The 248,687-nt window shown below is 42.5% G+C and overlaps 6 protein-coding genes and 1 long non-coding RNA gene across 14 annotated transcripts; 5 read left to right on the forward strand and 2 right to left on the reverse strand.

Annotated features, from left to right (window-relative positions):
* Nucleotides 1-7,603: 7,603 nt before the first annotated feature.
* Nucleotides 7,604-135,516, forward strand: IQGAP2 (IQ motif containing GTPase activating protein 2). Of its 8 annotated transcripts, none has more exons than XM_056324197.1 (38): nucleotides 7,604-7,754; nucleotides 29,336-29,435; nucleotides 72,272-72,428; nucleotides 73,676-73,753; nucleotides 75,549-75,625; nucleotides 80,668-80,735; nucleotides 81,088-81,201; nucleotides 85,009-85,190; nucleotides 85,816-85,900; nucleotides 86,452-86,615; nucleotides 87,134-87,221; nucleotides 89,672-89,835; nucleotides 90,360-90,520; nucleotides 92,858-92,982; nucleotides 95,075-95,238; nucleotides 103,595-103,685; nucleotides 108,121-108,282; nucleotides 109,979-110,121; nucleotides 110,847-111,017; nucleotides 112,524-112,607; nucleotides 113,302-113,373; nucleotides 113,539-113,608; nucleotides 113,926-114,134; nucleotides 114,875-115,024; nucleotides 115,798-115,961; nucleotides 116,593-116,817; nucleotides 117,425-117,565; nucleotides 117,896-117,980; nucleotides 119,580-119,812; nucleotides 121,927-122,059; nucleotides 124,666-124,768; nucleotides 125,636-125,777; nucleotides 129,446-129,533; nucleotides 130,389-130,601; nucleotides 131,922-132,082; nucleotides 132,898-133,041; nucleotides 133,979-134,087; nucleotides 134,570-135,516. In XM_056324197.1, exons 1-38 carry the CDS (start codon nucleotides 7,709-7,711, stop codon nucleotides 134,681-134,683), a joined length of 4,980 nt encoding a protein of 1,659 aa, XP_056180172.1. In that variant the 5' UTR covers nucleotides 7,604-7,708; the 3' UTR covers nucleotides 134,684-135,516. The 8 variants fall into 8 exon arrangements, with proteins under 8 accessions (XP_056180172.1, XP_056180174.1, XP_056180176.1 ...); XM_056324199.1 differs by having other exon boundaries at nucleotides 85,009-85,187; XM_056324200.1 differs by lacking the exon at nucleotides 7,604-7,754 and adding an exon at nucleotides 7,911-7,929.
* On the reverse strand, nucleotides 97,359-101,729 carry F2RL2 (coagulation factor II thrombin receptor like 2). The gene is made up of 2 exons (XM_056324206.1): nucleotides 101,429-101,729; nucleotides 97,359-99,769 (listed from the first exon to the last, which is right to left on the reverse strand). Exons 1-2 carry the CDS (start codon nucleotides 101,622-101,624, stop codon nucleotides 98,682-98,684), a joined length of 1,284 nt encoding a protein of 427 aa, XP_056180181.1. The 5' UTR covers nucleotides 101,625-101,729; the 3' UTR covers nucleotides 97,359-98,681.
* A 3,926-nt stretch (nucleotides 135,517-139,442) lies between the features above and the next one.
* F2R (coagulation factor II thrombin receptor) lies at nucleotides 139,443-148,073 on the forward strand. The gene is made up of 2 exons (XM_056325438.1): nucleotides 139,443-139,700; nucleotides 146,620-148,073. Exons 1-2 carry the CDS (start codon nucleotides 139,613-139,615, stop codon nucleotides 147,804-147,806), a joined length of 1,275 nt encoding a protein of 424 aa, XP_056181413.1. The 5' UTR covers nucleotides 139,443-139,612; the 3' UTR covers nucleotides 147,807-148,073.
* Nucleotides 148,074-181,668: 33,595 nt separating this feature from the next.
* Nucleotides 181,669-187,868, forward strand: F2RL1 (F2R like trypsin receptor 1). The gene is made up of 2 exons (XM_056325502.1): nucleotides 181,669-181,944; nucleotides 185,966-187,868. Exons 1-2 carry the CDS (start codon nucleotides 181,863-181,865, stop codon nucleotides 187,069-187,071), a joined length of 1,188 nt encoding a protein of 395 aa, XP_056181477.1. The 5' UTR covers nucleotides 181,669-181,862; the 3' UTR covers nucleotides 187,072-187,868.
* A 1,461-nt stretch (nucleotides 187,869-189,329) lies between these two features.
* Nucleotides 189,330-192,238, reverse strand: LOC130142987 (uncharacterized). Its single transcript, XR_008819599.1, has 2 exons — nucleotides 192,132-192,238; nucleotides 189,330-189,588 (listed from the first exon to the last, which is right to left on the reverse strand). It is a non-coding gene; the product is annotated as an uncharacterized LOC130142987 (long non-coding RNA).
* A 16,954-nt stretch (nucleotides 192,239-209,192) lies between these two features.
* S100Z (S100 calcium binding protein Z) lies at nucleotides 209,193-212,964 on the forward strand. Its single transcript, XM_056324929.1, has 3 exons — nucleotides 209,193-209,489; nucleotides 210,274-210,431; nucleotides 211,627-212,964. Exons 1-3 carry the CDS (start codon nucleotides 209,408-209,410, stop codon nucleotides 211,783-211,785), a joined length of 399 nt encoding a protein of 132 aa, XP_056180904.1. The 5' UTR covers nucleotides 209,193-209,407; the 3' UTR covers nucleotides 211,786-212,964.
* A 12,339-nt stretch (nucleotides 212,965-225,303) lies between these two features.
* CRHBP (corticotropin releasing hormone binding protein) lies at nucleotides 225,304-234,190 on the forward strand. Its single transcript, XM_056324935.1, has 7 exons — nucleotides 225,304-225,453; nucleotides 225,879-225,972; nucleotides 226,605-226,762; nucleotides 228,858-229,068; nucleotides 230,313-230,461; nucleotides 231,810-231,927; nucleotides 233,453-234,190. Exons 1-7 carry the CDS (start codon nucleotides 225,373-225,375, stop codon nucleotides 233,608-233,610), a joined length of 969 nt encoding a protein of 322 aa, XP_056180910.1. The 5' UTR covers nucleotides 225,304-225,372; the 3' UTR covers nucleotides 233,611-234,190.
* Nucleotides 234,191-248,687: the final 14,497 nt, after the last annotated feature.

Here is a 248,687-nt window from a genome sequence, read left to right on the forward strand (position 1 = left end):
TACACTGTGTGAACTCTAACTGGTCTTTGGTAGGGCCGTCATACTGTGTTTTGTGAGCTAAAATATGTAATTGCTAAAGTCCGGGATATATGGAGCCTGATTCCCAGGGAAAAACTCCAGACTTTGCCTGGCCAAAGCATATCAGAACTATTGACTGATCATAAATTGGAGGGGAAAAAAAGGTGGATAAAAGCACACATCTGTTTAAGAAGTCATCCATAACTAAATGTTCCTTTGCATTGTTATTGTCACATGAATGTTGAAACCAAGGAAAAATAACTGTTCATGATAACACAGAACCCTCCCTGTGGTTAAGGGAAACATTAACGGAAACATTAATGCTGGCCATGTCAGGGGACCCTATTTTACTGCAAGTAATTGGGTTATAGAAAACAAACAGGTCCGAGTTGGAACAGTGCAACTGCCAATCTGACCAACAGGAAGACTAGCAAAAATAACTAATGGAAAGGATTACGGAAAGACAGCAGTTCACCAAGAGCCCAGACCTGCTGTAAGGGAAATGAACATTGGAGAAAAGATCCTAAATGGAAAGGATCAAGAAAGACCTTATTAATATAAAGCTCACACAGAGTTGCAGCTATCATTGCCCAGCAGTAGACTGAGATCCTTCACTTGTGGGTAAATCCACTGCCCAGGCACCACACACCTCGTGAGATGGGTGAGCAAACTGTCCTCATCTGGGGACTGGCTCACCTCTGCCACACGTTCTGGTGTGACAAGTCTCAAGTAGAAGAGAGCTCTGGGCCTCTCCTCTAACAGTGCTGCCATAACCCAATGAACCTGTGTCAGAATCCCAGCACTCCCCAATCAACACAGGCTTCTGGTTAACTTCTACCTGGAATTTCACATACTGGTTTTAGCGCTACAGTCACAACTGATTTGGGGTCTGGTTATCCAAGGAATACCCTTTTCCCCTTTGAAAAACAACAAAGCCGCTTCCAGGAGTGTAATTCAAACTGGTGCCATTTTGATTTAAATAAGAGGAGGCTGCTGACCTGTGTTCCCTGTGAAGGAGCCTGGATGCTGGAATTAGCTCTTCTCACCAAGCCTCCCAGAGCCTGAATTTGTCAGTCTTTTAGACATGTTCTTCACTTTTTTACACTAATGTGAATAATGAGGAGCTTTTCAAAAGGCTGGAGCTGTGCCAGTGGAAAAGTGGTGGAAATAAGAAGACCAGAATTAGTCTAGTGGAAATCCATGGGAGTTTAGCCTGTGCTTTATCTGTGGGGCAACTGTTGGCAGGCAAGAAATAGTTGTAGGGTTGCCTTAGCTGTCACTTGGTACACTGTAAATGCAAAGCTCCTAGCACTCTACCTCGAGAGTAATAAATAAGTAATACATTAATGAGTGAATAATGCATAGACTTTTAGCAGAGTGGAAACATTGCTAAGCACATGCTATCACAAAGAAGCACACAGATGCTGCGTTACAAAACCAAAAAAAAACCTCCACCCCAAAATCTCTCCCCCCACCAAAGAAACACTGCCACAAGCAGACCACTTATAGCTTGTGAATGACATGTGAGGAAACAATCAAGATTTTACTTTTGCTGCATCCAACCCAATAAAGAATGCTTTTTTTCTGAATCTGTGAGCTGTAGCCAGGCACAGATGTTCCCTGCTTTCAAACAGCTCTGAATTCATTTTTATGGTCATTCATTATGTCTAGACAAGGAGAGTCACTCCACTCCGAAGTACTCTGTTAAATGAATAAATATTTATTCCAACAGACAAATGGAAAAAGCTCTTTTCTGGTAGAGTTCTTGCAGTAAGATTTCCACCTCTGTCTTGCTAAACTCCTGCTGCTTTTGCAGGAACCAGGGCATTTGTCCAAGACATTTTGAACAAATACGTCTTTTTTTTTAAAACCTGTTCAAGCAGAGAAACTGGTTTCTTAGGTACCTTGGCAGGCAGGATTTAACCAAGTCTTGCCAGGATGAGAAAAGCAGAGGGACCCCTCACCTGATAGGAAAGGACATAAAAGTACACCTTAGAAATGCACCTTAGGTAAGGCTAGGATGCATAACATGAGCCATTAGAGGTAGATGAGCAAGCTACGGTATAACCTGGTATTCCCACCCCACCACCACTGCTTTGCACTTTCAGCAAAGACACATGGCTGAGATAATGGTGTGACCCCGCAGATAGCCCCCTGAGCACAACCCCAACAGTGTGAGTGGTGCTTGTCTCGTTTTTGATGTGCAATTCAGAACCTGGGAAGTCGCTGCAAATAGTATCGTTGTTGCCAAGGGGTCAGTGTTTGAAATCAAAGTCCTTGGATTCACAGCACTAACACAGAAATCATGAGGGTTTACTGACAAAAAATCCTGGAGGATATATGGCTTTTGATATTTTCAGGACTGTATTTCCAGGTTTTCCCTCAAAACACAAGGTCAAGAAAGGCTCTTTTCCTCAGAGCAACTTAAGGTGTTTAAGCACCTTCTTACTTTGGTAGCTGCAGCTTTAAGGCAAACAACATGAGATTTACAAGTGGTAGAAACATGACAGATTTCTGACACAAGTAATTTCTCTAATTGTATTCTTTTTCAGGTGTCAGTGCTATACAAAACCACTCCTTTGTGCCCATTTTAATACACATTTTCTTGTTTCTTTTTCTAAAAGTTTGGCTCAGGGATACCCACAGGTTTGTTTTCCCTCCATCCCATGACCTATTTCTTTTGCTTTTAAAAACTGGGTTTTCAATTTCAAGTAAATAACAACAGAATTATCATTTTTTATTTAGATTGATGTCCAAAAGAGCCCAATTAGGCACATTTCCAACTACCTTGCCTCACCCTAGCAGCCATTGTAAAATCTAAGGTACGTGTTCCTCTAGACATTGAGTTTTGGTATTCAGTGTTGCCTCCAACTGTATGCCAGGACAGTTCAGAAGTTAAAATCACTTCCTCAGCAGGAAGGAAGTGTTACTGCTAAGAGAGAGAACAGCACTTCAGCATCTCTGTTCTGGGTCCCCATTTTACCCACCCATTCAGTTTGCCACGGTATTTTGAATTTGTGAAATCTCACATTTCTTTACGATGCTTTGACTGATACAGTTCCAGTCTAGCTTGAGCTTAGTACACATTTTTCACCAGGGCTTCTACTGTGGCCACAGGCCCTCATTCGCTGGAAGGGAAGAGCTGAGGGGCAGCTGGGGAAGGGGAGCACTGGGTTGCACTGTCATGTCTCCCCTCTGGGCACACATGATGTCCCTCACTTGTTTTTCCTGAGCAGGGGAGTTACAGCCTCCCCACTAACACTGTTTTTTCAGGAATCCCTGTGGCCAATTATGTGATGACTTATTTACCTCACAACAATAATAAATAATGCATAACATGAATACCTTGCTGAGGGGGAGGCTGTAACCCAGCATGGTTCCCAGTGCTGATCCCCTTCCCTGCAGAGGCGGCCACTTGCAAGACCTGTGGCAGACCATAGAGGCAGCCATGCATGAGGGAGAACTTCACAATTTAGTGTTTCCTGACGTTGCCTTGAGCACATCTTGACATTTGGGTTGGATTCATAAACGCAGCCATTCTGGCATTTTCACTGCAAGTTATGCAAAATTATTAATCTGGGTTCACCTGGTGCTCCTGCTGAAATCCTCACCAGTGTACAGGGACACCGGCTCTGCCACTGAAGCCCTGTGAGTCACTGTCCCTTCAGCCACCTCTGTTGTTCAGCAGGGCTGAGAGGGCCCTCCCACCATGCCAAGGCCCCCAGGCCCTATTCCACTGGCCAGGGAAAGATCTACTGGTTGCATGGGGAGTGTGAAGGATGGCTGGATGGTTTTGGTCATGGCACACTGTTATTGGGTCTGCACAATCATTGGTGTGGCAAGTCTAGCTTGAGCTTGTTGTCCTTTAATTAGCTGTGTGAAGGAATCAATCAAAATGGTCCTCACAGTAACTGGGAGCCTGCCTGAGCTTATGTCTTTCCGTATTGTGCTGCACAGAGTCAGGCTGACCCACCTAAGGAGCAGCTCCCTGCTCCTGCTTACTGGGGCAATCTCTGCAGCCCAGGCTTTCTCCCCTGGGAAAATAAAAAGGATATGGTCTTTCTCTGCAATACCTAGTGGAAAAAAATAAACCCCCTCTGTTTAATTAAAAAATACAGTTTTCCTTTCTGTAGGACAAATGTAGCTAGCCAAGGCACACGATTTACCAGTGAAATAAAGGTATTGTCACAGGAAAAATGACATTAAAGCTGCTGTTTTCAACAAAAAGCCTAGTGTCTCTAATTACCTGCATGTACTTGCGTCACTAGCTACATAAGCCACCCAAGAATTTCAAATATCAATATCCTTTGCCATATAAAATCCTTTTGTACACAACTGGACCATCGGGAAATGTGAAGTAACAGAGGCCTCTGCAGTTTTTTTGGTCCAAGTGCAGGCAACGAGATGTAGGAAGTGAACGTTTTCATCCCTGCCTCCTCTCAACTTTCTGTCAGCTTGTTTCCCTGTTAGATCTGGAGCAGTCCATAGCTACCTCTGTAAATACCATCTTCAAATGCAGCCCATTCACCCTGACCTTGCTCCAACGTTCTCTCCCTGCAGGGGCATAACTTATTCACAGCACAATGTCCTTGATAATACGGTGAGGACATTGATCTTAATCTCAGTTAAAGGACCCAGCGTGTGAACAGGAAACGTTCACATTCAAACATTTATTCTAGATAGCCGACTACACTGATTTCTTAAGAATGTGCTTCTTGGTAACTATAAAAGCAGAATGCTTGAGTACGTAAAAGATAATATGGTCCATAGCCTTAGGTTTAGCTGCAGTCTGACCAAAAGTCTGTGCTTGATTTATTGCAGTCAGATTTCCCTAAGATGGTGAGAGCGTGCATGGTGTGCTGCCTTTCTTGCAGGGAAACTTGCTAGGCAGCAGAGCAGGCACTGGGCACAGCTGCTGTGGCACTTCAGAAGGGGAAGAAGGAGGAAGGAGAGGAGGGAGGTGCAGGGCGGTTGCTTCCCTGCCCGACACAGCAGCACCTGTCAGCTTGCAGGAGCAGTTTGCAACCCCTCCACCTGGTGCCTGACAGGGGTATCTAAATCTTCGTGCCACAAACAGCTGATGGAGTTTGCCTTTCAAGTCAGAAAACCAGGGACTAACAAATCTAATGCAAAAGGTCATGAGCAGACCCACACGGCTGCTGCTTGTTACTCCAATATTCTTTTACCTGTCTCATCTCCTGCTGAGAGCATTTGATTCCTGTCATCCCTTGTTGTTCTGCAAGCATTACGGAGGTTACTGCTGCCAAAAAACCACTCTCACATCTCCCTACTCTGGCCTTTCATTTCTCACCCCAGGCTGCCCCCTGCTCTGTGCTGACACTTGCATTTGAGAGACAGCTGGGTTAAAGTGATGGAGAAACTGCTGGCCTGAGAAATAACCCTACTGAAAGCAAAACGTTTCTCATCTGGATCAATTAGCTGAGTCCCTGAGTCCCATACTTGTGGTGACAAAAATGCCAGCGCCAGACCAGGGTAAGGGGAGCTGTGGGGTGAAGGAGGGAGAGGATGTGTTGCAGGTACAGAGATGGAGAGACAAGGATGAACATTTTCCTAGCCACGGTGTCAACACGCATGCATGCAGCACCACAGCTGCACACACCCTTGTCTTTCCAACCACAGTGGGTGAGGGACCAAGAAAACACACCAGACTGGCAACATCTTGCAGATATCCTCCATGGCTTTGCCAGAGACCCTCTGGGGCTTTGTCAGATGTTTCCTCCAGGAAAGAGACCTCCACTGCCACTGTGTCACACCATGTCTACACACCTTGCACACCAGGCTGAGCGCTTTTCAAGAAAGCAGTGTTGTCATATAAAATGTGATGCAGCTCTGTCAAAAATAAGCTTTTCAGGGGGATAAGGCCACTTGATTTTAGTCAGAAAAAATATTTTAAAGAAAACTTTAATTTTTCTGATTTTGACTAGAGAAAAAAAGAAATTGAGAGAGAATTTGTTCTTGACTTAGGCTAAGTATAGCAAAATAAAAGGCAGTAAAAACGGTTGTTTGAAGCAAATGTAATGTTTTCAATCAGCTCAAATGCACTTTAAATTGTGGAAGCCAATTTCTTAATTTTCATGCTGGGTTTGGTCACCCGCTTTCTTTCTTTTGTAAGAGAAGAAGCAAGCAAATGGGTGACAGTTTAAAATTCAAAAAAGCATTCCGAAAGGCAAGTGCAGACTGTGGCTCTGCTGGTATCTGCATCATACACCTTTACAGTAAGTTCATTGTCCCTTGGGTCTAGGGATGAAGGAAAAGGGAGCAGAGAAAATCAAAGTGACCTCAAGAAAAGTAACGGTATTTCCTTCCTGTTGGGTGTCATTTTTCTTCTGTACCCTTTTGGTCCTTTCCTCCTGAATAATCCATGTTTTAATTACTACCAGGAGTGTCTTTTCACCCCCAGCATATTTTCAACCTGTGAGCCATACCCAGCACAGCCAGAGACAGGGAATGAGCAAAACAAAGGCCTTGCAAACAACCCGTAGACATTCTCAAACCTGTGAAAAACCACAGAGGAGACTGTATATATCCAGCACTGTTTCATTTTGAAACACAAATGACTGAAATCTTCTAGAAAACCTGCAAACAGTGTTGGAGAGTCACCTGGCACTTGGCTATGCATTAAACCGCAAGCATGCTCAGGTGCGTCATGTACCACAGGCTCCACGAGACAGGTTGTGGCTGTGCACAGACAGTTTTTCACTGACTTTTGCAGGAAACTTCATGGCAGGGGCTTGGAGACTACCAGGAAGATACGATCCTGCCCTATAATATGTCTCCATTTGAGAACCCCCTGACCATCTTCAGGTGCATTTCAGATGTCACCTGGGAGCCTGTAGCCACAAGACTTGAACCTTTGACCCATGGACGTGTTGCTCCGCTGTCCAATATCAAGTGTCCCTGAGGATGCCAGGGACAATGCAGGGAAGCCACGAAGTCAGGTACATGCCCCACTCCCTTGCAAAACCCCTCAGAAAGGGACACCAACATGGGACAGGCCTGCAGGGGTACAACCCACTCCAAAGGTGCCCTGGAGATAGCGGTAATGGCTTCCTGGCCTGGCCAAAACGCTGCTTGTGGAGGGCGACGGTTTTTCAGAAGAGCAAAGTTGCGGGAGGGAGCCCTGGGTTTGGTTTTTCACTCCCCTTTGCAGCCCACCCTGCCCACATGCCAGAAAGGAGGCACCTTGGCCCTTCACACTGTGGGATTGGGGGGTTTGATCTTCACTCTTTTCATTTTTCATTTTAAATCATGCATTTTTACATTGAGGGAGTTGCTATTTAATTAGATTTTTTTTTCTTTTCCTTTTTTTTGTTGTTTTGGGGCTTTTTCCTGGTTTTGCTTTGCTCTTTTTTTGCCGTCTTTGCTTTCCGTTGTAGGTAGTATTTTTCCGCTTTTCGATCCGGTCCCGTCCCTCCCCCTCCCCGTCCCCCCATCTCCTTTCCTTCCTCCCCGTCCCCTCGGTTTCTCTCCTTTCCCTGTTCTGGCGGGCGGCGGGGCCGGGCCGGCGGCACGCGCGCGCCTCCCGCGCGGCCCCGCGTGGAGCCGCCCCGGGTGGCCCCGGCGGCGCGCGGGGCGGTGGCGGCCGCCGGCGGCAGCAAATCAGCGGGGCTCGCGCCGCGCATAAGAAGGGCGGGCGGCGAGCGGCGCCGTCCCTCCCGGCGGCGGCAGGATGCACCATGAGGAGCTGGCGCCTCTGCAGCGGCCCCGCTACGGCTGTGAGTGGGCTCGGGGGCGGCGGCGGGCGATCGGGCTTCTCCTACCCCCACCCCGGGTTTTTCGGGCCCCTTCCCGTGCCGGCTCTCGGTGTAGCGTTGCAACAGGGGCTCGGGCGAAACGGAGAACCCGCCCGGCGGAGTCCCGCTGCGGCGCGCAGCGCTCCGGCTCCCCTAGGTTAGTTTGCTCGCAGGCGAGCTCCGGTTCGGTTCTGAGCAGGTTGGCACGGGGCTGGGTTTTGTTCTGCAGCCCGGCCGGCGGATTATAGCTGCAACTCCGCTCTGCAGCTCGGGGTTTTAGGGTAGCGCTGGAGTTTTGGGGCTCAACTTTGTAACTTCGGTGTTGCCGGTATCGCTTTGGGTTGTAAACTTGTAACTTGAGTTGCGACTACAGCTTCTGGTTGTAACTTTGTAACCTTTGCGTTTTCATTTCGGAATTTCGTATTATACATTTCAAACTTTGTTTTCTGGTGTTATAACTGTGGCTTATAACTTCGTAACTTTAGATAATCACTGGGGTGAGGCGAGAAGCAGGGTGGGCATCTGCTTTCAGAGGAGGCGTATTTACTTCCCAGACTCGTATTTAAGAGCAGCCCTGAAGCACCTTCCCCCCTGCTGCTGCAGGGCGCCCGCCGCGCTGCCGAGCCGGGACCCTGCACCGGGCTGTGCTTTCGCCCCGTTTCTGTGGGCAGAGCAGTGCAAACCCTTGGCCCTTGCATCCCCCTAAGAAACGCCTCTGACAAAGCAGGCACTGCAAAATGTGAACGTGCAAATTATTTGCAAAACTCGAAGCAGTCCTGGCGTCCTGTGGTCTGATGAGCAGCTTCCACTTCCCTGCTCCTAGCATAACAGCTTTGTTTAAAACCGGTTCTGAAAATCACTTTTTTGAAAGGAGCACAACACCCCTTGATAACATTGCGTTCACCTCACTTCCATCCGGGGCAGACAGAAAAGGTGATGCTTGGCAGTGAGACCTGCAGCTTGGAGGATGCTCTGCCATCCTGAGCATTTTCCTCTCTTGATACCTACCGGTTGGGACAGTCTGTGGAACCTGCCCATAGGTTTCTTTCATTTGCACTACCTCATAAGTGGATGAGAGGCTTTTGAAGGTGTGTTCACAGCTGTCTGTATTGATAACTTTTTTTAGAGTGGTTACTACAGGCGTAGCTGGGTGTCCATGCTAATGTGTTAGCAAAAGTGAATATTTTGCTTGTGAGGCCAATCTCCCAATCATCTCGGCTTGCTGTGCCATTGCCTGCATGGCAGGACAGTGTCTGGGCAGTGTGCCACATGGTGGCTCCAGCCCCAGGCTGGCACTCGGTACACTTGCCTGTCATGGAGAAAGTCCTCAACTGTACATGGTGTGTCCATCAGGCCCCCAGCAGCAGGGACTTTCCTGTGCAGGTCTGGTATGACTGGTACCAGAACAGGTGAGTCTGAACATGTGGCATTTGCTAGACTGCCGTAGTCAAAGACGGGGCTTTGACTTAAAGGGCTCATCTTTGTGCCTTGGCTCCTGCCTGGGTGCTGAGGATGATTTACCCTATTGCAAAAGCTGCTCCAGAGTATTTTTAAGAATCTCAGGCCTTATTTATTGTGGGGGAAGAATAACCGTGTTAAGGGTGCCGAGTGCAGTTTTGAAGATACGGTCTCTCCTCTCGCTATTTATGCTTTGCTATGATAGTTCAGAACTTTTTGCTGTGATAACAAGAGAGAAGTTTGTGTTCTGCACTGTAGCCACTCTCCTGGTGTTTGCTTTCCTGTCCCAGGGTCAGTAGTGGGTAAGAGCATCCTTCTTGGCTTCTCTGATGCCACCTCCCTCTGACCAACGCTGCCTGCTTGTCTAGGCTCTGGTGGCTATTCTGTCTTTCCCTGAGTGAGAGGTTGTGGCTACTGTACCACACTGTATCATTTAATTTTTTTAGGATGGATTTTTTTTTCTGCAGGAACCTTTGAGATAACATTGCTTTCAAGGCACTGCGCAAAGGTTCCTCAAATGCCCCAAGCTGATGCTTGTTTTTTTTTAAAAAAAAATACACCAAAGAACTCTATAGGGAACGCCATGCACCAAAGAACAAATCATAGTATTGTCTGTAGTGATATCACAGGTATGGGTGGATGTTTAGATTTTTTTAGCCTACATCTAGAAAACCAAATATGCTTTATCTACACTGTATTTAGTCCACCATTTTAGGACGAGGAGAAAAGCAGCATCTTAAAAAGCACACACACACCCCCAAAAAAGAGGCTCCCTAACAAACAAGTTGCCATCATTATCATTATCTGAGCTCTTATGAAGCCCATCATAAGTTGTAGGTTCTCAACATAATTAAAGCCACATGTTGGGTCACTGGCAAACAGTTTCCTATGTCGAACACTGTATCTGTGCTTGATTTCTTATAAGAGTTAATAAATGGTCCAAGTTAGGCTATCAAATTGCTAAGACTCCTTGCTTTAGCAACTTAGTACAGTTTTAAATGTTTAACTTAACTTGGACTTTTGACTTTGGCTTCAGGCTTCTGTCAGTGTTTGTATGTTGCTCTGAAGAAGGTTAGCATTTCACTATGATAATTCTCTGCTAGGAACTATCTGAACCAGTGCGTGGTTATCACCAGAATTTCATTCTGATAACTAAAAGGGAAGACACATGCAAATCTTGGCTACATTTTGTAGCCTGATGGGTACCACTGGGGAAAATGTGTCCCTGAGCATAAGACCTTATAGCACAAAATAATAACTGGGAAGACTTAGCTCTAACTTGAAGCCTAGCTTTGCATTACAAGTTTTGCTGATGTAGTAACTTAGACTCGCATCTAGAAAATATTCTTAGAGCTGATAATTTTTGTCTTTAAAGTCAAAACTGATTGTAGACCAAAGAAGAGGATCCCTTTCTGGGTGGGTAGCAGTTCAGGATGAACGTGGTTCATGGGAGAAACAGGAGCTCAGAGCAAAGTCTTTGAGCCTTCTCTTAGTCTGTTAGGTCCAAAGCCTTGTGGCTTCCTGGACTGGTTATTGAAAGGTGCCTCCAAATCTGCATGCTGTCAATAGCTTAAAAGAGATGTGCGAGAGATTTCTGTTGGTGTTCCATGGAGTGTTTCACACGCTCATGTCCAGCACCAACTAAAGTGAGATCATACAAGTACACAGAAGCATCTTATGAGGCAGAAACCATGCTAACAGGTGCACTGCAACTGAATTTACATAGCTGGTTTTCAGTCTGGCTACAGCTGTTCGCTGGTTTATTTCTCAATTCCAGCACAATCAGATGCAGAGGTTCACAGAACTGCAAAGAACTGGGACTTGTATTATAACTTGAGGCATGAGCCATTATTACAACAAAAATGTGTGGTGCTGTTAAAGACTGCAAGAGAAAAAGTATGAATCTTGTATGTGCCTCACAGGTTAAATGTGAAGTTTTTAACATAGGAAAACAGTGAATCAGGCAGCACTGTATCCTTGAGATGCCTTTTTCCTAATGCTCCCAGGTGCTTTATAGATAGTTCTCCCTGAAACCTGTGAGAGAAACAAATACTTAAGTTTTTGTGAAATGTCTGAATAGCTTTTCTGCACTTCCAAGAATGTAATAAAGCTTCAGTGAGTGAGGCCATGAGTGTCTGGATTTGCAAAGCATTTCAGGCATTTCCATGTTCAGAGTAGCTAAATTAATGTATGCTCTAGGTCCCTGTATGTGGGAGAGAAACTAGATGCTTCAGCATCACCAAACACATCTATTGGAGACAAAGGCAGCTGAAGTCTTCATGTCACCCGCTGCAGCTGGAAAGCTAGCTTCACTGGGAATAGGTGGGTAAATACAGGGGAAGCTTGACTTTGGTATCCAGTGATGAGAGTGTTGCTTGTGCTTGTGGTCCTGGCTCCCAGGACTGCTCCTGTTTGGCACTAGGTAGGAGTCAGGAGATGAGACAAACCATCAGCATAAAGCTTCGTGAGAGAGAGCTGCCCGGCCTGTGGAGACAGGCAGGGCAAACCTAAAGTGAAACGTAGCCTATGCCTCTCATGAAACTGCACCTAGTTTCTTTCTTTGGCAGGATATGAAAGCTTGCAAACCAGTGGCTTTTTGTAAAGTATTTAACTTCAGAAACTATAAATTTGTCTGCATGTATATTAAACACAGAGAAACAAATGGCTGTTTTTCAGTTTGGGTGGGGTGGGGGGAATCTTTTGGTAAAAGTTTCATGGGATTTTTCGAAGTGAAAATAGATGGGTTTTTTAAAGCTAAAAAAGCAAAAGCTTAACTGTATCTTATGCATATATATTCTTTTGGGTGTATACTTTCTTGTAGTACTTGTGGCTTATGAGAAACTTTTCTTCTTTTTTATTGATGGGTGTAATTTGGCAACCAAATACACTGTTTATCTCTTCCACTCTTTTGTAGGTTGCTAATAATTAAACTACTGAATGAGAACTTGAAAGGTTTAACTGCTTTGTTTAACCAAGTGCACATAATTCATTTGGTAGGAGTGGTTCTCCATGTGCTCTTTGTGCAAAGCAGGCTCATCTACCCTGAAGTCTCTTGGTAAAGAAAGGATGTAGCTATGTTACAGCATGCTTAAAACTACTTGAGTGCTGTTGAAACAGGAAATATTAATATTGTGCTGGAAATGGGATTTATAGCACATGTGAGTGAGCTAGATGAAGTCTAATACTTGAGGCAGGCAACACGAAGTGTGCAAATTTCCAGCTCACCTCTCCTGTTAAGTGGTGTTTCTGTTAACTAGTTGTTCTACCTCAGGATTTGCTTGATACTGTTGCTGTTCAAGCCGATTATGATTTACTAGGAATAATCTTTCAAGTAAAGTGGAAAAAAAATGCCTGGTGGCAGTGATAGGCAGGACTCGTGGGTCATATTTCTGTGGGATGATAAGCGAGTGTGCTCTCCTGTGCTCTGCTCCTTGCAGGAAATTATTAACCTGCTGTGTTTGCTTCACTTGCTCAAATGTTTTGGTGTTTTTTTGGAATGGGTATCCTTGAACTACTGTGTGTTGTGGAATGAAAGCACAGGTGCTGGACGGTGGAGAAGCAGTGTCCACCCCAACCTAGGAAGCATGATCAGAGAGGGCAGGGGCTAGGTGCCCCCACCCTGGGGAGGGGAGGCAAGCAGGGAGGAGTGCCTGCTGTGGGCACCTTGCTTGCCAGTCCTTGATGAGATGGGCTGGTGCATAATCTGGGCCCTGCATGGTTCATTCATGGGTCAGCACTTCCTGCACCTTGGCAGTTGCAATCACCCTCAGAAAACAATTATGTCCTCTTCAGTCTGGTGACAGCGGGGCTTTGAAGTGGGTTGTCCACAGAATGCATACTGCCTTATCTTCGCAGCTGGGGGGAGAAGGGGCGCTGCTGAGTGGCACCGGCACAGGGGCAGGTTTGTGCTGATGACCAACACCTTGCCCCGGCACTGCTCCAAGTGTTTTGCTGACTGCTGTGACCCTGGCCAAGGGTACCCTGCTCTGTGGTGGTGATGGGCTGGCTGGGCAGGAAGTGCCTGTGGGGTGCTCTGTGGTGGCCAAGGGCCTTGGTAGGTGTCAGGGTGGGCCATGTGGCAGGAGGAGGAGGGGATGGAGCCATGGTGCTTGCATGAAGTCTTTGGAGCAGAGGAAGGGGATGCTTTGGTTTGGAGAGAACCCCTGCCTGTTATCCATCAAGGGAAATACTGAATGAGGTGGTGTTCATACAAACTCTGCATGGCTCCTAAATACCTTTTGAAATGTGTAAGCAAATAACCAGCCTTTAAGAACCTGTGTTGGTGGCTGATTTCAGTGTTAAATTACTCTTTTGTTCAAATGAGTATGCACTAGCAAGGAACACTTACCTGGGGGAATTATGTCAGTTATTTGTTATCGCTTATTGCCTGAGTTAAGAGGTTGGCCAGGTATAAAATCTTCAGGAATCAGATTCAAGGAGCACCTTAGAGCTCTGACTCACAACTACTAACAAACTGCTGCCAGCTACTAAGGAGCTGCGGCCTCAAGGTGTGGTGCCTGCCCTGCCTGTCAGCCAGGCTGCAAAACTGGCAGAAACTACTGTCCTCATCTCAGGTGCTTCTCTTGGCCTGGGTGTATCAGGCTAAGCTGTCTGTGGCTTGAGCTAAAGTGGGTGATGAAGGATGTCGTCCCTGCCAGTCGTCCCCTGTGGACTCTGACCTGCTTTCAAAGTGCAGTAAAAGCTCTTGTGGCATCTAGCAAGGTATTTAAACAGATTCTTACTAGACTCCAAAGTCTGAAGGGAAATAAGCAGTCATGCGTGCCAACCATCCTCTACTGGCTGCCCCTCCTGAAAATTAAGGGTATCCTGCATCTGTGCTTGATTTGTAAAGCTGCTCAGTACACTGGTTATATTGGCAGGATTGGAGCCTCACAGCTTCTAGGAGCACAGCACAGATTAATTCAGGGGCAGATGGAATACGAAATGTCCAAACTCTGCACAGAAATATGCTTCATCAAGGCAACCACTCTTTCACAGGGTTGTAATGTTGAAGTATAGGCTAATAGATGTTTTACTTTTTTTTTCTTTTAAAGGGATGTTTCAAAGGTGTTTAGGGGAATCTTGTATGAATACAGGGGATATCTCTTTCTAATAGTTTGGTTGAAGTGATTAGAAACAAGGTAAAAAGCTTGAAAAACTAAACAAGGAAATGGGTTTGCTTTGCTGAAAACATGATCCTATATCTAGGGGTTATCTTTCATGAGAGAAGTCGCTGTTTTTCACTGGTGTTAATTACACTGGGATCCTAGCTCCCACTTGGTTGTAGACTGTTGCAGCTGGTAAGGCTGCAGCAGCCTGAACTTGCTGAGGTGCCTTCAGCTGCTTTGTCAGGCTGCTGTGGTCTTCACCTCTTGCCAACGCTCATATGATGGCATGGAGACCTAATCTGTCAGGAAGATAATCTTTCCTTGCAGAGCTGACTTGCATTGCTGGATCTGCAGTCACTTCAAGCCTCTGCAGTGCCTGGCTGCAGATCTCACAGCTATGCCTGCTGGCCCAAGACAGGGAGGCTTTCTGGCCAGGTGAGATCGTGGCAGCCAGAATTTAAATGTGTTTAAATTGTTCTGGAACTGCACCCTGTAGCTGTGGTTTCATGTGTGCTTTCAGTCAGGTCTGACGGTAGAAGAAGCAACCTTGACTCTTTCTACGGGATTTTTTTTGGCTAGATTAAGTTCCTGTTCTGGCTCACAGCATGAAACCACAGGCAGGTCTGCCAGCACAGTGCAGTAGCTGGAGCAGAGATGAGCAGAAGTGGTTGGGAGAATGGCAGACTGAGTTCATTCAAATTGTGTTACTGCTGCACATGGAGATCTGGAAAGCGTGTGTGCCATGGGGCAGCAAAATGTGCAGGCAGCACACAAGAGTGGACTGGAGCACACAGGAAGGAGCAGCACGTATTACTGTGGTCTGCCCTGGGTGCCTTTGTTGTGGTGCTACTGCCACCCTGGTGCCCTGCCTGCCAGGGCTGGGACTGCTCTTGCTTCTCCTGCCACCCAGGGAGTATTGAGTTACAGAAAAGTTTTTGAGGAATCTCATCTCTAGCACTGTAGTTTCATAAATCCCTAAGTGTCATAAAAGGCATGGTAGTGTTTGCCAGGCAATGCCACAGTGGTAAGAAAATTGCAAGAAACAGTCTAAACACTAGACTGCTTGAACAAGAAAGAAAAATACGTTTTTTCTACATAAAGTATGATTCAAGATGCTTTTCCAACCTTTTTCTGCTGGTAAGATTATTTCTACTTGCAGGGCCTCAAATCTGTAGGGATGAGATGTGACTTTGCGGTGTGGGCTGCTTATTTCTGGGATTTTTAGGTTTTTGAGCCCAGTTGATTAACCTAAGCAATAGCTGGCTGGCCTCTGTTCAGTGGTAAACAAGTCTTAAAATTCCATATGTTCTTAATACAGTATAGCTAAATAAAAAATGTATTGAAATGTCAGCATGGATATGCGGTGGTGTAAATTTAAAGGAATATGGAGGAGTCCTGGGAAGAGCAGGGATTATATTTAGATGAACCTGGGACAAGGAAAAATGGTCAGCTTTATTTACAAAACCAAGCACGTAGTAAATGTGATTTCACTACATCTGAGCTCAGAAGCTGTTGTGAGCACTGCTTTTCAGACCACAGCAGAGCACAGATTCTTCATGTGATTCAGTGGAGGCTGGGAGATGAACCACCCTTGGTATGGCATTTGAAGTTGCATGGCAGTTGACTACTGAAGGTGGCTGGGCAGTTTACCTGCAGCGGTTAGATGTGACTGCCTACTTCTTTGAATGTGTATCACCTCTGACTATGGTAAGACGTTTAACAAATGAGTTAGAATGCTGCAGAAAATACACAGCTTTTGTCACGTGCTAAGCAAGCTCCTTCCTTGTGCTCCAATTTCTATCTTCATACAGATCATGAGAAGTAAGACCACATAGTTTTGCTGAAGATTTCACTGATGTGAGTTAGTTTAGAACACAATCAAATTTCTTAGTATCGTGGGTAGTAACAGGCAAACAAGGGCTGGTGTTTCCTAGAACACTGAACCATGTAACACTCAGTAGTTTCTTTTTTGTTTGTTTTGGTTTGGTTTTGGTCATACTTAGATAAATACAGTTTTTCTGTGCATGTTTACAAAGGCTTCTGATAAAAATAGAGGGGTTTCTTGTAACATTCTGTATCCTTTTGTCCTAAACCTGTGGTGGGAGGGTGCTGACTTGTAGGCTGCTTCTGTCCAGGCTGCAGATGCTGGCTATGGGTATGTCTGTCTCAACTCCCCAAAAGGATGAAGGTGAGCAGGTGAGATTTTTGGGCCTCTGTAGCAGTAGCAGAATTGGTCTGCAGTAGCTTCTTGGGCATATTTGAGAGGCAAGTTTACACCTATTTCAATTTAATTTTCCTGAAGTTTTGCAGTGTAAACTTTCTTGGAAGCTGACCCTTTGCATGAAAACTGTTACCAATTAGGTAGAAGTATTTCACTTGTGCTCACACTTGACAGCCTTTAGAGTGTAGGCCAGGAGAAGCAGAACTGCTGCTGGTGAACAAACCTTATTTTGACACTGGGTGTCTACAGAAATAGTTTCCACATAGAACAGGAATGGCAGAGACTCACCTGGGGAAGGTACTGCTGATGGAGTAGCTATTTTTTTCAGGCTGCTCTGCTCCCTATAGCAGCTGTAAATGCCTTATAATAAGGAGGCTGACCATAGCCTGTGAGCTGGAAACCAGGGCAAAGCTTGGAGGAAGAACCATTACAAGTGCTAACAAAAGACTTGGGTTTTGTGCTTGAACAAAGGAAGCAGACTGCAGCTATGCAAAAGACAAGTGCTCAGCCCGTGAATTTCCTTGTCGGTTAAAAACTTCAAAACTTGCAAATACATAGCTTAATTTGATGTCAAGTTTATGCATGTTTCTTGTGTTATGGTTGTCATAACAGTGATTGAAAGCTAGTTACGCTTCCTTTATTTTAGTGGTCTTGGTATTGCTGTTTCAAGCAGAATGCTTGTTTTGAGGTGTTTACCCAATGTTTCTGGTGCGCTCCTGATATTTTATTCACAATTGATATTTAGTGTGCCACTGCACTGCTCCCATAAGTGGAAATGGATTCCAGGCAGCAAGAGGGCTGCCATGTGGCCAGTACTTGGTGCATTAATCCAAACTTTACTTTTTGGAGTGGGCTATGGAGCGGATACAAACAGGGAACATGAAAACTTAAGTGACTCAAGATGAGACTGACAAAGTTTTGTGTCAGTTTAGAGGAAATATGAATTTAGCAGAACTAATACAGTTATGCTTTGAAAGTTGCAAGTGTATGATTTGGGTGAAACATGTCTTATGAGTGCAGCTGTCATTGACTTATTCTGGAAATGGAAGTACTCTGTTTATTAAGTTAGCAGGATTATTTGGCTCACTCCATATCTGATGATTTTGCAGTGATATGTACAATGGTAGATGTGTCATTGTTACTCAGAGCTGTTTTGAGTCTCAATATTTAGATACTGGATGTACTGAGTGAAAGGGTGGGGTTTTGTCTGCTCTTTTCAAACCTTGCTTAGAGACTTACATCTTCTGTGCTTTTGATCTCTGCTATGGTTCTACCTCCTGATGATGAAAGGAAAATTAATTCTTATCACTGGGTATGTATGTAAATGAGAAATAAGGGCTGGACTAGTCCAGAAGCAGTGTGGGCAGTTGCCCTGCAAGCAATGTTTGCTTGTCTGTGTGGTGTCCTCCCAAAGTGACCTAGCAGGGAGAACTGGGAGGAGGTTACCCTGGAGCCAGTGGTGCCAGCTTTGATAACACTGCAAGCACTTGCTTGCCTACTGTGGAGTGGAAGCCAAGCAGGCTTCAAGTGATAACTAAGGTGGTTGTTCGCGTGGGACCACCTCTGAACTGGTTACCTGCATAGCTACACCGTTTGCCTTCCTACAAGAACATGTCATCTCACCCATGAAGCGGGAACAAAGAAAGTGCATATCCAACCCTTGTGCCCTTCTGCACCTGTGGACTTGCACAGCTGCAAGACCAAGAGGTTTTAGGGTGATATCCTAGCTTGTTAGCCTGAGGCTGCACCTCTGTCCTTTCTGTGGTTCCTGCTTACACTGGGCCATCTCTGCTGCAGCAGCAGCTGCTGAGTGCACAGCAGTTTTGGGAGCTGTTTCACAAGCAGCTCAGCTGCCTTGCAAGGGGAGCCAGGAATGTTGGAAGGAGGGCAGGAATCACCATGGCTCTGTTCAGATCCTGTCTCGGGGTGCCCAGGGGTTCTGGTCATCACCTAAACTTACCATACCTATATGTTGATATTCTGCATCATAGAGCATTTCTTTACATTCTTGTGAATTTTAAGCTATTTTTTGTATTAGAATTGTTCAGTCTTGTTTTATGGGCTTATAGGTGCAAAGTAAATTTTCAGATCTATTATCCTTCATGCTTAAGGGTTTTTTTTTTCTCCCCACTAATATTAAAAAAATCATTATGCCTGTGAATCAATGAATTTAAATTACAAACTTCAAAGATACTGTGACTGTTGTAATTACTTCAGAATGAGAAGCAAGGAAGTCAGAGGGAAATGTGTTCTCCAAATTTAAGGCTGCAAGCCTTATGGCATGCATACTCTTTCTTTTTTTATTCATATGCTTGTGTTTGTATCTTGAAGGAAAAATGTCCTGCAACATTTCAGGTATTTTATGGAGCTCCTTTCAGAGTATGGAGACAGTGAAGCAGGTGATTTGTTCAGACCTTGGTAGAAGGAGGACTGCAACAGACTGGCTGGGGAAGGAGCAGGAGATGAGTTGTCAAAGGAGGAATTAAAACCAGATGTCAGGTCTGAGGGTTTCTACACTGCAGTCTTATGGTGATTTCAAACTTGCTCTGTACTTAAGTGATGCTCTTGCCTATGGTTTTTCCTAGACAGGTGTTTGTCTTCCACAGTCTTACGGTTCAGATCCTGAGACTCATGCAGCTCTTGTCAAGTTACTCAGTGACACTCAGACATATCTTTCTTACTGGGTTCTCTTTGTCTTTCACTCCAGTGTTCCTGCTAGTTGTTCTTCTTTTATGTTCTTGAAGCTACATGTTACCACATTTCTTCCAGCTGGTTACTGTACTGAGTTTGCTGGTAGGAAGCTTTTTGATGTCAGCCTCTCAAGCACCTGGATATTGAAGCCATTTGGCAACTCTTCCCTCAGAGTATCATGCTGGACTTTTTTCAGATGTGAGGGGCTATTCCCTCCCCCTCTCTCTCTCATACCCCCTGTCCCTGTTGTCTTCCTCCTTTCTCACAACCAAGAGCAGCATCCCCCTAACCAGCCTCAGGGTAGTAGAGGTTCACTATAAGGGTACATACAAATCACTGTTCTGGTCTCAAATGGTTATGCAGTTGACCTTTTTGACACTTCCAAGACAGAAAAATAAATCAGACAAGTTTCTGATTTAGCCAAAAATCCTGTGCAGTATTTGCAGGGTGTTATCTTAATTGATTGCTATTTAAACAGCCATCAGTCTTTTGAATTTTTACCAAAAAATGACAGTGACTGAAAAACTTCAGTGTTATGCTCTTCATTGTGGACTTCAACAAGTTTGTTTTTTGATGAAGCATCAGTATCTCCTGTCAGACATGCTTGGCTTCTTCAGTCCAAAGGGTCCCCCTTTGCCACAGTAAGCCACACTTTATTCTGGTCCTGCATGTTGGCTAAGGTGTCTCAAACAACCTAGAGTGATCTTAGCTGCTGTTTGCACAGCAGAGCATCTGACTGGCAGCAGTAGTGTGATAGAGCCATGGCTCAAGATCAGTGTGTGCGAACAGATGAGAGGCTGACAAACCTGAATTAGGATTTCCTGCTGCCACTGTGGCGAGCTCAAACTGCCCTTCCCTTCCTCTTGATGGTCTTCAGCCCCTCTTTCCTGTTCTTCCACTTTGTGTCTGCAGTGGTTTTCTGCCTCTACTTGATCCACAAATGTTTATGGGTGGGGTTGTGGTCACAGGTGGCAATGGTGATGAGACTACATACAATGAAAGTTGCCTTTGGGGTTCAGCAGAAGGCTGAAGGCATGTCTCCTTTTCCTGTTAACTTGTGCCTCTGCTTCCAGCTCCTTGCATAGGGATGACTGCCTTTCAGATGAGCTGTTCACCCTTCTTGGGTAATCTTCAAAGTATTTTACTCTCCACAAGTCACTTTTATGTATATGTGTGGGTGCATTTGACTTAATTGCAGGTGTATCCATGTTTTCAGAAAAAAATGATATATAAACTTCCTAATGCTAGAAATAAATTTGATGGCATTTGTAGGCAAGACTTGGCATTTTTCTTCTGACTAAGCCCAATTACAGGGTTGATACTAATGCATGCTGTAGACGCATTTTTCTGTCTTTCATACTTGAGTAGTGTATTTCACTAGCCTGGCACTATTAAACAGTCCTTTTCATTATTTCATTTACATTCTGCTTGTGTTAAGTTGAACTGAGGTCACAGTAGGTAAAATGCAAGAAAATGGAATCCATATGGCAAAATTCTGGCTCTTTTATTGAGGATTGTTAATGTATATTCCTAATAAAAAGCAAACAGGTTAAAGTAATTCTGCTGAAATGAACAGAGCAAATGGTAAATGGGTCAAAATACATGGAATTCAAATCACAAGTTCTTTATTTAAGAAAGGAGTGAATGTATAAAGCTGACAGAGGAACTTTTCATGCTTTACTGTTTGTTTCCTCATGAATTAACCTCTGGAGAAGGAAAGCCTGTTGGAAATTCCGGCTGGAATTTGCAATATTATTTTGAATGCCTTGAGCCTCCAGTGATGTGCTGATTTGACCAACCAGCTTTTTCAAAAACCTGCTTTTTTTTTTTGTCCCACATAAAAAATGTCATTGTTGTTGTAAGCATGTGGAAACTAAGCAAACCTTCCAACCAGACGGACTACATACTGGTGTAGCCTGTTCCAAGCTGCCTTCAAGTCTGGCCATGTTAATGGCTTTTTGACTAGGCAAGGGGAGGTAGGATGGCTTGTAAGGGAAAGAAATAACTTCTAACTGGTGCTCACTTCACCTTCAGAACCCATCAGTCTGAGTGCTTCCTTAGGCTTGCAACTTTTCCAGGAACATAGACTGAGGGGTTATTAGCAAAGAGTTTTAAGGTCAGCTGGGTAGTTTGTAGAAAGGAGCTAAGAGTTTTAAGTGTTCTTTGAGCACCTGAAGCTTGGGGAATCGTGTTGTGCCTTGAGGTGACCAGCTAGGAAAATATGCAAAGATAAACAGTTACAATTTTATTAAGGAGTTATCTGAAATAGTGCTGGAGACTGTGAGACTAGCAGTTAAATGTAGGTGTAAGTGGTTGGGCAATAGGCTTACAAATTGCATTTCATGTTTCTAATTGTAGATGAAAACACTTGAAGCTAACTGAAATTGTAGGCAGTTGGACTTTCATATACTTCCTTCAACTCCCTTACTCTGTCTCCTTTTTCTTCTAAACACAAAGATCAGTTAAACTGAAGTTAAGATAAAATGAACCACATGATTTTTCTGCACAAGGTTAAAGGACCCTACTAGTAGAGATGGCCATGCTTTAGTGTCATAAAATAAGATAACATCAGAACTACTTAATGTCTTTTAAGGTATTTCATCTATTGAAGTCTTACTTGATGGTAGTGTAGAGAGCCTAAGGTTTAAAAGTGGGGTAAAGGATACGTATACCTATAAGCAGAAAAATGAGTTAAATGTTCTGGCAGTGCATATGGTTACTTGCTGAATGCCAAAACTACTTGTGTCTGTGTGGTTAAATGAGATTTTTTCCTAAACTTTGTGGGAGTTCAAGTATCTTGAGACACAGTCCTACAGCCTTCTGTCAGTGTTAGCACTTGACGGACTGTGAAACCAAGCAGTTCTGACACTTGGCTCCAGAAGCACGGGCTGTGGTTGCTGCTGCATCACCTTCCCCTTGGTATGATAATGCTGAGGTCCTTGTATTGTAACAGTGCTCAGTCTCTGTAAATGGATGTGGCTGGACTTGTGGTAGTAGATACATGAGACTGAAATATGACCTTTTTCAAGGAAATGTGGGAAGGAGGCTCCGGAAAGTGAATGCATAAGGATGATGCTTTATGAGAAAGCCCAAGGCAAAGACTGGTTTATTAAACACTTCATTTTAGATCAGGATGTCTTTTTACTGGACTTCTGTTGTCAAAATTCCTGTGCTAGTGGTGCTTTGTTTTTTTTCCCCTGTTTGCATAGCATCTGGCAGTGATATTTGGTGTAGGACAGTGGCCTTGTAGATCCTGACACACAATTTGTGAAAGTGGATGATGTCTGTCTGCTGGGCAGAAGATGTGTGTGTATTTCTGTATGAAAATCTGAGCCTGCATGCTTCAGACAATGTAATAACTAGATTAGGAGACATAGCCATTTTTGAGGGAGTGGGAGAGTAGTTCAGTGTTAGAAAGATTTGAAAAATGCCATATTGAAGAGCCTCATAATTTAATGAAGTGTATTAGTCTACTATCTTGAGTGAATCTGCTCTCCATGTTTAGAGCCGTGGTAGGTTTTTGAGTGTCTGCATTTGCATGGAGGTTTTTCTCCAAGAAAGTGTTCAGGGTATGGACTGAATTCCCTTAACTGAAGCTACAGAAAAAGGCTCAGGCTACCTGTCTTTGTTGCCGTGGGATGCTCTTGTGACTGCTCTTTGACAGAGAAATCTGTAGAAAGTTGTTTTGATTAGAGCATTAAACTTTTTGTCCAAAGATAAATTTCTTCCAGTATAACAATAGACTTGCATGTACTAAATACCTTAATAAAAGAACACCTCTAATAGGTGTTTGGTGCTGTAAAGCCATTTTTTCTTAGTAGTCTATTGAATGATCTCTGTTCACGTAGTAAAGTTGATGTTACCTTCTGCACATTTAATAAACTGTTGCATTAGGCACCTGCGAGTCAGCATTAGGAGTAGAAGCTTAGGAAGGAACTCTTTCTGCCTCTAGCTTTTGAGCATTGTTTTTCTGACATCTGTACATGTAATTCTGTCTGCTTGTTTTCCAGCTGCCTGACAGCGCTGTAAACTCCTGCCCCACTGCAGTGAGGGCAGCTCAGGTAGCAGCAAGCCTGGCTCAGTGAATCATCAGCTCAATCTGCTCTGGTTAAGGCTGTTGGCTAGTGCTGTGCTGGTGCAGTAGCAGCACCTGAATTGCCAGCCTAAGAGTGACTGTAGAGCTCGGAGCTAAACTGCCCTGAGCAGGCACTCCTGGGGTGCTGGGAGTCTGAAAGCACAGATTTTACCAGGAATACAAAAATAGCACTGAGTTTATTGGCCTTTTTCACATTAGGACAAGAGTTACATGCTCTTATATAACCAGAATTTTTGAGTCACCTTGATGATCTAAAATGCAACTAGCTTTTTCTTGAAACTGCAGTGCTGAAGCGTGATGGCAAATGTTTCACATGCACAGCTCATCCTCATGGCAGACATACCGGCAGACATAAATGGGATGCTGCCTAGAGCCTGTTGTACCGTGCTGGGCTTTCACTGGGGCTGGCTATGGTGAGCAAAGTGTCAGTCAGGAGTTTTGTGCAAGAGGGGCTTGGCTTTTGTTTTTGTGTTTTCAGCTGTTACAGCATTGCTCTGTGAAATGCTTTTCAGTGTGCTAATACTGGTGACATGGGGATGGGCTGGGGTGGAAAAGGCAGGAAGGTGAGGTGAGGGATACACAGAATTTCTCATCAGTGGACTAGAATACTTCCTTACCTTGCCTACTGTGCAGCCAGGATGGCTTGCAGCTGGGACTGCCAAATGTGGTTTGGCTACTGTTTAATACAAATACGCTGATGAAAAACGACTCCAGCATTTTACAGTATTACTCATGTACCTCTTCTCTTCCTCTGTCCTGACTTCATAAATTCTTTTCTGTCACCGTAAGAGGATTTCGTGCTTTCCATCCTCTGTTATGTCCTGTGTATTGAGCTTCCCTGTTGTGGTGCCAAAAAAGCCACCCTCCTCCTTGCTCTCATCTCACTTTTCATGGGAAAAGTCTCTGGTGGCAGGAAATTGAGGGGGGCTGGCCCTGAGAAACAAAAGCCTCTGTTCCTTTCTTTGCCTTTTTCAGTATAAGTCTTTTGGTGTGTCTGTGGCAAATGCCTTTTTAAATGGTCTGCCTGCTAGAAGCAGCCACGTGCTGTTCTTGAACTATTGCAGACGGTTACATGTCTGAGTGCAAATGCAGGACCAGGAAGCCTTAAATGCTGCCGCAGGTTTTGCAGGGTTTTTTTTTTTAGCTTCAGTTTAAGACAATAAAAATTGTCTGTTTGGGGAATTTTTATCCCTGAATAACTTCGAATTACATCTTGTAAAGTGTTCCATAATTCGGTATTCAGAAATTAAAACAAGCATTACTTCTCCTTGCTTTGGTTATGTATCACAGAAGTTTCAAGTTTAGCTTCATTTAAAAATACAATCCATGGATCCATGGGCTCAATTGAAAACTGCTGCAAATTATATCCATAAAATACCTCTTACTTGATATGATATCAAGTATAAACAGACTAATGGGAGAGATCCGGTCAGCTCAGTGTTGATGTGGATTATGTCTGTGATCCTGGGACCTCCAAAATCCTTGCTATGGTTGTGATAAGAGGGTTAACTCTGATCTTGGGCGACATTCATACATCCAGTGCTTGTTCTTAAAATTCTTGTGTAAACTGAGCATTTCTTCTGTGAACCTGAAGTTTTGAATCTCCTTACAGACACTGTTTGTAAGGTCATGGCTCCAGTGGCTCTTGTACACCTGGGCTGGGGGCTAGTTTCAGTAATTATATTGCAGCTTCAGAAGTGTTGGCCTTATTTCTGAAAACTTACTCAAATCCAGAAGGTTGAAATACTGTTTTGTCTGCAATGTTGTCAGTGCACGCTGCTTGTCCCATGTTGACTGTAGGTGCACGTAGCACCTTGGGGTGCGTTGGCATCCCTGTGGTCTGCAGCTGATGCAGCTCCAAGTATTTGCTAACAACTGGAATGGCTGTCTTGGACCATAGTGCATCAGAAAGTTTTTGTAATCCATAATCAAACCGCAAACATCAACTAGTCCTGGCTACTGCCTTGCCTGTTCCTCTGCTTTTTCCATGTTGGTGGTACACAGGACAAATATTTCAGACAAAGACAAGAGCAGATGTAAGTGCAATACATCAGCTGACAGAAGATGCTCAGGTCTTGCCATTTATGAATGCTCCCTGCTAAATGGACTGATTTTTGTGAGAGTTATGTGGAATGATAATATGTAGGAAATTGCTAGTAGAATGTGACTTCAACTCTGAATCAATTGCTGGAAGAATTTACTTGGACAATTATTGCATCATACTGAGTGCCAGAATAAGTGTGTTCTAGTTGTTTGTTCAAAATTAGGTGTGGCAATTTAAGCTTTAGTACTGCTCACTGCTCCATGTAGTGGTTCATACTCACTCTTGCTTTAGTAACTTTCCATGAAGGAATATCTGTAATGGGGGAACTCGGTGTCTTAGCACACATGCTTTGTATGTGTTGGCTGTCGGCTAACAGGGTGGCAACATCTAAAATGAATTGAAATGGTGAGCTTTTAGGCTAGCCACACTGGCATTTTTATTAGTTCCTGTCAGCAGTCCAGACACGCTCTTAACATTCCCTCTTTGAGAGAATATTTGATATTTTTCCACTTAATTCCAAATTGAGAGTCACAAAATGGGTGAATTTAATCATAAGATGTTGTTTTAGATGCCTTTTTTTCTTTACAACTTCCACGTAGTGTGCATGTGCCGCCTTCTGTGATATTTGGATCTTCTTGGTTGCAACATTTTGCATCTGTCCGAATCCGGCTTGGCCTGCTTACCCCAGTGGGCTGGAGTTCTTAATCTGAAGCCCAGCCCTGCTTACTCTGCCTGCTAACACCCTTTAACACAGCAGTCTTTTCCCTAGCAAGTTGAGCATTATCAATCAAGAAGTTACTGATACAGCAGAAATGTTTATTCTTTCATCAGTCTTCCCAGTCTTCTGACTAATAGTTGCCTAGTTAGGCAGAAAGACTGAGTTTTCTGTCTTCAAACCAAGCTAATTTGTGTGTTAAACTTAGTGTGGCCACACTCATAGTGTGTTTGAAGTTCTAGGGCTCTAGTCAAAGATTGAAGAAGCCTTTGCCAGAATATATTATCGTAGACTAGACTTTAAGGACCCAAGTCTTTGAAGTAGTTTCCTCTGCAGCTCAGTCCTGGGGCGACCTCTATCCTGTAGGTTGTCATTGTGTCTAAAAGTGTCTGTAACCACTTATTTGATGTGATAGCACTGTTGCTTTGAAGCCAGTATGTGCTGGAGGGGGAAAGGGTGTAATTTGTTTTATCAGAAGACTATGTTGCAAGAGACTCCTTCCAGCCGAAGCACCATAGGTGTTTGCATGCTCTGTACTCTGCCTTTTCAGTGCTTAGATATTCAGCCCAGAAAGAGCTGCTTTGGCCCTGGTAGGAAAGAAGACAAACTTCCTACTTGTGAGTTGCTGATACAGTATCTCTTCTAGAAAGGATCTGGGTTTTCCACTTCTCGGTGTCTACAAGTTACTTATTCTCACCTATTACCCTTTTCCCTTATTGTTGGAGGGATTTCTAAGCAGAACTACTATTACAATCCCACAATATCTGTCAGTTCCTTCATCTATCCTCTGAATCAATCTTTGCAAATAATGGTAATAAGGGACTTGAGGCTAGCCAGGCCTGCTTGATCTGGGATGACCTTGTTGAGGATGGGAGGGACTTGCGGATGTGTAGATCCAAGACTAGATTGCAAAGCATTAGTGTCATTCAGGTAAATTCCTGGATGGATAGTTATCAAACAGGTTGTGTGATTTCTTACTCCTACTTTCAGACAAGCTGCCTTTCTGCTGTTTTGTTTATGGTTGTGGTGAGATGTGTTTGGAGGGCAGGAGTATGTGGCTGTTTAATGAGCTGAGAGGAGTAGGGCATGGGTGTTGTCATAGGGGATGAATGCTTGGTTCAGAACCAGCTCCCCCATCCTGGCTGACAGGGCCATAGCACACTGGAATGGTCAGCTGGGCTCCTCAGGTGGCATTTGTCTTCATCCAGGGGGTGTTCTGCTGTTTGAAAAGTGGCCTTAGAGCTCAGTGTCACAAGTAGTAAGTGCTGTGGCTCCTCAGTACTTCTCCCTTGCTCTGGTGAGCCAGGACTCCCCCACAGCAGGGGAGCGGTGTCAGGGGCTGGGAGCAGCCTGTCCTGGATGTGCTGACAGTGGCATGGCCAAAAGCAGCAGCAGAGCAGCCTCCATGGCCAGTTTGCCAGGTTAGGTGTTTTACCACCTGCATCTCATGTTTGCCTCCAAACTCATGTATTGGTTCGTAGCAAGTGATTACAGTATCTGAGAGCTCATTTTAGTGAGTCATGCTTACTGGAGCTACTAGACTTGAAAGGGACTCTGAGCAAGGCAAACATTTGTTTTTTATTAAATGTATGAAACTTCTTGGTAATTAGGAAAAGCCATCTTAAAAGCAAAGATGAGAGAGATCGATAACTGTGGTGATTAAAACTGAAACTACAAAGCTTAAAGCAGCTAATCATACGTTAACAAATGTGTGGTAGCATCAGTCCAAAATGTGAGTGAGTAGTGTTCTCTTCTGTGTCCCCAGTAAATGCATGCAGGATTGTTTGTTGGTTTTTTTGAGGTACAACCTTCAATGTCTGCATGTACTTGTAAAGCCCATCTTCTTTCTTTATTATAGTGCCTTTTACTTGAGTTGCCTGTATCAGCTACCAGAAAGTGTTTACCCCACTACATGAGGCAGCTGTGTCAGTGAAACGCTGAAAACTTGCTGGTGGCATGCACAATCTGTGTGACAGTCAAACTAACAAACCACCTCGCTCTCACAGTGCATTTGAAGAGAGGGGCCCGTGTATCTGTTGTTTGTTTGTGTGTTTTTTCTTTTTTACCAAGGATGCGTCTTGATGTTCTCAGCTAAGTAGCTCGTGGGCTGCCACAGAAAGCAGCTGGCCCAGCCCTGTGTTTCCGTCTCCTCCCTTGTGCCTGCACCAGTGTGCCCGCAGGTGCACAGCAGCTTAGATCAGGGACCTCATCTTCCTAGAAACGGGTCTCTTAATAGTCATCACTCTTCAGTTCACTGACACAGCCGCAGGATTGCCAGCTCCGACACAAGAGCTGAGGGGAGTATGGGGCTGAGAAACACAAGGGAGGGCAGGGCCAGGTCTTTGACAACCGCTAGTAAAAATAGGGTGTCATTTTGGGAACTGGTTTATGCTGAAGGCTGTTTCCAAAAGCCTCCCATGCTGTGATTGAAATTCAGCTGGAAGTCAGCACTACTGTGGTCCTTCAGAGTCATCGCTAGAAACATTTGGAAGAATTGCGGATTAGCTCACAGAGGCCCTCTGCACCCTACAAAGAGAGGGAGACCAGTCATGGGGTAGTGGTTAATAATCAGGGTCGTCTGCAGCTGGAGGTGTGCACACTGTCATCCTTAATAGACTGGGAGAGTGCCTTTATGGGAGGTGAAGTGGTTGCAGAGGTGGGTAGGGGTGTGAATACCACAGTTTGTTCACTTGATTACAGCCCTCATCACCCCCATCAGTGGGAGGCAGCTCTGCTGCAGTCTCACAGGTTCCTGAAGCTGCTGCTGGTTCCCACGTTGCCCTTGAAATAAGTTTGCAGTGCGTTGTTGTCTGTCTTTACTGCTGAGGCTCTGCTTTAGCATGGGGCTTCTCCATCTATCCACTGCTTGCTCTGAGCTTCCACATTGGAGTCCTCAAACTCCTCTGAGGATGTGTAAGCTGAAACTCTGCTGGTTCCCAGCCTCAGCCCCACATGCTTAAGTGGTTCACCCTGCCCCCAAACCAGGCAATGGATAAAGAGCAATACATGCTTAATTTTGAACAAGTGAAACTTGAGGAATTCACTGTACAGAGAACAGCACCTTCTTGGTGATCTGAGTATCTTTGTGCATCATGCTATAAAAGGCCTTTTTTGAGAAGGGATGACTATTTTAATTTCTCTTTTGTGGTAATTTGCCTAGGTTCTCAGTAAAATAGCATTGAGGATCACCCCTGATTCGCATGTAATGTTATATGGGTTTCTGTTTGCAGCTATTGTGGATGATGAAAGGCTTTCAGCAGAGGAGATGGATGAGAGGAGGCGTCAGAACATTGCTTATGAGTATCTATGCCACTTAGAAGAAGCAAAAAGGTAAGTAAATGAAAGCAGACTTATACCTACCTGGCCTTTAAATACAGAGGCCTGTTGCATTCTTGAGCATTGTGATTTTTAATTCAAGTTACTGAATTACTTGGATAGACTTACTGTTGGAATTTTATAACATTCAGTATAAGAAACTAATGCCCAATGTGAAAAGTTTAGTTCAAATAAGGATTTCGAAGTAATCAAGATCTCCTCAAAGTTACAGTAGTGACCATCTTCAATGAATGTAGGAGCTGGGTACTAAAACCTAAGGCTGTGGTTTTGCAATAAGCTGAGTCAGGCCCATGTGACTAACTGGGAAAAGCCTTGTTCCTGGCTGTGTGGTTGTGCTCATGGTGCTAGTGCTTGTGGAGAACTCAAGTTGCTAAGACGGCAGAGAATCACCTGGGCTTTTACCAGGTTAATGGTCCATATCATCTCCCTATTTCAGTGGTAAGTATAGGCAGGGCAATAAGATAACCTGGACTCTGCTCTTCATTTAGTTCCTCTAACCCATTGGTCAGGAGTACTTGTCTCGGCAAGAAACAGCCTGTAATGAAACACTGATCTGCAAGTGCGCAGGGATTTTATCACCTTTGTGCAAATGTACTGTGCTATGTCATTCTTAAAAATATTGTTGAATATTTGTTTTGTGATTACTGAGCAAGGAAACAAGGTGCAATATCCTTGTGCTTTTGGAGTAGCTTGTGCTGCTATTATCATATGTAAAAGTCTATTTTACATTCAGAATTATTCAGAGATGCCTGTTGTACTCTATTTATTGCCCTGGGTGCTACAGGGGTACATGTCTTGCTTCTGCTCTGCATTTATTGGTGATGGTGGTTTTAGTCCCAAACTTTAGTTGGATGACTTTCCTAGGAATTTCTGTAGAGAAAAGGAAACTTGAACTCTGCTTAGTAGCCCAAGCTGGGAAACCTCAGTGTGATGACAAACCATAGGATCTTTAGACTGAAGTATACTTCAGTCAGGAATCAACTACAAAAGTGTGCCCTGGGCTTTTTTTTTCTGCACAGTTCCCCTCCCCATCACTGCATGGCACTGGCAATTACCTATTTAGCAGACAGTTAGCTGCCAGTGTTCTTGTCCTAGGGGCACTGTTATAAAAATCAGCCATTCTTACTTCCTGTTCACTATGCTGTACCATCTGCTGTAGCAAGCATTGCCTCCTTTGCTTGCTTCCTCTTTCTGCTGCAGAGCTGTTCTGCATTAACATTTCAGACAGCAAGTGTTTCACTGATGTCAGGGAGGACTGTCCTGCTCCACATATTCCTCTTGCCTCCATCATGCAGTTGCAAGAGATTGCCCTTGGTCAGCTGAGTTGGCTCACTAAGCTGGCAGGAAATTTGTAGCTCTTTTGCCATGTTAGTTTTCAAGCAGTGTAGTAAGCTGACTGGTCAGATCAAGGGGTCAGAGGAGAATCAGTGCTGGCAAGAGGAAGGGGATGGGGTGCAGCCACACACTGGAGAGGGGGGAGGGAGCAGGTCTCTACCTTGCTTGCTGGGAGGTTAGGTCAGCTCCACCACCTCAGGAAACCTCAGTGAGTCAAGCTTTGATTTTACTTAAGGTTACTCTTTGGTTTGTTGAAACTTGCCTGCCTGCTGGCTTCTTGCAAGATAGGAATAACAACTACTCTCCAAATCCAGTCTTTTCTCTCTATTACTATTATTAGTAATTTATCTTCCTGGCTTTTTTCCACCCTCCTGCCTTCCCAGGAATACTTGTCACTTTGAACTCAAGTCCTCTACTCATTTGGAGCATCTCCCTTGATATTTCACAAGGAAATGTGAAGTTATTTTTACAACTAATGACTTAAATTAACATCTACCACAAGTAACCTCCTCTTCCTCTTTGTATCTATCTTCATATGGGTTCACACCATTAGTAGTTTTCTAGAAGAAAGACTCCTTTAGCTCTGCGAGTGGGTGATGGGACTTTGCAGCTAGAACAGGGGTGCTAAGTACCTGGAAGTATTTCTGGATCTCTGTTTGGAAAATTGGAATTTACTGGTAATGTTCATGGGCAATGCTTGCCACTGCATGAGGTAAGGGTGAGTGCTGCAGGTGTAAGGAGCCTTATGCTTCCCTTGCCAAGGAGTTGAGTTGTCATGTGTGGAGCTGATGTGGTGGCTTGATGCTGCTGGATGTTCTCCTGTGCCTCAGTGCACTTGCCCCAGCACTTGTTAGGGAGGAGGTGGTGATGGTGGGGGTGGTGAAGGCTCTGGGGGTGCTGTTGGGTGAACAGAGCTACTGTGAGGGAAAAGAGAGGACAAGGGAAACTTCTCCTTTCATAGAGAACTGTTGGGATAATTCAGTTACACCATGAGGCTTTACTCAGGACAGTCTCCTCTTACTAATGTGAAATCAACCTGGCAATGAACATGTACAAAAAAAACTTGCAGAAATGTCTGTGTCTTGTAGCTGCACAGCCCCTAGCCCTGCTGCCTCAGGAGGAGAGTAATGCTATCTGGGGTGGCCATTGCCAGCGGCAGGGATAAGCTTGGGTGGCATCGGTGTGCATGGCCATGTTCTCACCAGACCTCACCTGGTGAAATGGCAGTATGAGAAAATGGGTATCTTCTCGCTGCACAGCTACTGCCCTCTCCAAGTACTTGATTAACATGTTTCATCCTTAATGTGTGGTGTCTGTCCTGTACTTGCACGGTTATAGCACTTTCTTTGTCACAACAGAGCCTGACCAAAGCTGGGCACTCTGGAAAGCAAGATAGCAGCCTTGGAGGGAGCAATTTAAAACCGCAGCAGAATGAGAGCAGTGCAAGCTTTGGAAGCCTGGATGTAGGGTGCAGGTTACCCCAACAGCACATGGCAGGTCCTGCGCTTCAACCATGGTGTGGCTGTGGTTTTGCAGGAGGTGCCAACTGATGCATTGCCTATTGCTGCTGCTGAGTGGAGAGGTCCCAGCTGGGCGCTTGCTGCTGTTCCCTAGTGCTGGAGCAGCCCCTGTGGGATGCACCCCTGTCCTCCCTGACTGTGTGGTCTGGCAGTGGGTCTGGGCTGGAGAAGGCAGGATGGTGCCTTTGGCCCCAGGTGTAGCAGCCAGTTGTGAAACCTCCCAGAGCTGTGGCTGCTGCCTGCTTGCTTCCAGCAGTGCCCTCCTGGGCAAAACCTGGGAGTGGGAACTGCCCCTCTGATATCTGATTTCTGTTTACAGTTGTAAGCTTTTTTGTTTCTGTAAAACCTGAATGCAGAGAGGATTTTTTAGTATTTGGGACACTATGCCTAACAATGAGAATCAACAGACTGAAATGGGTAAAGTAATGTGAGTTTTTCCATTCAGTTGGCAGCTGCTGAAATGGCAGCAAATACTGTTTCAGCTAATCAGCAGTGTGCAAACACAACTGTTTTGGCACACAGTGAAGAGTAGTAAATAACAATAAATAGCAAAATATTGGGGCAGAATGTGGCTGGGACAGTACTGTGGCAAGAGTTACTTTTTTTACCATATTCTAATAAAAACATTTTTTACAGCAGCTCTGCATGTAGAAATACCAGAGTTAATTAAACAGGTAAAGAATGTGTACTTTGAGCTGCTTTTCAGACCACTGTTTGCACACTTACTTCCCGTAGCATAGCTTTAATAAAAACTTTCCAAGTTTAAAATGAAAGAAGAATCCTGTTGCTGGTAGCTGATGCTTCTGCAAATACCTTCTGTGCTACGCACAGTATCTGTTATATGCATGCAGCATAGGAAATGCGGGGTTTTTTAAACACAATGAACAAGCTTGCAGTATCTGCAGAGGTCAGTAATGTTTGAATAGGGTGTTCCATTCGATACTGGAGAAAAAACATTTTGTTCTGTTAAATTGCTGGCCTCTTACTCTGCAAAATACCACATCTGAGAAATTGAGTTCTTGGTTGCTCGTATACGTTATTACTTCTGTCTTTAAGGAAAGTTTATTGCACATTTAAAAAAAGTAGAGAAAAACTGATAGTATCTGGTATCCTTGAACTCCTGAGAAGAACAAAATCAAGAATAAGGAATTAGAAGTAAAGATTTTCTTACTTCAAGCATTGTAGCCATAGATGCCTCTAACAGAAGCTCGCCAGACATTACAACAACACATTTCCAGTATTGCTTGGGAATTTCTTCTCTTAAATAACAAAGGCTTAAGGTAAGCATGAACAGCTGTGTCACAAGCACTAATGTATTACTGGAGTAGGTTAATTATAATAGATTTACCAAAATATCTTCCTTCCCAAAGATTGTCTGTAATACCCAGAAGATCAGATTCTGCCTTGAGTTTGGCTTTTGTTATTGCTTGTTTCTTTGCAGATGTGCAATTACTGTGCTGTAAATTATAATACAGATTTGAAGGGTTTTAAAGTGATTGAAGCTGTGGCATATAATGCAAATCAAGTTTACAGTAAATCTGTTGTAGCTAGGTAGGGTTACCAACATTCATAGCAGAGCAGACACTGTTCCTCTTGGAAATTATACCTTCTTATGCTAAGCTTGGATTTGAACCACAGGAGATCTCATTTTGCAAACCTACTCTCTCTCTCTCTGTATGAAATGGAATATACGTTGTTTCACAAAGTATATGCTGTAATTTCATAGCCAGAACTGTCAGCATTTGTCTTTTTATTTTTCTTACTCAGCTGTTCAATAGGACAACAACTTGTGTGAAACACTGAAGCTTTAGTTTCAGTTAGACAGTGAAGACAGTTTTCCTTCACTCTATCTGGGACATATCTTTGGAGAAGTCATTTTTTTTTGAAAATGTAAATCCTCATTCTTTTCCAAGTTCCTTACAATAGAAAATCAAATCATCCATTTTAGGTTCCAAAACCAGCTTCCTTCATTCTATTGGTTTTTATTAAACTGATTTGCAGTGGCTAGTTGCGGTATTAGTCACTTATGTTGAAGCTGCTCAGTTGGAGGGTGCTGTATAAAAATGTACATGCAGTTTAATATACTTAAAAGGTTGAACCCTGAAGTGCTTAATTGGTTTCAGTGAAACCAAACAGGTTTGTGGTACCATAGCACCATAGAAAGCTGAAGTTGCTACAGTTTTCAGGACTGTGGAACTACAGAGGGTTACTTTGGAGCCTAACCTATTCCTGAGGGGGTACCAGGGTCTTATGAAGGCTTGGTGCTACAAGTGAGTTCTGCCAGGTTTCATGCTGCTGTTTCTCAATGGGCAAAGTCGTGGCAACGATGCAGCCCTGGCAGCTCATGAGTGAATTAGAGCTACCTAATTGCTCAATTTTAAGTCCAGTTCTTTCAAACTGCAGCGAATCGTTAAAGCTTTGCCATCAGAGGTAAATAACTGTAATATAACTGTGTAACTAGCGGACTATGAGCAGAGAATGTTAAGATACTACTTGGTAACCTGTTCTATATGGGTTTGCCAGAAAAATAATTCTTCTGGGAGTGGTAGTCGACTGACATATTGTAGATTATGCACTTTGGCTCATCTTCCCCCTCTGTTTGCCTTAAGCTTGATAAAGCACCAGTGAACGTGGTGGGCAGCAGTTCTGTAAAGGCCAAATGTTTGAAATTGGGGTGCTTCATGAGGAGATATTCTTGGAAGAATCCTATTTAACTGGGATATACCTGTCCCTGGAGTAGCTCAGTCCACACAGGTATTGATCAACAAGTATAGTCACTGTTTCATGCCTTGATCCTCAAGAGTACTTACCTAGGAGACAAACTCGTCAATAGCTATTGAGTTGAACAGCTTTTTGTTCTAAATAGTTATACAATTGTGCAGATATGCCAGATTTTTCATATGCAAGTGTCAGTGATATCAATCAATTCAATAATTGCTTGGGTAGTGGTATTTGCATATGAAAAGTCTTAGTAAGAACTGAAGGAAAGAGAAACCTTTGTTCTAGTTTCTGTACAGGATCCATTGACCTGCTCACTGGGATGTTGAGGTAATTTGTGCACATGTTATGGGTCACTGCTCAGCATGTATAGTTGTGGAATAATGCTGCAGAGTAATGATGGATGCGACCTTTGTTTTTTGGAGACTAAGCCATATGGCACTTATCCCATAGCATGCACCGAAGCTAACAGTACAGTCATTTCAGAGCCAGGTCTCTTGAAGTTTTCCACCTTTCTTTTAGGTGCAACCCTCTTGTAAAAGGAATTGTGGCGCTTTTTTTTGATAGAACAGAGATAAATTTGAAGATGGCTGATGCTCTGAAGCCCTCATATTGGTGGAGTTTGTAGGTTCAGCTTTACCAAGACAGCACATGGCATTTTCATTTCTCCTTCACTTCCCCTTTGCAACTTGGATTATCTGTGGTGCAACTCCAAAGTCTGTTTGACTTCCTACTTCACCCATAAGACTAACTGCTTCTCAGATCAAAATGATGGCTTCATTCTGCATCCTGAGTAGCTCCTACTTAATGTTAAGTGCAACCTGAGGTGGCCCCACTGATGTATCAGTAGTAGCTAAGTCATTACAGTATCAATGACCAGCAGGGATTCTTGCACATAATTGACCAAAACTTCTGTATCTGAAACGATGGTAAAGGCAAGCTTGAGGCTGAGCTGTACAGGGAGGAACAGAGCTGTGGATTTTTGAGGTAGCAGAGGTACTTGAGTTTGCACTTTGCCCAAGGTATTCATATGAAGTTGCTGTTGGGAAGAACCTGTGCCATTTCCAGAAGGAATGGAAGGGTGCTGGTTTATCCTTTGCTTAGTGTTAAAGGGCTTAAGTATTGCTCTTAACCTTTAAGTAGGTCTTTCTGCACTGTTTGGACTGCTCAGCAAGTCACGGTGTATTTCCTATTCACCTGAGAGCAGCCAAGGCCTTTGCTTCCTTCCCTGTGTGTTAATGATGGAATAAATCACGGCATCTGTGCCAGGGCATGCATGCTGAGTGCCCATGCCACCTGAGCTGGACTGCAGGCTGTGACAATTGCATGCTACACTGCTGGTGTAGCTGACCCCAGCAAGTGGTACAGTCTGCCTGCTGCGTATCCTAGTATGCTATAACTCTAGTGTAGTATTCAAAAAGCTTTTTTATGTGGTCATGTGTCTGTTTACTTTGGACTGGAGGAGGAAATTACTTGGGCTGATGGAATCTGCTTTTAACAGGTCCCTTGCAGGACTCTACTTTTCACATGCTGAGGTTCTCTTTTTCTTTTTTTTTTTTTCCCCAACTGTCGTGTCCTGAAGAGCTGTTGAAGCTTGTAAGAAGTGTTTATTCAGGCTCTTGCAGAAACTGCTATAGGGAGATGTGAATGGCTTCTCATAGACCAGAAAAGGTGAGGCAGCAACTTTACTTGATGACTTTTGTATCACTGCTTTGTGCAGATGACTGCTGCTGGTGAGGAGCTCACAGGTATCTGCTGGTGGTATCTCATTGTATCAGAAACAATAAATTGAATGTTAACAAGAAACATCTAGAGCAGCAGGCTTTTGCTGTAGCTTTGTGGATGCTGGACATACAGGTCCCTATGACTAGCTTAGCTACCGCTTTGGGACTGGAGATCTTAAAGTTGGTCCAGTAATTGTTGAGATTTGCGAAAGAACCAATGTGCCACTATACCACCGGTTCTGGATTGGCAAAATGACCCAGGGATTGAAGGGTTCTGTGCTCACTGAATGTGTAGATGTGGCCTTGCACCAGGCTTTTGCCTTCCAGCTACTGCAGGCAAACACTTTATGGGATAAGAGAGCTGCTGAGGGATATGAGTCTGGATTCCCTTAATGACTTTTATTGCAAATACTTCAACAATTCATTGACTGGAGAAGGAGCACTATGACAACTTGTACCTCCTATCTTTAGGTATGGAGAAATGGTAGAAAGTGCTTTGACTGGTGTTGCTCACTACACACCATGTGAATCTTGTGTTAGTAGATACAGCTATTGCAAACTCCACAGTGTTCCCCACCATGAGCTGTGGCAGCCTTCTTGAGGCTTGGTTAATGAGGGACTTGGTTACTGACAGTTAGAACTTGGGAAAATGCTTTTTAAAGCAACACATGGTCAGACTTAGAACGGAGCTGGTTAAGCAGCAGGGTTGCATGGCTCTGTGTACTGTATGGTGCTTTTGGTTGCTGTTGGTCTCAGTGTTTCACAGGCCTTAAAGATGGCTTTTTACTCACCTGCATTTAAACATAAGGCTCTGTTGAGAGGTAGCGTATTGCATGTCCCAGAGCTGCTAAGAGCATGCATGTACCTCACAGGAGCTTGGACATTTGTGAGACCACTTCTTGGTGTTCTAGAGCCACTGTCACTTGAAGCTGACTTTTTGTGTTGTTTTTTTCCTATTTTTGCTGATAGATGTAGAGATAGGCAAGTGCAGGCCCCTCTGTGGGGTCAAGCAAAACCTGCAGGTTCTCCTCACCTCACTGGAGGTAGGGAGGGCAGAGAGAATGGCCCTTGCCGCTTCACTGTTTGCATGTTTTCTAGCTGCCTGCATTTCTTTCCATTGCTTATGCGTTTTCTGTAGTGCATAGGAAGAGAGATTTCAGGGTAACCTCTTCAATCCCAGATTTAACACTGACGGAGGAACAGGTTCTTCAAGCGAAACCATTCTTTGGAAAATTTAAGTGGTGCATCTGTTTTTCAACTAAGTTCAGGAACTGGCATGTGTTCTTAAATTAGTACAACTAATCCAGTTGCATGTGAGAAGGAATTGTTTCATTAAAACCCAAACAAAAAATTCCTTGCCAAGGTTTCTGTTTTGCAGTTCCAAATCATATGAGGTGGCCAGAGGACCTCTTAGATACCAGTGCATGTGTAGAAAAGAAACCAGTCCATGGAGTTACCTGTTTCTCTTTATAAATAGAAAAATCATAGCTCAAAATAACCTTGCTGCAGTTCCCACAGTGTATGTGTTCAGAATTAGCCTTGTGTTAGCTGCAAAACAGAGGTGAGATAGTGGTTGTCTGTTTCTGCAGTGGCAGTAGGACATGACCTTAACACTTAATGTATTCCACTGTTCCTACTGCACTCTAGCATCATTCTTGACAACTAAGGCCTGAAATAGGTTTCAGAAGTAGAGACTAAAAGCTGTGAATGGGTTTGAGCCTGACAAATTTGAGTCTGGGGGAAGGTCTGTGAATTAATCCTCTCAAGTGAATGAAAGGAGCTGCTCTTGAGCTTGAAATGCTAGGAGGGATTTCACGTGGTTTCCAGTGACTATAAATGCCAGGCAGTTCTGGCTTGGAAGCAGAGACCTCCACTAGTTGCAAGTATTACAGCTCGAAGGGGAGAAAATCTTGCAGGTTTTTGTTTTTATTCAAGTTGAATTGAGAAGTGTTGACAAGTGAGTTGTTATTGTGGCATTGAGTACAGATTTATTCTGGCAGAATGACGGTTAATTGCATGCACAATTTTCCAGCTACCCAGCGGACAAACAGCTAGCCTGCCCTGGGATGAGAGCTCATAGATTTGCAATTGTAAAGATAGGCTATAAAAGCCTGCAGTGCAGGAATACCCTACTCTCTTTGTAAGGCAGCAGAGATGAGAGCCTGGATTCTAATCCTGGCTCTTATTACTCCCAGCTGGGTTGTTAAGGGTTTTGGTTTATTGGTGGTGCATTCATCCTGCAAGGGAAGTGATAGTTAGTCTCACAACTTGGGCTCTTCTGCCATCTATAGCACATTAACTATTTCTAACACTTGCAGCTTTATAAAATTTGGTGCAGTAAGAAACAGTGTAAGAGGAATTCTTGTGATGAATGAAATTGCCTTAAACCCAGTGCTTTTCCTTACCCCTATCTTTATGCTCCCTAGCAGTCTGCCTATTGTATGGCCAAAGGCAGAATTTGCACATAAAGGCAATAAAAGCTATAGCAGGTCTTACAGCGAAGCACTCCTCACTGCACAGGAATTGCCCTGCTATGGTATAGTTACACTCAGGGCACTAGTGTGGGTTTTTTTCCCCAGTAGGGGAATAGGGACAAGCAGTGGGAGCAAGGAGAGAAAGAGGAATGGTTCATTGGAGTTATGCAAAAGGTACTTCAGACTGGAGGCTTAAAAGTGGGAGGAATTTGTAGAGAGCCATTGAATGCAAGGTACAGGCCCTGGCTGCTGCTCCTGGGCTGTAAGACTGGGTGGTGCATGCAGGATGCTGCCACATGTCAGCCACGCTTGCCCACAGGGCACCCTGTCACTGGTCTTGGGGAGGAGGGCATCAGAGCATCGAATGTATCTTAAATCACACTCTGTGGGAGAAGTCTCTTTCAAGTCTGGCTGCCAAACAGGCTGCTCTAAGATGGGTAAATAGGATTTACATCAAACATCTATCTACACACTGTGCCAAACCTCTTTTTCTCTGTTAAAGAAACAAAGCAATGAAATAATGTGGCATCAGTGGATGTTAAAAGCTGGAACATCTTCCTTTCCTGACAGCTTCCAAGCTGCAGATTCCATCATGTCCCTTGCCATGGCCCAAGGAAAGCACAGTGCACTTTACTCAAGTGTGTCTGTGTTTACGTGATGTACAGACCTGGTCATGTGGGATTTGCTTTGCAGTATGTTTGGGGGAATGCCAGCACTTGGTCTCAGATGTACTCTTTGCTGGAACAGAGTTCAATGGTATTCGTGACTGAAGTCAAGTTTTAGGGCTTCGCATTTTTCTGATGAACATCTACAGAATAGGGAAGAGTCAACTTGATACACCCAGTAAATTTTGGGGTGTACTTTCTTCAGCTGCTTTCAAAAACAGAAATCAAAATTCTTCATTTCTTTATTGAAGATGAGCTGTTGGGAGTGGAGGAAAGAAAAAAAATATTTTCTAATAAAGCATTGATGGGATTGAAAGAGCTGTGTGTTTGCAGGTTTTTGGATTTCTAATAGCATGCTTTTATAGTATTTTTCACATCTCCTGTTCAGGTACCCTTCCCCTTCTTTTCCTCCCCGAAATAATTGATCTAACCTTGGCTTAGTGTAATACTAGGATGGTTACTATCTTTTTTGGGGGAGGAGAGCTTGTACTTCAGTTGAAGTCTTGGTAAATGAAAGAGTGAAGTAATGAATGGTATTAGCATATTTCCATGCTCCCTTTATAAAGCTGGCTGATTTTTTTTTCGTATTCTTGCTGCTTTGTCCCCACAGAGAGAGACCTTGTTCTGTTGCTGCTAAATAAATATACTTCTGTTGTGATTACAATTTCAACATTTTCTCCACTTCCTGGAGGTCAAAGTGGTATCATGTGATGGACAGTGGCACATACTGTTTTCCTTAGTGAGAAGTAACAGGGGAGAACATACTACAAAACAGGAATTTATTCCAGAAGGTGTTACTTACTCTTGGGCTTATGCACTCTTCCTATGTTAAGGAAAAACAGGAGTACAAGGAGACTTCTTGGTATTTTTCTAGCATTTTGCTTTCCTTTCAAAATCTGTTTGTTCAGAGAAGATTGTAAGAAAGAAAGATGGTGTCTGCTTGAGTTTTCAGTGCCTGAAACCAGCAGGGAACAACCCATTTGCTGTGGTGGTTACTGGCTGAGTTTGCAACGGTATTTTCAATGTCAACAGCAATTATTTTGCTTCTTAGGAAAACATGTTAAATGACATTTTCAGACCTTTGTAAAAGACATCTAACAAAAGATTGAACTTGTCCACTGCAGTGCAAAAAAAAGACTAGGATAGCAGGGGTAACTGGAGAATTTAACAAGATTGACCTTTAATAACCTGAGATGCCAAGGAGGAGTCAATAGACTGCAGCTGCTGAATTAAGACCACCTCCAAAATCTGTAAAGGGCTCCTGATGTACTGAGCGTTCCCCGGGGTCAGCAAAGCTGTAATTTGTATTTGCTCCACTTTCTGCAAGCAAGGCCAAAATCTGTATGTTGGCAAAAGATTGCATATTTGATGCAGTTTTTGTTTGCATTTGGCTTTAGTGCAGAAAGGATTGGATCTGTCCATCTCTAAGGACTTTTCTCTTCTTGTCATTAGGTTTCAAAATACATGGTTGAACTCTGCTGTTGCTTTACAGGCTTCCTAAAAACATTGATGCCTACATTGCAATGCAGAATTTTCATCAGTTGCTTAGTTTCCAGCAGGTTCAAAGATGAAACATGCATGCAGTGCTTCTGATTTACACCAGTGTCAAGATCCACATGTTGCAAAAGAAACCAGTACCTTAAGCCAGACTTGGCAGGGCTCTCCAGGTGTTCTGTTCCTGTGTCTTGCGAACTCAGTGTCACTGGAGGAATCATATCTTCTGTGAAGATTTTGCATAGATGGTGCTTTGATAACACAATTAGGGTAATAGTTCATGCTTTGAGGCCTTTCATGTAACTCAGGATGTGAATAAGCAGTTGACTGACTAAAAATTGTCTCTGCCTGCAGCATACCAAAGGCTTACGGTTCAGCAGCAACAAAAAAAGCACAACAAGAAATTTGTAGAATGTTTTGCTTTTATTTGAGTGTTAAACTTTATTTTGCTTACAGAAATGGCAGGGAGTAGGGCAGCTGAGAGACAGTGCGAGGAACATGCAGGAGTTTTTAAGGAAGAGCAAATTCCTTTTGGCACCTTCCCGCCCCGACCCTGGGTGCCCTGCCATTGATGACAAAAAACAAACAAAACCAAAACACAAAAACACCAGGTATGAAAATGGCTTTAATGGTTTTCTGGCCCTCCAGAAAGCTTTAAGAACAGTATGCCAAAATAGCTCCCCCCCGCCCTTTTTTTTTTTAACCAAGAGAATGTCAGAATAAGATAATGCAAACCATTTTTGTAAACTAAATTCTATGAGTTTCTTGTGTTTTTAGTGGGCATGAAAAACAGCCCAGTTCTTTGAAAAAAGAATAATTCTGAATTCTTGGCTGATGTCTGTACTAAGAAGTCTTAAGTCTCCCAGTTCTCAGTTTCATTTTAAGAGGTGGGTGGAAAAAAGGTTCCTGAACTTTCTGTCACTTTTTTTAGCCATTTGTCAGGCCAGGGGATTATGCTGGGGCATGTAGCAGACTGAATGAGTAGATGCCTTGCAGGGGTAGCATGGATTTGTTTAAGTATCTCTAGCAGAGCAGTGGAAGCAGATACAGCAGAGGAAGCTGCAGCTGGGGTTTTTCCTCATCCTGCTACAGAAGAGGAACATCTGCTTTTCTTGAGACTGGCCCAGCAAGTATTTAGGAAAAGGATGTGCAAACTTGTTAGCTGAACTAGGTGTCCAAATATTTAACATGAGGCATTCAGCCCTGTTAGTGCAGCCATTAAAATAATCATGTGTCTAGTGTAAAATGGCTATCACCTTGAAGTGAATTCTTTCACATGGCTGCCTGCTCCCCAGACAGAATTTTTACTAGTATTAGAGCATGCAAGTAAACCAAGAAAATTGCATTGTTTAGAAGTACATTGTTTGGTAATGTCTGATAAAGCACTTTCTAAAATAACAGTTGTTAGAACTTTTGCACAATACTACTTTCATCCACTTCTGACATTTGAACATTGAAATACTATTGAGTCAGTGTTGCAGAATGTTTTCATGATGACAGTATTATTCCAAGGAGTCTGATCAAGGAGCCAAAAAACTGAATAATCTCAGGCATTTTTTCTTCTGCTGCATCATCTATTGGAAAGTTTCTTTCAAGGCAGGCATTCAGAAATTGTGATGAAGTACCCTGACATAGTATGTCCTAGAAAGTGGCTTAATGAGTTTAAAGTACAATCCTGACTTCAATAGAGGTCATGTTTTAAAGGTCAAAAGTGCTTATGCTGGTGATAAAAAAAATAATGAGCCTTTGTTGTAATTCATTTCTGTTAGCTACACTGGCTTGTGGTGCTACAAGTGAACTGTACTAGGCTTTCCCAGAGGTAAGACTTCTAAGTACAATTTATTAATTGACATAAACCTGTCAAGACAGATTAAAGATTTATTGCTTGACCTGCACAAGTGGGTTTTTTAACAGCTGCAAATAATAGGTGAAATAGCTGGAGTCCCATGGTAGATTTTCATGGTTGGAGACTGGAAAAAGTGTTTTAAATTATAAACTTGGCATACCTGTGCAGGAGTTGGAGATGGACTCCTGCCCACTTTATTGAGCAGAACTGTGTGGGAAACACTTAGTAGGTGCTTTATAGTGAACCCAGCTTGTTCTTCCTCTCACCCTGGGAAAGTGCCGGGATACATGAGAGGGGACTGATAGCTTTGTTCTGTTTGACTTGTTCATGTATTCTGCAGTTTTCCATGATGTGAGTGGTAAAGAAAAATGCACCCAGGACACTAAGGAGCCTGTTAATATCTTTTTTCCAAAACTTTAAAAATGCTGTCTCTTAGGTTTAACTCCTTATGTGTTCATCCCTGTGCCTGTCTTGTTCAAGTCAGAAGCAGCTCTGTTCTTCTGGTGTAGAAAAATTACAGCAGGCACGTCTTTACCCTGATCATGTGTGTTGGAGGGACTGAAGTATTTTTAGTACAGACTTGATGCTAGCTACTGAAATATTTCATAATCTCTTCTGCCACCTCTTTCCTTCTATTCCAGTTAGATTTCATACTAAAGTGCTTCACTAACATGGTATTACAACCGAAGGGATAAAACTACAGATCAGGAGGGCTAAAGGTTCAGACTTTGACATAATTATTGCATTGATTAAATCTGCTTTTTGATAGGTGGTCACATTCATTGAAGTCTGGCTTTGTCATGGTTTTTCAGAGTACTCGAGAGAATACTGTATTCCAGATAACCTATCTGGCAGTGGTGTGTGCAACACTGAACTTTGAGTGACCTATTTGAATAGATTAGGGAGGAATACAGTGAATAACCTGTCTCAGTATCTATAAAGTCATTGTACAGCAAGTATGGCACTGCTGTAATGCACATGGCTTTCTGTTAGGCAGGCAGAGAATGAAAACTTTTGAACACTGTGCAGTACAGATGTGTGTCAAAGCATGAGATTTGGAGAAGGAAATAGCAATACTCAGACTGGATGCGCATTGGTAAAAACGGGTGAAAGATCTTCAGATGTTCCCTCTGGTTATTGTAACCAAATGGTTTCTTCAACAGAGAAGGAGGGAAGAGAAAGATGAGGAGTTGTTCTGGGTGTGAGGCTTGACTGGGCACTTCTGTCCCATCAGCCGGTCTGAAGGCTGGGGACAGTCAGGGGTTGCAGTTCCTTAGCCACTACCGATAAAACCTGTTCCTCAGTTTGAAGAAAGTTTGTCTCGCTATTTATCTGCCTTAGCCTTGGAGCACAGCCTGGGAAAATCCACTGGCAAAGTTATGGTCTTTATGGCAGAAATTAGACCAGAATGACTTCAGAAAAACTGAAGTGCAAGTTTGAAGGAGAGGACATAAATGAAAAGCGGAGGCAAACATATGTGCTGATGGTGTGTGGGGGAAGGAACAGCTCCTGCACACTGCAAGCCTCTCCCAGGGGCCTTTCGCAACAGGACAATCATCAAGCAGTCCAAGAAGCCGGAAAAGCAGTGAAAGATGGGATGGGGGCCTGAGGATGCCTTTTCAGATGAGAAGAGAAGCTTCCTCAGAAGATGAAGATAGATCATGCCTTCTCTGCCTTAAAAAGGCAGGTGGGAGGTAGACAGACAGGAGTGCAAGGCTGTGCTGTTGAGCAGCAGGCAGAAAGGGTTGGTGTTTTGTGTGATGAGACTTGTCATCTTTCTGGATAGAAATCTGCGGCTTCTTGGTTTCCCTCCCTAACCCCCAGCGGGGGGGGGTGGGGGTGCGGGGGGGTTCTGTAGATACTGGGGGCCGGATAGGGGACCCTGGGGGGCTGTATCTGGCCCGCGGGCCGTAGTTTGAGGGCCCTTGCTGTAGTGTCTTTGCATCTAGTTACTTCTCTGTAATTCACTTCAGAATAAAGGAGGGCTGCTGGACTGGTTAGATGCTAGCCCTGCAGCTGTGTATGGGTAGACCTAGGCTGCAGATAGATTGTACACCCTGCAATGTGAAGAGATTTGATGAGTGTAGCGTTGCTTTGAATAAGATGGATAAAGACTCAGTGGGTAACGTAGTGTGCAGGGAGATGGCAGCCTGGAGGACTGTCAGGTAAAGCAGGCTTGTCCTGCAGTGGGCTTCTGGTGCTGCCAGAAAAAACCTCCAGAGAGGTTTTCTGGAACCCTCTCTGTTTAGCACCTGGGGTGGGAATATTTTATGTAATGCTATGAACAGTGATATTAGCCTTCATTATTTTTTTTCCTAAGTTCTTTGCAATTTTTGGAAAAACCTGAATTGGTGCAGTTCAAATATTGCTTCTCCCTCAGAGCAAGTGCTAATGAGTGCACATTTCTGTAGAGATAAGAAGATCTTTGTTCTGCTCCATCCAAATGTTGAGCTGTAAACTTTGTCTACTCATGCTGTAAACAATGATTTGCATCTAATAACGAATTGCTAAAGCACACACTGTGTTCCTTGCTCTTTTAAAGTAGCTTAGATATGCACTTTAACTATCAATACATTTATGCTAGCTATGTGGTTGTTAGGGGATAACTATGCATTTGTTAGGGGACTTCAGCTACAGAAAGGGGAACCAGGTCTGCCTATCCTTGGCAGTGGGTCTCTAGCTTGTGTCTGTTGGGGTGCATGACAGTCACTGATGCTTAGATTAAACAACATCTGAATATGCCAGAATAAACAGTTTCTATAACCAAAAAAAACTGACAATGAAATGGTAATTTGCTATAGTAATTTTGACATGTAAAACCACGGTGTTAATGTACTTAATGTAAATGTGTAAAATTCTGGCAGTGTTTTTTTGTTCTGAAGACGTGCATTATACTGATGGTCACAGGTTTAATAGCCAAGATGCAAAACAATACATTTACCAGAACAGCACTTAAAATATGGAGACTTGCCCTGTTTGTAGAAGCACAGTTAAAAAGCCATCAAACCAATGAAGTAGTTCAGGAAGGGGGACAGATGACAAAACCTAAGGAGCCATCAAAATTTGGGATGAGGTTCATGCTTGGGATGATTGGAATCTGCTTGGCCAGTATTTCGTACTGTCCTGGTAAGATCTGTGACCTGTGAATTGGAATTGTCTGGGAAAAAAAGCACAAAACAAAGCAAAAACCCAACCCAAAAACCCCCAGTCAGCCAGACAAAGCCTCATGTGATGTACTCCCTGGGTCAGCTGTTCAGGATCACTCACTGCCTCCTGCTTAATGTTGAATATGCTTCTGACTTACTATTTGTCATCTCTGAGAAGTGAATGTGAAACTTATATTCCAATTCTTGTCCTGTGGTTTTTGTCTTCTATTATTTTGACTTTGCATGGGAGGAAAACTAAGCATTTGGCTTACTGCAAATGTATCTTGTGCAAACTCAAGCAATGTTTTCCTGAGTGAAGTATAGGATTATACCAGTTATTCTGATTAGACCAGTTACTCTTAACACTGAGAAGCAGAAACACAACCTGTGCAAGAATACTGAGCATTTCTTCATGCTATTTCTTTTTCTACGCTTTCATTTTTTTAAGAAATCCTAAAATCAGAGCTTTGTTTTTCACTTGCCATTTACTAACTGATGCAGTTTTACTCCCCTGTAAGCACAGCATTGCCTGCTTTATCCCTAATTCAAAGGCTTCTCCTTTCTCTGTCTTCTCCATCTGCCTCAAATTGGCATGCCTGCTCTAAAGCAAGCTGAAAATTCTTGACTATTTGGCTAGCCTGAGCAATATTTGAAAAGCTGCTTGCTAGCCAGTGGCAAGCATGAAAATGAAAGTGTGTTCAGGGAAACATCTTTTCAAAAAGCTTGCCTCATCATCAGGAAGGAAGGTGGCTTGTTGGGGTGAGATCTTGTGTTTTTCAGCAGGTCTTGTTCCCAGCCCTGATGAAGTCTCGTGTCTTCCTGGCTTGGTTTGGTGGCTGTTTGGGGGGGGTTGGATTGGGTTTGGTGTTTTTTTGTTTTTTTCTTGGGGGGTGGTGGGGTTTTTTTTTGGGGGGGGGTGTATAGGGAAGAACAACCTTTAAATCTGCTGAAGTTTTTCAACTCCTGTTCTGCCTCCTCACTGGTTTAAGAGGAGTTTTTCTTCGGGCTCCCTTTCAATTACTCTCTCCTAGGGCCACACTGTTCTTCCCACTATTGCATCTTCCTCAGCCTTTGCTTTTGGGTAGGTTAAGAGACTTGCTGCCTGTTTATAACTAGCAATTATCTTCTCACCCTTCACTGGTGTTCCCTACTTTGCCCCAAACAGATACAGGTCTGTCTTTAACCTGAACATCAGGAGCAAAAGTATACAGAATCAGTATCATCTCTCTGGTTTTCTAAAGACAGTAAATGATGACTAAAGCACAGTAGCACTCTGTTTGCACGCTTAGAAACTTGGTGATACTTTTAAGTTGCCTTCACATTTTAAGCTTTTTGCTGTAATGAGAAACACTAGCTATATATAGATATTTTAATGAGATCTTAAATTCTAGGAAAGTTCATTCCTTCAGGTCAAACTTCTTGTTTGCAAGGGATGGAGGTTTGCCAGTATGCTGTGTTTGAAAGGAATCATTGTGCAATACTTGTCCTTTTAAGCCATCCCACCCAATAACGGCATGCTACCGACTCAAGAATGCTGCTTTTTACACGAGAGCAAGCATAATGACACAGAAAACAGATCTGATTCTGTTGATTATCACTTGATGTTCAGGCTGGGGCTTAATAGGTGCAAAATTTGTCAAAATTGGTTGTCTAGACATTTGGCTTATTTATTAATAAGCATGTGCCTACACCTCGGTGTAGTCTGTTTGCCTAAGGATTCTTTTTCATGCAAATCATGCTTGCTACTGTCTAAACCTCCCTGGCCTGAAAAGCTTACCTCCTCTTTCAGAGTCCAGTCCCAGCAGCTGTGATACAAGCTGGGAGAGGTTTTCTCCTCCCTGCTCTAGATGCTGGGTCCTGGGGAAGGAAGCAGCTGCCATGGATGGCTGTGGCTCCTGTGCCGTGCTCTTTGCTGGCTGACACTTTTTATCTCTGGAAAAGAGAATCTGGCTTCAGTACAGCCATTTGTTATTTTATGCAGGGCAGATAGTGTTGCTGTGGTGGTAGCAAGGGAGAAACCCTTGCTAAACTGCAGGTGTAAGCCATATGGAGTCCTGCTTACAATAGAGATGCACGCTGCTACATTCACTTCTGTTTGTGCGATTCCTGTTTCCCTCATTCCTGCTGTGGCAGCTTTGTTGAGCAGGGTATGAGATCTATTGCTAGATACCTGGAATTTATTTTTAGCTAGGAAGTCATTCTGAAGTGGAAATCCAGAGTCAAGTTACATCTGCTCATTGCTCTTTGTTGCTCCAGTGTTCCTTTATATGTGTCCTGTGGGTTATTAATCCCTGTGGCACCTTTTGGCCCTACTGTGGAGAGCAGAGGGGAGGTTTTATTGATGGCTGACTTTTCCAGTTGCTGTGCTTGGAGGTAGAAACACCAGATACTTTTAGTTCAGCTAATGCTCTCCTGTGATCCTCAAAGGGTGATTTGATAGTAGCTGGATGTTAGTCATTATTAATCTTTTCCCGCAAGTTCCAGGCATTAAAATGATGATTGCCTTTTATCCTTGAACTTGGAAGCTATTGAAATTCATTGGTATTTCAGTTTAGCATTTGATGTAGGCATGTTGCGTGGTGCGATACAGCTAGTGTGCTGCTCAGTGAAGAAAAATAGTGCTGGCTGTGGTTTTTATTACATTTAGAAATCAAATTAATGTTCAAAACTTCTAGGTTGTGGTCCCATCTGATTCCCCCCTTGAGTGCACAGATGCTGAAATTCACATACCTACGACTGACTTGCTGATAAGTTGTTGTCACAATTAAATAGGAAGTGTGTAAATAAATCACAGTATTCATGGCCAAACTCTTTTTACTCATGTTACCTTGAATAATGAAAGGAGATGTTTGGCTTCCCTTTTAGTGGGGAACTTTCTAGTAGTGGAGATCAGTACTAGGAATGACAGTAGTGAGTTAAAGGTTGGTTATAATATGTGGGATAGCAATAGTGAAACTTTAAGAAAATTGCTTTCTGCTGGATGCCAAGGTTGCTTCCTAGGTACTAACCACTTGTTTGAGGTTATTGCTGCTTCCATCAGCAGTTGTAGCCTGTTCTGGATCAGAAGGGGTTAGGCTTAGCTGCTTTAGTTTGGTTCAGTGACCACACTCAAGATAGTTGCCAAGCTCCTTTCTGTCCAAGATTCATTTCCTCTGATGAAATGGATATATTAGTTGCAAGCTTTATTGAGCAGATGAAAATTTATCATGAAGGGGTAGTTGGGGCTTTGAAAGGAAGCAAAAGAGCCCACCCATATACTTCTTTTCAGTCTTAAACAATTCCAAAGCATCAGATTTGAGTTCTTGAGAAAATTCTTCCCGTTTTAAAAATATTCCCTTCCAGAATGCAATTAAATTCCACTTAGTTACCAAAAAAATTTGTTACATACAGGTAAAGCATAAAAAGAGCAATATATCTAATGCGTTCAGTGTTGGTGCTGAGCTATTTTGTTGGAAAGCAGTCTTTGCAGGTCAGTGTGCTTATCACTTGAAGGCGTAGTGACAGGGACACAGCCTTTCTGTACTTGTTCTCACTGCTGAAGGTGGATTGGTTACACAGCTGTAGCATCTAGCTTGCTGTGTCCAGATGGTCAACTTCAGATGCTCTGTATGTGGTGCCACTTTTTTGTTAATAATCCCGATATGGCACAGAAACCCAGTCTGAGAATTCAGGCAGGAATATAAACTTACCTTGAGCTGCACAAAGCTTAGCTGGCTCTGGACACCTCGACCTTGAAAGGGTGTGAAGCATTTTTAGAATATTATCAGTACCATTGTCCTCGGACTCATGACAGTGCCTAGGTTTGTAGAGCAGATGCTAACAGTAAGAACACACAGAACAAGTATTCAAATCAGGTAAAGCAGGTGACTTGTGAATATATCTTCTAATGAAAAACACTGACCTCCTTGATAAAGAGCATCTAAATCTTTAAGATGTTAGGGTAGTCACCTATAATTTGGTGACAGCCTTTGTTCTCCAGGGAGCTGAGGACTTTTTATGTGTTACACTAGCCAAAAAAAATCAAGCAGCAGCTCAACTGTCTTAAGGATAATTAGACGAGTTCCTCTTAGTCATTCATACTTTCCATGTAAACGCACAGAAAAGTGTCTAGACACATTTACTTTAAAATTTATTAATTGAATTTCAGCCTGATGTGGCTCTAAGGGCTGTGTTTCAATGCCTTTGGAAGCAACAAGTAACCTTGAGCCTTCAGTCCTTGGGAATGCTGCTTTTCTGCACCATCTGCACACACCCGTGCGTTCTTTGACTGCAACTGCTGGAATAAATGACAGCACTCTGACAGCTGTTTGAATAGGGTCCAATACTGTTTGTGAGCAAAGAAGCTTGAATTGTTGTACCTTAAGTTTGGGGCTAATGATACTCAGAACTGAAACTAGTTACAAACCTGCTGCATTTCTTAAAGTTCTGGTTATGCCTGTATCCATAAGTGGTCCATAGGTTTTACAAGTCAATGCTCTGAAGTAGGTAATTCAGAGAAATGACATGTTTTTTTTAAAAAAATGTTCTGTTAAAGTTCTGAGAAAAGGAGACTCAAAGGGTTTTGAGACTTATTAGTTAATGTATTTGCACATTTGTTTTGAACGTGCTGGGGATCAAAGTATAGAGTTATGGGTTGTCCAGTCTGTGTAACTGTCACTCCAATTTATATTCCCTGGCATCCTTCTGATATTCAAGCTGTTTTTCATAATTAAGTTTGAAATAAACACAAACATATTCCATTCAGAAGGCAACCTTTTAGATACAGGACTGTAATAGTCTTAATTATTTGCTTTAGGGTTTCTGACAGTGTGCCTGCCTTGTCCCAATGGCAGGAGGAAACTGCACTGCATTGGACTTGCTTTGTAAAGTATGCAGGTTTTGGATACTTGGAGTCCAATACAGCTAATCATGATGACAAACCCTTCTCTGAGAGTATCTTAATTTCATATTCCTTAAGCCACATGCTCACATAAGTAGATGAGAACCTGGTTCTAAAAGGTAAAAATTACAGGTGTAGTCAGACAAGAAGTGCTTTTGGAAGTATTTGGAGAGGATTTAACAAAGGAAACTGATCTGGCTAATCCAGTGGTTCAAATTGAGTGCTGGCCTTTGAGTGTAAGAAAAAACAGTACATACAAAACTGTACAACTTCTTATTCTGGTTGCCAAAAGCCAAAATGGTACAGCTGACTAGCTTTGCTAAAACTCCAGTTTTCAATCAGAAATACAGTGCTTTCCTCTTGTGGTTTTAACTTGCATGTAGGTATGACAGACTTGACTGATTAGATGACTGACTCAGGTGGGCATTGGTTACTGCTGCTTCTGCAGCTAGCCAAGGAACCTGTGGGGAAATTTGCTCTTTAATCAAAGACCTGATCTGCCTAGACGGAGCAGGAATGATTGCTGCACCCAGCTTCAGTAAGCACAGGAATTAAACAAAGACTTTCCTTCACTCCTTTGAAAACCATCCTCTCATCTCATCTTCTACCACCTTCAGAGGTGTGAGGAAGACCCATTTTTGCACCTTTTTGGAAAGGTAAGGTCTATCTGACTGCTTATAGCTCCCCTTGCAATTTTAGTGTGTTGAGGTATAGCCATAAGCAGTGTTCTTCCATTTTAGAAAAGCACATCAAAAACAAACCTGAATTTGTCTGGAAGCATTTTGCGTTGAATAATTTGATATAAAATACAGGAAACAGTACAGTTTCCTGGCATTAAAATGATTAATGTTCAGAAATCCTCATTTATGTTTTTGTTAAAAGGCAAACTGTACACTGGTAAGTCTATTCCACCCCTGCATGAAAACACTCCATCATGGTTTGATGGAATAAATTTTTTCTAACATTCAGAAACAGAGCTTTAAAAGCATCTAAATGTAAAACAGCTTAGCTCAGGGAGCCTTCTTTGTGACTATTTTTTGAAATGGACTGTGCTGCTAATGTAGCATTCCACAAGCATAGCAAAACCAAAGAGCTGGAACTGAGGAGATCTTTTGGTAGTTGAACAGGATACAAAAAGCAAAATATGATGGAAGGTCTCTGCTCTGAGTGACTAAATGTGATGTGGTGTTAGTAGCCAGTGGGGGATGTTGAGCTGCTGGTCCTGTTGTGACCTGGCAGCTTTGCACTTCAACAGAGTGGTGCTGCAATTAATGTGATGGCTTAGCACGTACAAGCTTTCTCTTGTATATGAGTCTAAAATGAAGCCCCTCTCTGTTCTTTTGCTGTCAGAAGCACAGCTCAGCAGAAGGAAGAGGTTGAGACAGTCTGGATGATGTCTCAGTGACTCTGTGGACTGCCTCAGGGTAGGGTGGAGATGGGACAGGGGAGAACTGGCTTGGCACCAGCTTTGCTCCATATCCTTCTGCTAAGGATGACTTGACCCACAGAGGGGATCAAGTACTTGCAACTGAATACTGATCTAGTACTGTCTGTCAAGGATAAATTGATGTGTTCTGAAACACTTTAGGATGGTGTGCTCTCTGCTAGAGTTGCAAGTATATAGCATAGATTTGGCATCTTAATGACTAGAAGTCAGAAAGGTGAAGTAGCACTTATAAGAAAGCAGAACACACTATACCATATAGATGAGGACAGCATTTTTTGATAGTAATTGTTTTGCTTTGTCAATGTTGTGAAGAGCAGAACCACATGAAAAGTACATAAGTTGGGCAGAAATTGTCGATTTGTGGTCATTATTACTTTAGTGACCAGAGGTACTAACCTCTGGGAAAAAGTCTGAGTTTTAGGTGTCACATGAAGATGTGCACGTGCGACAAAGCCAGTCACAGCATTTCTGGTGTTTTCAGGTATTCCCATTATCTGGGAGGGCAGAAATGGTGGTCTGAGTTTGAGACAGGGAGATATCAGGACAGTACACCTGTATCTTCCTACTGTATGCACCACTGTCTTCAGTGAGCAGTGCTTGTTCTTTCTTGGAGCAGCTGTCTTTTAAACTTCCCAAACTTAAGCAATTAATAAATCCATCATTTGCATAGCTTAGCATTTGAAGTGGCTGATTCAGTGTGCATTTAGCCTTCCTTGAGACCGCAGTTGTGCAAGATCAGATGCTTTCAATGTAACTCGGAGTAAGTGTCAGATCTTACCTAAGCTACAAAGTAAAAGCAAAAAGGAAGATAGCATATGTCAATGTGCCCCATCCTTTTATGTATGGACAATATTTCTAGTGTTTTTGTCAGCTGTGGAGCAGCACTTTAGTCTTCTGCCCCCATAATACCTTGGTTTCTAAACTGTCAGACTTTGAAACAAAGATTGGCTTTATAGACTGAGATCCAATTAGTGACTAAAGAGGAAACGTTCTTCTCAGGGTAGATAAGTGTCTGGATTCAGTCAAGAACTGGAAACACTTCTGTGATAATCAACATTATTCCTCAAGATAGTGTGTAATAAGAAATTGTTTCCACAGTCTTCTGGGTCTTATTCTTATTCTATTTCTCTGATTGGAGTGTTCAAAAGGGTTGAGTAGGGAAGGCTTGTTGTAGTCCCGTGGCCCTGCTTTGTGCACAGGGTTAGTGAAACTGTTGTTTACAGCTGTGGAAACTCTCAGCTGGCAAATACAGGTAAAATAACTTGCAGCTCAGCGTGTGTGTGCATACCTGTTATGCATCAACCATTAATAAATCAATACATGCAAGTATGTGATCATGTAGCTTGTTTTTTTGAATCTACAGCTGTATCTGTCTCTTCACTTCTGTAAGAAGCTCCTTTTTAAGTCAATAGTGAGATTTTTAGTTGCTCTCCAGTACTGAGCAGTGACTGACTTTGGACCCCACGGTCCACTAAAACAATAGAAACCTTTGAATCGTGCGTTCTTCCCTAGTGCGGCTCTTCTCTTGTTTTGGAAAGTGACTCACAGGCTAGGCCTGCTGTAGTTGCCAGAAAATGATGTAATTTGGATAATGTAATATCCCACGTACAAACCAAAGACTATTTAGAAACTGGGCTGACAAGAACAAAAAGGAAATAGCTGTGTATCACATGCATATCTCAATTTTTAAATCAGTATAATTTTGTGCACTTATTAAACACAGAGGTAGTGCAAAAGGCATGAAGAAAAGCTACAGTGTTCCTTGAATTGTGTTTTGAGATGACCACAGGGTGGGTAATCCTGTTCTCCTGCTCTCTGCCTTGTGCCAGCAGTAGTTCATGAAGCCAAGCTGTGTCAGACTGGGGAATTGATCTGGCCAAGGACTAACATATGTACCTTGTGGTCTTGCGTTCATTCTCAGCAGGATCAGTTTCCTGGTCTCACTCTCCCTACAGGCCCTGGGGCACTGGTGTGGCCAAAAATCAGAGGGAAAATACAGGTGAGAAGGAGCAGCAGAGAACAGGAAGGAAGGGGGGAAGCATGTTAACTTGTCTGGTGGCCATCTGTCTGTATTTCAAAGCAACCCTGAAATGATGGCCTTAGCCTCGCTAGAGTTGCTTGACATGATTTCAGATGCAGTTGTCTAATGTATTAACATATTGAGCTGGTTTTTTATGTACCCTTCCTCACCTCGCTACATGGTCCAAAAAGCTGATGTTTGCTGATGGCCCTTGGGCTGCTGTTGGGTCCTGGGGAAGGGCTGCCCTGGGGAATTCCCAGGGCTCCTTTGCCGCGGCAGCTCAGGGTGGTCTAAGCCTGACAGACAGTGGACAGGGCTCCTGGCCAGTGCTCAGCACAGGTGGGTGAAATGCTGTGAACCTGCATCAGGTAAGGCTGGGGCCAAAGTGTTTTCCCTTATAAAATGGCGAAGGCAAAAGAGGCTGACAGGTAAGATTTGGTGGGAAAATAGGCAGTCTTACAAGCTCTCTTCTTTCCCTCTCCTTTTGCTCCTCTCCTGTCACTGGCAGATGTATCAACCTGAATTCTGCTGCTTTGGGAATGTATGTGGAATTCGATTTGCTACTAAGTATCACGATTTTAGATGTCTGACTCTGGCCTGGAAATACAGTATACAGTGTATCCCCAAGATAAATGATCTGAGCAGCATGTTTCTTGTTACTTCATCTCTGCCTCCATGTTCTGTATTAAAAACTAAACAGTGAATAAAAACTGGCATGTAAACTGACCCACCTGTATCAAGCGCAGCACTAAGCAAGATAAGGCTACACATTCAGCCTGTGCATTTCAATTCCCTGTGTGCTATAGTACTGGCTCTGCTTCTTGGAGCAATGTGCTTTGCTGCTCCTGCTGCTTCTGATTATTGCAACCAGAATACAAACAGATGTTCCTGGTAAGAGCATTAAATATGGTGCTGAACTCAAATTTGTCATAATTTAAAACTTTCTGAAAGACATCTTTGCCCTTAGACTGTCCCTAACCCGTATCACATCTTAGACCTGTAACTTAAAAGGTGTTAGAAGGGGTCATTGTATGACTGCCTGCCACATCTGGAGCAGAATTTCCTATTTACACACTGGTGTGACATGTACCATCAGAAAAGATTATTCTTCCACCAGCCTGTAACTAAAGAGCATTGAACATTGGATATCGCTCATCCCAACACAGATAATTGTTCTTCAGAGGTCGGAAATGTATTGCCCAGGAGATGTCCACGGTGCACAGTTTTAAATGCATGTAAAAAAAACCCAAACCAACACATAAATCAAAAGTGTTAAGCATCAGGAGAGCAAAGTACTGGACTACTTGATACAGTTTCTGCAAGACTAAAATAGGTTGCAATGCATTCCTCTTCTCAGTTGTTTATTTCAAGCCCTGGCCCTGAGTTACGTCCATAGTACTTCAACGTTTCTAGATGCTTTTGAGTGTCAGTAAACACTGTTTTTCCTCAACTTGTACAGCCTCCTTTCTGAAAATTCTGGCAATGCAAACTCACATGTGCTCAACAGAGCTGAAATGATTCCAACACTTAGACTGCAGCTTCATGGTGACAATATTTGTGGATCCAAAAGTGGGTAACTGCAGGGCTGTTGGGCAGCCTTATGCTTGTGCTTGTAAATGTCCATACTATTGATGGAAGTTACTACTATAATATAGATTTATTTTTAGTCTTGCCAAAATACAAATAGACTAAGTTAAATTCTGTAAAAAGAAAAGCCCAAACTTTTCCAGATTTTTGAGAAGATGCAAGACGATGGCAGTGCTGAACACTGAGAGCAAATAGGAATAAGACTTGTCACATAGATATTTTGTCATAGAAAATTAAGTCATTTTGACAGAGGACCAAGGGGAGACTGGAAAAGGCTTCCTGAAACCACAGAACTACAGTCCTTTACAGGTTGGTTTTTGTTCTTACATACAGTGCTGCTGTTTCATCTAAATAGCAGAAATGGATCCAGTGCGAATAACACAAAGGCAGCTCTTGAGTTCTGGCCTCAATTGAGTGGTGGTAATTGGCAATATAAAGACAGTGTTTCAGTTTTGCTCACCATCATTTTCTAATAAAACTCTGCAAAGTAAAGGCAGATGTGTTGTTACTGCTATATGGCAATTACTGTAATGTATGGTGCTGCCCCTTAACCAAATACCTCCATTTAAATAAAAAAAGCATATAATATTTGATTGAGCCCCATAGAAATGCTGCAAAAAATTGCATATAGGAAGGTCTAATTAACCATAACACCCGACACAAATGGGGTTGGGAGTTAATAATTTGCCAGTAAGCACTGACAGTAGTAGAATATAACTCTACTGAAATGAGTTTAAAAATGCAATGCATGGGGGAAAAAAATGAAAAAATTCTGAAAAATCTCTTTAGTTTCCTTTTAAATCTAGTTTCCTTGACTGTTCCTTGCTCTACACAGTTGGTGTTTCTCTGTCCAGCTGTTGTAAATACTTCAGCCTGGGATGTGGTGTGTTTGTCATACAATGCTGCAGTGGCAGGAGAGTATTTTTTCCAAAGCAAGCAAGAATGGAGCAGAGAGGCAGTGTTTATGTGAAGTCAGCTGTGTGAAAGGAGTGTGCTATAATTCAAGAATAATATACATATTTATAAACACAGAATCAAGTTACTTAAGATTTTGCTCACAAGCTGTTCATATCTTAAGACTACGTCTGCCACCAGGGTAGTATTGAAAAGCTTATCCTCCATTTAATGTTTGTAAAAGAATCAACTGGCAAAGAAAAAAACCTTATCTTGGAAGGATAAATGCTTATGCTCTTATTCTGGCCAGCCATACTGAACACAAAGCACTTTTGTGGAGGTATCTAGAAAAGAATAATCTCCAGCTATTTGATATTGTCAAGTTAGGACATTATGCTGTGTGTATGCTGGGCAGTTTTTGCTATTTTTCAGTAGAGCTATAGAAATAAAGACTAGGTACTTGTGGTGATCAGCTGATAGACAAATAAATTAGTCTGGGATTTCTCTCAGTGCCAGGTCTGCTGTCTGTTACTGTGCATAAACGTAATTTATGCCTGTTGAATAACAACATAAGCTGTAAGAGTACTAGTGAAAAAACTGTTGCTGTTAAATGCTTTGGTTTCTAGTAGCTATTGAGTGAGTTCATCAAATTTGCTGCTCAGGTAGGAGCTGTGCATAGCTCATCCAGCCTACTCATTTCTCATCCCCTTTTGACTCATTATATTGCATGTACATCTTTCTTTACTTTCATATGCTTCCACCACCTCCATCTTAAGCTGTCACCTTGATGAGCTTGCAGACTGCCTGCTCCTCACAGAAGTGCTCAACAGAGGTATTGTATGAATGATAGATGTTGGTCAAATACTGAATCACTGGCTGGGTAACACCTGGGTTTTGCTCAGCTCTTGAATGCCCTGTGCCCAGCCACTTGCTTTGCTTGACTGCCATGCCTCAAATGCTTTTTGTATGTTGGCATCAAAATTCCTCAAACAACTGTATGCGTATATCTATAAACATCCTTCTCACCTAAATAGTGGATTTCCGGTTACGTTAAAGAATTTGGTAGTGTTCCTTTTGGTTTCTTCTGTATGAATGCTTATTAGTTTCCTTTACAAGAAGTCTACTTACAGACCTGTAACAGTTGAAATGTGGGTTTGATTTTTTTTTTTTCCTAATGAAGCTTTTAGCGTGCTACTGCACAGTCTCAGTAGAGCTTAGTCTATGTGTGGTGATGCAGAGGGTACAAGGAAGGGCACATGCAGGTATCATCTGAACACAGTTTTTAAATTTCAAGGGACTGGACATTTGACACTAGGTTCTATGGAAAACGTTTGGTTGGTTTGAGAAGTCAGGGCCATAGGAGATGCGGTCACTTTGCCTTTGGGTAAGAGATGACTTTGCAACCAGATGAAGATCTCCTTTTGTACTTCAGAGGAACTCTGCTTACTGTAGTGTGGTGATGAAAACACACTACAAATCTAGGCAGCTTGGAAATGGCTGTCTCCAGAAATGTTTCCTGCTTGTAAGCTGATACTAGAAGCAGCTGAAGTTTTAGTGGCTGACTCTGTTATGAGGGAGCAAGAAAGGCTAAAGGACTATGCTCATTCCCTTTTTTCCATTTGAAGTAGAGAGAAGCTGTTTTGAGAGCCTTCGGTTGTTTTTGCAGCCTAGTAAGAAAAAACAATTTGCATCTCTGCACAGGAAAAATCTGCCTCTGCGGATGTGAGACTTCAGCTGTGCTTTTCATTTCATTACAAGTACATTTTCCCTCCTGAAATGCAGCCTTGGAGCGTAATACTAATGTTCAAAATTGGGAGTAACTAGGCTGTTAAGTTTCTTTGAATATACATACCAGTTTTCTTGAGGAGGAAGAAGAGTGTGGAGACATTTTGATTACATTGCTTCTTCATATGGAAAGCTGAAGTAAAATATGCTGTTATAGGATTTGGCTGGGTATCAAAGGAAGTATGCAGAAGTTCTGCAAGACACACTTTTTAGGTCTTAGATGAAGGCAAATGTCTAAGGATGAAGGCACTCTGTGTCATAGTTACAACTGTGCATTCTTTATTTACAAGTTTTCTGTTAGTGCAACTGTATGCATACTCCAAAGCTCTATTTTGGGCTCTTCCTTTTTTTTGTAAGAATTTCTTGAGAAATTTTAGATTCAGCATTTCAGCAAGATCGACTGTGACCACAGGCAACTCCCCTCCCTGTGTCAAGAACTTATTCCAGTGGTCACGTCCAGACTTCTGATAATACCAGTTGAGTTGATCCAACTGTATGGATCTTGCACATTCTTTACAGTTGGGCAAATCTTTCTTTTGGTGGAGTACTGCTGCATCTTGTCCTTGACTAAGGGATACCACCTCTCCACACTCCCTTTCAGTCCTCTGTCAACACAATCTACTGGGCTTTCTCTTCCCCACTGTAAATCTTGATATCCTGGCATCCATCCAGCTGGTCCCCCTTATCTGGCTGCTGCTGTGGTTGGCTCTTCCTGCAGGTTTTTCTTGTTGACAGGAACTGTGTGGCATGGTGACAGTTGCATTCCTCTTCCTCTCCCCCATGGCAGTTGCTTTCCCAGCAGTGGTGGATGACTGGCATCTCCATGCTCTCCATCACCACCTTGCCTGCCACCATGCAGGCTGGTCCATTCATTATTTGTATTGGTTTTTTTAATACTCTCAGCTAATATTTCAGCATGCTGCAGGAGACACTGTCATGAAAGCTATCAGTGTCTCAGTGGCCCTTTATTACAGGAGGACCCACAATGGTCAGGCTCTGCAGGCTGCAGCTACCAATAGCTCAAAATATACAAGCACTCCTAAAACCATACGAAACCATCCCCAACAAATCATAGGGGGAAGTGGGGATGCAATTTTAGGGTTGTGTGGCTTCTGGCTGTAACTGTGGCAGCATCAAAATAGTAACCTAAGTCGCTTAGGTCTCTCTGTAAGGCTGAGAGTTAACAAGTTGTGATGGTTTGCTGATTAACTTGATCAAAGTATCTAGGTCATTAATAGGCTTGTGAGGTAAATTGACTGATTTTTTTTTGTTCAAGTTCATGGGTGTAGGGGATTTTTTTTTTGCTGTGTTAAGTTGTTGGCTGACTGTGGATCAGAGAGCCTGAGTTCATGGCTGTTTATTAAGAAAATCAAGAGAGTGCTCCTGTAAAGTATTTTAATGCTTGTTCTCTCTTGTCCTATTCATTTCCACTTCATTAAACACAGTTGCACTAAGTATCTTTGGAGGCATCACAGTATAATAGTAATATGTCACCTTTTTAAAGTGAATTACATGATGACTCCTTATGCCTTTTTAAGATGGAGTAATCTTTTTGTGGCAAAAGTAAAGTGAGCTTTACTTAACTAAAAATTAGTTTCCGAATGAAAGGAGGCTGATCAGGATGCTTAGGTGTCTGTCCTGTGTTTCACTTCGGTGATTTCAAAATAAAAAATGACTGGCACTACTTCCATCTTCTAATATTTTCATTAATTCCTGTGCCTGAAAGTACTTGGAGATCTTAGAGGTGGTGGTACAGGACTGTTTTTCCAATCAGGGCACTGTACTGGTTGAAGCAGTTTACACCAGCTTGGTTTCCATTGAGCTTCTCTGCAGTTCTTGTTTTTCTGAGAAATGTGACTTCTATAGAAATCAATGAGCAAACCATTGTCTAGGGTTCATGCACCTGAATGTTTGCTACAGGGTTAGAGCAAGCTGAAATCTCTCTGTAGACATAGTTGTTGTAATATAGAAGCTCTACAACTAGTCTGAAATAGTCTTTAAAACTTGCCAAGGTTTTCCTTCTGATTTTAAGTCTCTTCCATTTTTTCTTCATGCATAAACAAGGAAACAAAGGAGCACTTTGTTTTACATTTGCCACTTTGCATAAACCACTGAGATTTCCCGTAAGTAGTCTTAAACATCCCAAAGTGGGTTTAATAAGACTTTCTGTGTATATGGCATCTCATGTTTAAACCAGGTGACCAGTAATGGCTATAGCATTCCAGCTGGGGTTGTGCAGCTGCTGTGTGCAGCACTGTTGGGTTGGGTTAGCACTGGGAAGGAGTCACCTGCCTCTTTGCTTTTCTGCTGGTGGTTGATGTGATGATGCTGAGTATCTGGAGGTAGTCACAGCTTGCCCTGCATGGCAGGTACATTGGGAATGGTGTGACAGGGCAGCAGAGCCTGGGTCAGCTGTGGGCAAGTGGTAGTGGTGTTACAGGGTGAGTTAGCCAGACCATGTGGGCTGGCAGGGGGAGTCAGTCAGTGGCATAGATGCTGACAGCTGTTTTACCTGCTCAAATTATTGAACCCCCACCCCCCTTTTTTTTTTGTCAGGTTAGAAGAAAATATTTTTGTGCACTGGTATCTTTAAGTCGTCGTGGCAGGGCTCTTGGCTGGTGCTAGGTGCTGTAAGCCAGACTTTGATATACCATTGACCTGTCTGTTGCCTTTGAATCAAGTGGTGTCCTGACAGCTCACTTTTGCCAGTGCCTAATACCTTGTTTGGTGACTGGCAGGCTCCTAGCTGATATTATACCCATATGTATATGAATGTCTCTTATTGTCTTAAGTAACCTGAGTACTGGGGCATAGACAGTAGATTTTTATCACTTGGTGATTACTCAGATTGATGGGGATATTTCACTGTTTGTTCTTGGGGGTGATATTGTCTTGTTGTGCGGATGTTGGGAATGGTGATCTCAAAACCCTTAAACTGAAGTGCTGTCACCAGACACTGGGTATTTGCTACATGGGATACTATTAATGACACTTCAAAATTTTTACCATGCTGATATCAATCGGTTTTTTTCTTCCTGGCCTGATCTGTGAACTACAGCTTTGCTTTTGTTCTGTCCTATGGCTACCTAAGTGCATTAATATAAGCTGCTCCAAGGGAAGATTTTAGAGTTTTGCAGGTAAATCAGCTTGTTCTAACATAGTTTCTCAGGTTAATTTTCTTGAAGGAATGGTTTCATGCCTGACTCTTAAATACTGTCTAGACCAGGGGTCCTCAAACTTTTTAACCAGGGGGCCGGCGCGCGGATGGAGTGGCAGGCAGTCATCTGCGGCTGCTTGGCTTCCCCCCAACCCCGGGCGGGGGGTGTTTGTAAATACCAGGGGCTGGATTGAGGACCCTGGGGGGCCGTATCTAGCCCACGGGCTGTAGTTTGAGGACCCCTGGTCTACAAAGGTGTTTGAGCTGCATAAAATAGATCACTATTTTATGCAGGTTTAAGCCATATATCCTCGATAAAAATTCAAACTTGCACTAACAGAATTACAGCTATACTGTTGCTTACATTTTTCTCATCTACCACAGGTCTGACTTGTGTGCATATGAATCTCAAAATTTTTATATTGTTATTGAGTAGGTAGGGGAGTATTGTCTTTCCAGCCACTCAGAGTGAAAACAATAGAGGAGACCATCGCTTATATAACCATGGGAAGAAAAAAACCAGCAAAAAGGTAACTGTAGGTGCTGTACATGGAGTTTCTCACCTAAATGCCTTTGTTTTAACTTTGTTCCTCTGTCTTATATTCCTTTTTGACATGGGACAAAGTTTAAACTTTGCAAACTCCCTCTTGTTGCAGTTTTGCACTGTTTACATAACACTAAATGCTTTTAACAACACTTCAGACTTTCACAAGCTGGCTCTTTCAGGCTTTTCAGCTCTTTAACATATTGTTCTCTCATCTGTGTCGTTTCATTCTTTCTTGGCTGCTGTCCTGCACCTTTCTTTAAGAGTCCCAGCTGCCTGTCTAGTAGATGTACTTCTTGGGTCCTTTTTGTGGTTTCTGTACTTGCATACTTGCTGCTAGTTGCTTCCACAAAAGCAACCTTTGTCAAATGTTAGACAGTAAAATATGAACACTTGAATCTGATCCAGTTGACTTGGGCTGGTCAAGGAGTCAGAACAGCACCCTGTATCCTGTCATGCTTGAGACTGATTTCTTGCTCAGCCATAGATCTCCTGTGTGGCTTCGACACGCTCTTTAGTCTGCACCTCATTTGGGTGTTTCTGCTGACCCAGCTGCATCAGTAGCTAAGTAAATATGCAAGTCTGCAGGTAAAGCTGTGTCTTTCTGTCGCTGGTCTTGAACCATGGACTTGGCTTTAACAGCCACACAATGTACAATCTTTTATGCTGAATCAACACTGAAGGTACTTCCCTGGGTCACTTCTCTGCCCCAGAAAATTGTGTTAGTCATAGACATGGTGGTAGTGCTTATGCCTGTCATCTTACCTGCAAAGAAAGGCAATAGCATATTATCCCTCTGGACAGCTGAGGATTAATACTTGTCTGGAAGGCTCTGTGCGGTGGTAATGGGCAAACGCATAAAATACCAGATCTTGATGTAAATATTACTGTTTTGATGTTTCATTAGCTGTCCTTCCATGTGTGGATAGCTTGACAGCTGCTAGAAATGGCACATCTGGTGGTCCACAGGAGTTTGGGAGAGGGTGAACAAAAAATGCAGGTTCCCTGATGGACAGGTTTGATTTAGTTTTAGTAGTAGCTTCATTGAAGTCACAGTTGGATAGATTGCTTTGTAGACTACATCTCTTTTCTATGGATTTTGATAGTAATTACTGCCATGGCAGCATGCAGATCTTGGGTAAAAATTTACTGTAACTGTGATTTAAGATTAGGGCCATTATGTGACAGAAATATAAAGGTTATCCCAAGGTCACATTATTGGTTATTTTACTGTACGATTTTTGTGGCTTGTCAAAGCACTTATCTTCTGCTACTCTTCTGCTCGTGTTGCTTGGACTATTAGATTATGCCAGGCTTTAAACTGATAAATCTGAAGTACCATATGTTTGGGGTTTTTGAGTAGGTGTCTTAAACTGCATTACCATACTGCAGCTGTAGAAGACACAGAGGAAAGCGAACTGCAGTAGTGTGTAGCAAGACAGTATAATGTGCAAGTCTAAACTATGGTCTTGGAGTCTATCACAGCATTTCTCTAAACATCATATATTTGGGGAAATAACTTGCTTTGCAACATTTCCACATGAACAAAAATGCTGTACTGTATAACAGTGCTTTTATTGCTGCCTGCTTCATTTTATCAAATCACTATAGTGTCTATACAGTTTATACAGACTAGTGAAATACTAACTCTAAATTCATGTGCCAAATTCTGCTTCCCTCCTTTTCAGATAAAAGCATTATTTGCTATGTAAGATTAGAGGGAGGCCCTTCATATCTGCATGTGGGACTTGTCTGCACTACCTAAAATTCCATTAGTGGTTTGAGTCTATCACCTGTCCGAAATCATGCTTTCCAGGGGCCACTGAGCCACCACTGCCAGACTGACATGGGAAAAGCTTGGGTTTCTGCTGCTGTGGTCTCTGATACCTGTTGGAGAGGGTGTGCTCTTAAAACAGATCTAGACTCTGCAGCTGGGTGATGCATGCTGATTTGAGTTGTGATAACTTAGTCACACAGAGTTTGCAAGCTTTTGGGGGAGGACTGCTCTGTTTCATCCTTTTTCCCCTTTTGATCCAAATAAAAATCCAGTTCCTCCTGTAAAAAGGGATACTTCGGACTACAACTTCCCCAGATAGTTTTTCCCTCAGACACTTGAACACTGACTTAAATATTTGCTCAGGTAACCTGTTGGGTACTGTTCTTTCTGCTGAGAGGAATTAGGTGAGGTTCCTCAGGGAGAAATCCTTGCTGTGGGTGTTCAGCCTCCACCAGGATGGTGAGCTCTATTCCCAATACTGCTTACTCTCCTGCCTCTTCAGCTTTTGTCCCAGCCCCTGGCAGCTTGGAGGCAGGTAAGATGAGGCATCCCTGTGACTATCAGCTTGGGCTTTGTCAGCGTTGGCCCCCTTTCAGCATGTTATCTGGCAGACCAGTTGTCAAGTTCATGGTTGATACCCGGTGCTAAATCTTAATGGCTCTGCAAACAGGGAAGACAGAAAGAACAAACCCCAAAGCTTTTCCAATTGCAAAGGCTGGGGGCTGTCACAAAACACAGGCACCTGTGCTGCTGTCACTTGTTGGGGTGTTGCTGGAGAGTCTTATCTCCCACCGTAGAAGTGCTGAGTAACCAGGGCCTGGCTGCTGCTGGATGTCCAGCTGCCTGTGAGGCCATGCTGCAGCTCCAGGGTGGATTTCCTGAGCAGCACCTTGTGGGATTTAATCACTGATTAACCCACATAAGGGATGACTGGAATAAAACAGATTAAAACAACAAATAGTATCTGTGCTGCCATCTTGTGAACTAGAATTTTTTAACACCTTTAAGGTTATTTTGTAAATATGGCACTGTTGCCATGGCAGCAGGAATCTGGTGTGGAAAAATGTTGCTGAAATGATTTATTGCTGGTTTAGTGTGCTCTAAGGAGCAGGCAGGTTGTCACTGCTGCTTGCTCCTACTCATTTAAATTGAATATGATGTATATTAGAAGGGCTTTGATTAGGGAAATAACTATTGCAACAAACTTCATGCAGGTGTGCACAATTCAACAAAATTCAACAAAATGCAGTAATGCATGGTAAGATCCGTATTATTTTAATACTTATGCACAAAGAATCCATACATGAAAGTTTTTGATAGTTTTCACTGTAGCTTTTATTGAAAGTCAGTGTCCTCCCTGGTGAAATCATAATCGTAAAAAGTTGAGATGCTGCTAAATCTAACACTAGCTGGAGACCTAGAGGTACACAACTTTGAATTTTAACGGACTGATAGAAGGGTTAAAAATCAGAGCACTACAGGTTAATCCAAAACCTGTTGCTAAAGGATTTGGCACTGATTTTACGTGCTGAAGTTCTGAGATCTTGCATGGCAGAGTGATTCACAGTATCCTACATGACACCATCTTCGCGTTACTTCTTGCATGCAACATAAGAGAAGTGGTGACCGGAATGACCTACATCACACATCCCTCCTGTGCACTGCTTTGGAGACCCACAGCCACAAAATGTTGACTTCTTTCAAAGCAGGTTTTTAGGATGGGTAAAACTTGAGATTCAGTAGAGACTGTCACTGCAGTACAAATCTAGAGTCTCAGGTTTAGAAGATGGTGTTTCCAGGGTGTCTGGCTCCAGAGGTAAGTTGACAGCAGAGGGCTGTAGCTCTGACTGGAGTCAAGACTCCCAATTGTAAGGAAGATTTGGGGTGAATACACCAGAATGTGAGGGGGAAAAAAAGGTCTGAAGAAATTAGTTCTTTCAGCTGCCTGTCACTGCTTTCCACAGCCTCTAAGTGGAGCCTCCAAACCTGTGCAGGATTTTTTATACAATTCATATTTTTTGCTGTGATGGTATTTAAATTGTCTATCTGTTTTCATGGAATGGTTGGAAGTTTTGCATGCATTTGCTCTAGAAATAGCTTGTTGATGTTTCTAGGTGAATCAACCTTTTTCTAAGGTTTCTGGTGTAGGAGATGTAGCATGCTAAAACTTGCAACCTAATGAGAACAAATTCCAAAGTTAACATAGTCTTTCCTTATAAACAAATCAATGCCACTACCACCACTTGCTCAGCCAAGCAACACACCTAGATTGCTTCTGCTGCTCTCAGCTTCCTTTTTAAAGCATATTTATGGACTGGTGGTGGTGAAACACAAATTTTTTTGCATCAAAAGAATTAAGAGCTGAGGTGTCTTAATATTTTTAGATTCAGAAACCAAAGACATAATAAAGCAGAACTGTAAATGGTGAGTTCTCATGCTTCAGACTATTTTATATTTCTAAATATCTTCCCAAAAAATTTTTTGATACAAAAATAATCCCACCATTTCACAGACATTTAAAGCTAGAATCTAACATTTGGCTTTCAGTCAGATTGTTGTTACTCTTATTTTCTAGCAACAAGATTTTTTTCACTGTTTGGAATGAGATGGCTGTGTTATAATCTCTAGGTCAACACTCAGTTTCACTTGTGGTGAACCAAACTGAAAGGGTGTGGTTGTGAACCAGGGAGGCAGTAAATGGGTGGTAACTGTTCTTTACCTTGTCTTCACTAGACCTTTTTCACAAGTGTTCTGAGCTTTGGTACTTGATCCTGGCTTTTTTGCTTCTCCAAAGGTCTGCTTCTTAGGAGGTGAAAACCTAGGGCTATTGGATCCACATCTTGCAGCATAATCCAAAAATGCAGGGCAGCACAAGCATAAATCTTGCTGCAATATTCACTGTGTGCCAAATGTGGGCTTTGGGTGGGTTATGCAATGTATTCTTCTCTCTGCTGAACCCCAGCTCCAGCATTTCCAGTCCCCTAGCCAACCATGTGTGCTTTGCTGACCACACAGACTGTCAATGACAACTTTATAACAGGTTACATTCATAAAGCTGTACTGGTGCTTCCAGTTTCCTTGACCTTGGCTTGAATGAGAATCGGGGGTTTCTTTTGCTTTTAAAGTACATGCCTGAGCTCATTATACTGCTGCTGTTTTGCATGGTCAAATGTGGAAACTGGAATCTCTTGGTGAGCAGCATGCTGTTTACTGCTCATGGGTCTGGCACAGAAATCATCATTATTATCTTGCCAGAAGTTCACTGCTGAACTGCTCTGCCTCAGACTGCCAAGAATCAAAACAGAATTGAGCAAAACGAAGGGAAACTTACCTCAATACTCACTCCTGGCAGGCTTTCCAGTAGTATGTATTAGACTTAAAGTTTTGGAAATATATTTCCATTGATTGGGTCTGTCTTTGGGTTTTTGTCTAAAAAGGCAAATCCTTTGTTTCTGTGCTGGCAGGTACTGCAGCATTATGAATAAAAGCAGGCTGTGATTAGGCATACTGGTGTATGATCACAAGTACCTCTCTTCAGAAAAACATTTTATGCATGTTTGAACACAAATGATGAGACTAAAACTGGCATGGGTAGTTCTACAGGGCTATTCTAATGACAGCTAATATTTGATGGTGCTGCCCAGGACTTCAGGGATGTTGCATGTTTTGGTCTGCTTCCTGTGATTGCCTTTTGCCCCCATCATGGAGTGGGGTTTGGGTTAGCCTCTTCTCTCAAGTAATAAGTGACAGGACAAAAGGATATGGCCTCAAGTTGCACAAGGGCATGTTTAGATTAGATATTAAGAAAACTTTCTTCACCAAAAGTGTTGTCAAGCATTGGAACAGGCTGCCCAAGGAAGTGGTTGAGTTGCCATCTCTGGAGGTACGTAAAAGACACGTAGATGTGGTGCTTAGGGACATGGTTTAGTGGTGGACTTGGCAGTTCTGTGTTAATGGTTGGACGATGATCTTAAAGGTCTTTCCCAACCTAAACAATTCTATTGTTCTAATGAGGGACCAAATTGACCATCATATTCACCACTGGCAGTTTGTCATGGCGTATATCTGTCAGTAAGCTAAGGTTGTTAAAAATACAGCAGTTATTGGATTGCACTGTAGAAAAAGAAATGGCAGAAATGCACAGGCATTTGATAGCTATAATAGTCTTATTCCACAAGCTTCGTACTGAAGAACAACATACCATCTAACACTGAGTTTTAGGCCTTTCCTCTTGTGTAGCCATGGTATGAACTAGTTTTTGTGGTGAACAGTTTCTGCAACAGACTTAAATCTGATGCTGATGCTGCAGTACCGTATGTTCAGGGAACAGTGGGTGAGCCAAACAGTGCTGCTTTTTTAGCCACAAAGAAAAATAAATTGCTCCAAGGGCAGCAAAAGGATTGTCAGGTAAATATTGTGTGTTTCACTTAAGCAGAAGTAGAAGGATTTCTGTTTTAGTCCTGTCTACTCCTGTTGTCAACACAATCTCAAAAAGCAGAACCATACAACTTTAAAGCAATGCTTCTTTCTGTTTAAAACCACAATTGCCTTTTAACTGCATCATTGTAAAGGGAATAAAATTACTACAATTGCAGACATTGGGGAGAAAAGTGCTACAGATGTCTCAATAAATGCCAGAACAGAAAATAAGGGTTGGGCAGCTGTCTGCATAACTAAAACATACAAGGTTGTTTATATATTTGCAGGATTTCATGCAAATCCTCATGTTTGTACATGTTGAGTCACATAAACAAAAAAATGGAGTAAATTCTTTCATAGTAATCTTGTAGCTAAGTTCCGCAACTTCCAGACATCGGTAAAACCTGTATTATACGTAATACAGCTGCAGCTGTGTTCTGTCTTGGAGACTGATTCCCAAAAACTGTAAGTTACAGCTGCCCTACTTCAGACCTGTGAGGTTTTCTAGAATAGATATCACGTATGGATTTTCAGCCATAAATGGAAAGAAACTGCATTTTTCAAGTCTGCTTCTTTTACTTCTCTCTACTTTTTTCCACTGAGTTACCAACATTCAACTTCTAAAAAGGGAACATTTTTGCTTGTATGTTTATCTGGATTTGTTGGATTGACAACTGTATTCTATTTTTTTTTTCAGTTTATTTGCTTCCTCGTACTGTTTCCTGTTTGCTTCTCAGTGTCTTGCATTTACCCACTAGACAAGGTAGTCTCCCTGTCCAGAACAGGATGGTTCCAGACTAATCTTAAAGGCTTATCACCACAGTGGAAACAAATCCAAAACAGTTTTGCTGGTGTTGAATAACAGAAGATTAAAAAGGTTAAGGAGTAGATTTCATTTTGGATGAGCGTCTCATTTAAAGCTTAGGAAAAGACTCAATTTTGTATGGACCCTTTTATAAAAGCAGACACAACCCACCCAAATGCATCCTTTCCTCTGCTTCCCCACACCACCAGCAGGTTATGAACAGCAACCTCTTTTTGCCACAAGAACAGGAATTTCAAGGTTTATAAATGATAACCTAGACCTGCTCTGAAGGCTGCTCTCTCCTAGTGTCATGCCCAGGTTGTTGTCAGCCCTTTCTCCTTAGCACTATGTGATGCTTTGCTAATGGACATTTAACTATATGGCTGTTAAACATAGTGCTTGGGTCAGTGCTTGACGCGTTGAGCTGTTCCTGCTGGTGAAGCTCAGTTGTATGGTGAAGGAAAACGTGATGGAAGGGCAAACAACAAGGTTTGGTTGGCTTTTTAGGGAGACATCATGCACCCACTGATTTTGGGCCAGGGGAAAGTTGTGTGTAAGTAGCTTTTTTGTACCAGAAGGGAGAAAAGCAATTTTGGAGGGGATGTGTGTATTTTCAAAGACAGTTCCAATAAGAACTTTTTTTGGTGGCCTGGACTGAAGATGTCAGAAAAGCATTTTCATAAGAAAACTGAGGATTAGAAGGGAAAGGATCTGCTCCAAGGTACCAAACACTGCTCTGGGGGCATGCAGTTCATCTCACTGGAGATGGTTTATTGGACAACAGGGTCATCTTTAGCTCATGGCAAATACCTCCTGTGGCTCAGCAAGCTCCTCTTGCTGCCTGTACAACTCTTTTTCTAGCAGACACTTTCTAGGAAATAAATTCTCTATAAAGAGCTAACTGGCCCAGGTGAAACCCCCATTTGCTGGGAGTACACATTTTTTGTTTATTCTTCCTTGTCCTCTGTTTTGCAGAAGACAAAAGTTGTGGCATTTTACCCTAGTGTGTATCTATTTAATATGTAAAATATCATTAATAAGGATGATTTTTGAGACCCTTGGCATGGACCCATAACACACAAACATGCAATGCATGGTGGAGATAGGGAACTTGTCATATGATTCTCCTCAATGAGGAAGTTTTTATACTGCAAACTACAGTTCTCCTAATGACTCTTGCCCCATGCAGTTTTGTGTGAGATTGTTCCAGAAACACCAACAAGCTGGTTGTTTCCTGAAGACCTATTTGGGTAGTCTGTGCTTCAGTGAAACAACTTTCATATGTCCTCTAACAAAAGTGTAATGGAGTAGATAATTTGTCTTGAGTATTAATGTGGAACAAAATTATGTAGTGAGCTTTTTTCTTCTCCATGGTGTGGGAAAACCTGCTCATTTTCAACTTGGATCCCAGCTTTCTGGTTTCTGAAGTCACCTTTTTGGAGGTGATGTTAGATTTGTAATGCTGTTTCATGCAGCATACAGCAACGTTACCTTAGCAACAGTAAGTAAAGACAACTAATGTCTTCAGCTTTGCTCTTGTCCATCTGTACTGGTATTAATGTTCTTCTAGCAACAGCAGAGATTACTTAACAAAAAAAAAAAGTTATTGGGAAAGAACCAACCAGATTTATAGCCCTTGTGATTTAGCTGTTAAAAAAAAGAATATTTCAGGGCCAAAACTCTTAGACCACCAGCATAAGGAACTTCTGGTCCAGTGAGTAGGATGCTAACCTTTTTTAGGAGTGCTTCGGTAGCAGTTTTTCTTGGCTGCTCAATATAAACATACTGGGTACCTCGGTTTAATGTCGGTTACTGGCCTTCTGAACTGCTTATGTGTTACTAATTATACTGTTTTCTATCTAGTACTGTATGTATCACATCTGGAGTCTCAAAACCAACTACTTTTACCATCTTGAAGGATTTAGTAGTTTGAGAAGCCAATACCACCTAATGGGCTGTAGGGACCTTTCAGCAACTCTCTGCCAGGCAGACCTCAAGTGCATGAAGTACCACTGGGCTGTTTCAAGAAAAAGCTTCATCCCTTGCACCAGCACCATTCCCACGGGTGAATGGGAAGAGCTGCTGTGTGTTATGGGATACAGATTTGCCGCAGGAGTGCTCTGTACTGAGATGAGTATTGCTGTGAGCTTGGGTTGCAGAGCATGCCAGCTGCAGGAACCAGCCTTGCCCAGCACACTGCTGGCCTTGGTGCTCTTGAGATTCAGCCCTAGCATAGCTATCACAGAGGTTTTTAAATGCAAACATCACCAAAACTTCATGTTTTCTTCTGATTTCAACATAAATTACTGTTTATTTAAAAACCTAATGCTGTTCAAAAGATCTAAGTTAGACCCTTAGGGTATGTATACTTCAAAGCATGTTGTTTGGTTACTTATGGGTTATTGATCACGCAGTGCAGATATGGTTCTGTAGTCATTTTGACCTGCCATGTGACAAAGGTATTTTTCTCCTTGGCCCACACCCTTTTCTTTTATGTTGTGGCAGTGATGTTAAAAGTACAATGGCTATGGGTGAAAGGTGTCACTTATACTAAAATAAAAAATAACAGTGTTTCTCAAATGATGTCTCTGTAGATGGATGGAGGTCTGCTTGGAAGAAGAGCTGCCCCCAACTACGGAGCTGGAGGAAGGCTTAAGAAATGGTGTTTACCTTGCCAAACTTGCGAAATTCTTTGCCCCTAATGTAGTGTCAGACAAAAAGATCTATGATGTGGAGCAGGCACGCTATAAGGTAATAAGTGTTTCATTCTCTCACTGGCAATGTCATGTCTGTCTTCCTAATCTTAAAGAAGATACCCATGCATGACTGGTTAATGTTCAGCATCTCTTTCATAAGACTCTTGGTACTAGATGGATGACATACAGCACTACAAAACCAGCCCAAAAAGTTGGAAATAGTTCACTCTTAGAAGAACAATGTTAGTGTCACTTAATGTGTTTAAAGCTGAACAAATTCCACTTCACACTCCAGGGTGAACACAAGCTTTACCATTTATACCATTATTTCTCATTACTAATAGAAGCCAAAAGCAATTCAGTAAATAAACTTGATAACTATTCCAAACTTTCTGAATCTTGAATGGGAGAACACTCACTTCATTTGATCTGTGTGTTTATTTTACCAAATTTAAAACTGAGAAGCAAAAAACAAGCTAATGGTAACAAAGCTTAACTTGCTACCTGTGGACCTGTTGGTTAACTCAAAGAGCCTCAATAATACAGAAACGGATATATGCATATGCAGTAGTCCCACTATGGCATGCACTATCCCAAAATGTAGAGGGGACAGAAAAAAGTTGAAAGAGACATTTTTTAAGGTATAATCACTGGCTGTTGTTTGAGAGTTGAGAAATTCAGCTGTTCTAGGTACCATACAGTTAACAGAACCACGATTGAAAATCCTGGTTACATTTAAATGTTTCTCTTGAAAATCTCCAAAACTTGAACTCGGGCTTCTTTTCCCCCCTTTACCCTGCCTCTTTAAAAATTTAAGAAAAAAATTAAAATCTTTTCCTACTTAATGCTCTTTTAACTGTTGATTGCACAGGCTGTAGGGAGAGTCAGGTATTTGGGTAGATCTAAAGACTAAGAGCTCCTTGTCTGTTCTCCTTCACAGCAGTCCTGAGCAGTGTTACTGCTTCTGCATTTTGGAGGTAGTGGTTCCTGATATTTGACAGCCAGCCTTTACTCCCCAGAACTACTGAAGGGTTGTGCAAATGGCCACTTCAGTCACAGTCCACCTAAATGGGTACAAATCTGGCTTGTGTTAAATAAGAGAATGACCTGGACAGCGTTGGGGCTGTTGTGTTAGGATGCTTCATTAGCAGGATTGCAGCTGTGATGCTTTGGTCTTGAGGTTCAAACAAGGGAAAATTCCCTGAACTAAACTGCAGGATATAAAACTGGGAGGCAACAAGATCAATAATTCAGGAATTTTTGTGTGGTTTTTATCACCTTTTCCTTCTATGTTTCCAATAGAGATCTGGCCTTCATTTTCGGCACACTGACAACACTGTACAGTGGTTAAGAGCAATGGAGTCCATTGGTCTGCCTAAGGTAAGCCTTTAAATGTTAGCAAAGAAACTGGCTTAAGGCGCTGCCTTACTGGGATCCCCTTTTACCTGCTTGAGCATAAACAGCTGCTTACAGTAAGTCTGTGGGGAAGGGATAATTCAGGAAACAAATCTGAAGAGAAGGTAATGCCGAATGAAAGCAGTGGGAGCGTCAGTTATGTGCCACTGCTGGTGTGCATGGGCTGAGGCTGCTGTGGATGAGTGCTGTGGGTGGAAATGTACAGCGTGCTTCTCTGGTGGGAAGACAAACGGAGGCGCTAGCAGTGTTTTAGCTATATCTTATTGCTAGTACAATCTCTGGGGCCTGGAAGGTATAAGATATAAAACAGAAAACTTAAATATTTGCTTCCTTCAGGTTACTGCTTCTCATTGTGTCTCTTGCTGCCTCTTCCTCTTAATATACTTAATTTAATATAAAAAGTCCCAGTTTGTCTGCCTCTATCCTGTTTCCAGACTGTCCTTGCACGCTCAAGTACATCTGCATGGCTGTGCTGTTGCTCCTCTTCTGCCGGCTGCTTTCTTGGGTCACCTCTCACCTATTTATCTTCCTGCTTGTAGGTCTTCGCTTGCCATCTCCCCTGCTCTGCTGCTGTTTCTGGGCATCAGTGAGTCTTTTTCTGGATGAAAATCCTTTGAAAAGGGGCTGTGTGGAAACACCTACCCTGCTTCTGTGGACACTTGGGCACCTGCACGCAGCCTGGGGAGAGCGGTCCCCTGCTCAGGCTGCCCAGCCACTGCCCTTGGGCGCTGCCTAGTGCGCTGTGGGTCAGGCACTGTGGGGATGCTCAGACGGCTGTCTGAAGGGCTGCAGGGACTAGTAGCTAGTCACTGCTGGAAGATGTGCTGCAGGTGCCCACCATAAGCAGAACAGGGCACCCATGACTGCTATCAGAAATGCCATAGAGATGCAGACAGTCTTGCCTTTCTGAGGTCAGGGTTTTTTTCCTCTCACTAGAGTCTTCTGCTCAGCTGGCTGATTTCCACCCTGCCATCCCTCCTCTGAAAGGCTTCACTTCAGTTGCAGAGGATGGTCATGGCCAAAAGCTTTCCTGAGTCTCCCTCCCAAAGCTGTTGTGAGCAAATGATGAAGAGGGGCACTGTGCTCCTAACTTACTCCATCTGGTCCTATTAACCATGGGACAGTGCAGCCTGGGTGCTTGGCCTTGGCTGAAGCACGCTGCCAACTCACATGGTTAACTAAGTCTTTTCTTTTTGTGGAGAAACAGTGTTTAGTGACTTGGACAAAGGCCAGCAACAAATTAGTGGTAGAACCAGAACTGGAACTTATGATGTGTCTTTTTGGCTCAACTGCTTAATAGTCCTCTTTCTGAATATCCTTCTCAGTAAATCATGTATTCACAAAGTAAGCAGTCCTGGCAATTAGAATTTTGCATTTTTAAACCATACTTGATAGGTTTAGTTTGCAATGAGACACTGCAAATTGTAACTGCATCCCAGGTTTCAGGTGTCTGTAGGAGGACAAGACCTGCTGGCTGAGCTTGTGCCAAAGGACCTTTTCTAAAAAACTTGCTGAAATGCTGTCTGCTTATCTTCCTTATTTTCCCTCTTAAGTAGCTTTTACACTTTATTAAATTCTTCCTTATGATAACTAATGATAAAGTTAAAATAACCTCAGAAGGGACCTGTTTCATAACTGTATAGAAGTAACAGCTGAAATTCTGTAAGTTTAAGATATGATTCTATGAAGACCTAATTTTGGCTACTTTTCTGCTCAGTAATGTGTAGTCTTCTTTAACTGTGTGCTCTTTTGGTTTTAGATCTTTTATCCAGAGACTACAGATGTCTACGACAGGAAAAACATCCCTAGGATGATATATTGCATTCATGCTCTAAGGTAACCGGTGATGAGAGTAAAAGTTAAAGTAACTACCAATTATAGGACTGTAAGTCTTGACATGGCTTTAGGGTAACCAGTATATGAAAATCTGTCAGAATTTACAAGTTCATTGCTTTCAAAAAAAGTAATGACAAAAGCCCAATCTAGTCAGGACTATTGGACAAATTATTTTCAAAACAAAAATGAAGGACCATTGAATCTGGTGCAGGCAGCCCTCTCTCAATGAGTACACCCCCTCACAAAGTTCATTTCAAAACACATACTGCAACAGAAACCAAATAAATGAACAAAACCTTAGCAAAATATTAGTATAACCATGAGGCAAACATGCTCATCAGAGTGAAAATGATAACGAACTGACCTCTTTCTGCCCGAAAAGAGGAGCAAATAATTGCTGTATTAACATGAATGTAAAGGCAGGACGGCTTTGGCCACACCATTGAAAGTAGGGTTTGATTACTTTTGTGTGTGTGTTCTGCCATAAGGGTTTTCTTGAAGTTTAACACAGAGTAACAGACAACTGCCTTGCGGTGTCCCTTGCATGAGGGGCAGTGGTGCTGGCAGACAGTGCATCCCTCTCATCTCTCTGCTAGCTTGTTTTCTGCATGTGAAGACCTTTTCCCTTCATTACTTCATTGTAACTAGGCTTGCGGAGAACGTAATTAACTTACACCCCAAACTCTTCTATGTTCCTAATGGTGTTGAAAGGCACATCAGCTGCTGCAGGGCTACAGGTCAAACTATTCAATATGTGCTGTAATTTAATTTTTTTAAGATCTAATCCTTGAAATGTGTCCACTCTTGCCCTCTGTGCACTCACAGCCAATAAATAAGGCATGCCACTGAAGTTCGTTATGTTTCTTTCAAATGCTAGGTATTGGGAGTTGACAAACCCTGGTATTTTTTTGTCATCAACAAGTGTTGCCACTTGAAATTATGATGTCTGGTGTAATATTAACTGGGCAGTGTCACCAGGGCTCTTTGTGGGTAGCTTTTACCTAAAATTTGGTAGTGCAGTCTCTTCTGTCCACAAGTGTCTTCCTGAAGTGGATGAGTGTGACTGTGTTGTCAACCAGCTCAGGCTGACGTGGTGGGCTGTCTGCCCCTTCAGCCATGTTATAGGCTGGCTCAGATGTTCAGCAGGAGGTGGAAGAACACTTTTCCAGTATTTCCTTCCACATATATGGAGGAGGACTTTATCAGCTGTGGTTTTGAGTGCTACATGAACAATAAGCCTGTCAGTCAGATACCTTCTTAAGATCTGCCAGATCATTGCAATGGCAGTAACTCTCTTCATCTAGAACTGAATTTTGCAATGGGTTGACCTTCGGTAGAAGTTTTCATTTCTCCATCTTGATGTGCCCCAGGATTTATGCCAGTATCAGTATTAGTCTCTGTTCCTTAGACTTCACTTCCAAGTTTGTCTTAACTAAATTATTCTTTCTTGCTGTATAACAAGAAAAAGTTCTAGCTCTGTACTTACAAGCTATTTTAGAAATGGACTTCATATCAAATGTGTCATGCCACACTGAAGGGGAATAGACTTGCAATGCTTTCACTTATGATGCTTTCCCACAAAAGTTTAGGGCCCTGTGCCTGTGTCCCGTGCAGGGTGGAAGCCTCAAAGAAACTGCTGCTGAGCTTCACTGATTTCCATGCTTTTTCCTAAGAGGCATGTTCGAAGTCCTCCACTGGAGTCTTTCAAATCAAACTCCAATGCCGGTATTGGATGGCACACAGCCTACACTGAAAGCAGTCTGTGAAACCACAGAATGAAGGACAGGCAATTGCCTGGCCAGCAGTGTTTCCAGTCAGGCTGGTATCAGAGGAATGCTGAGTGCAGGAGTCCAGTTCTGTTCCCCTTCTGCTGCTGTTGTAACTGGTGTCTGTCCCCCTGGCTCCACGCCATGTACCCCAACTGCTCTACCCTCTGGATTTGTCAAAGCATCCTCGTACTGGGTTCACCAACCCTGGAAAAGTCCATATCCCTGTTGCTGGTGGTGCTGGACCCTGAGAACATCTAGAAAGAGCAATTGCAAGCAGGCTTTTCACCTTTGCAGCTGTAGCATATGTACATGACAGCTATAGAAAGAATCACCACTGGGTTTAAATGCTGAATTCTAGTGCATCTTGGAGCACATGCTCAAATTTCAAAGGCTTAAACTTGGGAAAATTGAGCACTTTCTCAGAGGTGAGGGTCTGACCTACTTCCTGTTCTTTCTTAGCTGTTACGAAGTCATTGCTGCAAAGCAACATGATTCTTGAGCTTTCCAACAAAACTGGTAAATTTAATGCAGAAAGGATATTTTCACGTTGGAACTTCTGAAGTCATCTGTAGTTAGATATTTTTTCCCTATGTTAATTCATTTTTGCACAATCAGTGTACATAGTTTAAGTGCTTGAAATTGATAAGATTATTTTTAATTGCCTCTTTAAGAAGAATGAAATAGCCTTAGCTGTAGGTAATAGGAGCAAAAAGCTTGATCTATCCAAAGGGTCTATTTTACACCTGAAACATAACATTTCATAGGGAAACTCTGTGGTTATTTGGGGTTTTGCTGATCTTTGAGCTGCTAGAGGGTCTGAAGATAGATGATGACTCTAAGCAAGATGGTTTAAACATATTTTTAAGATCTCTCCTGGTGCAAGTCTGAAAAGTATTTGCACTTAACAATATGTGGAACAACTTGTACTGTCGAACACAGTACTGCTCTGGCCAGGAAGGAGCAACTCGGCAAACAATTTCTATATTCCTGTTGAACATAATTGCCCACTTACTTTTCTCTTGTTGAAACATCAATACTTAAAGCCCAACTTGAAAAATACAAAGGCATAGATCTTGTTTCTTGCACTATTTTTCTTGTGAAAACAGATTTGTTCCTGGACAAAATGAGGGTAAGAACTTCTTCATTTAAATGGAGATGGTAACAGTGATTCTTGTTCATAAATAGCAGTGCTTATGAGACTATTCCCACCCTCCCACCCCCACCCCCCGAAAAATTCAGTTAAACTTTGCAAGCAGATCACTGCTACATCCTGGACAAACTATCCCTCTGAAGATGGACAGCTTCAAAAACATTGTTCTCCTAGGAAGCAGTAGAGTAACAATCACATCTTTTTAAAAAAAGGAAAAAAAGCACTATTTACACATCTGTTTTTTATGGAATGTTATAAATGAAGTAAGCACAAAATGAGACTCAGGAAGCTCTGTCTGATCTGAATTGTAGCTCCGCATAGACAAAGGGAACTTCACCTGCAAACTGCCCCTTCCCTTTTGTTTCTCCCCTGTTCCTGATGCCTCATATCCAGCTTTCTTAATCCCAGGACCTCCTGATTTTGATTTTATGTGGGTTCCCTGAGGTTTAAGTTAAACTATAAAAGCGTTAAGCAAGTTGTTTCAAGTGAAATTACACCTTAATACAGAATAGAGGTGTCTTTGTGCTCCCTTCAAGGCTCAGAGCACGTTTTCAGCACCACCTGGTGGTTCATAAGTTTGTCCAAAGGGGCGTAGGAAGTAATGTACGTGGCTCAATATCCTCCTCGAAGTGCTGAACGACAAAAATGCGAGTCCCTAATGTTCTTGGCGCTTTTTCTTCCTCTGTCTTTTTATTGTGGTGAACAAAAAAAGAGCCAGCATAGCCCTGTGGTGCTGCTAGTCTCCATAACTGTTTGTATTACACACAGCATTTCAGCCAGGATCGTGTCCCCATCTCAAACACAGAGCAAAATCTCTTTAAAAGCCCATAAGGGAAGACTGGCAGGCAGATCAGAATAACAGAAGAACTTGGTTTGTTACTGTAGGCATGTGAGGTTTTTTTCTGCTATAGCTAACATGCATTTAAGACTGCTGTGAAAGGTGAGAATGGCAGTGGCAATGATTTTGAGGGTCCGTAGCAGTCAAAAGAGCATCCAACCTACATGAAATGTGTTGTTCTATCCATCCAGGTCATGACAGGACAGAGGACTATCTATGGTAGCATAGAAGATGAAGTGCTGATTCTGTGTGCTTTGAAATAAATGTCACAGCTACAAATACTTGCTTTGAAATTTCATCTTGTAATTTGCTAACAGCAAAAAAAACCCCCAAACAACCCAATAACAAAACACAAAAGAAAAATGTGCCACTCTAGAAACAAAAACCCCAAGCCACAATGCACATTTGCAATGTATGAAGTTGAGGTGAAATCATTTAAAAGAGGTGCAAAGTAGTCCTTTTGGAGGAATGTGTTATGTAAAGCTTGGGATTAAAATCTTTTTTGATCCCTTCTTGCAAAACTCACTTGTTTATGGAATTTCACTGGTAAATTATAAAACAGCAGTCTCTTGTAGATAAACATATGCCTTGTATTTGGAAGATATTGAGAAAATGTGAATGTAGTCACCTGCTTTTCCAGATAGCACCCCAGAGCTCTAGGAATAATGAATGTAAGTATTTTATAGGTATGCTATATTGAAACATAAATATTGGGTCCTGGATAGCACTTAAATTTAACTTTCTTAATTTTCTAAAAGCTAAACAGCTAATGACACAAATGTATTTGAGATGGGCTTGGGTGGTCTTACAGGTACTAGTTCCTCTACACTTAGTAAAAAAGGTGTCAGTGATTTGTGTTCTTCAGCCATTAATTACAGGGATGTAATCATGCAAGTCAAAATAGTACATAAATCCAAAGCTATAAGCCATACTGAAGTGCGTTCACATCTTAATTATTCCCTCTTTCCCCTGCCCAATACTAGCTTTTGAATTGCTTTAACTGTCTTCCACTAAGGTTTTCTACATATTTACACATCTCTTGTGATCTGATATACACTGACAGTGCCTCTCTCTTAGAGACCCTTTGAAACATCAAAAAAGACTTCTCTTTCTGCAAGACTTAAAAATACAGCATAAAGAAAACTGTAGGGTTAACTTATTCCATATCAGCCCATAGAAGTCAGGGGTTAAAGGACAGGCTTCTTAAAAGTTTTTTTTCTGTTCTACACAAAGTGAGTCCCTCAACCACATGCAGGACTTTAAATTCTAATTTTCTTCTTTACAGCTTATATCTGTTCAAACTAGGATTAGCACCGCAGATCCAGGACCTACTGGGAAAAGTAGACTTCACAGGTAACAAACTGCTTATCTAATCATATGTTAGATGGTTTCTTCACCCAGTAAATCTGCTAACGTTGTACATATTTTCTATGGTCTTTCTCCTCCCGCAAGGTTGTTCTAAACACATTCTAATTAAATAGGTGGGAGGCTGTTATTTGAAATGAATGTTGGTCTGAAAAACAGAGGGAGTGAATGGCATGGAATACTTGTTGTGTCTTAGGTTGACTCAAAACGAGGAGGAAAAACAGCTAAGAAGCCCTGGCTACAAGCTCTTTCAAAACAATTGCACTGTATTTGTATGTATGGTAATTCATAATGAAATTCCTATGTTTTTCTTCTGATGTTCTTTCTCTTATGTGAACAGAGGAAGAAATCAGCAACATGCGAAAGGAGCTAGAGAAGTACGGGATACAGATGCCATCTTTTAGTAAAATTGGTGGGATTCTGGCCAGTGAATTATCAGTGGACGAAGCTGCATGTAAGTGTGGTTCTCACTCTGTTTTCTGCTGGATAATTTGACAGAATGCTAACAAAATATTTTCCGTGTTTCAATTCACCTTGTTTGCCACCTTTTAATAAATAACAAGAAAAACAAGCAAGTTTTCACTAGCACACTGCATCATTGCTACAAGACCTCTTAAATTTTTTCAGTCTGCATTTCTGAGTATCTCCACTGAACCACAGGAAGTGCTACCAGAAACAAAGATTTCTTGCAGTCTTTTGCATGGGTTTAATGTTTTGGTAGCCAGTGCTCCTCGAGAATGAATTGAGCTCTGTGTGTGCCCCTCTGCTACATAGGGGGCACAGTGGAGACAGCCATAGGAATGAGGTGCCTTCTCTGTGCCTCCTTCCTGCGTTGGGCTCTTGCAGTTTACCTCAAACAACCAATCACATTGCTGTGAGGACTCTTTCACATATGGTGGTGCATGCATGAAGGAACCACTTGCCTCCATGTGCAGCTTTCAATCTGTCTGACCACTGTTGTCACCCACAGTATGGTAGAACCCTGCTGAAGGACATGTACCGCTGGTGCAGCTGAAGTAAGCTTTTCCTTTTTAGCGGCACAGCTATGGTTCTTTGAGTCTGTACTGAACAGCTTTCACTGAAAAACAAAATTAAATGCTTTTTTGCTGCCCAAGCCTATCCACCTGTAAATCTGTTTTTTCTCCCAATTTCAGTTTTTGCTGAATGAAGTAACATATCTTAAAAAAAATAGTTTGAACTGAAATGACATGAAATGAAGTGTGTCCACTTAAATCCACACTTGAGCTCTAGTTATTTTGTTCAAAATCGTAGCCTTTTTCAGAGGGGCAAACTGAATAACAGAAGGGCTAGCTTGAGTATATTCAATGGCACAGTGAGTCATGGATCCAAACCAGTAACAGTATTGCAGACTGTGCATGGGGAACTGGAGAGGAATGAAGGCTGCATTATAATTAAGTTCCGTTGCAACTTGGTTAAACCTTGCAAAGTAGCGTAATTGAAACAAGCTGATTCACAATGTTATTTAGTGTGCTGAAATTTCCAGTCCTTAACTTAAAACACACTTCCTCATGTTGATTCAATTTGTCTGTGTTGTACATTTTGGAGCCTGCTATAGATTAATATGTGCATGCTTCTGCAAAGCTAGGTCTTAAAATACTGCCTTTGGAAGTGGGGATGGTTTGTCTTCGTTTTTTAGCAAATTTTCAGTGATTTAGTGACTACCAAGCACTTTTCCAGTGACTGACTTTCCTTCCCTGAAGATGAAAGGGCTGCAACTTCCTTCTCTGAAAGCTTATTATAGAGTACGTAAGGTTTCCTTCTGAAGTATTTTCAGCCTTCCATAGAAAAGCAGGGTTTCCTGATGCTGGTTCTGTCTCTTTGGGCAAGGAGTGTGCTGTAGATAACATGCCCTGCCCCAGGACAGGAAACATCTGCGATGGGGATCCTTATGCACTAGTGAGGTTGGGTGGTGGAGATCCTGCCAGAGGAAAGAGTTTACCACCCTGTTTCTGACACGGAGCAAGGAAAAGCGGATATGAAGTGAAACAACTGCTGATGACTCCTGCTGCACTGTCAGTAATCGTAGAAATCAGCATGCGAAGAGTAAGATTAAGTGCTTTCAAACTGAATTTATTCTGCAAGTAATCCTCACTGTTATTCCATGCCTCCAGACTACTCTTTAAAGTCTAGTCAGGCTTCTCACTGTTGCTCTTGGTAGATGGGCTCACAACATCCACCAATACCTGTTCACACCTTTCCTAACCTTGAACCTATCTCTTGACTGCTTTTTGCTAGCTCCAATTATCAGTGAGGCCTTTTGCACAACTGTCAAGAGACTACATCCTCTCTGTGTTTTGTTATGAGGATGTGGGGGTGATATTTGTGTCCAAGAATGGAAGTCTTCTCTTAGCCCCTCGAAGTTCATCTGAGTGTTCATTGAATCATAGAATATCTCGGGTTGAAAGGGACTTCAAGGATCCTCAAGTCCAAGTCCCTGCTCCTCACAGGACAACCTAAAACTAAACCATATGACTAAGCACAGGCTTGGTGCCGTGATCACTTTCCTGGGACCCTGTTGCAGCGACCAACCACCCTCTCAGTGAGGAACCTTTTCCTTGTGTCTAATCTGAACTTCCTTGTTAACTTCAGTGTCGAAGGAACCAGCATGTCTCTGCTTGCTTCTCCACCATGCCAGCTGCTTTTGTTTCCTATCTGATGCTGTGCTGAATGAGCTAGAGCAAAATCATTTTAGAACAACTTTTTCAGATTAATTTAATGCTAAGCAATGGATTATGTAGCTTCACTTCATGATTTGTTTGCCCATGTTGAATTTCCAACAGTCTGCTTTTCTGTTCCACTTTCATAAATCTGTATACCCTTTTTTCCTAAAAACTCAACTTTTCTAATTGTTGACAAGTATCCTTCATTTTTTTCATATACTGAAAGAAACCGAAGGATCTAAGCTCAGATATATAGACAGTCAGCGAAACAATCCAAAAAAGTGCTTTTTACTGGATGCTTTTCTCCAGTTTTGCAAAACTGTGCAAGGCCACATAGCATCTAAATACTGATAGAAATGGAAATACAGGATTTGTGGTTTTCCTCACACATCTCACTGATAGCATGAAAGTAAAATCTAGACGAGCTGCTGTGGTGATAAATGGGTAGCTACTGTGTTCCTCCTTTGCAGTAGGATCTTGATAAACATTTACAAAATATAATTCATTATATAGTAATGTCTGAAAAAACTTTAAGAGGAATGTGCTACCAGACAGTTGTCAGGGTGTCTGGCATGAAGGTCCAGATAAAATGTAGCTCTAGTGAAACTCCATCTAGACTGATCTTAGGGCCAAATGTGTGCTGGGAACACCCGGAAGGGGTGTGTTAGCCATTACTTTACATTACTTTACTAATTCAGATGCATGTGGTTTTGATTTTGCACATTCATGTAAACTTGCTATGTGAAAAAACAAGAGCATTTCTGACTCATAAAATCTTGGAGTCAAACGTTTGTTCAGTAGTTGAAGCTTTCTCAAAGGAAAGACTTAACACTTAAGTTTGTCAATGGCTGGGGTGAGTCCTAGGGCACTTCTTCCCCTTTTCCTGTGCCATAACATTTTGGGAACTCCACAGAGACCTTTGGATGTTCTTTTCCCCCCATTTAAGGTTTGCTGTTCTGTGCCTTTGCAGGTGACAGAATTAAGGACTATTACACTACCAGCTCTCTGGTTTCACAACTGCTCATGGAGACCTTCAGTTAGGAAGGGAGCCAGTTCATCCTAGGCAGGCTTAGAGATGGTGTGCAGGGCTGCACCCTGCCTCAGACGTCTTAACTATGTCTTCCAGAGAACAACTTTCATGGAGTTTGAATTTCCTTATTCTTGTGTAGTATCTTTCAGATATAGTTAGTTTAGACAATACTTTCATATGTCTCATACCTTCATGGAAACAAAAACAGCTTTAAAAGAAAAACTACCGAAAATGCTTTTGATTCCTGCATATAATTGCCTTGTAAATGACATAGGACTTCAACAATAAAATGCAACCCCTATTATATTTTCTGTCAGTAGAGTAGTAAACCCTAGTTGGGAGAACAGCAAACATGGAACATTCCACCTTTGAGCAAACAGCACTTCTGTTGCTGCCATCTAGGGGGAGCGTTAGGAGCGGGGTGTTTGAAGGGGAATATGTAAATTGATGAACATACATCAAACATTCATTTCAAATAAAGCAGAATTGAAACACTGACAGTTTTGAATGTTCTGCTTCCTGAAATTCAGGATTGTGCTTTTAATTTTAGTGCATGCAGCAGTAATAGCAATTAACGAAGCTATTGAGAAAGGAATAGCTGAGCAAACTATTGAAAAACTGAGGAACCCAAACGCAATGTTGCTAAACGTGGATGAGGAACTTGCGCAGGAATATCAGAATGAACTCTCTGAAGCTAAAAGAAGAAAAGAATCAAACGCAAGACTTAAGGTAGTGGTATTATATTAGCACTCCTAGTATATATGTTCTTTCACATTGTGTCTTGTGTTGTAATATTACCATTTTAAAAATTAACTTTAATTTTAACAACTGGTGTAATTAGGAAAAAATCTTATAAGCTAAATAAGATAATGGCAATGCAACAAGCTGACAGCCAATTTTATAAGAATATGTTTACTATGAGTAGAAGTAGTTAACTTTGAACAAAGGATAAAATACTGGAAGACTAAAAACAAAAAGACTATCGACTACTTTTAAAACAGAAAATTTGTTTTTCTGAAGTTGCAAAAAGAATGATAATTTTTTGAGCATGAAGTATAACCTCTGTCATAAATCTTTAATGTGAAATTATTTGCTTTTTTACAAGAGAGCTAATGCTTTCCATAGTTGAAAATGCTTCTCTATGTTTACATGGCTATCTTACAGGAAGCAGAAAATGCTTCAAATATTGCTCAGCCATTTGCCATGAAGTGTTAACTTCTTTCGTTCACATCGTCAACAAATTCCTTTACAGATATGTCCAGCAAATATTTCAGCTGATGCAGTTTTAAGGAGTCCCACTAATACTTTTTCTCTCTGAAAGTTTTCGCATGTACTAGCTACAATTTTGTTTTCTTAGAACGGCACAATCTCTGAAGAAAGAGACGTCTATGAGGAGCTGCTGACGCAAGCTGAGATTCAAGGCAATATCAATAAGATAAACAGTAAGCCATTCTGGATCTGTTTGGAAGTGTGTACATAACATGATCTCCCAGATTCCAGCTGAACACTACCTGAATCCACATGAACAAACAAAATGTATCTGTGGAAACTTACCAAATATGCAGAAGTAGCTAATGTCTGTCTACAACAGCTCTTTCTTGCTGTTCCTTCTTTACTAATCTTTTGGGGGCTAATGTCTGTGTTTGTGTTTTTTGCTGTAAGGATTCCTCAGTTCAGAATCAAATACTTTATTACCTGCTGTCTTTCCTCACATTAAATCCTTTTGTGTGCAGAATACTGTAAATTTTGACCCCCTCTTCTATATAGAGCCAAAATTCATTTGTAAGCTTCCAGCTGGCTATGGTTGAACTGCTCCCACATGGGCTCACACAGAGCCAGAGACTTCCTTTGTAGGGCCAGTCTTGAAATAATAATCCTGTGCTGGATAAAAATTGCCACACTAGCTGGCTTTCACAAAAAGTGAGATGCTGGCAGCAATGGACTTCTTTTTCAAAACCGTTTTTGCTGTTTGTAAGCATTGTTTTCATTTCAGTTCACGTAGCTTTAGTCCAAGTGAATGAGGCTATTGACCAACAAGATGAAGTGGCACTGATGGCAGGTTTGAACCGTCCTGCTCTGAGCCTACTTGACGTTCTGCCACAAAATTCTTCATGGTACCTATTGCAATTGTGTGATTCTAAAGAACAGAAAATGCAGGTAATTGAATGGAACAGGTACTACACATCAGTTCACGGGTTTTTAGCTGATTTTAATCCAGAGAGAAATTACCTTTACTCTGCCTTCAGCACCACCTATGAAACACTTTTATAAAGTTATTAGAATAATTGATGTACTAATCAACACCAAAGTAGCTGCATTTGCTCTAAAGAGCATGGCGTCCCTGTAAGTAGTTACTAGGATGTAAGAAGAAAAACTGCAGTATAGCATGCAGCCCCTCATACTATGTTTACTTTGAAAATGAGTTATAACTTGAGTACAACAATAGGTAATGACTCAATATTAAGAGCAAATGAAAGAGTCAAGTGGGTTTTAAGGAGAAAATTCATCAATTTGAGTAGACAAAAGTCAGAGGGAAAGATTAATGCTGTGTTTACTGTGACATTGTATTTGATGCACAAGGGATAGTACAATCAAATCCTACTGTCCCATCAAGGTTTTTTTTGTCTCCCATCAAACTTAAAAGCATAATTAAATCTTTTTTTCTGATCTGTTAGATAGCAGGGGTTCCAAATATGCTCGACAAAAGTGAAATACAGAAAGAAGTTAGTGTTGCCAATGCGGAAGCTGAGGCTCACAAGCTTAGTGAGTAACTGTTTTAATACTCATTTTTCTACCGTCACCATTTAATGATTGTTAAGTTGATTAATTGAATCCACCATTTCTTGCATGTAAACAAGGTTTCTCAAACTGAAACCATATGCGTTGCTTTTTATTTTTGTAACTATTCTCTGTCACAATTGACAAGTCACCGATCTGTGCTGCATCGGATATACGCTCTGAGGTAGCCAATACATTTTTCTATGAATTACTGAAGCCACTGGTAAACACGTTGGCTAAAATTGAAGGTAATGCATGGCTTGATGGCTTGAACAAATATTTCAGTGCAGTATTAATCCTCACTTGGGAGTGATAACCAACCTGGTAGAATTACAGTAGAATGATCACAAGGAAGAATATTTTGCAATCACATCACAGAGAAAAATTATTCTCACTTTTAGACACTTGTATCTAAATCTAACCTGTTCTTAGCCTGCTAATAAGGTCACAAGACACAAGTTAGCTTGTGAAAATATAGTTAAGGGGATCTAAATTTGCAGTGCATGCTAAATTTGCTGCTTTTGAGTGGAAACCTCTTTGCTAGGAAGTTCAGCTTTCATTAAACTGCTGTCATTTCATGCTACGTCTGGGCATGGCTTAGTGGCTGTTTTGTCTCTGGTATTATTTCCAATGCTTTGTGTCCAGGGTGATTGCTTTTGTAATGTGATTTAAAGGCTGTACTGTGAGGTCAACTTAAGCCAGAAGATAAGTTTGACTTGCTACCTCAAGTATTAGCCTATTTCAGATTACTTAGGCATGGTGAGCAGTACTTTCTGTAAAAGTTTCTCCTTTACCAAAAGGAGATGAAGAGGGAAATCTCGATGTATGAAAAGTAGCAACAGCAATCTGGAGAGCAATTTATTTCTTATGTTTGGTTTGAAAACAAAAAAATAGCGGAATGTGAACGATGTAAATAGTGTTTTGCAAGTTGCATGTTCAGTTCTTGAATTAGAAGTCAGTAGCTAAGTTATTGACTACAGAGCTAGTCTTGTCTGTTTGTAGACTGACTCTTTTCTTCTTTACTCTTTTCTCTAAAAAAGCATGCACGCCATAGCTTTGAGAACCTTTCATTTTTCTAACCCCAGGAATAGCCAATAGAGAGAACCTTCAATAAAAACATGACCCCACCTAACTGTACTTCAGAGCAATTGAAATGAGAGGCCAGGGGCTTGTTTATGTGGGTCTGGTTACCTAGAAAGGTTTTCAAAGTCTGTGTTGTATCATAAGATCTGAGTGTCTCTGCATACATGAACTGTGGATGACGTCTCCTTCACAAGCAGTCTTGTACAGACCTGAGCAGTCTGTATGAGTGGTGTCTTGAGTGGTGACTAAAAACATTTGCTGGATCATGATACAGAAAAGCCTAGGATAAGGTAGAGGATGAGGGGGGTTATCTCGCTGATGGAAATAACATTTACATAATTGTCGTTCTTTGCTCTGCCACATGTGCTCTGACCTTCAGAGTTGTTTCCCTTTGCAAGAGCACAGTGGCCCCTTGTACAATATGTTGCTGGGTGTATCCTGGCGAGGGTTTCTTCAAAGCTGGCTCCTCCAGGTGTGCAATTATGGTTGTTATGACTAAGCTAAAGGGTGTTGCAAGGTTTCTGCAGCTGCCTAAGTGGGAAGTGGTTTTCAGCATTTTTCTGCTGGGGTTCAAAACTCTGCTGAAGTCAGTTTGGCAAAAAGTAAAGCAGGCAAGTTGTTCAGGTACCAAAAAGGGCTGTGTTCATTGTCATTTATGGTGGTCTGTTTAATTTTAAAATTGAGCTGTAGAGAAGGGGATAATTTGTAGGTGGCAGCACTTGAGGACTGGTAGACAAATGAGCAGGGGATGTCACACAGAGGAAACCCTAGAAGCTGTAGCATGTGGTTTTCAATCTGTTTAGCTACTGAAAATCCCAACATACCTGACTGATTTCTACCAGGCCTCCTGAAATAGACAATAAAAATCTCATTGATGTTGCAGGACAGGCTTGTTCTGTCTATCTGAATTAGGTCCTGCCAAAAGAGAAAAGGCAATGGAGAAAACATAGCATGGAAGGAAAGGAGCATTTGCGGTGAAGTAAGACTGAGGTGCTGGATCAGACGTGCCCAGCAGTACCTGGTGCAAGCAAACCCAGAAGGGATGTTAGGGCTTTCTGTGTACTAGGATGGGGTCAGCTCCTTGTCTTGGGTTAAAGGTCCAATAAGCAGTCTCTAATATCTAAAAGTCCAGAAACTTTGAAGTCCTCCAGTCGATTATTTGCTGCATACTTTTGAATAGACACTATTTTTGCAACATGCAGTAACTGTGTCTTGAAGACTCTCGCACAAATATGATTTTTCCTTAATGACAGAAAATTACATTCTTTGGAATAACCTTATTATCATCTACATGGCATAAAGAGCAACCGATGTGAAAATTAATAGGCTTTTCTTTCCCTGCTGTTCTCTAGAACTTATAGCAGTTGACAATATCAATACTGCAATTCGTAACTGTGATCCTAGTAAAACACTGGTTGCACTGATGAATCCGGAGGCACAGCTGCCTGTTGTTCACTCATTTGCTGCTGCTGTCTATCAGACTGAGCTGTTCACCCTCCAACAACAGAATGCTGTGGTAAGAGTGAAAAGCTTATGACCTGCTCACTGATGTTACGTAGCCAAACCATGAAAGAGCACAAAAATAGCATGTTGTTGTGTAAAATCAGACTTAATTCTCTTGCCATGGTGTTACATATTGCATGAATGGTTTTGGTTGAATAGGTAATATTGAGCCACTGGACTTGTTTCCTGACGTACTTAGCTCTGGCTGAACTCTTGTGTTGCAACAAATTGACTGACATTTTTTAATTGTTGCATGCTCTTAATGAGAACTAACTCTGGTTTAGGTATAATGTAGAATAGTAAACCCTGCTATGAGGGTAAGACCAGAATAGATAGGATTGTGGACAGAAGATGGAAAGGCTGAAGGGATGTGTAGCAAGCCCAGTAAGATCTACGTGTTAACTTGACATGCCTATGACTAGGAAATTTACCAGGCTTTTTAAATTAAGTCCATCTCCTTGATATCTAGACTGTGTAACTCAAAATTGTTGCACTGCTTATTTAGCTCCCTGACTGTGGTACATTATTGTCCTACAGAACTACCTGGCACATGATGAACTGTTTATTGCAGTAAAAATGTTGTCAGCTGTTGTGTTGCTAAACCAGGACTTGGAAAACAAGGACATCCTAACAATAAAGAATCATCTTGGAAACCCATGCATTGGCTTCAATAACCTAGAAGAGGAAAACTTTCTACGGTAAAGGTTCATTTTATCTTGTCTGGATGAGACTTGGCAACATCTGCAAAAGGATAAGTAGGCGTTTACTAGGTGGGCTGTCCTGTGCTGTGGCTATGAAGTTGAAAGAGCTGAAAGATAAATGTCCGTGTCACAAGTTAATAAGGGATAATGTGACAATTGCTGAATTAGTTGTATATCTGTAAGTATAAGCAATTGCACAACCTCAGATGTTTGAGGGCAGAGGATGTGTGAGGTGTGGGGAAAATATCCTCAGAAAGTAAATATTAAGATCTGACAAGATTTTTTGCAGACACTAAAACACATACCAACTTGCTGGAAATTGTTAATCAGTAACCCCTCTGCTATACTGAGAGAAGATCTTTAGAATGAGATAGTGTCTAGTGCTTTGAGGTCCCTTAAACTGTGGCTGGCCCTTTTCTTGCTTGAAAATTGTAAAAGTCTAAAAAATGCAGCATAGTCCTGTTTGCTGAAAAGCTGAGTATGATGCTGTGGCACATGAGCGTGTTCAACACTAAATTAGAGCCTTCACTCAGCTGTCAGCTGTTTGCACTGCCACATGCCTGACTCATCACAGACATGGGCTGCTACCTCTGTTCTTTTGTGTATCTGCAAAAAAACCCACCAGGGAACACTAAGATCTGTGTGATTCCTTCCTGAGCCTCCAGTGTGTCAGGAGAGTGTGGGACATGGCCAGTTCTTGCCTCAGTCATGGATGGTGGAAACCTCTAGGTGCTGCTGGAAGGCATTACTAGGCAAAAGAGACAGCAGTGGCTGAAGATCTTCACCAGGCTGCCAGGGGACATGAATCTGAGAGCAGCCCTTGCTAGGTGTCTCAAAGCTGGAAGGAGGGAAGTCAGGAAAGGAATAAGAGACCAGTGTTTTGGTTAGAGGGAGCAGAATAGCATAAGGTTGAGCAAAATTCATCTGCCTCTTGGCCTCTGCTAATGTGAGGTAGTGGTTGTGGCAAGAGAAGCAAACATTATAAATACACAGAAACAGGCCCCAAAGTGTCCAAGTGCAGCATTTGTAGCTGATGTTACTGTGACCTGATCTTTAGATTAAACTGCCAGTCAATACAAATGAAACACTAGGAATTAATTGGGCTAAAGAAAAAAATAAAATTTTATTATGCTATTATGTAAATCTGTGCTGCCAACCATATGTTGAATATTGCTGGAAGCTTTGGTTGTGCAATACCACAGGGAATACAGTAGAGCTAGGAAAAGTTCAGTGAGGGAGATGGTGTTCAGTGACTTTCTACCAGAAAACATGAACTTGTTCGGAATGTATTTCCTAGAAAAAAGAATTTAGGGGAAGTAAGATGTAAGTCTGCAAAAAAGTGTTGTGGGGAAGGTTAGTAAAAGGTGCTAGCTTCTCTTAAAATGTCACTTTTAATTTTCTTATGAGAATTGGAATGATAAAAGATTGGACATTATTAAACCTAAAGCTTAAAATTTACATAAGGAACTGTTATCTCACAAAACACTTCAATAGCGGGACTCCGTCCTCAAGAATTTCAGATAACAGTAGATAAAGTAATGGGGCATAGCACTGTTTGCAACTATATAGTGGTATGTAGCCTCCAGCTCAGGAAGCCCTTAAATGCAGGCTTCTGGATGCTGGAAATCTGGCAAATCAGATCAGGAAATGATAATTCTCTCCTGCATCTTTTCTGTCAACTATTCATTTCTCAGGCTTCTGCTGGAAGTAGAGCACAGGTATTTGATTTGACGTATTGTGGCATTTGTATGCTTGATTCAGAATATGAAAATTATTTAACTTATGTATATAAGTTTACTTTGCTGTGAAGGTTTCTAGCTCATCTTGATCTGTGATCCTTCTAAGAGTAGACACAGGTTACAGAGCCTGTGCTTGCAGGACCTTGAGTTTTGGGGAGAGGAGCATCATATTTTGTTCCCTTCCTCTGCCCATGTCTTGTCATCCTTCACATCAAGAGACCATGGAGGCATCCTGGTGCTAGGGCAGAAATTCTGGTCTTTGACTTAGTGTAGCAAGAAACCAAGCCTAGTTTCTCCCAAATTTGTCTGTAGTGCCATACAGCAAAATGTACGTCCAGTGCAGGTATTGGCAACATGGGATGATGGTAAGAAAAGTGCTCTGAGTTAGAGTACAGGGCCATTTTTTCAGATCCTGAAATGCACACCTAGAACAGCAAGGCAGCTTGCATATCTGTATAATTTCTGGCACATAAGAGTTGTCTGAAATTCATTCATTGAAAAAAGTACTGGGCTTTTTGATGGGTGATAAGTCTGACTAATTCTTTATGGCAGTTTATATATGAAATACATTTATGTATTTTATATCTTCTTATAGTTATGCTGATACACTATTGTCTATTAAGTCAGAGGCTTCATCTCAAGGCCAAGATTATTTAAGCTGGAATGATATCCAGAACTGCATTGATATGGTTAATATGCAAATTCAAGAAGAAACTGAAAGTAAGTAATTCTTGCTCTACATCCCCAATGGAGATGATAGTCTAGTCCTTGGCACATAAATTCATGTGCTGAATGGCCTTATACAGACACTCTTCAAGAAAGTGTTAAATAATTTTGAACACCAGTTGGTCTTTAAATATTGTTGAAGTATTCCTGGTTATATTTTGGCTGGCTGAAATGTGTTGTAGGGTCCCTGCCTTCTGTAGGGTAACAAATGCCATGGTTCCACCCATTTGGCGGTATCTTTCAGTATTTACACTGGATGGTGTCACTTCAGGGATTTTGCAGAAATTTTAAGCATATTGGGGGATAGGGGAAGAAATTACAGGCAGTGTCCTGTGGAAAATTTTTTTAATGTTAAATGATTTCCAAGCCCTCGTTTTTCACAATGGAGTTGGTAAGAAGTTATGCAGTGCAATTATCTGTTCTGCTCTCCTTTTAGGTAACTTGGTTTCCTGTCTGAGAGTAGCTTCTTATGCCTACTTTTTGTAATATAAATGGATTCAGAGATTATTTTTGAAGCTGAATATAACTGCATTGCTCTTAAAGGGTGGTATTCTATTAAATGTGATAGCTGGTCATTTGGGCTTCAAAAATGCTGAAGGACCAAGTTTCCTCAATGAATATAGAAGTATGATTTTTTTAATTATTTTATTCTTTTTTCTTTTAATTAAAATTTGAGGTTATCGGGTTATGCCCAGTTTGCTGGAGCAAGGAAAGGGTAGGACAGCTTTCAGACTCCTTGCTATTTGGGAAGCAGCCTGCAGTATAATTTGAGAGCCTTTGTAAGGTGCAGGCTGTTTCCAGGGTGGCACTGATGCAAGGTGTGTGTGCCTTTTCCACACTGCCATTGGTCTCGTGCATACTACTGTTTCATACTGAGAAGAGAAGCTTTATATTACAGAAATACTAAAACTGGCTGGATTGTTGCTTCCTAAATCAAGTGGTTGCTGTGGACCCCTGTGGCTCATAATGTGTGCCTTCTGGCAAGGTGGGATGTGGAGCAGTTCGTTTGACTGACAAAATTGTCTGAAGCTCTGCAGTCATTAGGAATTAAAATAGGCCTTAAGAAAGGTGATCTTGCATTAGGAGAGTCAGTCTTCAGTGCTAGAACAGCTGCACTTTGTTTCAGTGATACTGGTCTTTGCCTGGGAATGGTTATTTGTGGCAGAGAGGAGAGGATGAAGGGTAGCCTCTCTTTTCATAAAGAACCCCATATGTCTGCATCATTCCTTTTCGGTAGCACCCTGGAAAAATTGTTCATTCTCAAAGCCTTATGAGGGCGTGGATCTGTGACCCTGGCAGGTGGGCTGTGGTGGGTCTGGGAGAGACTTGGTGAGAATTATCTGCTACTGGCAGGGATGCCATCCCTTACAGGTGACGGGGAAGCCCTTGGCTGATGGCCTTCTGGGGTGGCTTTAGGGAGAAAGTACTTCAATGTGTTTCAGCACTGGGGGGGAGGGGGCAGGAGGAAGTTGATTTTAAAATGTTGAGACCAGTCTGAAGAAAATGAGTTAGAAGTTTTATTAAATACTGGGCCATGCTATCAATTGAATTCTTATAAGGTTAACATCATCAGATTGGTTATTCAAGGAATTGGAAATTTAAAGAAATGAGGTTAAGTTGTTGTGTAATGCTGTAGCTGGGAGGTCAGTATGTTTGTATTTGTTCAAATCAGAGTTTCATGTAATCTGGTATGAAATAACTTGAAGATCTGTCTTTCAGCACTGTAAGCTAATATGTAGGTGAGCATGTTTAGATGTGATGCCCAACATTTCCTTAAGCTTCATGTAGATACTCCTGTCCTGAAAGCAGGCAAGTCTGGTTTCTTCTTCTCAGTAAGGATAAATTTAATTTTTATGAAGAAGTAGATTCAGATGAACCAAGAACTGTTGCAGAAAGGAAAAATGTATGCCTTAATAGCTTCACATGACTATTTAAGCAAAAATAATTTAAAATCAGCTGCTGTCACTGCTTCTGCTTCTTGTTACTTGATTTTTCTGTTCACGTTACTGCTTTGTTTGTACCTGATATTTGATGAGTTGTATCTTTCTTTGATAACTGCAATTTTAATAGCTTTTCCATTTCATAGGAATCATTGCAATTAGCCACATTAATGAAGCAATTGACCAAGGGAGTCCTGAGAAAATTCTGGAAACTCTACTGTTACCCACAGCGAAGCTGCAAGATGTGAGACCAGTAAATGCAAGGCACTATCGGGATGTTCTGCACCACGCCAAAGCACAGAAATGCAAGGTCAGAGCTGTGACTGTTGCTGTTTGTCAGAAATGAAAAGCCATTTCTTTTCACCTAGATGTGTGTCCCTGTCCTGTTACCCCAACATTTGGATTAGCTGTGTCAATGGGATCGTAAATAAGCCAATGACAACAAACTGGCACTAAGTTTTCTTCCACTACAACTTATTTTGACTGGCAAAAGGGATTAATTCTTAATGTATTAATACCAAGATATATTCTGCATATGTGTCACTTCTGACTTGACATAACCTTGCTTATTGTTAATTCTGCTAGGTTGCTGCAGCTATTACAAAACATGAGCAGCAATGGCCCTGACATAGTTATGAATTTGTGCAAGGGTCAAATCATTAGATTGTGTCAAACAGGCAGTTCCTATATGAATAGGAACTGAGGCTTTTGCCAGAAAGGTGTCATAGTCATGCTGAAGGGGCCATAGTGTTCCTTAACAAATTGCTGCGGAGTACTTTGAGGAGTCTCGGTTGCTTAAATCTGTTGCTTTATAATAGTGGAGTTTTGTACATATTTTTCTGGTTTTATCAACAGCAAGCTGATAGTCTTGTATGTGCCTTCAGTTTAAATCTATCTCAGCAGAATATTGCTATCTGCTTCCCTAAAAGCAGTGCCCTGGTTAGCATCACAGCTCAGGGAAACGTAAACAAAGATCAGCCTAACAGCTTGCAGGATATGACTGAAGACAAGATTAGCTAAAGCTACTAGCACAGCAAGTAAAATACCCAGTGTTTGGAAAAGACACTTAAAAGTCACATCACATGTTCTTAAAGTGATACGGTCAGCTGGAGAAAGTCCCTGAACTTGCCACCTCACATGTGGTACCTGCTGTGAATCTGTGTTTCTGTAATCCACTGTCAGGACTTTCAAAAGGCAATTGCATATCTCAATTTCTTGCTTGGGTTCCCAGGTAAGGGCTGGTTTCACTGAGCCCTGGATGCTGAAGAGCCTCCTCCCTTGCCATACGTGCTGGGGAGGTTTTAGTGCATGCATGGAAGGGCCAGGGTTGGTATTTGCATGCAGAGGGTGTCTGTGCAGGTGGTGGCTCTGCAGTACTGGCCAAGGACATGCCAGACCCTTTGTGCATGCATGGCAAGCTGGGATGTCTCCAAGGCAGACTCCTGCAGCCCACAGGTGCCCACCTGCCTGCATACAGCAGCCCTGCCCTGGCTCACTCCTGCTGGCTGCTGCTGTGCTCCCCAGGTGTGAACCTGGTGCCTACTGCTGTCCCTGTGTGAATATGCCAATAGGAAGCAAATGGGTGTCTTCAAGCTTTGGAACAAAAATTACACATTTTCTTTGAAAATCTCCTTGAATTCTTCTCATTAAAAATTTTGTGGTGTTCCTAGAAGCTCCCGCTGGCCTTTCTCCTGAGGTATTTTGGTTTTGCAGTCCTTTGATAACTACTTAAAACATCATCTCTGCAAACAGGAACATTGCTCCTGTTTAAGAAGAGAGCAAGACATTGTACTATATGTGCTTCCAAAAGAAATACTCAGATGCTTTAATCAGACTTACTTTGTATGCTGGTCAATCATATGGACATCCTCATTCTTTAGGTAAAGATATGATTTAGATTGAACTTTCCTTAAAAAAAAAAATCCAAAGGGGATTGAAAAGATAGTTGTGTCCGCTTTTTCCAAGCCTTGTTTATAAAACAGGTCTGCCTTGAGTTGCATTTAACATGTTTTAAGAGTGAGCTGTGGTAGAAGGAAGTATTTGATTTACAAGGATCAGATAGGTCTCCCTGTTAACTTCCTGTGTTTCCCAGCATCTGGAAAAATATTGGTCAGTCCTGCTCACTTATTCTAACCAGTCTGCTGTCACGTTCCTGTAGCTGTAGTGGCTTTAGGGCAGCAGAGTCTGTACCCAAATCTCCCAGTACACATTACAGGTCTTCATCCTAGATCACACCTATTTGTTCCTTGCTTGAAACTGAAAAGGTAAATATGGAATCTATTTATTCCTGTAATCTTAAACCACAGCTTCTAACAGTTCTCACGACCATTTCAAACCAAGCATATTCAGGTCCTTGTAATGAGAAACCCTGTGGTAAGGGAATATATTATGGATACCTGAAAAGTTAAACAGATGTGCCAAACTCTGAAGTGGTTCCTATGTTATTTTATTTTTTGAGTGATAGGCACACAGGTTTTAGAGTTAGGTTCATGGTTTTTATATTTACAACAGTTGCATGACATCTGGATTATTTTAAGGTGATCTTTAAAGTCTGTTCTTGTGCATGTTGAGGGAATGGCATGATTAAAACTAATTTGAACTAGGAACCAGAAGAAATTGAAGAGGAGTCTTGCCAGGCTGCAAATTCCTTGAAGACTTTTTCCAGTGCAAATTATTTAATTTAAAGTTTTTTACAGTACTATTATCAAACTGATGTAAAACACTTTCTCTCATCACTGTCTTACATGCTGTAGTTACAAATACAAATACCAACTACTGAGCTCGTTTTGTTGGACTTATACTCAGTATGTATGTAGCTACTGAGTTTCTGTAAATGTAGAAGCTGACACTTTGCTTTTTTAATGCGGACAATCAATCATAACTAGCTCCAGTATTTGTAACACTGTAGGCATTTCCTGTGAGGATGTGGAAATAGAGAATTCTACAAAGTGTCTTCCCTGTTTTGCTTACCAAGCGGGAATAATACATGCCTGGATTCACACTGATAAGGGTTAGCTCCCAGCAGTCCTCATGGGCTAGAGGAGTGCAGGCACTGAGGAAGTGGAAGAACAAGTCTTCAGTGCAAAGCTGGTTAAGCAGCCTCGTAGGAGATGCTGCCTTGGAAGTGTCGGGCTCTGTGTCTGCAGCTATAGATTTACAGCTCCTTGAACCTGTGGGGACTCTGGCTCTCTAGTTTTCAACATGCAGCGCAGTATTTGCTCTTGGCTGTGTGACAGGGAGCTTCTGCAAAGCTTAATGACTCCTGGACACTTAGAAAATGCTTTTACTTGTTCCCATTTCCACTGGGCCAAAAACTTGTTTTCGCATCACTGTTCCAGCAGTGATTGTAGGCTGAGAGCTAACTTGAAGTATTTAGAAATCATGAACAGGCCGAAGAGTACTGTTCAGATATTGATTCCCATTCTGGTGTTCAGGGGCTGTGATGACTGATATTCTGGTTTCTTCTCTGTGGCCGTGAAAGTTGTAATCTCAGAAGGAAATGAAAGTTCAGAGCCACTTCCCTGAATCTAGGTACACCAGATGTTGTAATACATGTGATAAAATTATAGGCCTGGATAAGTGTATTTCTGAAGATATTCCTTTTGTGGTGTGTGGAAGGAAATAAATTTTACGGAGAATGTGGTTGTTAACACTTTAAATTTTTAAGTTAAATTGTTGCACCTGAGATTTGTTGCTACCTGGGTTAATACTACACAAAATCATAATTCCAATAATATAAATATAGAACTAAATTCATTTTTCCCTGGATATTTTAACCATTGTTAGATAAATATTGGATTGACTTCTAATTTTTGACATCAGAAAATAAAGGAAAGGGTCAAAACAACTGTTTAAGCTGCTAAGGCATAAAGCAATTAGATAAAAAGAGTACAACTCATCTCTATTGTAGTAGTAATAGTTGATGTGGTGGATAATAAGGATAATATTGCTTGGCACAAAGCAAATAGCAAAGATGGTAAGGATCAATAGGCTGACTTTAACATACCAGAACCATTCATTAGTCTTGAGTGTCTGTATAATTGAGACATAGCAGAAAACAATGGTTGCAAGAGGTATTAAAAACCCAAAGATAACTAAAGAAACATAGTAGTAGAACTGGAAGGAAGATACAGTTTCACAGGTGTTGTGCACATCATGGCAGGTATAAATGTCCAGCTGTTTCACGTAATAGCTTTGTTGCATTATGCAGAGTGGGAGCATGTACAAGAAGACTATGGCCCACACGGTAGCGCAGACAGTGATGGCATAGGCACGTTTTGGCAGGCTCTTGTAGGTGAAGGGGTGAACGATGGCCACGTAGCGGCTGACACTGATGCACGTAAGCAGCAGAATGGAGCAGTACATGTTGCCATAAAACACCGCAGTGGTAGTTCGACACATCATTTCCCCAAAAATCCAGTTGTTCCCATTGATGTGGTACGCTATTTTGAAGGGCAGCACAATGCAGAAAAGCAGATCAGAAACTGCCAGGTTTGCGTAGAGGATGGCAGTGCACACAGACCGGATCCTGAAGAGCAGCATCCACAAAATGATGGCATTGGAAGGCACACCCAATAAAACAGCACTGAGGTAGACGGTGGGTATTAGCTTCGTGCTCAGAGAACTGGTCAGGTACTCCAGTGTAGTATTGTTTACTTCTGTTAAAGTGGAGTCATTTGACTTTTTTGAAGAGCACTTGTGTTCTCTGATATGAATGGTTGTTGTCTCCCCTTCCATAGCATAAGGGGGGATGTAGTCATAGTCTCTTGCTGAAATTCCACGGAAAGTCTTGATAAGAGACACTGTTTTAATTGCAGAGCTATTCAGTGAAAATTCTGAAGCTTAAAAAAAAGTTAAAACTGTTAAAAATGGGAAACTACTGCAATAGCAATATAATGCACCTTCAGGTATGGAGAAAGATAAACATTTCCATGAGAAAAGTAATATACGTTTAAAAGATTTGGTGGCATTCTCCTTTGCATTTGATGTTCATACCAAATGTACTCAAGGAGGATCTTCACTTTGTCATCTCACTCCCATCCTTGAAAATTTAGCATGAATTCAGCGTTAAGCTGACCTTTCTGCATTTTGCATGTTTTCGATAATCTTTGATAAAAATTACGCTTGTCTAATCTTTATCACCTGTAGATAGTTTTTTTTCAGTAGCAGTGACGGGAATTCATCACGTAAGCAGCAGCCTTGGTGTAGGCTTGATCAGAATTTCCAAAGCAAACAGTGGCATTAACCTTGTCACTTCATCAATAAAATGCATGACTGCAAAAGATGCAAAAAGTGCTGTCTTGCCTAGCACAGGCTGAAACTTTCATATTAAAAAATTGAGATTACCCTCAATTTTTTAGTCTCACATACCAAATTAACGTTATTCAGCTTCTGACTAAAGCAAACCAGATCTTTTCAGCTTCTCATGCGTGAGGAAGGGCAGTTAGTCTTAAGAACTGAAAACAAATGCCTGGACTGGTATTAGATCAAACTTATTGGTAAATGAATAAAATTTTTCATGCAGCAGGAAAATTTTCAGTGACCAAATATTGTTAGCATGTGGGCAAAGCTAATGATGCCACTTTTACTAATGCCTGTTCCTCAGTCTTTAGTAGAGAACTTTGTAGACACGTTGACATTTCCAGATGAAGCACAGATATCAAAATATCTTCTAAACCCATGTGTTACAAAACAGGTTTTGCAGAATAAACAGCTATGTAATTTTACCATTTAAAACTTCTTAGCTGCGTTTGCAAAAAGACTTGGTGTAAAGCTTACAGAATGGATCTTGAAACTGGAATTCAGAAGCAAACTGAAATTTGGATGAAAACCTGTGCGTTCTTCTTTTACCATTCCATATTGGAATAAAATATGGAAAACAGTTTTATCAGTGTTTACTGGCCGATCTAAGGTAGAAAGTTTTGAAATTATCATTAGTAGCCTGCATCCCTTTTTAAATAATTTTCTGGATGGTTAATTCAGAAAATTAATTTTAGTCACTGTTTGAGACATATATGTGCATGCCCGTGCACTCTGTGTATATATAAAACAGCTTTTCAAAATGAGCTTGCTTTGAAAACAGCTTTAATTCTAGTGAGAAAAAAAATAGGCCTATTTGATCATTTCCTTTGGTTATTTTTGTCACAATAGTTATCTGAGCATTTCCTTCTAATAACAGCATCTATGAAGTCATAATTCTGTTGAATGTTTTAAAGCAGAAACTCTACAGGTTTAAAATTATCATATCACTACAGAAATACTAGAGATAAGATCCATTTTCAGTAAGTGAAGACAGATCGCATAAATAAAATTCCTTATAGAAAGTGACTGGGGGGAGGTAAGTTGTCACTGAAATAGAAGAATAAAAATCTGCCTTAAGCAAGACTTCCCAATTTTCTGTAATGTGTGTACAACCCTTTCAAGTTAGTGAAGCGCCAACTTTATCAAGAAGCCCAGGTTATCGACTAAAGTATGGGATAGATACAGAAAGGAGGACTCACCTGTTGTGAAAAGATTGGAGGTGAGAGAGAGCAGTCCAGTGAAAACCAGTATCTTCATTGTAGTACGTGAAATCCAGCTAGCCAAACAACGATGCTGCTCTAGTTCATCTTGAGGCATTTTGTGGGGATGTTTCTTCCCCGTGGTAAAGGGACTAAAGAATGATTGATCTGTCCTCCAGAAGCATCCTGTAAGCATGAGGTTTATGGCAAGGAACTAGTTTGTTCTTTGTCTACTACAGCAAGAGGGTGTGACGAATCCAAATATGCACACATGACTCAGTTTCAGCCTCTGCCCAACACAGAGATAAAATTGCTTTACAGCAGTGATTTAACTCCTAATTTACCACAAGCCTGAAGCCTATGTGGGGTGTTCTACTCGAACCTGTACATACAGATACTTGGTAAAAGGTGTTTTCTGGAAAAATCAAAGGGTGTGTTTAGTAAACCTCAAGGGTCTCATTCACAGACCAAAATGCCACGTTGCTGAACTCCGTACCCTTCTCAAGGAAGAAGCCAGGCTTGGAGAAGTGTGATGATCTTGGCTTAGCAAATGCAAAGGCAAAAGCAAGCCACACGTAGAAATGTGCCTTAAGAAAAGTGTGCTCTGCTGTGTCTTTTACCTCCCTACCAGCTGTTAGCTGTCTGTGCTCCTTCAGCCTGGCTGCCGGCTGTGCTCAGGCAGTTCCCACCCCTCCACAGCCTGCAGCCTCTAAAACTTTTCGCCTGTTTTCATCTTCTCTTTTGTTGATCCCTTCCTTTTTCTCTGCTTGGCTGTTTTTTTTATTAATTATATTTTCCTTGAATGTCAAGTAACGGCAGCTTGCTCTAGCAGACAAAATTCCCCAAGTCTTGGTCTGCCTTCCAACCTAGCAGCAAGGCTCGGCATAAGCTGTACTTGGCTCCAGAGCAGTAATTGTCTGTTCTTGTGTTTGGTGTGTAAAAGCTGGACATCAGATAAGGAATAAGAATTTTTAGTTTCTCAGTCCTTTTCTCAAAATTGTCAGCTGTAGTTTGGGAAATCATTGTATATTCTCTCAAGTGGTAACTGTAACTTCCGTGTTAGGAAAAACTTGCTCTGTGTCCGCTGTCATGCAATTACCCTGATACTACTTGATTTTATTTAGATATTCTGCCACCTTCTTTACATATATGATGGAAACTGGACAGTCTGTCTTTAGGGGGTTTTACCCTGTTTTCTTTTTGTCATTTCCACAGGTAACAGACTTACTGCTTTTTTGGCCTGGAGTTGGGCACAAAACCAGGGATATTAATAGTGAAGATGGTTCTCTGTCCATACTGTTTTAGTTTGAGAGAGTTTCTGGGTTTTTTTCCTGAAATATGTCTATATATGCCTAGATCTTTATTGAATCAGTACATTCCAGTTTCTCTCATTGGTCTATTATAGACCTGGTGCTTGCTTTTCTTTAGAATGATTTTTTTTTTCCCACCACCACTAGATTTTTAATGTAACTTTAGCTGTGAAATCCTACTTTCTCAGCTGAACTGCTGGCTCACCTGTGAACCCCAGCAGCCAGAGCAGGGTTGGTTAGTGGGGATGCTGAGCCCACTCTCCTGCACCTTCTACTTTAACTTGGGTTTAAGGCCATGTACTGTTAACCTGTAAGAAGAGTGAGAGCTGCTCTGCTGCTCAATTCCTGAAACATTTACCACCTGAGCTAAGTTATTGTTACTAAACTTGAGCTGTTATTTTCTAATGTAATATGTATTCAGGTGTACACGCAGATCCTTTCAGAATAAGGAATCCTGAAAGAAGGCCAGCTTCCTGCAGTGTTCTGCTTTCTGCTCTTCATGTGCTATTACAGTGCTGCCTGATAACATGTGGCTTTATTTGACACTCGGATTACATTGCGTATTTATCATGGAAATGAAAATGTTTCTAGCTTCACTTAAAATTTTTATTGATCATTAGCAGGATGGTGTCTTCTATACACGAAAACTTTCAGGACTTTGTATTTGAAAAGGAGTTTATTCAAGTCAGTAAATAGAATATGGATGTGTTTTACTGCTGATTTTTAAGGAGTCAAATTCTTGTTCGTGTCCAAGGGCTTCACAAGAGAAGACTGTATATCAGAGCTCTATCAGTACGTTCAGGCAACTTCTGTTATAATTCATTTTTTTCAAGTCTTTCCTCTATTCTTTTTCCAGGAATCACAAGATGAATCAGCGCTTCTTTGGCTGGATGAAATACAAAAAGGAATCAGTGATGCTAATAACAATATAAAAGAAGCAGTAATCTGTAAGTATTAACCTGCAACTGCATTGCTTTTGTTAGTCTTGAAAAACTGAAATTGATAATCTATTTATTTTCACTTCGGGAAAATGTGACAGCCCTTTTAAAAAAAATCAAAAGAAATGAATGTGTGTTCTTTGTCATACTGAAATTAGGGTGATTTAGATCTCTGGGGTGGTGTGATTTTATCTAAAGTGGCAATCCTTAATGCTTGGCTAACTTAGTGGATTTGGTTACACAGGTTAACATCATGACCAAGATTTCTAGTGTTAGTGTTTCTTCACGTAGCTGGTGAAACAGAAGGATATGTGGAATGAGAAGGGATATACTGCTCAAGACTTTATTTCGCTTATATAAGACAAAAATCTTGATGCGTGTTTTAAGAGCAAATTCTTATAAGCAAACAACTTTCCTATTCCTATGTCATTATAATACCTTTTATTAAGTGCTAACAAACAAAAATTAGGAACGTATTAATTTTGAAAGTAGTGTAAAAAGAGCACTCGGACTTTTTGGAGAAGGGTGTGTTCCTCCAATCTGTAAAGAGGAGGAAAACTGTAGGAAAAATGAGGCTTATCCTGTCAGAGCATTACGTACTGGATACACTCCACACCTTCTATCGAAGTTTGGATTGAATATAAACATTTTAGAAGAATATTCATAATAAACTTTGGCAAGTAATGTGGAAGCAAGTGTAGCTGGGTGTGCAGGGGACATTGCAGAGCGTGGTGGCACCTTTACCTGGCCCGGGGCCAGCACAAACTAGCTGAGGCTGTTTGGCATTGGGTATTGGCTCACCTTCTGCTTGACTTGGCTTTGGGTGAGTCAGTGTCGCTGCCTTTTGCGCCCTAAGAGCTTGTGAATACAACTGCTGAAGTCGGTGCATTCCTGCAGTGCTGCATTCAGCCTTCTTTGGTGCAGTGGGGCAGCCTGTTTACTTACAGGCAGGCTACGTCAGTAGCTAGTGCTTGGGAAGTTGTGGGTGGAAGAAAACAAACACAGCTGGCTATTACAAAATCTTCTATCCCTGCTACAGAAACGTTCCATTTAGCATTACTGTTACTTTAGAATCGATTTGATCAGTTCATACAGCATTGATGTAACCAGTCAGATACACCAAAGACATCTTGAAGTATTTTTGTAGGTCACATCTGTAGCGAAAAGCGCCTGGCTTGTGTTTTCCGAGACAGGGTCAGATGCACACACATTGTCTCAGCTGAGCTCTTCTACTCAGGAGTGCAGATAGCTTCTACTGTGGACAAAAACACCTTCCAATGCCATCCAAAGGCATGAGGAAACATGTAAGTGCAGAAAAGGGACAGAAACACATAGCTTATTAAACGGATGTCGGTTAAAGCTAAAGAGTAACTTGGAAACATCTTTGTGTCCACTGGTGTAAAAGCGTTAAGAATATAACTCATAAATGGCCTGCAGGAATTAGCACAGCATTATCCAATGCCAATACCAATACCATACAATGTTGCGAATGATAGGCCCATGCTCCATCCACTAGCTAGTTGTAGTAAAATCTTTTCATATAATCTATGTTTGTAGTAAATATGCAGCTTTTCAGTCAAGCATGATCAGTAGAACTATTTTAACAAGTTACTTGTGGAAATAACTATTTCCCTGTACTCTGCCCTCTGGGTTGAAAGGAAGCAGTGTCAGCACAGCACATTCTTCAGGAGAGCACTCGGGCTTTGCAGCTAAAACCTGAGATTTAAAATTTCCCCACGGCACAGACCCTGATACTTCCTGTAACAAACACATCCTGTCTCAGGAAGCTAGTATGTTGTACTCACATCATATAAACTTAAAGTTCAGCTTGATTCACAACTTGGAAATGCACTTTTATTTTGATCTGAGATGCTATTTTTGAAAGGTAAATAACTCCCTGTGTCCCATTCCAAAACTTCTGCAAGGCAGTCAGGTTTATTTTTCAGTCAGAACAAAGTGTATTTTTGAGATTGCTGCAGTAATGGCAGTAAAATAAGAGAAGGTACTGTTAGCTGTACAGAAACAGTCTTGATCCCTTCCAAATTAATTTTTATGACTTATTTAAATATTGAATACTATAGGATTAGTCTTGTATTAATTAATATTACAGTATCAGTCTTGCACAGGAAAAGTCTGTCTGTCAAGGCAAGATCTGTCATGAGAGTCCCAGTCACAGGAAAAAGCTGAACTCTGGCCCTGTTGAGAGTCCAGGCTTATCGCTCCAGACAACTGCATCTTTGTCTGTCATAGCTGTTTGAAGGGAGGATGGATGTGAAAAAGTGCCCTTCACAGTGTTAATCTGGTAATGGCTTCCCAACTGCTGCAGGAGCAGACTGGAGCCCACAGTTCTGCTGCAGCTGGGGATGGCTAAGCTCCATTTATCTTATAATTTTACAGCTTTCACATGGCTCTTCTTTAGAGCAAGAGCTGCAGTATTAATTGGTAGCACTTCAATGGAAAGGATTAATTTCTGTTGAATTGTGTTTTTTCCCTACTAAACATTTTTCCTGTACTTCCCCTCAAAAATAAAGGCATAATAAATTAAAACATGGGGGGAAAGCCAGGCAGCAGGAGACCTACAGAAACAACTCCTAGCTAGGTTGTGTGCTCTTTTGTCTTCATAATAACAGCTTCCAGCACTCGTAACGATAGGAAGAAAAAGAGGAAGAAAAGCATTCAAATACTGGTGAGCAGAGTCAATGAGGACTGTGTATGGGTAGGACTGAGCCCCTAGAGCAGGGGTCCTCAAACTATGGCCCATGGGCCGGATATGGCCCCCCAGGGTCCTCAATCCGGCCCCTGGTATTTACAGACCCCCTCGCACCACCACCCACCCCACCCCCCGCCGGGGGTTGGGGGGGGAACCAAGCAGCCGCAGATGGCTGCCTGCCACTGCATCTGTGCGCCGGCCCCCTGGTTAAACAGTTTGAGGACCCCTGCCCTATGGAACACCCAGACCAGCAGCAGCAGGCTAGTAATATGTGGCTACCCAGTTTCTCCTGCTTTCTCACTGCTGGGGCCGGATGCCTAGGCATCACAATACCTCAGCTGTGGTAAAAGTCAGGTCCAGTCTCATGAGGAGGGGTCTGTTTCAAAACATAGAAAAATAGCAGGATGCTATCTCATAGAAATCCAGGTGGCGGTGGTGTGGCATTGCCCATTCACTTTGCTTCTCAGCTGGCTGCCAATGTATTTGGAGATTGATCTGTTACTCTCTAGCCAAAGCCACCCATTCCACCTTAGTCAAACTAACCACAAAGAAAAACTGTTCCTCTTCTTGAAATGCTCTCCTGCTAACTCAGTCTCAGTGGCGCCTCCTGTACATAGGCTCCTGATACTGAGCACCTTTTGGGTCAGCTTTGTGTAGGCAGAGCACTGAGTCTACGGAAGGACCTTTTTTTTTGTATTGATCTGGATATACACAAGATAAGGAAAAAGGGTTGGTGTTGCCACATGAAGTGCAGCTGTGGGGCGCAAAGGTAGCCAGGTTCACTTAAGCCAAAATATATAATGTATGTGTTCTAGCCATATGTCTATTCATTTGTTCCTCTGTGCATGGATCTTGAATTTAGATTTGAAGGAACACCATTAAAGACCAGAGCGACAGTTTCTAAAGCAGCATATACCTCTAGTGTCTAAGGCGATTTGAAGTGGTGTGTGCTGCTCCATGCTGTCAGGTGTGGTGGAAGCAGCACCTTCGGTGATGGTGGGACCTGCACAAAGCAAAGGATGCTTAGGAAGTCCTGAAGTGGAGTATGGGTAACGTCATATAACCTCAAAGTTTGAACACGCTTCATAGCATCACCTCTCAGGGAACTTCATGTGCCCTGGAAGCAAAAGCTGCATCTCTGGCAAACTCAAGGGCATGAATTTGTTGCATCAGCTTCAAACAAGCTCTCTGGCAGTGAGGATAAGAAAGGGTCCCTTCAGGATCCCAACGAGGATGATGTTAGTGTTGCAAGACTGCTCAAGGCAATAAGTTTTTATTCACATTTTATACAGTAAAAGTGAATGTTGAGGTTTACAGCTTGTAACCAAATGACTTCATGCATCTTTAAAAGGCTTCCAAGTGATCAATGGATTATGGCTTGTTTCTTAGGGCAGGCTGAGTGTGGGGGTACCTCAACCTCTGCCTTGGTGTCGTCTGGTGTGTCACTTGATAGGGTAGCAGCTATGTGCTCAGGCTGCTCTCGGTTGTGCTGTGGCTGCATCCCAGCCTGGGTGGAGTGCACGCTTTCTGTCTAACAAGCTTGCTGTTCTCTGAAATACGTGTCCTTACAAGCATGAAGGAGGCTACAGATGGGTGAAGCACTGAGTTGCTCTGTATGTCATGCTGTCCATGTGTGCCAGCCTTAGAAGTCCATTATCAAAGTTGCTGGGGGCTAGAGCTGTAGGTACCTGAAGCATAAACCACTTAATTTTCTATGTCATTATTTTACTCTAGTGGCTGTTGGAACATCAATGATTAACAAGAGCTTGGAGAATGGTGATTCACAGCGAATCCTGATGATACTGCAGTCCAAGTTTGGATTAAGAGTCATTCCTGAATGTGCTGAAGCCTACTTCAGGAACCTCTTTGAAGCCAAGAGCCTGAAAACCAGAGAAGGTAAAAACCTCCCTGAAAAGGACAGTTCCACTTGTCCATACGTGGTAGTTTGACCCTGGCTGGACACCAGGTGCATACCAAGCCTCTCTATCAGTCCCCTCCTCAACCAGACAGGGCAAGAAAATATAGCTTGTGCGTCAAGATAAGGACAGGGAGAGACCGCTCACCAGTTACCATCACAGGCAGAACGGACTCAGCTTGGGGAAATCAGTTTAATGTATTACTATTCAAATGAGAATAAAATAATGAGAAATAAACCCAAAACTTACAAACACCTTCCCCCAACACCTGACTTCTCCCGGGCTTAACTTCACTCCTGAATTTCTCTACCTCCCCTTCAGTGGCACAGGGGTCGGGGTGTGGGGGCTGCGGTCAGCCCCTCACACACTGTCTCTGCTGCTCCTGCCCCCTCAGGGGAGGCTCCTCACGCTCTGCCCTGCCCCAGCGTGGGGTCGCTCCCACGGGAGACAGTCCTCCATGAACTTCTCCAGTGTGAGTCCCTCCCTGCGACTGCTGCTCTTCACACCCTGCTCCAGCTGGGTCCCCCACGGGGTCACAAGTCCTGCCAGGAAACCTGCTCCAGCGTGGGCTGCTCTCTCCATGGGTCCACAGGTCCTGCCAGGAGCCTGCGCCAGCATGGGCTTCCCATGGGGTCATAGCCTCCAGAAACATGTCCAGCTATTTCCAGAGTTTAGCTAAGTCTTTCTAGAGTCTCAAACCAGCCTCTGCATGGATTTAAGGCAGCTTCTCTGTGACTGTCAATAGATTAATCTATCTTCCCAGAAAACCACATTACTCTCGGATTTATTTTTTTGTGTTAGCAGATGCAGAGAAGGGTTAGGCTGCATTCTTCAGCCTTACAGGTTACTGTCAAAGATCAATCCAGGCTCTGCCAAGTGTCCATAGTTTGCTTACGGTCCCTGTGCATTGCCAGAGCAGCAGGTATTGGCAAAAGCTGGAGGTAGAATCTGCCTATAGCAAGATGATGGGATGTTTTGTCATGTTAGAGCTGCAAGCACATCATAGCTAATGCAGCCAAGATCAGCAGGCAAGATTAGCTAATAATTAAAATAAAAGTTCCTGTTAATGTAGTACATTTTCTTTTCAGTAGGTGGGCATGTTTCATCCTGCAGTCTGAGTTTTGAGAGGGCATTTTGCACAACTGACCTTATCAGCTTTACCTTGGGGCCTTTTGTCCATGAGGAAATGAGGCTTTTCCTGCCTGTCAGGATACAGCCTTGTTTACCAAAGCACTAAACGAGACAATGATGTGGATATAGGAAATGTCCTGTGTGAGTTAAGTGTCAATAAGGCCACCTTTTGGCCAGAAGACAAGAACAACTTTTTTTAAAAAAAATAAATTACAGTTTTTGGTTCCAATTACGTGAGTGATGATAGAAGACGTAGCGCACACACATGCTCTTTCAGGAGTGAGCACTAACTTGGCATGTTGGGGTTTGGAGAAGCTGGCACTGGATCAGTACTAATGTCATAGCTTTTTCGTTCTAGAAAGGTCCTGATCCACTAACAGGATATTTTGAAAACATCCTTCTGACACACTGGGCCAAGATATGTAGTGACTTTGCATGTAAAATGGCTTTGTAGCAAATGTAGAGATGGGAAATGGGTAGGGGGAGCTGTAATTGCTCAGTGTAACAAGGCACAAATGCACACTAATGGTATGTATTGCTTTTAGATTCTACTGAAAGTCCATGGATTAAACTTGTAATGAAAAACATGTACGATTACTATTACAATGTGGAAACTGAGGAAGGTACCTGTGATGCTCCTGAAGGAGTTGTACCAAAAACTTCATGGTTAACTGGTGAAGAAATCCAAGTAAGTGGCTGAAATGATTGTTGTTGCAAATGCAGCATAAACATTGGAGAGAGAGATAGCAAGACGTGGCAATATCAAGGGAAGAGGCTGTGCTGGATGAGGTTAAAGATCACTTCAGTGTCTGCTTCTGACAATAGGAGCAACTGAAGTTTAAGCAGACGGTGATAGCACAGCCTTCTGTTTGATGTCTGACAATGATTCAAGGACTTCTTAACTGAAAGTTACAGCATTCCTTTTAATGGCCACCAGCAGACACAGACAGAGGAAAGTCTGTTCTCATATCCCTTTATATTTTTTGGACTTTGTATTGGCCTATGACAAGAAATTTCATGATATGTTTGTGGGCAGGTGGAAACGTTTTATGTTTAAATCCAATCATTTGACAGCATTCTTGTATTTTCATGCTCTATAGGTTGAATATGATACTTAAACTCCCTTGCTGTAGAGGTTTTGTGTTGGTATGAAGTGTAACTTAGGACAAAATAGACCACATGAGCTTCTGCCCAGGTGTTATTTTTATTAAAAAAATAAATTATTCAAAATTCAGTGGTAGCAGAGCAGCTCTTCCTTCATACTAGATTAAAATCTAGGGGTAAATCAGAGGGGCTTGGATAGGATGTACATCACCTGTACAGATGATGGACAGAACACAGATCAAATTTCAGGATGGTTTTGGCTTGAGGAATTTTGCTTTTAAATGACCTTCTTCTGTGATCTCTTAACAGAGCATTGTTGGGCAAGTTACAGCAGATTACAATCGAGAGCAGCTGTGGCTTGCTAATGAAAATCTGGTGGTTCAGATGCAAGCCCGAGCAAGGGGGTTCTTAGTCAGAAAAAATTATCAGGAGAGAAAAGCATACCTTCAAAACCAGGAACCATCTGCCATCAAAATACAGGTATTGTTCTAGAACAAGAAGGTAACATGGCTTGGGCAACTTCTGCAAGGGTGATGTAGCTGATTACTACCACCACTGATAAAATCCTCAGATAGGTTGGTCTCCCTGTTTTGATCAGCAGCAGTTCAAACTTCTTACATCCACAAATATGTTCTTGTCCTTATTGGAGTAATTATGCTTTTAAATAGCAAATATCCACTTTTAAAAGAATGGCTTATATTGGCATGCAGTCTAGTAGGAGAAGACTCCCACTAGAAATACATAGCCCTGGCTGTGGTACACCTAACCATGTAACATGATCATACAAGATCAGAAGATATTTGTTGAGTATTGAAGCAAAAATTCCTTGGCAAAGTACGACTTAAGAAATACATTCCTTTCTAGACTATCCCCAGTTAGAAGTGGTTTGCTTCTGCTCCATGAGGTCATAGCTGGGTGGGGAGTGTCAGCCGCCCTGGTGTTCTCAGGCTTTAGCAGTATTTCTTGTATGTCTCCGGTTTGCTGAACTCCAAGAAGAGTATAAAGGAAACTTTCTGCTGAGTGTGTGAACACTGACAAATGCATGCACAGTGGTTTTAAATGGTGAAATAGCCATCTCCTGTTAGAAACAATTTATTCCAGCCTTGAAAAATGTCACACCCACCTACCCCCCCCACACACATTCTAGAAAAAATGTACAATTTTTTTTAATCTATAGTAACTTCATGATGATATGTACCTTTACCATTAGCAGCTGTCATTGGGACTGGCTTTCCATTTTCTGGCATGATGTCTGAGCCCAGCAAATGACTGTACTGTTAGAGGAATACAGGGTCTGTGAGCAGGTTCAAAAACACAGAGAAATGTAGGTGAATAAAGTTGTTCTCTGTTTTCTGTGGGCTTTAAAATAAAAATGACTTGTGACAAGACAACAAGTAGAGGACAAGACTGTTACCAGCTGGACAGAGATGAAAGCCAAAATATGGTAAAGACAAGACTCCCTGTTATCCCTGTTATCCCTGTTGTTGGGTTCCTTGGCAAGACTTTGCTTCTGAGCTTGCAAAGGGATTGCCGTGTGAGGGAACTGGGCGTTCTTGTCTGTGGTACAAGATGATTCTGAGCAACTCTAGAAGACCAAAGACTTGGGAAGGAGGCCAGGCCAAGAGCAATGGGGGTCCAGCTAGTTAGGGGGCAGGTTTTGGATGTAATGCACAAAAGATGGCAGTCTTCCCCGTGTGGGATGAAGTTGGTGATTGCGACAGCAAAGGATGAGGGTGTACTGGTGATAACAGTAATGATGGCTTCAGCATTGGGCAACAAAGTGTTTGTGCTGAGATTGGCCAAATTAACACAAGATCTATCAGGGCACCTTAAAAATATGGAGGCAAGCTTACTTACACCTTAGTTATCTTTTCACCACAGTAACAGTTTTTTTCTATAGGATAAACAATTATTTTAGTGTATGTATATTTTAATAAATATTAGGTTTTTATTAGTAATAATGGTCTTCTGCCTTTTATAAAATAGGCTTTCTGGAAAGGATTCAAACAACGGAAAAGTTACATTGACAGACTAAAGGTGCTTCAAGGCAACGTTGCTGCTATTGTTAAGGTAAGATTCCATTGTGCTTTGAGGCCCGAGTATATTTTACCCTTTGGCTTGATCCTCCACCACCTGGGAATCAGAGATTAGGAACACAAACAGGAGGGACTTGTGCTACAGGAATTTGAATGATGTTGAAAATTATTGAATTGTCAGCTTAAGTAAATTGCTTCTTGAAAGCTCTGTGCTTGACTTCTGTCAGGCTTTGCTGAGCTTGTGTGGCTCATAATAGAGATTTCCTTATGCTTTCATTTCCATAATACTAAATTTGAAAATATTTGAGCTAACAGCGTGTTATTTCCTTAAAAGCTGTCAAATCTATCTGTCTGGAAAGTGTTCACTTTTCTGAGATGTTACTGGGATAGTGTCTCATGAGTAGATCATAGATCACAGATGGGATATTGATCTCCTGTCTCTGAAGGAGACTGGTTTACAACTGAGAGCTGAGACTTGAAGGTAGAAATTACTTCCAAAAATAATACAACACACGACTGGTAGACCCTTGAACTCAACTTGCTCTTTCAGTTGAAGTCCATTAATCTGGTCACAGGACTGTTGGAGTTTAGTGATACAGTCATTTATGGTCCCAAGCAGGAGAGAACAGTGTGTGGAAGAGGGCTGTTGGAAGCAAGTTTCATACACACACAGAGAACAGTTTGTGCAATGTCTGTTAAGGTTTTCTTAAATTTTATTTAATTTTCAGATTCAGTCATGGGTCAAAATGTGGCTAGCAAAGACAGCTTACAGGAAACGGCTGCAATACTTCAAGGATCATGTAAGTCCTTTTTCTCCATTTTGAATGTGAAGCATTAAAGTAGGGTAACATGACAGCAAGGGCAGTTTTGGGAATCTTGGGGAAGAGGGTGAAGGTTCTGCAGGGTGTTTCTGAGCAGAAATGCATCCTAACTAGATTCTTTTGCTTAATGTTGGTCCCTTCCAGAGTGACCAAATTGTGAAGATACAAGCGTTTCTCAGAGCAAACAAAGCCAGGGAGGACTACAGAACACTAAGTAAGTGGTAACAGTTGAATGTTGTATGTTTGGGAAATAGTATGCTACTGTGTTCAATCATTTTTTAAAAACTTTCACCTGGGATTTCTGTCTCCTGTTCTCTTTCAAAAGCAGGTGTGTTTGTAAATAAATTGGTTTACAGCTGAAACTGAAAAATTTTGGGTAGCTGTACTTAAACAGTATGACAAAAACATTGCTTTAATTAGCATAACCTTCTCTCTGCAGTTCCAAAACTTTATGCACAGCAACAGTTTCCTGGGGGGTTTAGGGGTGTTCACTATTATGTCAACTAACAAGCCTATTTACTTCAACTACAGTTGGTGCTGAAAATCCACCCTTGGCTGTCCTGCGCAAATTTGCCTACCTCTTGGACCAAAGTGACTTAGACTTTCAAGAAGAACTAGAAGTAACAAGGTTAAGGGAAGAAGTGGTTACAAAAATTCGATCCAATCAACAGCTGGAGAAGGACTTGAACTTAATGGATATAAAGATTGGACTGCTGGTGAAAAACAGAATCACTCTTCAGGTCAGCAGGCTCTGTTCAGACTCCCTTGGTAGAATGCACTGAGCACTTCCATGTGTTGAGGGAGCTCAGGATTTACACAATCACAGCATGGCTGAGGCTGGAGGAGACCTCTGGAGGTCACCTGGTCCAACCCCCATGCTCAAGCACTGCCACCCAGAGCAGGTTGCCCAGGACCATGTCTAGACAGCTTTTGAATGTATCCAAGGGTGGAGACTCCACAACCTCTCTAAGTAACCCATGCTAGTGCTTGGTTGCCCTCAATTAGTTAAAATACTCCTGGTAAATTAAATTTCTTTGTGTGTCTTAACCTTCTGAAAATACTTTGTGGTAGATGTTGTGTTGCCCTGAGTGGTAAGTCAGTTTGCTACTGAATGTCACTCTTAGTTTTGCTACTTGTGGGTAACAGCAATTGCTTGGCAGATTTTAAGCATCTTTTCTGTGGTAGAATAGACTAGACTTCTAATCATATTTGAGAGCTTGTTTGTTAACTAAATGATGAATGAATCTGTATGTGAGATCAGGTTTCCCAGTCCCAGTTGTCATTGTTGGCAAGCCGTACTGGTGACAAGGAAAAGATGTTCAAAAGACTGGTTAGTGAATAGAGCAGTAAAATATACAAAGCTGCCAATGAAGGCCCTGCGAGGAATATTGCATTTAACATAGTTGGGAAAATGTAATTTTCTCCCATTTGCCTGTTCTGTGAATATATATAATACAGACTTTCAATTGTCTGTCTGCAGGATGTGGTACTGCACAGCAAGAAACTGAACAAAAAGAGCAAAAGCCAGCTGGAAGAGATGGTTATGGTTGACAAACAGGGCATCAAAGGTTTGAGTAAAGAGAGAAGAAAGAAACTGGAGGCTTATCAACATTTATTCTACCTTTTACAGGTAAATCATAATGTAAAAATTAACGTGGCAGTAAATTGCTAAAGAAAATCTAGAAATATATTTCTTGCTTTGTTTTAGTGATTATGAAAAGATTTCCATAGTAGTATGCAGACTGCAGCAAATACTATGATTGACTTCTAATATTTCCTGTAATTAAAGAAAGCAAGGATTTTCTCAAACTGTGTGAGAAATATACCTTCTTTTCTTTCTTGAGAATAACTTCAATCTGTATGGAAGCCAAAGACAAATGTTTTCCTCCATATATCTTTTGTCCATGTACATTACTGTCACTACTACTGTGTGTTATATGGAGTGGAAAAGAAGTTGCATGCTACGCAGCTGACAGCATATACTGCATCTGTTATTGTGCTCTTTTTACCTCACTGAAATTTTTCAAGAAGAATTTTAGATCTTCCTAGGGCAGATGTTCTCTAATACTTAAAAGGACATGTAGTATGCAATGTCACCTTGGTAGACAGCCACTGTCATTTGGTAAATTATCATTGTCATCAGACATATAGACCTGATGCACAGAGGTACTCTTTGGAGACTACAGATAAAATCCTTATTGGTGCTATTCACACTTACCTAACTGCAGTATTCAGTGTGTTTTCTGCATTAGGATTTGGAAAAAGTAAAGCCAGTGTGGAAAAGTGACATATATGGGAGTCAACATAAATGATTTTGGTGTTGACAAATGTAGAGAGCTGCCCCACAGGTGGGGGGTAGTTTGTCCTGGACAATAGTATTTACATCACTTGTTTGTTTTGTAGACTAACCCCACGTATCTGGCGAAGCTGATTTTCCAGATGCCACAAAACAGATCAACCAAGTTTATGGATACAGTCATCTTCACTCTATACAACTATGCCTCCAATCAAAGAGAAGAATATCTGCTTCTCAAACTCTTCAAAACTGCTCTAGAAGAGGAGATAAAGTATGTGCACTCGCAAGAAGACTTAAGTTAATTTGTGTTGCAGACAGTTCGAATAGGTAGACCAGATACACACCTAAAATAATCTGATGGTTAATCTTTAAACTGCTGTAAAATTGTATGCCTATTTTTCTTACTAGATAAATTAATTTTCAAGGTAACTTATTTGCTTTCTCAAGCCATTTGCAATTCAGGAAAAAATTCTATGGTGGACAATATTTTTGTATGGAAAAAATCACTTAAAAAACCCAGACACTAGTGTTTCTTGGTTTTGTGCTTGAGTATCTAAGGGTGGAGAAAGTCTTTTCTTTCTCTGCATGAATGTGTGTTCTGTAAGTGGAGACTGGTGGCTTATCCTGAAAAAACAGTATCTTATGCCCTGAACAGGTATTTGGTTCTGAATCAGTTATATATTAGCTGCCACTAACTATGCTATGTTCCAGGGACATTATTATAACACATATAGAATTCAGGCAGTAGTTTCTATAATTTTGTTTTATATGAAAGGCTAAGAAATAGACTGTGTAAACATGTTTCAACATGGAAACAGGGTAATTTAAAAAGAGTGGGTTTTGAAAACATGGATAACTGCATACACAGGTCAGATCTGAGAACTGTTTTGTCCTTGATACAGCTCTAAGGTAGACCAGATACAGGATATTGTTACTGGAAACCCTACTGTCATTAAGATGGTCGTCAGCTTCAATCGAGGTGCTCGTGGACAGAACACTCTGCGCCAGCTCCTAGCCCCGGTGGTGAAGGAGATCATGGAGGACAAGTCCCTTGTAATCAACACTAGTCCTGTGGATGTGTACAAGTCATGGGTAAACCAGCTAGAAATGCAGACTGGTGAGGCCAGGTGAGTGAGGAACCTGGGCATGCTGTACCATTTAAATGCTTGAGGGATCCCTCAGTTCTGGTCTCCCTTCCCTTCTCTGACAAATTGCACTTGCCCCCATGCATCCCTTCTCCATTTTCCTGCAGCACAATGAGAGGTTTTGGGGATAGATGCTTAAAACACAGGTACTTCTACCTGTTGTGAACAACAAAGGGATCACTTCCCTGGTCATGAACTTCTAAACATCAATTACTTAATCTTTGTAAGTGTAGTAGACTATGCCATGGAAGAACTTACAGCCTTTTCCCCAGGTTTAATAACAGTATGTTAGTAGTGTCCCAGGTTTTTGAGGAGCTGTGCTGGGACTGAGATGCGGAGATGCATGCCTTGGATTAGGATTCCCCTTTTGTATTTAAGGGAAGGTACATGATGGTGTGTGCACCCCCACCTAAACAAACTGCCCCCCTCCACAAAAAGGAAGGTTATGCACCTGAGGCTTTTGTTAGCCTATTTCAACTGTATTTGTCTGACTTTTTTTCCAATTCACTTATGGCTCCTATGAAGCAAAAATAAATGCCTTTTATTCTCAGATACATTTATCCTGGTTTAATATCTGTTTGTTTTGCAGCAAATTGCCATATGATGTAACCACAGAACAAGCATTAACACACACAGAAGTGGTCAATAAACTGGAATCATCAATTCAGAGTTTGCGAGCAGTAACCGACAAAGTTCTCACATCCATATTCTTTTCTCTCAATATGATGCCGTAAGTCCTGAGTTAAGAGTCTCGAAGCTGCAGTTCATGTGCACAGTGAAGTTTCACTTGAAACTCAGTGGAGATCCTGTCAAATTCCATGGCATATGATATGTGCCTCTCTGCTGACTTTCCCAGTAGAGGGAGTGGTTTCTCCACTTCTGCTCTGCTTTAGCAGCCTCTTGAGCTTCTCGTACTTGAAATTTATGTTTTCCATTACAGTCTTGTTTTGTGTTTTAAGTGGCTAGGGAAAAAGCCATTAACTTGGCTGACTAGAAAATAATTATTATGTTTCATCTAAGTCTTTCCAATATTTCTCCTTTTCATCTGTTCTACACATAGTTACGGAATGAGATATATAGCCAAAGTTCTGAAGAGCTCGCTCCATGAGAAATTCCCAGATGCAACAGAAGATGAACTATTAAAGGTAGGCTTCTGAGGGAAAACTGCCAGCACCTTGTTCTTTTAATGCCGAATGGGATTTTTGTTGACACTTAAGCATTCTAAGGAACTGAGAATACCAGCATTTACTGACAGAATTTGGCACTTCTTGAGTTGAAAAGGGGTGATGGAAGGGGAGGAGAAGGGAACTCTTTTGCCTCAACCTAGCTACTTTAGTCTGGGTGCTCAGCAATTCTTACAGAAAACAGTGCCCAACCTGTTCTGGATAGTAATTGTTCTCAGAAGGTTGGAGTTCATCTGAATCATCTAGGTGTTTGGTTTTGTACTATGGTCTTTACCACCAGCAGTCCTTTCATGAGACTGCTGTGGTCTTTTTCTTCTTTTCTCCCCCTTGCCTGTAGTTGTTAACATATTAAAAAATAATTCGTTTTAAAATTGTGTTAATATTTAAATAGAATGAGAAAGGGCTTTAAAACAAAATTTCAAGTAGATCATTACATTACTTAAAAAGCTTGTAAAAGTTTTAGAAATGACATTTGTACAGACTGAAAGTAAAGTGTAAGTGATAAGCACAGTACCAGCACACTGATCATCTCTAACCAACCACAGCCATGGTGCCTTTTCAGTGGGGTTAGGGGCATTGCTCCATGAGCTTTCCAGCCAGCTGAGAGACTGACAACTCTCTCAAATTAGAACTATTTGCACTTTAGTAAAGATGCTTTCGTTAGTGTTTAATGACACGGTCCTAAAATTACAAAGTATTCATTTCAATACAACTTCCTTACTACTCCTCAAAAAGATACTGTTCGGTGTTTAAAAAATATCTCCTGATGCCTAAAAGACCTCAGACTTCTCAGCTGAAAAACTAATTCTGCTCTTTTGTGTTTTAACAATGCATTGGAAATCCTTGCAAGTACCATTTATGGGGTCCTTCCATCCATCACTCCAGCAACACAGATTAAGGCATTGCTCAATTTATAAAAAAAAAAAAACTAAATAGCAAATGGATCATAAGGCACCCAACTGAAAGCCTTTAAATGTGTAAGTTGGAAGTTCTGCAGGTGACCACATGTAAGCTAAGGCAAATTGCAGAAAGTTCTGCCTGTTTCTGAGGTCAGAAATGATTTGAAGCCACCATCTGCATAATACAAGTTACAGTAACTTCATTATAGAAATTGCAGTTTGGAAAAATCTGTTCTCTAGTCTTTTAGGGCTGCATGCAGTCCTCATAAAAAACTGTGTTCCTTGCCAATGAATGCATTAGCTGCTGGCCCGTATCTGTTGCACTTCAGAGAACGAGCCTCTAGAGCTGATCCTTGCTAAATCTAGAAGAGTTGTATTTATCTTTATTATTCAGCTCAATGCATTGCATTAGCTGACCTAAAGCAAGCACCAAATTGAAATGTCATTGTAAAAGTCCATAACTGATGTTCGCAGTTGTAAGAGGCACATCTTATAAAGCATCACAGGTTCTTTCAGTTAGGCACACAGGTAACGCATATGTCTTAGGGGTGGTTCTAGCACTGGTTCCTGTGGTCTAAATCAGAAGTAAAAATGACTGATCATGTTTTGTAAAATGTAATTCTGTATGCAAAGGGAAGATATCTTGATTTTTTTCTTTTAGATTGTGGGCAATCTCCTGTACTATCGTTACATGAACCCTGCCATTGTTGCTCCTGATGGTTTTGATATAATTGATATGACAGCTGGGGGTCAGATACACTCTGACCAGAGGAGGAACCTAGGCTGTGTTGCCAAAGTCCTTCAGCACGCTGCTTCTAACAAACTCTTTGAAGGAGAGAGCGAACATCTATCCTCTATGAACACCTACCTCTCACAGACATACCAGAAGTTCAGGTATGCAAAGCCCTCACAAGCATCTATACAGTAAGAGCTCTGCTCTAGGATGTGTAAGGCAGGTAGACTCCTTATGTGTAGGAATTCCTTGCTCAAAGTTAAAAATGTTCAGTGATCTGCCATAGAGAGTTCCTCACTGCTGAGGAAGCTGAAGTGGGAGTAACAGGCTGTGTTTCTGCTTGAGTATTACTTTGAGAACTGGTAATCTCTGCTGGCTTGGTTGCAGTAAGGCTTCCTTACTGCAAACACATTGTGAGAGCTGCGTGGGGTGATACATTATCCAGCAGAAATTACGTGTTCTTTGTGTCAGGAGGACAGCTGAATGTTTTGTCAGAAGAACAAAGCTATTGGTCAAGAAAAAGCTGTGGGTTTTGTTTTTATTCTTTCATCTTTGCCAAGAGATTCCACACAGATCTTATTCTTTCATCTTGCAGTCATAGGAAATAGCATGTTTTGCTATACTCTGGGACACTAGTTCTTTGGGATTATTGCCTATTTTTTTGGGTGATTATTATTAGCTTGAAGTGTTCTTAAGCTTTGTGACAAACTCACTTTCAGAACTTCTATCTTTAGTGTCTGCCCTTCATGAAAGCAAATGCACTGTTCACATAAAGGGTTTCCTTGTGAGATTTGCCATAAATACAGACAGTTAAAATTAGTCATTCTGTTTAATGAAGTATTTAAGGGCGTGATATTGTAAGCATGAAGAAACAATAGGGTAGAAAGTGTTTTAGCAATAATAACAAATGCTTATGAAAGAGAGAGCCTACTCTAGTTAGCCCCTTGATCACTACAAAAGGAAGAATTCCTCCCCTAATTAAGCCAACTTTATATGAAGCTGAGTCTCTGCGTGATTGTGCTCTGCACTTTAACTAAACCCTTCACAAACACCAACAGTGCTCTTAGCTGCCTGTTCTGCTTGTGCTCACTCAGCAACTGCAATTGCAATGCTAGCTGCGTTAAAAGCTAGCAGCCCTACCTAGATCTTTTCCTATGCATTTATTACCTTCTGCAGGAAGTTGTCCAAACCCTTCTTAAACCTTCGAGATGATCTACCTCCACAATCTCCTGCTGAAGCAATAATCAGTATTGTGCCACCTGTCAGTTAAACCAGTGCTTGCTTTCATTTATTTGAAATTAATATTTTCATGCTAGTTGGATTGCTTACCCCCTTGTCCCACCGCTGTGATTTTGTACGACATTATCATATTGCTCAGATTTTCCTCTCCAAACTGAGGAGTCCTAGGTTTTGGGTTTGTTTGGTTTGGGTTTTTTTTTTAATACCAAATTTAAAGGTTCTCTGAACCTGAAATGTGCATCCTCATCAGCAGCACAGGGCTGGCACAGTGAAGGCAGGACAGCTCCTGCAGCATGCCTGTAGGCCTCATCTAAAACTTTCTCCCAGGTGCTCCAATTCAGGTCCTCTTTGGGAAACAAAGCAGTCCTCTGATGGGAGGACCTTGCTGTGTCTTGGCTGCCTGTGCATATCCCTGGAGCTGTCAGTAGCCTGGATACACACCTCTTGTCTTGGGAAGCAGGTCTCAGGTCCATGTACATGCTAGTCATGTCAAAGTAACACTTCAACCACACTGCGTTTTTCCCTCTGAAGATTCTTGCATTCATAAACAATACTACACTTCCTGTCAGTTTGAGCAGCTCAGTTTGAGTAACAGCAAATTAAATACTTGTATGCACAGTGGTAATTATGTGCAGCTATTTCAAATAATTTCTTCTTGGCATGCTTCACACTACCAAGTGCCTTCATAAAACTGGAGGGTGTCTCTGGGGAAATCCTTTCGTATCTTCTAGAGCACTAAATACAGATTTCTCTAGGTGTTTAAAATTTACATTAAAATATTGCATTTCATTGAATAAGAAGAAAAGAAAATTACCTTTAAAACAATCTTCCTCCAGCTGTACAGGAAAGACAGGCATTTTTGTTGTTGTATAAATGTGTTGCTTCCTTTAAAAGGTTCCTTTAGAAACCAAGTGTATACTGCAGGTTGTAAGAGGAATATAATGCATGTCAAAGATCTGATTGTGGGTTTTTTTATGTTACAGGTTAACTGAGTTTATAGGGGATAATTATTGAAGTATTTCTAATTTTCTCTTAGGAATTTTTTTCAAGCAGCATGTGATGTTCCTGAACCAGAGGAGAAATTCAATATTGATGAATACTCTGACATGGTGACCCTTAGCAAACCTGTCATATATATCTCCATTGAAGAAATTATCAATACCCATTCAGTAAGTCAATGAAAATACACTACTCAGACTAAAGTGCACAGATTATTAAACATTTGCAACAAACAGTCTCTGGGGAAGCTTAGTATTCATTCTCCCTTTCGACATAATTTCTTCAGTTCGTGTCTGGAATTCAGTATTAGATTGCATTTTTCCTAGAAGACTGCTTCCATGTAAAAGCATCATCTCAAATGACATTTATATATATATAAAAAATATAACATTTTCTGATAGAAGGCAGGAACATTTTTGTTCTAATCTAGTGTGACACTTCTATTTATACTTAAAAATACTTTCTTGTCTTGGCTAAGAAAGTGATGCCAGTTTGAAGAAGCTCCTTTGACTGTGGGAACAGAGGAAAAGTCAGTGTATTTCATGACTGGAATTCTGTCATATGTTTTGTTGGAAGCAGATGCAAATGTCTGATTTGGAAGGACTGAGCTGTGGCATCCTGCCAGTTCTTTATCGTGGGTAAAGAACAGATTAACTGCTGTCTGTAGTATGACTCATTAGGGTGTAAGTTAAATGTCTACCACATGGTCTTTTTAAAGCTGGGATATTACTATCTGTTTCCTGGCTTGCAAACTGTTCCCTGCCCCGCCTTACCAGCCCAAAAAGAACTTACCACAAATATTGTCAGATACACTATAGAAAAGGTAGAATACCTAACTCCCACTACACCATATTCCAAGTCAGCTTTATTCAAGTCAAAACTAATAGCCTAAAAACCTATTTTCTGGATTGCCTTTATGCCTATTCTTTCTTTTAATTTTTTAAGGCATAGACTTATGTCTGCATGTTTATGATCAGAGCTTACATTTAAACACTAGCGTTGCTCAAATATTCCTTTTAGTGGGTCTGTTGCATGTCTAGTATGTTATTTGATCTTAATGTCACAGAGCATTGCTATGCAATTTTATATTAGCTAATAAAATACTCTACAAAATATGAGGTAATTAATTGCCAAACAAAGGAGGTCAAGGAAATGGTCTTTTTTTGATAACATGACTACATGCACTTGCCTGCTTAGAGCAAACAAGCAAATAGTTCTGAAGACCACGGTATTATCTGTGTGCAGTACATTTACCAGTTGATTCTCCTTGTCATGTGCCACCTCTTCCACCAAACCACCTCTGGGAGCCTAAGCCTGAGTTGTCTGCTCACACTGCACGGTTCCTGCAAATGTAAATTAAAACTTCCATTTTGGTCATACAGCTCAAAAATACCCCTAGTTTGAATAACAGGAGATGCATAAACAGTTTGTCATGTGTAGCTCAGCTTCAGAAGCTGTTCTCAAATCTGCCCTCTGTCATCATCTTCCAAGGCACTTGCCTAAACTTAATTTTCATTGCACACTCTGTAGGATGTGGCTGGAATGAGGGAACTGCTGCATTCACCAGCTCAGGTTTTTTAGTTCTTCCCCATGTATCTCTTGGCTTTGCCCCAGAGAATTTGTCCTGTGAATGTCTCTGTCACTCTGTGCTTGTATGGCATCAAGCACAGTGAAGCTCTAATGAGTACATACAGTGTTTCTCAGCAGTTCCCACAGTATCATGGTCAACATTATGTACAGTGTGGGGTAACTGCTGCACATAAACTTTTTTAAAACAAGTTAACGGTTATGGACTTAAGCTCACTGTGTCTTGTAAGTATGTCTGGAATGCCTTTCTTTTCTTGACGTACGCCTTCTAGTTGTCATTGAGTTTCTAGTAGCCAGTAACTTTTGAATGACTATAACTTGCAGTGTTTAAAGTACTTGGAATCCTGGCATTTTTGCCTACTGTGCATGCTTTGCTGAAGCTAAATTTCAGTGAAGCTTAGTGACACTACATCTTTCCATCTGTCTTCCACACAGGGAACATTGCTTTTATGGGTAGCGGACTGTTGAATCTAGCCATCACTAATGTTGCTGGCTTTATTTAAGCCAGCATGATGTTACTTTTCTTACAGATAGCAAGGGCCTGTTTTCAAGAAAATGTAACTGCCCCATTCACGGTCTTCATTAATTTGGCTTACCAGTATTTTTGTGGCTTAAAGTTTTGAGAATGTGCCCAGGTATGGAAGTTATTGTGCGTATGTTCACAAATCTCCTGCAACTTCTAAGTCTATTAGGAAGCATAGCTGTCTTCTCACTCACAAAATATAGTAATTTTTGAACGGTATCACGGATACGGTTGTAAGGTACTGGAGTGGATATACAGAAAAAATAGGTATCTTTCTGTGGACCAACAACCCAGTCTTCATTCCTTTGTGTGCTTAGTTCAGGATGCAGCGCTGAGATGCTCTACTTGGGATTATCACCCTTTACTCTGTGGTACTTCATTAGTCCTAAAGGCAAATTTTAACCTTCTGCTTAGCTGTGATGTTCAGCACTCCAGAGACAATTGACAGAGGAGCATGGCAAGCTGTTTTATGGCAAGAACAATTCATAGTCTGGAACTGAGCATGCTTCCCCACTTTGGGTCCTCCTTAATCCTAATCACACTAAGTCTGTATTTTTCAGTGTTTAGTCTCCAGATTTATTTACAAGTATAAACACACTGGGAATGCTGGGTGGTTTTTTTGTTGGGGCTTTTTTTGATGATGACTTTATTAACATTTGTTCATAGCTACTATTAGAACACCAGGATGCCATTGCTACTGAGCCGAATGACCTGCTGAACGAATTGCTGGAAGGGCTCGGACCTGTTCCTGATGTAGAGTCTTTCCTGGGTATACAGTTCTTCTTCTTTAAGGTTAACTTCACCCTAGGGGCAGAGTTAAACAAGAGCTTGATTTAAATACTCTTGTCACCCATGGTGAAAGCTGCTTCATTTACTATAGTTCTTTTCTGAACACTTATTGTAACATTGCTCCTTATAGTTGAACCTTCTTCTAACAGCACTATTCACTCAAAGATTATGTGATTCAAAATCTAAACATCAATGTTTCAAGCAGAATGATCCAGTTGTGTTGAAGCTGCAGACAGAAAACAAGTAATTTTAATAACTTTTTTTCTTGTTAATGTGTGCTAGAAACTTACAAAAACTGCACAGGGAATTCTTAAAACAGCCATTTCTTATTTTTACTCAATTATCCAAATAAAAATGAAGTTTTAAAAATCATGCAAACGTATTAGTTATAAGGAAATTTTGTGACTGATATTAATTTGCCTTTATTGTAGTAAGATGTAAAGCATTCAGAAAGTAGCTAGGATGTCATGGGTAATACCAGCTTCCAAGTTATAGCTGCTACTCTTTAATTTTTCACTACCACTGCATGTTAGTACAAAGGATCTTAAATTGTTTGTACTCTTCTTTGAGAAGAAGATATGTGAATCTCTTGCACATCAGTAGATGAAAAGCAAGAATTGGTGGCAATTCCAAAATATTCTATCTGGGCTTATAAATAGCTAGCTTATGGTATTGATCATTCAATGCCCCAAAAAAAAGAATGCTTCTAAATCATAGGAATGGGTGTGTTATTTAAAATACTGAATATTTCTGATGACTTACACTGATTTATCTATGTTCTTGTTCACTTCATGCATTGAATCATGGGAAAGTTGGCAGACTTGAAGTAAAATATGTTTCCTTACAGGGGAAGGAGCTGTTGATCCCAACGACCCCAACAGGGAAAGCACACTGAATCAACTCGCAAAAACAGAGATTTCACTATCTCTGACAAGCAAATATGAGTTACGAGAAGGTGAAGATCAGGATCTCAAAAACCTGATGATAAAGTAAGTTTTGCTCAAAAAACTATATTCTGGCTACGCTTTTTGTCTGGTTTGTTGGTGGGTTGCTTTTTTTAAAAGAAGGTTGCTTCTACCCTGCTGCCCTGCCTGTGCACATTTCTTAAGTGCTGAATGTACTCAGTTTTCAAAAGCCAGTTTGTGTTCAGTCCTGCTCAAATGTCTGCAAAAGTCAGAGAAACTGTCCATTCTTCCAGAAAGATAAATGTACTGCCACTTGTATTTTGGAGCATGACCGGATCATTATCTAACCTAGTAAGTACTCTTCCACGAAGCTGTCAAAGTGTTCTGCTTTAAAACACCACAGCCTTGGGAAAGCAGAGATGAAAAGCTGTCTAGCCTTGTAAGTGACAGACAATATTACACTGTCCTCTCCTCCCCCTTAAAGGAAAACACATCCCTGACACACTGCCATCAGGCATCTGAACAGGATGTGACTGTCACTTCAGCAGGAATAGCGCATACTTTTATCCACGGAAAGAAAACTGTGTTTATTCAATTTGGTGAATTAAGAAATGGTAACTGGGCTACCCTGGGATATAGGCTACTTCACAGTTGAAAATGTTTTTATAAAAGCCCTTAGTATCAAATTATTGGCACCCTTCTTTTGAAGTTATTTTAAGCTGTCCAGAATAAGCAGTGGCGTATTTAAGATCCTGGCGCTTCCTGAACCAAAGGAGGGAGAATGGGAGGCTGCTGTCCTCTATTACTAGGCTTACTTTTACCCCACAAGTGTGAAGGTTAGAAGTTCCCTTTAAAAGGAAATACAGCATAAGGATTTTACACTTCTGCAAGCACTAGGACTGTAGACAGAGGCTGTAATTCAACTCTAACCTGTTAGGGGTCTTTTTCCAAATCAAGAATCAGTAAACTGAATTTACTAGGTAGTATGTGAAGCATTACTTCTGAAGAAAGTTCTTAGCTAGGATGTCTGTAGTAAGTAGTGCAATTTCTATAAAAGCCATAAAGGCCTGTTTCATTTTGGTTTTTTAAACTGAGTTTTTTCTGTAACTTGTCAAATATAATTTGAGATCTAAAGCAAAGGGACAGCAATGACAGTCAAACCAAAACTGTGTTAGTCACTTGGTGTTCCAGAGACCAAGGCTCTAGAGTTTTTCCCAGGCTGGTTTTGTAATAAGAATGCCTGCTGCTATCACTTAAAAAAAAAAGTGCTTCCTGTCCTTCTTTCCTCTGTGTAGGAGTAAAATGCTACTCCTTAATGGAATCCCTAAAAACATGCAAAATCAAGGCCAAAAGAAATGTCTTTAATTCTGTGCACTGTGTGGAAATAATGTTGAAACAATAGCATGAGAATAGCAAAAGAATTTTTTATCCAGAGAAGGGCAACGAAGCTGATGAAGGATCTGGAGCACAAGTCCTATAAGGAGTAGCTGAGGGAACTGGGGCTGTTAAGCCTGGAGAAGAGACTCAGGGAGGATCTTACTGCTTTCCACAACTACCTGAAAGGAGGTCGTAGGCAGGTGGGGGCTGGTCTCTTCTCCCAGGTAACAAGCCGCAAGACAAGATGAAATGGCCTCAAGTCACACCAGGGGAGGTTTAGATTGGAAATTAGTAAAGCTTTCTTCACTGGAAGGGGTGGTTGAGCATTGGAAGAGGCTGCCCAGGGAGGTGGTGGAATCGCCATCCCTGGAGGTGTTTAGAAAAACACATAGATGTGGTGCTTTGGGACATGATTCAGTGATGGATTTGCATTAACTGTTGGACTTTATGATCTCAAAGGTCTTTTCCAACCTAAAAGATTCTATGATTCTATAATTTCACTTCTCTATTGTATAACCATTTTCCAGTAATGTTTCTCATATTTTGAGGAAACTTAGTGAACAATCTGACAGAAGATTAATTAGCAACCTGAGTTAAATTGCAGCAGTATCAGAAGTTACTTACTGCTGCCTTTTACACAAGAGTTGTGTGAATACATATGCTTAGCTTTCCTACCTTAGCTGCAGAGGAGTCTTGCTGCAACTGTGAAGATAAAAATACTTGGGTATTAAATACTTTTAAGGTTTCTGCAAAGAGCGCTATGATTTGCTGGTAGCCCTGTCTAGAGGACTCTGCTTAAGGTGCCTGGACGTTGTGGTTTGAGTGTGCAGGTGCTGCACGCCAAGTGGCAGGTCAAGGGGGAGGCATCCAGCCCCAGGTTGGGGTGTTTCTGGAAAACAATAGAGCTGAGCAGGTTTGGTACAAGGGTATTGGAAGCTGAAGGGAGGGGAAGTGGAAATAAGCCTTGTGTCTTGTCGGCCATATCGGCACCAGTTTCTAAGGCAGTGCATAAAACACTAATGCTGTCCCATGTACATTAATGTAGGCTGCGGTGGTGACCACCAGAGACTGACAGAAATTGTCAGGCAGAGAAAGCCAGCAGTGTGTTGATGTAGTCAAAGTGAACCAGCTTTAGGAAATCTTTTTCAGTCTGTTTTGGGGTTTGATTGTTTTTGCAGTTTGGTTTTTTGGGTTTTTTTTTTTTCCCTGGTAAAATGTAAGGGATTCCAAGGGAGTTTGGGAAGGAAATATGCATTTAACAGCAGTCCTTCAGAAGCTGTTGATTGTGCTAGAACTGCTCAGTGCACTTAGCAGCTCTGGGTGAGCAGTCTAATTTCCAGAAGGTTTAGCCGGTTTCCTCTTTAACGTGGAAGGAGCAGTGGTTTAGGTATGCCTGTGCTGTCAGTCATTCCTACCTTGCTATCCCTTTCATGGAAGCTTGGATCATACCCAAACACTGGGTGTTTTTAGAAAACATTGCCTGTATATGAGTAAACCTTTTGTGCCATTTAATTGAATTTTTTAAAACTTCCTAGTTCTGAAAATACCAAAAAAAACCCCACCAAACAATTTGTGTAGGTAATTTATCATTTTAAACCAAGTCATGAGGTTTATCACAGAAGCCTTGATCATAATTAGATATTTTCCTGTGAAACTTAAGCTGTATCTTCAAGCTTCTATGAATTTTTAAGAATGAGCTATATCTCACTTGTAACAATGTCCTCTAAATTAACAGAATTCTGCAGCAGAGTTCTTGGAAGTATTATGGATAAAGAGGCAGCAGGAATGAGATAAAGTCTTACCAAAAAACCCCAACTAGTTGACATATCAGGGTGTAGCAGCTTCCCTTTTTTAGCAAGGAAATGCTTCTCATAGGTTGCCTCTAGAGAAGTATCTGCCCTTAAATGGTGTGCATAAATGCACTGGTGTGCGTAAATGCACCGCATCAGATGTAAAATACTTTCAGAAGTTCAGCAGTTTTGAGTGCGTTCCCACTTTATTCAGTACATATGACCCTTAATGGAATCATGCATAGCTCAGGCTTTGCAAAGATGGCAAAACAGCAGATAGGAATATAATGATCATAATTAAAAACCATATGTGAGATGTTGCTTGAATTTTTATGTTAACAGTTGTTTTACTGTGCTAGTTGGTTAACTGTTTTCTAAAAAAGGGGAAGAAGTATGCATGCCTTTCTTTATTCAGACCTGTGTAGAAGTCAGATGTTCAACACTAATAAAGGAAGCTCTGAAACATAAACATTACCAAGCATCCATAATAAAGGGGGAGCTTGCTAGTTGTACAGTTGAGAAAATGAAATGCCCAAGTGATTCAGTGACAACTGTTTTGTAATATCCATGTATCCTTTTTAAAAGGACCAAAAGACTTATTGTGGATGTGATACGAACACAGCCAGGGGATACACTCTTAGAAATACTAGAAACACCAGCCACAGCACAACAGGTAAGTGCTATATTGTGCCTGTTCAGGAAAGAAGGTATATATTTTATTATAGCTATTTGAAAGACTTAACGTATCTCTAGCTTTCTTTACCACTCTGTAACAATGAAATAATTGTTGGTGGTTTTAGATTATTCAGAATCTAGAGCCTTCAAAATGTGAGACTTGCAAATTTTCTTTCACTGTATAATTGGCAACAGCTTCAGAGGAAAAGAAAAATTATGTCTTGCTGTCAGCTAGCACAACTAGAATAATACTTTTTCTTTGCATTTTTTGTAAACAGGGTCTCTTCTGTATTTCAATGCAATCAAACCATCTGAGGTGAACCCTTCTACTAGATTTTTTTTTTTTTTCTCATGACCTCCAGAATCTTAAGTCAAGTTCCCTAACACTGAGTTTATTTGCTTAAGTAATACAAGCAAACATCTGCCTGGGGAACTACTGCTGCCCTTGGCATGAGAATTGACTGGGAAAGAGCTCCCAGTTGAAGGTTTCCCTGTAGATCCTGACACACAATGTTACATCTCAATGTGCACATTTTAGCTTACCTCAGTGTGTGCATATGTAGGGTACACCTGTGAAATCTGGACAGTTTTTCCACAACTAAATGTCAGTGAATCATCTGGCTGATTTTAGGCATATTTTGATTAACTGAAATAAACAATGAGGTGTTGTGATTAGTTACTTAAGGTATGTCAAAAGGCACAGTAAATGGAGCGCTTTCACATCATATGGTAAGGGGCAGGCTTTATTTATATCCTTTTGATTCTTGATAATCTCCTTTGAGAATTCAGTGTACTTGAATACTGAACTGTTACCATGAGCTGGAAAATAACTCTTCTGGATTTTTTTACCCAGGAATCTCAGCACTCGAAACTTGCAGAAAAACGTGCCATCTTAAATTCCAAAACTCCAGAGAAAATAAAGCACAGTCAGTCTATTTTTGAGGATGGGCAGCTACCAATAGAACAAAAGAAAAGGAAAATTCAAAGAAACCTCCGAACACTGGAACAAGCAGGTCTAGTGTCTTCAGCAACTAAGTACCAAGAAATTATAAATGAGATTGCTAAGGTAAATGGAACATACTTCCCTGTATATTGACGGGTTTTAGGCTGGCAGTGGGCCTAAATCCATTCCAGCTAGAGATGTGCAATATATAATTTCCAGAGAATACTACACTAAATCACTGAAGTATCCATACAAGGAATAAATCATCTTTGCTGAGAAAATAATTGGGAGACGATACTCTCATGCATAACTAGCTGTACTGAATAACATGCCACTGTAATCTTTGTTATCCAGACTTGATACTGATGCTGTTTTAACTTCTCCAGTACAATGTGTTTCAGTATAGCCTTTTCTATTTTAGAAGGAATCAGAATTACCCATCAGTGTTTCAATTAATAATTAATGCAGTCTTTGTAAAGGTAAAAAAGTCTTTGAAAAACCCAGCATGTTCTCTGATTGGTGTTTAACACAGATCTGCAGGGGCTGGGTAGGGCATAAGCCGAACAGCAGGCCAACATGGTGCCCATACTGAGGCTGGTAGAGCACTGGGCCTGCTGAGGACAAATAGGCAAATCCTGTTCCAAATCCACACCCGACACTGGCTGTAAGAGTCTTAGTGTATTAGACTATCTTTAATTACTCATGAGTAAATTACACATAGCTCACATGAGTGATTCACATATTATAGATACATATTTTTTAAAGTGGCAAATATTTCAATATATAAATAAGTAAATGGCTCAAGTGAGCTAAGTCTTTAATATAAGTACATCATGTTACACCTACTCTGAAGTGTTATTTTAAAGCCCTGCTCAGTTTAGGTGTCTGCATCTGCTTCCACTTAAAACAAAACCATTCTAGGTATACATTCAGTACCCCATATTTCCTACCTACAAGCCTAGATGCTTTGTTTTGAGCCATTAAGTCAATCTGAAGGTTGGGATGAGCCTTAGGACTGCAAGTTGCTTTATTTTATTTTCAACTACCTCAACTCAACCATGACCTTCAACTGAAGCTCTAGTTTAGCAGTAGCTACTTCTTACCTAGTTGAAGCCCAAGCTGTCATTTCTTAGGCCTCACACCAGGAACCAGCCATGAGAAAGCTTTCATTTATAGCATGAAGACATCTTCCTTATGTCTTCCTTGTTTGTCATGCCTTGGAGACCACAGCAGAGTTCAAGATATCACCACCCATATACATAAGTAGCAATCTGATTGTTGTCTTCCATACAATCACGTAAGCCATAGTACTCACTAACATGACAGTTCATGCTTTCTCCCAGTAATTCAGTCACTTTGTATAATTACAGATTTGAATGCTAATAAGCTGAAACTTTTTAAAATTTTAAATTAACAAACAAAAAAATTAATAAATTTATTTAGGATATCCGGAATCAAAGAAGATACAGACATCATCGGAAAGCTGAACTGGTGAAACTCCAGCAGACTTTGAATGCACTTAACTCCAAGACAGCATTCTATGAAGAACAAATTAATTATTACAACACCTATATAAAAACTTGTTTAGACAACCTAACAAGAAAGTGAGTTGGAGTCATCTTGGTTTTCATATTTCAATGTGTTTTCTCAGGAGGGAGAGCAGGTATTAATCTTTAGTTGCAAGTTTTGATTCCAGCAACTGACAACACAGATTAAAAAGGTCCATGGGAGTTGTCAGTGTGACTTGAGACAAAACCTGAAAAGTAAAGTCTTGCATTTATTTAAAGGTGCCTTACAGAAACAGGCCTGAGATGTATGTTTGTTTTCAATATATTTAACTGGTGCTGTTTTGATGTCCTGCTTTGACAAGCAGCTTCAGGAAGTAAATATTGATTTTTCTTCCTTCACTAAAAGGGTCGGGGTTTGTCCTTAGAATGAAAAATGGGAAAACTGTACTTCTCAGGTACAATGCAGTTACTCAAGAGTAAGCCCCCTGCCAATGCCACTGAAGTGTCAGAATGAGAACACTTTACTTACTTGCACACTGGGAAAGCTCCTGTTCACCTCATAGATCCAAAAATGAACTCTAATGGCCAAACTTTGTAAACATACAGTGACATAGATGTTAAATAAATGCTATTTTAAAGTGATGATTGTGGACTCTTTTTGGACCAGGGTTGCATTTCACAATCAAATTTAAACATGCTAAAAACATAGTCAAAATCATTGTGAAGATGTTTAGACTATTTGCTGTGTGCTAACAATCCCTCTTAATTCTTAGATTTGTTTTGAATATTCTGTTCATTAATAGACGTTCAAGAAGGCAGAGTGAAGGAAAGCTGAATATGGCTAGAAGAGTAGCTGAAGTATAAAGACCTGGTAGAAAAGTCAAAAGCCATTTTTCGTGTTTTCTTCCCAGGAATTCATGGAGGTCAATTAAACTAGATGGAAAAGAGGAGGTGAAGGGAAGCAAAAAAACGAAGCAGGCCTCATTAAAGTACACAGCTGCAAGGCTGCATGAAAAAGGTGTCATCCTAGAAATTGAAGGTCTTCAAACCAAGCAGTAAGTGTGGTAGAAAACAATTCAGAGAATTTTCTATTCAACAGCTCCTTAAGGGGCGTGGCTTTTGTTAAAAGAAATCTTTGCAATTTCCTGTGCCACACCTAAAATTACCTCAGACTTTTAAATTCAGAAGAATGATAAAGCTTAATTGTCATAATTCATTTTTTCCCTTGTACCATACTATAAGATTACCTTGGGAAAACACCTGAATAAGCCTGTTTTGGCATTGGCTTAGGTGGAACCACTACAAATCCAGCTGCATTCTCACTCCTAATGACTGGCTTGTTAAGCAGTTGCAGCTTTTTGGTTTTTGGTTGTTGGGGTTTTTTTTATTTATTCAGCAACTGTTTTCATATAACTAAGTAAACACCTGGTTTTCTGCCCTTCCTTACTATGGCAAGGCAAATGCATATGGTGGTTCAACATGCCTTTTTTATCTATCCATTATGAGGCTGCTGTAGTGAAAATCTTCCATGCTCTGCACCCTTCCATCCATCTTCTGCATGCAAAAGAGTTTTCCAGGTTGCAGTTTTTTTTCAAGTGGGTTCTTCAGGCAAAGGAAGCCATATGAGGCAAAGTGAAACCAGAGAAGAGTGTGCACACACCTACCAGGAGACACTCAGGTGTGGCAGAAAGAAAATCTGGCTGCCTTGTCCTATGTTGTATATGCTTGGTCATCTTTTTTTTCCCTGAACTTCCCACAGCCTGTTATTTTTCTCCAATACAAAAAACTTGAGAGCTCTGTATTACATACTATATGTACACCAGAAAGTCTCCCAAGATGTTGCAGTAGGGATGGGGTGGTTCATCTGACACAATTTACACTGCTTACAGTCAAAGTTCTTTTGTGTTCTGCAGGCTTTTTCCCAAAAACTGTTTCTGGACTATAGAAACATGCACAGCATGCATAATTAATTCCCCATGTTTTTGTTTTGAGGTTTAAGAATGTGATGTTTGATATCACACCTGGAGAAGAAGTGGGTGACTTTGAAATCAAAGCAAAATTTCTGGGGGTTGAGATGGAAAATGTGCAGCTCCATTTCCAGGTAATTTGAATTTTGTTACTTTGCTATATAGTCACAGTTGCATTTCCTCTAAATATAAACCATTCCAAATTTTTTTATTTGTATTCATGAACTATTCAATCAGCACAGAGCAGCAGATCATGTGGGTAATAACTATGTAAGTTCCATAGGACACTGGGCACAGAATTGTGTTCATGTTTACATTGGGGCAGCTGCATGAAACCAAATGCTGTGTTAGTTCAGTGGCAAGCATCAAATACAAAGAGAAAACAAAAATATACAGAAAGCAGTATTTCTTCTGTTTTGCGTTACCAACAGTCTGTAATTTGGGATCCAGAAGTCATGCAGTGTTTTCTATGCCTATCCAATAGCTGCTTGTAACTGTTTAAATTGTGAAGGACCTGGAGTTTGAGACGGGCATCATGTGATGAAAGTGACCCCATCCTGTTGCTGTAAAGTATGGATTCAAACACAGAGACTAATAATTTCATTTTCTATTATAGGATTTGCTTCAGATGCAGTATGAAGGTGTGGCTGTAATGAAAATGTTTGATAAAGCTAAAGTGAATGTGAACTTGCTCATATTCTTGTTGAATAAGAAGTTCTATGGAAAATGAGTGTCTTCAGATACCATGGACTGCACCCATCAGTAGGAAGTCTATTCAGTATTTTTTTGCTTTTAAGCATTTGTTTGAAGTTTGTCACTAGGCGCTTTGTAACTTTTTAAAAAAAAAAAACACCACCAAATGTTCAGAGGAATGTACACAGTGCCTTTTCAGCATTGATAATGAAGCAGAAAAAGAGAAAACAGATTAATTTAAACAATTCCAGATTTCATTGGTGTTGGTACATTCAAATTAAAATATTGTTTAGGACACTTAGCTATTGTGGTTGAATGGATTTTAAGGTAGGCAGAAACTGAATTTAGTTGAACATATAAGCCTCTTCCTATTAAAACATGTTTAAATGACCTCAGATAAATAATATAGTTCCTATTCAATTTTTAAGTATTTACCAAAAGAAATCCTAATTTGTTTCTAAGGGATAGTTTGGGCAAATATTTAGTTACGTACTAAGCCTATTTTCTGGCAGTTTTTCAATTGTAAAGCAAACTTATTGTGCAATTCAAAAATTTGTATAGGTAATTATAAAGTGACAATAACGTCTTACTGTACAAAAATATATTTTGTGATTCATTCCTACTAAATGCACTACTGCCTCATGTAAAATGACATTTTCTACTTTCACAGCCTTCGGAGTGGCATTGGGGAAATCTAAATAGTGAACAGTTTTTGTTCAGTTTGAAGTATTTGAATACGTAAATTGTGCCTGTCTGTCTTTTTTTAAGAAAATAAATGCAATAAAATCAGTATTTAGATTTTTTAATAGTCTTTGGAGATTGTTCTATGTAAAATAAACATTACCTAATAAAACTGGCTTGATTCCTAAATTTTGTTTGAGTCATTAAAGCAGCAATCCAGATGGTAGTGAAATAACTTCGAGTGCTTTTATAAAATGTAATCTAATGAAGCTTGATTGTCCTCACAGGTATGTTTTGGGAAGGTTGCTAAGCAGTGAAGACTTCATGGCCTTTATGCCATTGAACATGATGATGATTTTGCTGGTGAACTACCAATTACACCTACAGAGCAAAAGTGTATACAGTAGGCAATGTGATAAATAAACCAAGAGAAGATATTTCCTACTCTCACTTTCCTCACGACAAACACTTCAAAAGATGGACAGTGAGGCATTCTAGAATGCACTGTAAAAGCAAATATTAAACAAGTATTAATTCTGAAGGTGGAATAAAACGGGGTAATCACAGCAGCAGATATATGGACTACAAGTTTAGTTGGTATTATACAAGCTGAAAATGATTACACTTACTGGAGATTTATGCATGGCATTAAATTTGGACCCTTGACTACTTTAAAACAGCTAATATTACTAATTGAAAGATAAACAGCTCCTATGGGCTTCCATTTTTCTTCTAGTCAATGTATAAGCCACTTCAACGTGATATAAATGCTGCAGTATTAATACCCTGTTCACTTAAAATAGCTGGGTGGGAAGGTGAAAGCAGCACTTTTACTTCCAAAGAAAAGTGAATTATACTTGAATATGAATTAAACTCACAATATTTTGTTTGCCTTTTAATTTGTAACAGCCTGGACTAATCCCTATGTATTTTTGACAAATTCTAGCCAAGCAGGTAAGTCTGAACAGATACAATGTTGATCCTAAGACCAGACCTTTGAGGTAATGTGTGGAAAGCCTGGAGTTCTGCTGGTGAGACATACCAGAGCCCACAGCCTTTGCGGCAGAAAGCTGCTTCTGGATATGCTGTTTTATGTAATGCGCTTAACACATCTAGTGACTGCTTAGTTCTAATGCAACCAGCATGTTCCTAGTTATTTCCCGATGTACGCAAGCTTAGGAAAGCTTATTTGGTTCTGAGGTAATGACACATATGAAAGGTACAGTCTCTGTTCTAGTACTCACCTTTTCCAACCATTTCTTGGGCTTCCCAGAAATGTACATCAAAGAGTAATTTCCATTCATTTCTTTTTAACTCCTTTATAAGCTTTTTTCTTAATTAACTAGCTCAGTTTAGGGCCTTGTCACTCAACAAACAATAAACCCTGCTAAACAGGACTGACCACAATGATTACTACCTAAATATAAGAGTGATGGTAGTACCAAGTACCATGCAAAGCAGCAAAGTAGTTCTGTGTCCACTCACTGCCGTCCTATGCTGCTGACAGCTACTAAATACAGCAACAACAACAAAATAAAACAAAAAAAAAAGGCTTTTTGGAGCCTGCTGTAAGCTGCAATTTAGGGTCTTCAGAGTTAGAGAGGACTTGAAGAAACCAGTTTTATTCATGAAACAGTCCTGTGGAAAGATTTGCATTGCTGGTGCAAAACCTGAGGACAAAGCCAGTACAGCTGAACAGGGCCTAGTCAGTTGTCACCATAGAAGAAAATGCATCTTTCCTTGAAAGACTTGGCTATGTTTCAACTTTGTCTTCCTTAACTGGTGCTAATGAAAAGAAATTATAACAGCCAATAGCCTTAGTCTTTTAACCCCAGAGTTTGCATCTTTCTACCACATCTCTTTAGAGCTGACTAAGAGTACTTGGCAGCTAAATTAGTTATTTTGGAACTTACCCATTTTGATGGAGCTCTGAAGCTCCAAAGCTATCCACAAAATTGCAGAACATAATCTTTCTTCTTTGGCCAAGCAGACAGAAACACCGTCATAAGCAATAACTTTGTTCTGTTTTGCTTTCTGCTAATCTTCAAACATTCTTCTTTAGCTGTCTTTAAAAAAAAAAAATAAAATACAGGAGCAACGCAACAAACTTCCCTCTAACAGCAAATCCAAAGAGTGAGAGTCACATCCGATTTCAAAAAGTCTAACTAGATAGACAAGCCTCTTCCTGGAGGACTGAATTTTGCCTCTTGAGATAACCTTAACCTTATCTTTGAGCAGGAGCTACCCTTCCCAGGCATGCACCAGGGTAATTGTGTATTAAACAGCAAAAAGATGGCTCCTTCCCCAAACAGTAATGACAGTAATCTTACTTACATAGTTGTAGGCTTTTTTTTGGTAGGCTTACAGTGTTTAACAGGATTAAAGTTTTGTCCTGTAATGTGCTTCTGCCAGAAAGCAAAGCTCTGAAAAAGGTGCAAGAAGTAGAATTAAAAGTGGTAACTGGTAAAAGCTTCAGAAGTCATGAACTCCTCACCTCCATTGCAATCAATCAGTTCACACAGAAAGTAGCAAGCAGAGTTGCTTAACTACAGGATACAAAAATTAAATTTGGTTCCCAAATGCAGACAGCAAATTTAACAAACACAGGATTGGGGTTTTTTTTAATTCAATATTTATAGCAATCTAATTACAAAGATGGAAGGACAGAACCCTACGACTGTTCCTTGTATCTGCAACTAAGCTACTCCCTGCAGATTTAGTCCAAGTTTCCCTTCGTGTCTTTCACAAACTTTGTAGACTGGTTTATCCCTCAAGCACTGGCCCCTGGTGAAGGCTGCTTGAAACTTCAGAAATACAAGTACTGCCAATGTATGCTTTTCTGAGGTCTGGTATAACATTTACAAATATATATTTATTTTAAAGACTGATATTTAGTTGACTTCTATTTCAGGTTTAGATATTTTTAAGCGTTACCTTTGGGTATGTTTATGGAGCTGTGATATCACACGAATGCCCAAGAATGGCTTCACTTTCCCTTCCTAAATAGATGAAATTATCTCTGATTAAGGTATTTTCTAAATAGGTGAAGAATGGTTAAGGTGTTTTGTGTGGGTTCCTTAGTGTGTTTGGGGTGATAGAGCTGTAGAAAGGCCAGCCAGCTGTAAAACTTATATTTATTACTTCCCTTTGCTCCACACAGTTTGGAGCCAGCCTTAACAGTGCTGTAACATAGCAAGTGGTCAGATTGTGGGAAGATCATCGTAGAGACATGGACCTTAACGGGAACCAGTATTTGCAATCACGCGTATTTGTTTTCCGTGGTTTTTACTCTCAGTTAAACAGCAAAGGTCAGTGCTCCTGTAGTAATATAAGCACTGCATACACAGGAACAAGTTCTAAACTGACACCACCCCCTTTTTTGTGGTTGTTATTTTATTTTGCTGTAAAGAGAAGGATATGTGGTTGATGATGGGACACTATGCCCTAGCAAACCAAACGGTGTGCACTTGTAAAGCTTTTGACTGAGTCACAGGCCTAAGAAATACAAAACACATGCACTTTTCTCGATTTTCAAAGAGAAAAGCCTAAAGAATAGCTGCAATGTCACCAAAATATTTTTCTCTATAGCTTTTCTATAGGTTCTAGTTCAACCAGCTCCTGATACATGCGCAGCTCTGAACGACAGAACAAGCTTCCCTGCCCAAGGGAAACCCGCTGAAGCTCGGGGTGGCGGGTCTTCCTCGGGGGGAGACTGCCAAGCTGGGTCGTGAGCTGCTCACAGGCTGCACCGCGTGTGCGGAGCCCGCCACCTGCGAGGCCCGCTGCCCGCCTCACGCAGCCCGGTCCGCGCAGCCGGGCGCCTCCGGGTGACCCTGACCGCCCCCGTGGGTAGCGCGGCACTTCCGCCGGCCCCGACTGCGCTCCTGCGGGACACCGGCGACCCGGGCTGCAGGAACAGAACCCGCGAACTCAGAATAACCCCCCGAGAACCGCCCTTTGCTCTGCACCCCCCGCCCCGCCACCCTGCCCGAGCCCCCGCCCGCGCCCCCCCACTCCTCTACGGGGTGCCAGCGCCTGGGCGGGCGCGCTGCGGGGGCGGTGCGCTGTTCCCCCCGGTGCCGGCTCTCCCCGCCCCTCCGCCGGGGCGGCGCGGCGCGGCAGGAAGCTCCCCCCTCCCCCACGGCCGGAGAAAGCCCCGGCGGCCGCGGGGCGGCACGTCGGCAGCCGCAGCCTCCCGGCGGACGGCAGCCGCCGCGCCTCGGCCGCACTCGCGTCGCCCGGCCGAGCACGGAGGGAGCGGAGCGGGACCGCGCGGTGCGGTGCCATGGTGCGGCCGCTGCCCGCGCTGCTCTGCGCCCTGGCCGTCCTGGGCTGCCCGCGCCCGCCGCCCGCCGCCGCCGCCGCCCGCCTCGGTGAGTCGCCGCGCCCGCCCCGCGCGGGGAGCTGGCGGGGGACGGGGCGACCAGCCCTGCCAGGCCGGAGCGCTCCGTGCGCGGGGGGGGCTGGGGGAACGGTGGCCGGGCTGGCGGGGGCGGCGGGGCTCTCGGCGGCGGGGCCGGAGCTGTGCGCCCGGGCAGGGGACAATGAAGGAGACACGCGTTGTGGCGCAGCATGGGTGGGGGGCGCCCGGGCTGGGCGAGGGTCTCCCGCTCGGAAGCGGTAGTTGGAGCTTGGCACCGAGTTTTCTTCGGCGCTGTGAAATGCCGCGCTACGTTTGTTCGCATAGCAGTCGCAAGGGAACAGGCTAAGGCAGAGTTAGCCTGGGTAAAGTAACGCCGGACCGATGTGTTTTGAGAACTGTTTCTTTGAATAAAGGAAATATCATAGATACGAAATGCATAGATCTGAGGAAGATGCAGTGCCGTAGGTCTGCTGATGGTGAGGAATGGCTTACAGTTGTCCCACGGCTAAAGAGGTGGCTGAGCCGTAGCAAGTTAGCATGGAGAGAAGTGACCGGGCTGGCGAGACCTGCCCGTGGACCTCCTTAAAAAACTGGAGTTGCCTTTTGGTAACAACTTCAGAAGCTGGAGTGCTGGCTGAATCTGTAGGTACCGCAGAGTTTACCAACACAACATAGTTGAGAATGTCCACCCGAAGTAGATGCCCTTCATGGTTCTCGGTTAGGAGTAGCGCTGACAGCAGCATCGGTGCTGCAACTGGTGAGACCACGAGTCCACCTGGCTCGGGGCTTGTCTGGCAGTGCAGATGCTGAGGGAAGGAAGGTAAGAAAAGCAATGCAGACATGTCGCCTCCCAATTTCTAGTAGAGGTAGATCAGTACAAAGGGCAAGATTATGCATCTAGAGATCAGCAACGTTTTTCCTGTAAAACTCGGTTTAACGTTTCTTTCAATCACATAGTGATCATAGCGCTGCTGAACAAATAACTTCATCCCTTAAGACGCCTGGTGGGAAGACTGTTCAAGCTCCACATTACAGAAGAGGGCTGATTAGAGGAACTGAACGTTGCGTACTTTGGCTGCTCAAATGAAAGCTGAAAGGGGACAGGGCTAGCGTTTGTAATTATGCTGGGAGGGAAGTATCAGGGCAAATAGTTTTGGCTAAACAACTTTTTGGCCAAGGTCATGTGGGAATGAAGGGATCACAGTCATGTTTCTATTGGAAGTCTAAGGAAAATGACCTTATTAACAACAACAAAAGGCAGGCGGTGTGTAGGAGACAAATGATATGTGTAACGCTAGGCAAAAAGACTGTGCTGTTGGGCGCTATTCTTCCAGTTTATGGCAACATTCAAACTTGGTTTCCTGCCTTTCGCAATTATAGTTTTCATTAAAGAGGACCCCAAATTACACTATTTGCTGCTTGCTTAGGAAATAATTACTGAAATAGTTACTGTGTTACATCATTAGGAAAAGGACGATTCAAAGCCAGTTACCTCATGTGCAGTAACAGTAATAAAGCCTGGCTATATTAACATGCCTTCTGCTCTCCCCGTGCTCACTCCCACTGTAATAATATCATTTCCGCGCTGACCTGGATAACTCTCCCCATTTCCATCGCAATGTACTTAATTCCCATCCTCTATGCACGGCTGTATCCTCCTCGGGTCTGCTCTGCCCTTGCCCCTGCAGCTTCCCCCCTGCTCTTCCCTTGGTCCTTTAGTATCCAGTTACCACGTTACTGACCTGTGCTGATCCTGCAGGCAAGTGGAAAAGCAATAGCTTGGCAGGGGGTTGATGCTATGTGCTTGCAGATTAGCCTACCAGGTGTACCTGCCGAGACTTTCCTGCCTGGACTTGCCTGGTTGGGACACTGATAGTGGGGTAGAGAAGTGTTGCTTCATTGCTTGAAGACAAACACCTGTGGTGAAAGAGATCGAAAAAGGAAAGCAAAAAGGAGCAGACATTGGTTGCAAGAAGACAATACTTCAGGAAAATGTGTTCAGATTGTTACTAGTCACTCATTAATACAATAACTAATTCAGTATGAAAGGAGGTGTTGGCTGAAGATTTTTTTTTTTAAAGACATTACGGTGTTTATTTTTACAAAAGCAAATAATTGTCATCTGTCCTACAAGATTGTATCTTACCTTGTTTATATAAACATGTCTGGCATGTGCTTCGCATTCAGCCTGTGATTACCTAATTTATGGGCCACTGAGTAGTTTAGATTCTAGATGCTTATCTGCAGATTATGCAAAGGGAAGATAAGAGAAACCAACTTTTTGTTACAAGCCAGCTGTATGGGTGCAGTTGTCATCAGTAATGCCTAGAAATCAATATTAACTGTTGTCCACCAGCACACTGAACATACTTAATTGGCTTGAGCAGGAGCCTATTCTTTAATTTTTCACCTCACAAAAATATCCCTTGGCACATAAACATTGCTGGTTTGTAGCATCCTGTCCAGATTTATGGGTCTACAAAAATACTTTAAATTTTCTTTTGGAGCTCAAGAGTGCTTTTTAAGATTAGTTGAAGCAGTCTTTTTTTTTTTTGCTCTGTACTTCTCCTTTCAGAGAACAGTATGTGCAGTAGCCTTCTGCATATGAAAGTAGACATAAAAGGAAATTATAAAATAGCTCTGTGTAAAAAAAAAGAAAAGGAGTGCCTTTCAGGGTAAGCAGAATATGTGTATGCTGATCTTGAGATGAACAGTACGTAGTACTTCATGGAAAACAGCACAATATAGATTGTTAAAATCAAACAATCCCAAGCTTACTGAGCTTTCTACATAATTTCTGTATGTCCTTGTTGGAGAATCGGTGCAAAGACCGCAGTAAAAGAAAACTTCAGGAAATTTGACCATTATACTCTTTCTGCATAATTTTTGCCTTTCAAAATACTTATTGGGAGCAAATAAGAGACTGTATGTATATTGTTCAGTGTCCTGACTACACACCACAAAGATAAAGCCTCAGTGCTTTGTCCCGCTCTTTCTTTGTTCTTAGTTTCTTAGTCCTGTCTTTCATACCAATTTATATTTTACAAGTACCTTGATAGAGCTGTTAACTCTGGCATATCAGCAATGAGAATACTTTTAGTCATAAAAATAGTAATCCACCAGCTTTGATCTCTTCCAAAAGGATCAGGTGACAGCCTAGCAAAAATAGAATGACTGAACATTTATGATTGTTACACAAAGTTAACCTCTATTTTCCTAGCAGATTGGATTATTAAAAATTACTTAAGATGTAGTGAAATATGTTTTAGAGACATTATATCTAGAGCTTTAAAACTGCTAGAAGGGAACATGTGACAGATTCTGGTACAGCTGTAGGTAGATAAGAATAGTTCTAAAAACTTTCCTGTAGAGCTACTGTATTAGCTGTCTTGTTATTGGCTGTCTTGTGCTATCCCAGATTATAGGTAATGCCTGTTTCCCATTACAGACCTTTATGTTTATTGTCAAGGTTCATTAAGATCTTTTGAAATAATATGACATAATTTCATCCTCTTCCCTTCAGTGTATAAATCTCTGATCATCGGCTTTTTCAAATAAACACTGACACAAAAGGAATCCAGAACCTCAGGGCACTGACTATCTTCCTTTCTGTTTCAGGAAGCATGTAGTGCACTATTTTTTCTAATAATATGCAGACACAGTGTCATACAAACATACAAGCTGCTTTGCAAAGGAGAAGTGATATGTGGCCATGAATCTTTTAAATTAACGTTAAATTGCATTTCATCAAGAAAGTTTGAATTCCTGGTCTCTGTATTATCAAGTAGCAAAGAAATAGTGAGTTTGGGGTCTCACTGCATTTCTCCGTAGACCTGGCTTTCTAGTACCTCATGTCAGATAAGTTCAAGGGGCAGATGTGGACTGAGGATGGAGGTGAGACAGGACACAGTATGCAGGTGTTGCTAACAGCATCAAGGTTAAGTTCAACTCTGAACTTTGAAGTCTTTGCTTACACAAAGAACACATAGTTTTCACCAAGTTAAGATATTACTCTAGATGATTTTAAGCAAACTAGAATTGTTTATGACATTTCTTTGTCCTGAGTTACTGTAATAGGATTCTACTTTAGAAAAGTTTGATAATGGAGTAATGCAGACTTTAAATCATTTAATCTGAGAAAGTTCTAAATAAGTTAGCTCCATGAATTCAGGATATAATTAACATTATTAGCAGTGTTCAAGTAACTGTAAGCAATAGCTAAGGCAAAGATCAGTAGGTGATAAAAGGTAACTGGCCCAATCATAATTTTTTTTTCCTTTAGCACATTTCCATACTGTCCTAAGTTAGGAGTCACTGATGAGAATTGCGTCAGGTTACCACCAAGGGCTTCCACATTAAGTGACTTACCCTCAGTCGTTAAGGGTCAGTGGCTCTGTCGGGTTTGCTCACTAGTCCTCAAAAAGTGAGACACTGCGGCACTGCTAGCTCAGGTGAGGCAGCGCAGGCAAAGTCCTTCAAAGTTCAGGGGTGCTGGGACTAGAGAGATGTTTGCTGGAAGCATCTCAGTTACCACATGCAGAGGTCATCTGGGCAATACCCTCACTCTCATAGAGTCCATTTATATCTGTGTCCCCCAAAAAGATGCCTTCTTCACATGAAAGCATGTCACCTCTTCATTTGATTCTTGACACTGTTCTCCAGCGGTGGAGAAACCAAAAAGGACATGTAGACCTTCAGAGACTAGGACCATCATAGTCTTCTGTTTCAGAAATTTTCTGTTTTAGAAATGTCAGTGGAAGAAATACATGTTCACAGTATTCAAAATCTTGAATTCATAAAACTTGTATGTACTGGAGATAGTAGATTACTCTTCCAAGATTTTTCATCACTCTTACTGATGTCTTTACCATAGAGACAAGCCTCTGGGCATAAGAAATTGGGGGGTTTTAGTTCTTAGTTCAAGTATAATAACAGTTCTCCCAAAAGAGGTGAATACCAATGGTGTCAGTCAGGACAGATTTCTATTGCAATAATCATTAAGTACTGGAAAGCACCTAACTATTTGATGTCAGCCACAGGCTGAAGTTAGAGGTGTTAACTGTAACTTTCTGCTGCACCTGAACTGCTGAACTAGGAGCTGACTCCTTGAGCCATCCAACTGCTTGGACTAAACTTTTAAAGTAAGGTTAAAGATTAAGGATCTATAGTTTTGCCTTTTGTTAGTCTTCTCTTTCAGATGGCAGAATAGACCCTTTTATAAACTGGTTTAGTGTCCTTCTGTGCAAACACTGAATCTCACATACTTCTGCGCATTTGTGTTTCAGTAAAAGTACTAACTGCAGTCTATGCAACAAGTTCCCAGGCTCAAATTCTCAGCCAGCATCTTGTTTTCGGGCCTGCAGAGGTTACAGTCTAGCCCCTTTGCATATGAAAACCATTATCTCAGACTCTTCCCCTCTTTTGTCCTCTCTGCCTCCAGAATGCTACTGTGACACAGCACGATACATATGGGCACAGCACCTTTTAAAAAAACCCCAAATTTCCCTGCTGCTCCTCTGATCTTCCCCCGCATTCAAGTCTGAATTTCACCAAATCCAAGCTGGGCAGGCCCCTTCTCCCACAGCCTCTACACAAAGGGGGGTGACTGCCTGCTTGAAACTTCAGCCACTCCTGCTTTTGCCATTTGCCTTCTTCAGCTGCTTTTGTCCTCATCTGGTTTAAAAAAAAAAAAAATTTGAATTGCTATAGAACAAATAATTGCTTCTAACAACTAGCATCTTAGGTGAATCATGCTTTCAGCTCACTGATTTAAGCTAACACACTGTCATTAGTATTTTATTTGTGTACAGTTCAACACAGGATGAGTTGCACAGCTAAATAGGTGAATGATTATTGTAGTAGTAGTAGCAGTAGATGAATGTAACTGGCTCACTTCTGTCTGCCCATAATATCTTCTAATTCTCCTATGCCTGACTACATAAAACTGAAGCTCAAAACAAATCTCCATATGAACAGCTTCTCTAAAATAATGTCTAAATTAGCTCTTTTGATTGTTTGAGATTTTGGGGTGTTGTGTTTTTTTGGGTTGTTGGTTTTTTGGGGTTTTTTTTTTTTTTCATAAATGTACTCATACCACGTATTCAACACTTTGTAATGCTAACTTCCTAACTCATTACAGCTACATTTGAAAGGCAGAGATAACTTTCCCTGACACTTTTCAGTCACAGCCATGAAACCATGCTGCAGAAGACCCTGCTGTAGAGGGAGCACTAGTGGCAGTTTTCAGAAGTGCCCCGAGGGCACACTGGACCCAATGTCCTCAGTGATGCAGCTGTGGGGTAGGATAAGTAGAACTAGGGAAGTGTTTCAGTGCAATCTGTGGCTACCTGTCTGATACAAGCAAAGGTTGATCCACACCCACCTTAAAAACTGCATGCAGGCTTCTGCCATCTGGGTTGATGGGGGCTGTCAGGTAAGATGACTCCAAAGCACACAAATATTTCAGTAACTTGATGTTTTAGTTGCACTGTAACTTTTTGTTATTTTGGTGACAAGTACTCCTAAGGGGAATTGTGTGTATGAATACCCAGCACCTCATTCACTACAAACTGTATGAGGGGTCTGGCAAAGACAGTACTGGGGTAGAAAATTTACTGTTGTATTTGTGTTAAAGTAGCCCAAAGAAAACATAGATGGAATTGGGTCCATAAGCACAGCTCGAGTCCCTGCCATAAAAAGCTTCCAATCTAAGAGGAGACAAAGGAGGATATCTTACCCAAACTTGTAACAGGAGCTAAAATAAAAAGGTCTGGACTAACACCTGTGGGCAGGCTGCACTTGGAATCAGGATTTAACTTTACTATTTTGTGTTGCTGATATGGTATTAGCGTTCCTTTTTGAAAGATGTTTTTGCTTCCCATAGCATGTAAATATTTGCTTATTAATCTTAACACATTCTTATTTTTCAGCCTCCCCACGTAATGGTAGCGTACCACGTGTCAGAAGTTTTGTACTGTCTTTTGTAAGTCACCAGGATGAACCTATACCTAGTGAAGGTGATACTGAAAATGACTTGGAAGTTGGATCGGGAGCCACCAATCAGACTGGATCATTCCGACGTGAACAACGAACAGTGTCAGTGCAGACAGCAAGATACCTCACCAGTCCATGGCTGACACGTTTTGTTCCTTCAGTTTACACCTTAGTGTTTGTGCTGAGTCTCCCTCTGAACATTACGGCGATACTCGTGTTTCTGAAAAAAATGAAAATTGAAAAGCCAGCTGTAGTATACATGCTGAATTTGGCCCTTGCAGATGTCCTGTTTGTGAGCGTGCTTCCTTTTAAGATTGCTTATCACTTTGCTGGAAATGACTGGGTTTTTGGACCTCAGATGTGCCGTTTCATCACTGCTGCCTTCTACTGTAACATGTACTGTTCCATAATGCTTATGACAAGTATCAGCTTTGATCGCTTCTTAGCAGTGGTGTATCCCATGCAGTCTCTTGGGTGGCGTACATTAGCACGTGCCTCACTGATTTGTTTCATCATATGGCTTGTAGCAATAGCTGGGGTTATACCTTTTCTCATCAGAGAGCAAACAATGGAAATACCCAAGTTAAATGTAACTACTTGCCACGATGTGCTAAGAGAATCTGAACTTCACAGCTATTACGTCCACTTCTTCTCCATCTTCTCTTCTGTGTTTTTTGTAGTGCCTTTTATAATTTCTACTGTCTGTTACGTGTGTATCATTCGATGTCTTAGTTCTTCTACCATTGTTGCAAAACAAAATAAGAAGACACGTGCCTTGCTGTTGTGTGTAGCTGTTTTTTCTGTTTTTGTTATGTGCTTTGGACCAACAAATATCCTCCTATTAATTCATTATATCCATTTTTCTTATGACAACAGCTTAGAGTATCTCTACTTTGCCTATCTACTCTGTGTTTGTATCAGCAGCATTAGCTGTTGCATTGACCCCTTTATTTACTACTATGCTTCTTCTCAGTATCAGAGACAACTTTTCAGTCTCTTCAATTGTAAAAAGACTTTTGATCCTACCCACAGTGATCAGTCAATGACTACCACTAGTAGAAGAGCTACATGCTCTACTAATGTGAATAATAGTGTCTACAGGAAATTACTAGCAATGCATTGAGATAACATGCCTTACACATGCTTAATATTTAGACAATTCCAGACAAAAAAAGAAAGACAGTATTATATCAAAGAAATGCAAAAGCTTAAACCAAGTTGCTGTACAATACATAGTTCTATGGATTCATCATAGTAATGCACAATTCAAATTATAACTGTGTATGTGTATATATATAGCATATGTAATGTAAATAGGTTAATGTAGAGGCCATTTTAATAGTTAATAGTAGTTGTTGAGTGTTTTTCAAATAAACTTTTCAGAAAAATCCTTTGGATTGTTAATTCAGTTGATTGCAGGGGTTTTATGAAATACCTTTTTAGGATTTGGAACTGTATCAGGTTGATTAAATTCTTTACTTACGGAACCATTCCATCTGTCCAGTACTTCCTGAAGAAAGCAACAATGTATTTCCAGGTTTGAGGGTTTTTTTGCCCCCATATTTGTCAGTATTTCTGAAAGTATCTGTAAACTTCATTTTCTTAACATCTTGCATCTTGGACACTGAAATTATTTATTTTACATTTGTATATACTCCATTTCAAAATAGTCTATGGTTTAAAGGAATGTGAGCAACTGAAAACCAGCTATTGATTGGTGCAGTGTGTCAGGGGAGATAATTCTCAGCAGCTAGAACTAGCTTTTCTTCTGGTAATCCTCTCATTGATGTACACTAGGCGTCTTGGTTAGGAATGTGGTATTTTTCACAATTTCACAAAAAATTGTGCATTTTATATCACAATAAATCCATGTTGAATGGCTCTCCAGAAAAATATACTGAAAAAGCCGTATTTATCATCTTGTTATGCAGTTTGCAAATATGTCCTTTCATGCACTTGATTAATCATCATGCATTTAGGACTTGGAAACGTCCTTTATCCCTCTATGTCTATATGTTTGTTATATTTTACATTGTGTCCACCTCTCCTGAAATTGCTGTGGTGTAGAACCCGCTAGCAAACTTAATTCTATGTAGCATTCCTTTACTACAAAGGATGCTAAACCCAAGTAACAGGAATTCAGTTTAAGAAATGAGTGTGTAAGTAATAGGACTGTACAGCAAAATGGAAATAAAAATAAGAGGGAACTTGATCAATATTTGCCATAGGAATCTGCCAAGAAGTACAGCAATGGATAAAAGCTGTTTTCAGTCCAGCACAAGTGGTAAGAAATGGATCTTTCTGCATACAGTGTGACAGTGAGAAACTTATTTGTAACCATGGTCTCTCATGGGTTTGTGTCTGTTCCTTAAGCCTTAAGCATAATTAAGTATTGCATACCATCTCTAGATGTTTGTTCTCAAGAATTTGCCACTTTCTAAGTACATAAGCACTAAATATGTATATATATGTAGTTGGTAAGGCTAAAGCCCCACAAATGAGACATAGTCAGTTACATTCTCATTTTATTTAATATCATATTAAGGGTGGTTTTGGTTTTCAGCAAAATCCAAATGCATTTTAAAACCATGAACATCTGCTTCTTGCTGCCAGAAAAAATGACTTCTGTGCTTCCTGTAGTTAGGGGCTGGGGGACTGCTTTTTAGACCTGTTACATAGTTGGGATTTGTTTCAATGTCGTGATATTTTGTTTCATGATAGTGTTTTATTTTTAGGTAGCCAAAAGAGACATCTAGTTTGCTTTGCAGGGGGCGGTATTACATGCTAGGAGGGATGCATGTAATTCTGCATTTTGAACGTGCAAAACAGCTTGGCAATCATAGCAATTATTTACTTGGTTTTGCTTTTGCTTTTGCTTGTAACATCTGTGTGCTCAAGAGCATTTGTAAATGAGGAGCTTCTTCCTACCTTGTAGGGTAAAAAAATGAGAGGGATGAACACAACTTTTTATCCTTATGACTAAGAGCATCAACAAAGTTCTTGAATAAGAACAACTAAAAAAGATTTTATGCGCATTTATAAACCAGTATCCCAGCTCTGCCATGTGCACTGCTGAAGATGGTTTTGCTGATGATTCAGGCTTGCATGCAAATGAAGAAGAAAAAAAACCAGGAAAGACAGTTACAGCACACAACCCTTAAATAGAAAGGACTCACAAACCCCAGCAGACTTCTTGGTAACTAGCTAAAGTGTTGAAGTTGCCTTTGGAAAGTATTCTTATGTTGTCTAGGCATGTCTGAAGACACAACACTTGACAGGCTTAAGGAGTTGGCCCATGACAACCTCATAAAGTTCAACAAGGCCAAGTTCAAGGTCCTATACACAGGTTGGGGCAAGCCCTGGTACCAATACAGGCTGGGGGATGAAGGGATTGAGAGCAGTTCAGCGGATAATGACTTGGGGGTGTTGGTGGATGAAAAGCTGAACATGGCACAGCAATGTGTGCTTGCAACCCAGAAAGCCAAGTGGTATTCTGGGGTGCATCAAAAGAAGCGTGCCCAGCAAGTCAAGGGAGGTAATTCTGCCCCTCTACTCTGCTCTGGTGAGACCCCACCTGGAGCACTGCATCCAGCGCTGGGGCACACAGCATAAGAAGGACTTGTTGGAGTCCAGAGGAGAGTCACAAGATCGTCAGAGGACTGGAATACCTCTCTTATGAGGAAAGGCTGAGAGAGTTGTGGTTGTTTAGCCTGTAGAAGAGAAAACTCTGGGGAGACCTTATCGTAGCCTTTCAATACTTAAAGGGGGCTTATAAAAAAGATGGAGAGAGACTTTTTACCGGGGCCTCCCCTGACAGGACAAGGAGTAATGATTTTGAAGTGAAAGAGGGTAGGTTTAGATCAGATATAAGGAAGAATTTTTTTTTCGATGAGGGTAGTGAGACTCTGGAACAGATTGCCCAAAGAGGTTGTATGTGCCCCATCCTCTCAAGTGCTCAAGGCTAGGTTGGATGGGGCTCTGAGCAACCTGATCTAGTGAAAGGTGTCCCTGCTTATTGCAGAGGTGTTGGACTAGACAACCTTTAAACGTCCCTTCCAACCCAAACCATTCAATAATGCATGCGTAGGCATCCTACTCATATTGATGTTTTGCAAGTGCTTCTAGCAAGCTTCTTGGCTAGCCTGCAAATGCATACTTCTGCACACAGACAGAGAGGTGATTAACAAGTCAATTGTCACACAGCACACTACTTGCTAAAACATACAGCAAATACCACCTTTTCATACCAAATGAAGCATTAAGAGTTATTCCACGTTTTAAGCTCCCACAGCTAGTTTCACACCTCTACTTTCTGTTGAGGCCTCAGCCTGAGTGGATTGCAAAAGTAAGCAAATTGCTACATAACTGGAGGAGTCTCAAACCAAGGCAATGGCAGCTCAGCTCTTACTGAATTTGGCATCTCCGTGCAGCCAGTTAGTTGGAACATGCTACAGTTCTCAGTGACTGATTTTACTTCAGTATTTGGTGGCAAGAAGGGCAGGACCTGCTCAAGCAGCAGCAATTTATGGAGCCAGCCTGAGGCACAAACAGCATTTGCATAACAGGTTGTAACTGCTGAACATGGCCATGCAGCAAAGCACAATGTGGTAGGCAGCCTTTTGAGGAAGCTGAAACAGAAATGTACTGCAGTTCAGACTGATATGCTTAAACTAACAGGAAAAGCTAACCATCTCTTCATGCTTGGTGCACCCTTGCACAGCTAGCTGGGAAAGAAAATGAACAGCTTGTTTCAGGGGGAAGGGGAAGAAGTGAAAATCTGACCAAAAGAAATTAAACTCATCACTGTTACATGCTGTTTCATCCATACTTTCTCCTCCTCATTCTTTCCTTTTTTTCATAATATCAGGGTTAAGCTGCATCATTTTTTGTATGAAGCAAGCTAACCGTGTGCCAAATAATGTTTGGAAGTGAGAAGGTGTCAGGCACTAAAGATGCATAAGAAAGCTTGCTAGTGTTCCAGATATGTCAGCTTCATATTGTGGCAATACTGGCAGGGGCAAGATTTGGAATCAGTGTGGTTTCTGTTGGCAGAACACCTCACACAGCTGTCATTGGTATAATGTACTTCACAGGGGAAGGTCTGCTTCATTTAGCATGACAAGGATTTTGCAGGGATTGGTGCACTCACATTAGAAGTATTTTATCAGTCAATGCCAAGCATGCATCACCTTACAACCTGGTCCCTGCACCTTGACTGCACACAAAGTATGGTCTGCTGGCTGTTAGCTCTGCATCCCTATTTAGTTGAATCCTAGCCAGAATTGTGAGCATGGCTGCAAAGTGTGTTCATGGTGTTTTACATCAAGCAAACCGCATCAGGCCACTGGATCTCTCCCAACTAGAGATGGTATCCAGAAACAGAAAGAGAATATGAGTTTATTAGTTATCACCAGCAATGGCTTCGCACCAGAGCTCTCCAACAGCTGCGGGAGGAAAGGCCTGGTGTGATGGGTGCAATATTTAAGTACATTCCTGAGTAAGGCCTTTTATTGATCATTTTAATCTTCTTTTGATCTGGTCACAGTTTGATCTTGCAAGAGGCTGAGCAAATTAAAAAAATGAGATCTCTCACACATTTACAATTAGTGACCCATAAGTGCATTTTTATGGCATTTGGCAATTTTCAAGTGCTACAGAAATAGTTTAGTCATACCTAATACAGCTGGAGAAGCTGAACAAATAACATGCTATAATCCAAGTCAACACTAGAGAGCATTAAAAGAACTAGCTATGGCAGTTGTAATTTGGCTTATTGGGGAGGAGACCATTAGGAACCAGATCTGAACATCATGCTGAACTGCAAAATACTGTCTAGCAGTTTAAATAAACGTGGATTTGGAAAGGTGAAAAAGTATTGGAATTGTGTTGGAAAAGTGGGTGACTTTATTTTAAACAAAACCTGTAAAAAACATTCAGTGAAGTTTTAGGGAATAATTTATCTTTGTGCTATTAGCCTTATAATAGTGGTGTCCATAGCACCACAAACAAGCATCTCCTCAAAAGTGACATTTAAAGCATGGCACTACACTCAAATGCATTGCACACAGCGATGTAACTCCATCAAGGTAATTTCTGATCAAGTCAACCCATAATGAAAGTCTGGCTTGGTGTTCCCTCACCAAAATAAAAATGAATGACATTAAGTCAAATTCATCTTTATTCCACAGTAAACCTAGGAAAGTCACTGTCCTTGCCTTTGTCTAATCAGTTTGGGAGTTTGTGTTAGGAATTTGCGGTCTTTGGTATTTTTTTGTGCCACACAATTACATACTAGAGGCAGCAGTCCTCGGGAAGTTCTCATGTATGTTTTTTCATCCCTGTGGATGGGGCAGCATGTGCCCAGGTGTCACAAAAGGAAAGGTCAGGTTGCTTAAAGAATCACCACTAAAGGGTTTGAGCAAAATAGGTTTAGTATGAATTTGTGGAAATGCAACTGCACAAGGTTGCCAAGGTTCACTTCACTACTTACTACACGAACTAAACGCACAGATATAAATTAAAATTGAGTCAGAACAGAGCTGAAAACAGTTTGTAAAGATCAAAGGCATAAGAGGGTAAAGGAGATCTTCATGTTGAGTCACAAGGTTTAGAGTGGACCCGGTTGCCTTCTAAACTCTCAGAGTTTAGGTGCAGCTAGATTCAATCTTAGTTTCAGACTTGGTCAATGGTTTATGTCTAATAGGAGAGAGACAGAAACCGGGGTAAAGAATAAGGGAGAGCCTTCTGCTGAGTCGCAAGGTTCAGAGTAGACCCTCTTGCTTTCTAAACTCTCACAGAGTTTAGGTACAGCTGGATCTACTCCTAGTCTCAGACTGGGACAATGAATTAGATCTAGAGAAATATAAAGAGTGAGAGGAATTTTACCATTGAGTCAGAAGGTTTAGAGTAGACCCCTTGCTTCCTAAACTCTTATACTGGGTGCAGCTATGTCCAATCTTAGTCTCAGACTTGGATAACAGTTTGTATCGGAGGGGCAGTGGAGGCAGGGTGTGTGTGTGTGGCGGGTGGTGGTTTTTGTGCAAATTCAAGATCATCCACAGGATTTCAGCAGCAAATCAGTAATATTTGTTTAAATCGCCAGAACAACCTAACTACTTCAAGCTTGCAATGCTTATTATAACAAAGGTAGACCTGTCAAAAGTCCCCCTTGAGTTCAGTGAAATATTTACATCTAATGCCTTTTACGTTCCCCAATGGGCAAAGGGTTGAGCCTTGAGGAGCAGGGGTATCAGCTTTTGGTGACGGTCCCCCAAGTATCACAAACTTGGGAGTCTGTGAGCTCTGAGCATCATCCCGTGCAGAGGGAGATGCTGGCTGCAGCTCACGGTGGTCCAAGAAAGCTCAAAAGGGTCTCACTTTAGGACTGCTCTTTAGAGGGCTGTGAGATGACTGGTTTTAGTCATCTGTAAATTTCCACCCTGGCTTCAACCTGAGTCGGTAACTTTTCAAAAATTCCAAGAATAATGTTATCATTCCACTCAGGCCACCACCTGGTCAGAGGTGTTCCAGGGGTGTCAGTAAATAACTGACTGTCTCCATTCCTGTTCCCTGCTTTGACCAGTCAATGGGACTTCCAGTACGGACAGTGCCGTCTCTGCCTTAGCCAAGTAGGAGTTACTAGTAAAATCAAGGGGTGCTTAACCTCCCAACTCATTGCTCAAGGTGCCAAGGCCTACCTGGCAGCTCTGGGGTCACAGAACAGCCTGGAGAAGGGGAAGAGGCCACAGCAGGCAGCGGTGGCACGTGGGGCTGCCTCTCCCAGCTCGCCCTCCCGCGGGGCTGGCCGCCCATTCCCGCCGGCTGGCCACGCTTCTCCCTTCGACTCGGCTACAGGGCAGGTGGGACCACTGCCGCTTCCCTCAGAAGCGTGGACAGAAAAGGAAAATAATTTAATAGACTTCCGGAGGAAGAGTATCTAGAAATATTTTACCACTATTGGCTCTTTATAGTGGTTCAGATTTTGGTTTTGGGTTTTTTTTCAGATATATGTTTAAACAATTCAGGTTTTGGCTTATAAACAGGAAAAAGCAATCACCACCAGCAATAGAGGAAGCAGGTTGGGATCCTAAGACCACACCTTTCAAATCTGTTTCAGCCAGACACCAAACTCCACCTATTCAGTTTATATTCCAGCAGGTGTGGAGCATCCCTTGGGCTCTGTGTGCCTGCTAGAAGGGGATACAGTGGTACAGAAGCCAGTGGTACCACTGATGGGAAATGATGATGCTGAACACAGGCTGTGGGAGTCTGTTTCCTTTCACGAAGAACAGCACTTAATTGGAAACAGGCATCCAGATCCAGAGGGTGCATTTTCTCACTACCACCTCTTACTATAATGTCCTGTTTACTGAAACTTCCCTAAACACTAGAGTGTTTCTTGTCAAGACAATATCCCACACAGCCCTCCTCACTATTTACACAGCAAGGTGCCTTGCAAATCTATTTTCAAATCAAACTGGTTTTACTGTCAAGTAATTCGTCTCTGCTCATTACAACTTAACACAGTGATTGAAGTTTCTTTTCTGATATGGTCACTCCTGTGATTTTCCACTTCTCTTTCCTCTTTTACAGCAAACAATTTTTACTGCCTATTCTAATCTTGCATTGCTCATTAATATTGTTGCAAAGCCAAACAGAAGAAGATGTGTTCTTGCTTGCAGCAAACTTGTGGATTTACAAAGTGATACCACTCAGATCTGACATGTTTTCCAGGAACCATAAAATGTGAGAAATTTGTTAGAGTTCAAAAATCAGGTCAGCTAGCATAACCAGAATAATTGCACAGCATGTACACAGATAAAGCTTTACAGCTGCCTAAATCATGTAGTACTGAGAACTCACTCCCAGATGTAGAAAAACAGAGAGACAGAAGGAGAAAATGCAGTTACATCCAGCTAGTGACCCATCACAAGTGGTGCACCCCAGGGCTCAGTATTGGCGCCAGGTCTATTTTATATCTTTATTGATGATCTGGATGAGGGGATCAAGTGCACCCTCAGCAAGTTTGCAGATGACACCAAGCTGGGCAGCAGCGTTGCTCTGCGGGAGGGCAGGAGGCTCTGCAGAGGGATCTGGACAGGCTGGACCGATGGGCCAAGGCCAACTGGATGAGGTTCAACATGGAGAAGCGCCGAGTCCTGCACTTGGGTCACTGTTGTGACCACCATAGGGTGACAGCCAGCTGAACATGAGCCAGCAGTGTGCTCAGGTGGCCAAGGAGGCCAACAGCACCCTGGATTGCACCAGAAAATGTGTGGCCAGCAGGACAAGTGCTCTACTCATCACTGATAAGGCTGCACTTCAAATACCGTGTTCAGGTTTGGTCCCCTCACTGCAGGAGGGACGTAGAGGGGCTGCAGCGTGTCCAGGGAAGGGCAACGGGGCTGGGGAAGGGTCTGGAGCACAAGTCCTATGACGAGCAGCTGAGGGAACGGGGGCTGTTCAATCTGGAGAAAAGGAGGCTCAGGGAGGATCTTACTGGTCTCTACAAGTGCCTGAAAGGAGGTCATAGGCAGGTGGGGGTCAGTCTCTTCTCCCAGGTAATAAGCCACAGGACAAGAGGAAACGGCCTCAAGTCACACCAGGGGAGGTTTAGATTGGGTATTAGTAAAGCTTTCTTCACTGGAAGGGTGGTCAAGCATTGGAAGAGGCTGCCCAGGGAGGTGGTGGAATCACCATCTCTGGAAGTGTTTAAAAACACATAGATGTGGTGCTTTGGGACATGATTCAGTGGTGGACTTGGCCATGCTCGGTTAATGTTGCACTTGATTTTAGAGGTCTTTTCCATCCTAAATGATTCTATGATCCTACAATTCCATGAAAGCTTTGTTACCAAACTTGTACAGTTTTCTCTGCCTGTTCAAGTGCTAATAAATCTCCCTTCTTCAGAATAATTCCACGAATACTCTTCTTGCATGCTTTTCTTATAGGTTACATAAGGAATTAACCTGTATATCAGTGCCAATTGCAGAATTTCTTTCAATTTATTTTGGCGCTCTGTTTTGTCTCCCCTATGCTGACTCTAAGAGATCATGCAGTTCTAACCAGCAAAGAATATGATACATGTAGTTAGTTTTCACAGTCTTAATGTCCAAGTAAATGAAAAATATGCTGAAGATTTCTGCTTTCTAGCACTCAAGCACAAGCTAAATGACCAAGAAAACAGTACTACTACCACTGAAAATTGTATTTACAGAAACTCTGAAATTCAGCTTAATCTCTTACTTTGCTTTAGCATTTTTTTCCCTATTTTTATTTGCATATTATCTTTAGTAAAAAATTTTGAAAGCAGGGACTTACTGCACTTCACTCACTAGATCAAACATATTTGTAAATCTGCTCTGAACTATATGGACATTTTTCATTAAACAGTTAAAACATTTTATATGTCTGCGTCAGAGATACTGAGTTTTATTACTGAAAATTCTTTCAAAATTACATTTAAAATGTTAGGACTGTTTAAGAGATAGCTTGTCTAAAGGTATACTATCTTTCATTAGCCCAGCTGATACTTTGGGGTGGGGGTGAGGGGTGTGGAGGGGTGGGAAGGGAAGGCAGTGTTTTCAGTACTTTAAACCATTCTGGGTAACTTTCCAGGTTTGTGTTTTCTTATCTTAGTTTCCAGACTAAGATCAGTAGTGCAGCAGCCTCTGTATATCTACCAACATGATCCTAACATAGTGACGCTTCCTAACTTGAAAATCAGCCACCAAGAGCTATTGCTCTTTTGAGCAAAATATTTTATCTTTGCTTGACCACAGTACCTCCTGTTAGTACTCTAATGAAACAAGATGTTCTTTATTTTCATTTCCTCACTCCCTCCTTCCAGACTCGTACATAAAAACCAAACTGAGTGAAGAGCAGCGTGAAGGAAAAGCCACTTCTCCATTCAGTGCAATTTTTTGACACTGTGGGTAAACTGAGGTCTGTAGAAGCAACGCCCAGAGATAAGGGTTACAGATCTATTATGAATATATGGGAAACCCTATGAAGATATCAACAGCATTTTCTTTTAAACTTCTGGGTGTTTAGCCAGGTGCTTGAGGGAGAGAGGTGCCTGTAGTGGCTGGATAGTGATACTGAAATATAAATGTGATTTTAAATTTTATTTGAGTGTCATGATTTTCAAAGCCATTAAAGAAAGGCCAATCTATCCCTGCAAAACTAGTGAGCTGCTGCTCAGCAGAGCAGGTAGGCAATTTGCAGCTACATTGAGAGCTTCGTTTACCCAGCCCAGCATCACCTCCCCAAGCTCAGGCTGGGGACAAGCCGCCCCCAGGTCCCTGGGGACAGATGGGACAGCAGCTGGTGCCTCTCTGCAGCTGTGGCTTAGCTGTCCCAGCCCTCCTAGCCCTTCAGTCACCCACATGCCCAACTGATGAGCACACACACACCCAAAGTGAGGAGGAGGGGCAGGCAGGATGAAGGCAGCCTTCACCTTCCTCCATCCCCATGGCTGAAGCTCTCCGCTACAGCCTAGGGTCTCACATGCAGCAGTGTACAGGCTCTGGGGTGTGCAGCTAGCAAGCCTGTGTCTCTCACATTTTTCTGGGACTCAGGAGCTTGCCCAGCCTCTGTCCCCAAGCACAGGGACAGCCATGCCTGAGGGTGCTTGGGCCAGGCAGAGCCTGGGCTTCCTCTAGCAGACATAGAGCAGTGATTTTTGCTGCCCCCATTAATAGGCAGGTGTCAGCCTCGCCTGTGCCACCAGCCAGGCACAGCTCTTGAGTTTTACAAGACTTCATTAGGATTTAGCCAACTCTGGTGAGAGGAAACAGGACTTAGCTTTATGAGACAGCAAATGAGCTCCTCCTGACTAAAATTGTGTGGGTTTGTCCATGTGAGTGACCTTGCATAGGCTAATTTAGGACTTTCCTTTGACTGAGGAATACCCTCTCTTGGTCATGGTACCAGACATAAAAACTAGCTGCCTCCAGCTTTCCTTCAACATCTCTTCTTCCTGTGTGAGCAATGTACAAACAGCTCAGGTTTACAGGATGCAGGAACAACATGCATCAGACCTTACAATGGCAGCGGAAGGCACTACATGAAGAGGGTGGGACCATGGAGTTAGGGGTGGTATCACCCTTCCGTTAGTGAACTGGAACAGTCTTTCCACTGGCCTGGGACCTATGGGCACATGGGGTTACAGGGCAATCTTACCAAATACTGCTGATGTGCAAGGTACAGACACTCTGAGGAGTATGCAAGATGGGAACCCACACTGACAGCCTCATGCCCAGCTTGTGTATGTGTATGTATTAGTCATTTATCAGAGTTTTATTTTAATCCATTGTTGTAACTGTGACTGCAGCAATATCAAGTAGGTATTTCCTGTATTTTTTTCTCAAATACAGAAACCAGTTGTTTTACAAACCATAACAAAGCTGATCATTTTTCATAATGACACCAATAAGAACATCCAGCCCCACAGACTAAAATTAGGGCTTCTACATCAAACCACGAGTTACCTTCTGCAGCAATGAGACTGCATGCAACAAAAGGAAGAATTTTTGAAGGTGATCTTCCATCACAGTTCACTGGGAACAAATACCACATAAACCATCTGCAACTCACTTCTGTAAGCAAAGTAGAAATATCATGTGTGAGGGTCCTTGCGGATGGTCGTAGCTCATCAAACAAATGCTTTGGGACAAAAGTAGGGACAAATAGCCTTGCTGTCCTTTGTGTAAGCATTTGCTTAGAGAGTTTTTTACACTTGCTTGTTGTATTGGACAAGAACCTACTATAATTGTAACACATTTTGACTGGAGCATAGTAAGGACAGCCTGATTTGCACTATGACCAGGGCAGCTTGCTATCACAGCCCTGGGTTTATAACTCATTTTCAGCATATAGTATATTTGCTGCTTATTCTGAGACGCTACTGAGTGTTGTGAGCAGTTCATTTGGAAAGGTACAAATGATGAAGTTGGATGTTTACTCTGGTGATTCTGTTCATTGAACTAAAAATTTTAATTGCACAAAGACTGAAGGTATCAGCTAGAGAACAGCAGGGCTTTCTTTCACTCCTTACAGCTCCTGTTGTTACGGAGTTAGTGTTCAAGCCAGAAAAGCTTTCTAGGCTTTGTTGTGGAGGCTTCTGTTGGAGTCACCACCAACACATTTCGTGCATTATCTTGGTTTTGATATTATGGACTTGTGTATAGGGTGTAGCAGCCAGCTCTACCAAGTATAACTGTTTCTTTAATTAAAGGCAAGTTGATACACCCTGCAATCTCTGTGAGATTCAGAACAATGCAGACCAGCATTGCCAAGTGTGTCACACCTCTGGAACAGCTACTGTAAAATTCACTGTGAGGTAGAAAGTGTGACTTCATAACTGTCCAAACACTAAGCTGCTTTGCAGATTACTTCCTTCCACATGTTACCCTTGCTGTGCTTCTTGTCACTGTACTATGACTCCACAAATAAGCATGTCTGGGAATAGTTGATAGTAGGGAAACACCTCCACCAATTCATAAAATACATGCATGTTTTGATCTAAATCAAGGGTATGGTAATCATTAATAATCATGAGATTGCCACCCTTTCACTAGCTTTCAGTATTACATTCAAGGGATTTTCCCTTCTTTTTCCCAGTCTTGGGCAGGACGGCAGAGCCTTTTACTTGCTGAAGGTCTGCTCTGCTTTTAACAACATGCTAAAGTGCAGCTCTGTCAGGTTTCTCGGTACCACAAACAGACTCTCCTCCTACTTAAATGCACACCCTGGGAGGCCTTTCCCCAAGTCAGAGCCCAGCTTAGTGCTCTGCACACATTTCAAAGTCCCTCCATAGTCAGGGTGAAAGGAAAAAGGCAAGTGTGCCTCTGCTGATGGGAGAGTTTTAATTATTTAGACCATTCCTGCTGAAGTGTCTGGGAGCAACCAAGGTGCCTGAACTGAAAAGGATGGTCCTTAGGGCTCCTTTGCAAAAAAGGACCCTCTCTTTGACTGTGACCATACACTGTTATGCAGACTCCTGTTCTCTTTCTTTTTCACCATGCGCTCAGAAGGTACACTGGAGCACAATTTCTTAAGCCCTCCTGTCTTCAAATGCTGTAGAAACAAGCCCACATTCACAATTCTGTCCTTCCTTTATCATCTAGCCAAGTATCGATGAACTCATCTGTCCCAATAGTGTTATTACCCATAACAAGTACAAAATAAGTGGTTTACTCAGACTATTGTGCAACAGCAGTTGTCCTAATGAGTCAGAAGTTATCACTCACATGTATAGTAACACAACAAAGTTATTGCCATGAAAATCTTTTCCTCTAATAAATGCTTAGTCATACCAGTTCTATCCACATAATTAGATATGTGCTTTGAGCAGGCTCAGGAGTTACTCAGTCCTGCTATTGCCAAGGGATAGGTTCAGCTATTCCATTTCTGTAGTCTGTATGGCAACAAGAAGCACATAGGAACAAAGGTAGGAGACAGACAGAGCTCTCAAAAACTGTCCTGGGATCTCATGGCAATACATCCATCTCAGCAACTATGGAGTGTAAAGGAACGGTAATGTTCACGGTCTAGAGTCACTGTCGTGGTTTAACCGCAGCGGGCAGCTGCTTGCTCACTCCTCCTCACCCGGAGGGGCGGGGAGGAGAATCAGAAAGGAATGTAAAAAACTCAAGGGTTGAGATAAGAACAGTTTAATAACTTAAACAGAACAAAGAGGTAAGAACAACAACAATAACAACAACAATAATAACAATTATAATGGAAAGGTGGGGGAAAAGGATGAAATCCAAAGGAAAAGGGAAAAAGGAAAACAAGTGATCTTGAGATACAACTGCTCACTACCCACTGACTGATGCCCAGCCAGTCCCAAGAAACGATCCCCTCCCAGCTAACCCTTCAAGTTTACATACTAAGCATGAAGTCCCATGGTATGGAATACCTCTGTGGCTGGTTCAGGTCACCTGTCCTGGCTGTGTCCCCTCCCAATTTCCCGTGCCCCTCCAGCCTTCTGGATGGCAGGGCCTAAGAAACTGAAAAATCCTTGACTTAGCATAAACATTACCCAGCAACAACTAAAACCACCAGTGCGCTATCAACACTGTTCTCATATATATATATGAGAAAGATAGCCAAAACACAGCGCTGCACCAGCTACTAAGAAGAAAGTTAACTCCATCCCAGCCAAAACCAGGACAGTCACTAAAAACACGATAGAAGGAAGGCTATTCAGGAAAGCCCTTTTTTTGTGTATCCACTTGCCACATGACAGGACCAGCTGTCCCTGCATCACTCTTCATTGATGCTTGTCTAATCTGTTTCCATAAACCTTCAGTGATGGAGAGTCCACAGCCCCGCCCCCCCCCCCCCCCCCCCCCCCAGCATCTAATGCTGGCCTGTTTATTTCCCTTCCTTTTTCAGTTTTGCTTTTTGTTTGGTTGTGTTTTTTTCAATTATCTTTGCAATTATGTAAAGTTTTCTGCTGGTCTTCTCACTTCTAGATTAAACAATTCCCATCCATTCAACCTGTCTTTAACAGATTGTTCTCCAGATCTTGTGTTCTCCTTCCCTGGCTTCTCTGTTCTGTCTGTGTCATACTCCAGTTGAGGCTTTGTTGATGCTGAATACATCAATGTGGTTCATTTTCCAGTTTGTGCTCTTCTTGCTCCATCTAGTATGGTGTTTGTCCTTCCTTTTTGCAACAGCATGACATAGCTGACTGATAATCAGCTTTTGTTCCTCTGCATTCCAGTCTAGAGATGATGCTAATTGGGACTTGGAAGCTCAGTGGGGGAAGAACTGGTTCAGTACAGACAGCCCTTTTGACAAGCAGCTCTGTAGCCTAACCCAGTTTCTTATGTACAAGCATCAGTGTGGGAAATCCAGCTGCAGTATGATCCAGACACAAATTAATCATCAGTTCCACAGATTTTCTTAATTCATCTGCCGTAAAAGAAAGACCATAGATAGTAGTTTGTAACAGCCTTTGTGGGTTTTTTCAGTGATTGAACAGAGGAACAAAACTATGCTGATCTCTCTTGACACTTGTCTACCAGCAAAAACTAGTTTTTTAACTTCTGTCTTGCTTCTAGTTGTTGTAAAAATAGTGAATAGTATTATTTGGACTAAGACTTTTTACCACTATAACTGTATTGTAGCTTCTTACTCCTTCCAGTGGCCACTACACTAATCAAACTGAACACAGCACTGACTTAAAAGTAGCGGTGGGGAAAAAAATGGTAGGAAAACTTGTAGTGTATCTGAACTGACTAATTAAAATATCTTAATCTCTATGTTTGGATTTAACACTTTGCAAGCATTAAATCAACTGCATCAAAAAAAAAAGCCATTCTGAAAGAGAGAGATATCTGTCCCTTTGAAATTCTGGAAGAACAAAAGACTCTTCAGGTCTGGATGCATAAACTGAAGCTACTGTTCATACTTCTTTTTTTGTTCTGCAAGTATCCTATTCAGGCATATATTTCCCAAATTCAGAAGCCTGTCCTTTTTATTAAAAAAAAAACCCAAACAATCTAGTTATAACTGGTCATTTTAGTAAAGCACATGATGAATTCAGATCCATTTCATTCCCAAAAATATTTCATTATAATTTTTATCATGCTGTATATCAGAATTTAGTAATGCAAGCTTTTTTCTGAATTATCTGAAAGTTAGTTGTTTTTATTTTGAGATAACTGTCTTCCAATTTGAGCTCAATAGAATACTATTTTCAAGCCCTTTGAAAGCAACTAATAGCTATGAAGCGTGCCACTTAATCCATAAACCTCAGTTCCTTAGAGGCCAACTCCAGTAAGGAACAGGTGTGGTACTTCTATCCCTGGAAAGTTAGAGGAAAAACTCCCATTAGACAGGTTCTCAATCCCTATTTCAAATACAGTTATGATGAACTGAGAATATATGGACCACAGGAAATGCAGTTGATGGAAACTATTAATTAACATCTACCGGAACCTTACATTCATTATGACAAAAATAGTGAGATAATAAATCATTCTGAGGAATAACACTAAATACAAAAGTTTGAAAAGCACTATCTATCATAGAATTGTATTTATAGAATACATAGAATTGTACATAGAATTGTAGGATCATTTAGGATGGAAAAGACCTCTAAGATCATCAAGTCCAACCATTAACCCAGGACTGACATGTCTGTCACTAAACCATGTCCCAAACTACCACATCTATGCATTTTTTAAACACCTCCAGGGATGGTGATTACACCACCCCCCTGGGCAGCCACTTCTAGTGCTTGACCACCCTTCCAGTAAAGAAATGTTTCCTAATTTCCAATCTAAACCTCCCCTGGTGTGACTTGAGGCCGTTTCCTCTTGTCCTGTGGCTTATTACCTGGGAGAAGAGACCAGCCCCCACCTGCCTATGACCTTCTTTCAGGCACTTGTAGAGACCAGTAAGATCCTCCCTGAGCCTCCTTTTCTCCAGATTGAACAGCCCCAGTTCCCTCAGCTGCTCCTCACAAGCCTTGTGCTCCAGACCCTTCCCCAGCCCCGTGGCCCTTCCCTGGACACGCTGCAGCCCCTCTACGTCCCTCCTGCAGTGAGGGGCCCAAACCTGAACACAGGGTTCGAGGTGCAGCCTCACCAGTGCCCAGTGCAGGGGGACAGTCCCTTCCCTTGCCCTGCTGGCCACACTGCTCCTGACACAAGCCAGGGTGCTGCTGGCCTCCTTGGCCACCTGGGCACACTGCTGGCTCATGCCCAGCCGGCTGCCGACCAGCACCCCCAGGCCCTTTCCCACCAGGCCCTTTCCAGCCGCTCTGCCCCAGCCTGTAGCGCTGTGTGGGGCTGGTGTGACCCAGGTGCAGGACCCGGCACGGAGCCTTCTTGAACCTCATCCAGCTGCCCTCGGCCCATCGGTCCGGCATGTCCAGACCCCTCTGCAGAGCCTCCTGCCCTCCCGCAGAGCAACGCTGCTGCCCAGCTTGGTGTCATCTGCAAACTTGCTGAGGGTGCACTCGATCCCCTCGTCCAGAGCGCCGATAAAGATACTAAACAGAGCTGGCCCCAGTACTGAGCCCTGGGGAACACCACTGGTGACTGGCCACCAGCTGGATGTAATTCCATTCAATACAACTCATAGTGGTATTCCAGCTGCTTTTTAACCCAGCAAAGAGTACACCCGTCCAGGACATAAGCAGCCCATTTCTCCAGAGGAATGCTATGGGAAATGGTGTCATAGGTTTTACTAAAGTCAAAGTACAATGTACAAGTAAACAACACCCACAGTCTTTCCTCACCCACAAGTGGGTCATTTTGTCATAGAAGGAGATCAGGTTAGTCAAGCAGCATGTGCAGGACCCATGCTGACTGGGCCGGATCAGCTTGTTGTCCTGTGTGTGCTATGTGATGGCACTCAGGATGATCTGCTCCATAAATTCCCTGGCAAAGAGGTCCCTGACAGGCCTCTAGGTCCCCAGATCCTCCTTCCTGCCCTTCTTGTAGAGGGACATCAGATTTACTAAACTGCAGTCAACCAGGACCTCCCTGGTTAGCCAGGACTGCTGATAAATGATGGGGAGCAGCTCAGTAAGCACTTCTACTAGCTCCCCCAGTACCCTTGGGTGGATCCCATCCAGCCCCATAGACCTGTGTTCTAAGTGTTGTAGCAGGTCACAAGCCATTTCCCCATGGATTACAGGGTCTTCATTCTGCTCCTCCTCATCACTGTCTTCCAGTTTAAGGCACTGGGTGCCCCAAGAACAAATGGCTTTACTATCAAAGACTGAGGCAAAGAAGGCATTAAGTACCTCATGATGAAGATGAAGACGAAGACTCTGTTTAGCCCTCCTTTTGGTGTGAATGTACTTATTGAAGTACTTTTTATTGTTTTTTACTACAGTAGACAAGTTAAGTTCTAGCTGGGCTTTGGCCCTTCTAACCTTCTCCTTGGACAACCTCATGGCATCTTTGTGGTCCTCTTGAGTTGCCTGCCCCTTCTCCCAAAGGTTATAAACTTTCTTTTTTTGCCTTAGTTCCAGCCAAAGCTTTCTGTTCAGCCAGGCTGGTCTTCTTCACAGCTAGATCATCTTTCAGCATGTATCATTTAGTTGTATTTAACTGCTGAAAATCATCAGAAGACACAGGTACTGTACTCAGGCACAGGTTTACTGGGTGTCTTCACAGTCTTTTCTTTTAGCACTGTCCAGTGGGGAAGGGATCCTGTACCCTGTGGAAGGGAAGATATGGAACAGTATCGTCTGACTCATTTTACTGTAACAGGAATACTTGCACATGGGTGGGGAACAGAAAACAAAAGAGGGAAAGGTAGGTGCAGCAATGTGTATCCCAGCTGCCTTCTGTGCACAGTAAGCTCTTGTGCTATCAGCACACACTGGCATCACTCCAGGCTGCCTCCTCGTTTCTTCGCTTCAGGCTGGATTTTTTTGTGTAAGTGAGCTGAATGTATATTTTGATAGTACCTAAAAAACTCAAGCAAAAACAGTGCACCTACTGAGTAAGCCACTATGCAATCCTTGCTGTGAAGAGCTGGCAATTACTCTCCAAGAGGCTGTATTATGAGGATTATAATAATTACTGCTTTCTTCTTAAAGTTTTAATGCTGAATGTAGTTACATGAGAATCCGGTTTTTGTGTAAATGTAAAAAGTCCTGACTTTCCCAGAAGAAAAAAAAATCCTTTAAAAATGCAAATTGTGTACATTCTAATGGCTCAAGGTACAAACACAACAAATGAAAAGCTTCGGCTTATTCTTTGCAAAGTAATAAGAACCTGGGTGGGGACTATCAACACCTTCTTTTTAACTCTTGACTACAGACACATTGTTACCACGGTCTAGTTTTCACCAGATGTGATTTTTTTTTCCCAATTGCCCAGTGTGTGTGGTACTGTTTTGGGAATGAAAGAGGCTTAAAAAAAAGAGAAAATACTTCCTATTTAAAAAGCCATAAACTATCAAATTCAAAAGAAAGACAAGCATTATTTTACACCTCCACAACCAAGCATCTAAGAAAGGCTAGTCCTGTGTGGGGATGTCATGTTTGCCATCATGTTACAAAGTCAGTGGTGAAATAGGGGAATTAATTGATTTTGGAGATGAACCTAACTTTGCTGCATGTTGTTCACTTCATTGTTGTAGGCACTGAGAATGTGGAAAGCAATGCAGAAATCATCCCTTTGTGGCTTTGTTTCACATTTTTTAAGATTTTGTGGTGTTCCGTCACATCTCACCAGATCACTGTTAATAAATAGGACATGAGATGCCAGTGTGCCAATGAACACCTAAGTATTTTAAGCAAAGTGGAATAGTTTCACTAGGAGAAAATGGAAATGTCCAAGCACTACACTATCTTTTAACTTGGAGGTAGGAGTTCTGCCTTAGGATAAAGAGGTATGTGAGTTGAGATCCCCCTTACACATTGATCCTAGATCTTCACAATCCTTAAGGCAATTGGTCAAAAAGAGTGTTGCTTCTCTTTTTCTGTAGATTTTCTTTTGGGGAGAAGAAAGCAGAGAGCAAGGAAGAACTTTGTCTTGCCACATCCAGCGGCAAAGCAGAAACAGGATTTTCTCAATTAGACACCTTATGTCTCTTAGGCATGGGGCAGGCTGGCACCCTTCCCCTCAGCTGTTTCCACCTGAGCCCTTAGGAACCCAGGTCCCTGGCTCAGCGCCTGCAGGAATCACACTCCAAAGCACAGCTAGTTTTCCTGCTGTTTTTTTCAACAGTCAGGGTGTTAACTTTCGTGTCAGGCTCTTACAGAGCAGAGACAGCAGAACATGTCCTCCAGCTCCACTCATATGAATCATGTTGACCTCTCTTCCACAAGAGCATACAGGCAACTCCCAATAAGGCCAAAGAAAGCTGGTTTTCTCCAGCATGGACAGCTTGCACCCGCAGTTTACCCAGAGGTTACCAGTGCTCGTGTCCAAGCTCGGTGGGGCTTGCTCCTGCTACCCTGCCCAGCGTGGGAGGCTGGCAAGGAACAGGGCTATTCTCTTTGCAGGGAGTCAGAAGCCAGATCGCATGAGTTTAGCTCTTTGGAACCAGTCTTCACCCTGAAACATTTAATTACTTTTCATAATCTCTTCAAGTCTTCATACAATACTTCATTGTAGTCTCCTATGACCTGTACTGAGTATTTAATTACATATTTTAGATGTTATTTATCTCCATAAGTAGAGGTAATTCAATCATATTTCAATCATTTTCATGTGTAGGCCATGATATACGTGCTGTAAAAACGAAAGATCTTTCAACAGGTCAGGAAAGGTAATACAGTAATGACTCCATCCTAGAAAAACCAGATCAACCAGCTTTTCTGCTAAAGCATAAACAAACCTAAACACAGTGGGAAGAATAAAATCCAACATTTTCATTCTTTCAAATCCATGGTACCACAGTAGAGAAAAATAGGTAGAAAAGCAAAATGTTTTGTTTTGAAGAAAATGTACAGCAGTGAGGCTAGTGTTGAAGCTGTCATCATCAAGAGATATGTTGAATTAAATATGGGAAATTAACCTTTGTAACCCTAGGAATATAGTTTTCTTTCACTGAGCAAACATTTGCAAAACATTTAGACTTCCTTAATTCTCGCACCCACACTCCTAGTTAATTTGCCATCAAACCCAGCAATGATGGCTAATACACTTGGTACCTGTAACAATCACGCAGAACTTTTACATAATTAGAATGCGAGTAGTGCTGCTTTTGCACTTTAGCCTTTTATACTATTTTGCAAAAAGGCATTCCTTGACTTCTAGAAGACTGTACAGAGATAAGGTTACACTGTTTAAATGTAAAATTATTAACTGTAGTGTAAAAGGATTTATTTGGATTTAGCAAAGGAAGCTGATGGGTGTGAGCTCACAACCAAGCCTGAGGGAGCTTCCCCCAGCTGTGGAGGAATCTGGTGGGAGAACTCTGACCTCACCCATCTAGAGCAATGCTTGGTTGGCAGGGAGGAATAGAAAGGTGAAAACAGCTCCTCACTCAACAAGACCCAGAATCGTGAGCTTAGTTGCCTTAAGCGCAGCAGAAAGAGGGTCCCAGGAAGAGCTGCACCTGTGAAGCCAAGCCTGGGCTGACAGCAGACACCAAGCCAGGACCTCGGCAGGAGCAGGGACCTGAAGCCTCTGTACGAGACCCTGGCTGCTGCCAAGTACACCTCTGCCTGGGACCAGGAACAGCTGGCCAGCACAAGAAGAGGATTACCCCTCACAAGAAGCAGGTGAATCAGCATTATCATGCCTGTAGCATGGGGTGAAGCACCTTACTGCAAGAAGCAGTCACCTAGCCACCAAAGGGCTGAAAAATTACTGGGACTGGTGCAATCCAGCACAGCTGAATAAGCACAACTGTCAGAAGAAAATATTTCACCCCTCCTGAAGGAAATAACTGCTTGCTCCTCACGTTAGGCGTCGATTAACAACCCACATCCTGCTTCCACCTTCTGTGTTCCTCAAAGACATTGAATGGTTTTAGGCAGAAATACGAGAAAACAAAAGGTTTCCTGATTCTGTGCCTCGCAGCAATAGCCCCACATTTGAGTCGGGCTCCTGTACTGCTACGCTGTGCCCAGGAGATCAGGGTAGGGCTGCTGGGGTACAGTATTGTGTGGGATCGCTCTCCCTTGCCATCCCCAAAGGAAGCCTAGGCAGGAGCAGGGACAATGTGGCATCCAGGGGTCACAGTGAAGTTCTACATAGTCCTGCAGCAAGGCAGACGGAAGCACCTTTTCCTGTCCTTCCCATGCTCTAACGACCTTTCACCTCTTTAACAGTGAAAGTTACTGCTGTGCATGTGCGCCAAATAACTTGCAAATCCCAACAGCTCTGTCCACTTCACTTCTAAAGGTACATTCAGTAAGTATTTTCATAGGTAACATCTAGACCATACAACACTGTTATGTATCTGGAGTTTAAATGTTCAACAAGTTTCAGCTTCATAGCAGAAAATTTTTTTTTCCAAATGTAAATAATAATTATGGCTATGTTGTTCATTAAACTTAAAAACAAATTAAACAATCCAATTGCAAATTATATAATTCAATCACAAACAGTTATTTTACAAAAACAGAACTCCCTCCACAAAAGGTAATGATGGAGCAGTAAAGTTATTTTTGGTCATACCACTAGCTTTTTTTCATAGTGTGGTAGTCCTCGATTTGGGGGCAAATAACAGCATTGGATTTGATAAAGTGTTTGTGATTTTCCCCTGGTCATATAGTCAGTGACAGGTGGGCTGAGAGACACTGGGAGGGGACGGGGCTGGATCCTGCCACACTGAACAAACACTACAAGAACAGACAGGATGGCTGCGTGGAAAGCAAGTGACTCGGCACAGCTGCATGGCTCTCCTCCTCACAACCTTTTTAGCAGCGAAGTTTGGAAATGGGGAGTTTCCAAGAATTTTTCTGCAGTCCTGGCCAACCAGCATACTTTTTCCATTAAACTCATTTCTTGGTGGACACTGGGTTCTGCTTCTAGACAGATCACAATCCTGTTGATAAAACAAGTACATAAATTGTTCCAATCTCTGTGCTTTTTAACAAATAATCCCTAAGCAAGACAAAAGCAGTGCCCTTTCACCTCAGTGACAGTGATGGCAGGAACTCCCATATAAGCAATCCACAAGCCACTTGAAGTATGGTAAAACAGCATTTATTAGAGCTAGAGAGAGAGAGATGACACTGAAACTAAGAAAAGCTTGTATATGCTCAAAACCAGACAGACACATCCCTTCCATGTTAGAGAGCTGGGAGATGCCCAGTTTCTAGCACAGATAGCTTTCTTCAGTATTTCTAATTCTTCCATCCCCAAGCCACATCCGTTCACAGCCAGCAGCAAGGTATGTGTTGTGGTTTACCCAAAACCAGGACAGTATGTCACAAAGTAGCATGGGCAGACCTGCCCTATCCTTCCCCTGATAACTTACAGTGCAAGGAGCTCTACAAAGGCAGGTTGAGAAGTGCCAGCACTTCCCTCAGATTTTGAACTTCGCTGCTGCAGGATTCAGCTGTGCTCGCCCACCCAAGCCCACAGGTCCTGCTGACACATGGCACAGTTATTCTCCCTGGAGAACATGGGGCTGCTCCCGGAGTCTTCTCTATCACCAAACTCCATCTCTGTCAGGTGCACTGGAGGAAACACAGGAAAACACTGCAGGACATCTGAAAGGAACCTAAATTACATCCATAATGCCACATAGCCATATTAGCATGGCCATATTAGCATCAGGAACTGGCTACTTCAAGTTTAACCTGCACCTCAGAAGAGCCTGAGAACTAGGGCAGATGACCACACTATTCAAAGGAAGACCCACTGGCCTGGATATGAGCCACAACAGTGACCATATGCAGCAAAGAGCAGGACAAACATAAATGGTATTTCCCCAATTACATTCCTACACTGCATTCTGCTCAGGGAAATTCCCAAGTCAGTTATGGTTTGCCTCTTTAGTAATCCTCAATGGATTCTCTGGCACGCATTGCCCAGTCTTCTTGAGAATTTATAGAAAATTCCTGTATCCCCTGCATCCTTCACCAAGGCATTCCACTGGTCTCCTACTTGCTGGGTGTCATTTGTGTGATTTTTTTGTGGGTGAACCTGGCTCCTGGCGTTTGAGTGGATGGCCCCAGCCCCTAGTTGTGTAGCAGAGGATCTGAACAGACCAAAGTGTTCTCGGCTGCTTAGTCAGGTCTCATACAGAAGTTATTCAACACTTTCTATAATGCACCATAAATATTGTTGGACTCTATCAGAGCCTAAACTGTTAATGTGACTGGATTATCATACTGTCTGTTACTCCCAGCTGTAGAAGTTAAATTAAATTCCATTCAATCTAGCTTTTAAGATACATTTGTGTGCCTATTGCTTAACTTCTTTCATTTTAATTTATTGGCATAAAGCTGCAACAGGCAAGACATTACTCCCTGTCAAACCAGGCAATGCCAAAACAATTAATTCCTTCTACTCAGCAGCATGACTGCCTTTTGAACCTTAATGACATGCACTATTTAAATGTCATAAGCCAGGACTGCTGCCACATGAACTGCCCAACCTGTTCAGTGCCCTTGGACTTTTATGTATGTCCCTGAAACACTTCCTTTTACATCAACACAGGCATGCCATCAACTAGCTGGAAAACTGGTTCTGTTAAAATTCTGCCCCTTTTTGGATGAGTATCCTGTGATCATTGTGTGGCTGTACCAACCTATGGGCCAGCACGTAGGGGTCGAGTGGGATAGTGCAGGTCCATGCACATAGCAAGGAAAACAAAAAACTACGGTCTTAGAAGTCATTTAGCTTTCCCCCCTGCCCCGTACTCCTACCAGATGGCTGTTGCAATATTTCACTATCACGATGACTAGAAAAGTTACATTTTTTCATCTATTATTTAGATCACTGATACATTAAAAACATAGATACCAGCAAATCATCTAAACAGTCAGGTCAAATGCTTGAAATGGAATTCAGGGTCAGAAGTTAATAAATGCATGATTCTGTTAAAATTTCCACAGTTAGTCATGAAATGTGGTCAAAATGCCAGATTTTGTACAGGCGACTTACAGAGTAATTCAGACTAGCAGCATATCATAAAATTTCTGAAGAGTGGAGAATAAAAAAGGGGAGATGGATTGATAGTGCACAAACCTTAGATTAAGTTTACTTTCCATTTAGGAAAATGACACTGTGATTCAAAAAAACACGTTTTCTTACCTATTAAAGCAGTTACGACTTTAATTATTACAGGGATCAGTTTTCAAAGAAGAGTAAGAGACAGGTCCTCAAAATAGAATTTTGATTGAGCAATCACAAAATTACAAAGACAAATACTATTTAGAGTAAGTGGGTTTTGAGATCTAGAAATTTTGTTCTCAAGTCCTTCCTTTACAATGTTGGAATTGTTCATACGATTTTTACATCAGTCAGCATTGTTGTGAATGAACATCATGTCTATCTGTTCAACTGAACTAAAAGGCTGGCATACAAACATTCTGTGAACCTCTCAGAATTCACTTCCATTTTGTTTGTTGCAAATAACAGTTGGAATCTAAAAAGACCCTCTGATTACACAGAACCCAGCATTAGCAAGTGCTTAATGGTGCAGACAGGATCTCATTGTTGCCATTAAATAACTTCCTGGATGCTGACTCCTGGCATCCATTCACAAGCAAGAATGGCATTACTGCTTGGGCAAATCCTAAGTTCCTTGGGGGCCACCAACGGTTCTCAGCCAGAGTTCATCCATCCCTAGAGCTGTACCAGGCCTTATCTACACCAAGAAGTGTACGTAACATCAATAAAATTGAGGTAGTTAAAGCAAACACCCAAAACTGAGATGGGCAGAATACACTGGCCAAATGACAGCTCAAATTCTACTGCCTGTTCTCTTCAACAGTTCTGCATGTGTGAGAGCATCACCTGCCTTTTATTGACTATGGTCAGGTTAGAGCAAGCTTGCAGCTTTAATTTGGTGTACATTTCATGAGACTGTTCTGAGGAAGAGTGTTCTTCCTTTCACACAACTCTTCCTATGCCCCATCCCTACATCTTCACAAACATTTTTCTCCTCTGTAGATTTGCCAAGGATTTACTTAAATTTGCCCATTATGTTGTAATTCTGGCAAGGTCACCAAATCATTGCTTTTTTCCTTGAATTGTGGATTCCTTTTGCATAGGCATCCCCTAGAGGTGAGCTGGAAGATGGAGGAAAAAGTTCTCTTCTGAGAGTGCTCTGGAAACTGTGGTGTGAGGAGTAGCGACTGTGTGGTAGCAGAACAACACTAGAAAAATATGCATGCTTCTACTAAACTGGGAAACATAGAAGGGCTGGTGAAAGGAAATGCATGAGGTAGGCCATCCCATTCTGCAGGATGGCAAGAGCAGGAAAACTACCGCAAATGAACAAGGGCACCAGGGAAGCCAGTAGTCAGGCTAGTAAGTGCATTAGCATGTCTGTAGGTTATTTTTACTGGGGGTTACTCTTACTACAGATTGCTAATCATCTCAGACATATGCCTACAAGGCAGAGAAAGAATCAGTTCAAAAAAGGTCATGATAAAACCAGGAGACTGTCATACTTCAGTTTGTTTCTATGGTGTTCTCCCACCTGGAACAGCTTAATGCAGGCAGAAGGACCAGTTCTTAGAGATTGTTTTGGAATTGCCTTGCTTAACTGAACAATTATTTATGCATTTAATCTTACTTCCCAGAAACAGAGGGGAGAGTTTATAGTATCCCCTAAGTGCCCTAATAACCACTTTCTTTTTTAGACAATTTTGTGTTTTAAATGCAGAAGGAATAAAATAAACTAAAAAAATGGTTTTTTCCTAATAGTTAAAAAACCCCACATAATATACTGCCTATCCCTCTGGGGCAAAATGTAATTTACACATGACTATGATTACATCTGTTTTGTACTCAGGATTAATTTCTTATAAAGCTATTTCTTTCAGAGGACTACTGAAATATCTGGCAGCACTGACTGCCCATGGTCCCCTAGCCAGATTTCGGTTTGTGTCTCCCCACCTTCCAAAATCTGGCAATGATCTAGTCAGCTCCCAAGTCTCTGAGACTGCGTCTTCATGCTGTTCTTAGAAGGTGACCAGGTGTGCAGTTCAGTGTCACTCTCTTCGTGCTCTTTATGTCAGACTCACAAAGCACAGTTCTTCTCAGCATCCACCAAACTTAGTGGTTCATGACATTTTTCCACACCTGTTGTTTAGCTCATCAAAATGGGTACAAATCCCATGGGGCTTCCCAGAGGTCTACTGCTACCCTGAAACAGCTGGTGTTCTTCTCCCTCAGTGCCCCACCCAGATGCTTCCTCCCTCTGGGCTCCTGGTCCTTCATTTGGTTGGAAAGCTGCTGCTGTCTGTGTGGTGGGGAAGCAAGAATGCAGAGAGGCTTGAACAAGCCCCGCTCCCCAGGGGCAAAAACATGATGGATCTCAGCAGGAGATCTTGCTGTTGCCTGAGTCACGATTGCTCAGTAATGATGAGCATGACCTAAGTATCTGAAGTCTTCCTAGCTAGAATCAGATAAGACAGGGCCTAGATAGCCTTTCAGTAGCATTTCCTTCTGAACAGTACAGGAGTGCAAAAGCACTGAGGCTGACTCACAACCTAGAGCACCATGTCAAATCTTACTGTACTCAGATCCTAAACAAGAGTAAGACCACTGAGATCAGTGTAATAAAGGATCGGGGTTTTATTCTGCTAGGAATATGGTTGTAGAGTCACTAATGGCTGGGCTAGAAGAATTACTCAAGGAATCACCTGCTTCACCTGCCAGGATGAACTACACATACCTACATAATTTGTTTGTCTAAACCACTTTAAAATGGACAGTGATGGAGGTCCTATAGATTTCCTAGAAAGTGAGAGCTCAGTAAAACTACTGCCAATTGCTAGAACCTTTTTCCTAATATCTAACTTTGCCAGTATTTCAGCCTACTCAGTGAACATGGAAAACATGCTGCAGCCTTGGACAGCTTCGGACATACTTTAAGTCAGTCACCACGTCTCTCCACAATCTTCTTTAGACCAAACAAAATAAATTGCTCCAAACATTCTTCAGATTGTTCCAATTGTTCACATCTTCTCTGGACTTCATCTAGTTTTCTTGAAAGAAGATATGGACTGAGTTTAAAATATCCTCCAACAAATAACTTACTAGCGCTGAATGAAGGAAGGACTTCTTCACCCAAGTTACAGACAACCTTCTTTGCTGCAAGATAATACTGTTGACTCCCATTGTGTTTGTGATTCACTGTAAGGATTTGGATTACCTTAAGAGGAATTGTTCTTTTATACACTCCATCCTATATTCCTTCCAATGAAGGTGTAGAAGTACTAAACAAGAATTGTAATAGACACATACTGAAAATAACTTTCAACTCCCTTCAAAACAGTCTTACAAACCAGTACATACAAAGAGTAGCTCAACTGAAGTGGAAGAAAAAAAAAAAAGGGAAAAAGAAATCCCTCCTCAGTTTGGTCAATGTATCCCAATATTCATTTAATTAATTCCCAGAAGGAAAACCTGTTTACCTATTCTCACTGGCTAGGATTAACATTTCACTATACTCATCAGACTTTGCAACCTCTTCCTGGCATCAGGAAGATTTTGTTGTAAAATTCAAGTTAAATCATTCCTCGGAACTGCTGTGGTTTAATTATATCACTAAAAGGAATATTGAGAGTATTCCTGTATACAGAGAAATCATATGAGAAATGCAACAGGTTTTTAAGATGTTTCAGAATGCTTTCAGCATTTTCAGTTATCACTTTGATTGGTTACCTAACAAAGGTTGGTTCCTAAAAGTAAGTTGGTGTTTGGATAGTCCATAGTGTCAATACAAACCGAGTTATCTCCATGATAAGCCACCAATAAACTTCCTATGTGAAATGGACCAACAAAGATGGTTGAAAGAGAAAGATGTGGAGGATCCCTACCCAGTGCATCACAACTAATAGCGTGATTAAATTTTTCACCACAGCCTTCCCCTCTGTATTTCTACTACAAATAGGTTGCATATCTAAGCATACAGCTCTTTAACAATCTTGTTTCCATGATGACCTTACTTTAAACTCCATATGTTGATGCAAGCTTCCATTTATCATTGTCTGCTTGCAGATGGTTTGCTCTGGAGACCAGCTGGCTGTTACAAAGGACACAGCAACACCCACTCCAACATGCGAGCACATAACAATGTTTAATTTTGTTGAGCTATTATGCATTTTTATCCTAGCCTAGTAATGAACCATCATTTCATTTCCTCAGCACAGGTAACAGAATGGCACTACATGTATCAGATACAAACTCAGCCTAAACTACTGGTTACCCTGACAAATTGTGAGCCATCTGCATATCCCTTTCTCCATATTCCGATCTATGCAGAGAGTACTTCCCCAGTTTACAATAGTAGCAGGATAAGAAGTCAGTACTAGCTAAATGGCAGAATTTTGAGTACATCTATACATGTTAGTAGAGATGTAAATACCATATTATCTGTATATTCATGAGCACACTCCATGCAATGCACCATGGAGAGACTGGATATGACGTCACAAATAAACCCCTTTCAAAACGCATACGTACAAGCACGCTGCATCAAGGTTGCACAAGAAGCCCAAATTATAGCATTTCCTAATGTTCAAATGCTTGATTTTGACACCTTAATATTAGCTGTAGGCACACTCGAAGACAGATGTACCACAAGTTAAGCAACTGTCAACACAAGTGCAGCAGCACCGCTTTATACTCTGCTTAAACCAAACTGTTTTTGTTCAATTTGCATGTCCTCTATTACTGCAAGGTCATGTTGAACGTGAGTCACAGCTGTACTTCCACTTCACTGTGAAGTCAGGTTTGAGCCATCTAAGTTTCTACCCCCCCCGGCACTGGGCATACACAACATTTTGTTCTAGACCTTTTGCCAGTTCTCTTTGTCATGCTCCAGCCCAAGCCCTGGATCTCCTCAGTACAAGAAGAGTTCTAAATGCCAAACATCAGGAACAAACACAGGACACTGCTGATGGAAGGTTGGAAAATCAGGATGACACCTAATAACCATTAAAGGACCGCCTTAAATAACCCATACTACCTATCCCTTCCCCCAGAATTTCATGAATTAATATGCTACTCACACTGGCACCTCCAGTAGCAACAACCCAACAGCACATCAGCATGACATGTTCATAAAGCACATATTTGCCACAGCCAGAATTTCAAAAGCTGCAAGAACCTTGGGGTGGATAGGGTAAGAGAGGGAATGAAAGTGACTTTCTAAATATAAAGTGAAATAAAATAGATCTTTGCTACCAGAGGAAGAGAACAACATAAAACTGCTGCACACAACCCTTCTTGATTCCTAGGATCCTTGCTGGACACACATATAGCATCAGGGACATTAGTGACAACCATTATGTAGTATCTAACAAGCCTGCCAGCAAGGTCAACATGAACTGAGCAGGAAATAGAAAAACCTGTTCAAAGGCTCAGGAAAACAAGCAAGAGAGACTGCTTAAGATGGCACAGGGGCTTTTATGAATGAGTAACACAGGGAGGAAAGATAGAGGACTTCATTGTGTTGAACTGAGTTAACAAAAAGGCTTCTTATATCCAGAGACCTGTTCTTGCACTGTGAAAGCAGTGCCTTGCCATAGCTTAGTACCCAGGTACTTTCTTAAGTTTCCAAAATGCCAGGTGGCTACCCTGAGAACAGGCTAAAGCACTGAGAGATGATGCATCAGCTTCTTCTAAATCAAAATCTTAATTAGGTTTTAAAATGAAAATATTAAAATTGTTTCATTTGAACAAAACTTCACCCTCCCTCCTTGAAACCTTGCACTTAATTGCATTGTTTGAAGGATATTTTAAGTGATTGTGCCATCCCTACAAGACTTGTTGATTTTTAAAGTTAGGGGATTTTTATTTCCTCTCCCTTCCAAAAGCAAGTAATTCTTGTACCTTAATAAAAATAATCCATGTATTTGTGTAAGTCATATGGCACAAAGAGCCATCCCTTACTTTCTCCTCCAACAGACATGGTATGATTGCAATAAGCCACACAGAAAACACATTTGCTCTCTAAATTCAGAAGTTCCCAGGGATACATGAAGCACACAAAACAATCTCTATGTATTGAAAATGCTCCCACCCATTTATCCTAGCACAAGCTGCACAAGTACTGACAAGTGCCTTGCAAGGAAACCACATCCATTTCTTATTTAATAAAGAGGTACCAAGCATCTCTGACAGTCACACATCTTCATGATTACATCACATCATTATGCTGCTAAAAATTAATCAAGACCTAAAAGGTATATCCTGGAAGGTCCCTTCTGGAGCCCCTGTGCCTAACTGTGTTAACACTACCACACCTACCAGCTACCAGAAGTGCAAGAGAGAGCACATTTCCAATGATGCCCTTTGCTCCAAGGTGCAAGAGACTTCCCTGATAACATGCCACAACAAATACTGCTAGAGCAGGAAATTATGAGCTGATGCTCACTTATCTTTTTGTCAGTTTTGGATTCGCTTCAATAATCAATAACCATTAATGTGCTAGTTCAAAGCTCCCTTCAAGACACTATATAAAGGTGCCAGATGATTCTTCCCAATATAGCTGTGTATATATATATACATGCACACATATATATGTTATTCATAGCAGAAAAAATTGTACAGCAGAAACCCCAAGAAATTACCAATTTGTAATGGAGAACTGAGGTTTAATAAGCATCTCTAGTCATGTGCTTATTCTTCCTGTGGCAGTTGTGTTTATTGCAATTATTTTCCAATCAAAAAACAAGTGTGAACAGAAACCTAATTGGTTTGTGTTTATTTACGGATTGTTAAATTTTCTTTCCAAAATGTTTGATAAATGGCATACTAGAACTGTAAATAGGTTTCACAAGTCAAATGTCTTCAATAAAGGCAACTAAAAATCACTCAGGCTTGACATTGATCTGTACAGAGGTTACAGTGATTTGAACAGGGGCAAGACTATTTCTAGTTTCTATTCAGTATTTTTTAAGTCATAAGGCAGAACTCATTTTTAGACTACAAATGCTCTGATTTAGACTATAAATGGTGAATCTGCTGAAGATGTTAGCTAGGAACACCAACTTCTTGACAGTAAATAAGTAAAGTAAATAGAACAAAGTAAATAGAACAAAAGCCACTTTAGCAAGGCACAAACAGAACACCAGGAGCTATTGCTTACAAGTGCTAAAGCCCATTAGCTTGTTACAGAATCACAGAGTGGTTTGTGTTGGAAGGGGCCTTTAAAGACTATCTTGTCCAATCCCGTTCCATGGGCAGGGACACCTTCCACTAGACCAGGTTGCTCAAAGCCCCATCCAGCCTGACCTTGAATGCTTCCAATGATGGGGCACCCGCAACTTCTCTGGGCAACCTGTTTCAGTGTCTCACCACCCTCATAGTAAAGGATTTCTGCCCAATATCTAATCTCAATCTAATCTCTTTTAATTTAAAAATGTCCTATCAGTACAGGCCCTGGTAGTAAGTCTCTCCCCATCTTTCGCATATAAGCTCCCTTTAAGTTTGCAAGAAAGGCTGCAGTAAGGCCTCTCTTATAAGGCAGGTTGATGGAGTCTGGTATTAAAGTTGCTCAACACTCCCTCTTATAGGCTCCCTTTTTTATTGCTTGGGAAACTAATAAATTGTTTATAAGACTTTGAAGGGACATGATCCTCACATCAATTACTTGTTTCTGACATCCCTATGATAATCTAGCCAAATTACAGATCTCCGTTAACATGGTTTCCTTACGCTCAACAGAGGCTAAGTCCAGAGCTGCACTTCCAGAAGGTGCACCTGCACTGACACTTCCTTCTATACGCAGCCACAAAACTTCTCCAGTTGCCCCTCTGACTCGTCATAGGACAGCCTAGGTCAGATTTGGTTCAGTGACAGCAATGAATCCTTTTCCCTTGCATTCTCAGTCCCTTCCACTGCTGCTGGAGGAAGGAGCTGTCTGCTTTGAATGTAAAGGGGTCAAAAAGACGGACTTGGATGTAATAAATGAAGAGAAAACAGTGAAAGCTGGGACTGGGCCCTGGCAGGAGAACACTGGCTACAGCAGAACCGGACAAAAGGACTTCTTAGGGCTAGAGATCTGAGAAGGAAAACACCGCAGAGACCTGTAGCCAGCAAATTATGTGTATGCCTGTTGGAAAGGGAGATTAGATAAAAAGCCAGATGAGAAAACTACAATTTCCTGGACAACATGATGAGGAACAGGAGATTAAGCACCCATGAAACAGTTTGTAATGGTAAACAAAAGAGCCCTGCAAGTGAGACAAAGAGACAGGGAGGGAGTCTGGAAGCATGGGCTGTGACTTTCCCGGTGCTTAGCAAGGAAACCAAGACTACAGTGAGAAATCTGTAAACGGTCTTAGCTGGGTGGATGACAAACAGGAACCATGCTTTGAGTATGGATTAATTTATAACACTGAATCAAAAAAAGAGAGGCCCTTGATGCTGACTCAGACACCCAAAACTTCCAAGTGCATTTACCCTCCTCTATGTACTCCATTTTCTATCTGTAAAATGGGAATGCAGACCTCCTCAACTCAACACCTGTATTCCATGACCATCACAGAAAGCCCACAAAAAGTAGTTTTCTCTTCAGAACAACAGAGAACAGAGTATATTCTTAACATATGCATTCCAAAAACCCATAATTTTATTACCAACTGAACACCAGGTATCCTGCAGACTGACTGAGGCAGAGGGAGCATTACAGATGTAACTGGAGAAACGGTCAAGATGTGAACCAGGGTTGTACATGCAGGTTTGATTTTGGAGTTTGGTAAGTTGTACGCTTGATTTTAAAAACCAAAAAACGTTTCTTGAATTCGTATTTGTGTGGATAAATGGATAACACTGCTGGCATTGCAGTGCTCAACTGTGTATTTGAAATCCCTATTTGCAAAAGGAAATTGGTGTCGCCCGAGCCCAGGCAAGGCTAACAAGTGAAAACACTCCTTTTACCCTGGGCCACGCCAGGGCAGTACCAGAACGGCACTTGGGTTAAGCACCCATTACACATTTTGCTGCCCGCTTCTCACAGGTTACCATAACGAAGAGTAACAAACCCGGCACACACCCGTCAATACGAACCCGCTGGAGCAGCACCGTCCCACCACGGATGGCCCCTTCGGCCGCCTCCTCGACAGCTCGCCCGCGGCCGCAGCCCCCCCGCCGCAGGCCGGGCCCGCTCCCCCCCCGCGGCGGCGCGGCACAGCCCGGCCCCGGCACGTACCCGGCCGCGGGCAGCGCGCCCCGGGGGCTCCCACCCGGGCCCGGTGACCGGCTCGAGACGGAGCGAGAGCCGAGACGCGCGGCACGGGCCCAGCCCCGGCAGCCAGGCGTGCGGGGCACGCAGGGCGTGAAGCCAGGCGCCACCCCGGCCGCCCCCTCGAGGGGGGAAAGGTGCGCCCCCGCCATTTTGAGGCGGTGGCGGCGGACCCGCCGGCCAGGCTCACCCCGCCATGTTAGGGGCAGCCCCAGAGCCCTCGGGGGTGGGGGATGTGGTTTGGGCCGATCCGTGCGCCGCCAGACTGGTCCCGGCAGGGCGCGCCCTCCGCCCCTCCTAGCTGAGGTATCAGGTGGAACTGGTCGGGCGTGCGGGCAGGCAGCGGTGGCCGGAGCGCGGCGGCGGGATGGACGGGCACCGCGGGCTGTGCCTGCTGCTGCTGCTGCCGCTGCTGCTGTGCGCGCTGCTGGCGGCCGCCACTCCCGCAGGTGAGAGGAGGAGTGCGCGCTGCCGCCGGCGGGTGCTAGAGCCGCCGGCTCCGCTGGGTTGATACGCTGGGGACGGCCGAGCCCGCCCGGGGCTCCGCGGGCGCTGCGCCGGGTGCTCGGCGCCCCTCGGCTGCGGGCCGGGCTCGGGCGGGGCGGCGTGCCGTGCGGGGGGCACGGGGCGGCGGGGCGGCGGAGCGGGTGCCTGGCCCCCGGCGGGATGTGCGGAGCCTGGAGCGCGCTGTGCGGGGTGCCTGCGGCGTCGAACGGTCTCGGAGAACGGGCCGGTGGCAGCGGGGCAGCCGGGCCCCGCGGGGATGGCGCTGCCGGCCGGCCCGGCTCCTCGCCGGGAGGCGCAGGGCAGCTCGGCCGGCGGCAGCCGCGCTCGGGTCCCGCCCGGCTGGGGTTTGCGGGGGGCGGCGGGGGCGCAGGTCCTGCGCGGGCACTGCCCGGCGCTGCGCGGCTTGCAACCTGCCTAACGGCTGTATGTAAACAGAAGAAAACTTGAAAGACTGTTCTCGCTTTCCCCCTCCAACTCTGAAAATCTAAGGTGATTTGTTTCTAATCCTAATGCTTATCTCTGTCAATTGACGTTATGCTTACAGAACGTCAGTAAGTGCTGTTTAAGGAAAAAAGCCAGTCATTCATGTTAATATTTCACTGCCGTAAGGTTCATGTTTCACAGCCTTTTACAGTAAACCCCGTTGCCGTTTCTCCACATGCCTTTGCGCTGTGGTCTTCGGTATTCGTTCATCCTGGGTTTATTTACGTAATGAAATTGTATGTGTTAAATGTCGAAGCCAAGCTCATGGCAGGTCCTGCTTTCTCAATGAATAGATAATAGGCAACTGCAAATTTTGTTGATCAGAACGGGTTTATGAAACTGAACTGCCTCTTAATTGCCTGGTTGTCTGACCTGGGTGGGGGAAGGAATTTGCAGAGTGCTTGAAAGTTTTAGCTGGGTGCTTTGATCTTCAGGAGTAGGGAGGTGAAATGCGCTGGAGGTGTGATCCCGTCCCAGCCAAGGGACTGTCCCAGCCCTGTAAGTCAGGGGCTTGGGGTAGCCGTTTTCCAGCAGGCTAGTGCCATTACGGGGATGCGGTGAATATGGGCTGCAGATCCATGAACCAGGGAAATCTTAACCTTAGTCCTGTTGTGGGTATTACCACCATGACCTAAAATAATCTGGATACTCTGTGCTGCTGGCACTCTTGTGTCTGCGGGGTAGGCATATTCCTTCGTTTGGTATGCAGTGGGTTATGTCTTCTGGGGAAATGGTAAAGGTGTTGAAACAATCGCTTGTTGTGGGAGGAGAGTACATTTTCCCATGATACTAAGGAAGCTTTTTCCCGTAGGCAGATTAGCAGGTCAGCTGCATTCTCTGTATGTGAGTCAGGCCGGGTGAAACCCGGCTTGGAAAAGAACTCAATTGTTATGGAAAACTGCAAGTGCAGAAGGAGTAAGAAGAGGATGTAGAAAATGCACATACCTAACTAAGGATTGGTTGCTCCTGTGGGAGTGTTAGCCGCAAAGACGGTGGGACGATGAACTGTCTCCCTGTATGGGTGCCACTTGGGCTAACAAAACCTGCACAGCTTCTGCAGTCGGAACTTCTGAGGCTCAAACTACTTAAAGTCGGCATAAAAGCAAGACTTGTCTGTGATATCACCCATTTAGCTTAGTCTTCAGAAAGAGGCTACAACAAACCTTTGTTTCTGTTTCACCACTCCTGCAATACTAAGTCCTGTCCTGTGTGTGGTTCACATGTCCATCAATCCACTTTATTCTATCTCTTACTCCAATGTCTCACACTAATGCTTTAGGGCTTTTTTGTGAGCTTTTTGGTTTTTTCCAACCCAACCTGTGAACATAAGTTGCAAAGCATTATTTATATCTGATCACAAAACGTGAGTAAGAATGAAGTGTTACTATTTGCTCTTCCAGATTTCTACAATAATTTAAGTCTTTGGAATGGAATAAAAGTAGTATGACTGCAATTTGATAATATCAACCACTTACTGAGGGAAAGGTGTTTAACATGGCACTGTACACTGTGCTTTATTACGGTACTCTGAGAACTGTGGTCAGCTTAGAATAAAGGGTCCGTTGCCAAGCAAGCATCTGCAGGGTCTTTTGCAGCCAAGCTATAAGCTTGAGAAACGAGGCATTGCTTAGCTAATTATCATTTACGTTACCTGATATCTGTATGACCTATGTTCTTCAAGCTGGTTTTATGGGTTCTGTTATTTACAGCTCAAGTTAGAGACCTGGGATTTATGTATTATACAAGTAAACTTTGCAGTCTTTAATAGTATTGCTGACATAATAATGTGGCTTGAAGACCTGAGAGCAGGATTTATGTAGTTCTGCCCATCATAATTACAACACATATAGGCCAAAGTGACTGTTTTGGCATTTGAATTAATTTTCTTTAAGACTGTTGTTCTGTTGGTGTAATTTAGACGTCAGTCTTCGTGCAGCGTACTGCAAAGATTTTTCCATATCACTGTTCTGGCAAAGAGTTCTCTTATACCTCAGTTTTCCAGTGAAGACAGCCTGTGTCTGGAGCTTGTCAAATACTTGTTAAGTGGAGCTAAGGTAACTTAATTAAAAATGCTAAAGAGCACCAACGTGTGCTGTATTTCTGTACACCTCTTTAGGAGGTTACACACTCTAGACAGGACACTAATGCTGTACATCAGACTTTCATAGTAATAACTGGAAAGGAACAGATACCTAAAGTTGCTGTTCTTGAGAATCTATACTGGAAAACACACATACTTGTGTGCATATGTATTTCTTGTGTGAGAATTCCTATACTTCAAAATGTAAGTTGTAAGCATTTTTCATTCTAGAACTGTATCAAAACTTTTATTCATTGAATAACAAAGGGGCGATCCTTCAACGCTGTTCATGGCTTGTACACACATCTGCTTACTAAAGAAGACTCTCCTTTATACTCCAGTTGGGGGGTTTTGTGGCTAAAATAATCCACAGATATTGATAGAAACCGAGGTAAGGTTAAAAGAAATTCTTCACAGACAGTAAAATTCCACGCCCATGGAGTTTAGTCTGGTGGATGTCTGATTTTTGGGAACGGTGCTAGTTCATAGTCAGTATCTGCTTGTGCGGTTTAACTTGTTAGCATGAGAGAACTGAGTTGGGTCTGAAGGAGTTCTGAACTGAGCCATCTGAAGGCTGTCATACAAGACAGAGCAGTCAGGAGTGGGTGGCTTGCCCATATGGTTTGTCAAGTTCCTGCCTCGTTGAGAGGCAGAACAAAACTTGAAGTGATAGCTGTCTGATGTATGAAGCAACCATAGCTGTCAGCTCTACTACTTTGCACTCTTGAGTAGAAACTACAGATTGTCTGACCATCTTGCCCATGAATTGGAAGGAGATCTCACATGACTGGCCCCGTCGCGTCTTCATGCATAAAGTTGGCCTGTTCAGGCTTCAAATTGGATACAGTATACCACGCATCTCGCTTTCCCTAGAGATCACTTGTGCATAGCTTTTGGCTTTATGTTCTGAGTTCCAGTTCTAGCTTATCTGAGGGCAGTGTGCTTTTTCTTTACTGCATACCTTATTTTCGGGTTATCTAAGCTGAGGAAGCTGCTACTGCAGTTACATTAGCCTGGTGCAAAGTTTTACAAGTCCCAGCACTTAGCGTAATCTGGTACCACCATGTAAAATGATACTGGTGCCCTGGGGTACTTGAAGCAGTATCTATTGTAACTGTTCAGATGGTAGGAGCACCTGACAGCCATTTTGACAAGGTATTTCTGGTGACATGGAAAAGCATTTTGGGTGGTGATAAGAATCCTTGAATAGGGATATAGGTTGTCTTTTGAATAATAAAGGGAATAAAAATTGTCAGGTGTTTGAAAACCGGTCTTAATTTTTCTGTTGATAAGGCCCTCTTGAATTCTTCAGAGTAAATCATGATGTCTAGTTTATTTTTAAAAAGGACAAGAAATCTGTACTTCGATAACGGCAACTTCTTGATTTTTTTTCATTTTAGGGAGTAGTGGAACCAGCAGTTCAAAAGGAAGAAGTTTTGCTGGCCGGAAGGTTTCAAATACAAATAATGCCTCTGAAGAGTTATATGAAGTGGATGAATTTGCAGCAAAAGCCCTCACAGGAAAGCTGACTACAGTTTTTCTTCCTATGATCTATATCATTGTTTTTATCATTGGTTTGCCAAGCAATGCCATGGCCCTCTGGGTCTTTTTTTTCCGAACAAAGAAGAAACATCCAGCTGTGATTTATATGGTTAACTTAGCACTGGCAGACCTCTTTTTTGTTGTCTGGTTCCCACTGAAGATTGCATACCATGTAAATGGCAATAACTGGCTATTCGGCGAAGGTCTCTGCAAAGTACTTGTTGGATTTTTCTATGGAAATATGTACTCTTCCATTCTTTTTATGACTTGTCTCAGTGTGCAACGGTATTGGGTTGTAGTGAACCCCATAGTGCATTCAAGAAAGAAATCTGAAATTGCCTTGGGCATCTCCCTTGCTATCTGGATACTGATTTTGCTGGGCACTATTCCATTGTATCTTGTTAATCAAACGGCATATATTTCAAATCTTAACATCACTACCTGCCACGATGTGTTGCCCGAAAATGTTTTGGCTCATGATATGTTCAGTTATTTCCTCTCACTTGCAGTTGGACTCTTCTTAATCCCAGCTCTTCTCACTGCTGTTGCTTACATACTAATGATTAAAACTCTGAATGCTTCCATCTCAGATATAAGCACTAGCAAGAAACGAAAAAGAGCAATCAAACTCATTATCGTGGTGCTATCCATGTATCTCATCTGTTTTACACCTAGCAATGTGCTGCTTGTTGTGCATTATTTGCTCCTCAAAACCTACAGCCAGAGCTATCTGTATGTGTCGTACATAACTGCACTGTGTCTTTCTACTTTGAACAGTTGCATCGATCCATTCATCTATTACTATATTTCAAAAGACTTCAGAGACAACCTTAAAAATGCTCTTCTTTGCCGAAGTGTGCGAACTACACGGAGGATGCAAGTGTCTCTCTCATCAGGCAGATACCCTAGAAAATCAAACTCATATTCTTCAAACTCAAATGGGACCACTAAATCAACCTACTGAGTTTAATCCTAGAAAAGTGAACTTTTATTACTACTGCTGAAAGGGTGTAAGTGACAACAGAGTTATTTTTTACAAGGGAGTCTGAAGAAACATCTCTGCTTTTTAATTACATGGAAACCTGGATTTTGGAACTGGCAGCTGCTTACCCTGTGTAGAAATTGTAAACAGATAAAATCTTCCCACTAGACTGGAAAAAAAATCATGACATCTCAGATGCTCTGCAGAAATGCTGCTGACCTGGCAGTGAGTTGTGGTTGAAGGCATTTTTGTTTAATATCAAAGTTGTTAAAAAGCAAAATGTCACTGGAATGTTATGTAGTGTTGCTCTAGTGTATTTAATTAACAGAGAAATCTATTTTGTTTGGCTTTAACTGTAATGTATTAAACAACTGAACAGATTTAATTTAGTATGTAGGATCTTGCTGTGTGTACCTGCTTACACTGAACATAATTTGAAGTTGTAGAGAGAAGGAGAGGAGAATCCATTTCACCATCTTGGTGTAGACTGTATATTATCTTTAGTATAATGTAATTTTATATTGTTTTCCAAGTTACCACACTGTACATACTAACATGGAAGAAGCTTGTAAAGTTTATCCTAGTGAGTTGACAAGCTGAACTGGTTACCAGCTAGCACTGTGATAAAATGTTAGAGATTATTCACTGTTATGTAATGCTTGCCAGTACGTGATCTTAAATGGAGCTATTTACAAAGCTTTGATGAATAGCTGTTTGATTTTTATATAATGTGCCTTGTATTTTTTAGGATATCTAAATATGATTATTTTTTTATAACATATTTGAGTTGGGTGTTTCTTCTGTGCTTTTACATGTTCTCCAAAACACTGAGAAGTTCAACTTGCCTTGTTTCATGTAGCAAAGACCTTATTCCTAACAGTGAATTAGGAGTCTGACAACTGTAATGCCTAAATGGGTTAAGTAAAATTTACCTAATGACACACTTCATTAGGGTGAAGTTGTTCCCTTATTAGCAGATAAGTAAAACCAAATAGTTCAGAATTGTGGGGGAATAATGAGATATAACCAAACACTCTAACATCAGCCCCAGTGGACTTCTGAAATATCCTGGATGAGGGAAGAGGACATAAGATATTTGTGACCACTCAGGAATATGGAATCACATTTACTTCTGATCTGAAAAGCTGATGGGTATGTGTGTGATGGTAGGATTTAAATGCATTTTTTTCCAAGTCTCGCAGTCCTGATACGTTTCACCACTTGTACATTGAACTTGTATCCAATGACCTGTCTGAGACTTAAGTGTAGCTGGGTCCCTACAAAAAAAAGCAAGTGAAAAAGCCCTCAGTCCAAACAGTACTCTGAGGCAGCTGGTATATAGATGGGAAGTGTTCATCACTTCAGATCGGGAGAGTAAGAAAGCAGGTAGACTGAACCGTAGGAAGAATTTGAGCAGTCTTGTACAGCTTAAAGACTGTAGGTATTTATATAATTATTTCTTTCTGTGTGCTAGTCTGTTCCTTCGCTTGTTCTTTGGTTTCTACATTCTGCCCCTACTTTAGTAACAAGGATTTTTTCCCCCCATACGTAGTAAAGATTAAGAGGTTTGTTTAATGCATTTGATTACTCATCTCAAGGATTAATTAAGCTCTGGCTCTCCTTTTGTCTGCTGCAGTCTTGTCTAAGCAGATGCTTAGCATGAAAGTAGGATGTTTGGTGGTGGTATTTCAGAAGTCCAGGCTAAAATAGCAACTCTCATTAATGAGTATCTCTGAAGAGCAGAGAGTTTACAATAGATGCAGTGGAACACAAACACTTCTCAGACATAAACAGTTTGCTCTTCCTGTTTCCTGGCAAAAATGCAGGGAAATAATTATTTATTACTGAAGATGTAATACAGATCCTTACTGGAAAAGAACTGTACATAAGAGGCCATAGCACTGGAATGATTTGGGAAGAAGGGGGATGCACCACCTTCACATACTGCCATCTGAACTCTTCTTCCCTTAGCTTGTGTATGATAAACAGAATACGAGAATGTATTTTTATCTTACTGAACAGCCTAGTGTCTTTTCTAGTGTGCGGTATGTGGTAGTGAATAAACCAAGGAAGGGCACATAGTTCATGTGATTACAGCACTGCTGGTGTTCTGCCAGGAGTCCAAGGGTTACAGGCTGTACGTTGTGAAGATGATGAATTGTCTGTGCATGTCTATGTAATACCATAAAGGTATCACCTATGATTCATGTTTAATATAGTCAGTCTTTTAGGGGGCGAGATTTATTTCTTGTCATTATTTAATCAGAAATATAGCACATAATGCTTATATCTATGATCTCACTCTTTTCTTCCTTTCCTGTTGTTGTTGGGATCAGAGCTGGGGACTCAGTCAGTCAAACCAGTCCACTGCAGCTCGCGTGAAGGGATGTGCTGATCTTGTTGATCCTCTCCTCCCTTCTAGCCTTCTTCATCTGTGGATTGACAAAGCAGGTTTCAAGGACGAATCTTCCATGTCATACCTGCAGCAACAGCGGAGATCTGCCAATGACATGTAAGAGTTAGATGTTGCTGTGGTGTTTTTGAAAGCATTTTGAGAAAAAGTTTTAATTAATAGGATGTTTTCTTTTAAAAGAAGGTTGTACTATGTGTGGCAAACTTTGGAGAATACTATTCAAGGAACCCACAGTCATCTAAGTGAAGCTTATTGCCTCAAACTATGCTCACTGGGAGTTGAAAAGATCTTTTAAGTCTAGTTATAATAGAAACTATTAATATCTTCTTTGCTCTTCATTCGCTGTTTTAGTGATACTGTCTGGGCTCATGTCGTTAGGGGCAGATAGGGAGGGCCATCTCTGCATCTAACTATTGTGTGGTTAGGAGGGGAAGAAGAGAACTGGTACTTAGAATTTCATCAAGTATCCAATTGCATTTATAGCATGTATCTTCTACATACACAATGCTGCAAGTGTTGTCTGTCTCTAATGCAACTCAAGTGTTGCAGACTAAACTAATTGCAGATAGAGAGGAGAAACCTTTATAAGAATTGTTTTGCTTTCTTCTTTTTATCCTGGAAACAAGGACAAATTGTGGGAAAATTTTCCCATCTCTAGCTGTATTGCAAATGCTCATCCTGAATTTAGGATGAATTATTTTGCTCCAGTTAACAGAGCAGGTAGACCAGGCTAGTTGGTCAATCAATGTGAACCAATTCTTGAACTGACAATCGTGTGCCTGTGCAGTCAGGTAGTGATGGGGCAAGAATGTATCCTAGGAGTAGGGAGCTGGCTGCTTAACCTCCTCTAGGGCTGTACCCTCAGGCAAGATTGATCGGTATAGAGTGATTGTCTTCAGCTAACAATAAATATATTCCTGAACAGTGCCAACTTGACAATTCTAAACCAAAGAGATACAAAAACATCCCCACCTAAGGCTGACTTAAGATTTGCATGCTACATAAGTAATCACTGCAACATTCATGAACACATCAGGAAGTGGAAATCAGTGTAATTATGTGCCCAGTGTCATGGTTTCACAAACAGCTCAAGCGTGTGCTACAGCTAAGAGAGGTAGGCTAGTCTTTCCCTTAACCTTACTGCTTGATCACACTGTTCCCTTGTACTGTTACAACCGTGTGTGACTTTGGGGTGGATTTGATCCGTCTCAGGTTAAAGTTAAACCAGGAGGAGGGAGGAAAGTTTACCTTCAACTTGGAACAGCATTTGTCTACTTTGCTGGATGAGCTCAGCACAAGGGAGAAGGTCAGACCACCTTTTACCACCAACATGTGCTTGCACTAAGCAGCTACAAGCACAGGAGCAGTGAAGGCTCTGGCAAACCTAAGTAGCAGGGAGGAAGCCTCTACCCATGACCATAGCAATGGCTTTGCTGGCTCAGACCGAGGGTCCGTATAGCTTGTCCAACATAATCTGCTGAGCCATGTCTTTGGAGGTGAACAAGACAGCAAGATGTCAAGGGACATGTCAAAAACCAGTAGGACTGCTGCACAAGGCATCTGGCCAACATACCAGATGCACAGAAAATGTGGCCAGGGAAGTTTGTTTCTTCGCGCCACATGATTGCTGTGCTATGAGTCTGTTGAAATGTGCTCTGAATTTCAGGAAAAAAGGAGTTGAATTCCAAGGGAGCTAAGCTCATTGGCATCAGTGAGGAAACCTGCTGCTGAGAAGGACTATTCTGTAACTTGAAGTGTGCAAAACAGCAACGAAAAGAAGTTACAGGCAGGTACCCAGGCAGAGTGAGAACAGTGCAGGCACGTATCATACCTCCCACATTCCTAACATCCAGGTATTTTCAGCATGAGAGTTTCCTATTTGTCTAGTTTAATTAGTAACACTGTTGGGTGTCTTGCTGTGAAAATCAACCTGATTTTATTTGCTTTGAACCAGGGTCCACTAGGCTCATTTGGTAACCCCTGGTTCTTAAAGGGTTGAGATAGATGCACTGGATGGACACATCACAAGTGGAGGGTCCCCTGCCTACTCACCACCAGGCAGATGGAGGGGACCTAAGTGACAGGGAGGAGTGGAAACAGGTCCCTGCTTAGGGCAGCAGGCAAATCACACACACACAGACACACAGACACAGATACACAGACACAGACACACACACACACACACAGACACAGATACACAGACACACACACAGACACACACACACGCACGCACACTCAGCCCCCTTCACTTTCCCAGGTATGTGTCATGGTTTAACCCTGGCTGGTAATTAAGCCCCACAAAGCCAGTCAGTCACTCCCCCTCACCCAGGGAGTTGGGGAGGAGAGTTGGAAAGGAAGGTGAAACTCAAGGGTTAGATAAGAACAATTTAATAATTGAAAAAAAAAATGAAAGAGGAATAATAATAACGGTATCAGTTATAATGAAAAGGAAGGAGAGGGGGAGAGCAATGAAGCCATAGGGAAGGGAGGAAGCCAAACAAGTGATGCACAATACAGCTGCTCCCCACCCGCTGACCCATGCCCAGCCAGTCCCCCAGCAATGGTTGGCCCACCCCAGCCAGCCCCCCCAGTTTATACTCCCAGCACGGTGCCCCATGGTATGACATACCTCTGTGGCTAGTTCGGGTCAGCTGTCCTGGCTGTGTCCCTCCCAGTGACTGGTGCCCCTCCAGCCCTTTGGCTGGCAGGACACTAAAAAGTCCTTGACAGTATAAACATCACCCAGCAACAACTGAAAACATGGGGGTGTTATCAGCATTGTTTTCACTCCAAAGCCAAAACACGGCACTGGCCAGCTACTAATAGAAATTTAACTCTATCCCAGCCAAAATCAGGACAGTATCTACTCCTTATTCCATACCATTATTTAGCTGCACCAGCTACTAATAAAGAAAATTAACTCTGTCCCAGCTGAAACTAGGACAGTATTCAGCTCAGCAACCTGAAGGTCAGGAAAATGACAATGTGGACAAAACCCCATCTGTGCTGGCGGAGTCTCATAATTAGTAGCCCTTGTTCTCATGGGGGATTTCAAACTACTGGATGTCTGCTGGAAATACAGCACAGCGGATAGGACACAGACCAGGAGGCTCCTGAGTGTGCGGCAGATGCCTGCCTGACAGCTGTCAGTGAGCCAGCCAGGGGAGATGTCCCGCTGGGCCTGCTGTTTGCACACAGGGAAGCGCTGGTGGGGGATGTGGTGGTTGGAGGATGTCTTGGGCATACCAAGCATGAGATGATGAAGTTTTTGATTCTTGGAGAAGTATGGAGGGGGTGGTGGGTGGTCAGCAGAATGGCTGTGTTGGACTTCCAGAGGGCTGACTTTGGCCTGTTTAAGAACTTGGTTGACAGAATCCCTTGGAGGATCGTTCTGAAGGGCCAAGGGGTCCAGGAAGGCTGGGCGTTCTTCAAGAAGGAGATCTTAGAGGTGCAGGGGCAGGCTGTTGCCATGGGCCAAAAGATGAGCCAGTGGTGGAGAAGACCTGGCTGAACTTTAGCTGGAACTCAGGGAAAAAGGGAGAGTACCACCTTTGGAAGAAGGGGCAGGCAGCTCTGGAGGACTAAAAAGATGTTGTGAGGTTATGAAAGGCCAGATACAGGTCTGGCACCACACTGGTGAGTACCCGGCATTTGGAAAACAGACCATTTTTCTTCTACCCTGTAGTTCTTTTCTTGTAATCAGTTATTTTTCCACAAAAGGACCTTCCCTCTCAGTCCATGGCTGCCTAGTTCTCTTTAAAAGCCTTTAATCAGGAATTTTGCCAAAAGCCTCTTGGAAATCCAGGTAGACTGGATCCACTGGATCATCCTTATCTCCACGTGCAACTGGTCTCTTCCAAGAGCTCCACAGGCTGTTAAGCCCAGACTTCTCTTTACAAAAGCAGTGGTGGCTTTTCCCAGAAAAGTCCAAATTTCATTAGTGATGTCCCTTGTTAGACTCATCACTAACTGCCCAGCACAGATACTGGGCTCACAGGACCATACTTGCCTGAACACCTCAGAACATTCTTTTGATTGTAGCATTGGCTCCCAGTATTCAAGTATAGTTTTGGCAAGATGTAACACACTTCTGTTACTAATTCAGCTATTTTGTCCCTGAATTTTCTCAGAATTCCTTGATGAATCTGGGCCCACCAAGTTTAGCATTCATTTTGTCTGACTAACTGTGGTGTAATGATTGAAAACATATGGCATGTGTCTTGATGTGTAGCTGTCCTGGGAATCAAGCAGCATAATGCCTATTTACTGTAACAGCCCTTGGGGACCTGAGTTTCATTACAGATGCATTTCAACTGTCATGGGCACTTTGAACATGGTTAATATACAGCATCAATGTTAAATTCAGCATGAACACAGTAAACATGCACATTTTGATGCAAAAACAGCCAGGAGAGTACGTGTTAACTACGTTGTTTTTCCTCAGAAGCCTACCTTCTGTTGGCTTGCAGATAAACATTCTCCAGGCACTGTTTGCTGGCAGGACCAGTGTAACACGCTGACTACATAGTCAGCTCTCTGTCATCTAGGCCAAAGGAGACAGAGATGCTTCAGGTGATAGAAAATTGGCTAGTGATTGCGAAGGATACATTGAGTGCTATGCAGAGACACTGTGACAATTCTCTTGGATCCATCAGGACTCACTGACCCAGTGCTAGCTTATGTGACTCGGGCTTCACTGTTCTTTTAAGCATGTCTGCAGCCAGCTTCCCTGGTGGTCTGGCCAGCTCTTTGGTGGCTAGGGAAAGGGGGAAAGGCATGTCTGTCTGTACGTGGAGGTGGGTAGGTTCATAGCTGCACTGGAGTTCATAAACCACCTGGGATTGCTCATGTGGTGCAAACACCAGAATGGAGCCAGCTCAAGGGTACTGAGGTCTACCTGGGATTCTCTCTGATGAAATCCTGTCGAAGCCAGGCTCCAGTGTCTACACTTCAGTATTGAACCTGCATTCCCAAATGCAAAGATAATTAAAGTGTGGCCACTCCCATCTCTCTGGATACCCTCCTTTCTTGTCACATAGGCTGCTGGCTGCTGAACACTGTGTGTTACCTGGGTCGGCTTAATGCTCACCTGGGTATTGCATTTTGCCACAGCATAGAGCAGCCATGGGAGAGAACTGGTGCGATCTCTGATTGCCAGAGCCATGTCAGCAAGAGCCCTGATGTAGCTGTAATGGAGGAACTGTGTCTTTGCTAGTAAAACTTGCTCCACCTGGTCTCTGTGGGATTATTACACTGGGTGTAAAGCACAGTCCTTCTGCTAAATTTGTGTCTCTCTGGAGTGCTTTACCAATGCAGTCTGCTGGTAGCACACTCATCACATGGACTAAGCCTTGGTCCTTTGTTTTTAATGTGTTAATAATATGCAGTAATGAGCACTTGTGTAATGAAGCAACAAAGTGTGGGAGAAGAAAAGCCAACATTTGATTTGTCTACATTTGGGAGTTAAGAGAAATGTCCCAATAACAACTCTCAGCTCTGTCCGTTGGTCAGCTCCAGGTATTGCAGCCCCCATGACGTGTCAGTTAACACAGACGGTTCTGAGGGAACAGTGGACAAGAGGGATGTTGTCTGTATTTTATGGCAGTTCTAAAAATCGACATACAGTAATTCTTAAGGTCGGCAGGATTTTAATTGCCAGACCTTGCATGCATCAAGTGATGGGTGCTCTGGCTGGGAATAAGTATGAGGTGGCACATGAGTGGATGTCCCTCTCACAGTTAACAGCTGCATTTTGTTTAGGGATTGCACTCCAGCTTTGTGCCTCACCTTCAGGAAGCAAACTGCTGGAAACTGAGCATTTAGCATGTGTGATACTGAGCCTTTACTGCCATTTATTTGATTTCCCCTCCCCTTTATAGTGCTTGCCAGCTCTCAGCTGCTAGAAGGAAGTGATGCGTGGACATGATGTGGTGGGGAACGTCATCAGCATTTGTGCTTTGTCTGCACTGAGTCTGAATTCAGGACGGTATGTACTCCTGGTGCTGTGTTTTAGCAGTCGGCCTGTGCTTCCTGCCTGTCACGAATGTCTGTGACGGGAACTGTACTATCACAGTACAGGATGTGGGGAGGTAGAGACTGTTTGCATGGGGCCTGTGTCTGTATTTCTGAGCACTTGGGAAAATGGAGTAATTTAATGTGGGAAAACAAAGGATATGCGGCTTCTTTGGAGAGGCTGACCCACTGAATAAGAGGAAAAAAACAAAGGAAATTATTAACTTGTAAACATAAATTTAAAAAAATAAGATGCAGTGGTAGAAGTTTCCTGAAAGTCCTGAAGAGACTTCTGTGTCACGCATTTACAAAAGCCATGAAGATACGAAGAAAACACAAGAAGCAATTGATGAGTCAAAATGGCAGTGTAGGCTGGGGCGGGAATACCACGCTCTGGTGCTTGCTGGATTTAGCTGGCAGTGAGTCTGGACTAGGGCATACTTCCAGTTTGACACATTGTGACCCCTTGACATTTCGTCTTCAAATCCCAGTCAGGCAAATGCATCTGGCTTTCTGTGGGGGGATGAACTGAGTGACATGGTTCACTGTGTACAAATATTGAGGGCAAGCCCTTAGCAGTAGTTCAGGACATGTTGGAAGCAAGTGGTACTGTTACACATTCAAATGAAGTTGCCTGCTTTTGGTCAGAATCACTAATCTCTCTTCATTAACTTTGGGAGTACAGCTGGAAATGTTGGAGGTGGCTGTATTGTGGTGATGCTATTTGTGAACTGGTGTGGAGGGTGCTGTTGCTGTGAAGAGTGATTTGGTGGCAAAATGCAATGCTGAAACGAAATTACAGAACTGCTCAGTTGTATTTATGAAGACTGCATTGTGTGTGTTAGGCTGGTTGCCTGGAAACTCCTCGGGCCACTATATGTCATTAAATTGGTAGAGTCATGAATACTACAATAGTATCTGGCAAGACAATCCTCAGTAAATGTCTGAGTTGCTGCCAGACCCTAGGCTAGCAGCCGAGACTAAGGCTCAACTCCCAGCGCCTGCCACCGTGAGTTTTAGCTAGCAGGGCCAGTGATGGAGAGGACAAAGGAGCTCTCTGTGGCTGGTAAACTGGTGCTGTTTGCTGTGAAGTCTCGGAGGAGTGTAGATGGCTTTATTCGGGTTTTCTGGTGAAGGATGTAGAGCTGGCTCCAACTTCGACAAAACTCAGCCTAGGGTGAGTTCTGCAGAATTAAATTCTGCACCAGGTGTCAAGAAGGGGCTGGAGAAGGAGGAATAGTAGGAAAGAAGAGAGAGAGTCATCCCACAGCACCTTCACTTTGTTAACTGTGTTATGGCAGGGCATGGGCAGGCTGATAGGGGAGGTCCTGGTGCTAGGATGTGTGACAGCACAGGGTGAAGATAACGCTGCCAGAAGTTGGGAAATGGCAGCACCTGACTGCCACTAAGGTCACAGTTTCCACTGCCTCCAACTCAATTCGAGATAGTAAGGCTTTAGATAAGACAGATGCTAGCAGCCTTGTTGTTTCAAGATCCTTTTGTCTTCCATGTATGGTTTAAATTTAAGCCACGTTTGGTACGAATGCCCACTCCTAGTCATGGCTAGTTGCAGGCACCCAGAGACAGAGTCAGACCTGTCAGGTGTGATCAGGAACAGAGGCTCCACAGAGCTCTGTGGCCTGAGGACCATTTGGGGGGCTTGTCCACTTAGTGGGGTCACTGTAGTGTGCGTGTGGCACATATGCTATGCCAGTGAACACACAGTTTCCCTCAGCATGAACTCACGGTGCCTTTGTGCTGTGTAGTTTGCTCCCTCGTCAAAGTAGAGAGCTCCTCACAGTTAGTTTGCACATGGCAAGGGAGTCATTACACACATCTCTGCTCTGGTATGTAAGGATCCTATATGGATAGGTAGACATCTGTTTTAGCGTGTCTAAAATCGCATCCTCCCTCCTTCCTCCCAGAGCATCTGCTTCTCCACTACTTAAATGCTGAGCTAAAGCTGCTGCGCTGAAGTCAGAGTTGCAGGCATCTCCTTGGCTCTTGGTGTTTCCATGGAGTAGAGCGTCCACCTTGAATTAACTTCCTTACTTTTGCGTATTAACCTCTAATTCAGAAGGCTTGCAGTATGGGGAAGTGGTACCATCTCAGTGGGCAAAGAGCACACAGCATGACGTGGGAGCGTGGCTTCTCAGCAAAGGGGCAGAGGCGCGTGTCACGTACCAGCCAAGCTGTCTACCTAAGCCCAGAGACATCGGTGTTATTCAGGGGGTGGCCGAGGACTGTATTGATCGGTTGGGGAAAGAATTTTGCATACAGAATCGTGTTTTGTTTCATTTTCTGAAAAACTGCAAAAAGAGCGGATGCTGTGGTTACAGGCTCCCTCTTCTGTTTCTAGCTGCTATTGCACATTTTCTTTGACACACAAATCTGAAAGACTTAATCCAGGTTTCCCTGTGCTGTGCAAATGGTTTTGTAACTCCCCATTTCAAGACACACATAGATATCTGATGTTAGAGAAGGAGTAGGACTTAACAGATGATATTAAATATCCCTGCTAAGTGTGGGATCAGGGAAGCAAATTGCTAAGGAGAGATACGGGGCTCCTGGAAAGTACCTTTTGAAGCAGGATTTTCTCATGATATCTTGCTGTCTCCCTCATTTTTATTGGATCTAAACCACTGCTAAAATGAAATCTTCCAAGCATAATCTTATCTGAGCAAGAAGAGGTGGTGGTGTTTGTCTCCTGTAATCTCCAGGATTTTGAAGTAGTATGACATGCAGAAGTTTATTGTCAGTCATAGCTGATTTTTTTCATTATTTTCACAGTGGCTGAGCCCACGTGAAGTTTGCCATTGTGGAAATGTTACTTAACCTGCAAATGTATCTATGTAACTTAATGCATGTTTACCATGACCATTGTAGCTACAAAATACTTTGTGCTGGGGAGGGTGGTGACTCAGACCACTTCACAAGAGTGGACTCAGGTAAGAAATAAATGTATTTCTAAAGTAAGGAGTGAACCTTCTCTGCCCTTTGAGCAAAGGCAGAGTCCCATTTGTGCCATTTTTTACCAGCCCTCCATCTTCCTCAGTGGTAATACTCTTGCAAGATGCCACAAGTGCACCTCTGTTTGGTATCAAAGGCAGGATTGAGGCTGGGCAGCTCTCAAGCAGACCCCCACCATGCCAGGTGAGTCAGGAACAAGTGAGTGCTGGACCTGCCGCATCAGTGGGGTTGCATCGTTAGAGGATATGGTGAGAACATCATTTTACTGCAAACTTCTTTTGACAATGAACTGAAGAATAAAAAATGGGGAATGCTTGGACTCAGTGCCCTGACACAAAAAATCTAGATACTTTGTAATATCATCATTTAGGAGCTTTTCATGGGTCAGCAGTATCTGTGATTTTGGTTGTCGGAAAGTAATTATTCATTTGCTCTGTAAGTGGCATAATTTTATGTAGATAACACTTAGAATGAAAGGCATTAATGCCTGTTATACTTGTTGTCTCAATGACCACCAGAAGACACAACATGTGCATGTGATTAATAAAGGTACCCTAATTAGAGGGATGTAGAGTTAAGGTAGCAATCACTACTGATATGATACTGGCTTCTGTCATGCTTCTGCCACAGTATGATTCCAAGGAATCTTAACAGCCTCAGGTATTTGAGATTTCTTCTTTCTGTCTGAAAACATGGATACTGGCACTTTTGTAACAAAATTAACATATTTAAACACCCAACTCAACAATGGAAACAAGACGGTAGCATATACTTGCTCCTGACACCCTGCCAGCCTTCTGTATCTGCCAATTATCCCAAGAAACAGAATTTCTCTAGAAAAAAAAAAAAAAAAAAGCAAATAAGGATGGTGATATCATCATCATGCTTTTTAGTTCAGGGATGGCAGTAGTTTGTATTATCAAAAGTACATCTGAAATCTCATTTAATAGCAGTGTCAGCGTTTTTGTCAGTGTATTGTCCTGCTTCCTTTGGAAATACCAGAAGGACAATAAACTTTAAAACAACCTTTAAACAATGGAAAAATAGTTGGTTTGGAAAAGACTTTCCATAGAGGTAAAATCTGATTTCACTCTAAAATCACTGCAAACAAGGCAGAAAAATACTTGCAGAGGAGATAAAAGCTTAATTTAAAAAATGTTGCACATGATATCTGTCACTGACATTCTCCTTTCCATAGCTCAGGGTCTTTGGTCAAAGAACTGAAAAGCAAATAACAGAAATTCATATAGTTCTGATTATGAAGGAATTTCTTTTCACAGAAATATATGCCTCTTAGAAGGTTCAATGTAAATGTTATTAAACTCTTAGGGATAATGAGTGTAGAAAGCTCACTGGGATCAGAGAGTTTGAATGCAACATATGCAATGTTCTGCGGCTGAAAAACGGTTTATGTGGCTTTTTGGATTGAAGACCCACTGATCAAAGGTGGGATATCGTTCAGCGTGGGAGGGAGGAGATGAAAAGGAAGCTCTGTGAAAACCAGCTCTTTCAAGGCTTTGTTATAGGGGTACTTGGAAAACAGGGTAAGGGCAATAAGCCATTACTCATTCTTTTAGAAGGCAACAGAACAGTAAATTTGTGCATGATCACTCTGTTTTCCACAGCAGACATGATGACTGCTTTTAGTGGCACACAAAGTAGATAATTGCTTTGTGGGCTTTCTACCTGTCAAAACTTTTACTCACCCATTTTAACACACTTCGGTGATTTTATTCAAGTTTATGTCCAAATTTTGGTAAGATATTTTAAGCGTGATGTGTATTGGTTGAGTAATAGTTCTGCAGTCACTTGTGTCTACTTCTCTTGCCACATCTATCTAATGTCTTTTTTTTTAATGCATTAGAAGTGTTGGCTGAACCAGTTCTATTCAGGCTACTTCTGTGTATCTAATACATCAGACTTGAAAGTGAGCTAACTGATCAGCCACAAAAACTAGGCCTCCCATAGCAAGATCATGGGAAATGATCCACAACCTCATATGACAGCCTCATGCCATAGAGTGAGACCCGATGAGGTCTGCTGGAGCTGAGCGAGACCCTTCCTGCAAACGCAGGGGCTGAAGGGCTGCGTGAATGCTATGCTTGGGAGGCACAGAAGCAAGGATAAAAGCAGCAAGGAGAAGTGAAACAAAGGGATCTGAACAACACGCCGCAGCAAGCACTGGCAAAGGCTGGAGAATGGGTTTTGCCATTGTTTGAGCTGTGTCCAGGGACACACAAGTGCAAGTGCATTCTCTGTCACCATTACCAGGCTTACATCTAGCCTCTCATCATCTCACGTGCCAGGTGACACAGGACTGTGGTATGAGACAGGAGAGTGTGTGGCTGGGGTGCGAGTCAGGAGACCAACAAGAAGCCCATGGGGCCGTCATGTTATTTGAGATGAAGGAACCCCACCACTGGCCGTTGGCTTGGACAAGGTACCTGCCAGGGCTGGTGGAGCTAGGAGCTCCTGCTACTGCCCTGCAAAGTTGAGGGATGCAGACACCACAGCAGGGTGGTGTGTGTTGCTGATACACTTGAGTGTATCTGCACAGTGCAGTGTGTTCTCAGTTTCTCCTCCAAATGGAGAGAAAACATGCAGCCCAAAATTCTAAGTAAATTCTAAGATGTGAAGAGGAAATTGTGCCAGCTGTCTTTCTCTGTTCCTCTGACCATCTCAGCTGTTCTTGGTTTGCATATACATGCAACATGTCTCTGGGCCATTCATGGTGTTCATTAAACTTGGTATAACCCTAATTTCCTTGTTTTTTTGAAGAAGTTAAACCAATTGTACCTTAACAACATCTGCCTCTGGCTCTTAATTTACATCTGCTTTTAACACCCAGGCTGGCTTGTGCTGAAACTTACATTGCTTCTGTATTGTTGGTCCAGCTCCATTCCTAGTACCATCAAAAATTCACTTTTCAAGAGCAGATCCCTCAGAGCAGCTGCAGCTGTAATAGCCATGGGAATGTCAAAAGAGGATTGCAAGCACCTTCTGCTTTCAGAGTTTTGCTTTCCTGTAAACTTGTCCTGGAAATGAATGTTTTGTCTGCCTTGGACTTTTTAATGAATTTTTTTTCAGATAACAACAATATAACTGGCTTTTCTTATAACAGGCAAAGCTAGTTCTCACCTAGTAACCTTCTAGGAACAGTGGCTAATGTAGGTATGTAGGAAAGAGGACTAGAGTGTGGCAAGGCTGGTAATTCTCCAGAAAGCTAACCCAGCCTCCCGTGATTTGTGTTTTGGAGATGTCTTGATGGCACAAGTTTCATATTTAGTAGGTCTCAATAAGTATTTTTATTCCCAGGAATTTGTCACAGCAAGCAGTTCAGCAGCTTAAAAATATTATTTTGCTTCTTTTGAACTCGTTGTCTGTGGGGTTTTTTTTCTCTGTATTTTTGCATTGGAAAAGACTGTGAATAATTACTTAGTACCTTCTCCATGCCTTCTCCATGCTTGAATGTGCAAGCTTCTTTCATATCTTCAGTTATGTCCTTCTGCAGACTGAGATGACTTGTGTATTTAGCTGTTTCTAACACAGAAGCTGTTTCTTTACTGTTTTCCTCCTTATCTCCTCTAATCCTGCCGTACTGTTTGTAAGATGAAGGCAGGAGGACCACCATGAGGTTGAAGAAGTGGGCTTCCCTTGGACTTACTAGCATAAAACCACTTCTGTTTTTCTGTTTTCTATTTATTTCCTAATCCTGTTTGTTTTCAGATTCTTACTGGACCAACATTTTTCCTTGCCGTAAATCCAAGATCTCACTCAAGAATCCCAACAGTCAACTCAAAGCTCATAGTTGTGTACAAAAACCTGATTTTCCCCATGTCACTTTGTGTTCATCTATGCTAAATTTATCTCGCACTATATAGCTCAGTTCCATGAGGTCCTTCTTCATTCTTCGCAGCTGGACTTTAACTTCTTCTCTCTGTACAGCTATCAACAAAAAAACTTTATCCCTTCATTATTTATTCCCTTTCCCAGATCATCAATGAAATATGTTGAATAGCACTGGCCCCAGGACAGATTCCTGTGGGACCCCATTGGTGGTATCAATGGGTTTACAAGTTCACTTGTAGAAGTCAGTAATTTATTCATGATTTCCTATCTTTCAGTTAGCCATTTATCGTGTGTCTTTTCCTTGTATCGCATGGCAACCTAGGTTCTTTAGGAGTGAGGAATGTTTTCTGGGAACAATGTGGACAGTATCAGGGAGGTCCCCCACCAGTGGCTCTTTCAGGGAATGTCAGTAGATTTACATTATGACTTCTCTTTACTTTTCCACAGCATATTGTGTTTCATCATGTTCCCACCCTTCTGGTTTTCAGGCTGGTCTCTACCTCTTTACTCGATATGGACAGCAGACTTGATGTTCGGCAGCTCTCTGGATACTGCCTGGCACCTCTCCACATGGCATCGTACCTGCCAGGTTTCTGTGCTGTGCTCCTGAGGCAGATTTTAGCCAGTGGCTCCCATCATTCATCCCCCTCAAGTTCCTCTAGACCTCTGCAGTGGATACCATCCAGTCCTGGCTTGTTATGGCTTGTTCTGAGGATATGCCCTACAACATCTTTTACCTACGCTTCAGTCTGAGACATATCCTTCAGCATGTCCCTTTCTCTGTCTTATGGGAACCTCCCCAAGCTCCACCACAGTGAAAACGCCTGCAAAATATATTTATTTAGGTTTTTTGCTATGGCCTTATCATCTTCAAGCACTCGTTCTGTAACCTCACCATCTACTGGCACTCAGTGCCCTCTTCAGGCTTCTTGATCCCATTGCATTTGGACTAGAATTCATGGCTATTTGCTGGTTGCTCCTGTAACAGCTCTGGAGATTACATTACTCTGTTCTCTTCTTCCATTTACCTTCCAAATGGTAGCACTGGCTTTAAGTGCTTCAGAACTTTCTTTTTCCCACATCAGGCGGTAAGTTTGAGATGTGTCATCAAGGGCCATTAGTGGAATATACAGCCTGAATTCAGCAAAGCATGTGCTTAAATCCCATTATTGTAACACTGACTGATACCAAGCACTTAAATTCTTTGCAGAGTGTATAGCTCTAGCTAAGAAGCTGCGGGTAACAGGTATTTCTTTTCTCTGTAATTTTTAATGATATGACTTCTCGTTTGGCTTGTTGTTGATAACGCAGAGTCTTATGCAGAGCTTGCTGTAGTAATGCAGTGGTGAAACGTCTGTGTGTGTCCTGGAGCAGTCAGGTGGGAGTCTGTCTCCCTTGGGCCCTGCAGCTTTGTTAGTCATTGTTAGCGTGAGATCTGGAAGCCGCAGTTCTTCAGCAGGACACTAAGGGGCAGCCCCAGACCAAAAGAAATGCACCTCATTGTTTTATATATACATACAAACTGAGTTAAAACTTTATTTGCCTCATTTTTCTATATTGATTTAACATCAACAGTGCCCAGGAATATTGAATCAAGTCAGTCCGGAGTGTTTTTTTTCTGTTACATCTTTTGGTAGTTATTTATTTCGGCACTGGTGATAAAAGAAAGGTGAGTGTATTTGGTGGTTACCTCAAGAAGGACCCACTTGAGCACATGGCTCACAGACAGAGCAGAGACGATGGAAAATATGCACTGAGCTGTGCACCTGGAGCCTTGATGGCCCCCCACACATCATGGCATGGCCAAGTGCATGTAAAACATGCAGTTGTATTGGCCAGGGGCCTTTGCTGCTTGGAGGTGCTCCTTGCCACCAGAAAGCTAGTCATGCTAGCCCTAGGAAACCCATTCCCAAAGTAATAGCTGCTGGATAGCTGAAGACCAGAAAGGAGAAACTGAGTCAGGAGTCACTCCACAGCCCATCCCACATCAGGGAGAGCCTGTGGAAGGTTCTGTTACTGCTACAACCTTGTAGGTGACTTAGCCACTGTCCTGTGATGCACCCCATGTAAGGAGGGGTCCCAATAGTTGTAGAGCATAAGCTGAACCTAGCTGCAAAAATCTTGTGGAAGGAACTGGATGGTGAAGTAGGACAAAGGCTGCTCCACACTGATGTGAGTTCGAATTAGGAAGAAACACGAGCTGGTCAGAATCAGTGTGTCAAGGGTGGATTTGCCTTATTGGTCTGTGGGTTTAACACAAAGGAAATTACTGTCTTGGCTTTGTTAAGAAAGTGAGGCACTGCAAAATCCTAGCTGTAACACGAACTACCAAAGCCAGCTGAGGCTGGGTGCATGCTGTCTGGTTACAGGGCAGGAGAGCTGCTCTGTAAGGGGATCCCCTGCTGCTACCTAAGGCAGAGCTGGCTCCGGCACTGTGTCTGCACTGGGGTATTTTACACAATTTTGGCATCCTACCTTGGCATAGATGGACTGCTTTAGCATAATAAATGACTGGGCTGTTACATAGCTGGATAGACACATCTGCTTCGGAGACTTGTGAGAAAGAATTGTATAGCCAGAGTATCACTTCAGAACTCCATTTCAGGGTTAATGAAGGCTTTCTAGGCTATTTTCCAGATAACAAAACATTCCTATACAACTTGATGTTGCCTTCACAGGCTAGTAAAGGGTGGTCACTCACTGCTCATGGAGGGAGGAAATGGTGGCTCATTTTCTGAGAGGAGAAGAGGGGAGCAGTAGGCAGTAATCCAAGTCAGTACCTCATGTACAGACAATGCTCCAGTTTCTGTCCTAAATGAATATCACAAGAGAAATTACCACTATGGGAGCAAGCAGAGTTCAATGATCTGGACATTTCAATGAAAAAGTCATTTACATATTTGGAAAAGAAGTGTACAGTCTCATCCCTAACAGGACCCAGCAGAGAATGAGATCAGGATGCACTTCAGTTAGGCAGCCCTTGAAGCGTAACCTATTAAAAAAGATGACTACAGAGTAAACCACCACATTTAGGTGGTAAAAGGTATTAGCAAGAGCTTTAATAGCTTCTTGCTATTCTGCTGCCTATGCGATCACAGCAGCTAAAACGGTCTTGAAGATGGGAACCAGAATCTGTGGGGAAGGGAGACATGCCTGATGTAAAGAGATAAATCAATCAACAACCCAGACAGGGGAACAAAACACAAATGAAAATTCTAACAATCCTAAAAATGTAAGATTGATCATTATAACTTAACAAGAAATACTAGTTCAAATGTAAGTCTCTTATAAGCTTTTTAGTCTATATTAATAAACTCTTTAATCTATGCTCTGATCTAATGTAAGCTTTTTAGTGTATAGTATATCTGTCCTTCTGAGCCTTGTAGTGTTCCCAGTTGCTTCCCATCACACCTTTTGCCGCTTTGGGGGTACAACATTGATTCAAAACATATGCATCCCAAGAACAGTACGAGTTTGGGAAAAATAAATAATGGCAGGATGTGGGTGGGAGGCTGACTTGCCTTTCCCAATGCAATAATTATTTGTGAGAAAATACTCCCCACGTGCATTCTGGCAAATGTTGAAAACCAGATGCCCTAAGCATGAGATCCTCCCGCTTAAGCTAAGCAGTATTTTACTGTGGCTTAGGTTGTCACTTTATAGGCTGCTCTGGCTTAAAGGCAGCCTGTGTTATGTTGTCTCAAGAAAATTCCAAGAAAAAATCCTGGTGAAGAAGCCAAAGCTTCTCCTTCCCAGCTGTGGGGCAAGAAGTCTGCTGAACTATGTCAGGGGCTGTCTGCTTTCACACAGGGCAGAACTCTGCTCAGTTTTTTAAGAAGTAGAGACCAGCAATAAGGTTTTCTTCCTCTGGTCTGACTGCCCTATCTCCATGTAGGACGGGAGGAGCAGTCCTGTAGTTTCCCAGCTGGGTGTACCTCTACACTACCCCAACTAAAATTAAAAGAAGCAGTCATAGCTGGTTGTGTCCTTTCTCAGGTTTACAGGGCAAGGAACAACCTCCACTGCTCTGGTGAAACTGGATGGCTGACTTGTTCTGTAAGCCTCTAGCATCTATTACTGCCTGAACAAAGATGGCAGAATTCAGTCCTCTAGCATATTTGTGCCATGCTGGGTGAAAAATCTGCCCTTCTGCTTCTGACAGCCATTGATTTTGCAGTGCACACTTCAGTGTTGAAATACTTGTTTAGGAGACGAGCACAGCTAGAGCAGTCTGCAAGGGGCAAGCGCATTGTTAAGGGGACACTAACACATGAAACTAGTTTGGGCAAGTCAGGGGACAGGCTGCTTCCAAGTTTATTTTTTAGTTTGGCTGAGAACCCAAGACTGTTTGATGGGAATTTATAAACTCAACAAAGTCAGACTCTTTGTGGTAGTGGTAGATGGTGCAAAAAGGGTCAAGGGCCATGACTGCAGCTTGGGGTGCTCAGGCTGGATATTAGAGTAGCCATCTTCCCCAGGGAGGTAAGTGCGGCATTAGAGCAGATTACCCAAGAACTTGTGAAATCTCCGTCCTTGGAGATTTTCAAAATTTAACTAGACAAAGCCATGGCTGACCTGATTTGGTGTTGGTGATCATCACGCTTTGAGCAGGAAGTAGGACTAGGCACCTCCAGAGGTGCCTTCCCACCAACACAGCCATGATTCAGCAGGCTGTGATGGAAAAACTTTGGTCATGAATGGGGAAGACACCAATCTTCACCATGTCTACCATCATGCTGCAGTCCTACTCCTTCTGTCAGCCACGTCTGGTGTTGGCTCTGTGCTTAGTCTGAGGGAAACCAGAGTGCAGGAGAGGATTGGTGGGGGAATGGCGGCTGCTGACATGGAGCTGGGTCTTGCCCTAATACAGAAGTGCTTGTAGGCTATGTTGATTTTAGAACAAACAAGCTCAGTTCAGCTGTTGCCTGTGAACATGTAATCCACTAGCATGGAACAGAGAGGGTTTTATGCAATTAGCTGGAGCAAAAGTAGCTATTGAAAGAGATTGCACAGATTATATCACTGTGTAAATTATTGAGCTGATGTCCTGGAGGTGATAGAGGAAACCCTTCTTTCTTCTGTCCTGAGGCTGGCAGCTCTGAAAGTTTATACCTGCCTCCTGGAAGCTGTAGCTCCTGTAGACTGCTTAGATAATTGATTTGCAATTTTCATCAGCCAGAGGATTTATGTAATATATAGACAAACAGAAGGATTTTATACTTCTGTATTGGCTGAACCATGGTTTATTTTCTGGTTGTGGGTGAAACAACCCCACACACCACACACCCCACAAATCCCTCAGTATTGTGATGTTTATCTGGTTAATATTTCTGAGCAATAGTTATAAGCAGTAGTGAATCACAGGCAAGATACAGCCCTGCATGGCTATAGCTACATTACAGACTCTATACCTTTTCTTAGCATCTGCAAAGACACTCAAAATGCCCAGGATCTGAGTGGGGGAGGTGTGCTGCACCTGATATCACCCATGTTCTTCTCCCACGTGCTGCATATGGTCCAACTAGATCCCTGTGCTTGCTAGTGCACTGGGATTCCCTCTGTACAAAACCAGGTACCCATTAGCTATCCCCAAATACAGAAGAGGTTTGGAGAGCAACTTCCTTAGCTCTCCTCTGAGTCCAGGAGGGACTAGGTTCCTTTTGTAGCATATCAACATTTCCAAGCTGGTTTCTGCCTGGACCTTTTCTAAAATTCACTTGAGTATTGGCTCCCCCCATCCCTGGTGAGCACTCATGATGGCACTGGTGGAAGATGAAGTCATACACCCTGCACCCAGTATTGTGCATGTCCCCAGGGACTTCTCATCAGAAGAGCCTGCCTACTGTTTTGGAAATAAGGCTTTACCCACAGTCACCTCCCATACCATGGGATCCAGCATTTTTGTGTGGCACCACCCTTCCCTCCCCCTTCTCCCAAGGGCACAGCCGGGAGCCCTTGGGTTGTGGAGACTTGTCACAATGGCACAGACAGAAGGAACATCATGTCTGGAGGCAAAGGAGGCAGGCAGAGGGGTGGGCTGAGATCTGCTCTGGCACTCAGAATTCTGACTGCCTGGAGATTTCAGGGCTAAAAGCAATGCCCATCTCGTTCTCTTTCCCCCTGGCTGGAATAAAGAGAGAAGGAGCTGCGGCTGTGTGCCCTCCGGCTGTTCATCTGCACAGTTGTGCTCGCTGGACACGCACGTGCAGCAAGCGGAGGGCTTTACTGAAGGAAAGCAAACCGTAGCAAGCAGTTTCTCATTTCATGTGGCTGTTGTGAAAACCATGGCTATTTGGTATTTTGGGTAGTAAGTAGGCCCTACCACGGTGAAGCTGCTGTTTCTTGTGCCCCTCAGCCATCCCCCCTGGGGTCAGTGAGTCCCTGGGCTCGGGGCAGGGGAAGCCCTCCTGGGGGAAGATCACTTATTAAAAGAGAGCTGTTGAACCACAGTTGTTGTGTAGGACTAACAAAAACAAAGCCAAACCTGCTGATCAGTGCACACTGTAATTCCAGGCACACCTCCCTCTGAAACTGGTTTCCTTGTTTCCTTCTGAGGAGCCATGTACTACTTTCATTCAGCAAGAGCCAATGTTTTAGGCTTACAGAAACATCTGACGATAAAGGTAGATGTCTCAAGAGATTTGTGGCAAGCCCACCTACAAGCCTACCCCTAGGTACCCAAGTATTTTTGAACACTGGCTGCCAGTAGTGACACATTTAATTTCTCAGCTGTAGAAGTGCGGAGAGACAGATTGGAAAGAGTTCTTTTTAAAAGTGGGCAAGCTGTTTTATACTGCCTTGGTGATTGTTAGCATTTTCTAATTTTGACCTTCAGGCCCCCAGATGGGCATATTTGTAAAAGGTCAAATGTTAAAAGATACCTTGTGTGTTCCACACACAGCCCTCTGCTCTGCCTAGTGAATATTTTAGTGACCCATTTACAGCAAGCAGCTTTTATTGAACAGAGTAGGCAAATGCAGAGGGAAACAGAAGCCCCGTCATCCTTGTGACAATTATACGTCTGTCTCTATTGGTGTAATCCACCCTCTCAGCCTGATAAACAAGAGCTTGTGGATGGGGTTTGGAAGAAAGGTGACCGTCACCTTCTGTGATCTGAGTATTTTCTTGCACACACCTCAGCTAGCCTGTAAAGCAGGTAAGTCTTAGCCTTTGCACAGTGATATTGCTCAGGACTCCAATCTTACCTTGAATTTCATTCTAGATTTTTAATCTTTCTTCCAGGGCTTAATCAACATAATGTTTCCCTTTCATGTGATTTCTACTTCTAGTTTTTTTCTGAGGCAGCTGCTCAGCAACTAATTGCATTTCCATCTTTTTTCTCGGTGGTGCTACCCCATGTGCTTTCTTACTGCATGCTCGATGAAGGAAACCCTCAGGAGTGCCTAGCTCACTTTTGTTTATTGCAAGTAATTTACAGGGAAAAAGGTCAGCCCAAGCAAACACAACCAAATAAATAGAAAGCTGATGCTTCTATTAATGACCTAAGAAACTGATGTGGACCCTTCTGTATAAATGCACATCCACTTGGGCTGCTATTATTTGTTGATCTCATTTTCTTGAGAAAACCTTTGAATGAACAGGCAGGATGGTGTGCCTTCCTTTTCCCTATATTTTCAGCTATGGGTATGAGAGATTTCCTTTTACAGTAGTTTTGCAAAATGAATGCACAGTAGATCACTTTCTTAAATAAAGGCCCTCCTTTCTGTTTATCTTTTCAAAGTAATTGCTAGTAAGCTCAGGACAATGTTTTGTAATAGCCTGGCCTTGCTCACACACAGCTGGCAGGATGGATCAACTGAAAATCTTCTTCAGTACCAGCAGCAATTTCTGTCTTCAGCTAGCTCTCCATCCTTTCCCTGAGACCAGCCTTTGGTTTGGCTCCTGTGCAATGTCACTGACTCTGCTTCTTTGCCCCACAGTTCACCCACTCACCGCTATGTCCACACCACTGGAGGATGCGATGGACACCTTGATCAGAATTTTCCATCACTACTCTGGCAAAGAAGGAGACAGATACAAGCTCAGTAAAGGAGAACTCAAGGAGCTTCTCACCAGGGAGCTCACCGACTTCCTTTCGGTAAGATGCAGCTCCTGAACCTCTTGAGTTACTGCTTCATGAGTGGCATAAGCAGCTATCCAAGTGTTCAGGAATAGCATCTCCTTCTGCAAGACGCATCCTGACACAGCCTCTCAGATGACAGTTGTCTTTGTGGAGCTGAGCAGAAGGAGATGAGGTCAAATGTCCTGTTTGAGAAGTGTGTTTTCAGAGGGTGGTCCAGCTTTGGCCACCAGTGGCAGATGGGTACCTGTGCTCTGCTTACTCCTCTGTGCATTTGAGCAGGAAAGCAAGGGCAGCCTAGAAGCAGTAGAAAAATCGATGCTAAATGAGGCTTTAATCAGGTTTTTGTTTGTTTGTTCATTTTTTATAATAGGGCATAGATAAATCCTTCAAAGAATTAAATCCAGCAACCAGCTCTCATGAGACAAGAAGGTAGCTCATGCACAATGGCCACAGGCACAGCACAGCTACTTGTGTGCCTTGCAGAGAGTTGCTAAGAAAATCCTTTCAGCAATAAGCTGCTGATCTGAATATCTCTTTGCGCATTTGTTATGATCTGCATTACACAGCCTGAGTGCTTTTTATGGAATCATGACCAGATTCATAGTTGTTTTTCTGTATCCTCTTAACAGGAAAAATTGTTGTGGACCCTATCACCACCAGTGGCATTTTTTTCTACATTGTATCAATTTCCTTTATTTGGATTTTCTTTTAATCTTGGCTATTGATTTATTATTACGAGATTCACTGTTCTTACTCCCACTAAATGGGATGTGTTGTTTGCTAAGTAGGAATCTTCTGAATATGATGAATGAATGTATAAGAGGACCGCTTATGAATAGCCTGCTGAAAATCTAAGTACTGTTGGTTAAGGGATGACACAGAGAAATATACATTATAAATTCGTCTTGTCAAAAGAAATCAGTGCTCAGCAGCTCCTAAAAACTGTTTGATTCATTTCAGTGCCTATTTATTACCTGTATTCCTTCTAAGAGCTGCACCATCTTCAGTTTCTGTTGCTGTGCACTTCTGGGACTCCAGACCTATGTTTTTAATGCTGTGGCTAGTAGTATATTACTATTCAAGTGCATATTTCAGGCAGCCTTTTATTTAGTAGCACCAAGGCTCGTGACACAGCAGTGGGTTTCACTGTCAGGTGCATCAGACACGCATTCAAGATCTGCACAGTTAAGTCACTTCTCTTTCCCTTTAGGGCCAAAAGGATCCCCTTCTGGTTGATAAGATTATGAAAGATCTGGACTCCAATGAAGACAATGAAGTGGATTTTAATGAATTTGTCATTCTGGTTGCTGCTTTGACTGTGGCTTGTAATGATTTCTTTGAAGAACAGCTAAAGAAAGAGGGGTTTTAAAAATGCTCAATACAGTCAATCTCCTGGCGGCAAATGGAAGCAAAGCACGCCTAGTTAGGTAGCTGTCATCAGCATTTAGTGAATACAAACCATCATCCCTCCACCTGTTACTGCTGTAAGACACTTATGGAGCAGATCAGCAGCTGGTGTAAGCTGGACCAAAGCCAATTTACACTACCTGAGATCTGACTGAATATTTTCAGTCTTTGCACTGCATGCATCTGTAACATGCATTCATCAGTTGCCCAGGTCAAGGGCTTGGGGTGACAGATCCTTTGGCAAGAGTCGAGACCTCTATTTCTTAAATGTCAGTGGGAAGTAAAAGGCACAGGAATGATAGTTACATACTTTCCGAATTGGAAAATTTGGAACGAGGCATAAAACTTGCAATTTAGGTTTCAGTCATTCTATAACAACCACATGTTTGCAGCTGAAAAAGACCAGCTTGTTTTTTGCTCATCTCTGCTTGTTCTAAAGCCCTTTTTGGATGTTGTTTCATTACCTCCCCACACTCTCATATTTCAGATGTGGTCACAGCTGTCTCCTGCCGCCTGAGCAGACAGTACTGCTTGTCATTGTTACAGGTTCATTTCCCCCACCTCCCCAGATGGAATTTTGTTGTGCTGGCATTACTGCATCCCAGTAGTCCACCTCTTCATTTGGCATAAATGGATTTATTCATATGATAAATTATTCAAATACATAGAAGATTTAGTCAGCAAACTGCTCAGAGGGCTGATGGAAGGACGGGGTCTTCAGGGGAAATATAAATGCCTTCTGCTTTCACTATTCTGGCACCCTTAAGAGGGCTTTTAGAGGATCACTTGTGGGGGATTTAATGGTGAGATCCCAGGGCACAGCTTTGTAACGTGAGTCATCTTATGGAACAATTATTTAATCTCACACTGATCCAACCCACTGTGTGGAAGTGGTGCAAAAGGGGCAGTGGGACCCCATGGCCAGGCATGGCAAGAGTAGGGTAATCCGGTTTCGTGTTAACCTGCTCGTGGGTTGAATTAAGAGTACTTCTACACTCCAGTTTGAATTAAGCATACTTCTAAAGCCCTGAGAATCCTCAGTGGCAAGGTGTCGTAGCTTTTCCCTTGCACAGAGAACTCCCTTTGTTCCTTGTTATTTTGTTGGCAACTTCAAACTATAATAAAAGATGTCTGAATTAAATGAAGATTTTCTGTTTGTGTAAGAGGTTAATAAAAAAACATCCCCTTGTTGATGTTGATACCCTGCTAGTCAACATTTGAAGAATGCATTTCACTTGTCTTTCCTCCCCAGACCCCATTCAGTAAAAACTATAATATTTGTATAAAATCATGTATCATCAAGAAGATGTAATGTATTGTAAGAAGCGGATTCTAATAAATAAAACAAGGGGCAGGCATCATCCTACAAAAGGGGCCATCACCAAATGATGTTATCCTAGAAATAAGGAGACTTTGCAGTGGTGGCAGGGCCACAACCTGCTGCCTTTTTAACTCTTCAGTGATACATGTTATATTGTATTCACAGAAGATCTTCTAGGGGAACAAAGCAAAAATTATTGAAGTAAAACTGACAATAGTTGCACAACGTATTACCCCTGCAATGTCATGCACCTCAATATCATTCCAGTTGTTGGACCAGGGTGGCAGGAGTATCAGCCAGAAAAAGTAAGACTGCTTTTATGGATCCTCATAGGTCCTGAAGACTGTTGTTAGTCTCCAAGCCTTTCCACTTGCAAAGGGAAGGGAGAGAAGAGCAGCTTAAAGCTTCAGCCCAAAGCTAAAAGAAATAAGATTGTTCCAGTAAGGACAAGTTTCTTCATTACGACTTAGCAAGAGGCTCTTTGGAAAAAAGATCCAGAAAGTCCATAAACCCTCTGCTCATCCCTGATGAGCCCCTGGACCCATAGCAGTGCACGTGCCAAGCAGAATTATGGTAAGTCACAGCTGGCAGCAGCAATGTCCCACGGGGTCAGGCAGCAAGAGTTGCTGCTCTGATGGAGAGGGTCACTGGAGCCATCTCGTCAGCTGAATTTACTAGGAATTGAGTGCAGCCTAATTCTGCTGCAAAAGGGGCTTGCTTGCACATGAGCTATGGCTGAATCAGCGGAGAATGACTCGATCTTTATTTCAACAAAAATTTTATAAAACCTCATAAATCACCCTTTTTGGCTTGGCCAAAAGTTTTCTTTTTTTTTTTTTTGGTTAGGTTTTTATTATTGCTGTTTTAATTGCAAGGACATCTGTTAAACTCTATCAGGTTTAAAGAAGAAATCTTTTTGCAGAAAGACCGGAGACAAAGCAGAAAAGGAAGAAAATGCTGCAAAGCACATTCAGATGCTTGAAAACACAAAGCTTCAGCACAATCTGGGGTCCTGAGGTGAAGAACTTGCCATCCTAATCTTGGGCTAACCATGGACTGACCCACTGCACCAGTGGGTCATTCTTCTGCTGTTCTCCCACAGGAGCCAACTAGTGCTGCATTAGTAGACACCACTTCCAAGAAAGATACCTGAAGATCACCTGAAAGTTTCAAATTGCCTCTGAACCAGAAAAAGCTGTGAGCAATCCCCTTTTCTGTAAGCAATCCTCAGGAAGGAGAACTGTATTGAAGTCACTTACACAAGATGGTGCTTGCATGACCAGCCTCACTGCGGCCACTTTGTCCTGCAGAGGTGAATATACTGTTTTCAGCTTCTCTCAGAAGGGAAAAATGTATCCTTCAAACATGAAGGCAATATTTTTTTTTTCTCATTGTTTACTGACACTTTTCCTGCTGACTTCAAGTTTACCTGTAGTTCATGAATCTTGAAGCACTTTGAAGTTTTGCATGCAGAGGAAGCTTGCTGTGTGGCTTTCTCTAGAGTCCCTCAGCTTTAAGAACAATGTCTAATTACAGGCATTTTTTTCATTTGTGTTATCAGACTGTCTGAAAAATTGATAGCAAATTGAACACTGCAATATAACCTAATATTTTTAAGTTACATTAAAGATCAATAAAAATACAGCAATGCCAGGCAAGATCTTTTCTAGCTATTGTGAAATTGTTTTATCTGACATCTAAAAAGCAGATTATCAGAAGAAAAATGGTATTATCTTGAAAGCCTCAGCCTTTGCCATTTGCTTTTATTTCAGTTCAAAAGAGACTTGAAGTGGAGTGCAACTAGGTACACAAAACCTGATGCACTATCAGTAAATAAATTTATATTTTCTTCAGATTTGGTATCCAACTACAGATCTCAAAGAGCTGCTTGTGACACAACTCTGATGACAAGTGCTTTGCAGTGGAGAGGTCCCTTCAAGCTCTGACTTACCAGCCAGGTCCACGAGGAAGGCAGTACCTTTTTCACTCTTAGGGCAGTGTAGATGGTGTCAAGCACAATGGGATAATCATAGAATAGAATAATGGAATCATAGAATTGTTTAGGCTGGAAAAGACCTTTAAGATCATCGAGTCCAACTGTTAACCTAGCACTGCCAAGACCACCACTAAACCATGTCCTACAACATCAGTTCCTCCTTGTAAAGATGAGGAAAAGAGCTGCCTGGAGTTGCAGGAAAGGAGAGAGAAGTTACGCTAGGAGACCCCAACAGAACAGGTGATGTTTCCAGCAGCCAGAATGTCATAAACTGCTTTCTACCAAATACCATTCAAGAAAGAATTTAAAGTTATTGCCAGTGACAATTTTATATTTATGGATACAAATCTGGTACTGCACTTGCGGGGATGCTTTGAATAGATGGAGTATCTGTGCTAACTTGCACTCGCTAGCAAAGGAAATCCAGCACCTCTAAAGCCTGTCACAGCTGCTGGGCAGGCAGAGAGCAGCGCATGCAGCACGTGCGATGCTGCCCAGAGCCGCTCAGGGAAGCACAGCAGTACAGCAGCTTGACGTGTCTGCCTGTTTGGGCTGGGAAATCTGGACAGGGCTGCCTTTCAAACCCTGGTAGCTACTAGTGCATTTGCTTTGCGCTTTCGGCACCACAACACACAGGCTGGCAAACCGCCCGGGCTGTCAGCACGGTGCCTGCCCTGCTCAGGTGTGCACGCTTGTCCCTTAGCAAAGCGGGTGTCCCCTCCAGGGCAGAGTCTCCAGGACCTCTCCCAGCACAGCAATTGCTGCCACGGGCTGCGGCCACAGCAATGCGCTGGGTGTACGCAGTGTGCATGGGCTGCGCTGTATCTTCTCAAAACCTGTGCAGGTATCTCAGTGAAGCACAGCTTTGGGATACCCCACACAGCCAGGGAGTTAGTGCTGTGGCACAGGCAGGCCAGGAGAAGGGGGAAGAAGAGCTCTCCTGTAGCAACACAGATCCACCCCAGGTCACTCAGCCATCAAAGGCAGAGCCCCTTTCCAGGCTCCACGCTGCAGTGAAAAGCAGAGTATGGCCACGAGGGAAAATCTTAGGCACAGCCCAGAACTCATCATCCCAGCTAGGCAGCACACAGAAAACAGCCAGCACCTCCCCGATTTCAACCCCAAAGAAGTTGAGTAAAAGGTCAAACACAAAACTTGCCTCTGAAATCAGATTAATCTATATAAAGGTTTTTGACTGGCAGGAAGATTTGTTAGACTGAGATGTGATTTCATGCACATGTCTAATAAGGGTTTTGATTGACACACCAACAATTATTAGATGTATCTTTAAGTCTGTTGAATGGCACTTGAAGAAAAAAGGGGGGCACATTTTCAATTCTGTCTTTCTTCCGGCATGTGATACAGCATGAGAGATAATGTTTCATTTATGATCTGATAATCTGTATTCTAAGCTAGTTCTATCCACATCCTTTCCTCTGAGTTGGGCTATGGTGGGTTACAGGCCCTAGGCAGCCATCAGAGAGAGCACATGACTGAACTTCACCAGATATATTATTAAAAAACCCCCACACACACACCCCACAACAAAAGAAAAGAAGAAGGAAAAAAAAAAAAAAAAAAACCAAGCAAAAAAAAAGTCCAGAAGCACTAAAAAGCCTGTCCTTTTTAAATACCAGCTCTCAGCCACCTGCAATCAGTTGTATTGAGGGGCAACTCCCAAGGAAGAGAGCTGCAGCTGCATCCACTTATTTTACCCTTACAAGCAGATTCTCAGCTGATGTAAAATGACAGAGCCTATTGCACTTAGTGGCGTGATTCTGCAACAGCTGAGGACATGTGCTTGAGACTTTAAATTAGCCTTCAGTCTAAAGCTGTGTTTCTATTATCTGGTTGGCTAAATAAGGACATGTCTGTAAAATTGCAAGTGTTGCAACAAGGCAGCTAAAGGAAGACAGGAGGAGCAGTTACTTAGAGCACAGGTATGTGGTGGAAAATTAATGGGAAATGCTCCTGTGATATTATCTGCTTTAAATTCTAAGCTGTCATCTCAGGTCCTGGTTGACTTCATAGGCTGCAGAGCAAATTGTCATGGTGTAGCTCTCAAATACCTATCTGTGGAGTCTGCCTTAAAACTCCATGTATTGCTCTGACTCTACATTCCCAGGGGTTGCATGAACCCAGAAAAGCACTATGTGGAAACAGAATGATGCTATAGAAAGAAAAAAAACTGTGGGCAGAACATCTTGCAAAGAGCAGAAGAGCAACTGAACCACCCAAAGCCTTAGTTAATGTTGTGGTTTTGGAGCTGAAAAATGGCAAGAAGTTGAGGATGCTGCAGAAAGATGCAGGTTCCCTAGCCCTGGGGATGTCCTCACTGGGGACATCGAGTGACAGCAGCAAATGAGTCCCTATGGCTGAGCAAAGGGTGGCTAGGCAAGGTGCAGGGTTGAAGAGCTCCATCCCATTAAACCATTAATGCCTTGGCTAGGTGAAACCAAAGCTCTCTTTGTACTTGCACTAATGACTTAATTCTGCAGTTTTCACTTAGGAAATTTTTGTTGTCATTTTTGGTGCCCCAGGAATAATATTATGTAAAGGAGAATCATTAGCCTTTGAAAGCCAAGTATGGTTTCTGTTTGAAAGGAAAATGTTCGTTGGCACACCCAAGGTAAAGATGGTCTGTGACACTGCTGTCAAAGGGAAGCTGTCTTTAGACTTCAGGAGGTTGAAAAATGCTGACTGGGTGACCTGGAAGTCCTTCAGTGTTTACAGTTTTTACACTGACACAAAATATTCTAGTACTTTCACCTAGGAGTGTTTGGAGAGTAACTAATCAAAGTGTTTGCACTGCAGCCTGTACAGTAGTGATAACTGGTAAGGAATCACATGGGTGTGAAAAATAAAGGACTAAGTAGGAGCAGTTGAAAGGATAAATATACCGTTATGCTGGGTATGGCGGCATCTCTTATCTGACTCATATTGACTAGCTGAATGGTGCAACACTCCACAGTATTTCTGAAATGGGCCCATTACTGTGATGCCTAACACTACCAGAGACGATAGTGTTGAATCACAGTTTTTTCCTGGATGAGAAAGACTCAGTCAAGGAAACAGTCACTTCATCTGAGAAATACTTGTCCTTGGGTAGGAAAAATATCTTAAAATATCACTTATCAAAGTAGTGCTTTGTCAAAGATAAAAGTTTGTTCTTCATAGTGACCCAAATCTAATGAATTTTGGGACATGATGTGTAAATACTAAGATTTCTCAATACATCTGAAAATTATATTCTGTATAATAAAGTGACCTCAGCGTTGAAAATAGTTACAAATGTTCTAGTAACCTGGAGTTGAACAGGAAATTTGGGAGTGGAGGAACAGGAGCTGTTGCCTGGGGCAGGGTCACTGAGAGAAGGCTGCAGCATTGTGTCTTCTCTAAGTCTGGCACAGGACTTGGCCTGGGCCATGAGGACTATGCTTCCCATAACTGCTGTGTTTTGCAAAGGAGATTTTTCTTCTGCAAGGCCACTGGGACTGATCAGAGCAGCTGCTGCAGCTGGCAAATTCAAACACAACCCACTCTGTTCCATAGACATGGACTGAAGGAGTCACCTACCACGGTCCCTTGCCTGGGAGCCACATTGACACCTGCCTGTGGGTCTGGCATTGAGGTCTTCCTGCACCAGTCCTTGAGAAGACAGGTACCATGTGGGGGATCCATAGAGGAGGCAGGCCCAGGCTGAAATTAAACATCTGGGCAAATGGTGCCTCTCCTAATGCCAGAGTGATGGCACGCAGCTGTGCCAGTCACCCCCTCCCACATCTCTCCTTCCTGGGAGAAGACTTCTCTCCGCTCCCACTTCTTGGCCCTGACTGCTTTGTGCAGACACTGGGTTGAGTCACAGGCAGAGCTGGTGGCGATAACCGCCCTCAGGGTAATCTCAGTGTCTGAATGTTTGCTTGATTATTTGTAACCTGCTAAACTGTGGGCTTCACAGTTCTTGCCTTTATTCAATACTATAAATAGTGTTAATGCAACACTTATCATCGAGCCTGCATGATGCTGATAGGGTTTTAGTTCGTAAATCACACATGTTTGTCATTTCTCTAAACTATTCAGCATGACAAATCACACATCTCTTGTGTCAAACTGCCCAGAGTTAACAAGCTACACTTACTTCCCCTTATAGAAAGTTCAGCTTTATTTAAAGCCAATTTAGACACATACCAAGAAGTAATAGAAGTGTCATTACAGAGAGATGTATGGCAAGGCTTGGAAGAGGCTTACCATACCCAGCACAGAGCTGGGGTAGACAGGTAGCAACAGAAGTCAGTAACAGAGATAGTCACTGACCACAGAGGGAGGAGTTTTGGGCTCAGGTTGGATCATGGACTATTGGGAAACCTGCCTGATGCTGAAACCAATACAAGAGTAAAGGAATGAAGTACAAAATGTGATTTCAGACTTGGTGTTTCTGCTGCTGGGCATACTCTCCTTCAGCTGTCACTGCAACTCTGACTGGTTTCCTGTAAAAGGAGAGTATCAAGTCATTGACGGGGCCAATTCAGTTACTTCAGTCATGTTGAACTGTACCTTTCCTATTATATGTCCATAGCCTAGCTGCTTAAGCTGTTTCAAATAAATAGCAGATGCATTTTGTAGAATGGCTGGTTACCCATCAATAACTGCCACGGCAACAATCAAACTCACTTCTTAAATGCCACAAACGGTCCCCAAATGTAGTCATGATCACAGCCACAGTTATGGTCCTGAGCAATCTGGCAGTCACAGTTTGGGTTCTCCAGGCAATGAGGGTTTTGGAGATGCTTGTAAGCTCCACATTTGTTTTTCTGGGTCTGCACTATGGGTCATCTCCTGGCTGGGTCCTGGGCAGGGCAGTGCGTGAACCATTGCAATGGGATGTGGTGGTGACAGTGTGTGCTGGATACACAGGTGATTTGGCAGCATGTATCTTGATAATTAATTTGCCCTTATCAACAATGATAACACGAATCGTGGTGTGACCTCTTAGTGGAGAAGGGCCTGATGGTTGCTGATGAGATTGGCTGCAAAGTCCCTCAGAGCTGACATGAAGTATTCCGTAATGATTTGCAAGTATTGAGTATGGATCTAGGAACCCCAGCGTTTTCTGTGGTGACTTACGAAATGAGGGAACTGAACCAGAAGCAGGAGGTCCATACATGTTTGGCTGTAGCTTCTGGATCTCTCAGACAGTTTTTGAAGCAGTCTTGTATGAGTCTGTACCAAGGACATCTTTTCCTAAGGACCTCCAGGGCTGCAATTTGCTGTTAAGCCTCCCCTTTTCTTCCTTTTCTGTGGTTTTATTTCAGAACAACAAGTGATTTCTGGCATGCAATTTAGCAAGGACAAGACCAAAAATTTAGCCTTTACGACACTTCAGGGCCACTTCTTCACCTTAACCTGGGCTAACTGATCACACCATTCGGGAATCATATACTGAAGGATTTGCAACCAGTTGAATGGCATGTATGTATAATAAAACACAAGTGATGTGCAGCAACCCCCTTCCCTGCAACGATATGGACATCGGCATGAGACCTGCAGCCACATGGTAAAAAGCAAGGATTGGCTAGTACTACATCTCCCAGACATATTGGGGGAAAGGAAAAACTAGTCCCTGAATTAAATCTGAGTTACAGTGGGGATGAGCATAAGGGAAATAAATGTAGCTCAGCACAATGTTTAGCAGCTGACACGAGAGGAAGTTTGAAGTTCAGCCAGACGTCTTGCACTGTGCATTACCTCACACCATATCTCTTCAGCCAGCGCAGAGCAGCAGTGAGAAATCAGCATCACAGCTGAGGACGGAGTGCCCAAGGCAGGAGAAATTGTCTCCACTTGAGCAGTCAGTGGTGTAGCACTGCAGACTCACTGCTGCTGCTGTCAGTTGAAGAAACCATGGGGCACAAACAAAGAGAGGGGGCCTGTGGGACGTGCAGCAGCTGGGCTGCTCCCCGTGGCATGGAGTGAGAGCCTGCATGGGGTTGTGTCTATATAGGAAAAGTAGCTCTTGTTTAAGGTGCTGGTGCTAGAGGAAGGCTTGGTTTGCTCTGGTTGCTTGTGCCAGCAGTCAGGCTGCAGCTGAGGAGGGACGTGCTCCAGACAGCAAGAAACGGTGGGTTTAAAATATGGCCTGAACCAGAAGATTGTGATTTTCAACAAGTATCTGGTAGGAAGTCCAGCAGCTGTGGTTTTACAGGTTCTCCAGAGTCAGCAAGCCTCGAGGTTTGTACCTTTAAGTGGGTGCAGGATGAGATGTGCTGCAGGTGAAATTCACACGCTGAGTGGATGGAGTAGGGGCCACAGCTTCCAGCACGTTTGTGGTGAAGCGAATACTAAAATAAAATGATCTTTTGCAGGAATTAAAGCATGGAAGGTGCTGTGTTAGTGAGTTGAGGATTCAAGGGACCCTTTTGGAGAGCAGAAAGGGTTCATAGCACCTGGCCCTTCTTCATATTGGGGAGGGATCCCTAAGAAGTGTTTGTGACTCAAGCACTGCTCACTGAGAAATCTCACTACCGAGAACATCATCCACAATCTTCCTGTACCAACTACCTTACATTTGAGGAAAACAAACTGCATTTACCACCTGTATTACAGCGCAGAGCATTGCCTGATCAACATGGGGGAGGGTAAATGGAGTTTGTTTCACGACTCTTTTTATTCAGCTCTATTTTCTCCACCTCTTACCACAACTGGGATCAATTCTCTGCTATAATAGCTGAAAGACACCTACAAGCTCTGAGCATGAGGCAGAGGATTCCCACCGTGGGGCAGCTGGGTCTCCCAAGCAGTAGCTGAATGGCCTAAAAGAACCACCCACAAGTACTGCTTTCACCTGAGGCTCTGCAAAGGCTGGGGTCCCCCAGCAATACTCCCCCTGAGCTGTAGTAAAGCAGGGTGGGTGATACCCTACATGCAGCCCGGTCTCTCACTAGCATAATGGCATCCCATTGCTTCTGCCAGGGAAAGGGGCTGCTCCCAGAGTGAGTTACGGTTCCTGGGAGAGTCGAGATGTTATAGCAAGAAAGCAACTGGATTATCTAGCCCCTAGCAGGGTCAGATTGGGAATGTGTCCTGCTGTGTTATATAATTTGATATTAATAAAAAAAATTGTCCTACAAAGTGTTAACATGACTCGACGCCCTGAAAGCAAAATGACACCTTCCTCATTTGCCCAAGGGTTTGTATCGCATTGAAGGTGCTTTTTCCTTTCTGCTGCGGGGATGTTTTGAACCCTGTTTAAACGGCTGATTTTTCTTTGCTTTGTTAATCACGATTTCATCCCCTGAAATGCTCAGACTCTGCCAGTGGCCTTAAAGCAAAGCAGCACTGGGGCAGGCAAAGGGAGGTGCAGAGAAGAAGGAGACCTGTGATAGCCTGTGAGGAGGCAGCAGTGTTGAGTGGGGAGGTAGTGCCCCATCCTCTCTTGCCCTCTGACAGCAGGGGTGTAGGGGCTTGGAGCTAAGCCGCCTTCCTCCCCCAGAACTGGTCCCCTTTGGGGGTCTATCTGCCCAGGCTGCACCTGGGTCAGGTGTGGAGGCACTGCAGGGCAGAGACCCTGCCAGCAGCAGCAGCTGCACCTCTCTGCATGTGTTTTCCTATCCCCATCCCAAATATTTGCCTTCCACAAGCATTAGAGGCGCAACAGAAGCATATAAGAGTCTGGGGACTGAGGGCAGCCCCATATTTGAGGACACAAGAAATTACCCCAGGCACTTTAAGGCTTTGCAATGAGACTGGGCAAGGTACCATTGTGCTTCATTGGCTCCTGCTGAGCCCAGAGCCAAAATGCAAAGCAGAAGATGACTCAGAGTAGATGACAGGTTGCCTTAGCGCCTCTGTTAAAACCAAACCCTACATCCACAGCAAGGGGTGTCTGAGTTTAGCTTTTGCACTAATGTTATAGAGAATATTTGTACTGCACAAAGCAAACTCTGCAGCTGTTGCATAGGAAACGCAAAGCCTCTGTAGGTGATGTGCGAGTAAGAAATCACAACAGATGTGAAGATGGCTCCTGTCCTCCCTCCCACCCTCCCTCTCCTAGCTGGACAAGGATAGTCCCCTCACCTCATCTGCCAGGCTGTCCTCCAGCCCCTGGAGCTACCTGCTTGTACGGGCACCTCCACCAGCGAATGTTATGCTAGCCCAGACCTCAGCTATTCATGGGCAAGAGTTTAAAATACGTTGACATTGGTGCTGGTAAGTTTTGTTCTGAGCAGATCACCTCACAGCTGGTTTAACAGACAGTCATACTGATTTAGCTGCAATGTCATTTGTCTTTCACTCATTTTTAGAGCTGAATTTAACCAAATCTTCATTAACTGGTCAAATTCTCACACAATCAAACACTCTCTGTCCTTTATTGAAGATATACAAGGACTCAGCATCTGAGGTCTAGGTTGGGGTCAAGCAGGGCAAACCGGGACACCCCAGGTGGAACTGGGACTAGGTTCTGCAAAGTGCCTCAAAGATGGGGAGTGGAGGGGTCATGCTGTAATTCTAACCTTCTTCATTTCTTCAGAAAGTGAATGTGTGATAAGAAAAGCAAATGAGGCTGGGCTCCCCTGCAGCCCTTCCTGGTCCCACAGGATCCCAGTGGTCTCCAGGGCACCTCTCACCACCCTGATTAACCTCTCAGCCACCCTCTAATGCAAGTTGGGACTAAACCCTGCAATTTTCCAGCAAAACTTGTAATTCCCAAAGAACTTCAACGGATTTCAGATTCCAAACTCCCTTGCATAACCTTCTGATACTCCTTGCCTAAAATCACAGTATTTAAAGCAAGTACATGAGGATAATTAATTCAGTCTTGGTTCACGCAATAATTAACTACTTAGTTCTCCAAAGCAGTTTTAACAACCTTCAAATGCAACTTGATGTCAAAGTTCAAAAATAATGTTTTCCATTTCCTTAGTACTTTTTATGCTCTTGAAACCCACACAGATACAGCAAATTCAGAGAAGTTCCATGCAGATATGGAGTAATATCATAGTTTACATTAAAGTAAACCATCAGAATAGGAATTGTAGTATAATAGGGTCAGAGCCACAGGTGTGTAGACAGAATAAGATTTATTTAGTTGTTGTTTGACCAACAAGTTGGATGAAACAGCAAGTAACTGTTCCATAAGCCCTCCAATGAAATCAGAAGCAGCAAACTTAAAGCTTTCCAAGTCCAGATCATATTATTTCTAAATAATATATCTAATATTATTTCTAAGTTTTGCTGAACCAAAGTGACAATTTGACAGGGAAGCATAGAGCAGAACAAGACATTAGCAAGAATGATGTGGAAAGGGTAGTTACTGCCTGCAGAGTATTGATGGTTCATCCTGGGTCGGGGGAAAACAAGAATATATACTAAAACTAATATTTCCGCTGAGTTACTGCTTTTTAGTACTCTGCAGAGTTACGAATTTTCATTCCCAGGTTCATCTGTTGAAGGCCTTTCTCATGTTTCTCTTGAGGATCAGGGCTGGTGCAGTATCAGTTGTTCCATGGGGAATATGCCCTTGGGAACCCCAGCTTTTCCTAATTCCTGTATGAAAGCCATGTGTGGCAGGGAGAGCTGTCTGGTTTTGCCTTTGTACTTGCTGCAGAGCCCCAGTTGCAGGTGCAGTACCTAGAAGCCAGCAGATCCCACAGCCCCAGAGGGATGCTGGCCCCAGGCTGCAAGCCTGGCTGGATGCAGGGGCACCCACTCAGGCCTGGCCAGTAGAAAGCACCTGGCACGGAGGCTGCAGAGAGCTGCATGTCGCAGAGCAGCAGGAGGGAGGCAGGGAGCCCTGCAGGTCCAAAATGCCCTGGGACTGGAAAGCAGGAAAGAGGAGGAGGGAGGGATGCTCCTCATTCCTCACTCTGGAGTAACTGGAAATAAACACACCACACAAGTGCCCCAGCTGCACAGGGATGGGCTGCCCTCTGCAGAGCTTTTCAGCTCTGCCAGACAGATAAGTAGAAAAGACACCTGCCAGTGAAGGGAGTTCAACTGGCTTGAAAATTTGTGGCTGTGATTTGGACCCTCGTCATGCCCACGCACTATGTCACTGCGAGAGGAATTCAGTTACCATGGGTTACCCTATCAGTACGGGGACCAAGTGCCTCCCCTCCCAACAGCTCTATAAAAAGAGTCTCTCCAAGATACCCCAGCGGCTCCTGCCTACCGGCACAGTTCAGGAGAAACTTGGCCACAGGGAGAGAGGGAGGGCTGGCAGAGGAGGTGTCAGCATGCCGTCTGCTTTCCAGTTTCAGTGCCACTTCGTTCTCATCTTCCTGGCAGCCTCCAAGGGGGAGACCAGATACCTAGAGGTGAGCAATGGGGCTGAGGACTAAAGTGCCTTGTTGTGCTTTTAGCTGCTGTCTTCTAACTTGTACTCCCAGCTTTCAAGCATCATGCTTTTTCCTCTCTCCCCTCCTATTCCAATTCCTCCTGACTTAAACCTACACCTGGGTAGTCCTGCCTGTGTCCTTCCATTTTTTTCTCCTCCTTTTTCTCAAACTTGCATTTTTGCTGAGGATTTGAGACTTGCTGTGCACTGACCTTCTGGGCTCACCTCTTAGGTGGCAGCTTTGCTCCCCTCTGCTGCAGGTTGGCAGCTTTCTGACTGAGTTCTTCCACCGCTGCACTGTTTCTGGGGGAGGGATTTAATCTGCTGGTGCCTGCTCTTGAGAGGTGCAGGGAAGAGACTGTTTCACTTTGCCCCAGCCTCTTCTTGCCCTCTTTCCTTCACCAGGTGAGGGATGTTGGTGAAGATGAGCCCTTCCTACTCCTCAGTGAAGATCTGAAGCGAGAGCTGTCTGCAGGGCAGATCTACCGGCGGTCACTTCGTGAGTTTTTTTGGTGTTCTGGTGGAGACCATCAGTGGGTGGGAGAGTCCTGCGGGGATGTTGGGGATCAGGGAGGAGAAGGGGACTATTTGAGAGTGACAGAGATGCAGGCACTTTTTGCAAGGCAGGGGAGAAGGACCATGTGTTAAAATCTCAGGAAAACTGTGGTGGTTGAGACACAGGGATCAAAACATGGCTCTGAAAAGAGGTTGGGGTCAGAGTTGTGGGTCCCAAGCAATGGGAAGAGGATGGGGATTGCCACCTGCATCCCTGGGCAGGTCACATCTCCAGGGGATGAGGCAGATGGAAAAGCTGTGATTAGAGAGAAATCTGAAGGAACAGGGTGTTTGCACACTTGTGAACATACAGAGTTTTCTGCTCAGAGATGCTTCGACATGTCATCCCCTCCACATCCCCACATCACACACTTGTGCTTACACCTCTGCGTTACTATTCATCCTCTAATGTTCAGCAGGTTCCTCATTGCTCCAGCCGAGTCTCCCTCCCATCACTGCCAGACCAGTCTCAGTGTGTGGGTCTCCCTGGCTCGCCCCTTCCCTGCGCCAAGGGAGCTGGCACTGGGTCTCCCTCCCCAGCAGGCTGAGGCAGCAGCTCTGCATCTGTTTCTGCAGGGTGTATCGACATGCTAAGTATAGAGGGGCAGTTCACCTTCACTGCAGACCAACCGCAGCTGCACTGTGCAACATTCTTCATCGGGGAGCCCGAGGAGCTCATCACAATAAACTACAACTTTGTAAACATCGATTGCCAAGGGGGCGACATCCTGAAGGTAAGAAGCTGGCAAGTCCTGCTGCGCTTCCCCTTCCCTGCTCCCATCTGACATGTGAGACATCCGCTACATGTGGAAGGGGCAGGTGAGAACTTGTGAATGTGAGCATGTGTGTGTTTGTGTGTGCAGAACAGGCTTTCAGAGAAAAGTCATCTCTGGCGTGGATGTTCCTCCTCCCTGAGGCACTTTGGCTATGTCCCCTTCCATCATCATCCCCCTAAAGCGGTCGGGTGCAGGCTGAGAATCCCTCTCCAAACTGCAGCATCCAGTCTACTGAACTCTTCCAGGAGCACCTCTACGGAGTGTCCATGCCTGGAGGACTGACTGAAAAGTTTGGTCAGCACAAGCTGAGCCCCTCAGCCCCGTTAGGAGGGTTTTCTTACTGCGTTATGAATCACACAAGCCCCACAGATAATGATACAGCTCTCAGAACGGCTGTTGCTGCTCCAGGACCTCTGCCTGCAGATCACTTAGCATCAGCTTATTAATGAGTGGCTCATTGCAGGCTTTCTTTTCCATGGCCCCATCAGAGCTTTTCAGGATGTTGGCTCTGAGCAGAAAGAGGTTCATGATGCAGAACCATTTATATTCCAGTATCAAAAACTTTATAAGTGCATTTTACTAGCAGTCAGAAGTGTTGACCAAGATCTGAACTTGGTTCAGGAGAGAAGGGGAGGCTTGACAGCCCCTGGCTGTTCCCCTCACCCTGCGCCCTGCCCTTTGTGCTGCAGTGGCCATGCACAGCACAGCCCCCACCCCACCCAGCTGAGCAAGCTGAGCTCTGGGAAGGAGAAGGAGGACAGCTGCCCTTCAGCCTTTTCCTTGTCTCCCTCTCTTGGATGGATGCTGTCCCCCTGCTTGCTTTACATTGGGGGATCCTGTTCCTCGATCCTGCACCCCTGGCTGGGATGTCTCCCCACGTTGCTAAAGCAGGCTGATTTCAGCCTGCCATGGGTCCAAGGATTTTGTACCTAGACTTACAGGCACTTACGGAGGCTAGGAAATTGCCAAGAGATCTTTGAGTCTTTATAGAGGTTTCCTTCTTTTGATCATGGGGTCCCCAGTTTCTGCATTATACTATTGTAGTTATAGAGGCAGCTTTTCCTTGCTGTGATTTGAGCCCACGTCTCATTACTTCAGAAAACTTACAGCTCTGGCAAATCCAGAGACTGATCCTGTAGCTTTTCCGTGAGGAAGTCCCACACATACTCGCATTAGGATTACTTACCGAAGTGATGGCAGGATCTGGTCCTTGGATTTTCCAAGTATTGACTGGAGCATAGAAGGAATTACTGGGTGAGAGTGGCTGGGAGGGAGCTGTAACAGCAAGGCAGGCAGCTGCACAGGTATACTGAGTTAATACAGATCTCTAGTTCTGACACATTTCTGACACATTTCCCTGAAGATGGTGAGGGCAAATTGTTGCTATTTTTGTTGTGAAGGGAAGATTTGTAGAGGTTGCTGCTTAAGATGCAGCCAAGTAAGGCAGCATTTGTTCTGCTTTCTAGTGGTTAGGAAGAGCTGAAAGAACAGATGCAGGAGAGAGCAATACCTCTGCCAATAATTCCTCCCTGAAGCTTTATTGTATTCCAATACCTCTGGAATGCCTCTGGGCCCATCAATGACAAGCTGCAAAACATGGATGGTGGAAAATTACAGGCCAGATAATGGACTCAATACCCAGAGTCTGAAAGGGTGACATGTTTTGTGTGGCTTCCAAATCAAGCTGGTCAAAAACTTCTCTTGGTAGCAATGAAATTACAATAGTAAAAAAATAAAAAAAAAAAATGCAAATGTGATGATGCGGAGGCAAAAAGAGATGCTTGCCTCAAAAAAAGGTCACCAAATTGTCACCCGAAGGAAATAAAGACACTACAATTTATGTTTCCCTTTCCTAAATTCATATTGAAGCTTGAATAATCAGTTAAGTGATAGGAAATCAATAAATGCAAAGAATTTTTGTTTACAATTGGTGGCTTTGAACAGGCCACTGGTGTCAAGATAAAACAGTGCCTGCAATACTTAAAGTTTCTGTTCTCTGCTGAAAGAGCGATAAGCAAAATCCTTGTTTTCAATTATTCAAACCCTCCTGTAGGTATTTGATGGCTGGATACTCAAAGGAGAGAAATTTCCCAGTTCCTTGGACCATCCCCTCCCCACTTCCCAAAGATATGTAGATTTTTGTGAAAGTGGCAATATTCAGAGGAGCATCAGGTCATCGCAGAATGTGGCAATGATCTTCTTCAGGATTCACCAGCCAGGCAATGGATTTACTGTCACAGTAAAGAAAAACGCCAACCTCTTTCGTAAGTCTGTGTTTTGTAACATCAAATGGGCTTGGGTTTGGGGCAGGAAGCAAAATGAGCATCTTGGTTTGTATTGAATTCTCTCACTGGCTGACAATATCTGCACTGACTTGGCTCCAGTAATGCCAGCAGAGCCGCACACACCCACATACCTGAGGATTTGTCTCAGGCTCAGTGCGTGTCTAAGAAAAGAAAAAGTAAACAAAGTGTAAAACATAACTTCAGCATGGCCTCAATTCAGGACCAGAAGACTCTTTCTTTCAAAGAAGATCTCTTGCAATCCAGTATTGCCACGTTCCAACACATTTGGCTAGAACAAATAGTATTAATTCAGAGAGTTTTATCTCAGCAATTTCTATCTGGGTGAACAATGAGGAAAAAAAGATCTATTTGCCTAAGCCCGTGAGCTGGCAAGGCACAAGTTAACGGTCACTTGCATTGTTTCTCCAAAAGGGTACAGGACATTTAACAATCATTGTTCAGGTCAGTCTGATTTACCTGCCTTACCATGCAAAGATGAAGGTGACAGCATGTGCCCTGTCCATACTCTGAGTTATTCAGGCACAAACCTGCAAGCTGAGTCTCTGCACTGGCGTGACTTAATGTCTGTGGGTGTGATTATTGTGTGCAGCTGCTGGGGGTGGCTTGTGTCCTTCACTGGACTGCTGAAGCAGCTGCAGGCTTCCAGGTCTGCGTGGAAGATCCCTTGGGTTGCACATACAGATGATAAGCCACTCCTTTACCTGAACAGTTAAGTTTGAACTTTAAGATAAAATCAGCATCTACCTGCTCTAATTTCAGTGGGACGTTCTGCAGGGTAAGGAACTCCAGTTAAAAGGAGCAGAACAGCACTTAGGGGTTTGCTGGCAATATCAGGTGGTAACCAGTTAAAGCTAAACAAAAGCCTTGCACACATATTTAGCCTCCTTCAGACTGGCAAACAGTACAAGCCCTCGATAACATATGCCCCTGACGTATAGATTTGGGGTGCAAGCTCTCTCATCGACTGCTTCAACCTCAAGTCCTGCCAGCCCTCATGCTACACGGTAAGCAACGGGCAGGGAATTTCTAGGGAACAAATGCTATGCAAGAGGCCCAGAAAATGCCATATGCATATTTGTCAGCATTGGTTGTAACTGTCAGTAATTAAAACATCCGTTCTTCGTTAGTACTGAAAGTACATCATCTTGCTACATGCAGTGATGACTGCACAAGTAACCCTTGTACCTTCTCCCATGCCTCAGCTTGCAATGTCATCTCTCAGACTCCCTCAGGAAGGTTTACCATGGTCATTCCTCATCAACACAGGAACTGCAGCTTCTCCATAATCTACCCAGTGGTGATAAAAATATCTGATCTTATCCTGGGACATTTAAATGGTCTTTTTCTAAAGGTAAGTTGTTAGTTTCTTAAGAAATTACTACCGTGTGCAGTTTTCCTGGGCACAGGAGAGGGAAGGGGGTGAAGCAGGTTAGCCTGGTGCACTGGCTGCTAAGGCAAGTGTGCTGCGGACCACGTGAGCACACTGAGGGCCCTGGCTTCCCCCCAGAGATGGGAGCTGGGTCTGTCTCTGTAATGTTACAGAGGCAATTGAATTATGCAAAGTACCATTAATGCATGTAAATATTGCTTGCCATAACAAAGGGTAAGAATTTCACTAGAAAGAAAGGAGTGCTCTCCAGGAAAGCTGTCTGTCTGTATTTAAACTAACGAAGGCAGCAGCCACTCTGAACAGAGAAAGGAGACATGGGTTAGATAGTGAGGTATTAGCTCGGAGAAAATACAAACATGGTCACAAATTATTCCCTGCTCAGCATGCTGAGCATTCTCTGCTCCATCTGCTCTGATGCACAGTGTGGGGCTGGGGACTGGCCACAGCATTTGGTGCTTGGTGACAACCAGACAGGAGAGGACAAGACCTGTTGGTGGCACCTTGTGCCTGGGAGGTCTAAGAAGGTGCAAATTCCAAAATATCCAGAAGGACAGGAGCAAGGTTTGTTTACAGCTGCCAGTGAGACTGGCAGCCTGAGTCCTTCACAGGGACTGTCAGTGTCTGAGCAAACCAGGCTTTGAAAGATGCACAAGTGAGTTGACTTATTCAGCAGCAGGCAGAAAACGGACAACAGCAGGAGAATGATATCAGGCACTTAATTAGCAGCATATGGGTGACAGCCCAAAGGTGTACAAGGTGTCTGTGCGAGATGTTTTTGGCAAACAGCATTAATTTTCAGGAAAGAACACTTGTGAGTCTAATATACAATGAGCCATTGTCATCACACAAAACTGCTCTTTTGGTTAATTCTTACTTTAATTAAACTTTGCCAGAACAGCTCATTTTAGCAACACTTATTGCTTGGGAATAAGTATGGTATACTAGAACTTAAGTTCCTGCCTGCCAGCTGAGTGTGAGCACACGTGCAGCCCATGCCTCTATTAATTTGATTACATGTCTAAGCACCCAGAATCAGATTGCTTACCTGCACTAAAAGCAGTTGAATCAACACCTTAACTATTTGTCAGTAATTTTCAGAGCCTACTGAGGTCTTTCTTTGGAATTCTTTAAGGAAATTAACTGATTAATGTAAAATTGAAGTAATGTGGCTCAGGATGACAACAGCCTGATTTCACACAGGTTTGAGCACAGAGGACTTCCAAAACTTCCTGTTGGTTGCAATCATGTCTAAAGAACTGCTACCTTTTGAAGATAAATTATAAATAACTTTTAATCTCTGCCTTTTTAGAAACCATCAGCAGGCTGTGCAGGAATGGGAGATTTTGTGGAGCTTCTAGGAGGAACTGGCTTAGATCCATCCAAGATGTTTCCACTAGCTGATCTCTGTCACTCCTTTCATGGGTCTGGTAAGAACTCCTTCTTCCACTTACCTCCGTGTGATAAAAAATTAACCAGAGGGAGTTGTGCAAAACCCCCCTCAAACCTAGACTTCCTGCTGGACTGGTGAATTTCACACGTAGCAGAACATGAGACCTAAAGCTATTCAAGACTGCAACTGGGCTCTGTGATACAGTACACCCCTGACAAACTTCACTTGCCCCTACAGTAATCACTACAACAAGGTTAAGTTATACATATTTTTAAAATACTTATTCTATGAAACATATGATTATTACAGTGTCAACAGATAAATGATGCTGGAAATTCATAACAAATGAAGGCAGAACAGTTACATTTTCAGTTAAGAAGTTTTCTCAGTGTTTCCAAAGCCTCTTTCTCTGCTGCAGGACTAACACATACCCTAAAAGCCTCAGAGCTCCCACTCTCTGCTTTAAACCCTGGAGGAGCTCTGAACCTGTTTCACTATCATGCCAGGTCAGTGATGTTTTTCTCCCCATAAAAATAAGAATTCCCAGTTCCGCTAATATTCAATATAGCAGAGTATGAAGTGTTGCGGTGATGTGGCAGACTAGCCCGTGTGGCATATGTTGTACCTTGGCAGTATGAATGGCTGCACCAGAGAAGTGGTGTTTCTGCAGGGCTGAAGAGCAGGAATGTGCCTGGCACTTTGCACCTGTGGTCTCCCTTGCATTTCATCAAACCACAGCTTAATGGTCCAGGCACTGTTCAAAGCTTTACCTGGCAAATGCTGGTGCTGAATGAATACTGAGCACTGCAATGAGATTAAAATGTACTTTTCTGGTGGTGTGAAGGAAGAGAAATCACACCTTGGCAGCCCCTACTCTCCCAGTGACGCACCAGTTTTCCCCTCCGGTAAGGAAGGTGCTCCAGGTTCCCCAAATAAAAGAGGCTTTGCCAAACCCCTATTGAAATGGTTCACCAAAAGCAGGGGTTAGTGACATGCTTGATTTCCCCATCATATATGATGAGGGGAATATGAGTGAGTCCATATGCTGGGCGCTGCCATTTGAGTTTATCTGGTGGGACTCTCAAATGCCTTTGCTACTTTGAAGAACCACCTTACGCACAAAACCACTCATCCTTCTAACAGGAAACATTTTGATACTGTTACTTTTTGGTATCTCCAGGATAGGGTGCCATTACCATTGCCCATCACTCATGGTATCTCAGTGACATACCTTCCCAAGTAGAAACATATATAGACCTCTGCATCATGTCTACCTATGCATACGTGAGACTGCAGGTGGACGGGGAGTGGCATTTGCATGAGTAAACATTACAAACCAGATTTAATACCCAAGCCCTTGTAAAGTAAAACTAACAAATACAAAAGAAGGTTTTTATTTTTACATTACATTACATTTACATTACACATCACTACACGCAAATCTGCTTTGTTTCCAAATTCTTATGTATCAGTGCTTTGTAATTACCCCATTACATATGTCTCTTCCCTCTCTTATATAAGTGTCTCTTTGTATCTCCTCCATATCTCTTTTCCCTAACTAGCCCAAATGAAGATTGGCTGTGACAATACTGTGCTGCGAATGGTCTCCAGTGGCAAACACATCAACCGTGTGACATTTGAGTATCATCAACTAGATCTGCAGGAGACAGAAAACAGAAAGGAGAATAGCATTGAGGAATTCTGCTTTCCTAGTATCTGAGAAACCAGGCCATGCATTTTCACATAGCTAATGAAAACAAGATTCTGGTGAATTAAAAAAAATGTACTTTTCCTTTAACCAGCTGGTATTATCGAGCCTTTCTACAGTACAAACATATTTCTTTTTTCATATGAATCGGTCATTCCCATGAGCAAGCAACAAAAAGCAACCAATATATTAATCTCTGTTATTATAATTTTTTCTGCAGTATTTAAGCTCATTTACCACATCCAAAATCAATAGCAAGAACAGAAGGCTATGTTTCCCATATAAATATTATTAGAACACAGACACAAAATAGCTGTGCATCTAGTCTGAGGACATATGAAATCTACAGTATGTATAAACTTCACGCAGCAACTTTTGGCTTTTATATCAGGTATAAAGAAAACAATTAGATGGTGGAATACATTTCCCATTTTGTAAGAGAAAACCCAACATTAGTGTGTGTAAAAACTACTGGTTTGTTTATGACTATAAATGTACTCTTTATTTTTAATGACATGTTTTTAATAAAAATTTATAGCATGGAAACTTCCTTACACAAATCCAAACATAAATAAATACATTCAAAGAGTTGGCAAAACGTTGTTATGTCGTGCTTTTCTGAAGAGGACTTTTAACATTCTGGTTAAACTTCCTATGTCTTGTGCAGTTTTCTGGAAATGATAATTTTGAGCATATGTTGCTGTAAAGCTGTGGACTATTCAAGTAACGTTATGGGCAGAACTTTGGTTTGCCAATGTTGCGTACACCTTCATGTGGAGTACATTCCAGCTGTACACTTAAGGGCAACTTTCTTGTTTAAGGTTTTTGGTAAGGTGTCCTGCTGATCCATGGAGGCAGGGATATGCAAATATAGATTATTTTTTTCCAGACATTTGGTGACCCAGAAAAGGAGTGTAAGCCTGGAGAGTTCTGGGAGGCACAGCAAAGTGGAGAACCAGAGTTGTGTCCTAGCTTGGAGGAAGGCACATGGACTGACTTGTGTTTTCTGGGAGTGCCCCCTGGGATTAGTGAGACCAAACTGTTCCTTCTCTGATGTTCGATTAATGGTCAATACTGATTAATCCAGCTGCATGCCTGGGATTTTCACCACTGATTTCTGGCTCTTAATCTCATAGTCGCCAAAAATCAAGTGTCTTGGGTATTAAGCAGCTATGAAGTTAATCCTCCCCCACTGAAGTGGGTGAAAACTACAGGATGCCTCAGACTCTCCCTCTGTAGGGTTTTGGGAGCCCAGTTTTGGTGACTGACTCATGAACAGAGGGATGTGTTTGGCAGCACAGTCAGACTTGGCCAAATATGTCTACCCTGCAGGGCTGTGTGGAAAGGATAGGGATCGTGGAAATGTTTCACTTTGTTCCAAAGAAAATTCAGACAAAACTGCTGCTGGCTACCCTGGGACATGGAGCAGCCCTTCTCAGGGCTCTGAGTGGGCAGTCCTTGGCCACCACATCCCTCCTCCAGCCCTATGTGACCCACCATGGTCTTCCTGGGCCCCCAGTGCAGTGCTGGCAGTGCTGGCATGGCCACCCAGCACCAGAGACATCACATCAGTGAAAAAAAAAAAAAAACAGGGCTCAATGAAATAGCTTTTTTCCTAAGAAAATTTGCAGTGGCAGAGGATCTCTGTCCTCCAGCACCCCACTCAGCTCATCCTTTCCGAGTGCCTTTCACTGTCAGGGTGGCCCTAAGCACATTCAGCCCCACCAGCCTTTCCTAGGCACCCTTTGATGAACCAGGGCAGGTTTCTGGGCTACACAGTTTGGGGACAAGCTCAGGGGGTCCCATACCAGACCGTACCTATCCATATGCCTACCTTCAAACTGGGGAGAGGTAGAGGTCTTTAAAATGCTGCTCCTTGGTCACTAAAAAACACAGGAGGAGTTGAAACATCAGCAAGGGATTCCCAGTCCACCAGCTCAGGACTAGATCACCAATTAAGATAAGCTCACGATCCCTTGCTTAGAGCAGTTTCGTAGTAGGATTTTCCCCCTTTCAGCTTTATGCGGTACTTTTTTTTCCATCCTAACATGAATTAAATACCTCTAGAATACCAGGGCCTTATAGAAAAGATACTTAATGTTCAGAGATTTGAAATTTCTCCTTCCATAGTATAAAGAAGTGGACTCTGTTACTAAGAACACACTGTTATAGACGAAGGAGAATGAAAAGTAACACTGCATAGGACAACAGAACCAGTTGTCACTTCACCTACTGTTTAATCAACATAGACAGCACCATCAATGACATCACTCCTATCTGTTGGCTATCTTGGGAAAACCTGGACCGCAGTCAGCAAGGCATTTTGGTCTGTGCTTTAAGCTCTGCCTCATGTGGAAAATCAATAGTCACGTCAATCTGTGAACCTGTATTTATGGACATCCTCGTCATTTCAGGAGTTGCAAAACTTCAGTCACAAGAAGTCAGCTCATACAGATGTCAAATGTCACAGCTTCCTCAGGGTTTAGTTCTGGAAGATTAAGGAAGTAAATATCTTCATGAATGAAAAGAAAGGAAACCAAAGCTATAAAAGCACTGCAAGGAAAAAACAAACAAACAAACCAAACTGAAAGTTTTTTGAAGGAAAAAAAAGAAAACAGGATAAGAAAGATATGAATAACATGAATATCTGTTGAAAGGAGCTAGAAAAGAACTTATCGATTAACAAGGTTGTAGCCTGGAAGCTGACAAGAACTGGAAAGCCTCCTAAGAGTTAAAAAAAGTAAAGCTACAAATAATAAAAACGGAACAAAAGCCTTTGAAGAGGCACTGTATGGAAATGTTTGCTTTAAGAAGAAATTTTATGTCCAGGATTTAGACACCCTGACATCTATCATCGTAGGCAAAATCACCAAAATTCATAATTAATGTTAAAACCCACAAAATTGTCAAGAGAAGATGTGAGTCACAGGATTAGTGCAGACTCTGATGTTGGAGAATGAACCCCTTTTCTTAATTTTTTTTTATTTGGCATCACCACTGACTTTCCTCTAGAGAAGTGATGTAAAAGGTGACATGATACCACAACAGCACTACACAGCATAGGAGCACTGTACTAGATTTAGGAGGAAAACCACTGAACTTGAACTGGTGGGTAAGCCAACACCCAAGCAACAGCTGAAAAACTCTTCAGCACCACAAAAATTACAAAGGAAACTAGGGTTAAAAATCATTGCAAGGAGAGACAAAAATCAACAAGTCTTACTGTAATCTCAACCTTGGAAGACAGAGGGATACAGGACATGAATCAACTTTTGCATTTCTGTGCTAATATGAAATCCAGGGTGGCTGTTCAGAAAAAAGAAGTGTAGTGAGTTGCCCAGAGGGAGGCTGAATTTCCCACCTTAATTAAGATTTAATGATTAAAAGTCTTCTACTTAAAGATCATGCAATAAATCTTCAGCTTAAATGTTATTTCCATCTTTACCAAGTAGAAATGAAATAAATTAATAACAATGGCAGAGATTTATTGGACAGTGGTAAGTCTTTGTTGTTGAAATTACCCAGAAGATGGAAACACTCTGGAGGTACTGTGAAAAAAGCTAGAGCACTTGTCCCTATAGAAATGCTCCATTGCATTTGAAAGAATCAGTCAGTTAAGGTTTGTCAAGAGTTTTCTGGCAATGGAAAACAGAACACTGTTACGGAAACTTCCACACTGTTACGGAAACTTCCAATATAGAGCATGTACCAAGAGCTGTGTAAAATAGGTCTTGATACAGGAATAAACACAGACTTATTCAAGCTCTTTGGGATTTTTAAGAGCAAAAAAGCTGTTCAGGAATTAAGGGTTATTTTCAATAAGTAAAGCTGCAGTAGAAATGTCTTATTAAAGTCTGAATTGCTGCCTTTGGAGGTAAAATTCATCAGAACAATTTCAATTTAGAAAGACTGATGATAGTGAGATGTTACAATGATTTCTTGTTTTTGAGGTGACCGTTTGTTTCCAAAACTAGATTCTTTGTTCTTAAAGCAGTGACAAAAAATCACAGACTTCTTGGCAGTAATGTGCAACTCTCTGTAATAACAGGCAATAATTTTTTAAGTTAGAATTCTCCTGCTAAACTAATGTTGGGTTTTATCTTTCACAACCAACAATAAAAATAAGAGCTCAGACCAAGACAAGTGTGGTCTTTCTGAATGGCAGTCTAAATGACTTTTAAAACGTCTTCTAAATATCTGCTCTGCTAACATTGATTCTATGACATTGTTCCTCTGTGGTGGAGTTTTGATCAATAGTTAGGAAGGAGTCACCTGGAGGCTGAATAGTACAGAAAGTAGATTTGCAGAACACATTAGGTGCTTGATCATATAACCTGCTTCCCACTGAATATCTACTCCTGCAAATTTAAAATACATGCTCAGGGCCATCACACTGAACTGGCTTCACATGCCAAGTGGCTTTTATGTTACCTAGAGGGACCACATCATTTTGTGCACGTCAGGTACAAAAGGCTCTGAACATTGTTATCCTGCACTGGCATATATGCAGCACCAATTATGTTACAGGGACCAAACTAATTTTTAAGTGCTTAAAGAAATTTCACTTGCTTTCATGAAATGCACACTTCTTAGGACCTCAAAGCTGTACTTACTGAGTTCTAAACACAAGCTAAATTATACTTCAAGGAAGTGATTCATTATAGTCATTTTTATTCAGAGCCTCATTACTTCTGGTATCTGAGTAACTTTCTTGTTGATAAATTGACACAGTTTTCACTTTTTTTCCCCACTTTGCTTCTTATCTTTAAAGATCAGCAACAACTAATCATAGCAACTATAGATTTTGTATGCACATCATTTCCTATTAAAGGAAATGCAGTGTATTACACGTGAGTCACTACAAAATGAAAAGTTTTCATTATCTGTTCTTTTGAATAAAATTGATATTCATGGTACCGTGCTGCTGCAAATTACCATTGAACCATCAATTACAATGTTGACTAATAGTTTTTTTATAACTTTGCCCCTCAACAGGAAAGCAAGCAGTTTTATAACAAAAAATTGCCTTTCGTCTATACACTGGTACTTAGTGTCCCTCATCATGATTCACACAGCATTTTGAAGGACCTAAGCATGTCCTTCAGGTCAAGCACATAATGCCTGTTTCATACAGGACACATTGCCCATGGATGTCCCACCACCCACAGTCCCACCCTGGGGCTGGTGGTTGGAGGTTTCCCAAAGCAGCATGGTGATCAGCAGCATCACCTCCTGCCATGAGCTGAGACACCCAGAGCTGGAGGAGAAACACCCTCTGGCCTTCAGGCTCACAGGCACAGCCCCCCAGCTCTTCTTCCTTGCTGTCACATCACCGGCTCTGCCTTGCCCAGGTTCCTGGAGTCCCATGGCAGCAGGCTGCAGCATTACAGCCTTCTGCTTCCCAGTGCTCCTGGTAAGTCTGGGGAAACTTGTCAAGCAAGGGCGATCTTGGCTCCTCTCCCATGGGAGATGTCCAGGCTGAGCCTCCCACTGCCCTGGGGCACTTCCCACTCCTGGTGGTGAGGAGGTGCTTGGGGAGGGCTCTCCTTTGTGCATGAGAGCAGCAGAAGATACCCTATCATCCAGTCTGGCCATAAGGGCCTGCTGGCCACTGCACATACCTTAGACATGCACAGCTCCAAGCAAGTACTGACATGTTTTTAAACAAAACATCATGTAAAGCTCAGTAGTTAAAATAATCTGGGGCAATAGTAAGGGGTATGATTGAGTATTTATCAGAAAACAAAAACAAAAATTACAGAATCATCACAATGGCAAGTGATAAAAGGACATAATAATTTGTCTGAAGAACAATTATTTTGTCTTTGGAAAACTCAGCTTTAATTAACTGACAGATATCAGCAAATACCTCCAGCACACTAGAGCTGGCTGAACTCAGACAAAAAAAACCAGGTGATGACAACTCCTTCTGACATCTTGTTCACATGTCAGAGCTTCATTTAGACGGATGGGGGAATGTGCTGAGAGTCTCATTTGTTCCTACCTTGCTGCTCCCAATCCCAGACCACTCCCAGTGGTCTGAGAATTCACACAAGCTGCCTGGCCCAACAGGAGCTGGAGATGTGTGACTCCACAACCTGCAGCCGCCACCAACTGCAAGCCAAACCAGGCACCTCCTGACATCAGAATTAGCTGGGCATGGGTTTTGTGTGTCCCAAAAAGCCCTTCAGTATGGAGCTGGGTGTGTGGGAAAACAGTTAAAGCCTAATTTCTCTGGAAAGATTTCACAAGCTTTTGAATTTGGAAGTCTATATTTATAAAGAAAAGATAATCTTCCAAAAGGTTTTGTGGGCCCAAAGACTACATCCAGCAGACAACACAACAGGCAGATTCAAAACATGTTGCTGTAGCTTCTGTGAGGTTACTACAAGACATGAAAAAATGAGCAACATCTCCAAGTAGCTCTCGATTTCAGTCCCCCTCAAATGTAAGTGTTGCAGTAAACTAAGCTTTAAACTGGGCACTTCTTGGAGAAGGTCAAACACAAATCCAAGTTTCTGGTTTCTCTTAAAAATATTTTGGTTTGGAAATCTGGCTCTTTTGTGAGGCAAAAGAGATTGATAACACATGCTTATAACTATGCTATAATTTAATTAGAGTCACAGTAAATTCTCCCTCAGTCCCGCTAGATACAACAATTAATTGCAAATAAAAATGAAGTGTCCAAATGAAGAGGTAACAAAATGCAGTCTCTAACTGCTCGATCAGTCAAGCTCCAGCCTCACCTTTGGGACTGTGTGGACATTTTCTTATTGTATAAAACATCCTGGGCCTTCATGCTGCTGCAAGCTCCCAGGTTGAGTGAAGCTTTGAGAAGAAGCAACATTACCAGCATCACTGGTGAAAAAAAGACTCCTGTTAAAGTACACTGGGTTCCTTTAAGTAGGGGAGATGAATAAAACTAGAAAAGACCAGGTTAGAGGCAGGAAGAGTTGGATCCTCAAAATTAGAGGCACAGAAGAAGTAAATCTGGGAAGCTTTGCAGAGCCATCCCCACAAAACAGAGGACATTCTTAATGCAGCTGATACACATATTTATCATCTCATTACATCAAAATGTGTAGCTCTTTTTGGAAGGAGATTTTTTTTTGGCTGACCCATTTGTCACTTCAGCAGTATCAGCCCTACCTGTCCAAATGTAATATTTTTTATGTTAGAAATAGTTTCTTCACAAAACATGGAAATTGTTGTATAAGGACTGCCATGGTTTAACCCAGGCCGGCAGCTAAGCACCACACAGCTGCTCGCTCCCTCCCCCTCACCCAGAGGTGTGGGGAGGAGAATCAGAAAGGAATGTAAAACTCAGGGTTGAGATAAGAACAATTTAATAGGTAAAGCAAAAGCTGCACACGCAAGCAAAGCAAAACAAGGAATTCACTCACCACTTCCCATGGGCAGGCAGGTGTTCGGCCATCCCCAGGAAAGCCGGGCTCCATCACACGTAACGGTTACTCAGGAAGACAAACACCATAATGCCAAATGTCCCCCCCTTCCTTCATCTTCCCCTAGCTTATACACTCAGTGTGACATTCTATAGTATGGAATGTCCCTTTGGCTAGTTCAGGTCAGCTCTCCTGGCTGTGTCCCCTCCCAGTTCCCCATGCCCCTCCAGCCCTCTGGCTGGCAGGGCCCAGGAAACTGAAAAGTCCTTGATTTAGTATAAACATCACCCAGCAACAGCTAAAACCATCAGTGTGCTGTCCTCACATCAGAGCCAAAACACAGCACTGTATTAACTACTAAGAAAACTAATTCTATCCCAGCTGAAACCAGGACAGTTTACTATCATAATTTGGTTGGTTTGAACACAGATAATGAAGATTACAAAAATTAGAAATCTGTTCATTCTCAGCCCATCTGAGCTGTGAATCTCTGCAGTCAGTGGATAGTACAAATTTCAGAGGAGCTGAGGATGCAGTGGAAATGCTATTTAGATGATCCAATCAAACATGAAGAATGGGCTAGACTGAATCCTGGGGAGTTTGCCCCAGTGCTTTTGGCTTGTTCTTATTCCAAACCAGCTTAATTCAGGAACATGATCCGTCAGAGTTTGTTCCCATCTCTTGGCTTTTTTGGACAGTTGTTCTTACTGTCTTAGCAGTGAAGAAGGAGTGGAAGGTTCTGTCAAGTGTGTATTTGCATACTTTACAGAGGACACATCAAAGTCAAGTAGACTTTGGAGCCTGCATTGCATCGAATGCAAAAGGGAAATCAATTGGAAAAGGCCAAGTTGGTTCATCATAACCCAGGGGTATGATTATATTACTACACAGACGCAGGAGACCCCATCACTGAAAAGCCAGCAGTTCTCCAGCTGACTTTGAAACAACTGTCACAAAAAATGGAGTACTGCTTAACTCTGGGTAATAAGATCACACAAATAGATCATATATATGCTCATGTTTCTTGTACAATTGATTAATTGCTGTGTGTAATTAGTTATTGATTACTAGTGGATTAACTACTAATCCTACACAACTTACTATTACTACAAATTACTGCTATTTTTCATATTTGGTATAGTTTCTTTCGTGTTTTTTAATTCACAGAGGTGTAGTATACTTTGCAGTAAGCCTGCAAAACTCAAAATTGGAGTAAAACTGAAAGCCGGGTACTTTCACACACACACACACCCATACACACACAAAGAAAGCAAGCAGGCACCACAGCTAAACTAGCATGTATTTGCCATAAAAGCAAGAGAGGAGCAGCCTGAGGTAGTGGGTGCAGTGCATGCTATGTGCAGAATTGCATACTAGTTTTCAAACTCCAGCAGAACATCAACAGGGAGACTAGTGGGAAGGTTCATGGTGGAGCAGGGAAAGAGGGAATCACAACCATGGAGAAATTCTGCTTCTTCATTTAAAAAAAGGGGGACCTTTTACCTTCAGTGAGCTGGGGTCAGGTGCAAATGCCAGCCACTTGCTGGGAGCCTTGCACAGGGGCCTCGCCCCATGAACAACAGCTGTGTGCTCACTGCAGTCCCCAGCCTCACATAATTGTTCTGGTTGGAGAGGACCTTGGCAGATCATGATGTTTCATAGTTGCACCAAGTTGCTCAGGGCCTTGGCCACTCGAGGCTGGAGTACTCCATAGGCAGAGATGCCACAACCTGCCTGCTTAGCATTATCCAGTCCCTCCAGTTGTTCCTGAGGTCTAAAACACCCTCTCCAACACAAGAGGAGTGGCAGACTAGTGAATGAGGTAGGCACCCCGGCCAACACTAGGGATCCCACCAGACAGCTGCTATTCTAGCATCAGTCTAGCATCACAAGAGTCTCAAAGCAGGCAGGCAGCAGTGCTCCTGGGGAGCTGCAACTTGCCCATCTTCAACGTGAAGGGAAAGGCAGTCTGCCAGCGTGGTGGGAGAGGATTCTGGTGCAAATATAATGACTGTTGCAGTGGCATCTCAATATTGCCATCCTGTTGCACTTTGGGAACTGGGTGCAGACAGTGGTGCTGTCACACCAGGTCTGAGCAAAGGCTGTGGGAAGGGGTTTCCCATTTGTAGTGTCTGCTGGAGTGATGTTGTGGCCAGGAGATGTGCTTTCAACCAAGACCTTCTGAAGATCAGTCTCGCTGTATGATCTGCATAATTGGAGCCATCCATGGTATCAGGATCCTTTCACGGGTCAGCAGGGTGAAGCAGTGCCCAGGAACTGCAGTTCCGGTCCCACAGAAGCAGGCATCCAAAATGGATCAGGTTAGCAGCATGAAACACCCAACCGTTCGGCTCTGCCGACCAGGGGAGCCAGGATTGTCACCTGAGTTGCAGTTGTCCTGCTTTCTCCATGTGTTCTCCAGATATCACTTGATTAAGCCACAGAGACATTTCAAATTCAGGTAGCAGTTGATGAGTACAGCCATAATAAAGACAAGGATTTATTTGTCATTTCTCCTACACAGTCACCTTCACTGCTTTAAGGAAAACTATTCCAGATTGAGATTTTTGGAAAATACTGCCTGGGTTGAACCCTACAAGTCAGTACTGGAATCTCTGAAAAAGGGACAGGAAATGCTGCCCAACCTGTGACTGGTATATCATCTATAGGAATGGAGGGTTAATACAGTTTTCTGAGAAACTTAAAGAAAGGGCATTGCACATACATAGAAAAAGAGAACTTACGTAAATTCAAAGCGATGTTCTATTTTTGCTACTGTTAATTAAATGTTATCTTGCGTGCTTCATGCTTACAAATCACTTCAGCTATTGTCAGATCTCAAGTAGCTTCCCTTCATTTCTTCTTCTTCAATGAAACCAATTTGAAAGTCTCTTACAGTGATTTGCTTTTAATTGGAAAGCACTCCCAAATGCAAGACTGAACAATGTGGTCACTGATGTGCATTGATACTGATAAAACATTATTTGTCAAGTCTGTGTCTAAAAGGGAACATCTGACTGGAATTTGTAGCATAGTTTATTTTCACCCTTTTGCTTTTTCCCCCCTGAGATAGGATAAACCTCAGGAGCAGTATGAAGGCAGGCAAGCACTGTGACTCTGCCAGGGAGCTGAGAGACCCCAAACCACCCACTCAAGGTGAGGTGCTAGAAGCCTACACAAACACATCAGCAACCGAGGCCGGCAGGTGAGTTTTGTCTGTTTCATCATCATACCCAGATGATGGAGGAGACAGTGGGGAGTGAGGGTCTAAAGCTGTTTCCTTCTTCTCTGAAAATAAAAGAAGCCAGGAAACAAGTAGGTTTTGACTGCTCTGCTGAGCTGGCAGAGGTTGCTAGTGACTGAGACTAGAGTCACAACCACTTGTCTCCTCCTCTGCCTCCTCTTCCTCATTCTACCTTCTCCAGCACGTGTCTGACCCTCCTCTGTCCCACTCTCCCAGCTAACCTGTCACATCAGTCCTCTGCTGAGCCAGAAAGATGATTCAGCTCAGCAAAGGACCCAGTGAGCCACTGTAAGTCAGGGGCAGGCTCAGGTAGCTGATGCTGGGAGAGGCAAGTCACTGGAACAGCATGAGACCTTCCCAGTTTGTTGGGAAGAACAAGGAGCTAATTAACAATCTGATACTGATTTGGGATCATGCAGTGGGTAACTTCTGCTTCCCAGGGAAAACCCATGGGGTTGTAAATGGAATATGTTAAAGAAGATGACTTGCCTTTACAAGCCTCTGAGCACAGTCTGGGCCCTAGCCACCCATCAGTTTTGTTTTGTTTAGTATTAATATCTAGGAAAAAGACTTAGAATCAACATCCTTCTCCTCCTCTATTTATGTGGCCTTCTTAGGAAAGCTGTAGAAACAAGGAGCAACCTGAAGCTGCAGGCTGCACATACCATAAGGCAAATGGCTCCACTGAGAAATGGCATATTAACTGTCCTGATGTTGTACACCTTTAACAAGAGTTATCAAGTGCATGATCTTAATTGAGCATTGGAAGTAGGTCTCTTGTTCCAGCTAATGTTGTTTCTCGATTAATAGCACTCCTGAACAGGTTATCTGGCCTTTTTAACTTGGAGCATAGTAATGATTCTTTTTCTTTTTTGCAGGACTGTCAAGGAGTATTTTTAACCTCAGTAATACATTGCTACAGCAACAATTCTAACTATACAAATAGCTAAAAAGCCACCTGGTCAGTTTTCATTAGAAATTCAAGCATTGCCTTCATGTGTCTTGTCTTCTCCAAGTTGCCTTTGTTAGACTTATTCATCCTCATAGGCTCCAGCACACGAAGGATTCACTGCTTACATAGCTCCTGCGTGCCTGTAGTGACCACTGTCACCAGAGCAGAAACACTCAGCTCCTCACAGATGTACTCAGCACCCAGTGAGGCCTTGCTCTGTCTGACTCAGCTGCTATTACTCTCCTCTCTGTTAAGGGATTAGTCCCACCTCTGGTTTACCACAGTTTTCCCACTGCTACTTACATAAACCATTTTTTATCCCACTGGTATTTGTATTTTCAACATTGTCTGTTAAATAATGAAAAATAAATTGGTCTTTAATAGGGACCCTGGCAAGGGTCCAAAACCTCCCACCCTTCTTCCCTCCACACTGACTTAAAGAGAATGAGCTCAGGGATACAAACTGAGATCATCTTTTAGCTGTAATGGTATTAGGTTTTTCAGTCCATTTCTTTTTGCTGATATTTGGGTAAAGTGGAAGGAGCTAGTACTTTAAGATGTATGTAGGAACTAGAGTCCAATTGTACAAGACTTTATTTTTAATATCAAAAATGTTTCAGATAGATAACATAGAATTAATCCAAGCCAAAGCCTGAGTTCACGTCCATCAGAAAAGGTATGTACAAGATGGGAAAAATCTATGGGCCAAAACTGGATGCTGAAATACAGCTGTTCTTGGTGGGCAAAACACAGAGAAGCCATTTTTTCCTTTTTTAGGAAACCCAGTTAAGTGTATAAAGCAGAATGATATGTGAATGGAATGGCGTAATTTGTTTGTTATCCTGGATTTTGATTCCTACGATTCCCTGGAAATACTTATACCATTTAATAAGAGGGTGCCAGGGACACAATGGGGCTGATGAACCAATTGCCATCCACACTGGGTAACTGCTGGTCTGCTGCTGGCCTCTGTTCTGGACCTAATCTTTTCAGTAAAAATGTGGCTGAAAGACCTCATCCAGCTGAGGTGAGTGAGAGGGGCTACCTTCATTCTGTCCCACCTCTGCTGTACCCTTTATACCAGCCTTGCTGAGAATGTTGCAGCAGTTGGTGTCACATTCTGAGGCAAGTGTATAAAATGTGCTGGTGGGGTACCTGGTATGCTCTGGAGAAGTCACTGGGCCCCAAGACCTGGAGACCCAGGTGGCCTGCTCCAGTCTGGGGGCTCCCAGACCAAGGTGGCCTCAGTAACCAAAGTCACCCAGGACTGGCCACTGCGGTCAGCAAAATGCTGCCAGCTCTTGCAGAGACAGCTGTGTCCTCAACAGGGTGGGAGATCTGAGTTACCCTCCTCTTCACAGATTTTTTTTTATCGTGTTACTATTACTTTTTCTTCTGAGCATGCCCTGCTCTGTATCTTTTGCCAATCAGCTTGGAGCCTGTGACCCAGAAGGCAGTAGGATGGGTGACCTTAAAAGCTCCATAGGAGCTTGTGAGACCACAGAAAGTCTAATAGGATTGTTTTACACCTGCATTTTGCTTGCAGTGAAGCTGAGATTAAGAGACTCATCACCAGAAACAGAGCTGGGGTTTCTGTCTTTTGCTGTTCTTTCCTTTCACAGTATCTGCATGTTTGTGTTGTCTAAGCTTCACAGTCAAAATGATGCATCAGCTGCCTCCCTAATTTTTCCTCCAAAAACGCCCAGTACTACCCCTTCTACCAGTCCGGGGAGTGGCCAACAAGAGACTGCTCCTTAGTAAATCTCTCAACAGATGAGTAAGTACAAATGCTGATTAAACTAAACCAATCCTTGACGTTTCAGATGCCTTTTACTACATTGGCAGAATAGGCAATGGAAATGAAAAGTGGTTTGTGTCTTTTGTAAGAAAGCTGTTCATTAATAGCAATCATTTTCAAATTACAAAGCTAGTAGTGGTCTCTACTGAAACCCCTAAATCTTACTTAGCTTTAAAAGGAGGTGATCATGTCAGGCTAATTTATCTTCTTGGAAGACATAAATGTGTCTTGTCCCATACCTAGCAAAGACAAAGCCTGGGATACAAGAGCAGAGACAGCTGACTGCTGTGGCAACATTTTGAGCTCCTGAATGCAATTACTACTACTCTGTTATAATTAGAGCTCTGATCAATGTGGGTTTTTAACCAGCTGTGAATGCTTTTATTTCAAGGAGCAAGAAAACCTCAGGTTAGTACCTAAACACTCCATATTTGTTTGACTGCTTGTGAGTCAGGGAAATAACGGTTTCTTTTGCTGAATTGGGGTGAATGAGCTCCAAGCCTGTACAATGAGCAGTGTAAACAATGAAGAACACTTAAAACTTGTGTTTCTTTCTAAGCATCCTTCAGTGAGTTTTTTAACAAATGTGGTTGAAAGGCACATTCATGACATTTTGATCTTTAGAAGAAATAACTACTTTTTGTGCTTAGGAGAAGGAAAGGTATTCAATGCATCTGAACTGTTACTTCCAATGGCTGAAAGATATTTCATGTTCAATTAGCTCTATTTTTTTCAATTTAAAATACTTCTAAACTGGCTGTGCAAGATGTTTCAGTGCCCATGTATTTTATCGTATTATTTATTTTAGTCAGAGGTGCAGTTAAAAATCCAGCCCAATTCAGGTCTGAATTAAAACATTTTCAATTCAATTAAAATATAGTATGACTGTAGTTAAAAGCCCCATTTTAAAGCCACTGAGTCACTAACTGAGTACCAGAAATCATCACTATAATAGTACTAGAGCAGACATAGAAAAGATACAGGACACAAATAAGCCATACCCCTGGAAAAGGAAATGTTAGCCATGGCCTTGCCATTAGTGATGGGAAACAGGCCATTTCACTCTCTTTCTGACCAACACCTCATTTTCCTGAGCTGCAAACCAACCTTTGCACTTAGTGAGAAGCACTTGTTGATGGAATGGTAGAGCCAGCTTTTCTGTTTCAGAATCATGCATCCCCGAGGCAACTTCAGGGACCTGCTACCTCTGTACCTGAAACAGATCTTGATATTAGATTCACTTTAAGGTTGAATAAAATTAGTTTATTGAAAGCCAGGCAAGGCTTAAGAAATTAGGGATGATATTTGGAGACAGCTCCTGAGAGCTGAGAATCACTGCACTTCCCAGCTTCTTGCCAGCCTTGCTGGGTCCCTGGGAGGTTCCTGCCTGGCCTCAGTAAAGGCAGTCTCCTGGCTCCTGGCTTTGGTCTCACGATGATCAGCACTGCCACCTCGAGCTCAGAGCCACTGGATCTGCACTGCCCTCCCCCACATGCCTACAGATGCAATTCCAAACCCCCTCCTGGGGAACACCAGCATATTCTGGGGCTTCTTGCAATCATTGGCCCTGATAACAGGCCAAGCCACATAGCTGAGCTCCTGCCCAGCTGCATCACAGCAGCAGCTGTTAGGGCAAACCATTTTGAAATCCCTTTTTCTGCTGAGGGAGGGCTTGCGCAAGTTCATCAACCC

Source organism: Falco biarmicus, chromosome Z, assembly GCF_023638135.1.
Source record: "Falco biarmicus isolate bFalBia1 chromosome Z, bFalBia1.pri, whole genome shotgun sequence".
NCBI classification, from domain to species: Eukaryota; Metazoa; Chordata; class Aves; order Falconiformes; family Falconidae; genus Falco; species Falco biarmicus.

Bases quoted from the DNA above. Each gene is read 5' to 3' on its own strand.
- CRHBP (XM_056324935.1), top strand. From the start codon at position 225,373: ATGCCGTCTGCTTTCCAGTTTCAGTGCCACTTCGTTCTCATCTTCCTG. The intron at 225,454-225,878 runs GTGAGCAATGGG...TTCCTTCACCAG, and splicing joins GGGAGACCAGATACCTAGAG to GTGAGGGATGTTGGTGAAGA. The intron at 229,069-230,312 runs GTAAGTCTGTGT...CCCATGCCTCAG, and splicing joins GAAAAACGCCAACCTCTTTC to CTTGCAATGTCATCTCTCAG.
- F2R (XM_056325438.1), top strand. From the start codon at position 139,613: ATGGTGCGGCCGCTGCCCGCGCTGCTCTGCGCCCTGGCCGTCCTGGGC. The intron at 139,701-146,619 runs GTGAGTCGCCGC...CTTATTTTTCAG, and splicing joins CGCCGCCGCCGCCCGCCTCG to CCTCCCCACGTAATGGTAGC.
- F2RL2 (XM_056324206.1), bottom strand. From the start codon at position 101,624: ATGCTTACAGGATGCTTCTGGAGGACAGATCAATCATTCTTTAGTCCC. The intron at 99,770-101,428 runs GTGAGTCCTCCT...CTTTTTTTTAAG, and splicing joins CTCCAATCTTTTCACAACAG to CTTCAGAATTTTCACTGAAT.
- S100Z (XM_056324929.1), top strand. From the start codon at position 209,408: ATGGGGTTTGGAAGAAAGGTGACCGTCACCTTCTGTGATCTGAGTATT. The intron at 209,490-210,273 runs GTAAGTCTTAGC...TTTGCCCCACAG, and splicing joins TCAGCTAGCCTGTAAAGCAG to TTCACCCACTCACCGCTATG. The intron at 210,432-211,626 runs GTAAGATGCAGC...CTTTCCCTTTAG, and splicing joins AGCTCACCGACTTCCTTTCG to GGCCAAAAGGATCCCCTTCT.
- IQGAP2 (XM_056324197.1), top strand. From the start codon at position 7,709: ATGCACCATGAGGAGCTGGCGCCTCTGCAGCGGCCCCGCTACGGCT. The intron at 85,901-86,451 runs GTAAGCCATTCT...TTTTCATTTCAG, and splicing joins CAATATCAATAAGATAAACA to TTCACGTAGCTTTAGTCCAA. The intron at 116,818-117,424 runs GTGAGTGAGGAA...TTTGTTTTGCAG, and splicing joins ATGCAGACTGGTGAGGCCAG to CAAATTGCCATATGATGTAA.
- F2RL1 (XM_056325502.1), top strand. From the start codon at position 181,863: ATGGACGGGCACCGCGGGCTGTGCCTGCTGCTGCTGCTGCCGCTGCTG. The intron at 181,945-185,965 runs GTGAGAGGAGGA...TTTTCATTTTAG, and splicing joins GGCGGCCGCCACTCCCGCAG to GGAGTAGTGGAACCAGCAGT.